Source organism: Phascolarctos cinereus, unplaced genomic scaffold, assembly GCF_003287225.1.
Source record: "Phascolarctos cinereus isolate Bilbo 61053 unplaced genomic scaffold, phaCin_HiC Scaffold_2;HRSCAF=192, whole genome shotgun sequence".
NCBI lineage: Eukaryota > Metazoa > Chordata > Mammalia > Diprotodontia > Phascolarctidae > Phascolarctos > Phascolarctos cinereus.
The window spans coordinates 354,093,840-354,368,942 of NW_027555625.1; the positions used below are offsets into that span (position 1 = coordinate 354,093,840).

Consider the following 275,103-nt stretch of genomic DNA (forward strand, 5'->3'; position numbering starts at 1 on the left):
AATTCTGTCAAACATTTAAAGAATTAATAAATCTCTGTACAATATAAATGACTTTCAAGACTAGAGAGGGTACTCCACTAACCCCCCCTTTTATGAAGCAAATATGGTCTTGATTTCTCAAATCTTTAACCGCAGCACTGGATGACCCACACCACCCACCTCCTTCATATCTGTTTATGTGCCACTAAACATAACTGAAGGAAGCCATGAAATTGTGTTGAATAGGTCCACTACAATTTTTCTACATTCTCTACTGGGCCCTCACTTCAGCAAGACAATCAGTCCTTCTACTCTTCCCCAATTGACTCTATCCCATTCACCACAACAGCTATTCCAAGGCTTTTCTTCTTTCCTCAAAGCTGCCCTTCCACACCTTTTCAACTGAGAATCTTACCTCATACTTGACAAAAACAAATTGAGGCAAGTTACCAGGAGCTCCCCCCCTTCTCCTCTTCTCCTCATCTCATGTTCCTCTGACATCATCCCCCATTATCTCACCCATCACTGAAATTTCAGATAACGAGGTGGCCCTTATGTATACCAATGCCCAACTCCTTTACAGATATTTCAACCCCATCCTCTCCCTTCTCCAGTAAAGTACCCCCACTATCATCTCTCTGCAATCCTCGATCTTTCCCTATCTACTGACTGCTCCCCTCCCATCTTCCAGAATCCTAAGTCTCCCTGGTCCTTAAAAAACACTAGCCAGATCCTGTCAGAGCTGATATCCAACATCAGATGTCACTCCTCCCCATCAAAATTACACATCCTTGAGAAAAGCATCTACTCTCAGTGCCCCACTCTAAAGTTACCTCTCCTCTTACTCTAAAGTTACCAATGATCTCTTAATTGTCAACTCAAATAGCTTTTTCTCAAGCCACATCCTTCTTGCCCTTTCTCAGTCACTCAACACTGTAGACCACCTCCTATTGCATGTTCTCTCCCATCTGGGTATCTGTGACACTGTTTTCTCATGGTTCTCTTCCTATCTATCTGACAACTTTCTCTCTGACTATTTTTGGTAGAATTTCATCTAAGTGATGGCCACTAACCTTGGTTGTCTCCCAAGAGTGTTGTCCTGGACCTATCAGTTCCCATGGATTCAATTATCATCTCTATGTCAATGATTCCCAGATCTAAATATCCAGCCCAAGTCACTGTCCTGAATCACAGTTGCACATCCTGATCAGTAGACAGTTCCAACTGAGTGTCCCATAAGCATCTCAAACTCATGTCCAGAAACAAAACCCATTATTTTCTCCCAAACCCACCCTTTTTCTAAATTCCCTATTACTGCTGAATTTTTTTATCACCAGGCTTCAAGTCACCTAGGCTCAACTTCAATGTCACCCTCACTCTTCACCCTCGATAACCCCACAAACCCAATCAGTTGTCAGATATTTCCATTTCTTTCCCACAACATCCCTTGGCTACAATCCCTTATCTCTATTCATACAACCATCACCCCAGTTCAGGCCCTCATTACCATTTGCCTGGACTATTGGAATAACACATTAATTGCCCTCACTGCCTTAAGTCTCTCTCAACTCCGATCCATTCTCCAAATTGATTTTCCTAGTGCATGGATGTGACAATGTGCCCTTCTCAGACACACACACATTCAATAAACTCCAATGGCTTCCTATTACCTATAGAATCAAATGTAAATTCCTCTGTTTGGCACTTAAAACTCTTCACAACCTAGTCCCTCCTTATCTTTCTAGCCTTCTTAAGTATTGTTCACTTGTTGTTCAGTCCTTTCAATCAGGTCCAGCTCTTCATGACCCCACTTGGGTTTTTCTTGGCAAAGATACTGGAGCAGTTTGCCATTTCCTTCTCCTGCTCATTTTACAGATGAGAAAACTAGGGCAAAGTGACTTGCCCAAGGTCACACAGCTAGTAAGTGTCTGAGGACAGATTTGAACTCAGGAGGTCTTCCTGACTCCAGGCCCAATACTCTATCCCACCCTGCCACCTAGCTGCCCTCTTAAATATTATTCCCCCCAATGTCCCCTAAAATCCAACTGCACTAGATTATTTTCTAGTCCTCATAGGACACTCCATCTCTCTTCTCTGGCTTTTGCACTAACTATCCCCCTTGCCTTGAATGCCTCTCTCTTCATATACGCCTCTTAGAATTCCTGGTTCCCTTCAAGATTCAGTTCAAATTCCACCCTGTGCAATAAGCTTTTCCTGGTCCTACCTCCTTCTGGAGTATGGTACCTTTCCATCCAAAGCTGCCTTGCATCTGCTATGGATGAATCTGAAATATGCCTAATTATGTACATATGACCTACCTGATTAGAATCTATGCTCAGACAGAGACAATTTTTTTTCCTTTTTTCTTTCTTTTTTTTTTTTACTTTTTAGTGAGGTAATCAGGGCTAAGTGACTTGCCCAGGGTCACACAGCTAGTAAGTGACAAGTGTCTGAGGCCGGATTTGAACTCAGGTCCTCCTGACTCCAAGGCCAGAGCTTGGAGCCACAGCTATCCACTGTATCACCTAGCTGCCCCTCACTTTTTTTTAATTCTCAGCACTTAGTAAAGTGCTTACCAAGTCACCAAGCAGTCATTAAGGACTTACTATGTGCCAGGCACTGTGCTAAGTGCTGGGAATACAAATTTAGTCAATTCTGTTATAATATAGCATATGGGTTCCCTAAAAACACCTACACCGCAAAATTTCATAAGAAAAACCACAAGGGCTTATGGGAGAAACGGCGTTAGGTGCACAGCAACTCAAAAACGTTGTCAATGAACTAATAAATAGATAGGAACCTAACAAAAAATGATGACACATTTTTATACATTAAATGGTTTAAAAATACATAAATACAATAGTTGTGAACTCTGAGGCTTCAGCCTGCTGCTCAACACACCCCCTCCATCAGCAAAGGCTCCCCTGAGTTGGGCAGGCCTGGGGGCAGGAGGCCATGGGTGGAGAGGGTAAGGAGGATCAGCCTTTCTCCAGCCGTAGCTCCTATGGCACCAGAACATGTACAATACATATGGCACTTTATCTTGACAAAAACCTAAAACTGGCTTGTAGAAGAGACCATCAGAAGGGTTGCTGCTTGTGTGTTATTGTGAAGTAGGATTTTCTGCCTTCTCACTGTTTTTTGAGGAAGAAATTGTGCCGAAGCAAAAAGCCATGCTCAAAATGTTTCCTAATGTATCAATCAGACTGGAACAAATTTATGTTTTAAAACAAACTGCATTGGCAAAAAGACAGTCCCTGCCCTCAAGGAACTTACGTTCCAGTGGCAAGATAACTGGAAGGGGAAAGGGGAAAGAGATGACTACAACAAAGGGGAAAGAGATAAATATAACAGAAACAGGGTCATGGTTGAGAAATTCTGAGAGTACAGCCTGGAGAGGAATGAAGTCATGATTGCCTGGGCCTCCTTAAAATGGTGGTTCTAGGAGGAATCAGTCAATCAGAGCGAGAGGCCGAAGGGTTGGAGGGTATTTCCAGTATGTGAAGTGTAGGAGTGGAATGAGCTTCTAGGGTGAAGAGTTTTCTGGAGCATTATAGAGAAAATCTGGGATAGTTAAGAGTGCAGCCTAGAGAGAAATTAAAACTGTCACACAGTAATTGCTTAATAAATGGGTATTGATTGATGGATTGATTGACAATGAATGCAAAGGCATTGAATCAAAATTTTGGCAAATAGCAGAAAAAAAGCTCAGGTTACACATTAGTATTAAATCATAATCAAATTATACATTATGATAAAATCAGATTCAGGAATGCAACATTAAGAAAATTATTAACATAATAAATTTTCTTAATAAACTTAATTAAAATCATATTTATATATGGGTTATCTCAATAGGTATATTAAAGGCTTTTTGCTAAAATATAACAATCCTTAATGCTGAAAACATGGGGTGTGAAAGAATTCTTCCTAGATCTGATTTTTTACAAGTAACTATTTAAACCAAGAGCTAGCTTTAGGTAAAAGAAACGGTACAGATTTTCCTACTAAGACGAGGAGTGAAGCAGGACTTCTCCTTCTTACAATCACTATTGGACACTGTTCTGAATAGGCTAGTTATAGCAATAGGTAAGAAAATAAATAAATATAGATAATAAGCAATACAAAAGAAGTTAAATATCTCTATTTGTAGATGACATAATGGTTTACTTAAACTCAAGAAATTTATTTTAAAAATCAACTAACTTTGATAAAATATAGAGAATGACATAAAATAAATGTAAACCCATTACTAGCGTCTTTATATCTCATTAACAACCACCACCAAAACAAAGGGCAGGTAGGTAGGTGATGAAGCAGATAGAGCACTGGGCTGGGAATTGGGAAGATTTGTCTTCATGAGTTCAAGTACTGCCTCAGACACTTACTAGCTGTGTGACCCTGGAAAAGCCACTTAATCCTGGCTGCCTCAGTTCCTCATTTATAAAATGAGGTGGAGAAGGAAATGGCAAACCACTCCAATATCCTTGCCAAGAAAGCCCCAAACAGGGTCACAAAGAATTGGACATAGCTGAAAAATGAACAACAACAAAAACCCTGGGAGAAATTGATAGAAATTCTTTAGAATTAATAGAGTAAAAATATTGAAAAAATTAACAAGTTCTTTTATTGACTTATCAAACACATACAGGATTTTTATAATGGTCATCTTAAAAGCTTTCCAATCAAAATGGTACAATGAGTGAAGCACGAATAAGCTTCTCACACACATACCTTGTAAAACAACAGATACACAGAAGGAAAGAAGAGCTAAAAACTGCATAAGAAAAGAAAAATCAACCACACCAGAAAATGAGCAAAGTAAAAGGCCTGGAGCAACTAAATAGGTGAAAATACTAGAAGCAATGGAGACGGGAAAAGGAAACATTCAAGATAACCTCAAATAGATAAATGCCATATTTAAAGAAAACAAATAAGAATTAACCTCATAAGAAAATCATAAGAATAAGTGAGAGATCTTGGACAAAGTAAAAATATTCACTCAAGGAAGAATTTAAAAAATTAAAAGTTTTAAAAATAAAGTTCAAGACAAAGTAGTGGAGGAAAATGGCAGCTGTGGAGACTGTAATAGAAGACCTCAAAAAAATAAAAATCCACAGAAGTAACCAACATGAAACAGTTTAACAGGAAAAAAAATTCCCAGCTGGAAACAATATAAAAAATTACTGAATTATTAAAAAAAAGTAGAAAATACACTAGCTCAGGAAACTTCCAAGAGCCAAGACAGTGGAGTAAACAGTAAGTCACTCTCACCCTACCTTATTGACCCTGAAAAACCCAGAAAATACTGCCCCAGGAAAAATCTTGAACAGTGGAGCCAGCAGAAAGATGGGTTGCAGCAGTCTTTTAGCTCATGAGGCTAGGGAGATTAACAAGAAAGGTTCCTCTTGCTGTGGCTGAAGCGGACCAGTACAGGATGGGAGGTGCCCCAGCAAGCCTGCGGGAGATTCTGAACCCTAGGGTAGTGGAGCAATTAAGCGCCAGCACCAGGACCCCCTGCATACCTTGGCACAGCCAGGAGAACCAGCAGACGCCAGTGTGGAGAACCACCATGGACAGGCGTCCATCAGCAGCTGAAACTACCTGTGCTCTAGCGCAGCCCCAGGTGAGGTGACCTCCAGTGGCCAGATCACCCCCACCCCACGAGGTTCAGTGTAACCCTGAGGAAACACAGAAAAACCCCTACCCCGCCTCGGCACACATTAACCATCATCACCACCTCCAGCTCAGCACCAGGTGAGCTACCAGACTCCCACAACCTCCAGCTGCCAGCACCTGAGGCCCCAGCACAAAAAGCCAGTGACCAGGCCCCTAGCCCCCAGCGCAAGAATCATGGGACAGTGTCCCCTGTGCCCCAGAAACAGAGATCAACTTTAAAAGCCAGGAAACCAGGCAAACACCATGAGCAAAAAGCAACGAAGAAAAACAAAGACTATAGGTTCTTACTATGAGGACAGAGAAGATCAAAACACAGATTCGGAAGAGGATAACATTGTCAACATACCCACATCTGAAACTTCAAAGGGGAATATGAATTGGTCTCAAGGCCAAAAAGCCTTCTTGGAAGAGCTCAAGAAGGATTTTAAAAGCCAAATAAGAGAGGTAGAAGAAAAATTGAACAATTCCTTTAAAAATACAATTGACAAAATGGGGGGGGGGAGTACACCGAAGAATACTCCTTAAAAAATAGAATTGGCAAAATAGAAAAGGAGATACAAAAGCTAACTGAAGAAAACAATTCATTAAAACTTAGAATTGGGCAAGGGAAGCTAATGACTCTATGAGACATCAAGAACGCAGTCAAACAAAATCAAAAGAATGAAAAAATAGAAGAAAACATAAAATACCTCATTGGAAAAACAACTGACCTGGGAAATAGATCCAGGAGAGATAATTTAAGAATTATTGTTCTACCTGAAAGCCATGATCAAAAAAGAGCCTGGACAGCATCTTTCAAGAAATCACCAAGGAAAACTGCCCTGAGGTCCTAGAACCAGAGGGTAAAATAAGTCATCAAAAGAATCCACCAATCACCTCCTGAAAGAGATCCCAAATTAAAAATGCCAATGAATATTGTAGCCAAATTCCAGAATTATCAGGTCAAGGAGAAAACACTGCAAGAAACCAGAAAAAAAATAATTCAAATATCATGGGGCCATAGTCAGGATTACACAGTACCTTGCAGCTTCTACATTAAAAGGTCAGAGGTCTTGGAATATGATATTCTTCAAGGCAAAGGTGCTTGGATTACAACCTAGGATCACCTACCCAGCAAAACCAATCATAATCTTTTAGGCAAGGAGATGGACATTCAATGAAATAATGAAATGAAATTTCAAATGAAATATGGGACTTCCAGACCTTCACGATGAAAATACCAGAGCTCAACAGAAAATTTGATCTTCAAATACAAGACTCAAGAGAGGTATAAAAGGATATCACTGAGACTTGGTAAGATAAGACCTAGAACTGGAGTAAGGAGCTGGAACAACCTACCTAATTCAAGATGGGTGAGGATGGTATGGCAAAATAATGTAAATACATAGATATGTAAACATGATACGCAAGTGTGAAGGAATGCAGGGACCAGAGAGGGAAGACATGGTGGAAAGCATTTGGATGAAGAGCATCAGAAAACCATGAAGTCTGAAGGATATGTATATAAAAAACAAAAGCAACACTGTCATCAGCATATACTGCAGTCAACTTGACCCAAAGAGGAGCTAGCCCAAGCTGGCACAAGTGAAAGACACCAAAAATGATGTTTTGTTCTTGGGTTTGGTGGGGGGTTTAAAAGTTGTGTTGAAGTGAGAAGGATCAAAGAAGGGATGGGGCATTGCTCAGGGTGGTTGGGGTGCCTGTAACAAAAAACACAGAGAAGGTAGATCCTTTCCCCTTGATAACCAAAGTCAGTACAGAGTTCATAAAAAAAGCACTTAGCTACCCTTGATAAATTTAAGTAACTAGGCTACATCAACTATAGATATCCCAGAGACCTGAAAGAGTTGGTGAGCCCTTAAAGACTCCAAACTCCAAAGAGTTTGGACAATAGGAGAGGTGCTGTGCAACTACAGAAGAACAAACATCTAATTTTCAAGAAAAAGAACAGAATTTGTTGCCTTTTAAAAAAAAATACGCTGGTTCAACTGATAGATCTACAAAAATTTAAGAGTTACTGACATCTCGGGAAAATGTATTTTAAAACAAGAATTTGAACACTATATTCCAAGGAGTTGTCAAAATGGTTAATTTTTAAATAGGGTTCAAAGTGCAAATAGAAACTATCAGACCCTGATGATGAAGAACCCAAAATTCAATATACCTAGGCACATTACAATCACGGTGGATTGCATGACCTGGAGTTTGACTTCCGCCTCAAATATTTACCAGCTATGTGACTTTGGCCAGTTCATTAAACCTTTCTTAGCTTTAGTTTCCTCATCTGTAAAATGGAAATAATTATAGGATCTACTTCAAGACTTATTGCAAGGATCACATGAGAAAATATATGCAAAGAGGTTTGCACATCTTAAAGCACTATGTAAATGTTAGTTGTTGTTATTGGAGCCCAATAAAAATCACTCAATGATTAGGTTTATATAATGTCAATGGGAATCTATAAAAAAGGTAGTAGAAAGGAATTCGATGTCTAGTATAGATCAAGTTTAGGGCAGCTATTTATTTCCTCTATAATAACAATAGAAATGCTTAAAAGACAAAAGGCTCACAAGCACATATTGACGAAGACTTAAACATGAAGCAGTAATTTATAGATACTATTATACTCTTCTGGAAGATTGATACTTAAGACATCAAAACATGAAATATTTTGCAAGACTGCTGAATCCACATTTCACCTTCACTTCAGCTCTTCACCATCTCCCTCAAGGTCTTCGAAAGCCAGGCTAGGTGTTGGGCTCCTCCTCCTGTCAGTGAACATCTTTCCCTCCAGGAAGTCCTGTAGTGGCCATAAGGGTCACCTCTCATAGGCAGCTAGCACTAACTGTGGGACCCAAGAGCTTCCAGACTTTTGAATTCACAAGGTTGACTCCAAGGCTGGACACTTTCATTATCAGGGTTGCTGTTCGGTCAACTATGCTCAGAAAAGAAAAAAAAAAACATAAAAGAGAGCCAACTTAAGCTTAATTAGCAATACTTTTTTCAAAGCCACCATAAGAGTGGGGGTGAGGAGGGCCCTTTCCCTATCCCTCACAGGAATTTCAAGAGAGAGAGAGAAAGTTACGTGGGGCAGTGGAGAGAAAGGGATGGGGTTTACTGGAATCAGCTCCAACCAATTCAGTAAAGCTAATTATTAAATTTTCAGGGTGAGTATATCTTGGAAATTGGCAAACACTACAAATCAGGGGTTGATTCATTGTTTTATTGATTGTCTAGACTTAAGAAAGTGATGAAGAAAATGTTAATAAATGCCAATTAAAATTAAAAGTATGTCATACATACTTTTTTTTTAAGAGAACTAACTGTTCCACATTTACTAGGATACCTCTGGTTACATGTCATACTTTCCGGAGGGTGGAAAAGAAGGCTGAGTCACCTCTTTCAAAATCTAAGTAGGTGGTTCTTCCTGCCTCAGTGGCCAGTCCTCTTTGAGGAAGGCTCCCTCCCACTGTTGCTGTCATGGTGGGGCCAAAAGATTGCTGCATCATCCCAAATGCCAAGTCTTTCAGCACTGAACCAGCACATCTGGCCCATCTGAAAGGGCCGGGGTAAATGTGTCAGCAGAAGGGTCCCAGCTCCAAGGGACACCAGAAAAGGCCCAGCTCCAGGCAAGGTCCGTGGAGGGGTAGGTGGGTACTCTACTCAAAGCCCATCTGCAGAGTGCCCCTGATTGCCCCATTAACCATTACAAGAAACAGCAAGCATGTGAACTTGGTTGCAATGCACATGAAATGAAGTAATGTGAAATCAATCTCAGTATATATGTTGACAGAAAACCAGGCAAACACAAACACACACACACACACACACACACACACACACACATTCATTCACACAGCCAAATATTGCAGAACTTCATTTGGAATGGGAAAAGGATACAGGGCAAACACATTATTTTTGTTGTCTGTTAATTTAGCTGATTCCACTTTGTTAAATATTAGAATTCTTATGTAAGATTTTATTCCTTATTATGTATTTATATTTGCTTTTGTTGACAGTTATGGTTTAGAATTTAATTTTAATAACATATTTTAATAATAAAAACAAAGATAATTACAAAACAATGTTTGCAGAAATAATTAACTGATTAGAGAGAGATACATTGTATACAGCTAGGCTGAGGCAATATTAAAAATGATGATACAACTTAAATTAATCTATATATTTAATGTAATACCAATTAAAATACCAATGGGATACTTCACAGAATTAGTACCTATAACAGAATTTATATGGAAGGATAAATGTTCAAGATATCAAGGGAACTTATGAAAAAGAAAAAGGAAAGGATAGGGATTTACACAACCAAACTTTCCATTATCTTATAAAGTAGTAATTATCAAAACTACCTGGTATTAGATAAAATGTAGAAAAATAGATTACAGGATCCAGAACAAGAACCAAAGACATACAATGGGCCAGTGTTCAATAAATTTAAGACAATGAAACAATGGAGAAGGAATTTATTCTTTAATAAAAGTTGTTGGGAAAATTGGATAAGAGTGTGGTTTAAAAAAATAGATTAGATTCCTTCCTCATGTGTATACAAAAGTAAATTTCAAATAGACCTATGATCTGGATTTTTTAAGTATAAACATATTAGAAGATAATAGGAAGTTATAACAATTGTGCTAAAGAAAGTAATTTTTACATATTCACAAATAAAAGAAATTATAGTAGACAAAGTAGATATGTTTGTTTATATAAAAATTAAGGGATTTGCATAGTAAAAAGAATGCCTCTAGACTAAAAAGGAACGAAAAGATTGGGAAAATGTTCCTAAATATTTGCAGAACAACTCAACAGTAAATAAGTATTTATTAAACACATACTATGTGCCAGGCACTGTACCAGTGATACAAAGACAAAAGATGAAACAATCCCTACTCTAAAGAAGTGTACATTTTATTGAGGGATAAAATCACTAGATAAAAGCTTAATAACCCAAATTCATACAGAATCGATACATATTTCAAGTGTAAGATCAGTTCCCAAATAGGTACATGGTCAAAGGATATGAATAAACAACCTTTGAAAGAAGAAACACAAATTATAAGTAGCTGCATGAAAGTCTTCGAACCCTTTAACAATGTGTTGCTTTTTAGTCGTTTTCAGTCACGTCTGACTCTTTCTAACCCTTTTGGGGGTTTTCTTAGCAAAGATACTGAAGTGATTTGCCATTTCTTTCTCCAGCTCATTTTACAGATGAGGAAACTGAGGCAAACCGGGTTAAGTGACTTACCCAGGGTCATACACCTAGTAAGTGTCTGCAACTGGATTTGAACTCAGGTTATCCTGACTCCAGGGCCAGCACTCTATCCACTCTGCCACATAGCTGCCTTCCTTTAACAACTATAATAGTGCAAATCAAAATAACTCTGAGATACAACTTTGTTCTTTTTATTGCTTTTTATTGGAAAAGAAAGTTTTAAATGATGAAATAAAGCACTGCAGGACTATGAGCCATGCTTTCAATTATTCTGCTGGCAGAACTGTGAAATGGCATGATTTTGGGGAGGGGGAATGGTATAATAATGTTCTGTTATAAAAATTGATGGGGGAAGTCATTGAGAAATGACAACGATCTAAAAAGAAAAGGAAACAGCATCCGTTTAAAAAAAAACAACTGACTTTAAAAGAAAAAAAAAGGTTACATAACATGAGCTACGTAGTTGTCCAAACAGCTCTGCAACTCAATACTCCCTTTCATGGAATTCCAGAAGGAAAAAAAAAAGAAAGGAAAGATCATGGGTGACATCATTACACAGCAAGGTGACCAAAATTACATGAGCTAACGACCAACCCAGATGCCTACTTTCTCATCTCTATAAAATATTTATGAGAGTAGGCTATATACGTATGTAGGGCATCCTTGATGAAAGTATGAGAAGTGGGCAGATCATCTTTTTCCAAATGATTTTCTATGGTGGAATATATCTGCACAGCTACACAGTGGCCTGAGAAGTATCAAAACTATTTGCTTGCTTTAATTGCTTACAAAAAAGCATTTGACCCAGTAAAGCAAAACAATGCTAGAAAAAGCCTCTCTCCCAGCAAGATCTCCACCATGCTTATGGCAAGAACACATGAGATTCCTTGATAGATACAACCACAAAGATAGTTTTGTTAAGTGGTCTTCTTCAGACATGATATGAAACAAGGAATAACACAGGAGGAGGAGAGAGCTCACCAAACGCATTTGTCACTCTAATGGAGGATGAAGGGATAAAGTCCAGAAGCTAATAGCAGAGAGGAACTCTGAAACCATAGGACGAGTATTTATTAAGTATTTAATATATGCCAAGTGCTATGCTCAATTCTGGGGATAAAAATAGCAAAACAAAGCTGTCCCTAATCTCAAGGAGTTTATATTCTAAGAGTTGGAGACGATACAGGAGGTTTTAGCTACAGATCAATTGAAAAAGTCCATCAGTAGGTTCTTGTGCTGCAGCCACAGCCCTGATGCTGATAATGCAGATGATGCATCTCCTTTAGCATCACTCTCGTTAATAAAGCCATACCTATTTCTGGAAAGAAGCCTCTGAAGGTTTTGGACAAAGTGATGATGTGATCATACCTGTGCTCTAGTGATATTATTTTGGTAGTTGTATAGAAGACAAACTAGCAAAGGGAAACGACTAGAAGCAGAGGCTGATCAATTAAAGAGCTCAATCTAGGGTTTTGGTAGTGAAAATAGCAAGAAGAAAACTGATGTAAGAGATGTCATTTCGGTATTATCAATACTTGGCAAATAAGTGGCTATTAGGAGTGGCTGTTTCTCCTTCGTTTTAGAAGATGACTACGGAGTCAGGGAGGTGACGCCAGGACGTGCAAGTGAATTGGATTTAAGTGAGGCAGGGCTGTGCAAAGTCACCAGCCTCACTTTTTCCTCCAGAGCCATCTAGGACCAGTGGCCAGATATTGATCAGGATGACTGGAGATGGCCCAGGATAAGGTCTTTAACAGGTCTCAGTTTGACAGAGGCAGTACCTGTTCAGTGGCTAAGTCTTACTAAAAAATGAGGCAAAAAATGGCCTCTTTAAAAAAAAATTAAATCTGGAAGGGGAAGACCCTCAGGGTTTCTGGTGAAAACAGAAACAATTGTTATTTACATTCATTCTGAGCCAATCAGTCCCAAACAGTGAACAAATAGGGCTTGGTCTGGGACCAGAGTGATTTGGGGTTAAGGCTGGTCTTTCAGAGAAAAAAATGAAAACAAGAAAAAAAGAGGCTATTGTGAATGATAAAGAGGAAAGAGTCAAGGATGTCTCCACAATTGTGAACCCTGGAGAGGTAACTAGAAATGCAAAATTCTGGAGGAAGGATGGGCTTAGAGTGAATGAAAGATAATCAGTTCTATCTTAGACACGTTGAGTTTGAGATGCTGATGAGACATCAAGGTAGAAATGTCCAACAATCAGATAAAAGACCCTTTTTCCCAGCAGTGGCCTCTGCTATGTCTTCAGCCACCCTCCCCACCAGGCCCATTCTCACTTCCATTCCTAGGGCCCTGCCTCACCCTCTGCCAAGCCTTCCCTTCCTCCAGGGCCAAGTGGCACCTGTTGCATCTTACTCCAAGGGCACCTTGCCCTGACCATCTCAGCCCTGAAGGGGGCAGTAGGATACTTAAGCAAGTCTGGACTAAGGCTTTGGGAGTTGTGGGTGGGGGTAGGGGCTGGCTATGTTGGGCAGAGCAGCCCAGACTAACCAGGAGCCCAGAGCTACTCCTGGTGTAGGGGAAAGGGAGAGGGATGTGAAGGCAGAGGGTTTGGGGTTGTGTGGCCCTACCAAGCCTTTTCCTTCCTCTGGGGTTTGGTTCTTCCATCTGTAAACTGCTGGTAATAGACACATTGTCTGCTTTACAGAAATGAAAATGCTTTGTAAAAGTCAGAAGATGACTAATTATGATTACCTGTTCGACCTTCGGCAAATCAATTAACTTCTCTGGGTTTTCTTATCCTTAAAATGGGGAGCTGGACCAGATGATCTCCGAGCTGTCTCTCATCTCTAAATCTTATGAACCTACTAGTTTTGGGGGGGAAACTAAGATGTGGGAATAATGGCATTAAGTGTTGGTAAATGTGGAACAACCAGCCCAGGGTGGGGGGGATGTCCCACATGACACACTTTTAAATTCGATCTAAATTACTAACATTTTCTTCATCACTTTCTGAAGTCTAGAAAATCAACAAAAGAATAAGCCAAGTCCTGATTTTTAGCCTTTGCCAATTTCAGAGATGTAAATGGTCAGACTGGACATTTAAGGATCAGCTTGGCAGCTTTGAGTTGGCTCCAGGTCACCCCAGACTGGGCCTAATTAGAAGACAAACTTCCCCTGTGCTTTTGGAGAACTGTACTCTGATCCCATGGTAGTCTTTACACAAACACACACACACACACACACACACACACACACACACAGCCCTACCTCCACCAAGCTGTGTGACCAAACGGAATTTGCTTAACTTCTCTGAGACCAGTTTTTCATCTGTAGAAAGGAGGTGGCCCTATTTAACCACCTCTTAGGAGGCTGTGAGCCTTTAATCCTTGCTTGCTCAGCCCTCTGAGAGCCTCCTGGGCAGAAGTTTGCTCTGGCTTAGTGCCTCATGATTAAGTGACACCACTGTTAAATGATTAATGGCCCTACTCTATATTTATGCAGCCTCTTTCATGTGAGGATCTCCAAACATTTCCTAACAATCTCAGCTGTATTCCTGCCCCATTCTTCACCTCACCCAGCACCCAGGGTTCTCTGAAGTCCAACAGGAGTTGATGATAATTAGGGTTGTTAGCCAGTGATCTTGCCTTGGGCCCATTTCTCAGATGGGGGAAACTGGATGCTAGAGACACTGACTGTCAGTGGTTCAAGAGCAAAACCTTGATCATGTCTCCTAGTCTAAATTCTCTATTCCTTCTCTCCCCACCATAACAAGAATAACAGTAATAATAATAATAATAATTCCCATTTCTGTAGTGCTTTAAGGCTTACAATGCACCTTCTTCACAACAGCCCTATGAGGTAAGTAGTACAAGTATATTATTATGCCCATTTTACAAGTGAGTGAACTGAGTCTCAGAAAGGGAAAGTGACTTGTCTACAATTCCACAGCAGACAAGCATCAGAGGTGACGCTGAACCTCAAGCCTTCTGACTGCTAGAACAGGGCTCTTTCCACTCAGGACACCACCCACCTCTCCACAGATTCTTGGCAGCCCAGGAAATGAAACCAGCAAAGTTAAGAGGCCTGCAAAAGGAGAGGGAAGAAATCCCTTGGGGTCTGAGGCTGGTACTGCTCCTAAAACAGGTCTGCTAGATGTGCCTGCAAAGTCCTCGTGCCCTTACAGTCAGGGAAGGTTGTAAGGCCTGGAACTTCTGCCTGCCTGTATGGGGCTACCATCCCCATAAGTTACTATCAACACCAAGTCACAATCTACACTCACCATTCCTACCTTCCTCTTCACTCTCATTATTGCCCTGGCAAAACCATTTCACTTGTCTGAGTCTTGGCCCCTTTACTTAGAAAGAGGAAAGGGAAAGCCTTCCACTACCAACTTCCTATAGGCCTTAGGGAAAAAGTGCTTTATAAATCTTAAAGCATTCTACAAATGCAAGTTACTACTACCACAGGCTCTGCCCTGGGCTCTCCTCTGTTCTTTCTCTAAGTCTTACTTGATGACTTTATCTCCACTGGTTTTATCATCTGTGTAGATGATTCCCACTTATCCAGCCCCTTCCTCTCTCCCAACATCCAACTGCCTATGAGACGTCTGGAACTACATGTCCCATAGACATCTCAAGCTCAGTATGTCCAAAACAGGACTCTCATCTTTCCCAAAAAACCCTCCCTACCTCCTCCTCCAAACTTCTTTATTACCGTTGAGGATATTACCATCCTCTCAGTCACCCAGGCTCTCAAACTAGGTGTCGTCCTCAACCCCTCACTCTCTCTCACCATTCTCCCACCCTACCCCTGCCACCCCTCCGTATCTAATCACTTGTCAATGCCTGTTGATTTTACCTCTATAGCATCTCTTACGTACTCTTCCTTTTCTCTTCTGCTACCCCCACTATCCTGGTACAGGCTCTCATCACCTCACACCTGGACTAAGTGAGCTTTCAGGGCCCTTCCAGCCCTACATCTGTAGGCCTATGACCATTACCACAATCATTAGCTTATCATCACCATCATCATCCCCAGCCATAAAGCCTTTATGAAAACAGTACTTTGACCATGGGACTAGATCACCAGCCTCCGTGCCCATAAAGCTAGAGTATAACTTTATTTTTGTTCAGTTGTTTCGGTCATGTCCAATTTTTGTGACCACATTTAGGGTTTTCTTAGCAAAGATATTGGGGTGGTTTGCCACCTCCTTCTCTAGCTTATTTTACAGATGATGAAACTGAGTCAAATAGGGTTAAGTGACTTGCCCAAGTAGTAAGTGTCTGAGGACAGATTTGAACTCAAGAAGATGAGTCTTCCTGACTCCAGGCCCAGTATTCTATCCACTACACCATCTAGATGCCCTTATCATGCTTTAACACTTTAATATCTCCAAAGTATATTCTCATCCATGACTTAATTTAATCCTTACAACACCCTTCAAAGGGAGGGTGAGGAGGGAATATTACTCCCATTTTACAGATGGAGAAACTGAGGCCCAGGAAAGGCTAGTGACTTAACTAAAGTTACACAGGACTTTGGGAAAGAGCTTTGTTACAGAATATAGGTCATCAGGTTCTCAGCTCAGAGCTCTTTCCAAGGAACCTCAATGAACTCCTTCAGGTTGCTCCTTAGAAAAGGGAAAGGGAAGACATAAATCTCGAAGGAAGTAAGACTGGGAAGCAAGCCTAGTGAGTGATTTCCCCAGCCTGCCCTGCCCTGCCCTTCCCCCAACCAGTCTTGTTTCTGGCTCTGCCTCTGTTTTCTGGGAGTTCCAGCACCAGGGCTGAATGCCAAGTATTTCCAGACAAGGGCCTGTGAGTCAGCAGGGGCCAGACACATCCCCACACTGGCAGATCCTATACCTCTTTCTTTGAGGGTCGGTTATCCTCTCCTCAGAGAATAAAGCCCAAGTGGGTCTAGCTATTTCCTTAGCTCCCAAGTCAAGGATGAGATCAGTCCTGCCCATCTGGAGGTGCCCTATCCCCTCCATCTCTGGAACCTCCCTAAAGATCCCTGGGAACTAACGCACTTTCTATCTCATTAACAAAGAATCACAGAATCATGGCCCTCTATAGCTAGAAATGGCCTTGAGAAGTCAGCAAGGCATAATAGAATTACATAAAACAAGTCAAAAGTCTTGAGCTCAGATCCCAACGTGACCACATACCAGCTGCATAGCTTTGGGCAAATCAGTCACCATCTCGATGCTGACAGCGCCCAGATCAATCTGAATGTCCATCATAACTCTCTCCAATCTCACATCACCAGCCACCCATTGACCATCTCCAACTAAACGGTCCATAGACAACTCAGACTTGTGCCTAAAGCTAAACTGATCACTTCTCTCCCCAGACTCTCCCTACTTCCCAACTTCTTCATTCCCATGCAGGAATCCACCATCCTTCTCATCACCCTGACTCACAACATCAGAATGATCTTCAACTCTTCCCTCTCCATCATCCCAATGTCCAATCAGTTACTGTGTCTTGTTGATTCTTCCTCTACAATCTATTCTGCCTCCTTCTCCTTCTCTGCACTCTCAGAACTACCCCAGTGAAGACCTTCATCACCTCTCACCTGTACCATTTTACAGGAGCCTCCTCATTGGCCTCCCTGCCTCCATCCTCTCCCTTCTCCAATCCATCTCCACCCAGATATCAAATTGATGCTTCTAAGGCACAGTTCTGACCATGTCAGCCAGCTTTTTTGTATTTAGGGTGAACTAAAAATTTTAGTTAGATTTTTAACAACCCTTTTCAATGAGGGTCCAATCTGCCTTTCTGGACTTATTTCTTATTACTCTCCTTTATGTATGCTACATTCCAACCAAACTGGTCTACTTACTATTCTCCATACACAAAGACACAACATCTCCTGGCTACCTGCTTTGCAAAAACTATTCCCTATGTCTGGGTACAACTTCCTTCCATCTCCACCTCTTAGAGGGCCTAGCTTCCTTCAAGGCTTAGCTCACATGCCACTTCCAACAAGAAACCTATCCTGTCTCTCCCACCTTCTCAGGTGCCAGTGCCTCTGCCCCTACAAATTATTTTATATTTCTTTTGGCTATAGTTTATAGTTACTTTTCTGCATGCATGCTTCCTCCTCCCAGTAGACTCTAAGCTCATTGAGGGCAGGCACTATCTCATTTTGTCTCTGTATACACAACACCTAATGAATGTTTTTTAATTGAACTGAATTGAATAAGATTATGAAATCTGAGAACTGGAAGGTGCCTCAGAGATAATATTGCCAGACCATTTGTACAGTACCAGAATTTCCTTTACGTCATGACTGATGAATAAATTATCATCCAGTCTTTACTTGAACTATTCCAAAGATGTGGACCTTACTGCTTCTTAAGGTTGTCTTAAGGTTATCTTCAAAGTTCGCTAGTCTATACTAGCTCACCCAGGGGTCTTAGGCAGACCCTATCACATTGACACGGCCTAGTGGTTCTATTGAGATTAAATACAGATGGATGTAGGCAAGAGCTTGGACACGAGGCACCAAAGAGGGTTCCATGAGCAGCTTCTCTCTAATCTGGGTCAGGCCATACTCAGAAAAACCTGGAACAGAGACAGATGTGGCATGTGTTCTTTTCCCAAACTGCCAGGTAAGACTCAGCAGCCCCATAAAAAGTGCTAAATTCAGAGTCTGAACTGACTTGAGGTCCAAATTGTACCACTAACTGCCTGTGAAATGAGGGGGTTGGACTTCCAAAGTCCCTTGCATCTCTGCAGTCTAGATTCTTACGTCCATTTCAGCTGTGGCATATTCCAAGTCCTAAAATACCTTCCAGCTCTGACATTCTGGGTTCTAATATCACTTACAACTATGGAATTCTATGATCTAAGCTAAGGTACTTTCTAGCTCTGAAATTCTGTGTTCTAAGACCCCTGCCAGCTCTACTAGTCTATGAAGCTATGAATCTAACTTCACCTTTCCCCCTTCCAAGGCCTGAGGGAGCCACACCTGAACACTACAGTTTTCCCATCCATTAAATGGGTATAATCATAGCTGTGGCCCAGCTGGGTGGTGAAGGGTTTAATAAAGGTGTGGAAAGTACTTTGATTTCCCCGATGAAAGGGATCCTAGAAGTTCAAAGAGTTCTAAGCAAAGAACAACAGTGTTTCCAAGAAAACCAATGCTGCTGCTAAGTGGGGAAGAAAAAAAAGGCCTGTGAGAAAGGGCAGATTGAGCAGGGAGTCAGGCAGGTATTAGCGTCCATCCTGGAAGGGGCCCCAATAACAGCCTCCAGTCCTGGCTGGAAGGTGATCTTCGACAAGCCCCAACCCCTCTCAAGCCTCAGTTTCCCTATCTATGAAACAAGGTCATTGGCCTAAGTTATCTCTCAGGTCCCTTCCAGTTCTAAATCCAGTGACCCCCATCTAATAAGAGCTCCCATTTTTATTGTCCTTGAAGGTTTCCTCAATCCCTTTCTCACAAAAAGCCCTGTGATGTGGTGGCTCCAACAGAAAGCAGCAAAAGAGCTGGGATTTGAGCCTAGCATTCTGGAGAGAACTCAGGACTCCATGAAGTTTCAGCAGGGTCAGCTCTTCTCCAGACCCTGACTAGACTAGGCCTGGCTCCTGCTTCTGTCATATACTGACTGTGTGACCCTGAGCAAGTCATTTAACTTCAGTATTCCCAGGACTATAAATTGCAGTATAAGTGACCATCTTCATTGGTAGTGGAAGTTTCCTCACAGGGATTTCCATGCCTGAATGACACAATAGATCTGGTTCCTCTCTTCCTTCCTTCCTTCCTTCCTTCCTTCCTTCCTTCCTTCCTTCCTTCCTTCCTTCCTTCCTTCCTTCCTTCCTTCTTCCTTCTTTCCTTCCTTCCTTCCTTCCTTCTCTCCCTCCCTCCTTCTCTCCCTCCCTCTGGACATTCTGTCATTCCCAAACAGCAAATCTGAAGTTTTAGGTGATTCCCACCATCCGGTTTCTCAATTCCTACTTTCAAACTGCTGAAAATCACTGAAAATAGCCATAATATTGAACTGATTTTGCCCACCACAAATTCAAGGACATAATTTCAGTCTGGCCCTCTCTGCTGCTCAATAATCTTTTATTCTGCCCTTATCAACTTAACCTCATTTCCTGAACAGTATCCCTTTTTCTTCCCTTTCAAGCACCCCAGACTATACCCACTATCCCTAATACTCACAGCAGATGACTCAGTCTCCTAATTTGTTGAGAAGGCTTGAACCATCCAATATGAACCCCCTCAGCTTGGTTCCTCCATTTCTCATATCGCTCCCTCTCTCTTCTTCCATCTTGTCACAGATGAGGTCATCATTCACCAAAGTAAATCCCACTATCTGCATGTCTGATCCCATTCCCTCTACTTACCTCCTCCTCCTTCTGAAGTCCTTATAATAAGATGAAGCCCAGAAGTGTCATCCCTCTAGCATGCATCTTTAGCCCCACCTTCTTCACTGGCCCCCTCTCATCTGCCACAAACTGGCAGAAATTCGAGTTGGAAGGGACCTCAGAAGTTATGTAATTCAACCATATTGAGCAAGAATCTCCTCTAAGGGGCAGCTAGGTGGTGCAGTGGAGAGAGCACTGGCCCTAAAGTCAGGAGGACCTGAGTTCAAATCTGTCCTCAAACCAAACACTTGACACTTACTAGCTGTGTGACCCTGAACAAGTCACTTACCCCCAATTGCCTAAAAATTTTTAAAAAAAGAACCTCCTCTAAAGCAACCCCTACAAATGTCCATTCATCTTCTCAAAGACCTCCAGACTGACATCTTATAGGGCAGGTAAAGAGTCCGCTGCCCACTGAGGAAGCTTAATCTGCTTTTGGACAACTTTGTGTAATAAGAATTTTGCCTAGTGGCAGCTAGGTGGTACAGTGGATAGAGCACCAGCCCTGGAGTCAGGGGACCTGAGTTCAGATCCAGCCTCATACACATAACACTCACTAGCTGTGTGACTTTGGGAAAGTCACTTAACCCCAATTGTCTCACAAAAAAAAAAAGAAGAAGAATTTTTTCTTTGCATCTAACCTAAGCCTGCTTCTCTGTAATTTATTGCCATCATATTCTGTCCTCCTTATAGGCGAGGGTATAGGACAAGTAAAATTCTTGCCCATGAAAGCCCTAGAACACAGCGATCAGATTTCCTCCAAGTCTTTTCTTCTCCAGGCTAAACACCTCCAGTCAACTCATCCTTGTCAGGCAGTCTCCAGTCTCCTACTCTGTCTCTTCTGGACACACTCTAATGTGCTGATATCCTTCCTAAAATGTGGCCTCCATTATGTCCCACACATAGTCTAACCAGGACAGCATACAGCAGGGCTATTTTCCGCATGAGCACGCCACTCCTCTTCCTGCAGCATAAGATGACATCAGCTTCTTGGACTTCTGGGTCAAACTGGTGACTCTTGTCAAGATTGGGATCCTCTAGGATTCTCAGATCTTTCTCACACAAAATGTCTAGTCCCATATCACGTGCATAATAGGTATCATGTTAATGGGTGTATGAATGCTTGCCTTATCAATGGGTGAGATAGGGGCTTCAGGGAGAAAGAATTTAGAAGTAAAAAGAAATTTACTGAATGCTATAAATAGAAATGGGGCCGTTGGGTAGCACAGTGGATAGAGCAGTAGCTCTGGAATTAGGAAGACCTGAATTCAGATCTGGCCTCACAGACTTACTAGCTATGTGACCCTGGGCAGGTCACTTAACCCTATTTGCCTCAGTTCATCATCTGTAAAATGAGCTGGAAAAGCACATGGCAAAACAGTCCAGTATTTTTGCTAAGAAAACCCCAAATAGGGTCACAAAGAGTCATACACAACTGAAATGACTCAACAACAAAAATAAATTAAATTTTTAAAAAAATGTCTAGTCATACATTTCCCCCATCCTGTATTTGTGGCGTTTATTTTTTAAGTCCATGTATAGGCTCTTAAATTCAACTCTATTAAATTTTATTGCATTAGAGTCAGCTCATCACTCATATGTTTCAGTTATCCCTCCCAGGCTTCTGTGTCATCTTTAAGTCTGCCATCCAAGAGTTCCTTCAAGTCACTTATAAAAATCTTGAATGGCCCAAGGCCAGGAAAAGCTCCTTAAGATCTGCCTACAAATCTGCTCTGCTCTCCCCATTTTTTCTCTTTGACCCCTTGAAATGTGACTCTGCTCCCCTGCCCCCAATCATTTTGCTCTAAAGCCTTGACCTCCTCATTGACAGATCCAGAGGCCACTCCCCTCAGTCCTGGGCCTCTGCAGCTCCTGGCACTGCTGCTGGAGGTGAAATCCTCCCTTGGCTTCAGAGACATCTCATTTTTCTGTTTTTCCTCTTGCCTCTCTAGCTCTGTGACTCACCTTTCCCACTGCCTATAAGACAGTGCTCAAATTTAGTGTGTCCAAAACCCAGATCAGCACCTTTCTCCCTAAATCCACTCCTTCTGACTTCATTATTTTTGTCTATGTCTCCATCATTTACCCGTCCTGCCATGTTAAAAACTTTAATGTTTCCCTCTTCACTTGTCATTGTTAATCAATAACCAAGCATTTATTGAATGGTTACTATATGCTGGGAGGGCAGCCAGGTGGTGCAATAGATAGAGCATAAGGCCTGGAGTCAGGAAGACTCATCTCCCTGAGTTCAAATCTAGCCTGAGATACTTTGCTGTGCGACCCTGAGCAAGTCACTTAACCCTGTTTGCCTCAGTTTCCTCATCTATAAAATGAGTGAGAGAAGGAAATGGCGAACCACTCCATTATCTTTGTCAAGAAAACCATAAATGAGGTCATGAAGAGTCAGACCTGACTGAAAAACTATCAAAATGTACTGAGATTCTACTACGTTCTCTGGGTACAAAGACAAAAATGAAACACCTATTGACCTCAATGAGTATTTGGTGTGTCAGGGAAGACAGTATTGCCACATATAAGAGGCAGAGTGGAACGAGAACAGAATCAAAAGACTTGGATTCAAATCTGACAACTGTAGGGGTTACCTCACAGAAATGTAGCTGATACTTACTGAGAGACCCAGTAACCTCAAATTCACAAAGTTGTCTATAGGCTGAAAATGTGCCTCCAAGGATCACTGTTCAGTCACCTGTACTCAAGGAAAAAACATGAAGCAGAAGAGGAAGCCCACAGCCCAGGTTCCAGCTGGCCCATCTGAGCCCCACATTTAGCCACCACATGTAAGCAGTAGCCATATCTTCTGGGGTGAGGGAGGGGCCCTTTTACTACTGCCTTATGAGAAGTCCCTCAAAAGAGAGCTACATGCCATAAATGTTCTAGCGACCAGAAGAAAAAGAGATAGAAGGTGAGTTGCTCTTTCAAGTCTACTGAGCATCACTTCCTGGTTCAGTGGCCAGTCCTCTTTGATGAAACTTTGGCATAAGGACCATTCTGCAAGGATAAGGGACGAGAGGACCACCCATCTTTGCTGCATCATCCCAAAGTGCCAAGTCCTTCCGTTCTGAGCAAACGACCCTAAAAAGGGTCTAGACTTATCCCCTGTGGTCTCTGATGTACCCAAAATATCCTGTCTTCCCCCTCTGCCAGATAAATTCCTACCTGTCCTTTAAAGTCCAACTTAAATGTTGCCCTGTCTCTGAACGTAATCCTCTTGGTCAACAATTACTTTCCCTTCACCATCCCCACTTCTCTTGAACCTCACATGGCCCTTGTTTGTATACCTAATGCAGTTAGAACAAAATATTGTGCATTGTGATTAACTGTGTTTGTCTTATCCCCTGACTAAATTGTGAGCTCCACGAAGACAGGAAACTTTTTTTTATTTAATGTATCTTTTTTTTAAATTAACATTTATTATTTATTTTTAACATTCTTTTCTTTTTAAAGTTTGAGTTTCAAATTTTCTCCTTCCCTCCCACTTCCTCCCAAACCCACTGAGAAAGCAAGAAATATGATATCAGTTAAACATGGGGAAGTCCCAAAATATAATTCCCTATTAGCCATGTTGCAAAAAAGCAAAAAAGTGAGAAAATTATCCTTCGGTTTGTATCCAGAGTTCATCAGTTGTCTCTCTGGAAGTAGATATCATTTTTCATCATGAGTCCTTTGGAATTGTCTTGGATCAGAGCAGCCAAGTCTTTCACACTTGATCATCACTACAACATTGATGTTACTATACAGAACGATTTCCTGGCTCCTCTCACTTCTTCATATAGGTCTTGCCATGCTTTTCTGAAACCATCCCCTTGTCCTTTCTTTTTTTTAATAATATTTTATTTTCCCCCAATCGCATGTAAAAACAATTTTTAACGTTCAGAGGTTATTTTTTAATGTTTTGAGTTCCAAATTCTATCCTTCCCTCCCCTAATCCATCCTTGAGACAATAAGCAATCTGATATAGTTTATACATGTAAATGTATATCATGTAAATCATGTAAAATGTATTTCCATATGAGTCATTTTGTAGAAGAAAACTCAAACCAAAAGAAATGAAAGACGGGAAGTAAAAAAAAACAGTATGCTTCGGTCTGTATTCAAATGCCATCAGTTCTTTTCTCTGGAGGCATTCTTCATAGGGAGTCCTTTGGGATTGTCTTAGATCATTGTATGGCTGAGACTAGCTAAGTCATTCACAGTTGTTCCTCATACAGTACTGCTGTTGTTGTGTCCTTTATTCTGCATCAGTTCCTATAAGTCTTTCCAGGTTTTTCTGAGAGCATCCTGCTCATCATTTCTTGTAGCATAACAGTGTTCCATCAAAATCGTATAACACAGTTTGTTCAGCCAATTCCCTAATTGATAAGAATTCACTCAACTTCCAATTCTTTACCACCACAAAGAGTTACTAAAAATATTTTTGTACACATAGGTTATTTTCCTTTTGCTTTGATCTCTTTAGGATATAGACCTAATAGTGGTATTGCTGGATCAAAGGGTATGTACAGTTTTGTAGCCTTTGGGCATAGTTCCAAATTGCTCACTAGAATGGTTGAACCAGTTCATAATTCCACCAACAGTTCATCAGTATACCTATTTTCCCTCATCCCCTTCAGCATCTGTCTTTTCTTATAGGTATGATGGGGTATCTCAGAGTTATTTTAATTTGCATTTCTCTAATGAAAAGTGATTTAGAGCATTTTTATATGAATATAAATAGCTTTGATTTCTTCTTCTGAAAACTGCTTATTCATATCTTTTGAACATTTATCAATTGGGGAATGGCTCTTATTTTTATAAATTTGACAATTCTCCATATATTTGAGAAATGAGGCCTTTATCAGAGAAACTTGCTATAAAAATTTTTGATATTATTTCACTGTCTATGGTACCTTTTAACAAAATGTAGTTTTCCCTGATTATCTCTTTTAATTAGGTCTATTTTTGTTTTTGCTTTATCTGAGATCATCTGCCTTTTTTTACTTCAACTGAAGCATATTAGATTCTGCCCCAGCCCCTTATTTTAACTGCATGTGTCTTTCTGTTTCAAGTGTGTCTCTTGTAAAAACATATTGTTAAATCTGTTTTTTAATTTATTCTGCTATCCAATTCAGTTTTATGGGTGAGCTCATCCCATTCACATTCACAGTTAAGATTACTGTGTTTTTCCTTCTATCCCACTTTTTTCTGTTTCTTCTCTCTGTCTTTTTATCCTGTCCCTCTTCAAAAGTTTATTTTGCTTCTAACCTCCTTTAATCCAACTTTTCTCATCCAGTACCCTCTGCCAACCTTTCTCTTATTCCCTTCCCCTTCTATTTCTCTATTGGATAAGATAGATTTCTATACACAACTTAATGTGTGTGTGTGTGTGTGTGTGTGTGTATTCTTCCTTCTTTGAAGTAATCTGATGAGTGTGAAGTTCAAGTATTGCTCACCAGCCCTCTCCCCAACACCCTATACTGTAAAAGCTCCTCCTTGCATTCCTCTTTTATATGAGAAGATTTTTCCCATTCTACCTCTCCCTTTCCCCTTCTCTCTTTTCTCATTCCTTCATTGGAGGTCATTCCAACATAGTCAACTCACTCCCATGCCCTCTATGTATTTTCTTTTAACTGCCCTAATAATGATAAAGCTCTTGGAATTTGCATAAATCATCTTCCCCTATAAGAATGTAAACAATTTAACCTTATTGAAGACCTTATGATTTCTCTTTCATATTTACCTTTTTATGCTTCTCAAGTCTTGTGTTTGAATGTCAAATTTTCTATTCAGCTCAGGTTTTTTCAGCAAGAACACTTGAAATTCCTCTATTTCATTAAATATCCATTTTTCCTCATAAAGAATTATACTCAGTTTTTCTGGGTGGGTTGTTCTTGGTTCTAATTCTTTTTCATATAAAAGATCCTCTGCCTTCCAGAATACCATATTCCAAGCCCTCTGTAACTTTAACATGGAAGCCATTAAATTTCATGTGATTGTGGTGCCACAATATTTGAATTGTTTCTTTTTGGCCACCCGCTTGCAATATTTTCACCTTGACCTTGGAGCTCTGGAATTTGGCTATAAGATTCCTGGGAGTTTTCATTTTGGGATCTCTTTCAGGAGGTGATCAGTAGATTCTTTAAATTCCTATTTTACTCTCTCAATCTAAGATATCAGGGCAGTTTTCCTTGACAATTTCTTGAAGTATGATGTCTAGACAGATTATTATTATTATTGTTGTTGTTGTTGTTGTTGTTGTTGTTGATTTCAGGTAGTTCATAAGTTCTTAAATTATCTCTTCTCAATCTATTTTCCAAGTCTATTTTTCTGATAAAATATTCAACATTTTCTTCTGTTTTTTAAAATTCTTTTGAATTTGTTTTGTTTCTTGATATCTCGTGGCATCCTAGCTTCTATTTGCCTAATTCTAATTTTTAAGGAATTATTTACTTCAATGAGCTTTTGTATCCCCTTTTCCATTTGACCAATTCTGCTTTTAAAGTTCTTTTCTTCAGCAAATTTTTATGTCTATTTTACCATTAGGTCAATTCTTTTGGTTTTCTTAAGAGTTATTTTCTACAATATTTTTAACGCCTCTTTGGCTAAGCTGTTAATTCTCTTTTCATAATTTTCTGCATCTCTCTCATTTCTTTTCCTCATTTTTCCTCATTTCCTCATCTCTTTAACTCTTCTAGGAATTCTTGTTGGGCTTGGGTTTAATTATCACTTTATCTTTGAGACTTTGTTTATAACTATTTTTACATTGTCTTCTTCTAAGTTTGTCTCTTTGTCTTCCCCGCCACCATGGTAGCTTTTTATGGTCAAGTTCTTTTATTGTTGTTTGCTCATTTTCCCAGCCTATTTCTTGACTTTGAACTTTATGTTAAAGTTGGGCTCTGCTTACCTTGGGGTGGGGAGACAGTGTCCCAAGCTTCAGGTTTTTTTCATGCTGCTGTTTTCAGAATTAGCTCCAGAAGTCTGCAAGTTTCTGGTACTTCCAAGGTGGTGTGATCTGAGAAGAGGTGTGGTTACTGCTCTCCTGGTCAGTGCTCTCGTCTTTACCCAGGAGGGACTCCTGCTCCCCTGCAGTCCCAAGCACAAGCTCTCCTCTTGGCCCTGGAACTGTGACTAGGGCCCCTGCTCCCTTGTGACTGACCACAAGTGATCCTCTCTACCCTGGCACTGCACATGGTCAATAGACTTGCCAATCAGCACCATTCATGCCCAGTACCAACAATGTGTCCCCTATAAACTCTTTCTGACTTTCAGCAAGTTGTTTAACCAACCTATGTTTCTGTTTTCCCAATTATGGCAGTGCATTGTTGGCCAAGAGTCTAAAACCCCTTCCAGAGCTGACATTCTATGTTTTAAGTTCTAAGTCCCCTCCTAATTCTGAGCTTCTGGGTTCTAAGAACCTTTCTCTAGCATTCAAATTCTAGGATTACAGACCCTTTCTGGGAAAGAGGAAAAAACTGCAGACTCCCCAGGGCCTCCACAAAATCTCTTTGCATTAAAAAAAGAAAAATATGTCAAGTGGCAGATACACCTTTCCCTGACTCCATTACTTGACTCTAAACAGGGAATTAATTACCTTCTGAATTTAGTCCTAATGAACTATTAGCGTAAAGACCTGGCTGATAAGAAGCAATTTTGCTCAAGGGCTTCCTTAATGAAATGACTTATGACATATTATAAAAATATGATAAATAGTGGCAGGCCCCAGGCTCATCTGTCTCCCAAAGTACTACTAATGCCTGAAGGTGACTGGCCCAAGGCCCTGGAGACTCAGGTAGTGGCTGGAAGAAACTGAAGTCAATTTCTAAAGCTGTAGGGCAAAAATATCAAAGTCAGAAAATGAAGAGGTGAGAGGTGACAGTTATCTGGATAATTCAGGCCAATTCTCCTAGAATGATTCTCCTGCTTACGAAAGTCATTTAGCTTCTGTACAGTGAGCTAGAAACAAAAGCAGAACTCAAAGCTCCTGTGCTCCAGGGAACATTGCTGGCTCACCTTCTAACTGGCTGAGCTGACTCTGGGCACAGGACTTAGAGTCAGAAAACCTGGGCTCCTATTTGCCTCTGACACATTCTCTCTCTGACATTTGTTTTCTACGAAAAGGTCATGTGGCACATCTGAGCCTCAGTTTTTTCATCTGTAAAATTGGGAAGCTTGATCTATGTTATTTCCCCAATGTCAGTGTGGGTGAAGGCATCTTAAAGAAATATAGAAATGTGTGTTCTTAGTATCTTGTAGAGCTATGAGACCGTAAGGGTAGCCATGAACCTTCACAAGGCCAAAGCTAGAAGCTGTTAGCATGTACCTGTTTATTCAATTTTATTCTATATCTGCAGAAAGGTTGTTAAAGTTACTGTTATTTCCTGTGGATAGGTAAGTCCTGTTTCCCCACTCAGATATGAGTTCCTTTGAGGCAGGGCCTAGGGCTATCATTCTGCCTCTTCTGTCTTCTCTTCCATGAATGTTCTAAGGACAGAATCCAGCCCTGCCCCCTCCTCTGTCTCCCCCAGATTATGAAATCTCTAAGATCAGACCCAGGTCTCTTCCTCCTCTCTCTCCTCCCCTCTAACTCCGACACCATCACCTTGTGAACTCATTGAGGAAAAGTCTTCTTTCCTCTGCTGAAATATTCCAAGCACTGCATCCCATTCTGCTTACCCTCCCCATAACTTGGGAAGCCCTCCTGAAAAACACAGGGTACAAATTGTACCTTCTAACACTCGCCCTCTGGGGGCAGCTAAGTGGCACAGTGAATAGAGTGCTGGGCCTGGAGTCAGGAAGACCTATCTTTCTAAGTTCAGATCTGGCCTCAGATATTTACTAGCCAGACCCTGGACAAGACCCTGAATGAGTCACTTAACCCTGTTTGCCTCAGTTTCCTCAGTTGTAAAATGAGCTGGAGAAGGAAATGACAAACCACTCCTGCATCTTTGTCAAGAAAACCCCAAATGGGGTCACAAAGAGTCAAACACAACTGAAAATGACTCAACGACAACTCCACCACTTCCCTAGTGATACAAGGACATTCTAAAGGTCTCTTTGATGAACTTTGGAATTGATTGGGAGACACGGGAGAAAGTGGCACAGGATTGTCCTGCACAGCATACCTGCATCCAAGAAGGCGCTGTGCTCTATGAGCAAAGCAGAGTTACAGTAGCTCAAAAGAAGCATGAGATGCGCAAATTTAGAGACGTCTCCACTCCAAATGTTCGTGTGGACTGCTTGTAGAGACTTCTGAGCACATTGGCCTGATCAGCCACGGTCAAACACACTGTTCATTGACCCCAACATCGTTATAGGGTTTTGGGCCTTTTCAAGCAGAAGGGTCTTGCTTGCATCCTTTCTCTCCGACCTCTCCCTTGTTCTCCCCATTTCTCTTAATCGTTTCTACTTGAGTGGTTACACTTTCCCTCCTTCTGCCTTGTATTACAAAGTTCCCCTCCAATCACTTAATCTCTCTGAGTCCCACTTTCTTCATCTGTAAAATAGGGCTAATAATAGCACCTTTCTGGGTTGTTGTGAGAATCAGATAAGATAATTGTTAAGTGCTTTGCAAACCTTACTAACATCATTATCATCATCATCATTGTCAGTCTTTGCATAGCCAACCAAGCTCTTCAAGCCTTCCATTAAGAGCCTGATCAAGACTTCTCTTCTCCTAGCAGCCCTCCATGATTACCCACACAGTTCTAACACTCCCTTACAGACCCCTTCTCTTCCGTCCCTTCTCTCCTCCTCTTCTCCTCCCAGTACTATGCTTGCTAACATGCTTCTGTCTATGTGACTTATCTTTTTCTTGTTTCAGCTCCTGAACTCTTCTGTCACCCTTCCTGGTTCCTCAAACATTGCACCATCCTGGAGAGCCACATTTCTGGATAGCTGAGATGTTCTGGCCTTTATCACTGCCTTTCACCTACTTTGCAAACCAGACAAAGGGACCTTCTTATAACTCCTGGGCCATGGCCCTCCATCTCTTTTCTCTTCACTTTTGCACAAGCTGTTTCCTCCTTCTTGAAAGATAATGTCTCCTTACCTTAACGGCTTAGAATTGCTGGCTTAGCTCTAACTCTGTCTCCTACATAATGCCTTCTCCTATTCCTCCCCAACCCCCACCCCAGACACTAGTGCACTCCCTCCTGGGTTACTTTAGATTGATTTATTTTGCATATAATAGCACTGCGCTGTCTGTGCTTTCTCAAAGAGGACCACGACATCAGGAAGGTGATGCCATGACTTGCAGGTGAATTGGATTCAAGTGAGAAAGGGCTATGCAACATCACCAGCCCACCTTTCTCCTCCAGAGCTGGTGAATATTTAACAACCAGCTCTTCCCCGGGGGGAAATGTACACTGGACATATTTTTAATTTTAATCTCCATTATTAACATTTTTTGCATCACTTCCTTAAGTCTAGACACTCAACAAAAGCTGGTAATGCAGGGTGTAGAGTGCTGGGCCTGAGGTCAGGAAGACAGGAGTTGAAGCCAGCTTCAGGCACTTAATAGCTGTGTGATCCTGGGCAAGTCACTTAAGCTGTCCTTGCTTCAGTTTCCTCAACTATAAAATGAAGATAATAATAGCATCTATCCCCCAGGTGTGTTGTGAGGATCAAATGAGATGTAAAGCTCTTAGCACATTCCCTGGTACATGGGAGGTGCCATATAAATGTTTATTCCCTTCTCCACCTCCTACCAATTTTTATCATTTACTGATTTACGAGGTGTAAATGCTCGTACTGAAAATTTAATAATTGGCTCTCACAAAGCTCATTGAAGCTGACTCCAGGCCAACCCTTCATCTCCATAAATGCCTATGTAGGTTACACATGTGTGACAGACCAAGTGGTTTCCTAACTCAGCTTTCCTGACCTTACCAAAGCTTCCTTCCACCACGTAACCTGGTTGTCCAGGGCTTTCTTAATACAGCTTCCTGATTTGGTGGCACAAAGATCCCAATGGCATGTGTTTGAGCCTCTCAGACTTGATGGGAGCCAGAGACCGCTAGAATCACTTTACCTTGATGACTGACTGACCAAGATGGAGAAGACGGCTACCTCAGTCAGAGAACCAAGAGCCATTATATCCTCGTGGCATATCTTTGCTATGTTAGAGCAAAGTAAACCTCGTCATTTGTTAAATGTTTAATGACTCTCTATTGTTTCATCCCAACATTGACCCTGAATTAAGAGGGTGCTGGCATTAGGGTCATGTTCTATGCTTTTCACCCAGTAGAATATAAGCTCCTTGGGGGCAGGAACAGTTCCATTCTTTGTATTCCAATGCTGATTGGTCGGTAATCACAAAAACTCTTTTTTTAAAAAAAAATTTTAACTATCTTGGATGGAAAGCTTCTACAGTAGAAGGTACCAAAGACAGAACTGGGTATATCAGAGGATCATAGGGCTTAGAACAAGGAAGAACACTGAAGATTATTATATCCAATATCTTCATTTTACAGAGACAGAAAGTGAAGTCCAGAGATGCGTAGGGAGTGATGACATTGAATCCTACATCCACTGAATTATAGAAACCAGGTCAGAAGGTCATAGGATCATGGGCAGGATTTAGCACTGAAAGTCTCCTAACAAACCATTTAAGAAGGATCCCTTTTCTTTTTAAAGCAGAAGAAAATGAAGTCCAAAAAGGTCAAATGATTTGCCCAAGGTCACACAGGTAGTAAGTAGATGCTACACGCTCTCTACAGTTCTAAGCATCCTGTAGATCTATGAGACCCTAAGTGTGGCCATTAACCTCGACAAGGCCATAGCTGGAAGTAGTTGATTAGCCTCAACTGCCTCTCGAAGACTTGAGTGAAAGATTTTAGTTCAGCGTTTTAGATGCGTGGAGTCGGCTGTTTGCGGCCTGAAGAAGTGGGCTATGGCAATACAAATAATCCCCCTTTTTTTCACCAGCCTCCTCCCACCCCATTCCCCATCTTTGCCATCCCATGACCTAACCCTCCTCCTCATCTCCCAACACATACAGTGATGATTGCTTTGTTGCTGTTCGTCCTTCATTCCTGAAGAAGACCAGTGATATCACTATGCCCATGCAAAAATTTAAATTTAAATTATTTGCTATATTTTGTAGTAGAAAGTGTCCTAGACTGGGAGTGGAAGACTTGGGTTCTAATTCCACCTTTGCCATTAAATTGCTATGTGACCTGGGGAAAAACTCTTTCCATCTCTGGGCCTCAGTTTCTTCATTTGTACTATGAAAGAGTTGGACTAAGTGATTTCTAAGGCATCTTCCAACTCTGACATTCTATGTTCTAGGTGCTAAGGTCCCTTACAGCTCCTACGTTGAACACTATGTTTTATGTGCTAAGGTACTTTCCAGCCCTGACAGTCTATATTCTGCTGTATTATCCAACCCCTCTTTCATCTCTAATATGTCCTGATTATAATATTTTATGGATCATATATATAATCCTGCCTCCTTAAACTTAACACTGAATGTCATTGCAACCCATATCCAATCTGTTTGTTAAGTCAGTTTGATGATACCTTAGACACTTACTAGCTATGTGACTCTGGGCAAGTCACTTAACTCTGTTTGCCTCAGTTTCCTCATCTGTAAAATAAACTGGGCAAGGAAATGGCAAGCCTCACCAGTTTGCCAAGAAAACCCCAAATAGAGTCACAAAGAATCAGACACAACTGAAAATGATTGAACAAAAACTGGTAAGCAGAAGGTGAGTGGGAAGAGAAAGATAGGAAATGAATTTGAAGGCCTGGGTTCAAATTCTGAATATGTTATTCACCACCTTCATGGACCTTGGATTTTACCTATCTGAACCTTGGTTTCCTTCTCAGTAACATGAGGGGGTTGGACTAGCTGACCTTTAAGACCTCTTCTAATTCTAAATCTTTACTATGTCTTATGAATCCCAGATGTGTGCCTCAGTTTCCCTTTCTTCCCTGCCCCCCATATAAAATGAAAAGTTTTGACTAGATCTCCTATGGTGCCTTTCAGTTCTAAATCTATGTTTCTAAAGTGTATGGATTTAGGGCGCAGGCTTTGGGATAGCTGTCGTGGCTGCTCATAGACCTCTTCTGCTTCCTTCATCCATGTCTGTAGAATTAACATCTCTACAACGCTTTAAGGCTGGAAAAAGCACTTTCCTTGCAAAAACCCTGTAAGTCAGGTAATGCAGCTATGACTCCATTTGACAGATGAAGCAGCTGATGAGGCCCGGAGGTGTTAAGTGACTATTTGGTGCAGTGAAGAGAGCACGTGGGATTTAGAGTCAGCAGGCCTGGGTTTGAATCTTGGCAATTCTACTTACTGCCTGTGTGACATTGATTACATAATTTCTATGTTCTGTGCCTCAGTTTCCTCATCTGTAAAATGAAGGAGTTCTAGTGGATGATCACTTGGGGTGCCTTTCTAAGTTCAATGATCCTCTTACAGTGAGTGTCAGTCAATAAACATTTATTAAACACCTATTATGTACTATGCTAAGCTCTGGGAACATGAAGAAAGATAAAAGATAGTCCCTGCTGTCAAGAAGCTTTCTAATGGAAGAAACAGCGTGCAAACAGCCATGGACCAGCAAGAGAAATACAGGATAAATTGGAAGTGATCCACAGAGGGAAGGCACACAAAGGGGATCTTCTTGTAGAAGGTGGGATTTTAGCTGGGACTTGAAGGAAGCCAAGGAAACTGGGAGCCAGAGGATGAGGGGGGAGAGCGCTCCAGGCAGGGGGCACAGCCAGAGAAAATGCCCAGAGGTGGGAGATGGAGTGTCTCAGGGCTGGGGTTTGATAATAACAGCACCTACCTCATAGGGCTGTTGGGAAACTCAAAGGAGATAATATATGTAAAGTGCTTTGCAAGCCTTAAAGAATTTTATAAGTGCTCGCTTTCATCATTTGAATTTAGGTCTCTAAATGTCCTATCCGTCCCACCACCCTGCCTTTTAATCCATCCCACTGAATCCATTTCACAGGACAACTGAGCTTGCCCATCTCTCCCCTCCAATTCTTCCACATACACCATAACTCCTACAGCACCAAGATAAGTGAGAGACTGATAAGTCAGCATTTAAGCATCTTCAGTGAGGTATTTAAAAAAACTAGTTATCTCACCTAATATCTCTGCACCTCAGTTTCCTAATATGTAAAATGGGATGGTTGGGCCAAGTGATGTCTAATAAGATTTTATGATTTTGTGTAACTGTTGAGTGGATGGATGTTTGTGATCTTTGAAAAATAAGAATCAGGGGGGCAGCTAGGTGGCGCAGTGGATAGAGCACCGGCCCTGGAGTCAGGAGGACCTGAGTTCAAATCCAGCCTCAGATACATAACACTTATTAGCTGTGTGACTCTAGGCAAGTCATTTAAACCCCAATTGCCTCACCAAAAAAAAAAAAAAGCAGAATCAGAGAATTAAAGAGGTGCCCCATGATCGGAGATTTCCCTCATTTCCTAAAAAAGATAAAGGATGGAGTCTTCTTCATTCTACAGGCTGATTAATTTGACTTTGGTTCCTCAGCTCTGTCCCAATCACCAGACCTTTATCTCCAACTATAGAGAAAGCATCTAGATGGAAGTGTGGTCCACAGACCCCTGGGCACTCTGAACTATTTTCATAATAATACTAAGACATGTTTTGCCTACTAAAACACTCCTCCCTTTTCCAACCACATATCTGTATGAGGCTGGATTTTCTTCCAATACCTCAACCAAAAAAGCATATCACAACAGATTCAATGAAGAAGCAGATAGGAGAATTCAGCATTAAACCAGGAATTAAAGAGATTCACAAAAATATGTAAAACAATGCCCCTCTTCTTACTAAATTTTTTGTTTTGAAAATATAGCTATTTTTCATTTACTTATATTTACATGTAATGGGTTTGTCGTTGCAACTTTTAAATGAATTAAGAGATATTTAAAAATTTTGTCAGTTTTCAATTCTATTACAATAAATACAACCCATATAAATAGAAGCTCTTTGAGGGCCTCAATAATTTTTAAGGATGTAAAAGAATCCTGAGACCAAAAAGTTTGAGGACTGCTGGTCTAGATCACAGATTTAAAACTGAAAGGAACTTTCACAGGTCATCTGATCCAACTTGCTTATTTCACAGATGAGGAAAGAGCTCATTAATTTTCTCCCCAAACCTTGTTCTTTGACATCGCTATTCGCCCAGGCTCCTTGTCACCAATGACTCTCACTTTTAATTTTTTTTTCTCTTGCTGTGAATTTAGCAATCATCAACAAACATTTCAACTCATTAATTTTTCTGACAAATGGAACTGACCATGGTACACCCCCTCCTCAAAAGCCTGCTGGGTCTACTTTTCTGAGAGTAAATTCAGACCCTTACCCCAGCTTTCAGACCTTCCCCAATCTGGCCCCACCCTACCTGTGACAATTTACCCACACTCCTCCTCTGTATAGCCTAGGCTTCAATCAAACTGGGTGGGTGTACTTTTCAATGCTTTTGTGAAATGCCTTTTCACATGGAACGTCATTCCTAATCTTTGCCTGTTGAATTCTCATCTACTTTTTAAAATCCAACCTAAATGTCATATCTTCCAGGTGGTATGCCCTGACTCCTGGATATGATCTGTCTCCACTTTCCATCCTCACAGCAGGACTCCAGTCTACTCCTGTGTCCTTAGACTGAGCTCCCCAATTTACAGCTCAAATCCACTCCTCTGGTATCTCCCTTCCTGTCCTTCCCCTTCTATCTATGAACACTTCAGGGCAGGGCCCAGGTCTCCTCCTCCTCCTCCTCCACCTCCTCTAAAAGCAACTCCATGACATGCTAGAAAGAAGCAATGTAACAAAATGGTTAGTGCTAGATTTCTCCATCCAGTGACAAAGAAGCAGCAGGGATTTAAAGCAGCCAAGCCAGACCTCCCAATGTAGACATTTGAATCCTACTTCAGCTAGTAGCTAAGCAAGTCAATTGCCAGTTTCCTTCTCGGTGATTTGAAGGCCTTCGTTCTGAAGAGGACCATGATATCAAGGAGGTGAAGCCATAACATGCAAGTGAATTGGATTTAAGCGAGGCAGGGCTGTGCAACTTCACCAGCCTCACTTTCTCCTCTGGAGCCATCTGGGTCCAGTGGCAAGTTATAGATCAGGACGACTGGAGATGGTCTGGGATGCAGTGGGAGACCTTGACCTTTTCAAGCTAAGGTCTTTAACAGGTCTCAAAATGTGGATAACCACTGGAGCTTTATCTCACAGGGCTCCAGAGAGATAAAGTTGGTCTTTGTTCTTAGAATCTGCATTTGACCAGAGCTTTCTTAAACATCCCACCCACCACACACACACACACACACACACACACACACACACACACACACACACACACACACACCCTTCTGACCAAAATGGAGAATGTACTGAAGAGAAACCTGGAAGGTCTCCATTACAGGCCCCTGCTAAGGACTCAAATTTCATATCCCAGGATCAGAGTTAAAATCGAAACAGACCTTAGAAGTCATCTGGTCCAACTTTCTTATTTCACTGATGAGGAACCTGAAGCCCTAGATGATTCTCACAGAAGACGAAATTGATGTTACTTCATTTTATTTGTCCTCTTTCAGGATTCAGGGATCCTATGGCTTTCATTCCAGGTCTACATTTTGTGATGTAAGACCTAGACAGTGGAAGGAGACCTGGATGTATTCATTGGATTAGAGATATTGAGCTGGAAGGGTCCTCAGAGGATACCTAGTCCAAACCTCTCATTTCATAGATGAGGAAACTGAAGCACAGAGATGTTAGGAGATCCAAGTTCAAATCCCAGCTCTAATATTTTAATATTTTATATTTTTAATATAGATATAATATATAAAAATAAATATAATATATATTTAATATTTAATAGTTTAATAATTTAATTTTAATATTTGTCTTCTGAGCTTAAATGAATCATTGAAAGTTTCTGAGCCTCAGTTTCCACATATATATATTATCCCACAAAATGGATAATAACATGTGTGTTTTGAGGAAAATGTGTCTTAACCAAAACAAAGGTGTTTTGAGGAAAGTGTTTTGTACAACCTTGAAGTACCATAGAGCAGAAAGCTAATATTCCCTCCTCTGAACTCTCAGAAAGAGGTTACTTTCTGCACTATACAGAAAGCACAGACCACATTGTGCTTTTTATTACGTGGATTTTTGTATCCTGGGCTGGTTTCTCCTCTCCCACCTACTGCAATGCAAATTCCTTGAGGGCAGAGACAGCTCTGAATTAGCTCTCAGAACCTAGTCTCAGTCTCTCTCTCTCTTTCTCTCTCTCTCTCTCTCTCTCTCTCTCTCTCTCTCTCTCTCTCTCTCTCTCTCTCTCTCTCTCTCTGTCTCTCCCCCACCTCTCTTTGTCTCTGTCTCTCTCTCTCTCCCACCCCCATTCCTCTTTCTCCTCTTCCCTCCCTCTCCTCATAGTAGTCATTGCTTCCCAGTCATTGATCCCTCATAGAAAGTAAACCCCTTGTGGGCAGGAACCATTTCATTTTTATCCTTGTATTTTGAGTTCCCTGCACACAGAAGACATGAAATAAATGTTTCTTGATTAATTGTTTGTAAAGGAAGCACCCCATAAATGTTAGTTTTTGTTACTGTTTTCAAAAGCAAAAAAATTCATTAAAAAGAAACATTAACAATAGATGTATCTTTTATTCACAAGTAAAAGTGGGGATGCCATGTTATCATACACATTTATACAAAGGCTCATAAAACCCCTATAAATCAAAATGGTCAGAAAATATGATTCGTATGAAATGGGACCTTACATACAGTATTCAACCCTGGGAAAAGTTTGTTTTCTTTTTCCTTTTTTCCTCATTTGGCAACAAATGATTGACCCAGGGGTCCCCCACCAGGGGACTTCTGGGCCAGCCTCTTTCCCTCCCACTTCCCCCCATCCCCCCCTCCATCCTCAGCACAAACTCATGCAGCCGTCCATCCCACTCATGTCCTGAGCATTCATTCATCATTACAAAAACTGGGAAAAGGTTGATTTTTTTGAATCCAAAGTTTTTGATGCAAATATTGGCTTTATGGTCAAAACGATAGAAAAATATGAACCTAATGAAACATTTACAAAACTCTTCCCCCCAACTTTTTTTTTTTGCTGGTTTATTTTGGTAAGAAATTGGAGGCTGTATTCCTGCCATTGAAGAAGGCTCTTGGTGCTTTTTGCTAAGCCCTTGGCCACTGCTTTCCCCAAGGGGGAATAACAGGTTTATAGAAAATGAGGTTAATTCAACCACGGAAGAGCTCATTCCATAGTTAACAGTTCCCCTTGGCCCCAAACATACTTCAATCGCCATGTTTATTTTCATCCATGTGGGTTCCCAACCCCTCTTACAATTTTAGTAGACAGTCTTTATGAGTTGCTGTGCATGCCCTCCCCCCAAAAGAAAATTCCATCCCCTGAAGGCTGATCTTGTGGTGATGAGCCCTGGCCTTCAGCCCCCAAACTACCATGGAGGCTGGTACTCATAGCTTTTCTAGCTTGGCTAGCTCTTCACACACAGGCTTCAAAAGCCTAGGGATCACCTGTATACCACAATGAGGCCATCACATAAGGATGGCAGGAAACTTTCAGTTCAAAAAAAAAAATCAACCAGAAGTAAAAGCCAATCTTAGTCCTGCTCTGAGGAGGGAATGAAAACTAGTCCTTGTCAGAGCTCATTCCGTGCCCTTTGGAAAGATAAAAACACCCATAAAAATATCTTGGATCCAAACCCCATATCAGTCTTCTGGCCATTGAAGTTTTGCTACATCAAACCACTTTTCTAGGAAACCAGAAGGCAAGGCCAGGAGGAAATAGTCATGTGCTTATTGCTGTCATTACTATGTTTTTACATGGGGTCAGAAATACACGATACAATATCAAAGGTTCAACAGGAAAACATCTGATGCCTGGGCTGCTGGCTTCCAAATTTCTAGCACCAAAGGGAGAAAAAAAAATCCAATTAACGTGAAAGGCACTTGGCATTGCTAGGGGAATGTCTGTTGGTGTTCTTAATCCTCAGTTCCTGTCTGTCTGTCCGTCCGTCCGTCCGTCCGTCAGGCATGGTTCCTTCTCACTCTCTGTACAGTTTGGTCTCGAATGAGGCACCACGTTGATTGTGAAACATTCCAGTTCCTTGCCCACATCCATCCCCTCTCTCCCTCCCACTTTCCCACCCCTCTGTTCCTTTCACTTCTACATTCCTGCTCCCCTTGTCACTTCCTTGTGGCGTTGCAACCTTGGCACAACCCGGCATCGCCCTGGATTCTGCTTTCTGTCCCTTCCTTTGTCTCGTCCCTTTCCCATCCCATTCCTGTCCCATCCTGTCCGCTCTGGTCTGCTCTCAAACTTCTACTTCCTGGACGTCTGATACGCCAATGTCAAAGCAGGTGACGATCATGACGTGGGCTTTGCACACGTTCACACAGCGCTCCAGGTCCTCTGTAGCTTGCTCAAGAGCCTCCAGGTATTCCTCAGACTCTTTGTCCAGCTCTGGGTCCACCTCAACTGCAAACCAAAATTATCATGGGGGTCAGAACATTGGGTGTCCAGGTGCCCTCTATGAAAGTGCCTCCACTACAGTCCATCCTCCACTCAGCTGTTTGATCTTGTCATCCCCGTATTCAATAAATACCCTAGGCTCCCCCATCTCCTAACTAACTCCCCTTGTTCTCACTGCCTGTCCCTGATTCCTGGGACTCTCTTTCTCCTCCTCTCTGTCTCCTGGCTTCCCTGACTTCTTTCAAGCCCATTTACTGCAGGAGGCCTTTCCCAGCTGTTCCTACCTTGCCCTCCCACTTCCCTGAGACTTTCATTAACACAGTATAGGTTTCATACGTACATAGTTATTTGCATGTTGCACAACATGTCTGAGGGCAATGATTGTTTTTCTATTTCTTCCTACAGCGTCTTCACCCCTGAGACAATCTCCACACCCACTGGAAACTTGGACCGGCTCTACCAGCTTGGATAGGTGAACCTCTTTGCCTTATCTTGTAGAAAACCAAGCTTTCATACCACTTCTTTCAGTATCATCTCCTCACCATGCCTTATTGTGGATAACCTCTCCACTCTCACCTCCAATCCCTGCCTTCCAACATCCCATTATGTGTCTTCCCCATTAGAATGTAAGCGCCTTGAGGGCAAGGAATGATTAGCAAGTTTTTATTTGTAGTCTCATACTGAGCACTGTGCCTAGCACATAGTAAGCACTTAATAAGTGTTCTATCATCCATCCATCCATCTATCCACCCATCCACCTATCTATCTATCTATTCATCTGTTGACCCACATCCATCTATCCATCCATCCATCCATCCATCTAAATATCTATCTATTCAGAAATCAATTAATCTATCCATCCATCTATCCATCTATCTATTCATCTGTAGACCCACCCATCTATCCATCCATCCACCCAGCCATCTATCTATTCAAAAATCTATCTATTAATCTATCCATCCATCCATCCATCCATCCATCCATCTATCTATCTATCTATTCATCTGTTGACCCATCCATCTATCCATCCATCCACCCAGCCACCTATCCATCTATCTATTTAGAAGTCTATTCATCTATCCATTCATCTATCCATCTATCTGTCCATCCATCCATCTATCTCTCTATCTATCTATTCATCTGTTGACCCATCCATCTATCCATCCATCCGCCGAGCCATCTATCCATCTATCTATTTAGAAATCTATTCACCTATCCATTCATCGATCCATCCATTCATTTATCTGTCTATCTGTCCATCCATCCATCTATCTCTCTATCTCCCTATCTATCTATTCATCTGTTGACCCATCCATCTATCTATCTATCTATCTATCTATCTATCTATCTATCTATCTATCTATCTATCTATCTATCTATCTATTCATCTGTTGACCCATCCATCCATTTTATCTATCTATCTATCTATCTATCTATCTATCTATCTATCTATCTATCTATCTAATCTTCATGTCCCCAGCACTTAGCACAGTAAAGAGATTAATAAATGTGTATTAACTGACTGACTGACTGTCATATAAGCAAATGTCCAAGAACAAACTTCTTCAATACTCGAAACATCCACGATTTAATCAATGAGGTCCTTCCCATCACCTCTGTAGCTCACAAACTCTGTACAATTCATTTCTCAGATGAGGAAACTGAGGCCCAGAAAAGTAAAGTGACTTGCTCAAAGTCCCACAGATATTATGTGGCAGAACCTGGATTTGAACCAGGGTCCTCTGACTCCAAATGTATGACAAAGGACAAATCACTGTCCCTCTCTAGGCCTCAGTCTCTTTCTCTGTAAATGGGAAGAAGTGCTTATGTATAAGATACCTGGCAAAAGATGCTGGGAGGAAAGTCCTTTGTAAACCTCAAAGTACTTTAAAATTTGAATTGCCGTTATTATTCAGGAGCTAACAATGAACAGCCCAGGCCCTAGTTCTTCCCTTCCTCCTCTTGGATGACAACCACCCATGAGTAGGTTCCTATTCATAAGCCCTCCTCCCAAGCTGGAAAAGGGGAGGAGAAGCCCTGGGCCTCATTTTTGTTTTATCCTAGGTCTCAGTTTCCCCTCCTGTAAAACAAATAAAGGGACTGGACAAGATTATTTCTAAATCTTCTGGTCCTCTGAAACTCCAGCCAGGCTGCAGATAGTGATGGTGATCCTTTCTCAGAAGCAGACAGATGGGAAGCTGGCAACGCCTACACACCCTAGAGGCACATTTCCATGCTGGGACCACAGACTATGCCCACCAATGCAAGAGTTTAAGGCTTCTCGGTCCATTTCTATCATCCAGACTCTTCCCAGACTCAGGGAGCACGGGCAGCAATGCAAGACAGACCCCAGGACATGGGCACTGTTTTGGTCCCCACAGATAGGGAGCATCAGATGGGTGTTGCTCCAGCGCACTTACACTCTTCTCTCCACTTGTTTGGGTCCATCATCAGCCGGCTCTTGGTCTCTTCCAGCTCCTCCTTCAGGAGTTCGTGCTTTGCCTCCATCTCCTTGATCCGCTGATGTCTCCTTTCCAGGACCTTCAGCTTGGCATTAAAATACATCAGGCCCTTTGGAAAAACAAAGAGAATTCCCAGACATCTGGGTTCAGGCTGCAGCCATCACTCCCAGACAGGTGAAAGAATAAAGCAATGGACCTAAAGATCTCGCCCCATCGTTTTACAGGTGAGAAAACTCAGGCCCATCCACAGAAAGGAAGAGATCTGTCCAGAGTAACACAGTTAATAAGCAATGAGACCCACAGTTCAAGCCTAGGTCTCTGGATTCAAAATCCAATAGACTTTCTTCTCCATCACATTAGGCAGTTGGGCGAGCAGCGGATAGCGTGCTGGGCCTGGAGTCAGGAAGACCTGAGTTCAAATCCTGCCTCAGACACTTACCAGCTGCGTGACCCTGGGCAAGTCATTTAATCCTCTGTTTGCTTCAATTTCTTCAACTGTAATAACAGGAATAATAATATTCCTACCTCATAAGGTTGTGAGGATCAAATGAAATAATACTAGTACAGTTCTTAGCACAGTTCCTGACACATAGTATATAAATGCTATCTAAATACTTGTAACAGACTTGGGTGACCTTGAGCAAAACCCTTTCCCTCCCTCTGGGCTTCAGTTTCCTCTGATAGAATAAATGAATGAATAAATAAATAACTGATGGACAATAAGTAAATGAACCAAATAAATAAATGAATAAAGAGAAAGAAAGAAAGAAAGAAAGAAAGAAAGAAAGAAAGAAAGAAAGAAAGAAAGAAAGAAAGAAAGAAAGAAAGAAAAAGAAAGAAGAAAGAAAAAGAAAAAATGATGAGACTGAGTTCTCCAGAATGGTATCCCTATAGGTCATCTCTAAGATTTCTTCTAACTCTGAGATTCTGACATTCTCCAATCCTTGAGGAACCCTACCTACTTCAGTGTGAGGGGGGGAACATGCTATTTACCTTTTCCACATCTTGGAAAGGCTAGAGGGAAAAAAAGAGAGGGGAAAAAGGAAAAACTCCATCAGAAGGAAGCAGGCATTGGGCTAAATGACTTTCCCAATAATAGCCCCCTCCCCCTCCCCACCAACGTGGAGGTGCCATAACTAAGGGTGAATAACCTTGCTCTGGAGGGAAGCTATTAAGGAGGACTTAAAAGGTTCTGAACAAACAAAGTCGCTGCAACAGGGCTCTGTGCAGACAGAGTCCTAATAATGAGTGCACACACATTCTCCACTCATGTTCTCCGTCAGGTTAAACACAATTAATTGTGGCCTATAATGATGTTTCTCTGTTCAGGGGACCTAAACATGCAAAACAGTGAAAATTAATCATGCCAGGAGCTCTAATTGCAAGGCCGTTTCCAGTTGAACCCCTTCCCCCCTCAGGGACCTGGACCAAAAGGGCTCTGAAGGGAGGAGGGCTACAAGAGAGGGGAGGGGCTGACCTCGGGCTCCTCCCGCCGGTGCCTCTGCAGGCGCTCCACGTCGTCAATCTCATACACTTTGATCTCAAAAGGCTCCTTCAAAGTGCCAGGCAGAGGGGGCAGGTCCACCCACTGACCGGCAGCGTTGGGCTTCCTGCCCAGGGCTGCAGCATCAGGCAGTGGAGTCGGGACCAGGCGCCGCCGCTGCAGACCTGCAAATACACAACCGACACCCCCCAGCCCCATCAGTGATGCTCTAGCTTCCTGCTGTCTGCTAGGCAAAGGCATACACATGCATCTCCATGCACGTTTTCCTCCTCAGGTAAGAGCAGAACGTAGACTATTTAGAAAGGGTGTAGACTATGTAGAAATGGTGATAAGTAGCTGTGCTTGATTAGAAGCCCACTTGCATTGGTTTCATGCTTCAATTCAATTTTTTTTAATTTATAGAATAAAACAAGCATTTCCATGACATAATACATTAAAAAGATACTTGTACATGAAACTGCAAATCTACTATGCACAACTTGCTATTCCTTTCAAATATACAACAAAATTATCATGCAATTTTTTTTCTTTTTTCTTCCCCCCCTCCCCCAAATGAATTGAACCACCTGAAAAGGGTTCAAGTCATTTCCCTAATAGAAAGGTTGCTGGCTCTGAGCCAGAGGACCTAGATTCAACACTACCGTAGCTTCTTACTGTGTAACCTTAGACAGTTCACTGAACTTCATGGGACTCAGTTCTCTCATTTGTAAAATAAAAGAATTGGGCTCGGTGGATCAAATTCACCCCAACCCCTGTGTCCCATTTGTTCATGTCCATCCACTTTCCCCCATGTTCCACTCCAAACCTGCCCACCTTTTCCACTGTGCTCTCTGGAATTACCATTCCATAGTGAACAAATTTCTCTACATTCTAGACCTCTTTCTTTCATACTTCTTCTATGTCCTTGCCCTGACTGAGACGTGGTGGCCTACCCCTACGCCACTCCACTCCATCCCTTACACACACACACACACACACACACACACACACACACACACACGCACTATATTCCTGGCTATCCTCTATAACACTGGTTACACTTTCACTCACACTTCCAAAACAGTGGTCCTGGAAGGGGAGTCAGAATCTTCCTTGGTCCCCACTGTCACTTCCAGAGCTCTCCTTTTGCTGACACCACTCAGTAATGTCTCCTTTTTAGAAGTTCATTCACTTAAAATTTTCCACACAAGCCAGATTACGGAGGCAATTATGTACAAACTGCCCATTATTCTCCCTCCTTTCTGGAGAAGTTCGGCACCTGTCTCACCACCTTCCTCATGTTCCCAACTCTTGTCTTTATATTAACGGACTTCAACATCCATATTCATTTCAAATGCCTTAGCCTCCCAATCCCTCCTATTCCCATGGCCTATTCCCTCATTTCACCCTAGCCATAGGCAGGGATGACGACGGCCTGGATCTCACCATTACCCACAACGGTTCCACTTCTAAATCCAAAATTCTGACCATAGCCCTATCATTGTATCTCATCCCTTACCTCATTCCTCCTAAACCTATTTTTTATTCACATCATGATCTTCAATTCCTCCACCTTATAATACTTTCCCAGGCCGTTATTCCTCCCCTAACCTCACTGTGCATCCACTCCAATCCTGACCCTCTAATTCACCAATTCACCTTCCACTATTGTCTTCCCTCAAATCCCTCAACCCCTTGTCCTATCACCATTCAAGCCTCGCCCTGGATTACTCCTACCACCCACCTTTCTCTGCTCCTACCGAACACAGCTGAGGAAAGTCATTCAACGGTGCTAACTAGGTAATATAAATTCATGTTATCCAACTTGAACTGGGTGCTCAGTACAGCTAAGCATTCCTTTTACTCCCCTCAAGTGATTCCCTATCTCACTTCCTATGAAAGTATTCCAAACCTTCTCTCCTCAAGTTCCCCCATCCCACTCCTCAACTGGGGACCTATTACTTTCCTGAGAAAATTAAGGCCATTTGATATGAGGTCTTCCTTCTTCCTTTCTCTTCATCTCATAACCCTTTGGCTTCATCACCCTCTCCTTCCTTCCCCAGTCTCTGTTAATGAAACTTCTTGCCAAGGCCAACCTCTCTACAAATGACTTTAATCCCATCCCCTCTAATGTCCATGTCTCCACTATCCTTAAAAAATCTTTAAAAAGATTTATCTTTTTTTGTACAATTAGGTGGTGCACCACCCTTAAAAAATTCTTCAGCAGATCCTACCATTCCTGTCCTCCCTTTCTTAACCAAACTTCTAGAATAAGCCTCCATACTCATTGCCTCCACTTCTCTCACATAAGACTCAGCCCTTTGCAATATGGCTTCTGCCCACATTCCTCCACTGCAGCTGCTCTCCACTGTTATCAGTGTCTTTTTTAATCACCAAATCTGTCCTCATCCTTCCCAACCTATCAGCAGCATTCGACATATTGACCACCCTCTCCTCCTGCTGGATGTTCTCCCCTCTGCATTTTCCACATTTCTTTCTCCTCTTTCTCCTTTTGCCTACTATCCCCTTCCCAGTCACCTTAGTGGGCTCATCATCCATTTCATTACTCCTAACTATGGGAGTTACTGAATGCTTGTCCTGGATCTTTTCTTCTTCTCTCTCTCTCTGTGTCATCATTTCTACACAAATGACTCTCCCCTGAACATCAATCCCACATCATTAATTACCTATTGCATATTCTAAGCTGGATCTCCTGGAGACATCTCAAAATACAACATTTCCAAAGATGAACTCACTCTCTTTCTCCTCAAGGCCATTAGCACTTCCAAACTTCCCTAATTCCATCAAAGGCACCACCATTTTCTCAGTCTCTCAGGTTTGTAACTTTGGTGTTCTCCTTGACTCCTCAAGTTCAAGCAATTGGCAATTCTTGCCAATTTAACCTCCACAACATTTCCATCATCTAACCCCTTCCTCTCTACTCAATATGGCTACCACCTTAGTCTCAGACCCTCACCACCTTCAGTCTAGATCTTTGCAACTGCCACCTAATTAGTTTCTCCCCCTCAAATCTCTCCCTACTCTTGTCTGTCTTACACACTGCAGCCATTGTGATTTTCCTTAAATGTAGATCTATGACATTACTTCTCTACCCAAGAAACTCCAGTGGCTCCCTATTGCCTTTAGGATATAATATAAAAATTCCTCTGTTAAAATTTGAATGTCCTTAATGACCTGGTTGCAAACTATCTTCCCATCTTTATCAATACGTTATTCCACCTCCAGCACTCCATGACCCAGACGAACTGGCCTTCTCTCTATTTCTCACATGCAACGTTCTTTCCTAACCTCCACCTCATAGTTTCTATTACTCTTTTCCTTCAAGACATATCTCAAGCATCGCCCTCTACATGAAGTCGTTCTCAATCCCTCCAATTGCTGGTAACTTCTCTTTCAAAAGATCTTTTATTTATTTCATGTATGTTTATTCTGTATATTCTTATACACATGCCTGTTGTCTCCCACATTGGAACTTAAGTTCCTCGAGAAGTGGGATTATATCATTCTTTGTCTCTGTATGCCCAGCACCTAGCATAGTGTCCAATACATAGTAGGTGCTTAATAAATGATTGTTGATTGAATAATTGATTGATGGAAAAATATTAGCAGGTTTGGGCATTAAAGCATACAAAATAAGAGAGCCCATTTACCGATAACAGACAGCCCTTATTGGAAAAGAAATAGTTTGTCATCTTTAAAGACCTCACAAGTATTTCCTGGGGCTAAAAACAAAATCGAATCCATCAGTGAGTAATACCCTCCTCGATTCATGTGCAACTTTACAGGGCCGTTAATATTGATTTGTGGGGGAGGCTTAAGTGGGAAGGGAGCTCACGTTAGCTTGATTTATTTCCCGCCCACAGGAGGGACTCAGAAGCCCTGCCCACCACACTCCAGCCAAACCAGGCTGGTTAGCTCACTGGAGGCTGGACTTCTGGATTGGAAAATTAACTAGCCCACTTTCAGTTTCCCTTCTGCAGTGGTGGGTACTCTGTGGTGGGTAACAGGAAGGACAATGTATAAGCCAGGGCACCTCCAAAGGAAAGCAACTAGGATGGAGGGAGGAATAGCGAACAGGCCATAAAGGGATGAAGTGAATTGGGCTGAGGGAAATTTTATACAAAGAAGAGGAAGAGACATTGGGGAGCCTGGTCCTTACATATCTGAAGAACTGTTGTGAGGAAGAGAAATTAGATTTGTTCTGTTTGGTACCAGAATGTTGGAACAATGGGGTATATTTCAGAGAAGCAGATTTGACTTGGTGTAAAGGATAATTAGGTGGCACAGTGGATAGAGCCGGGCCTGGAGTCAGGAAGACTCCTCTTTGTAAGTGCAAATCTGACCTCAGGCATTAACTAGCGATGTGACCCAGGGTGAGTCACTTAACCCAGTTTGCCTCAGTTTTCTCATCTCTAAAATGAGCTAGAGAAGGAAATGGCAAAACCATTCTAGTATCTTTGCCAAAGAAATCCCAAATAGGGTCAGTGAGAGTCAGACATGACGAAATGATTGTTCCAATCCTCAAAACTGGAACCTGGGCCAACTTTTGTTGGCTTTCTGGGATTTCACTGAGAATGGATGCTGGTTTTGCTCCATAGGTTGCTCCATAAAGTTCTACTTGGGGAGGAGCGGAGTGGGGAATGAGGTAGAAGAGGGGCAAAGTTGTCCGGGGTTGGCTGGGTGGCCTGCCCTAAACTACAGCCCCTAACTCTGGGCTCTCTTCTTATCTTCACAGCAAAGACCAAGGAGCAAAGAATGATGAAGACCATCCAAGCCCAGATAGGGAGTGGGGTACTCGAGGCTGACATAAATCTTAGAATATAGCACATAGACTGAGGATGGTTTCTGCCTCGGCCCAATATCTAGCCTGTGGCATTTGGAAAAACTGCTGGTGTCAGTCCAGTCCTGTCACCCTCATTCCTGTCTCCACTTCTTTACCCCTACCCAGAAAGCAGTGAAAGGTGAAAGCCCAGGGACCACAGTTAAAGGCTCCCTGGGTCATCTGACAGAGAACAGAGAAGATAAAGTCCCCCATTCCCCCATGCCTTTAGGAATATCTGGGAGGGGAGAAGAGGGAAAAGTCTAGTTAAAATAGTTTCTTTTTCACCTGTTGATCTTTTCTTGGGTGATTTCAGGCTCCTCATCCGGCCCCCTGGGGACGACAGGCCACTCTCACTCATGGAGTCGTGGGTGGACGAGGCACTGCCGGTGGCTTCGCTGTCCCGGATCATGCTCTCGTAGCCACTGCTGCCGCCGCTGTGGTAGAACAGGGCCGTGCGCCCCATGGCCGGCGGCAGCTCCCCGCTCAGCACGCTGCTGTTGTCACTGCCGTGCCCGCTGCTGTAGCGCTGCGGCCGCCGGGGAGCCGTGATCTTGCTGTAGGGGGAGGGCAGGGCGGGCACCGGCAGCTTCTCATCGCCTAGATTCACACCACTGTCGTTTCCACTGTCCGAGTCTGCCGAGCTGCGGGAATGGCCCCCTTTGCCCGAGCTCCCGGAGGCCAGCTCGTTCACACGGCTGTTGGCCGCCCTCATCGCCTGTTTGGTGCCCATGATGGTTCCCCGGCCAGGCTTGCTGTTGACCCCCGGCATGGTACGCGGGGCCGCCTTGCCATTAGGGGGGCCGCCAGGGCTCTTCCCGGCAGGCTGCTGACTCAGGGACTTCACCGAAGAGCTGAGGGACCGGGACCCACTGGCCAACAGGTTACGGCTCTTGCTTCCGCCAGCTGGTGACTTAGCGTTTGCCACGCCCTTTGCCGAGCCGCCCTTGCAGGGGGTCACGTATGACGTTGGAGACACAGGAGAAGGGGCCGCAGGGGGCACACCCAGCCGTGGCACCGAGCGCCCCTGTCTCCCAGGGTTGCTGCCCCCGCTGTCGGCCTTGGCTCCCCCCAAGCCTAGGCCCTCACACCGCTCGAGGGACATGTGACTTCCATAGCGATGTACGGCCTCAGGCTTGACGGCCCTCGCCTTGAGGCTGGATGTACTCTTGGGCAGAGAATGCTCACCCTTGATGCTGGCTCTGCCCTTCAGGCTGTCTGGAGCCGAGCTGGCACCAGGCCTGGGTCGTAGCTCTGCCTCTTCTTCTCCTTTGGAAGCAGGGGCTCTTGCAGGGTCCATGCCTCCCCTAGATGGAGAAATGCCACTTTTTTGCTCAAGGCTTGATTTCCGGACTGGTGGGGCAGGGGGTCCTGCCCCACTGGGTCTGGGTAAGAGACTCGACTTCTGGGGGCCATTCTTCTTCCCCATGGAGGTTTTCAGGCTGCTGGTGGTCAAGGTAGAGTCGGGATTGCCTCGCGCCAGGGCCTTGGCAGGGCTATCTCCACTTTGAGCCACTGGCATCACACCCAGTGTGGTGGCTCCTCTCCTCAGGGGTGGGATTTGGGTCATGACCTCTGGTTTCCTAGCATGGTCCCCAGCTGACTTGCAAGACATTTCACATCCATCCACCACCCGCTGGGAACAGGCCAAGATCGTCTGGGACTTGGCGGGCCTATACCCTGCAGCCTCCCTGCAGGGCACATTTAAGGGGTCAATACCTAATGGAGGGTTGCTAGGAGAGGACGGTGGGTCTGTGGAGTGGGTGCCCAGTGGGACATCCACCCGCACTAGCCAAGGGTCATCAAATAGCCCGCCTGGACTGGGCAATTCATGGCTATGGTGCATGGCACCCATATAATTGGGGGTTGAGGTAGTAGTTCTCAGAGTCCGAGGAAGACTAGAATGGATGGTTTGCATCTTATGTGTCACTTGAGGATTCCCACCTCTCCCTGCTCTCCTGGGCTGATTGGGGAGCCTGGAGACACCTGGGGTGGGGGCAGCTTTGGTGGATCCCAAGGACTGGGGGTTCTTGGCAATGGCTGGTGACATCTTTCTGGAGCTAGTGCTCTCCAAGCTATCCAGCTCCGAGACACAGAGCCCGCTGTCATTCAAGGAGTTCTTGAGGTTCCCTGGGGTGAAAGTGACAGTGACACCAGGAGAGCCCAAGGTGAAGTTCTCCCCAGGAGGATCACAGGCAAAAGGAGATGATGTAGTGAGGACCTCCCCAGGGGGCATGACATCACCATCCATGGTGCAGAGGCTGACCTCGCTTAGCCAGGAGCTGATGGAAGAGCGGCGGCTGTCAGAGGGAAAGGCTCCTTCAGTGAAAGGCAGGACGATGTCAATGTTCACGCCAGATGCCTGAGACGTGTACGCATCAAACTCATCATTGATGCTGCTGATAATGCTGACCGGGCGGGAGCCTGAGGCCAGAGCCTGCAGGGAGCAGTCACTGTTGAAACTGATGATGCTTGTGGGCCGGCCTGAGTCTACCATGCCACTGATGGACAGCTCCTCAACCACTGTGAACACCAGCTCATCCTCACCATTTAGCTCCACCGGCTGCTGTAGGGTCACTGTGGTCGTCAGGATGTCCCGGTCAAAGCATTTACCCCGGAAAGCTGAATGGAAGCTGTGTACCTCCAGGGTGCTGGTGGATGGTGTGGGGGATGCTCCCTGGGCAGGCTGCATCTCCCCAGAGCTCAGAATCTGCTTACTCATTCCCAGCGGAGGAGTCCGGACCCCACTGTCGTCCAGCTTGGAATACACGTTGCTAGGTGGAATGAGGTCTTTCTGCTGAGGGGGTGGGGGTGCCGGGCTGGGTAGAGGTCGCTTCCCATACATGGCCTTGTCCTTGACACCTGGCTCTGTGGCGGTGCTACAGTCTGGGCTCCTAGTCAAGTCTGGCTTACAGGATCTCGATGCGTGAGGAGCTGTATCTCTTGCTCCATCTGAGACCACATCTGATTTTTTCCCATCATCTCTGGTCATGGGATTGGGGCTATCCCCTTGGCCTTGGGAGGGGCTGTTTCCTGGGCAGGCACCATTGCGGGGAGATCCTGCTGAGAAATGGAGGCCAGGCCCTTTTTTGGGGGATGCCGCCTCCAGCAATGCAGGCTTCTTGCACCCCCTCAATGGGGAGGGGGGCTTCTCCTTGGATGACTTGGCCAGGCCCGCCTCTGCACTGCCTGGACCATTGCCATTCACTATAGCAGGGGTGTCACCCCCACCAAAGTGAGTGGGCTCCTCACTCCCATCAATGCACTCCAGTCTCTCCTGCAGCTCAGCAAACGTGTTGCACTTGAAGTGGTCCTTGTCCGAGCTCCACGGGCCACCCAGCCCATCCTTGCCCCGTTTCCTGTTGAGCGATGGGATGATAGGGACAAACTCAGGCGGTCCCTCATTGTCCGTGAGCTCCCGGTCAGACAGGCAGCCCCGCTGGGCCCCACGTAGATGACAGTGTCGCAGGACTGCTCGCTGCTGGAGGAATAATCAGGGTCACTGGAGAGCCCCAGGCCAGGAAGGTCAGGGTCCAACGCCACCGTGCGAGGGTGAAAAGGCCTCAGGTGGGGAGGCCTCCGTACTCGGCCCTCCTCGCAGGAGCTTTCTCCTCCTGAAGAGCTGGATGCATGCTAAAACAGAAGCAAAGTGCCGTCAGCAGTCCAAGTCTCAGCTTTGCTGACAATAGCTTAGTAAGCCATCCTGGCTCTCATACTACCTCCTTTCAAACTGATGTCCAAGACCCTCCAACCCTGGCTCTCTACAAGCCTCAGTTTCCCCATCTGTAAATAAGGAAGGTTGAACTAGATGGCATCATTGTTTGTTGTTTAATTGTTTCAGTCACATCCAACTCTCTGTGAGCCCATTTGGGGTTTTCTTGGCAAAGACACTGGAGTGGTCTGCCATTTCCTTCTCCAGCTCATTTTACAGATGAAGAAACTGAGGCAAACAGGGTTAAGTGACTTGGCCCAGAGTCACACGGCTAGTGAGTGTCTGGAGCCAGATTTGAACTCAGAGCCTTCCTGACTACTGCCCCCCTAGATGGGATACAAAGTCCCTTTCAACTCTAATGCTCCATGTTCTGATCCCCATTTCACGTTCTATGTTCTAAGAAGTCCCTTCCCTCCACCACTTGAGGGTTCTAAATGTCTTCCATTTTTAATTGTCTATGTTCCAAGGTGCCTTCAGCCATGACATTCTGTGGTCATAAACAGACCATCAGCACTCTCAATACGGAGCTTGGAATTTAAGGAGTATGGGGGGAAAAACCCAAAACAACTGGTTGTGCTTCTATGGAGCTGGACAGTTCAGCACTTAAAGCCTCAACAGATAAAAGCTATAGGTATCACACAGTCCCTTCCAAGAGGGGCGTACACATGGAGAAGGGGCCTGATGTACCAGGACAAGAATTGGGGGGGCACGGGAATCAGAAGGCCTAAGGTCAAGTCCCAGTTCCAAGACCCATCGGGTGACTTTCTATCAACCATAGGAAGAACTGAGTTCAAGTCCTAACTCTGATACATCTGACTATATGTGACCCTGGGCAAGTAATTTAACCTCTCAGTGCCCCCAGACATGTCTCTAAAGTTATAAACTTCAGAGCAGGTTGAGACACACTGTGATAGAAGGGGGTCTTCACCAAGAGGTCCCTACACTGATGGAATCCCGTGTCTGGTAAAAATAAGGATAATAGGGGCAGCTTGGTTGCCAGATTTGAACTCAGTGGTTAGAGAATCAGTCCTAGAATCAGGAGGAACTGAGTTCGAATCTAGCCTCAGACACCAGCCATGCGACCCTGGGCAGGTCACTTAACCTCACTTGCCAAAAACAAAAAACAAAATGGATAATAAAATCGGGGTGGGCTGGGGGGAATCATGCTTCCTACGACAACTTCCCAGAGTTATGGGGAGGTTCAAATGAAGTTAGGGCTATAAGGATCATCATATCATGACTATAGAGCTAAGAGTCCATCAAGCCCAACCTTTTCATTCTGCAGATGAGGAAACAGAGGCCCAGAGAGGTAAACCGCCCAGCCATTAAATATCTGAGGTAGGATTTGATCCCAGGTCTTCCTGACTCCAAGTCCACTGCCTTATGTACAACACCATGTTGCCTCTCTCTGGGCCTCAGTTTCCCCACCTGTAAAACGGGAAGGTGTTTTTGCTAAACCATGAAGGGGCTAGATGTAGATTGGTCTGCTGTTGTGATGATTCTGAGCCCCGGCTCAAGCAGCCAACACACCTTGGACTTCTTCTTTCTCATTCGGTGGATGCGCGAGGCGAGTTGCACCGTGGTGAGGGTCTCCCGCATAGTTGGCCGGGGAGTCAGAGACGTGGGCGATCATGGTGGTCCGGCAGTTGATGTTGCCTAGGGACTCTCTGAGAAGCATCGTCAGCTTGCTGTCCCTGCAGAGCACAGGGAAAGTCCGTTCCAAGGCCGCCCTGATCTCCACCCAACCAACCAGAAGGGACGCCTCCTCCAAATCCCTCATGCCTCCCCACTGGACTTCTGCGATGCATTTAATCACATTCAATACCTATTGTGAACTTACCTGCGTGCATGTAACAGGATGACAGGCTTAGAGTAGGAAGGAACCATTGAACCTAACTCCTGTCATTTTACTGAGGCCCAAAGACGTTATGGAGAAGTTAGGGTCATACAGCTACTAAGTGTCTGAATCAGGATTTGAACTCAAGCCTCCTGACTCCAAGTCCAGGGCTCTATGCACTATTCCACTTAGCTGCCTCGATGGTGAGTCATGGAAAGTATCAGACTTGGGAGTTAAGATACCTGGGCTCTAGGCCCAGTGCTGACACCTAATAGCTATGTGGCCATGAGCAGATCATTTGCCTTACTGACCTCATAGATTTCTTGGGAAGAAAGTGCTTCCTAAACTTCAGATGATTAGAGGAATGTGGGCTGTTACTGCTATTCTCATCATGGACTTTCAGAAGGGCTCTTGGAGATCTGAGTCTGAGAGAGATGATGGTTACACCTTCCCACTGCTGACCTCAGAGCCACCAAAGGGTCAGGGCTGCTGACCCCTCGTGCTCACCTGTATTCTGTCCTGGGAAGGCACAGAGACTCCAAAACCCACCCTTTAGAGACAACCAAGTCCACCCCTGTTGTTTTACAGGTAGAGAAACTGAGGCCTGGAGCAAGGAAGGAACTGGTGCAAATTCCAATGGACAAGACCCTTCCACTTCCTGATAGCTCTTTAATTTTCAATATAGCCCTATGTAGGGAGCCAAAGCGGATATTACTCTCATCATTTTACAGATGGGAGAAACTGAAGCCCAGAGTGATTTGCCAAAGATTACACAAGGGAGTCAGTGTCCAAGGCAGAAACGGAAACCTCTTCTTCACATTCTCACTATTTCCTCACAAGCTAACTAGACAAGGTCCAACAAAGGCAGACACAAAGCTAGGAAGTGATGGATGCCTGAACTGGGCCAGAGATGGAACTGGCCTACGGCATATAAGAGCAAGGGGTCCCACGTCACCATCTGCCCGGTTTAATGGCAGCTAGGTGGTGAGGTAGAGCACCAGACCCGGAGTCATTAAGACCTGGCTTTAAATTAGTTGTGTGACCCTGGGCAAGTCACTTAACTTCTGCTTACTTCAGTTTCCTCATCTGCAAAATGGGGGTCCTAATAGCCCCTACCTCTCAAGGTTGTGTGGATCAAGTGAGATAATAATTGTAAAGCACTTAGCACAGTGCCTGGCATATAGTAAGCTCTGTATAGGTGTTATGATTATTATCAATTATTAACACTAACTGAAGCATTGAGCAACAGCAAAGCCTGTTTCTCTCTCTTGCTGTGCCAGCACAGACCAGAGTCCCAGGTGTCACCTTCTTCAGAATAAACAAAACATTTTAAGTGGACCTAGCATTTTCCAAGGTCTCATTTCTTCCATGCATCCCCCTGAGCCTCCTGATAAGCCTAAACCAAAGATTTGAAAAATTACTTTGGATAGCATTCAGCAGGCATTTGCATGAGGCATGAGAAGATCAGAGACGTTGTCACTTGCCTAAAGCACACTGTGAGTCACAGGGTCTCAGGGATGGAAGGGACCCTGGAGGTCTTCTAACCAACCCACACATGAATAAGAATAATCATTTTCAACAATATCCCCAAGCAGGGGTCATCAGACTTCTCCCTGAATGCCCCTGGTGAAGGGAAGTTCACTACCTCCCTGAGACATCACATTCCCATTTTAGACAGCTATAGAGTCAGGACTTTTTTTCCTTTACACCAAGCCTAAACTTGTCCCTTTGCCCATCTCCCCACCTACTCATTGCTCCCTCTTCTGCCTTCTGGAGCCAAACAGAATAGCCCTAATCACTCTCCTTCATGACAGCCCTTCAAATATGTAAAGGCAGTCATCACGTCTCCCCTAAGTCTTCTCTTTGTCAAGCTAACCATCCCCGAGTTCCTTCGATCCATCTTCACGTGGCATGCCCTCCAGACCCTTTCCCACCCTCCTTGTCTCCTCTGGACATGCTCCAGTTTATCAATGTCCTCCCTGAAAGGTAAGGCCTGGTCCTGAAATCCAGATGTCATCTGGGACAGCAAGACAATCTCCTCCTACCTAATCCCGGGCATGATGCTTCCTTCCATGAATGCAGCTGAAGGCTGTGCAGCTCCAATATTTTAGAGGTTGTCCCATCATACTGTTGGCTCATATAGAGTTTACAGCCCTCTAAAATGTCCAGATCTTTTTTGTGAGCTGTTGCCAATGAGTAGATACAGGGGGAGAAGCACTCCGATTTTGAATATCCTGGGACTCAACAGCTGAGCTAAATCAAACCAAATGAACCATCTGAGGGGCCAAAAGGGACATATGGTGGGTCACATTTCAAACTCAAACCTTCACCTGCATTTAGTGTCTATTCATACAGCAGACAGCCAGAGAGAAGCCTAGACCTGGAAGGAATCTAGTTTAACCTCATTTTACAGATGGGGAAACTGAGGCCCAGAAAAGGCAAACATACTTCCTTGGCTGAAGGCCACAAACTGAATTAGGGGCAGAGGTGAGACCCAAACCCAGGCCTCTTGACTCCGTAAGCCTTTTGATAAGAGGGGACAGTGTGCAAAATAAAAGAGACCCATCTGGGGCCAGTATAGATGACAAAGACAGGTCACCTACCCAAGAGTCTATGACCACAAACTTTCCATCTCACCTGGGGCCTTGCCAAGTAGAGGATGCTCATGGGTTTCAAAGTTATGTTTAGTCCTTACAAATAGGAATGTATGGGCTCTGAGAAATTCTCTATGTATGCAATTATACTGCAATGGGACTTTATCCCACTGTACAATCCCACCTGGTCACAAACTATATACACATTTTATCCAAAAGAAACATGCATTTGAGAAATTTCCATTCTCAAGAAATGCATATAGTGCAGTGGTTTAAGGTTTAAGGTTCAAGGGATTCACGATTTAAAAAATTTTAATGCTACCTTAAGCTCCAAATGATTGCCCAAAATTTGTCAAATGAAATTGAATGTACAATCTTGCATATTAGTAGGCATAAAAGGTCTTGCTGGAATAATTCTTTTAATTCTTACAGAATGGCCCACCAAAAAAAATTTCATAATTATTTTATAATTACAGCTTTTTCATCATATATTTAGAGTTTTCATAATTTAGATAGAATACAATTTTAGATTTTATATAATGCAAAATTTAATTTGGAATTTTTGGAAGCAAAAATTTTCACACAGTTATCATAAGCACTTAATGAATAAATCTTGAAGAATGTTCTGAGTAGTATATTAAATTATCCTGGGGGTTCACAACACATTTGTTGTTGCTGCTGTTGAAAGGGGTATGGAAGAACAAAAAAAAATTGGGAACCATGAGGAAGGAGTGGTGGACCAGAAGACAATGGGCTTCCCAGTTTCCTCATCTTTAAAATGAGGGTAACAATTCCTATGCTACCTACATGATGGAATTGTTGTTAGGAAAGCGCTTTGTGAATCTTAGAGCCCCACAGAAATGAGAGCTATCATTCCTACAGAATGAGGACCATGCCACTATATACAAAATATCCAAAGAACCAGAGAAAGTTAGATGTTCTATGGAGGATTTATAGAAAGCCATAAACCCCAATTAAACAGGCCAAGAGGTGAAGGAGGGGTAGCAATCTACACCAGTGAAAGAAAAACCCACTTGATAAGGTCACCCAATGTCTACAGGAGGCCCTTCCCAACCGTCTTAATTCTAGTGTTATCTCTCTGTTAATTATTTGCTATTTGTCCTCTATATAGCTTGTTTGCAAGTTCCTGTTAGACTGTGGGCTCCTTGAGGGCAGGGATTGTCTTTTGTCTCTCTTTGCATCTCTGATGTTTGACACAATGGCACATAGTAGGGGCTTGATTAGGGACTTGATTAAATGTTTATTGACTGACTGACTGATAGAGCCATAAAACGCCACGGTACTGTCACTATGCTGAAAACTAAGACCTAAAAGTATGAGTGACCTGAGCCGTGGGCCCATGGTAAGACTGACTGGCATTTGTAGTCATTCACTCACTTGTATGGCACATGCTTTGCACCGTTGATTAAGGCCAAGATCACGTTGCCCAAGGCAGACAGAGACAGGCACAGGGAACCACCAGCTTCCCGGTTCTTGCTCAGCACTTTTTCACAACTCCCCAGGTCAATGAGGTGCAAACGGCTACGTCCGCCTGACACTGAAACCAAAGAAAGGGAAGATGTCATCTAGGAAACCGAAGGACTCTGAATGCAGTTCTAGAGCAGTTCAAAGAACTGAGAACTATTGACCCCAACTGGATAAGAATGACAAATAAAAAGCAGCACTAGAAGAATTCAGGAAGACCTGAGTTCAAATCCAGCCTCAGACTCTTATTAGCTGTGTGACCCTGGGCAATTCACTTAGCCCTGTCTGCCTCAATTTCTTCATGTGTAAAATAAGCTGGAGAAGGAAATCGCCAACCACTTCTGTACCTTTGGCAAGAAAACCCCAAATGGGCTCACAAAGAGTCAGACACAACTGAACAACAGCAACAAAACAGAGCTAAATGATGTTTCGCTGAAACCAAGAATGAGTCACAGGGTCAACGTTCACGTTGGCGAATGGATGGAACTGAACATCAGTCGAACCCAGCTCCTTGTCTAACCAGAGGGTTAAGCAGATGGCAGACGCTTGGGCATGTGTATATGGCACAGTCTGAGCTCCCAGACTCTCTTCAGACACCGAGAGAGGCGCACACACTCAGGCGGCCTTGATCAGTACTTATCTCTTGACTGGTTCAGTGTTGAGGTGGATACAATGATAACTGTCAAGGGTGTCAGCTCCAGAATAGAGATCAGGTCCTACCACAGGGATTCCCTTCAAATCTAAACTCTGTCCATGACCAAAAGCATTCCAAGTCCCAGTGTTTGGCCTGATTGTTCTGAGATGTTAAGTTCAATGAAATTCTAATGAAAGGAAAGACTATTGGATAGATGGATGGATAGAAAGATGGTTAGAGAAATAAAGAGGTTGATAGAGAGAGGGGTAGATGATGGAGGAGAGAAAAAGAAAAAGAGAGAAGGGGAGAGACAGAGAGAGAGAGAGAGAGAGAGAGAGAGAGAGAGAGAGGAGAGGGAGAGAGAGAGAGAGAGAAAGGGAGAGAGGGAGGGAGGGAGGGAGACAGGGAGGGGGAGAGAGAGAGGGAGAGAGAGGGAGAGAGGGAGGGAGAGAGAGAGAGAGAGAGGAGAGAGAGAGGGAGAGAGAGGGAGGGAGAGAGAGAGGGAGAGAGAGACGAGAGAGAGAGAGGGAGGGAGGGAGGGAGACAGAGAGGGGGAGAGAGAGAGGGAGAGAGGGAGGGAGGGAGGAAGAGAGAGAGAGAGAGGGAGAGAGGGAGGGAGGGAAGGAGAGGAGAAGAGAGGGGAGGGGAGGGAGTATGCATTTATTAAATGTTTCCTATTTGCCAGGCATTGAGCTTCACTGTCCTGTGGCTGGACTAGAATGAAAGACAAAGGACTTGGGTGGAGGAGTGGGGTTGACCACTTCTGTTTACAATAGAGCCAGTTTTCATATGAGGATTATACTCCTGATTCTCCATCAGTAGAATATACACATCAAGGGATTTTTTTTTTCTCTGTGGTAGAGATGGGTTGCACCGAATTATCCATACTCTTGTGCTCAAGCTGGGATTGGGGGTCATGACTCAGTCTAGGGCCTCACCCCAGGACAGTGAACTTCAATGCTTAGCACAATGCCTGAGGGAAAACACATAGAAAACACTTAATAAACACACACACACACATTCTCTCTCTGTCTCTCTCTCTCCTCCCTCTCTGTCTCTGTCTCTCTGTCTTTCTCTCTTTCTCTCTGTCTCTCTCTGTCCCTAACTGGGTCACAACCATAACCTTGGCCTCATGCTCAATGTGCACCAACAGTGCACAGCCATGAGGACTTTGTAGCATTTCTGTGCATTTGTAGCATCCTGACACTTGTGGAAATCCTATGGAAGGTCTTAAACCTCAGAACAAAACCCAAAGGAGGAAGAGGAGGGAACGAGGGAAGGGAGACCTACTTCCTCCTTTGCCACACTTCTCCATCCGGTACTGGTAGATATGGAGGGTGAACAGCATGTGTGAATTCCTTCGATCCTCTTCATCACAGTCGGCTCGGCTGGTGCTCCGGGCAGCCAGAGCTGCATCCAGGAAGAAGGCAGCTTTCTCTGCAGTCGGGGCCCGGAGCTCACTCTGGTTCTGAAGCTGAAAACCAAGGAGGAAGCAGCTCATTAGAGAGAGGGCTGACTGGCATTTTTTGTCAGACAGATTAAGTCTCGAGGGCTATCAGAGAAACAAATATGTACAGCCAGGGAGAGGGGATTAAAAAGTAAAGGCAGGGAAAAAAATTAAAGGCAGTATCTTTCTTTTTAAGCTACCTTAGAAACTGTTGTAATTATCCTCAGATTAAAAGGAAGACAAGAGAGGGAAGGGTTTGGCATGGCCAGGGCCTGTATGCTGCTCTTTATACCTGTGTTCCACAAACAGGATCCTCTCGAAGGTAAACCCCAGGAGACTGGCCGTCCTGAAGGCTGCCACTGGCGACGTCACCTAACAAATCCTTGAGGTTTTCATCTTTGCCGCTAATCTCTACGGCAGAAACACGCACAGAGAACCGGGTTCCCGTCTTCTCTTTCCGCTCATTGATCAGCTTAAATAACCAAGAAATGGCACAGGGCACAATCCCCAAGCTCTGGGTGGAATGATCCTTCCCAATCATGGTATATGACTTCCCTGCAAGGAACAACAAGAAAAAAGACTGAGCGGTTATTGTCAAGTGATGGGGAATGGAAACAGGGACTGAGGGGACCTAGTCCTCTGGACACCAGCCACACCAGCCCCAGCACTGTCAGGGAGAAAGCACTCCACTCAAATGCAGCCGGCCTCTGGCTCCTTGAACCCAGGACCAGACTGAGCCCTGACCATATCATCCAATTAAGCCCTGGTGCGTTTTGACCATAACTCCTCTCATTGACGTGAAGAAGAAAGGGGAATAGGCACTTACGTGATGCCTAGTGTTTCCTGGGCACTAGCACTTTTACAAATATTATCTCTTTTGATTCTCACAACAACCCTGAAAGGTAGGTGCTGTTATTATCCTCATTTTACAGTTAAGCAAACTGAGGCAAGCAGATGAAGTGACTTGCCCAGGATCACACAGCTAGTAAATGTCTGAGGCTGGATTTGAACTCAGGTCCTCCTGACTTCAGGTTGAGTGCTTTGTCCACCACACCACCAGTTGCCTCAGTGACTTATCCTATCCACAAGGCCATGAGGGGTCAGGGTCCATTTCAAGACAGATCTGTTAGTATTCATGAATCACATCCTTCCCTCTAACCCAGTCCCTTAACATGTTAATTTCCAAACTCATCTGGTCTTTTTGATACATAGGATTATGGAGTTTTAGAGCTGGAAGGGACCTTCAAAAGTCATCTTGTCCTGGGGTTCTTAGAGGTCAGGGGGTTTGTGAACTTAGAAGGGGGAAAAACTATCTACTTTCAATGTAACTGTTTTCCTTTGTAATTGTATTTTATGGATTTAAAAATATTATTCTGAGAAAGTGTCCATTGACCTCACCACACTGCCAAAGGGGTCTAAGACATAAAATGTTAAGAATCCCTGTCCCATTTTACAGATGAGGCAGCATGTTACAATGGAAAGAAGCCCAGGGGAAGTTAGGAGAGATCTCATTTTCAAATCCTGCCTCCAATACCTAGCTGCAAGACCACAGGCAAGTCTTTTCATTCAGTCTAACATGTATTCACCACCCACTTAGAGGTTCTGAGCTTTAGTTTCCTCATCTGTAAAATGGGAGTAATAATAACTCTCATACCTGCCTCACACAGTTTGTCTTTGCGGTTTTATGACGCATTAAGCATTTTACAAAACATAAAGCCCCATATAAAGATCAGCTAGAATGACGAGGATGATGATTATGTTGGTGGTGGTGGTGATGGAGTTGAGGCCCAGGGTGAAGGGCCCAAGGCCACACAGGGCAATGTGGCAGAACCAGGATTTGAACCCAGACCTTTTGACCCTAAATCCAATATTTTTAGAATTGTTCCACAAAACAAGGCCCAGCATATTGACCCCCGTGATGCCCCTCGATCTCCTCAGTCTCATCATTCAACCTCCTCCCCCATTAAAGTTGAAGGTTTTAATGCTGCAGGAATAAACCTGGGAAGTTTGCAAAGCTAATTAAGAAGAAATCCTCATCTCTTTCCAGACCCCAGCTTTATTGTTCTGGGAGCTGACAGCATGTAATTACCAGACTGACGGAGTCATTAACGGAAGGGAAACTGGGTGCTCACCGAGCCTGACATGGCCAAAGCAGAATATGCAGCCATCAGCACCGTTCACAACTGACTGGATCACGTCTGCCACCGTCCCGGAACACACCTCGGCCTGCAGGAGAGGAGACACGGAGGTAGGAGTGGGTGAGGGCCTCAGTTTGCAGCTCACCACCCAATCTGCCGCCGGAACCAAGAAGTGTCCATAGAAAAGGCAGATACAGGATCTCCTCTGCAACACAGAAACCAAATCTCCCCTTTGGACAATTTGCAAGCATTTATTAAGCACCTACTGTATACCAGGTACTAGGGTGACAAAAACCAAAAGTGAGGTAGTCCCTGTCGTCATAGAGTATTCACTATACTTACCTGGGGTGTTGGAGAACAACATGTATGCAGACAAGTAAATAAAAAACAGATAAAAAAAATAATTTCAGTGGGACAATGGAATGTGAGCTCCTTGAGGGCAGGCAGGAGCTGCTTTTGCCCTTCTCTGTATCCCCAGCACTTAGCACGGTGCTTTGCACATAGTAAATGCTTTACAGATGCTTGCTGACTGACTGACTGACTGACTGAGACCTGAACAGGCCAAGAAGCCTCCACACACAAATATTCCACAGTCTCTCCAGGTTTGACCACTCCTGGTGCGATAGGAAACTGCCTTGTCAGCAGGACCACATTCTGAGCCCTTGATCCTCTCTCTCCATTTCAAGAGAATGAGAACACTCTTCTCACCACCTCCTCCACCCCCAGAGAAATGCTACAGACATTAGGAGGCAGCTTCAAAAGCCAAGTTTCAGAGGTCCCAGCCTGGCCCTTCCTTCCCTCAGATGACCCTGAGGCCCTTCACTCACCTGAGCAGCATCCTGTGGGAAGACAGCATCAAAAGCAAACATCTTTGGGACTGCGCCTGACGTTCTCCGTGAGCCCCCGCTGGCGGGGGAACTAGAGGCTGGGTCATACAGCGTCACCTGTTTCTTCCGGGAATCCACCTTCAGGAAGGACATGGGCTCTGAAGAATGAGGGGCACCCGGCGATGTACAGATCCGCACCATCACCTTCACCTGGGAGGGAGAAACGTAGAACATGGTGTTCTCACCAAACCGTGAGCTGGGGCCATTGAGCTAACTCCTGGGCATTGATCCTGCTCTACTCACCAGATCAGCTCATCAGGGATCCTCACTCTGCATCCCCAATACAGCAAGAAGCGGACAAGGAGACAGAACTACAGGAAAGCTTGAAAACCCTATTTTTTCATATTCCAGACATTGGAAGCACTTTATTCATATAAAATAAAAAAGACAATTTGTATAGTGGAAAGAGCCCTGGATGTGGAGTCTGGACAGACTAACAGTGTGACCATAGGTACATCCCTTAAACCTCTAACCTTCAGTCTCTTCTTCTGTAACATAGCAAAATTAATACCTCTAGTGCCAAATGAAATTATGCATATAAACTGGTTTTCAAACCATCAAGTATTACCTAAATATCAGTAATTGTTATTATTATTATTATTATTATTATTATTATTATTATTATTATTGTTAGACTATCAAGGGCTCCTATGTCTCTAGTGCCTAAACATTTGTAAATGGCTTTCCCAACAACAGCTCTGTGGGGCAGGGAGTACAAGTGTTCTTATCCCTCTTTTGTAGGTGAAGAAACTGAGACTCAAAGAGCTTCCCCTTCAGTACCACAGAAATTATGGAACCTTGTTGGCAAACGCCCATTCCATACTAGAGTTCGTGATGGAAGAGCAGATCCAGTCTTGGTCTGATAGCACCCTAGATACAGGGAAAACATATGTCACAGTGTTCATAGGAAAGCTATCTAAGATCCAATAATCTCTTATTTTGCAGGAGGAGGCAGTCCAACATGGATAGGAAGTTCTCAAGAATGAAATTCTGGAGACACGGGGAGAAATTATTCTGATGAGGAGGAAAAGGGGGCTTCTGCTTAGTCTCTACCCCCTGTGAAGCTGCTGATGTAGCTCAGGGATAATCATGGGACCTGGGGCCAAGAAAAACCAGTCAGTCAACAAACATTTATTAAATACCCATTATATGTTACTACTGGGCCTTGAGTCAGGAAGATCTGAATTCAAATCCAGTTTCAGATACTTAATCTCTGATTGCTTCAGATTCCTCATCTGTAAAATGGGGATGATAAAAATAGCTACTTCCCATGGTTGTTGTGAGAATCAAATGACATACTTTCTGAAGCACTCGGCACCAAGCCTGGCATTTAGCAAATGCTACATACATGCCATTAGTATCATTTTTTTAATTTTGTTTGAAGAACTTCAAGGAGGCAAATGTCATTAGGTCAAAGAGTATGTGGGAGTGTAAGTATAAGGTGTAAGCAGATTGGGGGGAGGGGGAAGAAGGAAAGTTATGAATGGCTTTGAACACCAAACATCAGATTTTCTATTTGATCCTGTTGGTGATAGGGAGCCACTGGAGTTTGTGGAGTAGGGGAGTGACACAGAAGATCAGTTTGACAGCTGAGTGAAGAATGGATTGACGTGGGGTAAGGAGGCCGACCAGCAGGTTGCTGGTGACAGTGTCAGGGAAAAAAAGCAGTGGCACAAGGGTAAATGCAAAGTCCAGGTGACAGTCTGTACCCCTGTGAAGCTTAGAATCTAGCGGAGGAGGAGACACAAACCGAGGTAACTATAACAAAATAATTCATGACACGTGTAACGGAAGAGTGAGTGCTGGCTGAATTTTTCTTCCTCTCTAGACGGTGAGCTCCTTGAGGGCAGGGACTGTCTTTTGCCTTTCTTTGTATCTCCAATGCTTAGTGCAGTGCCTGGCACATAGTGGGCACTTAATAAATTCTTTGTGACTGACTTATTGACTGAAGGGGAAGGTTGTGGCCAACTCAGGGATCAGTGCAGGCTCCAAAGAGAAGCCAGCATTTGAGGGAGGCTTTAGGGAGGTGTAGGAACAAACCCAGCAGGAGGAGAAAGGTGATGAGAAAGGACATTTGACAAGCAGGCAAAAAAAGATAAGGAATTACAGGGTGGCTTCCAGACTCAGGCACGTGGATGCATTGCATCGAAGCAGCCAGGGAGAGTGCTGGGTAGGAGGAAGAGAGCCGGGATTCAGAGTCAGAAGGTTTGGGGCTTGAGCACCAACCCCGACACTTACTAAGTGTGTGACCTTGGACAAGTCATTTCCCCATTTTCCTCCTCTGTAAAATGACTGGGTTAGATTAGATCATCTCTAATATCCTTTCCTATAATCGTGCGGCCCCAGGGACTTGTGACCGCTGCCTCTCTCCTGGCTGCTCCAATGAAACTACAGTGAGTCTTGTACCTGTTGGGGGGAGAGGGGGTGTTGTTGCACCCCAGCCGTTAAAGGGTTTAGAGAGAGTAAAGACTATGCTTCCAAAAGGCAGCTTCCTCCCCCTCTTCTGCCTCCGGCAGTGCCTCAAGGAAAGAAAGAGAAACAGAAAGAGACTGAATTCTAAAGTCCAAGACCGTGTCCTTACAACAGGGAACCCGCCCCCTCCCCATCCCTCCGCTCCAAAGCAGAGGCAGAAGGGGAGGAAACTGCCTCATTCAGGCTTCTATAGATTCGGGCTGTCAGACACGTTCTCTTCGCTGGATCATTAGGATGTACAACTAAGAGCTTGTCCCTTGGTACAATTCTTTGTGCCCAGGAAGAAAGAGGATTCATTCAAATCATCAGCCACTCTGAATGCTCTCCAGAAGGCCTAACAAGACCCCCAGAGCCCTGGGGCCATCTGCTGCTTAGGCCTGAGCAACCCATTAGCCTCACTTAACAACAGAATAAATGCATTGGTGGGGAGGGACTGCTGGGTGGGGCTGCCTAGAAAGTAAATTTCTACATGTCAAATCATATTTTTCACATCAATTTCAGTTGCAAAATTGGTGATGGGCTCCTTTAGGGTGCCAATACTCCTGCCCTTGTTGAGAAGCTTGGAGAATATTTGACTCTGTGTGGCACAGTGATGGATTTGGAATAGAAGGATCTGGGTTCAAATCCTGACTGTCACTTAACCTGTGTGATACTGAACAACTCATTCTACATTTTTCTGGACCTTAGTTTCCTCAATTGTAAAATGAATTGGATTAGATGACCTCTACCTCTAAGATCTCTTCCACCTCTAAATCTACGAACCCATGATCTTTTTGTCCTTTCATATCTAAACACAACAATTCATATCTCTCCTTGGGGGCCATCTCCAGTCGTCCTGATCTATAGTTTGCCACTGGACCCAGAAGGCTCCAGAGGAGAAAGTGAGGCTGGTGACTTTGCACAGCCCTCCCTCATTTAAATCCAATTCACTTTAAGTCATGACATCACCTCCCTGATGTCATGGTCCTCTTTGAGAATGAAAGATGAGAAATAACAATAACAACAATATCTCTCCTGTAATCTTTCATCCTTGTCCTGACAGCTGCCTCATTAGTTTAAATACCATCTACCTAGACTGTTATAGCCTCCTTACAGACCTTTCTATCTCCCCTGTCTGTTCTTCCAATCTTATCCTTCACACCCCTGCCAGTAAGATTTTTCTGTCATTTCTTTGCTCAGAAATCTTCACTGGCTCCCTACTACCTCCAGAGTACAAGTCAAATTTCTCTGGGTTACATTCACAGGGCCCTCCAAAATCTGGTGTCACCATCCGTTTTCCAACCTCTTCCACTCACTCAACACTGTTCTCCGTCCCCAGAACAAGCCCCTCATTTTCATTCAGCTAGCTATCCCTTTCCTTTTAGTGCGTGCTATACTTAGAATGTATGGAGTGTTCAGGAGGGCTAGTCCCTCTGGTGTGAGGGCCTGACGAGCCCTCTTCAGGTTCTGCTTGTCCACCTTTGGTGTCCACCTTCACCCAACTCTCACCTGTAGCTCCAAGAAGCTGCAGCAGGTGCACTGGCCACAACCCAGGTAAAACTCTCACTGCAGATGGCCTAAACCAGGTTGAGAGTAACCTCCAGGTCTCAAACCTGTCAATGAGTTAGAATGGTGTCTTCACCAAGCACGTGAAGGCTTTTTGTGGCAGAACGGGCAGATAAGAACAATTTGTTCCAACAGTCATAGAAGTGGCTAAAGCAGGTAGGCTAAAGCGCTTAGAGCTTGGTCAGGCATCAAAAACACCAAGCTCATCCACTGCATCCTGGGCCATCACTAGTCATCCTGACTTTTGTCCTGCCCTTGGACTTCAATGACTAAGGAAGAGAGTGAGGCTAAAACTTCTAGAAACTAACTCACTTCAATCCAATTCACAACTAAATCCAATTGGTTTCTTATGTACTTGGAATGTCCTTCATCTCCCTCACTCATACTCTACTGAATTCCTATTCGTCCTTTAAAATCCAACTCAAATGCCACCTCCTATAAGAAGCCTTCCCTGATTCCATACCCCTAAACCCCCAAATCCCAAGGCAGGAAGTATTCTGCCATGAACCTTACTTAACATTTGTGCACCTAAGGTCACTACTGTTGGAGCTGGGCCCAGAATCCACATCTCCTAACTCCTAGTCTCATGCTCTTTCTACTGGACCCACATTGCCTCTCTGACTCTTCATGACCCCATTTGGGGTTTTCTTAGCAGAGATACCAGAGTGGTTTGCCATTTCCTTCTCCAGCTCATTTTACAGATGAGGAAACTGAGACAAGAAGAGTTAAGTGACTTGCCCAGAGTCACACAGCTAGTAACTGTCCAAGGCCAGATTTGAACTCAGAAAGATGAGTCTTCCTGATTCCAGGCCCAGAGCAGCACCTTGCTACCCACACATTGCCTCTCACATGTTGACGTAATATATGAACGAACCACAAACTTGAAGAATTAGGCGACACCTTAACAGCCAACACATACACAAGAGGAATTCCCACTATAACATATACAAAAAGTGGTCATCTAACCTCTGCTTGGAGACATCTAAGAAGAGGAAACTCACCACTTTTCATGGTAGCCCATTTCACTGAATTGATGAATAATTCAGAATGGAATAGCATAAAGTGGACAGCCCACAATAATGCATGCATACCACAAGTGTTGATGCATTTATAAGCTCAATGATCAGTTCTGGTGGGATAGAAGGAACCCAAGAATCAGGAGCCTGGGACTAATTTCTCCACTACTATCACATTTAATCCTCCTAATCAGCTTTATGAAGAAGTAGAGACAGAGATTCTTCTCTTCACCTTACAAAGGAAGAAACAGAGGTTCAAGGATGGCATCAAACCAGGGAGATCATAGGATCATAGATTCCAAGTTGGAAGGATTCTTAGAGGCCATTGAATCCAACCCCTTCATTTAACAGATGAGAAAATTGAGACCCAGAGAAATGAAATTATTTGCCCGGAGTTATACAGCTATTAAGTATCTGAGACAGGATTTGAACTCAGGTCTTCGTGACTTTAAAGTCCAGCTTTCTATCCATTAGCTCACCTACCTATGAAGCAGCCCAACTCAGTGCCTCTTTCAGGCAAAGCCTGGGTGTGGAGGACATGGTAGAAGGATCAGTTGTGTACTGGACTCAATGATGCTCTCTGATCTACCCTCCAGTTCTAAGGTTCTATCATTCTATGGCTGTAACATGTGGATTCTTGCTTCTGCTGCCAAGATTCATGGCAATATCAATCTTGGGTAAGTTACTATGCAGTAAAAAGTAAAGAAGCTCTGAGTTCAGAGGTAGAAGACCCTATGGGCTGAGGTGGTACAGGAAGGGGGCGGGACTCTGAGTCAGGCCTTCAAGGATGGATAGGATTGGGAAAGTGAGGGAGCATGAGAGATTGGGAAAGGAAACTGAGGCACAAAGCAAGTGTGTGTTGGGGAGGGGGGAAGTGAGAGTTCTGGCGGGGCTACAAGAATACAGATAAGTTGGAGGGTGTCCCAGCGAGGACAACAAGCATGGTGGGAACTGGGATTCAAACCACAAGCAGGGGAAGGGAATGAGCATTTATACAGCACCTACAGTGTACCAGGCACTGTGCTAAGAGCCTTACAAATATTATCTCATTTGATCCTCAAGACAACGGAGGGTTGTTTAGTTTAGAGAAGAGGGGACCTGACTATGATCTTTAAGTATTTAAAGGACTGAGTCAGGAAGAGGGATGTAACTTATTCTGTTTAGCCCCAGAAGGGGCAGAACTTGGAGTAATGAGTAGAACCTATAGAAAGACAACTGTAGGCTCAAAGTCAGGAAAATCAGAGCCTTCAACAAGCAAAATGAGCTTCCATGGGAGGTAGTGGGAGACCTGTCACTGAAACTACAAAGATGCCATAGAAAGGAAGAAGAAATTCTTCTTCAGGTACAGTTGAGTTAGGTGGCCCCCAAGGTCCCTCCAAACTCTGAGATTCAGCAAAAAGGAAGCAGAACTACCTACTAGAATCCCTCAAAAGAAAGCTGTTTTAGGGGGTAAAAAAATGAGAAGGAATAAGAAGGGATGTGGGGGTTGAAAAAGAAAAAATACAATGGATTAAGAAAAGTAGGGGCAGCTAGGTGGCACACTGAATAGAGCACTGGTCCTGGCATCAGGAGGACCTGAGTTCAAATCCAGCCTGAGACACTAGCTGTGTGGGGTAGTGACTTAACAGAGGGGAGGGGAGGGGAGGGGAGGAGAAGGGGTATCAGATGGGGGAAATGCTCCAATAATAACAGCAGAGCTCACAGAAAAAAAACCAGAGATAGTCAATGTTGGAGGTGCTATGGCAAGACAGGGACATGAATATAATGTTAGTGGAGCTGGAAATTGGTCCAACCATTCTGGAAAACAATGTAGAATCATACAAGGAAAGTTACTAACTTGTTCATACTCTGATCCAGCAATCCCAGTATTGAGCACATACGCTAAAGTAAAAAAAAATACCAAAAAACAGAAAGAAAGGTCCAATACAAAACAAAAATGTTTATGTATGATAACAAAGAACTAGAGATAAAGTAGATGCCAGTCAGTTGGGGAATGAGTGAAGAAAATGTTTTTTGAATGTAAGGGAATATTATTGACTAATATGAGATAGTCAGAAAAACACGGGAAAATTTGCACAACCTGATGCTGAGTGAAATATGTAGACCCAAAACAACAATATTCACAACGACTACAACAACGCAAATGAAATGATCACTGAATAACTGAAGAAAAATGATAATGGTACTAGGGAATCGATAATGGAACACATCCCTCTCCTCTTGGCAAGTGCAAGGGATGGTGACAAAGGCAGAACGCTGCATACACCACCAGATGCAATCATTGCACTGGTTGTTTTTACTTAACTGTTTTTCTTTGTTACAAGGAAGGATTCAGTTGGTGGTAGGGTGTACGTACTAGCTCTGGGACCCTAAGCAAATCACTTCACCTTTCAGGGTCCCAGGCAACTCTCAAAGACTACATGTTGCAGACAAAGTTATGAGTCTTCATTGATGGAGGGAGTTCCCTCACTGGAAGGCTCCAAACCTGCTAAATCAGAGGCTTGGATTAAAAACAAAAAAGATTAAGGTGGATTACCTCCAGAGAGGATGAGCTAGACACAGGATTTGAACTTAGGTCTTCCTAGCCCTAAGTTCCATTCTCTATCCACTATGCAAGTGTCTCTTGACTTACCTATGTCTCTCCTAAAACTTGGTAAATAAAGCTAGACTCACATGTATAACCTACATCAAAATCCTTATCATTTCAGGGAGGAGAAGGGAAGGGAGATAATTTGGAACTCAAATTTTTTTAAATGAATGTTAAAAATTGTCTTTACATGTAATTGGGAAAAAATATTATTAAAAAAAAAACAGAGCTAGACTCAGTACCCCAGATGTAGTCTGATAGGGGCGAAAGACAGCAGCCCTATCACTTCCCTCCCTCTGGAAACTAGATTTTATTAACGAAGCCTAAAATCACATTTGTTTTATTGGCAGCCACACTATATTGCTGGCTCAAAGAACTCCTGGTCAGCTAAGGACTTATAATACTTTTTCATATGAACTGCTGATGATCCAGGTCTCCCTTTCCTCTTTGCTCTAAGGAAGGGAGAAGTTCCACCAGAGCAGGCTGATCGAATGACAAAAGAGGGATTTAATGGTGTAGGGAAGGGGACAGGGACAGAAGATATGGGCAGAGTAAGGGCAATTCTTAACTGATCTGGAGGTAAGAGCTCTTTGGAGACCTCAGCATACATCAACACTGCTGAATTTAAAAAAAAAAAAAACAGATCAAAGATATAAATCCCCAGTTGTCAGGTGGCCCTACAGCTAATAATATCAATAAACAAACAAATGGGGTATGCTCTGAAGCCCCAATATAATCACCACCTCTCCTTATAGCAAAACATGATCACACAAGCAGCTCTTTGAGATTTACAGATGAAAGGTGTCCAAAGGGCAAAATATGAGGATGTTTGTTATTAGTCCACTGATAGAATTTGCAAATACCTGGGAAAGGCTATAGAAGGCATAGGGGAGAGGGAAAGCCTTGGCCTAGGTAAGAAGCTGGTGGCATTCCTTGGGTTTAGCTTACAAAAAATGTCATAGATCAGCTGGGAGGAGAGGAAAAGGCCTAAAGAATTAGAAGGAGTGGTGTTAGAAACTCACCAACTCCTCACACACATACATACTCCAGCAGTTGGTTAAAGCATGCTGGTAAATGGTTAACAACCAGATTGCCCCCCCCAAAAAAACCCCAACCCTATGCACAACACATTTTTAAATTTGTATATGCATTAATAACAACATTTTCTCTATCACTTTTTTAAACCTAGACAATCAACAGAACAATAAATCTGGCTCTGATTTATAGCAACTTGCTCATTGCTGATTTCCCAGGTGTAAATGCTCACGCTGAAAATTGTGCAATTATGTTGAGCTGGCTCCAGCAAACCCCTTCCTGTGCTAAAAGCCTACAGTTGTGGGTCTGGCCAGGCAACTTTGCTTGGTTTCTCAGCCACAGGGGAAAAGGGACAGAGAGCAGCCCCTGAATCCAGCCATTCTTCCTTCCAAGGGATGCATTGGACCCAGGTCCGGCTGGCACAGTGTAGCCTCAAATCACAAAATTCCAGAGTAGAATGGGATTTCAGAGATCATCTGAGCAAGAATCCCATCCTCGCCACTACAGTCAAAGCACACTATGTGAACAGGGTCCAGGAACTTAGTGTCTGTGTCCAAAGAACAGCATACATCTTTGGATTCTGCGCCTGTCTATCTATCTGTCTGGTTTGCCTAATGAGGCTGGAAGCACCCTGAAGGCAAGGACCAAGGTTGTAGTGTATGTCAAGAACTAAGGACCATAATTAGGTTGTAGTGTATGTCAAAACCTAAATGCCTAGAAAAAAAATAGTTCCCTACCTCCCCCTTTCTCACTACTCATGAATTCTTTCATTGCCATCTGGTTCCTGATCCTCTACTTTACCAACATTGCTCCATCCAGTCACCAACACCGAGAAGTTGCCAATCCAAAATCTAAATTCCCAAGAACAAGACTTCAACTGATCTTTCTACAACATTTTATACCATTAACCACCCTCTCTACCTGGACACTTTTGGACACTGATCTCTCCCAGTTCTCTTCCTGCTTCTCTGACTTCTCTTCGTTATTCTTCTCGTCTCAAAGCACGTGCATCCCACTTGGCTCTGTCATAAGCCCTCATCTCTTTATAAACTCTCTCAAACAATGATCTTTCTCACCAGCTCTCATAGGTTCTATTATCACCTCAAAGCAAATGAGCCTTAAGTATATAAACCCATCCCTAATTTTTCTCCTGAACTGTAGTCCTGAATCTCCAACTGAGCACCAGCAGCTCAAACTCAACACGTCCAAAACAGAAGTCACCGTCTCCCCCTCCAAAGACACACTTCCTCTGAAGTCCTTTCTGCTGTTGGTTTAACAATCCTCCCAGTCACACACAGCCTTGAAATCTGAAGTCACCTTTCAGTCTTCTCTATCTCTCTTTTACTTTCTACACACGGGCAGCAACAAAGTCTTGAACGTTCTATCTCCGCCACATTTCTCTAATCTGGCCCCTTCTCTCCACTCTCCCAGCTACCATGCTGTTTCAGGCAATTTCAATTCTCACCTGAACTACTGTAACAGTCTTCTAACAGGTCTGACTGCTTTCGGTCTTTCCACCCTCCAATCACATAGCTGTCAATACAATCATCCAAAAAAACTGTCCTCACCATGTCACTCTCTTGATCACTGGCTACTTATTACAGCTAGGACAAAATGCAAAGTCCTTAGCCTAGCATTTAAGGTCTTACGTAATCTGGCCTCAGCCTATTATCTAACCTCATTGGTTTCTTAAATGAGTTATTATGAACAAAGTTTGACAATTATCCTTAGGACCCTGATGGGAGTAATAATCAGTTGTCTGCTGGGCACCTGAGCCACTAATGGGAATTGGAGTAGGGAAAGCAGATCCAGAGAAAGTACTATACTTAGCATTCTCAACAGCCCCTAACACTAACCTTAGAGGGCCATTCTATGTTTTTCTGTTTATTCTATTACCTATTCTTGCTTTCATCTTCTGTACATTTTTTCCCCTTAAATTGCTCAATGGATTCTCTGCATCTGGTCACGTTAGACCACTCTGTCTTTTCCTCATTAGACTGTGTTTGCATCTTCAGAACTCTATAGAGCTTCCCATTCCTCCTAGGCTGATTTTCCTCTGTAGAGTTAGGCCATGGAATCCTATCTATCTTTTTGCTGACTCAATCTATCAATAAGCATTTATTAAGTGCCCACCATGTACCAGGCACTCTGACAGGCACTGGAGATACAAATGCAAAGAATGAAATAGTCCTCAGTCTGAACGACATAATCCCCAACAGAAGGCATCTGCCAGCCTACGCCCAGCTTTCCTTTCCTTTCCTTCTCTATCACAAATCCTAAGGTGGAACAGTATTATCAGGAAGACCTGGGTTCAAGCCCTGCCTTTGACACAGAGAGGCAAGTCACTTAATTCTTAATGCCCCAAGAAAAAACCTAATACTTCAAGTTGTAGCACACTTACATTATTTCTAATGAAATAATAATTTATTCCAAACAGTGTACCGAGGACTGTGCTTAGGTGCCAGGGGATACACTAACGACAACAGCACAATGGAGTGGTCACTTTGTGGCCCATCCCCCACAAGGTTCTCATCATTTCTAGTTCAATCAACAGTTCTTCCTTCATAAAGGTCCAGAAGAGGAGTTTCCTTCATTGCTTCCTCCTCCATTTGAAAGATGAAATTGTCATTAGGGCAAGTCATGAATGTATTCAATGCTCTGCTTTTGACAGGGAGAGTTCCAGAAGCTACCTGGATAAAGGAAGTTCTCCAATACTAATGTATTATCTCACTGTCATCCTTAAGATCAGTTTCCTAAATTCCTTGTCTCTTTTAAGACTTTACTGTCTAATAGGGAGCATACAACACATGCACATGCAGCAATGATATAAGGGACAGTGTGATGAGAGCAAAGTCAAGGTCCAACTGAAGTAAAATACTCCAAGAGGATTTAAGGAAGGAGAGATCAATTCAAGTCACTATGCATCTCCTCCTCCCTCTGCCCCCTCTGATACCCAGTCCCATGCTAAGGTACACTGAGGTCAAGAGAAAGGAGGGGAAAAAAGACATCTCTGGCTGTTTAGAAGCATCCTAGTGAGGCACTTAGAGTCAGAAGACCTGGGTTTGAATCCCAATTTTGCCCCTTGAGACCTGTGCAACCTCAGGCAAGCCGCTTTAACCACTGAGGGCCTCAACGTCCTCATTTATAAAATGAGGCGGCTTCCAAATCTATGATCCCCATCCCTCAGAAAGCTCCCAGTCTAGACTTAGTTTAGAAATTTTTAAAATTAAGTAAGACATACACTGCTGTGCACTCCAGGAGAACTCAATAAATTCTCATCAATTTCCATAAGCATTTACCAATTATCCAGGACTATCAATGAATTTATTCACAAGCTTTAATCTCACATGTTTTAAAAGCATGAGAAGACGTGATTATCTTCATTCTGCACCAGGCACGCAGCTGATTCCAGAAATTCTTCTCCATTTCCGTAACAGCCCAATAGTCAATCCTCATATCCTGTGACTGAATAAAGAACTCAGCCCATAGCAATAAAGATCATGAGAGCATGTTGGCAGGGGCATTGCAGATACCCCTGAAATCTGCACCAAAAGCCAAAGATACCCAGAGAAATTCATCTTGTGCGACGCATGCTCACAATTTGCTGCTTAGGCAGGTTTGTAAAGCAAGCTTATTTAGACACAAACCATTCTGAATTAAGACTTCTTACCATCAAATTACGCGATTTCATTTTCCACCGAAGAATGCCACCGTCCATCTTCCAGTGGAATCTCTTATTTCTCAACTACAGCGTAAATCAAATTACCAAAGTCTTATTTCAGAGCCAATATTTTTCATGGATTTAATTGTAAGTGACAGATATATAACCCTTGCAAAATTGGTTTACTGTGGATAGTTCTTACAAGCCTTCCATACACTCCCCCTTTCAGCATATGGCAAATTTATATGCAAAATTGCTATGCACACATTGAATAGCTGACTCTCTAGGGAGAACCTTAAAGAAACACTTTTATATCGTACTCTTTAGAAACTGGCCTCTATTAGGCACGAATTGATTCTTTATTCCCAGATGACACTAACAAAACTATTTCATTTTCAAATGGTCCTGTAAAGTAGAAGAAAATGTATCCTTCCAGGTAATTTTCGACAATTTCTTTTTTCTGTTCTTTAGCCTGTCTTTGGCAGGCAAATGTATTCTCTGGATTTGAGAGCATCTCAAGATAGGAATAAAGGGTTGGTTTTTTGTGGTGGTTTTTTTTTTCTTTCTAGAGAGCCAGGCAATTTGTGTTGCTTTAAGAAATGTTCCTCTCACCAGGAAATCAGTGACACTGGGGGGCGGGAGGGGGGGAAGGAGAAAGGAATTAAACACCAATTTGTTATTTGTCATCAAGGAAACAGTCAAAGCTCGGCCAGGAACTGAGAGGTCCCATCAACCTAGGTGATCCTGGCAGTCAATGGGCTTCTTGGTACTTAGCTGGGGCCCACAGAAAAAACAGAAGGAGGGTAAAAGACGGAGACGAGCTAATGATTAAACAGCATACCAGCTAGTGCACTCAGACAACAAAATGTAGTCTTTGCCGTTGCCCAGCTTGTGAACTCGTTTGTTGGTTCATGGTTTCCTCTAAGTGCTTCTCCCATTGTCTCCTGGAAGGGATTTTATTATTTCCATTGGGGAGGGGGGAGCCTGCCAGCATCTTTGGAAGAGATGAGCACTTTAAGTGGTTCTTCTGTATGCTAGGATATTACAAAGAGCGCTCTGAATAGTACCCCAGAAAGGGAAAAAAAATTTTTACATGAAAAAAGCTTCCAGCTACACAGCGGTGTTCTTAGAGGCAGTGGGCAGGGGGGAGGAAATTAGGATTCGACTCAGCCACCCCAGTGAAAAGGATGTCTTTTTTAATACCACAATATGACAAATTATCTTAAGTAGCACATTAATGTCAGAAATTGAGCATAATCTAACTTCTTTTCAGTGACAATATTAAACGGCTTTCAGATACCTTTCCTCCCGTTCTGACATTAAAGTTAATGACATCCAAGGAGACCAGGCACCGTTTTGTTGGGGGGGGTGGGGGGGTGTTTTTAAGGATCTAGTTTTTAAAAATTTCTCCCCAACACAGGTTTCTTGTGTTTAAAAAGCCTAAATGGTCTGAACTCTGGTATGAACAGTGAATAGGAAAAGGAGGAGGGACCCAGCTGGATGCATGATAGACAATTAATAGCTTAGGAAATTTCGTTCATTGTAAGAATGACAGAATCAAATAACTTCATGACTTAAAGGGAACTCAGAGGTCATTAATTGAACGCTGGTCTGAACAAGAATTTCCCAGAGATGGGGAAGCCACCAACCTGTCTCCCTTGAGGCAATCCACCATTCATTCCACTCATGAACAACTCACTCTTGCAAAGTTTTCTCTGTCCACAGAATCTCAGAATCTTTAGGGTCAGAAGGGGCCCAAGCAGCCACTTCGCCCCATCCATAGTTGAACAGGATCCCCGCTACAGCTTCACATGTTGAAAAGTGGTCATCTAGCCCCTGTTTTTAAGATTTCCAAGGACAGGGAAGCCACTTTCCCCTGGGACAACTGTCGCACCTCTGGGCAGCTCTACTAGTGAGAAGTCTTTCCTGATGTGAATCCAACATCTACTACCTTTCTCCAGCTTACCCTCACTGCTCCTAGTTCTGCCCTTTGGGGCTAACAGAACAAGACAAATCACATGATCACCCTTAAAATCCTTGAAGACAATTATCATATCCCCACACTCCTTATATGAGTCCTTCATCATCCTAGTCACCATCTTCCAAAATGTGTTTGCCGTCTCTCTTTTTCCTCCTTCTGTTTTTTCTCCCCATTTAAGTACCAAGAAGCCCCTTGACTCCCAGGATCACCTAGGTTGACCGGACCTCTCAGTGCCTGGCCGAGCTTTGATTGTTTCCTTGATGACAAATAACAAATTGGTGTTTATCCATGGCCACAAGTGTCAGAGGTAGGATTTGAACCCATATCCATTATGTCATTCCACCTCACAAAGATGGTGGCTATATCAGTATTGTTCAGGTCTAACTCTGCTTATGGCAGCCAGGTGATGCAGTAGATAAACCACTGTGTATAAAATCAGGAAGACTCATCTTCATGAGTTCAAATCTGGCCTCAGACATGTACTAGATATGTGACCCTGGACAAGTTCCTTAACCTGTTTGCCTCGGTTCTTCATCTGTAAAAATGATCTGGAGAAGGAAATGGCAAACCACCGCAGTATCTTTGCCAAGAAAACCTCAAATGAGGTCATGAAGAGTCAGAAATGACTGAAAAACAACTGAACCACAACAAAAACTCTGCTTAGGCTGGCAATGGAAATAGACAACCTGAGACTGAATCTCAGCTCTGATACTTATTATGAGACCTTGGGTAAGTCATCCTTCTTCCCCACCCAAGGTCAGGTCCTCATAGACTCCCATCTAGTCACTGCTCCTGAGTCTCTAATTAGGCCAGAATTCTCACTTTCTCCAACATATAATGGAATGGAGGACTCAGAATTAAGAAATTTGGAATCTACTACTGGGCTTTGCCAATAAATCACTGTGTGACCTCAAATGGTCTCACCATTCATTTACTCAATAGACATTTACTGAGCACCTGCTATGTGCAAAGGCAAAATGCCGGGTGATGTCAGTCCAAACCACAATTCTAGGATTTGGGATATAAAAAAACTCTCATGACATGATGGAGTTTTATCGTGTGTGTGTGTTGTGTGTGTGGTGTGTTACATAATATAACAAGGCACTTACAATTTGGGCCTCAGTTTCCATATCTGTAAAATGAGAGGATTGGACAAATTTGTCTCTAAGACTCCCTTCCAGATGTAAAATACAACATAGGGTGGTGGAAGGTTACTGGACTCAGAATCAGAAAATCCTCAGGTTTGAGTCCCAGCTCTAATACTTACTATTCATATAATCCCAAACAAGTCACTTCACTTCTGAGCCTTAATTCCTCATTTGTACTACTATCTCACAGGGCAACTGGAAGCTAAGGAAAGTGCTTCAAAAACCTTAAATGTGTGTGATGTTCTAAAATCCCTCCAAGCCCTGATAAGCTAACATGTTTTTAAGAAGAGTTGGAGCCATGGGGGTTTTAAACAAGCTTGGGGAAGAGGGAGTCCCCAGTACAGAGGGCAGAGACTACCCCTCCACGGCCCACACCCAAACAACTCAGGGCCCTGCTCACCATGATAGGGTCTCTTGGGCTACTCTCTCTGGGGTACATGAGGTTGGGGCCAGAGTGACCCTTGACCATCTCCTCTGAAGGATACATCAACAATCTTCCTAAGAGTACTACACTGAATACAAGGAGAACCAGGGTCTTCTCCCTGCTCTGACACTCACTCTAGTTCTTGGTTTCTTCCTCTGTGAAATGAGAAGATTGGACATCTAACTAATATTCTATCAAGATACCTTGTGTGTTGGGGGGGGGGAATGACTTTAATTTCTCTCTTCTCCCCAATCCCCAAAGCATGGCCATCTTTGTTGAGGGCTCTATCCCCACTCCCTAGGAACAGGTTCTTCAAGATATTAAGTATGAAGAAACAACTGACCTTAGCACCCAGTTATGTTATGAAGAATGAATGGTTAAAATAGGACATTACCAGACGGCTTGCTTCTCTCCCTGGAGACAGCCTCCTGACCAGTGGCCTCATCCCATCCCCATGACAGAAAAGTGTCACATCCCTTCCCCCAGGTGAAGTTATCTTACCTGCCAACTGTCTCAGGTGTGGTATATGGTGCTAAAATTCCTAGTTACAGTTTTGTTGTGCAATGCTGTTATAATGATGACGCGATATTTGTCTTGTGCACTGCCTACATATTGTGAGTGTATATCTTATGCTCCTCCAACCAAAATAAAAACTCTTCTTGGGTAGAAATCCTGCCTTCTCTTCCTCTCAGACACAAAGCTGTGCACACAGTAGGTCGCTCGAAAATCTTGCTGACTTTTGCTTGGTCCAGACCTCTGAGAAGCTCAAAGAATAATGACCAAGACTTGGCTGAGTTTCTTGGCCCAGAGTTTGTGGTACAGATAGCTTTCCCCTGCTCAAGAAACTCCTCTGGATTATCTCAAGACACATCTCTCATAGCTCAGCTGCTTAATGCATCAGACTAATGAGACCAAGGTCATGGGTTCTATCCCCGCAAGGGCCAATTAGCTTTGCTCTATTCCAGGGCCACAATATGCACCCCTGGCTTGTAAATATGTGTCAATGGTGGTGGTGAGAGAGAGTGTGTGTGTATTTGTGAGAGAGAAAGAGAGAGAGAGAGAGAGAGAGAGAGAGAGAGAGAGAGGGAGGGAGGGAGAGAGAGAAGGAAAGAGAGAGAGAAGGAGGGAGAAAGAGAGGGAGAGAGAGAGGAAGGGAGAGAGAGAAGGAAAGAGAGAGAGAGGAGGGAGAGAGAGAGATGAGAGAAAGAGGAAGGGAGAGAGAGAAGGAAAGAGAGAGAGAGGAGGGAGAGAGAGATGAGAGAGAGAGGGCAGAGAGAGATGAGAGAGAGAGGGGTTGGTTCATTGGGACTGGAGAAATCATTTAAGAGTTTATGCAGTGTAGATGGTCATCTGCATATATGAAGGCAGAAAAGAATATTAGATCCCAACTAATAAATGGTCAAAAGATATAAAGACAGTTTTCAAAGGAAGAAATCCAGGCTATCAACAGCCATATGAAAAAAATCACCAATAATTATAGAACTGCAAATTAAAGCAACTCTGAGGTTCCACATCACTCATCAGATTGGGAAAGAAAAGGAAAATGACAAATGCTGGAGGGATTATGGGGAAACAGGCATATTAATTAGCACACTAATGTAATGGTGGAGTTGTGAATTGGTTGGACTATTCTAGAAAGCAATTTGGAATTATATCCAAAAAGTCATTAAAATGTTCATGCCCTTTGGCCCAGTGATACTTCTACTAGGTCTATGTCCCCAAAGAGATCAGAGAAAAGACCCTTCATACAAAAATGTTTATTGTAGCTCTTTTGTAATGGCAAAGAAACAGAAACTAAGGAGGTATCCATCAAATGAGGAGTGTCTAAACAAATTATGGGATATAAACATAATAGAATATTAGTACACTGTAAGAAATGATGAAAGAGATGATTTCAGAGAAACTTGAGAAGATCCGTATGAAGAAATGCAAAGTGAAATGAGCAGAATCAGTAGCACTATTTATTCAATAACAACATTATAGATGAAAACAACTTTGCCCATAGTAAGTATTTAATAAATGGCTTGTTGACTTATCGACTTAACTTTGCTGATGAATGCAATAACCAGCTAAGATTCTAGAGAGCTAATGATGAGCTGCGCTGCCCACCACTTGACAGAGAGGTGATGGAGACATACGCTGTTGGACATGGCCGGTGCTTGATTACCCATACTTGCTAACAAGTTTTGTTTTTCTCTTCAAGGGAGTTGGGGGCAACAAGAGATAAAGAAGAGGGGAAGGGAGAAATGCTTATTAAATGAAATATATGCATGTGTATATATGTACATCCGTGTACATATACATGCAGCATGTTGCATTGTCCATTTCCTGTGTGTGTATACATGTGTGCACGCACACACACACACATGCCATATATATGAAAAGAGTGTTGGACCTGAAGTCAAGAGACTTTGGGTTAGCATCTTGGCTCAGGACACTTTACTTCTGTAACTTCAGCCAACACATTTCACAACTCAACCTCAATTTTCCACTTTGTAAAATAGGATTATTAATACCTGAAGAACCTACCTCTTTAGATTGCTGTGAGGAAAATGCTTTGTAGACATTAAAACGTTTCATGGAATAAAAGTCATTACATGAAGGTTAGATAGAGAATTATTTAGCTCCTACTGTATACAATCTCCAGAGAACTCTTTGCCCAGCATCTGCCCAGTGTCTGGAGATCATCATAGACTCCCAAAGGTTGGTTGGAACAGTCAGGAACAAACTCTAACAGTTCTAGCAAGCTGAGAAGGCTTCAGCTGTTGGCCTTGTGCTGGGTCCGTGACATCTGAGGCCTGAAGGCTGACCTATCTAAGCACAAAGAGACTCAGCATCAGAGGACTGGCCCTTGAAGGTGCGGGTGGGTGTGATCTGCGTTGGCAGAGGCAATGTTCACCTTGATAAGATTCCAATTTCAAGGCTTACTCTATGCAGGGTGCTGAAGAAGTCTGAAGATGAGTAAGACATAGCTCTACTAGTAAGAAGTTCCATAGAATATGGAAATTAAGATATACATAATTTTAAAAAATTTTGGTCCAGACTTTTGATTTCATTGGCTTAAAAACTCCTTGTACCAACACAGATCTGAAATGGTTCTGATTTTTGTAATCTTAGAGAGCTGCATGGGTCACTAAGAGATTAGATGATTTATCCTAGGACACACAGCCAATGAATTTATGTCAGAGGCAGGATCTGAACCCAGGTCTATAACTCTGGTCCTATTATTGACCATAATATGCTGCTCCTCATGCATACAACATCCAAGTGTTAAATGCTTAAATAAAGTGCTGTGTGGTCACAAAAGGGAAAGAATCCTGCCAGAAGGCTGGGCAGGGATATTATCCAACCTAAATCTTACAGGATGGGTAGCATTTCAACAGGTGGAAATGAGAGTGAGGGCATTACAAACTCAGGGAATGACATGAGCAAAGAACTCAAGTAGAAGTGTGTAGGACATGCCTAGGAAATGGTATAGCTGACATGCTGGGCCCACATAGAGACGTACTTAGAAATTCAGCTGGAAAGGCAAAGTAGGGCCAAACTACGGAGAGCCTTGAACGCTTGGATAACTACTTTGGACTTGACCTTGCAAACAAGAGAGTGCACAGTTCCTATTGCTATTTAAATTCAAAGTTAAATTTAAAGGCCTACTATGTGAAAGGGCAGCCTCCCTCAAATAATCACATCTAGTAAACTTATCAGATTACAGGGCATATCCTCCCAAGTAGAATGTAACCCCCCCCCCCAAAGACAGGAACTGCTTTTTGTTCAGTCTTTCTATCCTTAGTGCCTAGCACAGTGCCTTGCACACAGTAGGTGTTTAATAGATGCACATTGAAGAAAGTCTTGTGCTGAGGGCAAGGGGTTGTTGTTGTTGTTAAGTCCTTTTCAGTCATGTCTGACTCTTCATGACCCCTTTTGGGGTTTTCTTGGCAAATACACTAGAATGTTTCCCTTCTCTTTCTCCACTTCATTTTACAGATGAGGAAACAGAGGCAAATAGGGTTGACTTGCCCAGGGTCACACAGCTAGTAAGTGTCTGAGGCTAGATTTGAACTCAGGTCTTCCTGCTCCAGGCAGGGCACTCTACCCACCATGGCAAGAAGAGAAGAGAGGCAAAGTATTATCAAAAATTGGGGGAGAATTACCTGCTAGGTAGTGATAGTACTCAATGATTGTGACTTGGTGAGCCATGAGAAGGCCATTCTTCTAGACACATGGTCCCCATATGAAGTATATGCTGTGATTTTATTTTTAAACACATAAGACATTCCACTGCAGAAGTTTATGGCCAACTCATTGAGGTTTGAGGGGAGAATGTTTTCTGTAAACAAACTATAACACCATAGCACAGAATGCAGAATTTTGGGAAAGAAGGAAGGCTGTGCCCCAGTGAAGGGCACACTGTGTATTCCAGTGATCTGTTCTATGTGAATTATCAGGCATTTTTCTCACTAATTAAATACACAGGAATTAGAAGGAAGCAACCCCTTGTGGTCAGGAAAACTGCCTGGAACATCATCCCCACACACTTCAGCTGGGCTGTCACAGAGAGCGGGCGGGGGGGGGGGGGGGGAAGAGATGGGGGAAAGAAAGGGAGGCCTTGCCCCTCCTAACCACAAGCTCTGAACCCTGGAAGCTCAAGGAGAGGCTCACAGCTGGCTTAGAAGCCATCAGAGAAACCCATCACCAGCACAGATGCTGCTGAGGGGACCACAAATTCCTGCGGAGCCTGGCATCTGGAACCCAGAGCTGCCAAGCTGGTTGCTGGCCAACACACAAGTCATTATTGGCCTTCTCTGTTCCCTTCCTGCAGCCCCTCCAGGTAATGACCTTTAATGCACTGATCAAGCATGTGCTAGTTAATTATGTTTGTGTCTTGTCCCCTTATTACTCTGTGAGCCACATGAAGGCATTATCCATGCCTTACTTAAAACTTGTATCTCCCCTACCACAGCCCAGTGTTCTATACATAGCAAGTTCATTATGGATACAAGCAGGGCTAGCTCATATATGACTTATCCTTGTATTTCCTCTTGTTGTTTTTGAGTTGTTTCAATCATGTCCAACTCTCCATGACTCCATTTGGGGTTTTCTTAGCAAAGATACTGGAGTGGTTTGCCATTTCCTTCTCCAGCTCATTTTATAGATGAGGAAACTGAGGCAAAGAGGATTAAATGACTTGCCCAGGGTCACACAGATAGTAAGGATGGATCTGAACTCATGAAAATGAGTCTTCCTGGGTCCAGGCTCAGTGCTCTATTCGCTGCACCACCTAGCTGCCTGTAATACTGACTCAATGCTCTGCACATTTTTTAAAGATTCAGATGTGACCTCATTGATGTAAGAAGCTTCTGCATGAGGAAACTCTCCATATCAACTCCTCTTAGAAGTTAATTGACCTCCTCAGGGCCACACAGCCAACATGTGTCAGAGACAGAACCTGAACCCGGATCTTCCTGGCTCTGGGGCCCTCTACCCACTCCCCCTCATTGCTTCCTGCCCTGCCTATAGTAGATAAGTAATAAATGGACGAGATGGACCAGGCTAACACCCCACAAGAGGAGGAGAGGCTGAATTGAAGGGCGTGGCCAAGTTAGGCACATCTGTTAATTATTATGCCCTTTGGGAAATTGAGAAGGGAGAGGAGAAAAGGAGATCACAGCGGTTATTCTTACTGAAGATGATTATATCAGCAAACTACAGAACATCGGAAAACTGAAAACTCACACATTATGCAGCATGTGGCTGTTTCCCTGAATGCTGTTTTCTTACTTTAAGGAGTAGGAAAATGAAAAGGCAACTTTGAAACAAGAGAGGAGTGTCGACCTCAGAGCACATGTGGAGTCCTGTGTTTGAGTTCTGGCACCGCAGCCAGGGAGAATAATGACAACCAGACCTCATCCAAGATGATAAGCAGGATGATGAGGGGACACAGCCATTATCAGGACCAGTTAAGTCACTGAGCATGCACTGCCTGGGGAAGAAAAGGCTGAGGGGGAAATTGCAGATGTCTTCAAATGTTTGAAGCATTGTCTTGTCACAGAGATTTGATTTGCTCTACTTGGCCCTCAGGGGCAGTGTTAGGTGGTGCAGTGGATAGAGCACCAGGCATAGAACCTGGAGGACGTGAGTTCAAATCCAGCCTCAGACACTTCCTAGCTGTGTAACCCTGGGCAGGTCACTTAACCCTGCTCTCCTCAGTTTCCTTATCTGTAAAATGAGCTGGTGAAGGAAATGGCAAACTGCTCCCGTATCTTTGCCAAGAAAACCTCAAATGGGGTCATAAAGAGTCAGACATGACTGAACAGCTACTTGGTCCCAGGCAGTAGAAAGAGGAGCAATGCATGAAGAGAAATAGAGAGAGGCTGGTTTGAGACCTAACAATCAGAACTGTTCAACAATTTGTATTCCACAAACATTTACTAAGCACATAGTGTACGCAGACCTAGTCCTAGAAAATACAAAATTTTAATAGGACATGGTCCCTGGCCCTAAAATAATGAAACAGGCTGTCTCAAGAGACAGGATCACAGGATTTAGAGCTGGAATAGGCTAAGTAATAATCAAATTTAATATTTTCATCTTACAGATGAGTAGCACAGTCAGAATTGCTCACAGCCATTAAAAGTTAGCACCTGGAAATTGAGAGGATGCCCATCCATTGGGGAATGGCTAGACAAGTTGTAATATATGATTGGGATTGAATATTATTGCGCTATAAGAAATGATGAGCAGGATGGTTTCAGAAAATCCTGGGAAGATTTACATAAATTGATACAAAGTGAAGAGAGCAGAACCAGGAGAACATTGTACATAGTAAGGCACTAAGTAAGAGACTTAGCTATTCTCATCAAGACAATGATCTACAACAATTCCAAAGCACTCATGATGAAAAATGCTAACCACCTCCAGAGAGAGGGAACTGATGAATTCTGAATGCAGATTGAAGTATAATTTTTTTACTTTCTTTTTTCTTGCTTTTTTTTTACATGCAACATGGCTAATATGGAAATATGTTTTACATGATTTCAAATGTATAATCAATATCACATTGCTTGGGGGAGGGGCAAGAGACAGGGAGAGAATTTGGAACTCAAAACTTTTTAAAAACAAATGTTAAAAATAAATAATGATTTTTAAATTAGCATACACACAAATGCAGGCAGACGCATGCATACACACACACACACACACACACACACACACACACACAAAGATACCAAGACATCCCCACATACACACACTCACAGACATGCATGTGTGCACATACACCCTTCAAAACACCAGGACCCACAGGCACCCTCTGTTACTGGAGAGGCTCAAGCAGAGGCTGAATCAACTCTAGTCAGGGAGGCTATGGTAGAAATCCCTGCCTAATGGAAAAAATTAGTGGCATACTGGAAAGATCACTGGATTTTCAGTCATATGAACCGAGTTCAAATTCCAGCTCTGCCCCTTAGAAATTCTGTGATTGTAGAGCAAGTCATTTTCCCTTTCTGTGCCTCAGTTTCTTCATCTTTGAAATGGGTGATGGTTATAGTAGGTGACCTGTGAGTCCTCTTCAGCTCTAATATCTTTTAGTCCCATGGGGAATCTCCCGGCTCTGTGATTCTGTGAGGAACACCAAGACTCCTTCTTCACCGAGACTGAAGTTGACCCACTAAAGTCTTGACACTGGATGAGATTTTACTCTAAGAAGCCAAATGAGGAAGACCATCATCTTTTTTAGTCAGAGCATCCCCGCTGAGCACACAAATGGACCTTAGTGCCCACACTCATGATGACACACAGACATAAAGAGGTAACTGTTCATACACATACACACACATCCCCAATCACTTCTATAGAAGGGCACACAGACATTCAAACACACACACAGACACACACACACAGACACACACACAGACATACACACACACACACACACAGGACCCCAATCACCTCTACAGAAGGGTATACAGACATTCAAACACAAACACAAGCACACGCCTACACAGAAACTCGTATTTAGAGTGGTATTTGTGAACTCACACAGAGAAAGCTCCGTCACCACCACTCACAGTTGTATATCCCCAGAGAACCACAGATACATGCACAAACCTACACAACCTCCCAACAGAAATTCATCTCCATGGGATTTAAATGTACACATACACTCACACAGATGAACCCCACATATATACACAAAGACAGACTGATGTGCACACACATACTTCCACGCATACAGTTAAACTCCCAGATCTGCCTCTATCAGAGATGACCACACACACCCCCACATTCTCATACCCATACACAATCACACAAAATATTCCATATCCATAGAGATGTACACCCATAAAGATGAGCACATGTACATGAATGCCAATGAACAACACAGAGATGCACATACACTCACACAAAGAAAAAAACAATGCCAAGAAACAGACCCACATGTACACCCTCACACCCAGAAAGAGATGTGCGCACACACAACACCTCCCCCACGTAAATTGGCTTGGCTCTGCATAGTTTAGCTCTCCATTGATTTGACTACTTACCTCTTAATTCCCACTCAGGCTTAAAATGCAATGTGATTTTCTCAATTACTGTTAAACACTGAGCACCTTAGATTCAGACATAATGCATGGTAGGCATTGTAAGAAGTGCCCTGAAGTGAGAGACAAGGAGACTTGAGTCCAAGTCTTTACTGAAGTCAGTCAACAAGCATTTTGTCACGCACACTGACTCATGGGATGACGTCACTTCAGTTATCTAAACTCAGCCACAAGGAATCTTGTGAGCTGGGGCAAAAGGGGGTGTTGCTGAGAGAAGGGATAGACCCTAGACAGCAATCTCATTTTCTTCTCACTGCCCACAATAATCTAGTCACCTCACTGAGCCTCATTTTTTCTCATCTATGAAATGGGGATAATACTCATAAATACCTCATAGGGTGTTATGAGGAAAGTGCTTTGTAAGTCTTAAAGTGTTACATATAAATGCAGGTGGTTATTAATCTTCCTAATAATAACAATAACAATAATCACGCACAAGCAGTCTCCTAATCAGTCACTCTCCCGCTCAAAAACCTTCAATGACTCCTGATTTTCTACTGCTGTCTACAGTGTGGCATAGCCCATGCCTCTAAAGTCCTATCCATCTCTCATACCATCCCATACTTGGGATTAGCAAGCATATTAACAAGCAACACAACTCCCCTATAAGTAATTAAAAGCATAATACTATTGATGATATGGATGGGGTCATCTCCCAACAGTGGTAGAAACAAAGCAGTGAAGGAGAAAGAATGCTAAACAGGGATTTCGATGTGGGTTCAAATCCCGGCTCTATCCTTTAGTAGCTGTGTGACCCAGCACAGGTCACTTCACTTTCTGTGCCTCAGTTTCCCTACTCATAAAATAGGGATTATAACATTTGCCCTGCCTCCCTCTTCAAGTTGTTGGGAAGATCAAGTGTAGTGATGGCTTTGTCATTTCTTAGGTATTATTATTTATTAAGAGACCAACCAGAAAGTCTCTTGCACCGGAGCAACTCCATCATGGAGGATTTACAGAAGATGTGTCCAAGAATGGGAGGTTCTGGATGACAGGTTCAAGAGGAGCTACAAGTCTACCACAGTGGAGAGAGCATCCACACTGAAGAGTCACAGAGTCAGGTTATTGAGTCCAACTCCCTCATTTTACAGGAGGCCCAGAGAGGTTAAGAGACTTGCTTAGGTTCACCCAGCTAGTAAGCACCTGAGACAGGAATCAAACTGAGGGTCTTCTTGACTCCAAGGCTAGCACCCTACCTTAGCATCATGGGTTTAGAAAGAGAAGGGAACTTAGAAGCCCTCAACTCCATCCCCTTCATTATACAGATGAGGAAATCGAAACCTAGAGAGACTATATGATTTATCTGGGACCACATGATAATAAGGGGAAGAGCTAGAATTTGAACCCAGGTCTTCTGACCCCAAATCCAGAATTTTTTTTTCAGTCTTGTGATCCTGTCCCTTGGGATCCATCCAAGCATCAAAGAATCTATAGTTCACTCCTATAGCCCTTGCATATCAAAGCTTTGCCACACACGCCCAAGCAGGCTCAAATCTGCATGAATCTGCAGGCTTACCTTCCCAATGCCCGGGTTCTCCTTGGTTTTGGCCACCGATCTCAGTAGGCAGGGGGGTGCGGGTGGAGGGCTGAGCTGCAGCACACCACTAAAGTTTGTCCCGTAGATGGAAAAGTCATGTGCGGGGGTTAGGGGTGGGTGGGGCTTCTTCTTCTTGGAGGCCAGGTTAAGCTTCTGGGCTGCTCTGTGAGGAGAAATGGGGGAGAGGGAGAGAGAGACAGAGAGAGAGACAGAGAGAGACAGAGAGAGAGAGAGAGAGAGAGAGAGAGAGAGAGAGAGAGAGAGAGAGAGAGAGAGAGAGAGAGAGAGAGAGAGAGATTACGTTACATTCCATCCCATTTCTGCAATCGAGACGGGCAAAACAGATGTGTGCTGTCCCTGCTGCCTGCTTAGCAAATCAAGTCATTCCATTCTAATCAGATTTCATAAGGACACACCATCAGGAGACTAATAGAGGAAAATATGGACAGAAATATGGCTGGCAAGATAGTCTCTTAATTTCTCTCCCAGCAGAGTTTCAATTATACAGTAACTTTTTTTTTCCTAGCCACTTGGCAGTTGAATTGAAGGCTGTGGAAATCTCATTGACATCATCAATTACTGAAATCAGTCCCTTGTCACTTGGCTGGACCAGATGGGTTTTCCTGGTGCTAGTGTTTGAGAAAGTGATATCCTGGGATCTAACAAGTTACTCTGCAAAAGAAGGCATTTCTTTACATTGTAAAACATCTCCAGCTGTTTTTAGTGAAATTAACTTAAAATAAACTTGGCTCCTCATTGCTCAGAAGGTAAAATGCCAAGTCCCTAGATTGGCATTCAAGGCCTTTCATTGCCTGGTACCAACCTACATTTTGAGCCCTATCTTGTTTCCTACACTTTGCATCCCAATCAAACTGAATTATTATTAACTGTTCCCTGTTCTCATCTTTCCTTCTCCTGCCCATGCCCACCACAGGGACTACATCTTATATAAACTTTCTCTTTCCATGCTTTATTCATAGCATGTGCTTATTACATTTTTCTGAATGAATGAATGAATGAATGAGTATTTGGGGAGAAAGCCTTTGGATGAATTCTAAACATTTGGGGCTCAAAACCCCAAAGGCAGTTCTTGCAGATTTATGCTTGACAGAAGAGAAGTTTGGATGGAAAGCATCACTGAAAAATTAAAGAATGAGGAATGAACACACCTGCCACTCCTACATTGAAAACTACTCCCTCCAAGCTAATTTCCAGATGAAATTAGTTCAACTAGTGAGAATTCAGCGTGACGTTGTGGAACTCATATGAAAACCAAGAAGAAAAAGACCTCTGAGCAGAGAAAGCAGGTGGTCCCAAGTACCTGCCCTAAACTCATGCATGCTACTCACAGTAGAGAGGGGACCTAAGGCTTTACTTAGAGATCATTTACTTTCATTTTACCATAATTCTTACTGAACTGGACTCCTTGGGTTCCTAGGACCACAGAAAATGAGAAACAGATGTTTAGAAAATCACAGGATTAGGAGCGGAGAAGTCTTATAGATTAGCCAGTTCCTCAGCAGGATTTAGAGAAGCTATGATTTGCCCAAGGTCACAGAGGTAGTAAGTAACCAAACCAGTCTTCCTATTCCAAAGTCAGAGCTCTCACCATTACACCATACTGCCCATAAGAAGCAGGCATAGTAAGAGTAGTGGGGGTAGGGTCAGCCTGACACTGAAGAAAGAGACAAAAGAACTATAAATAGCACACACAAGAATGCAAAAGGCCCAGCCATCTGGAGACATTTAGTGTCCAGGGAAACAGTCCCCCAAGCTCCAAGAGGCCCACAGGGGTATTTCTGCATTCCAGTAACTGGTGCTTCTAATAATGACTCTGATGAGCCATCCAGCAAAACATATAATGTTCACATGTAATGATCAAAGGATCATAGAATTTAAAGCAAAAAAAAAAAGATCTTAGAATTATAGAATATCAGAGCTGGAAGAAACTTTGGAGATCACCTAGTTCAGAGGTTATCAGATTTTTCAGGGGTGGGATACAGGAAAGTCTCACAACACAGTGCCATTCTTTGATGTAAAGAGTTAAGGTATATTGAGGGCAGCTAGGTGAACACTCACTAGCTGTGTGACTCTGGGCAAGTCACTTAATCCCAATTGCCTCACCAAACCAAAAAAAAAAAGAAAGAATTAAGGTATACAGATTACATACATTGGCAAAACAATGGTAGTTCTATAAAATCTAGGCTACACCTGGAAAATCTCACTGCTATAGAACACCTTTCGAGAACCATGGATTTACTGCTTACATTCATTTTACAGATGGGAAAACTGATGCCCAGAGAATTCAAGTGGCTTGTTCAAGATCCTACAGGTAGAAGTTGGAGAGCCAGCTCTCAAACGCAGGTCTTCTGAATTCAAATCTAATGCTTTTCCTACCATACTGCACTGTTTCGCAGATGTTGCATTTTCTACTTTTCAAGGTATATTCACATATATTAGCTTGTATCCTCAAGAATAACAATAAAAATAATTGTATGAAAGAATAGTTACAGGATATCAACTTGTTCCATGATCATTTCTATCTGAGCCCCATCAAAAAAAAAAAAAAGATGAGAAGAATAAGTTTATGATGGATGGAGAATGGTGATGATGGAGGAGCCCATGGAATGACAAAGATCCAAGTGTATAACCAAAAGAGGCTCCGTGGGTAACATCCTCCACACAACCTCAGCCGAAGGTATAGCAACAAAGTAGCACAGAATGGGGCTGAGTCATCCACATGTGTGGAAATGCGGAGGTTTATGATTGGCAATTCAGGAGCAAATCACTGCTACCCAAAATTATAGAAGGCTTATCCTTAAGAGTTACAGACTTAGTGGTAAATGTAGATTATGCAAAGAAGCACCTACCAAATACCTAGCAAGACACGACCCGGTGGTTAGAATCAGAGACTCATTATTTTTATAGATTGACAGTCAGTAAATACTCATACTTATAAATACAGACCTCAAAATACCCTGGAGAACTCAGCCAATAAATTGTGTTCGTGATCTCCAAGATATATGGAACAAATAGCTTTCAAAATCTAGAGATCTAGCAGAAGACGTCAAAATCAGGAACATGAGGTACACACCATTCTTGTTTGTCTGTCTGCCGTGTGTATTGTACACCAAGGATGCTTTTGGTGAACGTAGAAAGGATGCTACTAATACTCTTACTCAACTACTCAAATACAACTACTCAAAGGTAGTTATTTTATCCCCTCGTATAATGATCAGTAGAATATTAAATATGAAACAAGAATAATAGGTTAGAGACCTATCTTAGGACCATTTCTATCTGAATGCCGTTAATGAATGAATGAAGAGATAGATTATAATTATGATGGAGGAGGAGGAAAAGAAAAAAAAGGTAAAGAGGAGGAAAAGAAACAGTGTGAAGTAATCAATAGAGAATGGCCTCAGAGTCAGGAAGACCTCAATTCCATCTCACCTCACACAGATCCTGGCTGTGAGATCCAAAGCAGATCTCAGGGCCCAGAGCAACCCTCTAGGGACCAAGAGCTGCAGATCTGGATTGGCTGTTGATGTTCGTGACCCCCATTTGGAGTTTTCTTGGAAAAGTGGTTTGCCATTTCCTTCTCCAGATGAGGAAACTGAGGCAACTAGGGTTAAGTGACTTGCCCAGAGTCACACAGCTAGTGTCTTAGGTCAGATTTGAATTCACAAAGATGAAGTCTCTCTGACTTCAGGCCCAGAGCTTTATCCACCGCGCCACCGTAGCTGCCCTGATCTACATTGGTAGAAATGGTTTACTCACCCAAAGTTGCCCTTGCAAATGAAACCATGGTCTGTGCAAAATTATCATTGCTATTGTTGTTGTTATATTATCATGCAAATCTTAAGATGCTATATAAAAGTGAAATGTATTTTCATATAGTCTCATCTGATTAAATAAGATTAAGCAAATGTATAGGGAAGGAGGAGATAACATTATTCACATTTGAGCAGCAGGAATGTGTGATTTGCTTTAGAAAGATTCCCATTGTAGATAGTTTAAAAAAACTTTTTAAGCTCTAGTGCATAAAAGGGATGATCCACAAATCTGGGTCTCCATTAAGATTCACCTCCCAATAAGCTCCATTAAGGTAAGGACTAAATCTTGCAGCTAAATGCTACATCTCCTGAGTCTCAGTTTCCTCATCTGTAAAAGGAAGATTTCTGAGGTCTCGGCCAGCTCTTGATCTACAATCCTAGGGCGCTGTCCTCGACAACACACAACCTTTCTTTAAAGTAGTATATAATTGTGGGCAATTATTCAATTTCCACATTCTAAAGCTCTTTCCAGGTGTGGCATTCTATGCTGTGATTCTACATTCTCAAGTCTCTTCTAGCTCTAACACTCTGTGTTCTATGTTCTAAAGTCCCTTCCACCTCCAACACTCTCTGTTCTATGTTCTAAGTTCCCTTCCAGCTCTGATGTTCTAGGGCTCATTATCTATTGAGGGTCAGAAAAGGACAAAGTTCTCAACCACTCTACACAGTGTCAACATTTAATAATAAGGTATCGAAGTGAAATGAATTTCAAAAGGAGAGGAAGGAAATATTATTTATTTGTTTGTTTTTTAAATTTTTTGGTGAGGCAATTGGAGTTAAGTGACTTGCCCATGGTCACACAGCTAGTGTCAAATGTTTGAGGCCAGATTTGAACTCAGGTCCTCCTGACTCCAGGGCTGGTGCTCTATCCATTGTGCCACCTACCTGCCCCACAAATATTATTTATTAAGCACCTACTATGTGTAACGTGCTTTATAAATATTATCTTATTTGACCCTCCCAATAATCCTGTGAGACAGGTGCCATTATCATACCCATTTTACAGTTGAGGAAACAAAGGCAGGCAAAGGTCAAATGAATTTCCCAGGAAAATACAGCTAGTAAATATCTGAGGTCACATTTGAACTCAGGTCTTTCTGACTCCAGGCTCAGCCCTCTATCCACTGTGCCACTCAAAGACAAACTATTATTGATTTATCTTAAAAGAGCAGTGTGTTGTGAGAGACACTGTAGCACAGCAGAAAGATTCCTCTGATTAAATAAGATCAACAATAAGAAGGAAAATTAGGTTTGACTATCAGTTCCAACACTTGCCAGCCATGTGACCTTAGCTAAATCATTTCCCTTCACTGAACCTGTTTCTTCAATGAAAAGGGGGTATCATAATAACTCCCATTACTTTCTTCACTAGGTTGTTTTTTAGGCTGATTTCCAGAGAAGCTGATTTCCAGCTCAGCAAATGAGAACTCAGGTCCTAGCATTGCGGGACTCATGGGAGAATCAGGGAGAAAGCAAGAGACTTCTGAGCAAAAGGCTCACAGGCTTGTTGGGAGGAAAATACTTGATTTTTTTCAAAAAAAGGAATGGGAAAAGCAAATCTCACTTATCTCTCTGAGAATCAGTATCCCCATTTGTAAAATGGGGAGAATCAATCATATCCATAAAAAGGAAGGCTATATGGTTCAGTGGGAAAAAACACAGGATGTAGAGTCAAGGGATCTGAGTTCAAATCCTACCTCTGCCTTTTACTACCTTTGTGGGCTTAAACACTTCATTCCACTGAGCCTGTAGAATGAAAAGCTTGGGGTTACATGATCTCTAGGGTCCCTTCCCTCTAAACTCTATTATCCTCATGGGGTTTCTTGAGAAAATACTTTTTTAACTTTACAGTATTATAGATATGAACTGTTATTATTATTTTCTGGAGTATGATTCAACCTACTCTTTTCATTCCCCAGGATCTCCAGGGGCAGAATTAAAAGATAACTAATTACTATTTGGACAAAAAAAAAATACTGTGCCCAAATTCAAGAACAAGTTCACCCGAGAAGCAGGAGGTGATAACTGACGATGCTCTCCTGGCAGAGGAATCATTTCCCATTAACAATGTTATTGTAATTATTACCACATTACCAACTACTTTCTCATTCTTGGGGGACAGGCACTGGCCAACACCTCCCAATAAGGACTGGGCATCCTGGGTTTAATTCAACCTTAAAGTCTCTATGCCCACCTCTTAACTATCTAAGAGCTTTTGTTAAGGTGAACATGTTGGGCACTAGGAATATAGAATAGTTACAGGTAATCTACAGAACAAGTAAAGAAGTGATCTGAGGCCCTGTGGGGCAGCTGGGTGGCACAATAGATAGAGCGCCTGGCTTGGAGTGAGGAAGACTCACCTTCCTGAGTTCAAATCTGGCCTCAGACATTAGTAGCTGTGTGACCCCTGGGCAAGTCACTTAACCTTGTTTGCCTCACTTTCCTCATCTGTAAAATGAGCTGGAGAAGGAAACAGCAAACCACTCCAGTATCTCTGCCAAGAAAGCCCCAAATGCGGACACGAAGAATCGGACATGATTGGAATAACTGAACGGCAATGATAACAACTGAGGACCTTGGGCATATGTGGAGGAATGCTAACAAGTAAAGTAGATGCTTTTCTGCTCAGCAGATTCTCAGAAAGAGAGTTCAGTATTCATCACGCGTATGGTCATTCGATCTCAAGCAACTCTCTCCCTACTCTGGGTCTCAAGTCTCACCATCTACAAAACAAGGAGGTTAGACTAGATATGAAAAATGTAGTGGAAGACCGTGGTACTCAGCTAAAATATATGGGTTCAAAAACTGGCTCTGCTAACTTGAGGAAGTCACTTCTCCCTCTTTGAGACTCACTTTCCCCAAATGCCAGGTGAAGGGAGTTGGATTCGATTATTCTAAGATTCCTTCCAACTCTAAAATTCTACATTCTCAAGTCCCTCTCAATTCTGGAATTCTACACTACATTGTGTTCTTTGTCCTCAAAGATCCCTTCTGGCTCTGATGTTCTGTTTTATGTTCTAAAATCTCTTTCAGCTCAAAGCATTGTAGTGAAATGGGATCAAATCAATGGATCCCTCCCAGCTGCATATTGGCTTAGAAAACCACAAATTAATATTATCTATGTTGTACTGTATTTTTATTTATTTTGTTAAACATTTCCCAATTACATTTTAATCTGGTTTGGTCCCACTGGGGAGTTTTGCTGGCCATGAGTTTAGTACCAGTAGAGCTGGGTTTGAAAATCACCTCAAACACTTAGAAGCTAAGTGACTCTGGAAAAGTCACCTAACTTACTTAAGCCTCAGTTTCTTCATCTGTACAACAGGAATCATCATAATACCTACTGCACAGGCTTGTTGTGGAACTAATGAGAAAACATCCATAAAGCATTTTGAAAACCTTCTTTTTCCCTCCCAGATTCACAGTGAGGAAACTCCTTCTACTATAGCATATCTGCAGATTTTCTGAAGCATGTATTCTTTGAGGAGAGTAGACTGGGGCACCGAGGGATTGTTAAATGACTTATCCAAGGTCACATAGCCAGTATATGCCAGAGAAAAGATTTGAAGCCAGGTATTAATGATGATGCTAGCTGTCTCGAGAGGCAGCATAGCACAGTGCCAATAGACAATGGAAGAAAGGAAGGAAGGAGGGAGGGAAGAAAAGAAGGAGGGAGGGAGAGAAGGAAGGAAGGAAGAAGAAGAAGAAGAAGAAGAAGAAGAAGAAGAAGAAGAAGAAGAAGAAGAAGAAGAAGAAGAAGAAGAAGGAAGAAAAGAAGGAAGGGAGGGAGGGAGGAAGGAAGGGAGGGAGGGAGGAAGGGAGGAAGAGGAGAGGAGAGAAGGAAGGAAGGAAGGAAGGAGGGAGGAGGGAAGGAGGAAGGAGGAGAGAAGGAAGGAGGAGAGAGGAAGAAGGAAGGAAGGAAGGAAGGAAGGAAGGAAGGAAGGAAGGAAGGAAGGAAGGAAGGAAGGATTTATTGAGTGCCTAGTATACCACTGGAGTCAGGGAAGGCAAATTAAAATCTTATCTCTGATGTTTACAATTTATGTGACCTTGGGCAAATCTCCCTGAGTCTCAGTTTCTTCATTTGTAAAAAAAAAGAGGTTGAACTAGATGACCACTGTGCCTGATTCTCTTCCAGCTCTTGATCTACAATCCTGGGAGCTCACACAATCTCTTTTTAAAGTACTGTATAAATATGGGCAATTATTCAATTTCCACATTTGAAAGCTCTTTCCAGGTCTGGCATTCTATGCTGTCATCCTAGGTTGCCAAGTCCCTTCCAGCTCTGACACTCTATGCTCTATGTTCTAAGGTCCCCTCCAGATCTCATGTTCTATGATTCATTCTCTCCTTGAGGTCAGAAAAGGACTAAGATTTTCTTTCTGGGATGGTCCTGACGTACTCTTGTGGTCTCTATTAGCATGCCAAATGGCTCCATGATTTTCTATTTCCCATTTCCCTTGATGTCTACTCATCCTCAGACCTCTCAATTCTAAAGGACTTGCTCCCTCTTCCTCTCTTCCCAAAGACTGTTATTTATTTAGTCTGCCAAATGAAACCCTTGGAGTGGAACCACACCTTGGACTCTCGGGCCATGAGCCCCATCTCCCCTTCCAATTAAACCTTCTGCAGAACAGCTCTATATTATCTGCCTTCCTTGCTGTGAGATCTACCGCCTGCATTTTGCTTAACTCCTTTTCTCTTTAATAGGAGTTGTCTTTTAAGATACTCCAGGGACAACCTTCCTCATAGCGAGGTGTCATAGCAGAAAATAAAAGTAATCTACGACACATTTAGGGGCACTCAAATATAACGGCGACAAGGGACAGGCCCTAACCCGCTCCTCTGAACAATCCACAGATTATAGAGGATTCGTGGGGCTGCCCAGCAGGCCTACCAGAAGTTCAATTACCCTGTGCATAGGACCAGGAGATCAGGCTTGCTAGGGCTGGATCTAAGCACATAAACAAATATTCACCCCTGGAGAATGGCGGGGGGGGGGGGGGGCGGGGACTGGAGGGGTGCGATGGAGAGAGAAAGGAAGATGGGAAGAGGTTGTCATAGCCGTAAACATTCTAAGTGGTGACACTGTTGAAAGAATGGAATGGAATGCCACCTTACACATAGGATCACAGGAAAACACAGAATCAGAGACCTCAGTCTATAAGGGAATGAGGGGACACATATTTCTCCAACCCCTTTGTTTTACAGGTAAAGAAACTGAATCCCAGGGAGGTTAAATTATTTGCCCTGTGTAATATAAGTAGCAGAACTCTGCTATATGTATGTATGTGCCTACATTGTCTCCCCTAATTAGAAAGCAAGCTCTTTGGAAGTAAGGACTGTCTTCCTTTTCTATGTGTATCCCCAGAGCTTGGCACATAGTAAGTGCTTTGGAAATGCTTTTTTCTTTCCAAGTAGGGAAGAAGGAAACAAACATTTATTAAGTACCTACTTAATGTGCCAGGCACTGTGCTAAGTGCTTTACAATTATTATCTGATGTGATCCTCACAACAACTCTAGGAGATAGGAGTTATTGTTATCTCTATGTTACAGTTGAGGAAACTGAGGCAGCTAGAAGTTAGGTGACTTGCCCAGGGTCACACAGCTAGCAAGCATCTGAAGCGAGATTTGAACTCAGATCTTCCTGACTTCAGGCCCAATATTCTACCCACTGTAACAAGTAGCAGAGCCAGTATTCTAACTGAGGTCCCATAACTCTTCATTCAGCACATTTCTGGTTCTATGTAGAGGCAGCTGTATATTTTTCCATGGTGTTTCCCATTTTTCGTAGAACTTCAAAACAACTCTATGAAGTAGGTGGCATTACACTGTCTTTTTCAGGAGAAGAAACTAAACAGACATATAAGCAGACAGAAAGACATACAGACAGGCTGACAGAAGGTAGCAAGAAAGAGAAAGGTTAAAAAAAAAAGATGGAGAGATGGACAGAGAGATAGAGTACAGAGAGGGCAAACAATATCTTCAGCAAGTCCTCTCTCCTCCCAGGGTCTTGGGTGCCATTAACAAAAAGCAGCTCATGTTTAAATAGCACTGTCAGGTTTGCATTGTGTTTAATAGACATTCTCCCATTGACCCATCATACTAAGGTACCTGTAAAATTGAGTGTTTTCCAGGCTGGAAATCCCAAGGGTTTGAAATCCATCTCAACTGCTTACACTACCTTCCTTGTCTTCGTCAGGCTAAATATCCCCAGTTGCTTCACTCGATCCCTTTATGATTGTCTTCAATGCCTTTCAACAGTCTGGTTGCCCTGCTCTGGAATCTCGAGGTTTTTTTCCATTTCCATGCTATAGAGTACTGCCCAGAACTAAAGACAATACTCCATGGATAGTATGACTAGGACAGAATACAGTGATATTAAAACCCACCTTGTTCTGAACATTTCTTCCTCCATTAAGGGACCTAGAAGCATTTATTTTTTCTGGTTTCCATGTCATATTGTTGACTCAATATTGAAGTTGCAGGCCATTAAAACATGCAGATCTTTTTTTCCCACAAAGGGAATGACCCTTGCCCTTAAAATGGCTAACTGGAAGTTGATAGCCAAGATAATTAAGGAGACAGTGTGCCAAGATCTGGTAGATAATGATGGCTGAGCCACTGTCACTAATGTTGGGAAGATTGTGGAGAATGGAAGATACCACAAGACTGGAGAAGGGCCAATGTTGTCTGGATTGTCAAAAAAGGGAAGAGAGAAGAGTTGGTAACCTATAGGTCAGTTAACTTGACTTTAATTCTTGGGAAGTTTTTAAGAAGGATCATTACAAGATGATTGATAAACATCTAGAAAAGAAAGCAATGATAACAAAAAGCCAGCACAGACTTATGAAGAACGGGCCAAGCCAAATTAATCCCATTTCCTTTTTTGACAGGGTTACTATTTTGTTGTTGTTCAGTCACGTCTGACTCTCTGTGATCCCATTTGGGGTTTTCTTGGCAAAGACACTGGAGTGGTTTGACACTTCCTTCTCCAGCTCATTTTCCAGATGAGGAAACTGAGGCAAACAGGGTGAAGTGACTTGCCAGGGTCGCAGAGCCAGTAAGTGTCTGAGGCCAATTTGAACTCAGGTCCTCCTGACACCAGGACCAGAGCTCTATCCATTGTGCCATCTAGCTGCCCTGAAGTTACTGTACTGATAGACTGAGAGAACGTTATGGATGAAATTACCTAGATTTTAGCAAAGTTTTAATAAAGTATCTCATACTATTAAGAATACAATTAGATAAATTCAGAACTGGTTGGATAGCTGGACTCAAAGACTCGTTGTTAATGGTTCCAAATCAATACAGCAGGAGGTCTCTAGTGGGGTGTTCCAAGACCTTCTCCCAGCCCCAGACTGTTTAGCATTTTTATCAATGATTAGAGATGAAGGCATAGATGACATACTCATCAAATTCATGGATGATGAAAAGCTAACTGAGGAAAAGCTAACAAACAAGGTGAAATTCACTAGGGATCATGTAAAATCTCACCTGAACAAAAAAAAATCAACTTCGCAAGTTGAAGATAGGGAAGACATGGTCAGACATCAATTTGACTGAGAAATTTGTTGTCGTTCAGTAAGTTTTTCAGTCATGTCCAGCTCTTTGTGATCCCATTTGAGGTTCTCTTGGCAAAGATACCGGCGTGGTTTGCCATTTCCTTCTTCAGCTCATTTTACAGATGAGGAAACTGAGGTAAATAGGATTAAGTGACTTGCCCAGGGTCACGAAGCTAGTAAGTGTCTGAGGCCAAATTTGAACTCAGTTCCTCCTGACTCCAGGCCAGGGGCTTCATCCACTGTGTCACCTAGCTGCCCTGAGGGTTTTACTGGACATCAAGTTCATATGAGTCAGCAATGTTCTGCAGCAATTAAAAAAGCTAATTCAATCTTAGACCACATTAAGAGAGAAATAAGGGGATGACAGCAACCCTCTACTCAGCCTTTATCAGTCCTCATCTGGAGAATTATATTAAATTCTGGTGGCCATAGCTTAAGGAGAAGCAGCATCTAGCCACAAAGATCCCCAAAAGGACCTCCCTTCCTCTCTCTACCAACACCCCCTCCCACCTTCAACTCTACAGTTAATGGAGTGAGTCTCAGTCAGAAGAGGAAGTAAAAAATTCCAAACACAGAGAGCCCTTTCCTAAAGACCAGGCAACACCTGGTGTTTTAAGAAGCAACAGAAACCTGAGGCCTCAGGCCCTTAGCTACCCCATTCCATGTATCTTCTTGACAGGAGCCAGCCCTACCCCAATATCAGGCCTCTACTCTGTGGCTGAGACTCTGCTTCTGCTCCCCTAGAAACACACCTTCCTGTCCTCCCTGCCATTTTTGCAACTCTGGAAAGTCCACTTGGAAGAGAGGGGAAAAGTTATCTCTTACAGCTCTCTCCCCACTCCCTCTTAGAAACTGCTTGGGTCACTTCCTTCTGTCCATCTCCTCCCCCGAATTAATCACTGGTGTCAATGTTTCTCCTCATAATCAGGGAGGAGGCCCCTGGGTTTGTTTACAGAAGGAATGAGGCCTCTCTGGACTGAAACTGCTTGTCTGTCGTCTGTCCATCAGAGGATCTGGCCAGTTGGTTTCACTCAGGCCTCCCCTGGCTGGCAAACCTCCCCCAAGGCGCCAGCCTGGGGCCTCCCCCATGAGCAGGGTTGAGGGGGAAGTCTGAAACAATAGCATTCAGGCCTCTCCCTTTCAGGCCTCAGCCCCTGGGGGAAAGTGGTCAGCCCAGAGAGAGGACCAAGCCTGAGACGCCCTCCACAGGACTCCTCCTCTAGGAACCCAAAGTCACAAAACTATAGAATCTCAAAACCACATTTGGAAGGGACCTCAGAGAGCAACTAGTCCAAGTCATAATTGAATAGGCATCCCTTCTACCATATCCTAACAGATGGAGAAACTGAGGCCCAGGAAAGTGACTTGCTGGAGGTCAAAGTGACCTGATGGTAGAAGTGACATTAGAACCTAGGAATCATTGGATCAATATCATTTATAAAAGATACCTGCTTGCAGACCACCAGTGATGGGGAGCTCACTGTGTGACCTTGGACAAGATACCCCTTCTGGGACTCAGTTTCCTCTTCTATAAAATAAGGGAATAGATTGAGCAGTGGTTATCAAAGTGTGATCTGCAGACCATTGGGGAGCCCCAGAGACACTTTCAGGGGGTTGTTGACGTCAAAACTGTCACCATAATAACACTAAGACATTATTTGCCTATTAACTACATGTTATTTCAGATTTATCCTGTATATATACAAAACTGCATGTTCTCTCCCTCATTAGACTGAGCTCCTTGAGGGTGTGCGCTGCCTTTGACCTTTTTCTGTATGCCCAATGCTTAACACAATGCCTGGCACATAGGAGGTGCTTAATAAAAACTGACTGACTGACTACCTGTACCGAGGCCAGATTTTCTTCACATACTTCAACATATCACAACAGACTGACTGCAGAAACAGATATTAGACCACAGCTGTCTTCTATGAAGCCAAACATTAAGAGATTTGCAAAAATTTGTAAAATGATGCCACTTTTCTCACTAAATTTTTTTTTGTTTTGAAAATTGTTTTTCATAAAAATGTGTTATTTATGTTAACATGTAATAGGTTTATTGTTATTTTAAATGAATAAATTAATTTCTATTTCTTTTTAAATGAATAAATGTCCATCAGTTTTGATTTTTAATATGGTAATCATCAATAGATAATCCACAAACCCAAAAACTTTTGGAGGCCCTCAGTTTTTAAGAGCGGGTCCTGACACCAAAAAGTTTGAGAACCACCAGACGAGACAGCATTTGAGGCTCCTTCCAGGCTGAATCTATTTTCCTGAGGCAACCCATTCCAATTTTGAACAAATATGATTGCTGGGAAGGTTTTTTTTCTTACTTTGAGCCAAAATCTTCATCTCTGCAACTATCTTTTTGCTCTTCATCCTGCCCTCTAAAATCAGGCAGAACAAATCTGATCCCATTTCTCTGTGAAAATTTTTTTTGTTCAGTCATGTCCGACTCTTCATGACTCCATTTGGGGTTTTCTTGGCAAAGATACTGGAATGGTTTGCCATTTTCTTCTCCAGCTCATCTTATAGACAAGGGAAACTGAGGCAAACAGGGTTAGATGACTTGCCCAGGGTCACACAGCTAGTAAGTATCTGAGCCTGGATTTGAATTCAGAAAAACGAGTCTTCCTGACTCCATGCCACCCAGCTGCTCTGAAAATTTTTAAGATACTTGAAAAAAGTGATTCCATCCCTCCAAGTCTTCTCTTTTCTAAGTTAAATATCTCCAATTTCCCTAACTGCTCTTCACATAGTACAATCTCCATCCATTCACCATCCTGGTTCTCCTCCTCTGGACAGTGTCTTCACCTGTATTCAGGTTAGATTCAGTTGCTCCTCAGTCTCCTTAACTTTAAAACAAGAGCCCTGAACTTAATAACCTTCGAGGTCCCTTCAAGGTCTAATATGTGAGCCTAAAGTCAAGGAGAAGTTAGAGAAAAGTAAAGACACAGAGCTTTCAGTGATACCCAAGGGTGGGCTAGTAAATGTTTAACAACCAGGCTCTCTGAGAGGAAAACATAAGCACATACTTTTAACTTTAATCTGCATTTTGAACCTTCTCAAGTCTAGACAATCAGCAAAACAATAAATCGGCCTGAAAAATTGAAAACTGAGGGAATATCCATCAATTGGGGAATGGCTGAACAAGTTGTAGTACATGAATGTAAAGGAATACTATTGTGCAATAAGAAATGAGGAGCAGGCAGATTTCAGAAAAACCTGGAAAGACTTACATGAACTGATGCGAAGTGAAATGAGCAGAACCAGGAAAACATTGTACACAGTAATAGCAACATTATGTGATGATCAGCTATGAATGACTTAGTTCTTCTCAGCAATACAATGATCTAAGACAATCACAAAAGACTCATGATGGAAAATGCTATCTACCTCCAGAAAAAGAACTGATGGACTCTGAATGCAGATTGAAGCATATTATTTTTACTTTCTTCATTTTTTTCATTTTTTTTCCTTTTAGTCTGTTTCCTCTTTCATAACTGTAACTAATATGGAAATATGTTTTACATGATTGCACATATAAAACCTATATCAAATTGCTTACCGTTTTAGGAAGGTAGAAGGTGGGGGGGGGCATTTGGAACTGAAAATTTTGTGAAAATGAATGCTAAAAAGTATCTTTACATATAGCTAGAAAAAATAAAATATTATTAAATATTTTTAAAAATAAATCAATTTGTAATTATTGTAGTTTTCTGAAGTGTAAATTCTTATACTGAACATTCAGCAATAGCCTCTCCACCAGAAGATCTGGTTCCCCGCACAAGCCAGGTGACCAGTAAGATGGACATTAGTTTAGCAAAAGAGAAGCCAGAACCAAGACTGAGCAATGGAAAAGAGAGTGACCAGGAGGCAGGTGACTACTGAGCCAGGCCTTAAAAGGAGAAAAGGATTTCCACAGGAGATGAGAAGGAATGTGTTGAGGACATGGGGAAAGTGTGTGTGAATCCATAGAAGCAGAGGAGAGAGGGTCAAGATTGTGGGAAAATAAATTGTCTGATTTGGTTGGGATGTAAAAGTGTGTGAAATGAGGCAATGAAGGTAAGTTGAGGCAAGATTTTGTTGGATCTTCCATATGAGGTATAAGATGGGTTCACAGAAAAGTATAATACTTGATAGAATCAAAAGCTATCAGGGACCTTAGAGATCACCTAACCCAATGGGCTCCAAACTTTTTTGATCACATACCCCAATCATCAAAAAATGTTTTGCACAAACACCCCAATATCAGTCTATTGACTTATTTATAAATTATACACATGTATGATTGTACTAATAATTAAGGACATTATAAAACTTGCACAAAATAGAAATTAAAAAGTTAAGACAAAGATGAAACAATATCTGATCACAGAGGCAATAGGGAGTCACTGCTTATGGAAGTGACATGGTTAGACTTGAATTTTAAGAAAATCACTTTGGCAGCTATGTGGAACATGATTAGAGAAGGGAGAATGAATTGAGACAAGGAAACCAAGTAGAAAGTCATTGAAATAGTGAAAGATAATGAGGTCCTGAACTAGCAGCTAGATAGTACGGTGAATAGAGCATTGGGCTTAGAGTCAGGAAGACCTGAGTTCAAATCCAGCCTCAGAAACTTTCTAGCTGTGTGACCTTGGGCAAGTTGCTTAACCTCTGTTTGCCAGTGGACAAGGAAATGGTAAATCACTCCAGTATCTTTGCCAAGAAAAACCCCAGGGACAGAGATGGGGTCACAAAGCGTCAGACACAACTGAAACTACTGAACAGCAACAGAGAGGAGTCAGATGTAAGTTCTGTTATGGGGGTAGAAAATGACAAGATGTGACAATTTTATGATGTAGGATTAGAGCTCAGTAGAGAAATTAGGGGGATATATATATATATATAGTCAGGAGCACCTGAGTTCAAAACCAGTCTCAGACACTACCTATGTGACTCTGGCAAGTCACTTAACCCCGATTGCCTCAAATAAATAAATCTACGTGTGATCTTATAGAGATGACAATTAAACCCACAGAGAATGATGAAGTCACCAAATGAAAGAACGTATAGAAAGAAGAGAATTGTGTCCAAGACAGAGCCTTGAGGTGTACCCCCAGTTAGGGAGGGTGTATTGAGCTGAGGACATGAGGCTTCTTACCAAGTGAAGGGACGGTTCAGTCAGGGTAGAAATAGCAAGTGTGCAAGCACACACTACAAAGAACTCAGTTGCATGGTCTGTGATCACAAGATCATAATAAGATTTAGGGATTGGAGCTTGGTTCATTAAAACCCCTCATTTTGCAGATGAGGAAATAGAGAAAGGAAATGACTTGCCCAAGATTAACCAAGTAATAAATAAGTGGCCGGGCTCAGATTAAGCTCAAATTCACTCAGGTCCAGATTCCAAGTCCAGTGCTCTATTATATCACACTGACTCTCACTAAATCTGTATTACAACAAAGGGAAATATTTTGCCTTTTCAGAAAAAAAAAGAAACAAGGTTTTGTTTTTTGAAAAGAAGTAATTTCACAGACAGTTGGCCTTGATGGGTTAAGTAAGGTATTTAATTATGCTAAAAAGAGATCTAAAATGAGCTGTTACAATCTGATGGGTCACTGAGCTGCAAACATAACACTTCCTAATTGGGCCTTGTAATGGGTCTAATGGACCAGAACAGCATCCCATCCTCCATGCAGAGAGGAGGAAGCAGGCACCACAGTCTAACCACAAGAGGAGACTAACTGTATTCAAGCCAGACCTCGGCGGCAGCTCCACTGGGAGAAGCTGGTATGCCTAGGACGGGAGAGATGTCCCAGGCAGGCTACAGCAGGGACACAGTAAAATGCTCAAGGCAAGAGGCCAAAGGCTAGTCAGGAACCCAGTGTTAGGACACAGGCCAGGGGTTCAGAAGGCAGGGAATGAGAAGCAAGGATCTGTCATCGTTCAAGCATTTTCAGTCGTGTCTGACTTCGTGACCCCATTTTGGCAAAGATACTGGAGTGGTTTGCCATTTCCTTCTCCAGATCATTTTTACAGATGAGGAAACTGAGGCAAATGGTGTTAAGTGACCTGCCCAGGGTCACACAGCTAGAAAGTATCTGAGGCTAGATTTGACCTCAGGAAGATGAATCTTCCTGATTCCAGGCCAGCACTCTATCCACTATGCCACATAGCTGCCCAAAGTAAGGATTAGGGCTTATCAAATAACTGTGGTCAGGAACAGACAAGGAATCAACAACCGTAAACAGCATACTGTATATAAAGGGTATTCAATAAATAACAATCCCCATTGCTATGGTGCTTCTAGCCTTACACAGCATTTTTGTCAACAGATTTTTTAAAACTTTCTCATAACAGGTTAATGCAAATATTACCATCCTATTTTACAATTAAGGAAATCAAGTTTCAGAGTTCTTCAGGGTCATACATTTGGTATTAGAAGCATGATTAGAATCCAGATCTTCAGGCTCTTTATGCCATGCTGCCTCACAATCAATGGTTTTGTTGTTGATTTTGGCAATGATGAGAAACAAGGAATCAGAAGGTCCCCAGATTCTAATCTATTCTAAACAACAAACCTTTACCAAACACCTTCTTGGTTCCAGGCCCTGCCCTAGACTTTAAAATCTGTGAGAGGGGATGGTCCATTCCTAATAACTCTTTATCTGTTTAAAAAAAAAAGAAGGTCCCTCCCTTACCTCTACCTCTGTATAAATCAAAGCCCCATCCCTCACTCCCACGCCAATTTTCATATCTCCTCTCATTGACTGACCCTCACAATTTAACACTTTATTATAGACTTTCTTGTTCACTTGCTTGTATGTGTTTCCCCCCCATTCCCCACCCCACCCACCCCCTCAATTAGATAATAAACTCCATGTGGTTGGGGATCATGTATTCTTCCTCTATCCCCCACCCCCATCCCACCCCTTGGTGCCTAGCAGGCATATATATAAGACACTGCAGGGTAGCTAGAAAAAAATAACAAAACAGTGGGTTCCAATTCAGGCTCCTCTCTTTATTAGCTGTATGACTGAATAAGTCATTTCATATCTTTAAACCTCAGTTTCCCTCTCTGTAAATTAGAGATAGTAATCCCTATCCAGCAGAGGCTCAAATGACCTAGGTGTTAGACCCTGGGCCAAGTCACTTCCTTCCCAAGCTTGCGTTTTCCCTTCTGTTAAGTGAGGGAGCTGGAAAATCTCTGGAGTCATAGAGATAAGGAATGTATAAACAGTTACCACAATAAGAAAGGCAGGGCACTGAGGGCCAATTGAGAAGGGAGGTTGCACTCCTACAGATAGCCCTGAAAGTGGGCTACCCTCCCTCCCCAATGGGGGACTGCAGGGGTGATAATGCTCAACTTTCGGCCCTCTATACAGCAAGGAAGGGAAAGAAGAGAACAAGCATTTACATATAATAGCACCAGGCACTGTGCTGAGCACTTTACAAATATTATCTATTTAATCCACATAACAAACCTGAAAGGGAGGTGTTATCATTATCTCCATTTTATAATTGAGGAAACTTAGATGGAGGTTAAGTGACTTGCTCAGGGTCACCTAGCTAGTAAATGTCTGAGGCTGGATTTGAATTCAGGTCTTCCTGAATTCAAATCCGGTCTCAGACACTTATCAGCTGTGTGACCCTAGGCAAGCCACCTATTCCTTTTTGCCTCACTTTCTTCATCTGCAAAATGAGCTGAAGAAGAACATGGCAAACCACTCCACTATCTTTGCCAAGAAAATCCAAATGAGGTCAAAAAGAGTCAGACATGTGAAAATGACTGCCTAACCTCTTAGCGACTCTTGAGTCCCACACTGTATCCACTGTGCCACCTAGCCACCTCAGGTACAGCAGGTGCAGAGCTGACTTTTTTTGAAGAAAGGTTAAAAGAGAACTAAATGAAACCTGTTCAAGGCGGAGCAGAATAGCCCTGGGGACATTTGGTTTTCCAGACTGTACTTGTGTTTCTTTGTGGGGCGTGTGTGTGTGTGTGTGTGTGTGTGTGTGTGTGTGTGTGTGTTTCCCAGGGAAGTACTGGATTTATTAGTGATTAATAGGTGCTCTGTGGCCAATGAGAGTCAAGTCCTTGACCACACCTTCTGAACCCTTCCCTATTCATTCAGACCTACCAGCCCAGAGGATTCTTAGAAGACCTATACAAACATAGAGTAATATTTTTATTATTATCAATTAGTAATTCCAACAACATTACATTCTATTGCCCTATTATGGCATGGAGGGAGCCTGGCCCAAGCTCTGGCAAGTCCCAACCAAGTTGGAATAGGCTTTGGTGTAGTACAAAGGCTGCTAAATTCAGTCAGAGGAACTGAGTTCAGATCCTGGGTTTGCCACTTACTACCAATGTGACTTTAGACAAACGACTTAACCTCCCTAATCCTCAGTCTCCTCATCTATAAAATAGAGTAAGGAGTTTGGACGAGATCATCTCTAAGGTCCCTTCCAGTTCTAAATGAGTGATCCTGTGCTTGAGTGTGCCTTCCAAGGACCAGAGGAGAAGCTTGGTTCATCACCATAGGGTTGGTTACTCTCCAAAAGATGAACTTTTGGGCTTCAGCTGGAGGAGAGATCCCAGTCCTCACCGATGAAAAGGGTACGCATACTGATGAAATCAGGGGAATTGAGGTATTTTAGTGTGTATAAAAGAACAACCCTTTCTTAGATTCAATTCAATAAAATTCAACAAGCATTTAAACTACCTACTGTGTGCCAGGCACAGTACTAGGTACTGGGAATGAAAGGACTAAAATGAAACAGACCTTGCCCTCAAAGACCTTATATTCTATTAGGAAGACGCAATATTGACACATAAAAGCAGATGCAAAATGAATACAAAATATCAAGGTAGATTGGGGGCACCTGGAAAGGTTCCTCACAGGAGGTGGTATCTGGGTTTGTCACATTCTGTAACAGATACATTTATGATCTGATAGCATTCAGATCAAAATGTCCCGGGAGTCTGGAGAGGGGGAGCCTTCTAGGCATGGGGGAAACCCTGTGCAAAGAGATAGGAGATCTATTTGGAAATAGAATGGGATGTATGGGCAATCACAAACTTTAAACTCCCTTCCCCCTCCCCCTTGTTTAAACTCCAATCAGTGTTTTCAGCTGAGAAGAGTGTCTACAAGCAAGGAAGTCAAGAGTCACAATGACATCCCAGAGAAAGCACAAGACCTCTGGGCATGATGGACTTATCAGATGATTCAAAATGAAGATGCTACACGGAGCTCTCAATTCTATTCACAGAATGCAAATATATCATGCCACTCTTAAGAAGCCCAGAGAAGCTGGTGCTTCATATAGTGAGGAGAGAGGCAGCCACAGAACCAGGCAGACCCGGATTCAAGTTCTGCCTCCAACACATAGTTTTGGGAGACCCGGGAAAGGAGGCAATTCTATAAGAATATAAAAGGCACCTGCAAAAGCAGGTGGCTGAGAGTTCCCCCGCACAGGAGGGCAAGTCATTTTTTTTAGTAGCTAAGTTGTTGTTGTTGTTGTTTTCCTGAGAGTTAAATGCCAATAACACAGCAAAAAGGAATGAGTGCATACTGTTTGACAGGTATATCACACCACTCAGGAAGCCGCCAAGATGCCCCCAAGCTTGGGGAAGGAAGGAGAGCCTGAATCAGAGCAAGGTTCCCAAAAAGAAATTAAAGGGGATAAAAAAAAACTAAGGCGGTGCTCAATTCAATTCAACAAGCATTGATTAAGTACCTACTAAGTTCCAGGCACTGTACTAGGCACAGAAATACAAAGCAAAAATAAAAATGGCATTGCCCTCAAGGACCTTATATTCTCCTGGAGGGAAACAACAAATATAATGATAATTTTTTTTTTTTAATCTATAAAGTAGGGGCAGCTGAGTGGCACGGTGGATAGAGCACTGGCCCTGAAGGCAAGAGGACTTGAATTCAAATTCAACCTTAGACACTTACATAGCTGTGTGATTCTGGGTAAGTCACTTAACCCTGATTTGCCTCCCAAAAAATCTATAAATACCAAGTAATTTTACAGTGAGAAAATGCATTGACAAGTGGGACAATCAGGAAAAGCTTCAGGTAGGAGGTGGCCCTGGTGCTGGGTCTTTAATAATAATAATAATTCACCGCTGTGTGATTTAATGATCTGAGAGAAGACTGGAGAAAATGTACCTACTCCCTTTCTTCACAGAAGTGAGAGGCTATGGGTGTGGAATAATGCAGGTACTGTCGTGTGCAGTTTGATCAGTTAATTGATTTTGTTAAACTGCTTTTTTTTCTTCTTTCTTTTCAAATCTTTGTTACAAAGAAAGGTTACAGAATTGCCAAGTGTTACAGAGTGATATATTCAGAAATGAAGGTGATGTAAAAACAAAAGATTGTCATTAAAAACAGATTAAAAATCATCATAATCCATATCTCTATAGTGCTGTAAGGTTTAGAAAGAGAATTCTGCACGGCTCTCAGTGGTAGGTAGGTAGTTTTCCTTTCTGTGCACATTTCATTAAGTACAAAACTGAGGCTCTCTTCAGAGAGGTTGTGACACCAGGAAGCCTCAGAGCTGGAACTGAGTTCTCAGGTCTTCCAAGACCCCTCCAATACTTCCTACCACGCTAGGCTACTTCAGGGTAGACAAGGGTACAGGAAAAAGCTTCTTGGAGAAATGAAGGTGAAGAATCAAAAAGGAGGAGGAGTGGAGGAAGAAAGATAATTCAAGCTGTACATGCCCAAATGACTAAAGATCTGATCCAGAAGGATGAAAGAGAATGAAGATCAATTAATTAGCAAGCACTTATTAAGCTCCTTCTGTATACCAGGCACTGTACTAAGCACTGGAGATACAAAGACAAAAAATGAAACAGGCCCTGCCCTTGAGGAGTTTACATTCCATCAGGGAAGCTGTGCCTAGCACAGTGCCATATAATAGGTGCTTAATAAATATTTGTTGATTAATTCAAAAAAATAAACACAAGATAATTGAAGGGGAGAGGAATTAATCTCTAGGGGTATTAAGAAAGGTCTGGAGGCATACTATTTTCTTTTTGTTTGTTTGTTTCTTCTTTCTCATGGTTGTTTCCCTTTTGTTCTAATCCTACTTTACAACATAAGTAACATGGAAATATATTTAATATGATTGTACGTATATAGGCTATATCAGGTTGCACAATGTCTTGGAGCAGAGGGAGGGAGAGAAAATTTAGAACTCAAAATCTTATAGAAGTGAATGTTGAAAACTAAAAACAAATAAAAATTTAAAAATAAAAAGAATAAAAAGTTGTACATAATAGATTTTCAGTTTCATGTGTAATTTTAAAAATTACATTATGTTATAGAAATGTTTATTTTATTCCATAAATTAAAAATAAAATAAATAAATAATTTTTAAAAGTTAAAAGAAAAAAAGGGGCTCAGGTAAGGAAGGTGGATTTGACCAGCCTTAAAGGATTTCAACAGGCAGAGGTGTGGAGATCGTACATTCTGGGTACCTGGAATAGCCCATGCTAACGGGAGATGGTATAAATGGGAGATGGCACATTGTGCAAGAAGGTCAGTTCAGCTTGACTATAGAATGTGTAGAGGGGAATGTATAACATGCCTAGAAAGAGTAGGTTGAGGCCAGGTGTGAAGGGCTTTACATGCCCATCAGAGGATATTGTATTTGATCCTAGAGGTAACAGGAAGCAACTGGAGCTTACTGAGCAGGGGAGTCGAATGGTCGGATCTGTGCTTTAGAAATATCACTCTGGCACCTTCGTGGAGGATGAACTGGCCAGGGGAGCGACTTGAAGCAGGAAACAGCAATGAGGAGTCTAAAGGCCGTTAGGAAGAGCAGTAGATGGAACCTTGGGCTTAAGAGTCAGAAAGATCTGGGTTCAATTCTGGCCTCTGACACTTAGACCTCTGCTTGCCTCAGTTTCATCATCTGTAAAATGAGGACAATAATAGCACCTATCCCCTGGGGTTATTATGAGGATCAAATGAGATCATATTCATAAAGTGCTTAGCACAGCCTGGCACAATAGTAGGTACTCAATAAATACTTATTAAAATTTTTAACAATAAATAAAATTACTGCAATAGTCCAGATGAGTGGTAATAAGGAACTAGATTTAGAACTGGAATCTTATCCAATCCATTCATTTTATAAATGAGGAAATGAGTCTCAGAAAAGGCAGTTGATTAAGGTAACATAGATAGTAATTAAAAAGGCAGAATTTGAACCCAGGTCCTCTGACTCCAAATAGAGTATTCTTTTCAAGGCATGACCATTCCTACATAATCGGTCCTTTAAAGGCCAAATCAAATGACACTTCCTCCAGGAGGTCTTCCCTGAAGCTCCTAAGTGATTAATGACCTCTTCTACTACAGACTTCACTTTGTTTGACACCTCTCTGACATTCTAACGGAATTTTGCATATAATCTCTACTTGGGTAGGTTTAGTTACAGAAAGGCAGGGAGCCAGGCTTCTCTGCACTTTGTATCTCCATGTCCAGCTGAGAGCACCGTTTTCTACACATAGTGGGTGCCTAATAAGTGTCTGTTGTTGGGGAAACAAGACACCATCGCACAAAATATTTGCACAGCAAGAGAAAGCAGAGTGTAATTAGTGCCCAATTACAAGGTACAGAAAATGTGTGTGGTGGGTTTAGAGGAAGAAGCAGAGCTCAAGCACGCCCTGCAGGGGTATGAGAAGGATTTCAGGAGAAGCGTCTCAAGTGAGGACTGGGAGGATGAGCACAACATGGAGAGACAGAAGGGAAAGGGAGCAGCCTTCTGGGAAAGGGGAACAGCACGATCAAAGACAGAGACAGACAAGGGCCTACCCCTCCAATTAATACATCTACCGCATGCACCTATTGACTGAGAAAAGAGATGACAACAAAAAGCTAGATATATGAATCTAGTAGGACCTTTGAGCAGTAGTGGCAAACTCAAATGGAAATGGACCTCTGTCCGCCTCATGTTGACTTAGAAAACCACAAATTAACATTCTCTATGTTGTACTGTATTCCTATTTACTTTGTTAAACGTTTCCTAATTATGTTTTAATCCAGTTCTGACCACACCGTGGAATTTTTGCAGGCCACTTGGGCCTCAAATTTGACACCTCTGATCTAGAGCACTGAGAAGCAAAATGACTTGCCCAGGGTCACACAGTCAGTATGCATCAGAGGCAGGCCCTGAACATATCTTTCCTTCCTGACTTCAAAGGCCTTCTTTGCTATCCACAATGGCAGAGATGTCCAATTCACTCTGCATGCCACCCATCACTCCCAAGCGAAGCAGGAACCAGATTAAAATGTAACTGGGAAATGTTTAACAAAATAACTAAAAATATAATAAAACTCTGATGTTAATTTGTGGCCTTTAAGTCAATATGCAGCCCACAGGGAACTATGCTTGAGTTTGACATTCCTTACACTACAACCCATTGGAGACATAGTAATGCTTTTAAAGGATTTTTAAAAATTAATCACAGCAGATTAATTAATTTTTAATTAATCACAAAATTAATAAAAATTTTATTTTAATTAATCACAACTTCATGCCACTGAAAATAGTAATGCATTTATCTGATTCAATCATGACAATCACCATCAAATGTCATAGGCCAGGACTGACCCTGATCAGTCCAGTGTTTCAGGTTCAGCATTAGAATGAAATGAACCGACCATATCACTTTAAAAATGAAGTTTACTTAGCAGGTGATCTCTGGGCTTCATTTGTCTTGATCTATAAAATGATAAATTTGGGCCAGATGAATCTTGAAGGTCCCTTAAATCCTATGTCCCCTACCATATCAACTCAATTCTACTGGGAGGACCAGGATATACTTCCTGGAGTTGGTGGCATCTTTTACCAGCTCAAAAATATCAAGGAGGGAGGGATTCTAAGCACAGGGAAGAGTATGTGAAAAGGCAGGGAGGGGGAAGAACAAGATTAAGAAAAAGATAATAGACTAGTCTGCTAAAAAGTAGAATGAATTTCTGAAGGGATAGAGTGAGATAAGGCAGAAAGGGTAGATTTGAGCCAGATTGTAGAGGTCCTTGAATGCCAGGAAAGTGTGTTGAACTTTATCTTGAAAGCCAGGGTTCTCCACCTTTTTGAGTATGAGTGACTCTTTTTTCATTTTAAGACTTATATGTGATAAGAGTTGAATGGTGAGTATCCATAAATTGAAAAAGTCTATACAGTGGAAAGAGCAATGGATTTGGGATCAGAGAACCTGGGTTCAAATCCTATCTCTGTCACTTACAAACCATGAGCAAAACCCTTAATGCCTCTGGGTCTCAGTTTCCTCACCTGTAAAATGAGGGGTTTGGACTGGGTGGCTTCTAAAATTCTTCCAGCTCTAAATCTGTGATCACAATGTTTGGTACACCCACTGGATCTGGTGACCCCTTTTCGATAGTTCAAGGTCTTCTGGGGTCCATGGCCCACAGATTGGGAACCATTGCTCTAGGCCTTGGGTATTGAGTAACCACAGACAGAGCTAAGGCATAGTGGAAAGCACTTTGGACATGGAAACAAAACATCAGAGTGTGAATCCCTGCTCTTGACTTAGAGAAAAAGCACTTCTCCGTTCTGGGCCAGAGCCCATTCGCCTGTCGAGGGAGAAGACTGGACTAGATGATATCTCATGGCCCTCCCAGCTCTAATATTCTACGATTCTGGGGATTTCGGGTGGACACAGTACACATTAGGGAACTACTGTAGGTATCTGAGCAGATGTGAGAAATAACTGCCTTGGGATTTCAGGTCTTTGCACAGATCCTGCAAGGACATTTCCATCCGACTATTAAACTGGGCTCAAGAGTGGGGGGTGGGGGACATGATGACCTAGTTTGATTGAATTCTACTCATAAACCAGTCATCTGTTGAATCACTGAAGTTTGCAGATACAAGATTCCAAGCATCCCTGAGTAAATGATAGAACTAAAATTTAAATTCACTTCTGTCTCTGGCCTGTACTCTTTCCACAACATAACAATCCCTTTCCAGCCACCCTGAGCTAGACTTGGGCAAGCATATTTCCCTTCTTGTCTATAAAATACAGATAACAATGCTTGTCCTCCCCACCTCCTGCCTAGCGAGGCCCCTCCCTCCTGTACTAGGACCTAGTAACGCCCTTCTGTTCCAGGGCTGTGGGTAAAGCCCCAGCTGGGATTTCAACTGTGACCAAAGGACCCAAGAGCTCTGCACCATTTGATCTCACAAGGCTGCTGCCAAAGCTAGGAGTGTCCAGCTTAGGATCACTCACCTATACTCGGGGGAAAGACATTAGGCAAAGGAGGCAGCCATAGATGCTATGTTCAAGCAGTCATCATTTCTGCCAATGTGGAAGGGGGGAGGGGGTGGGGGGAATGGAGGGGGAGACAGACAGACAGACAGACAGAGACAGAGTTATAGTTCACAGTTTCAGAGAAAGATCAGAAGCAGTCTCTCCCATTAAGTTGACAATCGTCCTCAGCAAATCAGCTGCAGTGTCTTTCGAACATTTGCCCTTAATTCCAATTCCATAAATGGAGTTTCCTACAAAGGGTCAACCATCCGTTGTCTGTCCAAGTACTTCCCCCAGTGCCTTGTATTAAAGAGTCCCAACAAAGTCCATGTGTCTAAGTTTGCAATGGCCTCCAGAATATCACATTATAAATTCCCAAGTAGTTCATTCATCTTAGTTCTTGGACAATCCCAAGAGGGGCCAAGCCAACAACTGGTAGGACTACAGAGCATTCATACTCAACAGACAAGAGTTTACAGCATATAACACCTTTAAGGAATATTTCTTAAAAACCCAGAGCACAATGACACTGCCTCTAACTGCTGAATGCTCACAGTTTACCTTCTGATCCCTCCACCTCCCCAAGCCAATGGAGGACACCTTACAACAAGCCAACACAACAGGAAACAATTTGAGAACCACCATCACCACCATCACAACAGTAAAGAGGCTAGAAGATAAAAGAGTGGCCTCCAATCACCTGAGCCTCATCTTTCTCCACGTTACACTTTCCCACAAGGAGATGATTCTGATCAAGCCTGACAATTATCACTGAATGCTGACGGCCAGACCTGACCAAAGCCAGTCCAGTATTCTAGGTTCAGCATTAGACTGAAGTGAGACTACTTGCAGACCATCGAACTATTTAAAAAGGAAGTTTACTCAGTCAAAGCCTGGAAAGGACATCCAAAAAGGATACAGCATCGATTCAGTTGAGCGCAACTTTCCTGTCTCTCTGTCCAGTAAATCCTCACTGAGGGTGCATTCATTCAATGCTGGCTTTTAGATATACAGCATTAGGAAGCTCCATCAATGGACAATTTTCTTAGTAGACTAGACCAGTTAAGTCTCAAGGACAGTTTCAGTACCTTTTAAAGAAAAAAAACTAGCCTATTCCTCCTACTACAAGACCAAAGGTGTTATATTAGTTTAATTTAGTATTGTGTTGATAACAATACTGGGAGAAACATTGTGCCTTTTCCCTAGCTTCCCGTCATGACTTTTCATCTCCCCTCCCAGCTTCTTTCAAGACTTAGCCCCGTAGTTGATGGACAACTGGTTTCAGAGACAGGAAGACAGAGGTTCGAGTCTCACCTCTGACACATACTGGTTGTGTGTTCTTAGGCAAATCACTTAACTTCTCAATTCTCTAGATAATAGAAGCATAAGTTTCAGAGAAGGTGCTGACCTGTACTGATAGAAAATGTTTTCTCATCTAGGAGCTCCCTCTAGCAGTGAAATCACAGGTCCCATCCCTATCCCCTATTAAAAATAACAATAGGTAACACTTTTAACACATTTTAAGTTTTTCAATGGGCTATTCATACATTCCCTCAGCTGATCCTTACAACTAGCATGGGAAGTAGATAATATAAATATAGGATTATAGTATCCTAATTCACAGATCTAGAATTCAAAGGAACCCAAGAGGCTATCGTTTGCAGGATTTGAACCCAGGTCGGTGCTCTTCCCCCTGTATTAACCCCACTTATAGACTTATGAAATACCAGCTCCTCAGCCTGGCATCGAAAGCCCTCTACCATCTGGTGCCAATTTCCCTTTCCAGGATTATTGCGTATTACTTGCCTTCACACACTCTACATTCCAGACAAAATGGACTACTAGCCATTCCCCAAACTCAAAGTTCCCTCATCCATCTCTGATTCTCACAGGCTAATAACAACCACTGCTCCCACTCCAGTTTTTAAGTTCTCTCCTTCCTCAAATTATCTTATGTTTACTTATCTGTATACAAGTTGTATCCCCTAGTAAGATGAAAGTAAGCCTCTTGAGGACAGGAAGCATTTCACTTTTGTCTCTGTATTCCTAGCACACAACAGTGCCTGGCACATGGTAGGAACCTCATAAATGTTTTGCCTCAATGTTTGTTGTTGAACTCAGTGAGAAAGCTGAGGTTCAGAACAGCTGCATGACTCACCTAAAGGCACCAAGCTCAGAAGAGGCAAAGCCAGTATTCCATGGCAGCTCTTCTGACTCCAAGGCCAGAACTCTTTGCCCAATTCAGTGATGCTTCCCAGTCTACCTTATCTGTGAAAAAGAAAGAATTACCCTTCCCTGCATTCCCTGCTGTACCTTACAGGACTGTGGGAAGAAGGAAAGAAGATAATGTATGTAAAGTGCTTTGTAAAACTGGGGGTGCCATAGAAAAAAATTGCCTGTTATTATTATTCCCATGGATGTAAATTTGCAGAGTGTTCAAGTATTAGAGAAATGTGAATCACCATTGACCATTATTGTTATTTGCCAGAAAAAAAATCTAAGATGGAAAAGTCAAGGTCTCAGAAAGGAAATCAAGCAAAATTAATTCTCCCGAAGCCAAAGGAAAACACCCCCTGCATTTGTCAATTACACCAACTTCCCTGAGCTGGGAATATCTGCAGTCCAACTTTGTGCACCAGAGCTCCCTTTCCCCAGGTTTCCATTAAATTCTAAACAGGCACAATTTAATCAAGTTTAACAAGCCGGAAGGAGGGGACGCCTCCTGAGCTCGCTGCACACTCCCGGAATCTGCATCACTGTCATCCCAAAGTCCTGGTTTTCAGTTGATGCTTTTAAACACTTGTTTCTATGGTAACTTTACAAGGTCAGAGCACAGGAGGTGGGGGGTTGGGGAAGGGGGTGAGGGTGGAGTTAATTCAGCAAGACAAAAGGTGGCCTGGCCTGCCTGACTTTGGAATCAAAGGAGGTCAGGTCTGAAAAGAGTCAGAGACGTCACCTAGTCCAGCCCCCTTCACTTCAGAAGAGGAAACTGAGGGATGGGAGAAACCAGAGAGAAGACAACAGAAGACTGGCCCACAAGGTCATGCAGCAATTCAGGGACAGAGTTAAGACTAGAAAAATCACAGGAATGAGAAACTGCCACTGCCAATATCCTTGAGGATTTTCAAAGCACTTTCCACACAACGATCCTATGAGGCAGGTAGTGCTAATGTAATCGTAGCTATCCTACAGCTGAGGAAACTGGTGAATAGCTACCTCAGACCGGTAAAGATACAAAACGAGTAGTTTTCCAAGCCAGAATAGGAAGCGATGCCTCCTCTCTCAAAGTGCTGCGCCTCTCATTCAATAATCCATTTCTCAACTCTGTGCTTTGGCATGGAACAGTCCTCCTAGCCTAGAACACACTCCTCACCTCCAACCCCTTCTGCTTAATAGAATCCCTAGCTCACTTCAAAACTCAAACAGCAACTCTTACACAAAGCCTTTGCTGATTTATCCCAGTTGCTAATAATGCTTTCCCTTGAAGACTGTGCCTGTTGCATTCTTAATCATAAGAACTAGAGGGGGCCTCATCTAGTTCAACTATTCCACAAAGGAAGAAACTGAAGTTCAGGAAAGAATTAGATAGATTTGCCCAAATTAACAGAGGTGAGGACCCATAGCTTAGAATCCCTAACTCTAGCATTCGGTGCTTCAGGCTACAATGCCATTGAATTAGACCCACTCACATCCTGAGAAAACACACACACCTGCAGCTGAGGCCTACTCCCCTCCATGCCATTCTGCTCTATCTTCTGACCCCGCACCATCTATTCTCTATATCTGGTATCCCGCCTCCCTCCTTCAGAAACAACCTTGCCCTCCTGTTAAACCTCATCTCTTTAGTCTTTCTCCATCCTGTCCAGAATATAGATGAGAGTCAGCATAGTATCAAAAAAGAAATCGCACTGGGTTGGGAGTCTGTATCATAGTTGTGGTCCTTACTCCCAGAGTACTTTGTTTTATACCATTAATGCATATCACATACATATATCATATATGCATGATAGATATCCTTCTGCTTGACTGTGGACTCCATGAGAGTAGAGATGGTGTCTTATTTAAACTGTGTATCCAATATAGTATCTAGATATGCTATGTATACAACAGATGCTTACTACTGGGTGACTCCATCAATCCATCTCTGAATGGCTCACTTCTCCTAGCAAAATACATTCTCCACACCAACAAGAATGAGGAATCTCCAGAAAATTTAAGAAATTTTAATGTTTTTTCTTTTTTTGGTATCTTTTGTTTCTACATCACCTTCATTTTCAAATAAATCCTGCCCTAATCATTAAGGAAGAGAAAGGAAGGAAGGAAGGAAGGAAGGAAGGAAGGAAGGAAGGAAGGAAGGAAGGAAGGAAGCAAGGAAGGAAGGAAGAAGGAAGGAAGGAAAGAGAAAAAGTCAGCACAGCAAAACTATCACATCCACAATTCTGAAAGGATATGCAACATTCCACGCTCATAGTCTCCCATCTGTAAAAAGCGGGGAGAAAGAGAGCGATCTTCTCAACACCTTTCTATGTCGAAACTCATTCATTATAATTATATAATATTTTAAAAGGGTTTTTTTGTTCTTCCTATTTATATTGTGGTTGTCATTATGTATATTGTTTTCCTGTCTTTGTTTATTTCTCTCTGCATCTTTTCATATAAGTCTCCCCATTCTTCTCTAATTTAGTTGTTTTTGTACAGAACACTAATATTCCATTACATTCTCATCTCAAAATTTGTTTATCCATTTCCCATTCAATGGGCCCCTACTTTATTTCCAATTCTTTGAGACTGGAAGAAGTGATACTTTGATACTTTGACAGAAAGTAATTCCTCAAGGCCTTCTCTGCCTAGAAGTGGGATTTCTAGGTCAAAGGGTATGGATATTTTAGTCACTTTGAATACCTTTTTAAAGTCAGTTGACATGAAGGGCTGAAATCCCATCCATAGGAGTACCAGCTCACTACAGATGCTGCCAAAAGTCCCTAGGCATGAAAGGAGGCTTTAAAATGGAAAATTAACTTGGTACTAGGAAATTGGCTCTGGGACTCATCGCTGCTTCCACTGGCTGATAATTCAAAAGCATCCAGGTTTTGATTTTATCATCATGATGTCCCCAACCCTCTCTACCACGAGCTTGGCACAAGGCTCTGGCAGCTAGCTACCAGGCATTTCGGGCACCTTCAGTGAACAATGGCCAGAGCTATCCCATGATAATACACACACCAAACTCCATTCTGAGCTTCCGGCTGCTAATTGGGGGATCGGATGCACAGGACGAGAATCTATTAGTCATTTAGTGGTTGTCCTAATATTGTTCTCTGGCTCAGTGGCACTTTCATTAGCCCAGCATAGAGAGGATGGTCTCATCATATGCTCAGTCACAGTACAATCAGGACTGGGAGCCCCTAAGTCGGCCCCCTCCTCCCTGCACCATCCCTAACGTTGATAAGGTGTCTCTGCTCTCAGCAGAACCTCGGCTATGGGCAATAATTCATGGCCAATCTAATGACCCAGTGCTTATCGGGGCCCACGCAGGGCTGCTAATAGGAGAGTGACCTCTAGTTTATATGTGCCATTACTGTTCATTAGTGATAATTACATTCTTTTAATCCACAATGCACATACATGCAGACAGGGAAAGCAGGATTCACTGCTCAGACCCTGCAAGGAAAGGGACATTTGAAAGCAACTCCAACAAATGCACAAAGGACGATGGAAAACTGAAAAGTCCTCTGGTCAAAAGGAAGCCTACAAGGTCATTTCATTCATGCCTCTGCCTTCATTTAGCATTACATTTATTATTACTGATAATAATATCAACAGTGTTCAAAACAGAAATGATATTTCTAGATTCTAGATTTATAGTTTACAAAAATGCCTTCCTTACATCAGGCCTGGAAGGTAGCCCTGGATTTGGTGCCCTGGGACCTGGATTCGAGTCCCAGCCCTGATAATAGCCATGTGAATATGAGACAGTTACTTCCTCTGAACCTCAACCTATAAAATGAGGACCTATTTCATGGAGTTATTGTGAAGAAAAGGCTTTGTAAACCTCCAAAGCATTCTAGAAACATAGAGCTTTTGTTAACAATTATTACTATCATGACCTCCATCTGACAGGTGAGGAAACTGAGACCTAGAGAGACAAATGACTGGCAGATGGTCACATGGCTAGTGTTACAACTCGGACACAAGCCCAGGTCTCTTGACTCCCAACGCAGTGCTATTTCTACTTTGATACCATGCTGCCTCTCAATTACCTATATACTCTGGACAGAACGAACAAAGACTAAACAGAAGAAATTTAACCGACTAATGTAAAGTTCTTATCCTTCCCACAAGGATAAGATGGAGCCCTAACTTGATGGTAGCTTATGAAAAAAAAAAAACACCACAGGTTTTGTTTGACCACAAACTAAACATGAGTCCACAATGCAATTCAGTTTTTCAAAAAGCTCATTGGAATTTAGAGAAGGGAGAGGCAATGTGGCAAAAGAGTTGGAGTCAGGAAAACCTAGGTTCAGATCCTGACACTCACTAGCTGTATGACCTCTCTCAGCCTCAGTTTCTTCATCTGTAAAATAAAAGGGTTGTACTCAGCCTCTATGGTCCCTTCCAGCTCAAATCTATGACTGTCTGAGAGTCCCCGTACTTTGAGCTGATCGGACACCGTCTAGAGAACTGTCCATCTATAGGTTCAGTTTTGATTCAGTCTCCTGGGAAAGAAAATTCAACTCCTCCCCTTAGAGATACATTCCAGTGCCTCAACAGCATTACAGCTGAGAAGTTTCCTCTCGTGTCTAAACTAAATCCACCCCACGGTGGCATAAGTAGGCTCCCTATCTGCCCATCCTCAGTGAGAAGATAGAACCGAGAACCTACAACATCCCCTCCATCAACACAGTTCCAAGAAGAAGCTGCATTAGACTCGACTTCATCATACCCTCAGGAACCCCAGCATCCTACCACATCACATCAGCCTTGGTACTCACACCTCACCACTATCCCCTACTCCTGGGTCTCCTCTGAATGGCGGATGGCAAGGAGAGGTCCTCCCAAAACTTCCATTTAAGGAGTGTGCCAGGACCAGCCATCTCTCGGTTTTAGGGGGAGAAAGCAATCAGGGTTAAGTGACTTGTCCAGAATCACACAGCTAGTAAGTGTCTGAGGCTGTAATTGAAATCGGGTCCTCCTGATAGACCATTGCCCAATGACCTATCCACTGTACCACCTCACTGCCCCCAGCCATCTCTTCATTTCCCACCCCAGCTGTACTCCTTCGGACTTTTCATCATTCCCCACCCCCACTCCATGCCAGGTACTTCTCCTCTTCCCTCTCCCTTTGCAGCTCCCTTTTGTATATTGTCTTCCCCTAATTGATTTGTAAACTCTTTGCAAGAAGGGACTATCTTCTTCACATTTGTATCCCCAGGCCACAAAGTGGGCTCTTAATAAATATGGGCTAACTGGCTGATTGAGTCAGGATAATTGGGCTGAAATTCTGGTGCTGACACATACTAGCTTTGGGAACTGAGGGCAAATTTAACCAAATCACACAAACTTCAAAAATCATCCACTCCAACCCCTGACCCCAGCAAGAATCCCCACCCCTCCTTCCCCCCCACCCACAAGTGTTCATCTAGCCTTTACTTGAAAACCTCCACAGCCCGGAAATTCATTGCCCTCAGGGTAACTCTGTCCACTTTTGGACAGCATTAATTATGAAGAAGATTTTCTTTGTATCAAGTTGAAACTTGCCTCCCCTTTGCCCTCTGTCTTGGGGACAGGCAGAACAAGCCTAACCCTTCTAAGACAGCCCTTCAAATAAATAGCTAAAGACAGCTTTCACACCCTTCCTCACCTCTCATAAGTCTTCTCTCCTGCAGGCTAAGCATCCCCAGTTCTTTTAACCCATCCTTACATGGCATTGCCTAAACTCACCTCCATCCTGGTCAGTGACCTCTGGACACCATGAAGTTTATCAATAAGACTCACAAAATGTAGTGGTCAGAAGTAAATACACACTCCACATATAATCTGACCAAGGAAGGGGACAGTAGGGACTTATCTCTTTTCTCGTTCTAGATACCGTGCATCCAATAATTCAGCCTGAGCTCCTATTTGTTTTGTTAGCAACCTCTTTGAGGCTCTGTTTTACCAGCTATAAAATGGGGAAAGTAATCCTTGCACTACCCACCTCCTAAGGTTATTATGGGAAGATGGCTTTATAAACAACAAAGACCCATGCAAATGTGAGATGTCATTATCATGGCCCATAACAAAAGGGGCTCCTAGCAAGAGACTCCCCATAGTCTGTCCCAAAAAAAGACCGACACACATAAGCAGCTATGGAAAGTGGGGGAAAAGAAAATTTACCTTATGAAGAAGGAAGCTGCAGCAGAAGTACCTGTGGAGACTCCCCCCGGTGCCACCAGACTCTGTGAAGTACCAGGGGGACAACATCCGGGCTGGTCACAGCGTTGCTGCCCGGGGGCCCCTTGGCCACGGGGCCCATCCTTCCCCTGTTCGGTAGCTGCTTCTGCCTGGGGCGCAGGGAGAAAGAAAGGGAAGAAGGGCCATTAGTCTATAGAATAAGATACAAAGTTCTTGTCTGGTGAGCCTTCCATAATCTCATTCCAACCATCCTCTTCAGTCCCTTCACATACCCTGTGTTCTAGCCAGACAGCACCACTCTTTGTACCCTGATCTCTTCCAGTCATTTCCATCATCCTCCATGTCTGGAAAGTTACTCCTTCCTCATCTCTTCCTACCAGAATCCTTCTGCTACCTACAGGAAACCTTCTTTGAATACATAAGCTGAAAGGAATTACATTTTTAATTCTAGAGCACTTTACCTGTATAGTTCTTATTCCCACCAAACTCTCTTGGAACATATTTTTCTATATGTGTGTGTAACCCCACCCCAATTAGACTGTAAACTACTTAAGGAATTATGTTTTTCACCTCTGCACACCTAGGACCCAGAATACTGCATATTGCAAGTCCTTAAATATATTTTGTTTGAATCAACTTGCACTTTGCCTAGGATAAACAGAGACACATAATTCACAAAAGACACATAATTCTACAACCTAGTGTTGGCAAAGCAAGAAGCATGGAAGGCAGAACGGTACATGCTGCAGCATGAAGACAGCCAGGGCTGGAGATCAGAGGTTCCCTCATGCTCCCTTCTCTGGGAGACCCTCTCTCTCCACGATGCACAGGGAAGATGAGGCAGCTCATGGAGCATGGAGATGAGGTACCTGCATCTGGCTCCTTTGTGTTCCAAGCTCTGCGTTCTCAATGGCTGGTCATCCAGGCCACCACTCTGCTGGGAGAGAGCTAACCAAACAGAAGTAGCCTCCTCCCCATTCTGCGGCAGCTGCCCCAAAAAACCCAACGCACAGCCTTTCAGGCTAGAGAGGAGAGTAAAGATCTTAAACTTTCAAAATGTTGCCTATTTTTGTAGAGCCCCAAGAGACAACTCCTACATGACACATGTTTGACCTGTGCCCCAAATTTTACATTCGTAATATATGGCCTTCTATTGTGACTTGCGTTTTCATATGGATATGTCTTGTCTCCCCAGCCAGACTGAAGGGATCATGACTTATACCTCCTGGTGTCCCATACGGTCCCTGGGACATAGTAACCAGATGATAAAATTTCTGAGGCTCTCTATTGCCAAAGTTGGTAGAACAAATTCGGGGCTTGGGATCAGAAGACCCAAATTCAGGCTTTACTTCTGACACTTACTAGCTGGGTGACCAAGAGGAAACCACAACCTCTTTGACCTTGTTTCCTCATTTGCAAAATGGGCATAATTATATACTGCCTACCAAAGTTGTTGTAAAGAAAATGCTTTGTCTACAGAACAAATTGAACTATTCTTTGTCCCCGAAACAAACCATATATTTTCAGTCTACATGCCTTTTTTCTCATAATGTTCCCTATGTCTAGAATGTTTTCCCTTTTTGCCTATTGGAACTCATCCTTTAGAGCCCAAATCGAAAGATGTCACTCTAGGGAAGATTTCTCTGACCTGCTACTTTGTTAACAATCTCCCCCCTCAGACTTAAAATGGTACTTTGTTTTAAACCTCTTTAATCATAATTATGATATAATGGTCTGTATGCCCCCTCCCTCTGTGTTAGGGAGACAATGGTCAAATTGAGGCTAAGATAAGCTCTGTCCTGAGAACATGTAGGGAATTAGCAGTCACTTGGGAAAAGTTGTTAAAAGTGTTTATTCCCTGATTTAATTCCCCATTTTGACTGCTTCCTTTCACTAAATGTCTTTACTTTGAGTTCAGAGTCATCTGGTTTGATCTGGTAAAATCAACACTGGTGGGGGCTCATGAGTATAGATCTGAATAGCTAATCCCTAATAGTACCATGTTGCTTATTCTGCTCTTATGACTCCCAATCCAGTGCTCCTTTGACTTCTGAATGACTATGTGTTCTGTGGATTTTCCTTCCTGATTCTAAAGTATCTATCAATGGGTAGGTTGATTGGCTTGAATAATATGACTACCTATGTTTCTTCATTCAAGTCATCACCTAAAATTCACTGCCTGGAAAGAGCCACAAGATTTCCCAGCCCCCTAACTCTTTCTGGATAAAGTCACCAGAAATTTAAGCAACCCCATATCAACTACAGGTTCCAAGTTCCTAGCCCAAGAAACCCCAACCCTCTGAGCAGTGAGGCTGTCCATCCCAGAACACAAAAGGGTGTAATTAGAGGAGACACCACAATAAATATTTGTCAGAGCTTTAATTGTGCCATGTATGATAATATATGATGTTCCCATCACCTGAAATACTACTCTGACATTTCCCACTAATTAGCTAAAATAAATTTCAGAAAGGGAGACAGTCTTGTAATGAAGGACAGAAGCAATTACACGCTCCCCGGGATGCCTGCAAACTTTAAATCCCAGTACACTGTATATCACTTTTTATACCTGCCTTTCCCAGGGACAGACCATGGAGGTCCTCCGCACTTGCCTGCTTTTCACGAAGTTCCTTTGTTACACAGAACTTAATGGACCCCAACTTGAGGGCATAGGAGTAGGAAGCCTGCTGTCTGATAGAGGTGCAACCTGTCACGCAGTCCACATTATACATTTGACCAAATTTATCTCCTTTATATCACTACCTTGTGCAAAAAAAAAAAAGTCAAGTAATACCCACCCCTTCATTGCCTACTTACTGAGTCATAGAATAACAGAATTAGAAGAAACTTTATCTCAGAACACAGAATTATTTGCAACATAAGGTACATACTACAGATATTATTATGACCATTTAATAAATCACAGGACACATTTTTCTGGTTTCTCTGTAGGAGGATTGTCTCCCTAGCCAGACTGGGAGCTCCCTGAAGGCAGAGCCTGAGTCTTTACTTCTGCCTCACCTCACTCCCGACAGAATCAAGAAGAGGGCTGTCTGCTAGGCTTGGAGGTTCAGGATAAAGTTGCAGAACTCAACAGGCCAATGAAGACCAATCTGCTGTTCTCCATCTAGCTAGATGCCCCCTTACCCGGCCCATCCTCCCCTCCCAAGCACTGAGCACCCAGGACCTCTAGTTGGAGATGGAAGACATAGGGAATCCTGGCTCCTGAGCAGTACTGAGTATGTGCATCTGCCATCATGGCTGTTCAGTGGAGAGAAGCTGGACCTTCCAATCTAAGCACATGGCAGCTGGCGCAGGTTGCCAGCTTCATCCACTTTCTTGCCCAGCCAGATGTGTCTTGTTTTCCTGGACGTGCTCCAGTCCCTGGACACTGACTTGTCTCTTCCGGTCCACAAAGCTCTTCTGCAGCCACTGCAGGAATTTCTCTGCTCCATCTAATGGACTACCGACAGCCAAACCCTGCACAAAAACTGGACTGGGGGGTGCAGAAGAAGCAAGGCGGGAGGAGAGAGACCCAGAGCAGGGGGAGTCAGGAGGAAGGAAAGGCGAGGGGAGAAGGGACAGGGGAAGTCTTGCAGGGAGCTGGGATGGGGACGAGGGGATGAGACAGGAAATGGAAAGGTTTCTAAAAACAAAAAACTGAGAGCAGCTTCACAAAGGAGCAACTTAAGGAAAAGTATGAAGAGAAGGGAAAAAATAAATAAGATTTCTTTTTTTTCCATACAACATGATTTATTTGGATAGTTTCCACTCTAATGTTGGTCATAATAATTCAGTTCCAAGCAGCTAGCATTTATCAAGAACCTGCCGTGTGCTAGTCAACTGAGAATACAAAGAAAACCCAAACCGCCCCTGCCCTCAAGGGATTTGCATTCTACTGGAGAATTTGAATCTCCTCTCCCATTGAAGTAGTTAGGCCCTCCACAAGTAACCTTAGCAGAGAGTTTTCATATTTGGTTTGGGGTTTTTGGGGCAGGACCAAAAAAAAGTCAATACGCAGCACGCAGCTCCCTGGGAATGAACTTTTCCACTTTTTACTAGGCTGGTCCTCAGACCACAGAATCCATCATCAGGCCTGGCAGAGCCTGACAGAGTTTATGCTTCATTGGCAAAGCCTTTGAGATTCCAGTATCACCCTAATGATTTCATGAAGGCACCAAAATTACCTCAGATTAATTGTGTGTGTGTGTGTGTGTGTGTGTGTGTGTGTGTGTGTGTGAGATACATTTTATCTCTCCCTATAGAATGCAAGCTCTTTGGATACAGGACTATCTCATGTTCATCTTTATACTCTCAGGGTCTAGCTCAGTGCCTGGCATATAGTAGAAGCTTAATAAATACTTACTGATGGATTAATAGAACAGGAATAACTCACACTCATATAGTGCTTTAAGGTTTACAAAGTGCTCTCTTCCCAACGATCCTATATGTAACTATTTTAAGTCTTTTTAGAGGATGTTGGGGAACATCAGGCATGGAACTTCCAGTACAGCAACTCCTTGCACCAATGCCGATTAACTTATAGTCTCAGAAAGTCTCCTAGGGTACTAAGAGCTTAGATGACTTACCCATGGTCACACAGTGAGTATGTGTCACAGCCTGGACCTTAATTCCGGTTTTCTTTTGACTCCAAGGTCAGTCCTCTTTTCACTATGCAGAGCCTTCTCTTTTTAAGTATTATCTCCATTTTACACATAAAGAAAGTGAAACTCAGAGGGGGAAAATTATTCATCCATGAGCGCACAGCTTAGAAAGTGTCCATGCTCAGATTCTAAACCAAGTCTCCCCTTTGAAATCTAAAGGTCTTCCGACCATCCAACATCCCTTCTCAAAATGTAGTGATTTCTTTTCTCTTTTTCACTCTCCAAGCCCCAGCCAATTGTAAGGGAATCAAAGCTGAGGCCATTCCCCATCAAAAAATAAGTCTGTTCAGCTTAGTGTAACTGGCACAAAATCCCAAGAAATCCTATTGCCAACGTCTGAGTCAGGCTACAGCCTTCTCACCTGCCTCTGTTAATGGCAGCAGGTGGCATGGGCATGTTCAATAAACCCTCCTTCCCTCCAAGGCTGAAACAGACCCCCTCCTGGCCTGGCCAGTGTCACATAAAGGGAGCAGGCTGTCCAGCAGAAGAGAACCACATCTGGGATCTACCCAGCAGGACTTCCGCAGGGGCTCATAAGAAGGAAACTAGGCAGTTTATAACTCAGATTCACCACAGCCCACATTTTATAGCCAGAAGCTATGGAATTGGAATTGGAATAAGAATCACCTCCAATCAGTTTCACCTTGGCTTTGGCACAGACCCCAAGAAGAAAGCTGCCCTCAGAAACAACAGGAAGCTTTGAAGTCTCAAATACTAGCTCCACAAACATCCTTTGAGATCACAGACTTTAGAGTTGGACCATGGAGGTGAATCTCTTCTCCTCTCTCAGCCTCGATTTCATCATCCGTAAAATGGGGATAATACTACTGCTTTAGTAGTTTACAAGATTAAATGAGATCATCTACATAAAATGCTTTGCAAACAGGGGATCCCAAAAGTCTTAGGGCCAGTTTAAGCCTTGATATCTTAATAAAAGCTACATAAATAACAAATACTATTTTTATAAATGTCATAACATTATCATTATTATTATTATTATTGTCAAATTCAACCTATTAGTCTCTCAGATAAGGAGACTGAAGCCCAAAGAGTCTGTGTCTTGTCCCAAGATCACTCAGATGGTAAAAAGGAGAGCTGCTAACCAAACGCAGGACTCAGGTGAGACAGTGTAGTACAACAGAAAGAGTATTGGATTCAGAGTAAGAGAACTCAGCTTCAAACCCTAGTTTTGCCATTTACTAGCTGTGTGACCTTGGGCAAGTCATTTTAACCTTGCTGGTCCTCAGTTTCCTAACATTCAAAAGTAGAGGGTAAGGTGGAATAAATGACCACTAAGGCCCCTTCCACTTCTGAATTTTTTATTCTGACTCCAAATCCAGAGTTTTCTACCTTTTTCTCTTCCACATTATATTGCTTTTAACCTCATTTCTTCAAAAGAACCATAGTTTAATTTCCATGATCATGCCCTCTTAACAGTGTGGTTTGAGATGCCTCTCCCCTATTTTTGACTGATTAATTGATTGAGGCAATTGGAGTTAAGGGACTTGTCCAGGATCACATACCTAGCGTCTGAGGTCATATGTGAACTTAGGTCCTCCTGAGTGCTCTACTGCGCCACCTAGCTTCCCCTCTCCCCTATTTTTTAGAAGATGGCTTTCATGAATGGTTGTGGCCAGAAACGTTCATCACTGGTGGCTGACCCCCTTAGTGATTAGGTTCTGCACATTTAGCTAGGCTGGTCCAAAGACAACAGACAAACTGCCTGTCCCTAGACCCACGACGGAAGCTGCTCTGGCCTGGTTGTACCTCCCAGTGCTTAAATTCCACTGACATAGCTTGGCTGCCTCCCATAATGAGAGATCCCAGGACAAGATCATTGGAGGCACTGGGGAGCACTGAGGTGCAGAGAAGGAAAAGGATCTCTCCAAGATAAAAGGCAAGGAGGATTCCTGGTCTCCAAATCCAAGCCCAGTAATTCTTCTCCTCTACCACCCTACTCCTTATAGAAATGCCTCATTGCTCCAAAATGAGGGAATGTTTCTTTTAAAAAGAAATTATATCATTATGCTTGAAACTAGGAATCAGAAACTATGCACAAGAATCTAATAAAATGGTCAAACATTCATAAAAGCATAGAATTGTTTAGATATGAAGTCAATAATGTCACATGGAGTGAAGCTAAACTCAGAAATGAATTACATTCACTGACTGATGTTAATGGAATCATCTCCCCTAAGGACCTACATTTCTATAACCTATTTGCTCATCATGGTCACTTGCCAGTCAAATGCATTTGACATCATAAAACACCATATACCTTACTCAGAATAGTTGGGACTTCCAAAGAATCATCTAGTATGAAGGTATTCCACATAAGTAAATTTCCAGAGAACTGAATCTATTATTTCTAACTTTAATCATTTGAGATGAAAATCTTTCCAGAATAAACCACACAAATAGAGGATGCTGAATATCACTTAACCATTCCTTGACAGCTCAAAGACTTGTTCGTTCAGTCGTATCCAACTCTTTGTGACCCCATTTGGGGTTTTCTTGGCAGAGATACTGAAGAGGTTTGCCATTTACTCCTCCAACTCACTCTACAGAAGAGGAAACTGAGGCAAACAGGGGTAAGTGACTTGTCTGGGGTCACACAGCTAGTAAGTGTCTGAGGCCAGATTTGAACGCAGGTTGATGAATCTTCCTGACCATAGCCCCAGCACTCTATCCACTGCCCCACCTAACTGTTCCCCCCCACCAAAAGTTGTTGAAAGGTAAATGGAACAGTGGAAAAAGATCTAGATTTAGACACACAAGTTTTCATTTTAAATCCCAGCTCTGCTACTTATCAAGTGGACAAGTCACTTCCTCTCTTTTTCCCGTTTGTAAAATTGGGGAGGGAGGAGGTCTCTAAGTGCTTTTATCATTATAAGTATCAGTTATTATACTGAGCTGTAAAACAGGAAAGCCCTTAAGGCCCTGTGGGGTTCATGGGACTATTTACTCCTACACTGAATTTCCCTAGGTGGTGATGCTTCCTGAGCTTTTAGATATATATAGATAGATAGATAGATACATACATATATATAGTACTTTTGTCTCCTCTTTCACTATCAAGCTATTAACTGTCACTTTCTGCTGCCCTCAATTTACCTACCAGTAACAGCCTCACTCACTCCCAAGTTGTCTCAAGGTTGGAAAACAAACCTCTAAGCTAGCTAGAATCTTATGATGGAAAATCAGATTCAATAGGCTTTAAGAAAGGACCTGAGAGCTCTCCAAAGCACAAAGTACAGGACCTTTAGGGCAGGTAGGTGGTTCAGTGGATAGAGTGTCAGGCTTGGAATCAGGAAGACCTGAGCTCAAAGCCAGGCTCAGCCACTTACTAGCTGTGTGCCCCCAGACAAGTCACTTCATCCTGTTTGCCTCAGTTTCCTCATCTGTAAAATAAGCTGGAGAAGGAAATGGCAAACTGCTCCTGTATTTTTGGCAAGAAAACGCCAAATGGAGTCACAAAGAGTAGAACACAACCAAATAACATAGGAACTTTATGATCTCAGATTCTTCTTTTGTTTCGTTCTGGGACTCTCAGATAGCTCTGACAGTTAAGATTACTAAGCAAATGTCTCCTGGCTAAGTAGTTTGTTACTACATTTGCTTTTGGGTCATTCCAACTATTTTCTCAGTTGGAACAGGAAGGAACTGAAAAAAAAGCACATTTCCTTCAAGGTCCTAGGCCAGCAGGGAAGAGTGTATTCTCAAAGATCCATATTATGTGCCATTAGTGTCTTGTGAGCTTTTAGCTGGATAATCACTAACATTTAGTAGGTCCCTGGCCCAGCCTATCTTCGGCTGATAGACAACAGCCCTCTGAAGATTCTTGAAATACCCTAAGCCAAAGCCATTTAGGAAGGAAAATCTTCTGCTTAAAAACAAACTCCACATATGGCATTCCCAAGGCAAAACAGACATGTCTTGGCTGAACCAAGGTTTGTGGTCATCTGTACTATGTCCTATGGCACTGCCTACTCTGGCCCCAAGTTTTGAAGAATCATAGAGTCTTTCGTGGGTCCTATGGGCTCATACATAGAAACAGAAATCAAAACATGTATTAAGCACCGACTGTGTGCCAGGCTCTGTGCTAAGTATTTAGGATATAAAGAAAGACAGTTTCCCTCTCTCAGGGATGTTCCCAGAAGAAATGGGAGGGTTTGGGGGAAGAAATTCTCAAGGGAAACTGGAGGGAGCAAGGAGCCAGAAATTACCACTTACTGAGAAGCCCTCAAGAATGAGGCTGGTTGGGGCAGCTAGGTGCTACAGTAAATAGAGCATGAGCCCTAGAGTCAGGAGGACCTGAGTTCAAATCCAGCCTTTGACACTTACTAGCTATGTGATCTTAGTCACTTAACCCCAACTGCCTCATCAAAAAAAAAAAAAGAGAGAGAATGAGGCTGGTCCATATGAACCCAGATCTGCCCTTCTTGGCCGCAGTTTCCATTTTGTCTCTTTAGAACACAGAACAGCAGAGCTAGGAGGAATCTGAACTACAGAACATACAATGGTGCAAAAAGGGGTCTTAGATATCAATATCACACCTTGTTTAATTCTCTCATTTTCCAGATGATGAAATTGTGGATCAGAAGCAAAATGACCTGCTGAAGATTATTTGCTCAGTTGTTTTTCCATCATGCTCAACTTTCCATGAGCCCATTTGGCATTTTCTTGGCAAAGATACCAGAGTGGTTTGCCATTTCCTTCTCCAGATCATTTTACAGGTGAGGAAACTAAGTCAAACAGGGTTAAGTGACTTGCCCAGGGGCACACAGCTAAGTGTCTGAAGGTGGATTTGAACTCAGGTCTTCCTGACTCCAAGCCAAGCACTCTATCTACTATGCCACCTAGCTGCACTGAAGATTACAGAGCTAATAAATTGCAAGTATAGGGATCTAAATCTAGATCTTCCGACTCTAAGACTAATGTTCTTCTCACAACAGTAATAGGGGGCTGGAATAAACAGTCTCTAAGGGTAATTTCATCTTGGACATTCTAGGATTAGCCATTAGTATGAAAAGTCGGCTGCTGAAGATATTTTAAACATTTTTTTAAACCCACTACATGGCTGTGTGTTACATCTCTTCTCATCTCACATTAGTCATTCCTTAAATCAAAAAAGAAAATGAACTGTTTATCCAGTTGAGGAAACTGAGAGGCTCTCCTTCCCCTGTTATTGCACTGAAGAAAACAGATGTTGGAAACCCACCAGGAAGAATTTCACAAACCAGTGAAAATGGAGTTTTTCACAAGCTGGAACTCTTTAGCCTCCCTCCCTCCAGCTTCCACCTGGTGTCATATAAGACAAGGGACATGAAAGAGGAGGAGAAGATGGGGGGAGGGGACCAACTTTGAGCAATCCCAGACCTTTTTTTTTTTAACAAGGCCCTGCTGGATAGATGATCTCTGTTTGAGGAACACCAGTAGTTTTCTGAGCTGCCCCCGTTGTAAACCTCCCACAGAGACCCCAGGGATGAACACCTGGCCCTCTGGCTGAAACAGCTGCTTCGGCAGCCCCCAAACCCCTCCCAGTCACAAAGTGCACTCCAAGAATATTTCTGTCTCTACAAACTCAGATTCATAGAATGTCAGAGCTGGGGGCTTTAGAATCATAAAACAAAAACAAAAAAAATCGAAGCCGAAAGGGGTCTTAAATCACAGAAGTCAAGTAAAATCAAAACAGCAAGCAGCTAGGTAGCTAGGCCTGGAGTCAGAAGACTTGACTTCAAATCCAGCCTCAGACACTTATTAGCTGTGTGACCCTGGGCAAGTCACTTAACTTCTGTTAACCTTAATTCACTAGAGAAGAAAATGACAAACCACTACAGTATCTTTACCAAGAAAACCCCACAGATAGTATGGTCCACAGGGTCACTAGGAGTCAGACGTGACTGAATGACTGAACTACAACATGTGCCAGGCTCTGAGCTAATCACTAGGGATACATAGAAAGGCAAAGACCCAGTCCCTCCTTTCGAGTACCTCACTATTGAAGGAGGGAAAGAGGAGATGGCATGCAAACACAGCATGCAAACAACTGTACAAACAAGACAGAGGCTGAAGAAGGCATTAACATTAAAAAGAACTGGGAAGGTCTTGCATAAGGTGCAATTTTAGCTGAGAGATGAAGGCAGCCAGGGAAGTCAGAAGGCAGAGGCCAGGAGGGAGAGATGGAATTGGGAAATGGAGTATCTTGTAAAAGGAGCAAAGTCATTGGAGGGGAGTAAAATGTAATTAGACTACAAAGGCAGGAATGGGCCAGGTTTTGAAGGACCTCAAAAGCAAAATAGAGAACATAGAATGTCAGAGCTGGATGGACCCTTAGAATCCTAGAACACAGAATGTCAGAACAGGAAGGGACCTTAGAACATAGAACACGGAATGTCAGAGCTGAAAAGGCCCTTAAAATAGAATGTACTAGCTGAGAGGTGCTTTGGAATCATAGAACATAAAATGTCAGAACAGGAAGAGGCCTTAGAATCCTACAATATGGAATGTCAGAGCAGGAAGGGGCCTTAGAACATAGAACACAGAATTTCAGAGCTGGAAGCAGCCTTAGGATTCATAGACCCTCAGAATTCCTAGAAACTTTCTGGTCCAACTCTTCCTCAAACTCATCCTTCTCTTCTCTCATTCCCAAACTAGCTTAAAGTAGGAGAAATTAAGTCCCTGAAAGAGAAAGGGACCTGTCACAGTGACCCAGATAGTTAGTCATAGAGGATGGAATAGAGCCCAAGTCCCCTCCACCCCAAAAGGATCTAACATTCTTTTCAGGCCACCACACCAAGCCTCTCCCAACATTTTCTCCAGGACTATGTTATGGAAATAGATCCCACAGGCCACTCACTCTTATCCCCAGGCCTTTGCTCAGTCTATTTTCTCCTCTAAACCTCTCTAACTGTTGACATTCTACCACTCTCTGAAGGCCCAGTTCAACAGCCCCTGCCACCCCACTTCAGGAAGCCTTCACAGATGATCCTTCCCAAAGCTGGAGCCCACATCTCCCTCATCTGTTTACATGGTGCATTGTACTACTCTTAAGACATTTGGATACTAATGAGATGAGGCATAACCAAAGAAGGGTTACCAGGAGAGAGAGGGGACTAGAGGTGCACCATCACAGAAGGATTGCTTAGAGACACCAAGGATGTTTAGCTTAGAGAAGAGCAGGGTCAGGAGGAATACAAGAGTATCTGAAGGGTTGTCAGTTGTCAAGTATCTTGAAGGTTTGGGGCAGTTAGTGGCACAGTGCACTGGGCCTGGAGTCAGGAATCCTTGTCTTGTTGAGTTCAGATCTGGCCTCAAACACTAACTGTGTGACCCTGGGCAAGTCACTTAACTGCCTCAGTTTCCTCATCTTTAAAACAAGCTGGAGAAGGAAACAGCAAAGCACTCTGGTATCTTTGCCAAGAAAACCCCCCCAAAAACAGAGTCATGAAGAGTTGGACATGACTGAAACAACTCAAGAATGACAACAACACAAATCTTGAAGGTTGTCTTGGAGAAGTTAGAATTAAGACTTAGAATCAGAAGAAGTGAGCTCCCCCTGCTTAGACCCAGAGTACAGAAACAGGAGTAATTAGGGAAAGGTGGAGGGAGTTGCAGAGTGACATTTCTGACCAAGGTAAGTACAAACTTTCTACAAAAGAGCTGTCCCAAACCGTAAGAAGGAGCCTCTGGACTCCCTCATCACTTCAGTGGGAGGCAGGATGGATTCCGTCCAAGTCCTCCTTCCCAACCTTGAGATCTATCTACGTCACGTCCCTTGGTCTTTCCAGGGCCTTAATTTCTCCTACTTTAAACTAGGTTCAGGGTGGGGGAAGGGAAGGATGGGCTGGAGGAAAGAGTTGGGAAGGTTTCCAAGAACCCTATGGTTCTGTGATTCCAGATTTCACCTCTGATATTTTGTGTATTGTCTATCTGGACGTAATTAGAACGTAATCTCCAGATTGAAGACTTCTCTTTTGAGGGCCAGGAGAAATCCTATTTCCTTGGGGAACAGGCACATTCTTACACACACACACACACACACACACACACACACACACACACACACAGAGTGTCCTTGATCCTTTCTTCTCCACTTAGCAGGATGACGCCCGGGCCAGTCTCTGGACAGCAGAACTATTTGGCCTTTACACAGGGCCAGATATAAAGACTCATCCCACCCCTCTGGTCCAGGGGATGATAAGCAATCAACACCATGGCTGGGCTCTGGAGCAGACAGTCCTTGCCAAGGAAGAAGGGCCTTTCCCCAGTCCACCACCAGGACCAATGCTGCCTAACCCCCAAATAAAGTGGGGGTTACCTAGACTGCTTCAGGTCTAAAGTCTGTGTGCTCCTGTGAAGCACGCACATGCATACACATGCTCTTCCTCCGACTAGCACATAGTAAGTGCTTAATAAATACTTTTTAAGTGTTGAACTAATTGTTCTCCATGAGCAGCTGTGGTCAAAAACATCAATCCCCTGGTAGCCAACTTTGTAACAGAAAGCCTCTCCATACTTAGCCAGATGGGTCCTCAGACAAATACATGCATCCCTTTCATGTCTCAGCCTATACTCCTCAGCCTAATAGCTAGTATTTATGTAGTGCTTGAAGACTTACAGATATTATCTCATTTGATCCTCACAACAACCCTAGGATACCTCCTATTGTGCTATTATTATCCCCACTGTACAGATGAGGAAAATGAGGCAAACCAGGGCTAAATGACTTGCCTAATGTCACTCAGCTAGTAAGTGTCTGAGACCAGAATTGAACTCAGGTCTTCCTGACTCCAGGCCCAGAACTCTATCCACTGCACCATATAGCTGCTATAGTTCAGCTTAGAGGACCCAAGTTCTCCTCCATGAGGTGAGGCATCAGAGGAGAACCTTAGTAGAGGCCCCACACAGTAGGAAGTTAAATATTTGTTGGATGAATGAATAAATTTGGATCTCTCTATTTCCCTGGGCTTCCCATGAAGAAAGGCCCCCAGAACACCAAAGCTATTATCAGAATTAAATGAGATCATGTCTGTACGGTGCTTTGTAACTATAAAGCATGATACATCTGTGAACTACTATTATCCCCCCTTCAACACCTACTAGACGGATGCCCTGGGGCAAATATTTTTTCTTTTTTTTTTCTTTCTTTCTTTCTTTTTTTTTTTTTGGTCCAACCAGACCTATGATTTCACCCAATGCACAGAAACTCCCTCCACCCATGCAGATGACTGACCCATACAGGTGGGCAATCTACAGAAGCTGGCCCTCTATCTACTTCCCCTTGCTGTCTCCCTGGGCAAGGCATTTAGAGGTGGAAGAAACCTTAGAGAAGAGTTAGTCCTGCTGCCTATTTCACAGGTGAGGAGGAGGCCAAGGAGAGGTTAATGACTCAGCTAATTAGTAGGGAGCTAGGGATTCAAATGTAAGTGTTCTTTTCTGTTACGTCAAGTCACACCTATAACTCTGAACCTCAGTTTTCTTCTCTACAAAAAACAGAGATAAGGAGACTTGTATCCCTCTCTCCATGGGAGAAACAGGAATGTGACTCATTCACCAGTGGTCTTAACCCAACCCTGACTTCCCCAAGGAGGGAAGTAGCATATTGGATGATCCACAGTATCATTTTAGGGAATTTTTTTAAAGCAATACTATTATAGTAAGGAAAGCACTTTGTAAATCTTAAATCTTTATTAAAAATGCATGTCACTATTGCACTCACTGTTATCACTACCATTGATTGTTCTTAATAGAAAAGATGAATTTGTCCATTAGGACAAACCACATTGGCGTCTCAATAGCTCCCCTATTTTTAGATATAGATCCTGGACCACAGGTTTTCCCCCACCCCCTACCCCCATCCCCCCAAAATTATTTTCTATTACCCTTGTTAGTAATAAAATAAACATACAACTGTTTATGGACAATGCAATGAAGAAAGGGAGATTCATGGGGCTGTCTGCACCAAAGTGTTTAATTCTAAAGTCTTCAGAGAGGTATTTTAACATTCCAGGGCTAGTTCTAATTATTGATCCCTGGACGCAGCAGGAAATTACCTCATCTAAGGCTTAAAGTTCTATTTATATGCTTAATAATACCATCATTGATTACTGTGACTGTTCTCTAATTATAAATCCATTATCTGACCCCCCTCCCCACCCCACACACATATAGCACACATACCAACATAAGCTGAAATAAAGTCAGTAGCTCCTGTAAAATAGTGTAGGAAAGAAGAATAAGACTTAAAGGACTGCATTTTATATCCTTCCATCGAATCCATAATCACGCCTCATGACCTTATTCACCAGGGGCCCTAACCCAATCTTCCCCAACTAAAGGATCATTTTAGGGAATGTTTAGCAGCATCTGAGGAACACAAGCAAAATCTCCATTCTCTCTCCCTTGTTTCGAATTTTGACCCAAAGATATAGGGCAGCTTCCCAGCTCTCTATCAATATCAACGGTGGGGGAAGAAGAGGAAGGGGAAGGATAATAATAGGCTGAATAAAATTCAGGGAAATGGAAAGGGAGTATTTCCAATGACCTGGCATTCAAGACCCTCTACAATGTAGTTCCCCCTCACCCATCCTGGCTTTTCTTTCTTTTCTAGTTTATTTCATTTTTACTCTGAATTTAACAAACACCCAATAAAACCACTACTTCTGCATACATTGTAGAACAAAAAGAGAAACAGAGAGGATGATACATGAAATAGCAAATCCCTATTAGGTAAAGCTTGGTTTTCATTTTAAGCATATGATGAATTCAGAATGCAACTTTCAAAGCTGCCCAGCTTGTCTGTGATTCCTTCTGGCCTTCCTTTTGTTCTTTTTTTCCTCAGCGAAACAGGGAAACTATTGTAATCTCCGCCCCCACATCTATCCTAATTGGGGAAAAAGAAAAACACTCATAACAAATACGCATAGTCAAGAAAAACAAGTTGTCCATAATGGTTGTCTCTTTCTGCACCTTGAGTCTCCTTGTTAGGAGGGGAGCAGCATACTTTATCAATGGTTATTTGGAATAATAGTTGTATTACATTGATCAGTACTTAAGTCTTTCAAAGTTGTTTTTCTTTACAGTGTTGTTGATATATTATATAAATTATTCACCTGGCTCTGGTTCCTTCATTCTACATTGTTGTGGAGTCATTTTTCAGTCGTGTTTGACTCTTCGTGACCTCATTTGGGGTTTCCTTGACAAAAATACTGGAGTGGATTGCCATGTCCTTCTCCAGCTCATTTTACAGATGAGGAAACTGAGGCAAGCAGAGTGAAGGGACTTGCCCAGGTTCACACAGCTAGTAAACATCTGAGGCCAGATTTGAACTCAGGAAGATGAGTCTTCCTGATTCTAGGCCAGCACTCTATCCATCAGGCCACCTAGCTGCCCCTTCTCTCTGCAGAAGCTCTGACAAACCTCAGGGTTTTCATGCAAAAAGAGCACAAAATGTTCCCTGCCTCCTGACAAAAAAAAAAAGATAGATTTACAGAGAAGACAGAGACATATATTTTGTGGTCATGGAAAATGTATAAATTTGTTTTACTTGACTGTGTATGTTGTTACAAGAGTTTTGTTTTTCTTTTTCTTTCAATGGAGGATGAAGTAGGAACGAATCAGGTGGATTTTTTTTCCTTTAAAAGATTTAATTTATTTTATTTAAAGCAGGATGAGATACAGGTCAGCTAAGCGTCACAAAGCACCCGCCCTGAAGTCAGGAGGACCTGAGTTCAAATCCGGCCTCAGACACTTGACACTTACTAGTTGTGTGACCCTAGGCAAGTCATTTAAAGCCCCTCCCCCCTATTGCCTCACCAAAGTAGTACTAGATAAATCAAGGTATTGACAAAGGAAATAGGTCAATCATGTAAACTATTTAAAGAGGATTAGATTAGAAATTTCCCACTTAGACCCCTATATCTTGCCTTGAGTTACAGCTATCTGAATCCTGATCTTATCCCCTTTCTAGACTGTGAGCTTCACAAGAGATCATATCCTCTCTGTCTCCTCCAGAGCATGCAACACAGGGCCTTATTCAAAGCAGATCTAAATAAATATTTGTAGATATCAGTGAGAAGATGGGTTAAAAGTGGGGACACATGACTAGATGCCAGTTCAACTGGAAAAAACAAAAACCAAACCAAACCTGGGACTCTTATTGAATCGCAAACCCAGGGAGAGTCAGAAATGTTCCATGATATCTGAAAAACCTTATACTTCAACATTTTGATTGACCTCCGATCATATCAGTACAGGCACTCCTTCCATCGGCCCTAACTTTCTCAGCCTGTGCGCCCAGAAATCCCCACAGAAGATCTATCTCATTATATAGAAGCCTTTCTCTTTTGAGGTCTTTGAGCATGTTCTGGGTACTAGGGCAACACTCATGCTGTCCGTCTATTATTCGTCGCTCTTACCGTATAACTGGCCCATCTTCTTTCCTGATCATACATTTCCTTAATATTATCTTTCATGCTACTTCTTGCATGAAAACTATCATGAGTAACATACCACAGCCCACATACTCACATCCACTGAGCATCTCTCCATTTCTCTCTGGGTCACCTACATTTATGATTCTTTGAAGATTGTCTCTAGCCAGGTAGCATCACAAAGAGAATGCTAGTGCTAAAAAGATGGATATTTGTGTCGAAGAGGTCATTAAAAGTAATTCACACTTCTCTAAATCCAATCAAATCCATTCTCTTATTCCTATTCAATTTGGGGGCCTGTTATTTGTCTAGGTGCAATACCTATCTAGGCATTGTTAGCACTATTGGACTAATCCAAGGAGCCATTCATCCAAATGCATGTCAAGGTCTGGATGATTTATATATGCTCCCTGTCCCTGTGTTTTTTGCTACATGGCATAATAAATATCCAATCTCTTATGAGGGGCCATGAATTTGGGAGATCCTATAGAATTTGTAATGCAAACACTACAAAAACAATGTAATTCACCAAGACAAGCATCTAAAGGATTTCCCAAAACGAATTGTATCTGTCTTCTATGTGGGATTATCTAGGTCTCATAACAAGCTTTCTGTAGGTAATTCTGCCCCTTCTGTTATTCTCCAAATTCATCCATTATTCTCCTCTATAAAGTCCAGCAAATGAACATCTATTCTAAATTGTTGCGGCTCTTGGTTGTCACGTCTCTCTACTTGGCAAGATCAAGCATGTCATTGTTGAGGTGGTAGAGGTAAAGGGTTCCTTGGGCCTCCCCCTTATGGTGATTGCTTTACATCAGTTACATTTCTCCAAGGAAATGATGATAGCAGCTGACATTTATGTAAGATTTACAATGAACTGTAGACAAATCATCTCTTCTAACTCTCACAACAGCTCTGAGTGGTATGATTAGCTCTGTTTTGCAGGTGGGAAAACTGAGACTCAGAACGGTTAGGTGATTTGCATACGGTAATATAGGTAATAGATAAGGTGGCACAGTAGATAGAGCACTGCGCCTGGAATCAGGAAAACTCATCTTCTTCAGTTCAAATTCAGCCTCGGACACTGACTAGCTGTGTGACCCTGTGTAACCCTGTTTGCCTCAGTTTCCTTATCTGTAAAATGATCTGGAAAAGGAAATGGCAAACCACTCCAGTATGTTACCAAGAAAACCCCCAATGGGGTCATGAAGAGTCGGACAACAACAACAGAAGCCATATTCAAGCTCATATCTCTCTTGTTTGCAGTTCGGTGCTCCTTCTACTATACCATACTGCCTTTCAGAATCAATGATCGTCAGAGTCAAAGTTTTTTTTTTCTTTTTCCATTTCCTATTTTTCAATATCAACAACTTGTTTAAATAGATCTTATTAGAGCTACTGCAATTTCATGCAGCATCTTTTCATTTTTTTTCCTTCCTTCAGTCTGGTGTTTACTTTGGCTGTGACTATTTTGGCTATTTCAGATGTGACTTAAACGTCTGTAACCAGTCATTTCACTGCCCGTTAAGATACAGCCAATTTCATTTTTTGTTATACTGTTCAATACTCGCCATAATTAGCCCCTTCTGACTCTCTTCTTAAAGAAAGCATTTATGATATACAAGTAGAAGTCAACCGAATGAAGAATCCACAGCAGAATATCACCGCCAGACCGAGAGAAGAAAGGTAGCATCAGCCACAGTCAAGAACAGTTCTCAGTAGTCTGCAGTAGCTGCCCACTAAAGACCACTTTTAATGTCCAAACCATGGGATACACAGCCCCATTCCCCAAAGGGCCACACCTCATTAGTAGCTGCTTGGCCACAGGTTCAACTCCCCTAAGGCTACAGACACAGCCTGGTTCTACCAGATGGGCCAAGCCCAAGCCACCTTTCATGTTGGACCAATGAACCAATAGCTCCAGGGTCACATTCAGATGCAGCTTTCAAGCTCTTCCCATGTGACCCTATAGCAAGGAGCAAGGTTTAAAAAAAAAAAAGAAAGAAACTTCCATTGACAATAATATTAACATTAGATAAAAAATGTTACAACTTTTAGAAGAATCAGAGTGGTGTTACAATGTAGAAACACAATAAGAAGTCCTACCCAGCCAGTAATAGAGACAATCCTTCAGTCAGCCAGTCAGTGAATAAGCATTTATTAAGAACCTTCAAAGACTAAGAATTTACTTTTTTTTTGAGAGAGAGAGAGGTATTATGCACCATTATTGATGACCCCATCCAATTCTAGCTTAGGAGCAAGGCAAGAGCCTTGTCCTACATGGTGTAGGTTAGCAAAATATGCCATTTTGCAGGGAACATGGTTTGAACCATCTCTCCTACAGTGGCTGCTCAAGGCACCATGCAAATGATTTTCCTTGAACTTGGTTCTACTTGAGCACAAATCACAAGTACTTACCAGGCAAGCTGGTGGGAGGAAGCTGTTCACTCTGGAGATACTCCACAGGCCTTCCAGGTACTGCTGAGCCTGGATGGTGACAGAACTCAAGGTACCACCTAGGCCTGTGGGAGCCACAGTGACTTGGACACTGGAGTTGGGAAAGCCACCAGAGCCTGGGGGCCATGCCAGGGCTTTTTTCCTCTCTGCCCCAGGGAAGAGAGAAGCCTGTTGCTTCCCCACTTGCCCTGAGACTAAAGGCAAGTCTCCACCCAACGAGCAATGGATGGCCGGGTTCTGAGATGCCAAGCGAGCTGGGGCCCCAGGACCATGCAGGTGATCAAGCTTGTCATGACAGGAAGACACTTGGACCATCTGGATGGCTTCTTGCTTAAGCTGATTCAGGTGTGTGGCACACACGTCACAGCGACTCTCTCCTTCCGACCGGTTCCTCTGGAGATACTCAGGCACTTGCAGTCTGTCAAGAATTAAAGCTGAAATTCTTGGGTCCTAGAGAGAAGAGGAAAGACAAAGAGACATCAGTCCTGATGAAAGCAGGAGAGGAAAAGACAAGGAAACAATTGGACCTGCCACTCACAGAGGCTCCTGCAGTCCTCAGCTGGTTAACAAGCTACACACATGTTTCATTTTTAAGAACCCAGTGTGAAAATAATTATCAGAGCTTAATAGCTGGGCTTGGGGTGTCCTTAATAACTATCCATTCACTTGTGTTCTTAATTAACTGTCCTTTGGAAATCACTAACAAGACTGTGTTGTCCTTGCTCCCAGACAACCTAGGGCTCTAGAAAACCACAGCGAACCAGAGGAGATGAGGATATCACCAGCTCTTCTTTTGGAACCTTGGACCCTCCAGAGTGATCACAGAGTTCTAGAACTGGAAAGGCCCTCTGTGGCCATAAGATACAACCCACACCTGAATAAGAATCCCCCCCAGGATATATCACAAAATGGTTGTCCAGTCACTGCCTCCTTTAGTGGCCCTTTCCACTTTAAGATGGCTGCTATTACTAGCAAGTTTTTCCTCCTATCCAGCCAAGGTCTTCTTCTCTCCAACTCCCATTCATTCCTCCTGACTCTGACTTTTTTCAAGCACAAATCATCTTCAGCATGACAGCCCTTCAAGTACTGGAAGACAGCAATTATTTCTGCATTTGGTCTTTTCTTTTCCATACTAAACATGCTCAGTTATTTTAACCAATCCTCATAAGATCTTTGATCCTTTCGTCATCTTGGTCACACTCCTCCAGATCTCTGCCAACTCAGCCATGTCCTTCCTAAAATGTTGATTCCAGAATGGAACCACCTCCAGCCATGATCTGACCAGGACATAGAACCTCAGAACTATCCTTTTCCCTACTCAGCTACTCAGTAGAACAAATTCCACTAAATCCTAAGCCAGAAGGGAACTTGAAAGATTACTCAATCTAAGAGTCCTTAATCTATGGCAGTCTGGTAAAGGCTTTGGACTCCTCAGAATGTTTTTAAATAATTAATTTGTTCAATTGTTCAGTCATATTTTAGTTGTGTCCAACTCTTCATAATTCCATTTGGGGTCTTCTTTGAAAAGACACTGGAGTGGTTTGCTATTTCCTTCTCCAGCTCATTTTACAGATGAGGAAACTGAGGCAAAAAGGGTTAAATGTTTTGACCTGGAGCCACATAGCTAGTAAGTATGTAAGGCCACATTTGAACTCAGGTCTTTCTAACTGTAGGTCCGGCACTCTATCCACTTCGCCACCCAGTTGTGCATATATGTGTGTGTGTGTGTGTGTGTGTGTGTGTGTGTAGACATATGTATGTATGTATGTATAGATATATAGACATGTGGATTGTGGATGTAGGGTGTATGGCTGTATATACATATGTGTATTTATACACATATGTTTACATATGTATGTATATGTATATATTCCTGCTTAGCCCTTCTTCTAGCAGAAAAACCCAATTACAGGCCTGGCTCTGCTCCTGTCACGTAATTGATTGAACAAGAAACACATGGTATTCACATGGTCGACTGCAATAATGACTTACACTCCCAAGAAACCAATTTAACAACCACACCTATCAAATGACTTCCAATCTTCTCTGACTCAAATTTGCTTGACAAGAGGGGGTAAGGGGCATAGGTTGATGGGGCCAGAGAGTGCCAGGTTTTGTTCTGAGGTTACCAGTTCAGAAATACTATCTGTCAGGAAACTCTGGCCAAGCAGTTGAGTGTAATAGAAAGAAAAGAAAAGGGGGGTTAAAACCACTAGATTTGGAGTCAGGAAATTCAGGCTCTTGTTCTGGCCTGGCCATAAATCTTTGTGGCCTTGGGTAAGTCCCTTCCCCAATCTGGGCCTCAGCAAACTTCTCTGGAAAAAAAAAGGGGGGGGGAAAGGCAAGGGGGGGGAGCTGAATGAGAAATCCTCTAAGGTTTCTTCCAGCTCTAAATCCTAGGAAATATCTTCTCCAACAATTCTTTCCCAAACTTTCCAGTTCCTCAAAGGGATTAACAGAAAAAAAACTAATCTAGCTCCCAAAGATCAGACTGGAAAATAAAATTGATCAATTTAATGTCCTCCAAACAATTAAAGTTCAGTGAAAAATCACAGTGCCTAAGAATTTGTTTGGGGGGGGGGGGTAAGGGCATTTCTCAAATGGTAATTTACTTGATGACCAATAAACACCAATTTATTAAATAACTACTATATGCCAGAAACTGTGCTAGGTACTGGGATATAAATACAAAAGTGAGACAACCCCCTCCCCCAGAGAACTGTCACTTTGAAGTCTATGACTTTCGGTACATCATCTTGCCTATTTGGGCCTCAGTTTTCTCATTTGTAAAATGCATGAATCCAACTGAGTCAGAGGTTCTTAAACTGGGGTCTGTGGATTTTTTTAAAAAAATGTTAAAAAATGTACTTCATTATAATTGGTTCCTTTGGTAATCCTCTGTATTTTATATTATATATTTAAAAACATTATTCTGAGAAAAGATCCATCAGTTTCACCAAATAGCCAAAGAGGTCCATGACATATAAAGGTTAAGAACTCTTGGACTAGACGAGATTATTTTCAGAACTAATACACTATGACATCCTACCACACTGTTGGCAGAGACACCAGGACTAGGCCAAGGGTCTCCTGACCCCTGTGCTCTTTCTAACAGTTTGCACATATGGCTGTCAAGGAAGAACTTTTCTCCCTAAAGTTAAGGAAGAAAAGGACTAGGGAAGGGCACCAGCTTATGTTCAGCAAATTTTCAATTTACCTGTGAATCTCTTCTAACTCTGCCTACAGAAAACAATCCCAGAGCCTCCACAAAATTTCTACAAGCAAGAAATTTCCAACCTTTGGCCAGTGGGAGGATGAAAGGAAAGTTACCATTCAGCTCAGCTCAGCTCAGGCCTGGCTGTAATTGCTGGGGGTGCCTGGTGGTGAGCCCCTGACTTGCTAAAAGTCTCTGAGGAACCCTGGACTATCTCCTAGAGGGCTCTACTCAATGGGAATTGAGGACTCAGTTAATGCTACCTTTGAAGTTCCCTAGGACTTCTGGTCCTGATTAAAAATCCTCTTTCCTATCCCACAGAAAGTTTACAAAGTTCGAAAAGCCAGGGCTAGATCAAACACAGCCCTCTGTCCGCCTGGGGAAATATGCTTTCATTAACAAAGGGAAATCTTCTTGCAGAGCTCCCATTAGAAAGAAGCTGGCCCCTCAGAGAATCATAGAATGGAAGAACTGGGAAAGGCTTTAAAACAAAGAACCCAGAGTGGAAGTTCTGGGAGGGACCTTAGATTCAATCAACAAGCATTTATTAACCACCTACTATGTGCTAGGCATGTGCTAACTGTTGGAGATACAGATATAAAAAAGATGAAAGAATCTCTGCACTCATAGAATAGAGAACGTCCAAACCAAAAAGAACCTTGGTCTAGCGATAATATAGAACATCAGTGTTGGATGAAAGAGGCCCAGAAGAGTCCTTAATACCGCTAGAGCTGGATGGGACCTCAGAGTTAATATAATAATAATATAATAGCTAATTACATAATTAATAGGTTACATAGCACCTACTATGGGAAAGACATTGTAGTATTTGGTCCTCACAACAACCCTGGGAGGTAGATGCTATTATTATCCTCATTTTTACACATGAAGAAACTGAGGCAAACAGAGTTTTGTCTTGTCCAGGGACACACCTCCAGTGTCTGAGGCTGGATTTGAACTCAGGAATCCAGGACTATCCTAACTCCAGGCCTTGAGTTCTATCTTTTGTGCCATTCAGTGCAATTCCCACATTTCCAGATGAAGAAGCAGAAGCTAAGGGTGTTTGGATGCATTCGAGGCAGGACCCAGGAGCCCAGAGAGGTGAAAATAATTTGCCTACTTGCCCACATTCACAGTGAGCTCCCCTCAGAGCCCTGGTCTCCTAACTCCTAGCCCCGAGGTTCCTCCCTCACCATGGAAGTCTGTATATACCGGTCCACCTCTGTTTTTCCTCTTAATTCCACTAATTGGAAGAGAGTCAGAAAAACACCAGCTAGGCGTCAGAGCCAGAAATAAACTGTATTGGAAGAAAGATTGAAATATCCCTTCCTGTTGAGGAGAAATTCTCTTTCCAAGGCTGTAATTCAGGCTGCCCAGGGCTGGCCAGCTGCTGCCCTCCTCCCTAGCTCTCCCCAGGGGCCAGCTGCAAGCTACAGGTCTTTTCCACAGTGGGGGGCCAAAGCCAGCTAGCCAATGGGTGGGTGTGAAAAGGAAAGGAAATATACCGGATGCCCTGTTAAGACCATTAGGCCCCGGCTTAAAAGGCAGCAGGTCCTGCTCCTCACACCCATCCCAACCCTCCCCCCAGCTCCCCACAGCAGGCAGTCTGCTCCATTGTTCTGGGGAGTGTCCCTCCTCCTCCTCCTCCTCCTCCTCCTCCTCCTCCTCCTCCTGCCCGCCCCTTCCCCAGCCCCAAGTCACACTCACACTTTTATGACAGAGAGAAAGGAAAGCAGGCCCCCAGCAAAGACTGGTTCTAGAATCGTAGGACTTCCAGCATCCCCTTGCCCCTCGCAGGGTGGCTAAGAGATTTGCCCAAGGTCACTCAGGCCCAAAACACTGACCGACCCAAGGGGAGGAGACTAAGTCTTCACTCCCACCATGCTCTAACTCAGGCTAGAGAGGACAATTGAGAAGGCAGGGGGAGAAACCACTCACCAACCAGCACTTATTAGACTCTTACTATGTTAGAGAGGGGGGCATTTTGGAGTACTCTACAGCCGGAAGAGATCTCAGAGACAGTCTGACAGGTCCTTTTATAGCATCCCACATCCTGCCTGCTAATGTCCAAGGCAATCCATTCCACTTGTGGGCATTATTAGGAAGATTTTCCCCACATAAATTGCCCAAATCCGCCTCTCTGCTCCCTCCCCACATTCTTCCTGGTTCTATCATCTGCCAAGTAGAACACTAAAACTCACTTTTTACATAGCTTTTCAGACTCCCCTCACTCCCACCTGGGTGAGGCAGGTGGCCTAAATATCCTTATCTCACAGACTGAGGAAACTGAGGTTTGGAAATGTCCCCTGCACCCCCACCCCCATTACTAGCAAGTACCTGAGGATGGATTTGAAGAACTCAGTTTATTTCACTCCAAGCCCCGCCCTCCCGCTACCAAGTACCTCTCAATGCCTTCTCTGAATTAAACAGGTATAACAGTGTCACAGACAGAGCACCAAATTTGGAATCAGAGACCTTGGGTTCAAATCTCATCTCCAATAAGAATAATACTAGCTATAATTCTCAGCTGCATAATGACCCATGATAATCCCAAAGGACTAATGATGAAGCATACTATCTACCTCCAGAGAAAGAAATTATATTGTCTCAATACTGAAGCATGCAATTTTTCACTTCTTTTCTTTTATTCGAGTCTTTTTGTACAAAATGACTAATATGGAAATGTTTTACATGATTGTACATGTATAACCTGTATCTGACTACTTATCATCTGGGGGGGAGGGGAGGAAGGGATAGAATTTGGAACTCAAAACTTTTTTTTAAATGTTAAAAAATTGTTTTAACATAATTGGGGGAAAATAAAATATTATATATTACACTGCAAAAACAAACCCAATAATAGCTAGAATTTATGCTGTGCCAACTATATACCAGGCACTATGCTAAGCTCTTTATCCCATTTGATCTTCACAACCCTGGGAGGTAGATGCCACTATGATTCCCATTTTACAGATGAGGCTAAGAGAGGTTATGTGACTTGTTCACGGTCACACAGTAAGTATCTGACACTGGATTTTAACTCAGATCTTTCAGACTCCAAGGCCCAGTGGTCTCTATTCACTCCACCTAACTGTCTCCCAGTGTCTGTTACTGACTAGCTGTGTGACCTTGGGAAAGTCATTTAAACACTCTGGGGTCCCCTTTCCTCATCTGTAAAACGAGGGGAGTTGAGCATAAGATTGTCTCTAAGATCCCTTTCAGCTTTAAATTCCATGATTCCTTGACCAGATGACAAAGAAATAAAAGCCAGGAACCTCAGCCATGGGAGAGAGCCAGTCTGAATCTCCCCTGGGGAGAGGGTTTTACAAGCAGCAAACTGTGTTTAATGTATTCCCATATGTATGCCACAGACCCTGGGCCTCTGAGGTCTCAGCTTCTTTGCATCCTGAATTGTAACTGCCCCCAACTCAGCGGGAGGCTGAGGCCCCCTGACCTGCCCAGCCCAAGTTTCCACTTCTAGGTTATTGGCCGGTCCAATGACCATGAGCTTGGGCACACTCAGGCCCTGGAAGTTCCTTGGTGGCGGAGACCTAACCCCCTCCCCACGCCACCAGGGTACCCAGAGCCAGAACTGTTCCAAGGGTTGGGAAATGTCACTCCCCATCTCCACCCCTACACACACACACACACACACACACACACACACACACACACACACACACACACACACACACACACACTGTACCCTTGGGAGGAAGCCAAGAGAGATGAAAAAGGGTTCCTTGAGAGGGGCATCCCAGAAAAGATAATAGCTATAAAATCAACCAGAAAGCCTTTCAAATGCCACCAAATCAAAGAGAAAGGACTGTCCCAACTCCCTCCTTCCTTCAAGCTGCCCTGGGGTGACTTCCTTTTTGACCTCAAGGCTATTCCTTACAGATACAGCTAGCCTACCTTCCCCATTTTACAGATGAGGAAACTGAGACCAGAAAAGAAAAGAGAGTTCCTCAAGTAAGTGACTTGTAGGATTTAAGGGCACATCCTTGGACCACAAATCAGCCTTTGCCCCATGCTTAGAGTGCCTTCCCTCATCATCTCCCCCTCCCAGAGCCCCTCGTTTCCTTAAGTGTCTCAGTTCAGGTGCCACCTCCTACATGAAACCTTTCCTGGTCTCCTCCCTGGTTAATGCTCTCTCCCTCCAATTACTTAGGATCATCAGCTTAGAGCTGGAAGAGATCTTAGAAGCTACCTAGACCAACCCCCTCATTTAACATATGGGGAAACTGAGGCCTGGCAAGCTGAAGTGACTTACCCCACGGTCACACAGGCAGTGAGTGGCAGAGCCAAGATCATAAAAGTACCTACTAGTGCTACTAATGGGTCAGGAAGACTTGGGTTCAAATTTAGCCTCAGGAATACTGGTTATGTGACCCTGGGAAAGTCACCTAACCTCTATTTGCTTCCATTTCTTCATCTGTAAAATGGGGATCCTAACAGCACTACCTCCTAGGGTTGTCTGAGGATCAAATGAGAAACTATTTGTAACATGCTTAGTGTAGTGCCTGGCACTCTGTGCCATATTGGTAATCACTATATACATGCCAGCTATTAAAATTGCATCCTCTGTGCCTTGCCAACTTTTGTCACCCCCGTCCTGGGAGATAGTCCAGGAATCAATCCAAAGGAAAATGAGGCTCACTGGCCCACTGTCACACTGCTGTGAACATGGAAACTCCACCTCTATTGAATCTAAATCTAGTGCTCTGCTTTTAAAACTCTTTCAATGCCACCCCCAGGGTCACCTGAGCTTCCCTGGGGAAGCCCCAGAGAAGTCTAGGGTCCCAGGGCCATGTGCCACCACCTCCAAGGGCCTCCAATTCCTTAGGACCATAGGATCTAGAACTAGAAGATCCCTTATGTCTCATGTAATCAGAAATCCTTATTTTACAGATGAGAGAACTGAGGCCCAAGATCAAACAGATAGCAGAGCCAGGATTCAAATCCAGATCTGTGGACTCCAAGTCCAGTGTTTACTCTGCTCTATAACACAGAGGATCTTGGAAAGCCCCAGTTCATTCCCTGGGGGTCCAGATTGTTTTCACAAAGCTTCTGGGCTCTGGACCAAACCCCACCCGCCCGCACTGCCAACACCACCACCACCATCACCACTCTTACCACTTCACTCCACAATCCCAGCCAGCCAGGCAGGAAGTAATGCGTTTAAGTCAGACACCTGAAAGCTGGCTCTGTCCCACTGTGAAACCCACCAAGGGAACCTCCTTCCACCCTCACTTAACAACCATTTGTTTTTGGCCCCAACCCAATCAGCCAGAGAGGAAGCAAAGAGGCATCTGGAAATTCAATGGAGGCTTTCAAATTCTCCCACTTCCCATCTGGAAATCTATCCTTTCAGAAAGTTCACGTTCTGGATCCTGACTGTAGGGTTCATAGAATTTCAGAGATGGAGAAGACCTTGGAAATCCATCTAATCAAACTCTCTTAAAGACTGGAAATTTAAGACCCAAAGCAGGGAAGAGATTTGCTCACACAGGTTGCAAGCAGCAGAGCCAGCATCTAAAACCAGTCCTATAATGACTTCACTCTGTTACTGTTTCCATTGCACCAAGCTGATTTCCTTAAATGTTGCTTGTCTTGTCCAGCCTTTTCCTCCAAGGAGAAATCTCCTTACATGCCCCCACCACTGCCATACCTCTTCAAAGAACCATCAAATGCCAGGACTAGAAAAGCCACAGAACATAGAATGTCCAGACTGGAAGGGGTCTTAAAATACAGAACACAGAACGTCAGAGCTAGAAGGAGCTTTAGAACACAGAACATAAAATGTTAGGAATGGAAGAGGTCTTAGAACACAGAACACAGAATGTTAGAGCTGGGAGGGGCTTTGGAACACAGAACACAGAATGCCAGAGCCAGAAGGGGCCTTGGAATAATAATAATAATAATAATAATAATAATAGCCAGCATTGCTCTAGTTTTTAGAAGTTTGCAAAGTGCTTTACAAATATTATCTCATTTAATCCTCACAACAACCCTGGGAGGTGGGTGCTATTATTACCCCCACTTTACAGATGAGGAAACTGAGGCAGACAGCAGTTAAGTGACTTGCCCAGGATCACACAGCTCCTAAGTGTCTGAGGCTGGACTTTGAACTCTAGGTTTCCTGACTCCAGGCCCAGCACTCTATCCACTGTGCAACCTTGCTTATAGCCCGGCCATATCAATAGCTATAACTACAGACCTATAGACCTATTAGAGGTAGAAAGGACCTTTGCAAACATCTAGTCCAACCTCTTCATTTCAGAGACAAGGACAGCAATGACAAAACAGGGAAATAATACCTCCTACTTCTATAATGCTCTACAATTTACAAAGTATCTTCCTTACAACAACTGTGTGAGGAAAGAAGTACAAGCATTGTTCTCCCCATTTTACAGATTCAGAAACTGAGCCCCACAGAGGAAAAATGAATTATCCAAGGTCACACTACTGACAGAGTCAAACCTTGAAACCAGTTCTTAATCTCCAGGCCAGCTGTCTGTCCAGTAGCCTGCTTACTGTACAGTTATTTCCTGTTACTTTTTCTGGACCAAAGCAAGGCCTCATGAAGTTAAAATAGCTGCCCATCGTGGCCAGTCGAGCACAAACCATGGCAGAAACAGGAAATCAAGGCATTCTCTTCTTAGCCCACTCTGCCTGAGCTCTCCTCAAACTCTGCACCTGACTTCTCATTGATTATAATTTCCTTTCCTGTTATGTGCACACACTGTCCCTCTCTCCCTGTCTTCCTCCCTTGACCAAAGAACAGAGAGGGAGAGAAATATGAATTGGCAAAGTCTTGAGGAGATAGACGAACTAAGGTAAGCAAATGCTAGGATCCATTCTGGGGGTATGAGAGCCCACACTCCTTGAAACTTTGAGCTATGAAAGGGTCCTTGGAAACCATCTGTTTCAATTCCCTCATTTTACAGAAGAGAAAACTAAAACCCAGACAGAGAAAGAGACTTGGCCAAGGTCATTTAGCCCAGCCAGGGCTTCCACCCAGGTCAACCAAAGCAATTCAAAGACATCCAACCCCAGACAGGATGGGGATAAATGGAAAAGATGAGAACCACATCCAGACTGTGGAAATATAAGCCAAGCAACAGACCTCTTGCCTTTAAAAAAAAAAAGCAGTAATTACCATGCTACAAAATATTACTTTTAATTCCCCTTTTATGATCTAATTAAACAGATATTTTACTTGCACTTGGAAAATGTTTTTCTTAATTTGATTCAATTTAGCATTGCTAGGGAATCTACAGATCACACCCCCTGCCCACCCGCTGCCACCATCACTACTGACTTTCAGGGGTTGGAACACTTCATTTAAAAAATAAACAAATAACCATGTTTCTTTCTTCCTTTCTTTCCTTCTTTAAGGTTTATTAGTTGCTTTAATTAAGCCTTTCATTTTCTCCTTCCTGAGAAGCCCTGTTCCCTTTGGCTGCAGCTCTGTTAACTAGCTGCATGCTCCTGATAAAACGGTGGCCCTGCCCTCAAGGACTTTACAGTAAGGGTAGACACCCTGCACACACACACACACACACACACACACACACACACACCCTCTATCTCTATTTAGAGTTTACAAAGCACTTACTTGCCTTACAGCAAACCAGAGAGTACAGATGTTATGATGCCCATTTTATAGATAAGGAAAGTAAAGTCCTATTCACTTCCTACCTTCTCCCATCTCCCTTTGCCCACATACCTGGGATGGGCTTCCCTTCAGCCCATCTCTCTGATAAAGTTCTTCCAAAGTACTCTCTTCTATAAAGCCCTTATAGAGGCCTCTTCCAGCTAAAAGCGATCCCATTTCTCCATGTACTTTACTAGGTTCTCCCCTTTAAACTTATTTAACTTTATTTTGTGTAATAGTTATTTGAGTATTCGTTCTGCCCCCACTGCACCCCACTGGTCTATATTACTGGGGACTATGTTCTTTATAACTCACCCAGAGCACAGGGACTCACCCAGTGAGCCCTTAATAGATGCTTGGGGATTGAATTTCTAGAACAGAATCTCTAGACTCTCTTCATGCCCTCAAGAGCCCTAACCACTTGAGAAACATGTGTGGGGGCTGGGAGGAGAGAAGAAGGGAGGAGGTTCTTTCTCAAGTAATGGGAGCATTTGGGCCTGAGGCTGGAGTCATAAATGCTTTGTTTCCAGAGAGCTGAATTAACATGGAAATTTCCACCCACTTTCAAAGAGAGCTGGGACATATAGATGGTTATCTGTCTGTGTTAGTAGTCCTACAGTTCAATCACTTTCCTCTCGCTGTGATGAAAGAGAATTCCTGTGTAAAACAGAGGGCCTCAGCCAGACAAATTTCAGATTCAACTCAGAATTCAGGTCAATTCAAAACAGACAGTTATTGAGGATACAAAGGTGAAAAATTGACATAGTCCCTGCCCTCAGGGAAGCTACAGCCTAATAGAGGGGGTGTCATAGAGGGGTTTTTTCTGGCCTTGCCTACCAACAGACTCTCTCCCTGCTGGTTTCCTGTGTCCTCTCTGCTCTGTCCTTTTCTTTGATCACTGCCTCCTCCATTCCCCATGCCCAATACCTGGTAACTTATATACTTGGAATATTTCATGCTAGACACTTCCAGGCTCCAAAGTGAATAGTGTTTCCCTTCCTGTAACCTCACGGACAGGAAAGCAATCAGGGCCTCCTAAGTAGACTTGCTTCCTTTCTCTATAACAGCGCCTGAGCAGCTAAGACTTCAGATCGGCCCTGATGTTCAGGATGATGCAAGAGGTGCTCTGGCCCTTCACCACCACCCGGCCCTCATCCACAAAGCCCCCCAAACTGGTGCTGTGCTTTTTTGCCCAGGCCTGAAGACTGTCATGCCCAAGGCTCCTTGGGAGTCTCCTCCAGTCGTCTCTGGCTTCTCCAGTTCTAGCTCCAGTGTGAAGCGGTTGCTGGGTTGCTCTAGTTTGGAGGTTTCTATCCTGGCCCTGGTTTAAAAAGGGCCCAGTGGGCTGCCGACATACACTTCCCATGTTGTCCTGGCCTCCAATTCTCTTGGGAGTCTCCCCCCAAGCCATATGGCTTCCATTTGGGGTCTTCCCTTAGGAACTGCAAATAAAAGATCTGATAGCTACCAGCACTGACTCATTTAATTCTTCTGCAAAATCCTTTTAGTCCCAGTAAAGATCTCTAACAAGGAGCTTGTCACACACACACACACACACACACACACACACACACACACACACACACACACACACACACACAGAGCAGGCTATGCCGTAGAATGTTGTGGAGGCAAAGGAATAATTCAGACAAAGAAGAGATCTGGAAATGAGCTTTTAAGAAAAATTTGAGAGATCACTTTCAGCTAGAAAAAAATCTCAAAGAGATTGCACCAGCACCCTGAGGATTTCAGGAGGTGGAGATGAGGAGACAGTACCTTCCCAGCAAGCCTGGGTGAATGTACAGTGCCAGAAAAGGGCAGTCAAAGACTGTGGCTTGGTGGATAAAGAAGCTGGCCTTGGAGTCTAGAAGATCTGGATTTAATACACATTGTGCAATCTTGGTTAATCATTTAACCCCTCAGAGCCCCTCACAATGAACACTAAGTTTCAGAAGAGTTATAGATCTGCATTGGTGGAGAGAATTAAGCTCAGGGCACTCTAAATTCAGTATCCTGGGACTGAGCTCAGTCATCCTTGTCCTAAATAAAGTTCCTTTCAGAAAAGACAAATTGTTTTGCAGTTTCACCAAAGAAATGTTTCTCCTAGAGGCGACCGGGTACATTGCCAAGGCTGAGATTTGGTGGCCAAAGACTTAAGTCTAAGTCCCAGATACCACCATTTACTAGCCATAAAGTGATTTTTGAGCAAGTCACTTCTATAGGCCTCAGTTTCTCCTTCAGTAAAATGAAAACAATGACCCCTGTCCTACTGGCCTTGGAGTCAGGAGGACCTGAGTTCAAATCCAACCTTAGACACTTGATACTTACTAGCTGTGTCACCCTTTTTTTTTTTTTTGGCTAGGCAATGGGGTTAAGTGACCTGGGCAAGTCACTTAACCCCATTGCTAGCCGGAAAAAAAAAAAAGTCACAAAGGTAGGAATCAAGGAAATATTAAGATCCTGGAGTTCACGGTTCATTTTGCCTTAGTATCCCAGACTTTATTAAAAAAAAACAAAACAGAATTGAGACAATAACTGTGAAAGTGCTCAGCAGTGTAAAGTTTATATAAATTTGAGGTGTTACTGTCTTTATTCAGACTTGGAGCCTAGCCCTAGGCAGAACTGCCTTTGACTCAGGACCCTAGCCCTACCCCACACCCAATTTCCCACTCCATTTTGCAGGTGACAGAATTCTACACTCCTAATCTTCCCTTCCCTCCCTCTACTCTACCCCTAACTAATTCCTTGCAGATTGAAAGGAAGTCCCTGACTTCTCTGGTCTCAATTTCCACCCATGTAAATGAGGGATTTGAAAGAAGTCTCTAAGATTCTAAACCCAAAGACCCAGAAGGATTCAGTGGGATAGCCCCAGCTCCATTCCTCAAGCCAAAGATAGCTTGCATTTTAAGAGGAATTAAGCATTCAGGTTCACAAATTGAAGGGCCTTAATTAAGCCCTTACTCAACAGAAGAGAAAAAAAAATGATAGCAATTCAACTTCCATAGCTCTTTCTTTGGATGTGGATAGGAGGTGTGTGCTATCTTGGGGAGGGTGGTGGGGAGGAAGGGGGAGAAAAATTTTAAACTCAAAAACATATGGAAGTGATTGTTGATAGATCAAAATAAAATAATAAAATTTTTTTAAAATTTTAAAAAATTAAGCCCTTACTAAGGGTCAGGCACAATGCTAAACTCTGGGAATTCAAATACAAGCAAAAACCAATGAGTGAAAAGGAAGTACAATGAATAAGCAAATGAATGAATGAAGTGAATAAGTAAATGTATAAATGAATGAATGATTAAGAGTACCTGCCCTCAAGAAGTTTGCCTTCTAATAGAGGAAGATGATACATAAAAGTGTGCTGAAAAAGCTGGGGCATAGCAGCAAAGTTGGGAGAATTTGGGAAAGCTGGTCTAGGCCTTTCCTCTAAACAAAGAAAATAAGGGTTCTAGATAACCTGAGATTCTATGGTTCTATGTTTGGGGAACATAGGGAGCTTCTTGGCACCTCTATAAATCTATCTTCTCCTTCATAATTTAAGGGCAAGTTTCCACTAGCCACTCCACGGGCTGTTGTGAGAAAAGTATTATTAAAAACACAAGTTACGTATAAAGTAATAACATTTATATATCACTTTAAAGTCTGAAAATTGCTTTACATTCATCAGTTCTTCACATGAGCCCTGTGAGGTAAATAACTATAGCATTACAGTCTCAATTTACAGAGGAGCACACAGAGAGCCAGAGAGGTTCACTGAGTTTGCCCCTTGTCAGGAAGGATTTGAACCCAGGTCTTCCCCAGACTAAGTCCAGAACCCTAGCCATTATTCTATAATACCTCCCTAAGAATAACTGTGGTGTAGTAGAGAGATGGCTGGATTCAAGTCAGGAAAACCTGGGTTCCAAATCAGGATGTGCAACCTGGTGCCCTAACGACTTTGGGCAAGTCACTTCTCTCTGAGACTCAGCTGCCTCATCTAGACGATCTCTGAGGCCCTTCTAGCTCTAGATCTTATGAAAGTTTTATTAAGTCAGAGCTACATTCTCCCTCATCTCTAATTGATACCTGGAGAGCTTTTTATGAAACCCTTTTTTTTCAACTCAGTAATCATGCATCTAGGTGGTATAGTGGATAGAGTGCCAGGCCTAGAGTCAGGAAGACTCATTTTCCTAAGTTCAAATCCGGCCTCAGACACTTACTAGCTGTGTGACCTTGGGCAAGTCACTTTACCCTGCTTGCCTCAGTTTCCTCATCTGTAAAATGAGCTGGAGAAGGTAACAGCAAACCCTTCCAGTATCTTTGCCAAGAAAACCCCAAATGGGGTCAAGAAGAGTCAGGCATGACTGGAAAAACGACTGAACGACAATAATATTTACCAAGAGACCGTTCCTTCGGGAGTTGTCCCCTGGGCAGGGTGTTGGGCAGCCACCTTCCCCTCCGATTTATAGCCTACAGACTCCATTCTCTGAGCAGTTCGTTATGCAACCCAGGCAGGGCCACTCTAAAATGTGCATTTTATTGTTCAAACTGGGAGGAGAATCCTGGAGCTCCCAGCTCACCAGGGGGCTTGGGCAAGCAGGAGGTAATTGTACCAGGGGTAGGTAGGCCTGTGGCTTTGAAGATCCAACCAGCCCATAAATTAAACACACCTCCGACAAAATTAACACATGGAGCTGGGGTTTGGTTCCTCTGACCTGCTTATTTGTTGGTCATAAAACCCTAGGATTTAGAACTGAGAAAACCCTTAGAAATCACGAGTTCAACCCCCTCATTACTCAAGAGCTGGAAACCAAGGCCCAGGGAGAGGAAGAGACTTGCCTTAAGCCACATTTCATAAGCAGCAGAGCTGGGATTTAGACCCAAGTCCATTCAGGCCTGCTTTCCCGACAGTGGTTGCCTCCGGGTTTTGAAGAGCTTCCTAAGAGAACTGGTCTTGGCATCGACTGGAAGCCAGCCAGAGCTAGCTCAGAACCCAGCATATGTGGCCAAGCTAGAAGAATCCGAGAGTCCCATGCGCACATCTTCAAGAAAGGAAAAAACCCACTCTGCTTGGAGCTAGAAGCGGGTCCATGAACATCTAAAAATATTTTAATGGTTATTCCATCATAACTTATTTCCTTCATAATCCTACCTACGTTATTTTACACATTTAAAGGCATTATTCTGAGAAGCGGCTCATAGCCTTCACCAGACTGCACAGGGGTCAGTGATGCACAAAAAAAAAGTTAAGAACCCCTTGGAAGCTAGAAGGGACTTTAAAAGGCATTGAGCATAACTCCCTCGTTTTACTGATAAGAAAATTGGGGCCCAGAGGTTAAGTTAATTACACAGGGTCACACAATTAGTGAATGTCTAAAGTGGGACTTCGGGGCAGCTAGGTGGCCTAGTGGTTAGAGTGCTGGGCCTGGAGTCAGGAAGATTCATCTTCCAGAATTCAAATCTGGTCTCAGACACTTACTAGCTGTGTGACCCTGATCACTCAGCCCTCTTTGCCTCAGTTTCCTCATCTGTAAAATTAGTTGGAGAAGGAAATGGTAAACCACTCTTTGCCAGGAAAACCTCAAAATGGGGTCACTGGATACTACTGAAAAACACCTGAACAAGGTGGGACCTGAACCCAGGTCTTCCTGACACCAACCCCAGCGAACTATCTACTATTCCACCTAGCTACTGTAGGATGGATTGCAGGAAATGGGAATATTGAACCTGAAAAAAAGATTTACAGGACATGGGAGAAATGCCTTCAAATACGTGGAGGACTAAGATATCCGAGTTCTCTGCTGCTTATCAGCTATAGAAACTTGAGCAAATTGTTTATCGGCTGTGGGCCTCAGTTTCTTCATTTGTCAAATGAGACTAGACTAAGTGATCTCCTACATCTGTGATCTTGTAAGCTCAGTGTAAGAAACATTCCTAATAATCAGAGCTAGCCAACCACACAAGATTGTAAACTCTTCGACAACGCGGTCTCTTTCTTAACCCATTTTTGAATTCCTCCCCTTCCCCCAGATACTTAGATGTCTCCAAGGAAGAGAACAATCATGTTTGGGGTTTTTTTGGTGGAGGGGGATTTGAGGAATGGGTTCCTGCTTAGGTATGGGTTGGACTGGATGCTTCCTAAGCTCCAAGATTCTGGGCTTCTGCGGAATTCTCTAAGTACAGAAAAAAGGGCAGTGGGAAGGAGACAAAGCCCAGCTCCCCCCACTCCATCCCACCCCCACCCTCCTCCCTGTCGGTGAGGGGAGCTGGCCCAGGGGCCACATGCCACATCTGGAAGAACATTTGTGCTTACAGAGTCAACTCCAAGAGGGGAACTGCTGAGAAAACCAATTAATCTGCAACCGTCAAACTTTCCTGGGCTGGGGACAGTGTGTCTGGGGGGAGAGCGAGAGAAGGGGGGAGCAAGGAAGCCAATGGAAGGAGGCTGGGAAAAACTCCTCAGAGCTGACAGGGTATATATTGTTAGAGGTCACCTAGTCTAACCTCCTCCATTTTGTGGACGGGGAAATGTCCAGGGCAGGGAGGGGAAGCAACTTGGCCAGTCACGAAGCGGGTCAGGAGCATGGCTGGGATTGGAACCGGACTCCTTAGCTACTGGTTCTCTACCACTTGGCCTACTCACTTACAGGTGGGGCTTTCCCCGAATTTTGCCTCAGTCTTTTCCCCCCAATTTAAAAACAAGTGGTGACCTGGGTGTGACTGCAAACAACCCCAGGCTTTTCCGGAGTTAACAGTGGGTCCAGGAAGGACCTCCCTGCCCCAGGCAGCAGCCAGATCATACTGTCGAGGAAATTCCGATCTCATACACCAATTAGTAACCCAGCCCAGGGTCCTCTGGGGGCTCAATTTTCCAAACCTGGAAAACCACATATGCTGCTGTCAGCAAATACCACCTTTGACCCCTAGGGCCTCCGTTCCAATGATCCTTCCAGCTCAGGCGCAGCCATGTTTAAAGGGAGATTGGACTGCTGGGCCGCCAGACTTCCTCTCCAACAGACCCCTGCCCCCACCTCTGCGTGGCCATCACTAAACACGGATGCAATGTTTTTGGAAAGTCCTGTGATGTTGAAATGATTGCAAATCAAATCCAACTTTTCCACGGCTTCTGGGGTTTGATCACATCTTCAATGTCTTAATTTCTTCAGGGGCTTTCAAGGGTCGCAGGGTCATTTTTAGTTTAGCAGATGAAGCATTGAACTGAAAAACTGGAAGACGTAGATCCAGATTGCCAGCTCAGCTGCTAATTACTCACTGCAAAGCCTTGAGGAAGCCTCTTTTGCAGCCTGGGCCTTGATTTCCTCATCTTTAGAGCAGATAATCGGTCAAGTTAAAATCTCTCTTACGGTCAATACTGTCTAAGATCCTGCTATTTTAGCTTCAATAACCTAGGGACATTTGAGCTGCTCTAACTTCTCGGCCTTATCCTACATCACTCAGCACTTAGGAGTAGACGCTAGCCAATTTTTATTTCTTATTTGGACTAGCCCTGTTCTTCAGGATAGGGAACTCTCAGGGAAGAATCTTCCTCTACCAATGCTATGGGCACCTAGATCATCTTTCAGTCCGAATGAAGAATGGATGAATGGCGAGTCTACATAACTGTTTAAGAAGAAGCCCAGTGTCTCAGGAGCTAGGTTAGAACGAGGTACAGTCAAAGATTGCCAGATGAAGGAACTCTCTGGAGCAGGGGATTTGATGCAGCCCTGGAAGTTGTTAAGGTATTGGAGGAAAATTAATTTACAAGGAAAAGCTATTTAGAAAGACCCAATTCACCTTTGGGCAAATTCATTTTATAAAGGGAAGAATCCTTTGGGAGGAGACATTTATAAGCCACTAACATAGGAGTTGGGAAGTGTGTATTTTTAGGTGCAGGATTTCTTAAAAGGAAACCCACCGGCAGCTGGTCCAGACCTGTCTCCTCGGGAAGACCTTCTTTTACGTTCCTGAAAGACCAGGGTGTCTGTCTCCCCATGTGATTCTAGAGAAGGGGTGCTAGACCTTCTCTGGCTTCCAGAGGAAGCATCTAAGAAGTCCCTTCCCCCATCCCTCTCCAAACACAAGGTGTTATTGAACAGGGCTGAGTCAGGAGAAAATACAGCAGACCACTCCTGTAATCAGGCACTCAAGAGAGTGTGGGGTTGGAAGCAAATCCCATTTCAGATGCTTGTCACCTGCATGACCCTGGGCAAATCACTTAATACTTCTAGGCCTCAGTTTCCTCCTCTGTAAAAGGAAAGGATTGAACTCAATGGCTTCTAAAATGTAACTCTCTGAGCCTATCACATGCTACTGGATTTTAGAGGGGGAAGGGACCCTAGATATCATCTGGTACTTTTTACATAGGAAGAAATGGAGGGACTTGCTCAAAAGGTTCACAAAGGTACTAAATAGGAGAGCCAGGATTTGAACCCAGATGCAAATGCAGTACTCTAGCCACACTCTGCAGCCACCGTCAGTGCAGCAGGAGAGGGAACCCTCACCTATGCCAGAAAAGAATGGAGTCTTGGGGAAAATGAGAAAGCTGGGCAATCCCCAAATTCTCGGAATCCTGCCCTCCTGATCCATGCATCTCCACTCCACTACCAGTTTCTGCTTCTAACCTCAACCCCTCGCCTTTTCATTCATTGACCAGTTCTTGATTTGGAACCCATCCCTCTTTCCAGGAAGGGAATATTTGTCCCCTACCATGCTCTGATTCTCCTCCAGGTGGAAGATGCCAACTGCTGCCTCTCCATCCCTGGCCAGCCTGTGCCAGGCGACAGCTGCAGCTGGGAAGTTCATCCACACAAACAGGTTTATTGAGACAATTCATTGATCAATACAGTCCTCTGTCCTCTATTTCACTCTGACAAAAGCAAGCAGTAGCCCATGAATCAGGGCAGCTCTTCTGTCACTCACTGGAGAACCAGGCAACAAAGCCATTCACCCTCACTCCCATTTTGGGACTGAAAGCACTTTGGCAAAGCTAACTCGGGGAGGATGAGTCAGAACCCTAGTGCCAACTGAGTGTAGGTTGGGGGGGGAAGGTAATATTGGTAAATGTTTAACAACCAGCTCTCTAGTAAGGGGGGGGGAATTTATGTACAACACACTTTTAAGTTTAATCTACATTATTAGCATTTTCTCAAACACTTTCCTAATTCTAGACCATCAACAAAGCAATAAATAAAGCCCTGGTTTGTAGGATCTGCCCATTTCTGGACTCTAGCTTCTCTTTCTGCAGGTCTCCACACTGCTGCTCCTTCACCCACAGCATGCACTGCCATGAGCCACAAGAGGGGAAGTACTCCTTTCCCCGATTCTTCCTCTTTGACCCTGGCTACAAGAAATGGGATTAAAGGTGTTTCTTTCTGTGCAGTATTGTTTGTCTTCCCAAGTTTCAAGTGCTGGGACTTGGAAACCAGGATTTGAGGAGGGCCGAGAAAGCTAGCCAGACTGGCCTGGAAGCCTTGAGAAGCTGCAGTGCCTGGGACTCCAGAAACCCAGCTAAGCTGTGAACCTAACCTCCTTCCCCTCTCCAGAGACTGAGATGGTGCAAAGGATGTGTGAGAGGTTGGGGGGTGGGGGGAGAAAGATCTAACCTGGAGGGTTAGATCATACCTCCCAGGTATTGGGAGAGTAAGTTTATATATTGGTGGTTATACTTTCTGAAGTAAATATTTCTGTGTAAAAGCTAAAAATAAACAAACAAACAAAAAACCCAATCAATAAGATCTAGTCAGTTGGACCTGGCTCCAGCACACCCAAGTCTAGGATACCTCCCAACAAGAGAAACACATCTCACAAGTGCCTGTAGCCATCCACTGTTATCAAGACCTTCACAATCCCTCGAGGCTTCTGATTTTTGTCCACATCTTTCTGTAATCCTCCAGAGAGGACACACCCAATATGTTGGAGATGGTCTTCTTCCATTTTGTGGGTACCAGTGGAATGCTGACTACACTTTCTCCCACTTTCCCTCTTCTCACTTCCTTTTCCAATCAGACTTTTTTTGGGGGGGATGCTGCCCCTTCAATTACTTCTTAAAGTCACTCCTGAAAAGAAATTGTTGCATGGCTGTGGCCACCTCTCTTACTCCATTGATTTTTGAGTCACTTGTGACTTTAATGATTAGAGACTGCAGTGTTCTAAGACACGCAACTATGCAGGATTACCAGGAGACCTTCTGTTGTTATAAAGATGGGTTACTGTATCAGAGAACAGTTTGGGATTATTTAAAGCAAAGCACAATTTTCCAAATGCAATCCCTCAGGCTCTTTTCCTCTTATTCAGTTCTGGGCCTGATTCACTGCCCCAAATACGTATACTAATTCAAAGAAGTAGATATCCAATTATGGGTCAGAAACAATAATAATCCACTTCATCCATTTAGTTTTCCCTCTGTGGATTGCCAAATTAATCTCTTTTGAACAGTCATGGATCTCATTGAAGAGGTTTTATAAAGCCCTGCTTTACTGGCACTTAATGAGATTGATATAGTATCAGTTGACTGCCCTAGATGATAACATAAATGTTATATTTATACAATATGTATATTATTTATAATTGGACTTTCAATGTAACATCAATAATTACCAAATACCTTACACTTGTGTAGCCCTTCTAACTTTTTGAAATCCCTCCAATTCATCTGATGTCCAAGCCAACCCAGAAAAGCAGGTGGGACATATGCCCTGCGATCCTCATTTTAAAGATGAAGAAACCAAAAACCCTGAGAAGTCAAGTGACTTATCTTTGTCACTTAACTAAACCTCTGTCTGACTCAGTTTCCTCAACTGTAAAATAGTACCTACCTCCCAGGGTTGTTGTGAGGATTAAATGAGATAATATTTGTAAAGGGCTCAGCACAGTGCCTGGTAAATTTTTTTCAGTCATTTTCAGTTATGACTGACTTTTTGTGACCTCATTTGTGGTTTTCTTGGCAAAGATACTGGAGTGGTTTGCCATTTCCTTCTCCAGTTCGTATTACAGGTGAGGAAACTGAGGCAAACAGGGTTAAGTGACTTGCCCAGGGTCACCCAGCTAGTAAGTGTCTGAGGCCAGATTTGAACTCAGGAAGATGAATCTTCCTGACTCCAGAGCCAGAGCTATCCACTGTGCTACCTAGCTGCCCAGTGCCTGGAACACAGTAGTCTCTTAATAAATGCTTGATCTCTTCCCCTCACCTCCATTCACATGGTGGTCAATGCTAGTGGCAGGACCACGTCTAGAATCTAAGTTTCCTAGTGTAGTGTTTTTCCCTTTACTCCACTGTGCCTACTTTCAGACCTTTCCTTGGGTCATGTATTAGATCCCATCATTCTTTGTGATCTAAAACATTTTGCTTCTCCAAAGATGTCATGTCATGCACTGTCAATATGCCCTCAAGAGACATAACTCTACTGCTTCCATGCTTTTTTTAAGAGGTAGTCTTCGTGAGTTGCTGTAGCCAAAATGAGTCACTCCCAGATGGCCAACTTCCTGGTAAAGAGCCAACTCCAACAGGCTGATTCTCAGACAATAGACACCACGTCCATTGCTGGGCTTATCCCTAAAGCCTTTCTGGCTTAGTAGGGCTTGCCAGGTTTCTGTTCCCTGGCACAGCCTTCAAGAACCAAAAGTCTCCCCCACACCATGTTGAGGCATCAGTGAAGGTCATAAAAGCTGCTATTTATATAGTACTTTAAAGTTTGGAATGGGCATTATGCATATTAACTTGTTTGATCCTCAGAACAACCCTGGGAGGTAGGTGCTCTCATTATCCCCCTTTCACAGAGAAAGATACTGAGGCTGAAAGAGATGAAGTGACTTGCCCAGTGTCACACAGATAGTTAAGTATCTGAGGGAACTCAGGTCTTCCTGACTCCAAATCCAGTGCTCCATCACATAACTGAGCAGCAATCTTCTCTTCAATACCCTTGACAAGTATATGCTTTAAGACCTTCAGTGACAGGGAGCTCACTACCTGTTGAGGCAACTCATTTCATTTTTCATTCTTCTGATGGTTAGGAGACTTCTAAAAGATTTAGTGTTACAGAGTCATTAGGGCTAGAAAGACTCATAGCTACTTTGTCTAACACCTTTATTTTGCAAATGAGACCACTGAGGCCTGGGCTTTCAAAGGCTTTACCCTGCCACCAGAACATAAGCTCTGGCCAATCCTACCTGACCTGGAAAAGCTTAGGCATCTCAATAGAATATTTATCAGTGGCCTAAGGTGCTGTTGAGCTGAGGAGAGAGTCTTCACCTGTAAGGATAGTCATCAGCATGAAATCCAAATGGAAGAAGAATTTCTTACAGATGATAAGACCCTTCAGATTCTTCCTTTTGTAGACAACATTATGTTGATTTCATCAAGCCCCAGAATATTGTAGAACCTACTAAATAAAATTAATCATCACTCAAAACAGGTCAACTTAACTATCCACACAAGGAAAAAAATGAGGAAGAATGCCTATAGTCCACACCAACATATAGTTATACATAGTTGTACAAGCCATCTAGTGAATTGTCCATCAATTTGCCTGTCTTGTACAGACTATACAGATGGTCAGTCATCTAAGCCCAGAAACCAAATAAAAGGACAAGAGCAGACTGGATTGTCATTGAGAAACTGCAGCATGCTTTTAAATGACTCCAACAATCTGAAACAAAGGGCCATGTTTTTATTATTCACCGACATTTTTTCTGGAGATGCTTTATAGCTTTGAGTCATAGAATACCAGCTTACAAATCACTGAAGCTGTAAGTCACTCAAGGATGTGATGTCTAGTCAGAAGAGCCCACACAGTCAGCATGTGACATAGTGAGGCTCTAATACATTATTGAAGAATTGCACAGAAGTGTCATAAAGGCTATAATTAGAGTTTCACCAGAAAATGAGGCAAGAAGAGTCTAGTAGAAAAAGAGAGGGAAAACTGACATATAGCCCCCACTTTCCATAAGTATCCACACAACGTCAAGAAATCTAGAGGAAAGTTACCAGCACATTCGGGCGCTCTGGGGAGGATTTATGGCATGTTATCACATAAGATGAGCAGGCTGGATGAACTGAAATCTACACTGTTGGAATTAGTAAAATTGATGAGATCATAAAGGCACTGAAGTGTGAAAGTCTGATAAAGAAAAAATTTTACATATAAAATTTATAAGAAACTATTTTTTTCAATATTTTCAGCTAATACTCAGTCCCCTATGGATAAATGGTCAGACGATGTCAACAGATAGTTTCCAAAAGACAAAACCCAAATTGTAAATAATCATAAAGAATGCGCAATCTCTTTAATAATCAAAGAAATATACATTTGAACAACTTCAGGTTAACACCTCATATCTATCAGATTGGGAGGAGGGGTGTTAAAAGCAATGAAACTCAATTCTGGCAGAGCTGTGATTTAAAAAAAATAAATAAGTACACTCATACATTGCTGTTAGAATTGCAAAGTGAAAAAAAATATTTTTAGAGAACCATCTGGCAATTCTCTGCAAAAGTTACTAAAATAATCATATCCTTTGGCTCAATAGTTCCATTGCTTGGAATATACCCTGAGTATTATAAAAAATAAAAAGCTATGCATTCAGAGATTTTTATAGCAACATTATTTATAATTGCAAAAAAGTTGAATCCAAATGTCCAATAATAAGAAGCTGGTTCAATAAATGTACTATAGTGCATTTTATCATGGAAAACTATAATGCAATTTAACGTCAGTAAGTATGAGCAAAATAAAGAAATCTGGAAATACATTTATTAATGCAACCCCTACCCCATGCCCCCAAAAAGCAAAACTAGAAGTATAGTGCCAATTATGACTACATAACTGGAAGACTGAATGAAAAATTAATAGATAAAGCCAAAAAGCTGATACAACCTCAAAGAGAATGAAGGACAAGTTGCTACAATAATTTATGCATTTAAATTCATTTATTCAACTGCAAATAGTTGTAAAGCAAGTTTAACTGGTTTCATTGATGTCTAATAGTCACTCTATAATAAATCACCAATGGCCAAAAGAATGAAAGGTGGCAGGGGAGAATCTCCATTAATTGAGGGCCTCACTTTGGGTTTTATTTAATCTGTTTAGTGTCTATTATTATTAATAAGGGTTTTACTACAGAAATTAGGCAAAAACAAAGAGCTGGATCCAGAAGAACACTGGATTTTGAACCAGGGAACCTGGGTTTGAATCCCTTTTGCTATTTATTACTTGTATGACCTTAAGTAAGTCCCTTTCCTTAGTTCTCCATTTCCTCATCTATGAAATAAAAGGATTGTTGTTGTTCACTTACCTTCATGATATCCAACTCTTTGTGACCCCATTTGGGGTTTTCCTGGCAAAGAAACTGGAGTGGTTTGCCATTTCTTCTCTAGTTCATTTTACAGATAAGGAAACTGAGGCAAACAAGATTAAGTGATTACCCAGGGTCACAAAGCTACTAAATGTCTAAGGCTGGATTTAAACTCAGGTCTTCTTCTTCTTCTTCTTTTTTTTTTTTTTGCCTAGGCAATGGGTTAAGTGACTTGCCCAGGGTCTCACACAGCTTGTAGGTGTTATGTGTCTGAGGCCGGATTTGAACTCAGGTCCTCCTGAACCCAGGGCCGGTGCTCTATCCACCACGCCACCTAGCTTCCCCTAAAAAGCCTGGAACTCAGGACTGAGTTTTTTTCTTTGTGGTTTTTAGGCAATTGGGGTTAAGTGACTTGCCCAGGGTCACACAGTTAGTAAGTGTCAAGTGTTTGGTCTGAGGCTGCATTTGAACTCAGGTCCTCCTGACTTCAGGGCCAGTGCTTTATCCACTGCACCACCTAGCTGCCCCTAAACTCAGGTCTTCTTGACTCCAGGACCTGCACTCTATCTGCTGAGCCATCTAACCCTGAAATGAGAGGGTAGGTTTAGATAATATCTAAGGTGCCTTCCAGAAAGTGATTGGGACCTTGCATTCTGAGACAGCTGTGGAGACAAGAAATGGATGCTTACAGATGGAGTTCTCACTCCATGTGGGAATGGCCCACATCTCAGATAAGTTATGGTGATGATGATGATGATGATGATGATGATGAAGGAGGAGGAGGAGGAGGAGGAAGAGGAGGAGGAAGAGCAGGAGAAGAAGAAGGAGAAGGAGGAGAAGAAGAAGGAGAAGACGAAGAAGAAGAAGAAGAAGAAGACGAAGAAGGAGAAGAAGAAGAAGAAGAAGAATGAGGAGGAGGAGGAGGAGGAGAGGAAGAAGAGGAAGAAGAAGAAGGAGGAGGAGGAGGAGGAGAGGAAGAAGAGGAAGAAGAAGAAGAAGGAGGAGAAGGAGAAGGAGGAGGAGGAGGAGAAGAGGAAGAAGAGGAAGAAGAAGGAGAAGGAGAAGGAGAAGAAGAAGGAGAAGGAGGAGGAGAAGAAGAAGAAGAAGAAGAAGAAGAAGAAGAAGAAGAAAGAAGAAGAAAAGAGGAAGAAGAAGAAGAAGAAGAAGAAGAAGAAGAAGAAGAAGAAGAAGAAGAAGAAGAAGAAGAAGAAGAAGAAGAAGAAGTAGTAGTAGTTTTGGTCCAGATTTTTAATTCTGTTACTCTCCAAGGATATGATTTACAGAATAATTGCTGATCTTCATGAGGAAAGGCAATTTCCTCATCAGGAAGAATAATGAAAATGATGATGATATTTTTATAATGCTATAAAATTGCAAAGATCATCATTTATACATATATATGTATATATAACCTCATTTGAGTCTTACAATGACCTTATGAAGTCAGTATTGCATTATCTCCATTTTATAGATGAGAAAACTGCACCTCAGAGAGAGGTTGAAGGACTTGCCCATGGTCATACAGTCAATAAGTGCTGGGGTATGATCTGTACCCAGGTCTTCATGGCTCCAATGCCAGCATTCTAAACACTAAGATAGGGGAGCCAGGTGGATAGATCACTGGCCCTGGAGTCAGCAGGACTTGAGTTCAGATCCAGCCTCAGACACCTACTAGCTGTGTGACCCTGGGCAAGTCACTTCACCCTGTTTGCCTCTGGTTCCTCACCTGTAAAATCAGTTGGAAAAGGAAATGGTGAATCACTCCAGTATCTTAGCCAAGAAAACCCCAAATGGGGTCAGGAAGAGTTGAACAGGACTGAAACAAGTTAACAACAACAAATTCAATAAGATACCATACATTCCATAGAAGGATAGATCCCCCTTACATACACACATACCCAACCCCATTTCCCTTTGTATGAATGCGTTTACTACTTCTCTGACCACTCAGGGCTACAGAGTTAACTGCTTTCAGGATTAGTTTGGTGTCGAAGAAAGCCTTACCTTGGGAATTTTTGGCCCAAGCAATAGATAACCTCCGGCCATGCAGTCCTCTGTCCTTCCATGTTAATACCATACTATCAAAGTGGAAACACACATCCTTCCTTTCTGCTAACAATCGGTAAACTACAAAAGTGGAAAGTGGTGGTATTATAAATTGTGATCATGCCATCAGGCAGTTTTGCTAAACTATTTTCAGGGGATGTGCTAATGTGCTTTAATTAGGGGCCAAGAGGAGGTGTCTGAGTTTTTGTTTAGAATTGTTGGTTTTGCCTTAAACATTGGTCTAGTTAATATATTGCGTTGAACTGCTTTTTCCCTTCCTTCTTAATCTTTGTTAGTAGGAATGACTTACTAGGGAAAGGAGAGGAGAAAAAAAAGGCACAGGAAGGTAGGTAATATAAAAATGAAAAGTATCAATGAAATAAAATAAAAATTTTAAAAGAAAATAAAAATGCATCTATTTTCTAAAAAACCAATAAGAATTCATTTGAATAAATATTGATGAAATGAAAAGTAGCATTATGCTGTATGTGCTACTATGCTCAGGGCTAGGAGAGACACAACCTCAGACTCAGTCTGCCCTCAGAGAGCTCATAGGCAAGCAGGGAGGTAAGACACAAATTTGTGTCCCCTCCTTACTGCTTGCCTACAAGGCTCATCTCAAATCTGCAGTAAGCCAAGGATCTCAAGGGAAATAATGAAAAAAAAAAAGTAGGAATGAAAGGAGCCATGCAGTATCAGATTTCAATCTTTGGTACAAAATAGTAATTATCAAAACTATTTAGTGCTGGTTAAAAATAGAAAAGACTTTTATTTGTTTGTTTGTTTTGATACTGGTTTTCCTGTCTCACCTAGGCTAGAAGTGCAATGGCCTCTCATGGGTCTGAGCCCAATATTGGTGAACATAAAAGCTTTAACTTACTCTGTTTTTTCTGACCTGTGTTGGTTCAATCCTCATTAAGTATCCTGGTGGCTCTCCACACCTGAGGGCTCACCCTGTCGTTGCTAGATTTAGTGTGGACACCAAAGCAGCTTTAGCCCTAATGCAGCTTAGAACTCCCAAGTTCAGGTTTATCTTCCCCAGAAGCAGGCACTGTAGATATGCATTCTCATGCTTAGTAGAAATCAACAGAACATATTAGGTTAAAAAAAATACTCATGAGCACTCTAGTTAATAGTGTTTGATAAACCCAAGGATGCCCAATTACTGAAGTATGGACTCTGCATTCAACAAAAAACTGCCAGGAAAATTGGAAAGCAGTCTGGCAGAAATTAGGTTTAGACCAACATCTCATACCATAGACCACATTAAACTCTAAATGGATTATATGTATGAAGTATAAAAGGCCATATCATTTAAAAAATTAGAGAAGAGGAGATACCTTTCTCAACTATAGTAAGGCAAGAGATTCACATCTCCATAAGGGATAAAGTGTATCAAAACATAATAGATAATTTTGAATACATAAATTTGAAAAGCTTTTATACAAGCAAAATCAATGCAGCTTAGGAATTACAATGGAAACAGTTAAATGGAAAAAAGACACTTTCAGTAAGTAATAAAAGTCTGATATTTAAGATATAAAGGGAACGGATACAAACATAGAAAAAAAGTCATTTCTCAACAGACTTATCCATAATTACGTAGTAAGCAGACAAGTCAGGATCTGAACCCAAATATTCCTGACCCCAAGCTCTGTACCCTAACCACTCTACTACATTGCCTCCATAGGAGGGGTAAGTCTCCTTGCCCCCATATGAGGTGTAGATCTCCTTGCCCATGCACCTGGACCTGAGCAAAATACATTAAAAAATAGGTGTGCAACTACAGAAACAAAGAAACATCATGCAAAAGTGATGCAATCACTACCATCAAACAGCTTTACTTAATTGAAACCTGGGAAAGATTGCTTAATCCATTCACTTATCCTTCTGCTCTGAGATACTGGTCTGTCTACAATGCTGATTGACACTAGCATCCCTAGACTAGGAAATTCCCTTGAGGGTTTTTCATTATCCAGACTTCACCTTTTCTGGCTGTGGGGTCCTCTCCTTCAAGGGAAGACTGGCTACTCTCTCACATATACCAATGTCAAGAAATAGTGAGGGTCTGACTGGTCTCTACTCTGGGTTCCTTCTCTAAATTAACTTGTTCAAATCTTGATCAGATTCCAGCTCTTTCTTGGTCTCTTTCCCTGGTCCTCTGACACATCTGTGCAGATGTTCCAACCAAGATGTTCTTCTACCCAAATCTATCTCCTCAAAATAGCTTCAGTGACTGGGTCCCAATTAACTAATACCCATGGGCTGTTAGTATACAGGAAATAATCTTGGATCTAGAATCAGAGAACCTGGGTTTGACTCACTCCTCCATCTACTCTGCCTTAAACAAGTCACCTGAAATCTCTGGGTTTCTCTTTCCACATTTGTAAATTAAGAAAAATGCAAAGAGGTTAAAAAAAGAAAGAAAGAAAAATCCCAGATGTACTCCCCCCCTGCAAAAAAAAAAATCATAGCCCCACTTTTGTAGTAGCAAAAAATTGAAAACAAAATCCAAGCCCATTGATTGGTGAATAACTGAACCAAATGAATGTGATAGAATGCAATCGGGCCATAAAAAACATCAAATATGAAGAATGTCAGAGAAACATGGGGATACTTGTATGAACTGATGCAGAGTGAAGTGAGCAGAATCTGAAAACAATGTGCAAATTACCATAACAATGTAAACAATGCCAAACGGCAGTGCCAAGCCCAAAGGAAGAGCTCAGGCCCAGAACCTCCCTCCTGTCTTTAGAGAGGTGCAAGATTACAGAACATCTTGTGTAGTGTCCAATGGGATCGCTGTGACAGCTGCTTCTGTTTAATCATTTCTTTTTGTTGCAAAAGAAAACTCACAGGATGAAGGGGGAGGTATATTCAGGAATGACTGAGATGCAAAAACAAAAGACATCAATAAAACATTTAATAAAATAAGGAGATTGGTCCAAAAGCTCTCTCAGATCTCTTCTAGCAATAAATCCTATGGTCTTGGTTCATGAATCGGACTTCACAGCTGCACTATAGAAACTGTGGTTTCCAGCATCAGGCTTTATCCTAATCTTGCTTTTTATTTCCCTGGCAGAGATGAAATTCTGCAGGCTGTGATGACCAGGAGCCTCAGAATGGGACAGAAACCCCTGGACCACGGTAGTTTTGGCCAAACACTCCAACTCCAGCCAGAAGAGAAGGGGAGCCAGTGACGAAGCATAAGCTGACAGCATTCTCTACCTTTCTCCCCCTCCCTGCACTTTCCTAGGAGACTCTTCCCATAGCACCAGACATTCCATGGTACATCCTGATCTCCAGGCAACATTAAAGTTAGCTGCCCACTAACAGTTCACATCACTCAGTTCATAAGGATTTTTGCATGTTCTGGCAGATTGGGGTTTTTTAAATTTTATTTTATTTGTTCAGTTGTTTGTTTATTTATTTTTGTAGAGAACCATGCCAGAGACATCACAACTCCCCCAAGGTGCCTCTGCAGGGACCAGGCTGACCAATTTTGTATAGATGTTTCCTCATTACCTCACTGAGTGAGGAGTAGAGTTATCATTGTTCCCTTGGGAGGGGGTGCTCCCAGGCTAGGAGGCAGGATATTCTCTGCGTGCCACGTTTAAGAGAACACTGATCAGCTGGTATCCATCAGGAGGGAGGCCACCAGGAAAGTTAAAGGGCTCAAATACATGACATACAAGGATCAGTTGTAGGAGATGGGGAAGTTTAGCCCAGAGAACAGAAAATATGATAGCTACCTTCAGATCTATCAAGAGAAAGACCTACTTGGCTTGGTCCAGGAGCAGAACAGAACAGTCAGGAAGGAATCACACAAAGGCAGATTTTGATTCAATAAGAGGAAACCTTCTTCACGATCAGAGCTGTCTACAAGTAAAATGAGCTACACACAAGACAAAATAATATTACTGAATTTAATTGAATGAGCCTCCTCAGAAGGGAAATAAGCTCCCTGACCCTGAAGTTTGTCCCTGAAGAGGGATGACCACTTGGGGACTTTGTAGAGAGGTTTCCTGAGGAAGGAGTAGAATGACATAGCCACTGCAGCCTTTCCAACCTTGAGGGGACCTGCCAGAGACTGTATTCCATTGGCACAACCTTCAGGAGCCCAGCATTACCTCCATACCATGACGAGGCACCAGAGTAGGCTGTCAGTGGGGTGAAGTCAACTAGTATGATTTTCATGTCAACTCATTTTGAAAAAGGCCTATGGTGATTCAGCTGCAAATATGACATTACCTACAGTTGGGAGAAACAATGACTTCTAAAAAAAAACATGTAAAGCAGCAAAACAGCCCTAGATTGGGAGTTAGTGGACTTGGGTTTTTGTTCTTGTCCTGCCACTAACTTGCTGAATGACCTTGGGCAAGTCACTTTCCATCTCTAGGTCATAGTTTCCTCCTCCATAAAATAAGGGAGGTAGAGCATATGATCTTTGAGGTCCCTTCTGGCTCTGACATTCTAAGTTCTATGTGTAAGGATATGGGTCCAGTGATTACCATTAACCCCCTCAACCCCACTAAGGCAACTGCCTTTGTTAGTTTGCTGATGGAATCAATCACAACAAGCCTTGGACAAAAGACCATACACCTCCTTGAATCAATGAAAGACATTTCAATTAGGTATGACAGTAAGTCTCAATTGGGTGAAGGAGTTGGACATTCTTCAAGAAATTTGTATAAAACAAGGAGCTATCCCAGCACCAGAAAACATTTGGAGGGTCTAGCAGTGAAGAAAAGAAAGGGGGAACTTCCTCAGGAGCTGAGATGGAAAGAATCAGCAATATAGGAGCAACAATAAAAAGAGAAAGTAAGACTAAGGAGAGAATGGAGAAATCAAATCAGAGGACATTGGCCTTGTACAAGCATCTCAGAGCAGAAGATCCAAGCTGATGCCATCATCTGTACCCATCTCCTCCAGAACTCCAGTAAGTGCCAAGAAAAGCTCTACTCTTGCTCCAATTTCCCCTCCAGGTGACTGTCTATTAACAGACACTCCAATACACATATTTTGCTTACTTCTTTGCCCAAACATTCAGGAACCTGAATTTTTCCTAAACCACAAAGAGGGCAAGGATTCACAAGAGATAAACATAGATATAAGTTAAGACAGTAAGCTAAACTTCTGTAGAAATGTTAGGAATTTTCCTAACTGGGGGATTGTGATGATATTTCAAATTTTTCATTTAATATAATAAGTTCCCAAAAGCAGAAGAGAAGGGACCCTGAGGGGCAATTATATTGCCTGGAGCCTTAAAATGAGCTAATTATTGTAACAAGTTGTTACATATGTTATAAGCCTCTTCCAGGTGTGACATTATACTCCTAAACCAAGAAAGCCCATTAGAAAAGATCTAGGAACCAGGTGTAGCTCCTGTAGTTCCAGCGAGGGCTGAGGCTGGCGGATCATTTGAGTTTGGGAGTTCTGAGCTGTAGAGGTCTAAGCCTCTATATTGAGTATCCACTCTAAGTTTGGAACTGATATGGTAAGCCCCTCAGGAGCAGTGAACCACGGGGCTGAACCAGCCCACAAGTGGCTCCTGCACTTCCGGATGAAGCAAGATGAAGAGGTTCAGTCTTGGGAAGGGGAAGGGACTCAGAGATATCCCAGCTTTGAAACTTGGTTTTAATTAAAAGCCAGAAGGACAGAGAAAAGCAGCAGAGCCAGTATCCACTTGGACAAGAAGCTGTCTTCCCTGCTTCTCTAGAGTCAAGCCTATCTAACAAGAATGTCCATCTATATATGGCAGGAGACTCAAACAGACAGTACCCCCAAGTTCACCTATTTGGTGACTTCTTTAGTCTTGCCTTTCCAGGAGGTTTCCTTTGAGGTTTTAAGGAGAGAGAAGCTAGAAGAGAGAAGTTTATTCTCCATTTTGTTCCCAAAACATGGGAGGAGACACAAGGGTAAAACTGAGCATCTTCCGGGCACCTGCTGCTCTTCTGCCCAACTTCTTCCACAGCTATGAGAGTAAGAAGCTAAAGGGTAACACATCTCCCTGATCAAGAGCTGATGGGGCAGGATGGTGAGACTGCTGAACAATTGGACGGAGCTGGGCACCCCCTCCCCATCCCTTGCCTGTTAGAGGGGTAATAGCTCAAAGCTCCTTCCTCTGTTAGGCTAGAGGAGGGACCATTTCTTCCTGGTCCTGCCTCACCATGGGAGAGGGTAGAGCTTAGGGGAAGAAACCAATTCTATTCCCCACCACAGGCAACTATTTCCTTACAAATGGCTTGTTCCATTGTTATTACATATGATTGTGTTCCCTCTCCTTGATGTAAAAGAAAAAAATCAAGCAACTACCAAATTCTTGTCTAGAATGATGAGGGCAGCAGGTAGAGATCCAGGAAGGCTTTGGTGCTTAAAGAGCATGGAAGACACATCTCTGCTTCCGCACAGAAGGTCAGAAATGGAGCAGTGTCCACAGGACACTGGTGCCAAAGGCAAGTTCCAAGAGCCAGGGAAGTGAACTGATGTCATACCACCAGGTCAACACAGGTTCCCGTAAACAGGAGAGCATAATGTAGAGAGCTATGTCCCTAGCTTTGACTGAGATAAACCCACCAGGCAAAAGCAAGCCAAGACAGGGCTTGGCCCCTGGAAGAGGAAGGGAAAGGAATGATGAGGTGTCCATCTCTTAAACTTGCTACTATGGAAACAAAACCCTACGTGCAAGGATCATCTACCAAAACCTGTTACATGCCCCACACACACACACACACACACACACACACACCTACACACACAGAGGCCAATTTCTCCCCACAGGCCACATCATGTACACAATGAGGTTATATTCATTTTGGCAGAAATCACTCCCTGCCGAACTCAGAAAGTCTTCATTTGGACAAGATTTCCATATATTGGATTCTAACCAACCCACATCTTAGCACCCTGCATATGTAGCCTCCCTAAGCAACCTTCTGATGAAAGTTCTGGTAACATTTTTGAAACCTTCAGACTTGGAAAGGAACATGGGATGTGTTTCCCCCAGGCTCTAGGCAGGAACTCATCTAGTACTGTCATATAGACTTGAGGGGGAGACATGATCCCTACTCATCAAAAATCCCTTCTGAGGAAGGAGACACAGTCTGGTCTTCTGGTATCTCCCAGTCTGAGAAAAGAGATTCCCTGCCTTCCGACAACACTTAGAGAAGAAACACACACACACACACACACACACACACACACACACACACATACACTGTAATAAAGTAACAAATCAGCTTGTGTAACAAAAGGGACTGGTTAAGCAGTGGTAGATCGGAATTGCTGATGAGGCCTCCAGCAGTGTTGGCCTCCTCCAGGAGTGTGGCTATACATTCCTAAGAGTGGCACAGACGCATTCCTGGGTCTCACTGACTTGAACATTTCCTTTTCATCTCTGGGAAAACCATTAGACTTATCAATAAGGCTAATAGCCAGCACTTAGAAAGTGTCTTAACGTTTACAAAGCACTTTACATAGGTGTCTCATTTGATTGTCACCACAACCCTGGACTGTTATTATCCCCATTTTACAGATGAGGAAACAAGCTAACAGAGGGTGACTTGCCCAGGGTCATACCATTGGTAAGTGTCTAAAGCTGGATTTGGATTCAATTTCTCCTTGTCCACTGTACCATCGGATACCCCACTTTCCCTCTCAGACCCCTGGTATGGGGAGGGGGCAGGGCAGGCTCTAACCAGGGGTGGGAAACCTGAGGCCTCGATTGGATTCAGTCAAAGGGCCACACATGAGGATCTATAGGGCCACATATGGGGCAGGTTCCTCACCACTGCCTAAACATTTTCAAATCAGGCTAAGGACTATATAAAAATACTCAGGGAAGGGAAAAGAATCAGGACAGGAGGAGAAACATCAGGCAGAAACAAGAAGGGCACCAGAACGAACATTAATGTCAGCTGGGCTCTCTGTGCCTTCCTCCACAACAGGGAGCAGAGTAGGAATTCATGGGAGCCCATTAAAATTCAACATTGTTATCCTTCCTCTCCCCCCACTCTGTCCTTTTCCCTTGAACAACAGGGAAGAGCAGAGTCCAAACCTTGGCCAGCTGGTGCAGGGTGTTTCACACTGTGTACAGTCAGTCACCCGGCCCCTTTGAAAGAGCTCAGCTCCTTGGAACAATTTTTCAAAGGCTGACAGCACTGAACTCCACAAACAGGAGGGAGGAGAACATGAACAGAGAAACAACATGAAGTCATGGGGCTTGAAAGACATTGCAGATCTCCAATATCTGAACCAGCCTGGGAGTCTGAGGATTCCCCAGCCCAAGCACTAAAACGCACCTCAAAGGAAACTTCAGGGTTACGACAAATCAACGGATTGTCGATCTGGGGACTCCCTGTGATGGTGGAGATGGCTGCCCATACGTGTCGCTTTTGTCTACGTATCTCAAAAAGCACTAGAGAAAGGCAGCACTCATTCCATCACAGCTAGGGAAATCCTCCCCTCACCTATACTGACCACCAAAATAAATGAGAGAATCATCGACTCTCAGAGCTCGAGGGGCCCGCCCAGGGCACCTAGTCCAACCTGCACCAGAACATGAATGAATCCCTGACACTAGATCTCTGATTAGTGTACTTGAAGACCTCCAGGGACAGGGAGCTCACTCTCCTAAATCAGTTTGTCTTTATTTTAAGCTAAAATTTACCTCTAGCCTGTAATTGAAGATCTCTAGGGACAAGGAACTCGCTGCCTTTTAAGGTCGTTTGTCTTTATTTCAAGCTAAAATTTACCTCCCTGTAATCTCTGCCATGTGATCCTAGTTGGTCTTCTAGAACAAAAGAATAAGTCTAATCCCTCTTCCATATGACAATCCTTCAAATAACTGAAGACAGTGATTATGTCCCCTCTAAATCTTCTCTTGTCCAGCTTAAACATGCCAGCTCCGTTTGATTCCCATCCCGTATGTTTTTTCAGTCCTTTCACCATACAGGGTATCCTCTTCAGAATGGGGCACCAGTTAAAGGTGCTGCCCGAAATGAGGCTCCCAGAACACAACAGAACAGAACACTGAAAAGTGCAAGGGGACAGCAGCAGTACAACTAGCACCTTCTAGTTCTAAACATCATGCTTCTATTAATAAAACCTAAGATCTCACTAGTTTCTTTGGCTGCCATGACATTTTCTTGCAGTCCAATAAAAACTGTATACACGAACTGTTGTCTAACCATATCTCTCTCATCCTGTACTTATGTAATTGATTTTTTGAACCCGGGGGACTTTTACATTTATCCCTATTAAATGTTATCTTGTTGGGTTAACAGATAAACAGCCCTAAATGTTGAATAGGTAACCATGAAGCAGTAAAATATCCATAAGAAAGACTCAAGCACATGAGTAAATTATTTATGAAAAATTACTGGTAGGACATAGACAAGGATTAGATAGAGAAGGTATGGATGGCATAGATGACCTCTCAGGTCCCTTCTAGCTCCAAGTCCATAATCCTACGATTCTTCTCCAATCTCATATCATCCACAAATTTGGTAAATCTCACATATATGCCATCATCCTGTCACTGAAAAAATGTTCAGAGGCAACTAGGTGGCACAGTGGATAGAGCACCAGTCCTGGAGTCAGGAGGACCTGAGTTCATATCTGGCCTCAGACACTTGATTCTTACTAGCTGTGTGACCCCTGGGCAAGTTACTTTACTCCATTGCCTAGCCAAAAAAAAAAAATATTCAGTAACACAGGGTCATGATTCTCTAAGGTCCTTTCCACTTCATAATCCAATTACTCAAAGAAGTGAATGGGAATCATTTCCAACAGGTAAGTGAGGGCCTATTGTTAAATTGTTAGTGTTAATATTTGTACCTTGGAAATCTGCAAATACTACAAATTAGGGCCTGACTTACTGCTTTGTTGATTTCTAGACTTAAGAAAGTGATAGAGAAAATGTTAATAATGCAGATTGAACTTTAAAATGTCTCCTACATATATATAAATACACACATACATATATATGCATACACACATACATATATACATACACACATGTATGCATACACACATATATATACATAGACATACACACGCGCACACACACATATATTTGGAGAGCCAGTTGTTAAACATTCCCCAGCACATTCCTGCCTACTATTTTGGAAAGCAGAGAGCCCTGGGGTGCTCCATTAGAGAACTCCTTCCCGATTGACAATGATCCTCTTATCCTATGAATACATTTATCTGAGTGAGATTAATGAAGCCACAGGGCAGCTGGGTGGCACCACAGTGCATAGAGTGATGGGCCTGGAAGACTCGTCTTTCTGAATTCAAATCTGGCCTCAGCCACTTACTAACTTGATGACCCTAGGCAATTCACTTAACCCTGTTTGCCTCAGTTTCCTCATCTGTAAAATGAGCCGGAGAAGGAAATGGCAAACTGATCTGGTATCTTTGCTAAGAAAACCCCAAATGGAGTCACAAGGAGTTGGACACGACTGAAAACAACTGAACAACAGTGAAACCAAGGCAATGAATATGCATGAAACTAAACCTCATAAGATAATGACCATATCTAAAGACTCAGCCAATTCCACTTAGTGTCAAGTTCCCAGTATCACAACCAGCCTTTGGGGAGTTCTTCCTTCAACCAACCCAAATGTCTCCTATTGCAAATAAATCTGTTTCTTCCTGCTCTGGTTTCAATAAGGATGTTTCAATGGTCAGACTATCTGTTCTCAACCTTCTTTTGTTCAGTCTTACTCTTTGTGGGGTTTTCTTAGCAAAGATACTAGAGTGGTTTGCTCATTTTACAGATGAGGACACTGAGGTGAACAGGGTTATGTGACTTGCCCAGGGTCGCACAGCTAATAAGTGTCTGAGGCAGGATTTGAACCCAGGTCTTCCTGACTCCAACTCTAACACTGTCTCTGCTCCTCTACCTAGCTGCTACTGGGAGTGGATGAAGTGTGAGCTCCATAGCTTCTGTGCCCACCACTACGATGTAGTTAAGAACACTGGCTTTGCAAACACAGATCCGGGATTTGAATCCTAGGTCTTCTACTTATTAAAATACCTATGGCTTTAAATCCTATGACCCTATGGGCCATTGGCCACCCACCTGGCCTTTGGCAAGGGCTCGGAAACCCAAGCATTGTAAACAAAGGCAACAATCCATCAGGAGGATGGCCTGGGGTCAGAGGTTAAGGTAGTCTAGCAGTATAACAACAGGGGCTAGCCAGGAGGCCGCATGTCCTATAGGGTTTGTGGTGACAACCAAAGGGGGAGGGGAAGTCTGAGTTGTCACTAAAATTCACAAGCCTATTATATCCAGAAGAGAGGAAGAATGATTTAAGGGATAGACAGCCACCTCTGGGTCCAGAAGACCTCCAGTCAAGCTCTTCCTCTGACATGTGTTAGCTGTGTGACCTAAGAGAGGTCACTTAAGCTCTCCATGCCCCCAGGCTACTTTCTGTGACTGTAAGTTACAAAGAAGGTCAGACCCCCATATAGAGAGATTTTCTTCCAAGGGCTTTCCTTACACCAACGAAAGTATAGGTCCAGCCCAAAAAATAAAACCACACTCAAAAACCAAAACTCCAAAGTAATCATGTTCTTCCTCAGCTCGCGCTCTCTCTCTCTCTCTCTCTCTCTCTCTCTCTCTCTCTCTCTCTCTCTCTCTCTCCCTTTCTCAAGTGCAACAGCCACTGAAATGCAATAGTCACTCATGGGCCTGATTCCAATGCTGAGCTGTACAGAAAGAGTTAACTTCCTCCCTTTTAACCTGGCCCAAATTGCCCCTCCTTAGGCATCCTGATGACCCCTCCATTCCCCAAAGCTCTCCATGCTGGTGCCAGACTTAGTGTGGACACTCAATACTCCTTAGCTCCTTTTGCAGCTGACAATTCCTAAATTCCACCAGCTTCGTCCTCCTGGTAACAGGTACTATAGACATTTGCCCCCCCATGCCCAGTCTCAGTGTACTTTCTACCCAAGAAAAACAGTTCATACACCAAAGATTAAGTTCAGTTAAAGGGCTCAGGTCTTAAAAAATACTTCTCAGTTTTCTCTACTTCTCCAGAGATAAAAACCACCCTGCAGCCACTCAAAACTCTACGAGGGAGGAGATTTTGAGCTGAAAGGGACCTACCTGAGGGATCATTAGCTCTTGAGTTCATCAGTCTATTGTCCTCAGCCCTGTAACCACTACATCAAATTTTATATACTGACTATACCTTGAAAATAATGTGACTCCACTTCTTTCTTCTCTAGAGGAAGAAGTCTCCACTACCATCAGCCTAGCTGTACTAGAAAACCGTTCACTGATAAAAGACCTAATACTTTACAAAATCTTCATCTTATCTGAACCTCACAAAAAGTCCTCTGGGAAAAGCAGGACAGAAATAGTAAGATCATAGAATTAGATCTAGAAGCTTTCTCAATGCCCATCTAGTACAAGTCCCTCGTTTCACAGAGACTCAGATAGATTAATAACTTGCTCAAAGCCATATGAATAATAAGTGGCAAAGCAAGGATTTGAACCCAGGTATTTTTTTTGAAAGGCTTTAAATATTTTTTTTCCAATTACACGTAAAAACAATTTTTAACATTTTTTCAAAATTTTTTGAGTTCCAAATTCCTTCCCTCCCCCTTCCTTGAGATGGCAAGCAATTTGATATAGATTATACTTGTGCAGTCATGCAAAATATATTTCCATATTAGTCATGTTGTGAAAGAAAACACAGATCAAAAAAAACATGAAAAAATAAAGAAAGTAAAAAATAGTATGTTTCAGTCTGCATTCAGACTCCATCAGCTCTTTTTCTGGGGGCGAATAGCATTTTTTTCATCATAAGTCTTTCAGAATAGTCCTGGATTTTTGTATTGCTGAGAATAGCTAAGTCATTCATCGTCAATCATAATACAATATTGCGCTTACTAGGTACAATGTTCTCCTGGTTCTGCCCTCTTCACTTTGCATCATTTCATGTAAGTCTTTGCAGGTTTATCTGAACATATCCCCCTCATCATTTCTTACAGCACAATAGTGTTCCATCACAATCACATACTACAACTTGTTTAACCATTTCCTCTAAATTTCTAATTCTTTGCCACCACAAAAAGAGCTGCTATAGATATTTTGGCACATATTACGTCCTTTTCTTTAAAAAAAAAGTCTCTTTGGAATAGAGACCTTTTCTGTCATATTAGCCATGCTGATAGGTGTGAGGTGGTACCTCAGAATTGTTTTAATTTGTTTTCTCTAAGCAACAGTGATTCAGGCCATTTTTATATGATTACAGATGGCTTTGATTTCTTCTTCTAAAAATTGGCTGTTCATATCCTTTGACCATTTGTTAACTGGGAAATGATTCATATTCTTATAAATTTGATCAGTTCTCTATATATTTGAGAAATGAGGTCTTTATCAGAGAAACTTGCTGTAAATTTTTTCCCCATTTTCTGCTTTCCTTCTAATCTCAGCTGCATTGGTTTTGTTTGTGCAAAACCTTTTTTAATTTAATGTAATCAAAATTACCCACTTTATATCCCATAGTGCTATCTCTTGTTTGGTCAAAAATTCTTCCCTTATCCATTTAACCATTTTTGTTATTCATTTGTTTCAGTCATGTCTGACTTTTCCTGACCACATTTGTGGATTTTCTTGGCAAAGATATTTAAGTGGTTTGCCATTTCCTTCTCCAGCTCATTTTATAGATGAGGAAACTCAGGCAAACTGGGTCTAATAACTTGCCCAGGATCATACAACTAGTAAGTGTCTAAGGCCAAATTTGAACTCAAGAAGTAGACTAAGTTTTGCTTTGTTGCTTATTACCTTTTTGACCTTAGGCAAGTCACCCCCTCTTCTCTGAACCTCATCTTCCTCCTGATTACAATGAAGGTCTTAGACTAGGCAGACTCAAAGGTCCCTTCATGCTCAAAAATCTATGATAACTATGGTCTTCCTGGTTTTCCCTGTCTTGCATTTCCTTGCCTTGCTCTTGAGAAGAGGAAAGGTTATTAGCTCAATGATCAACTTAGAATAATGGACAGGCCCTTATCAGTTGGCCAGGCCAATTGGAGACTGCCTGATTGCCTGAGGCTGAGCCTGGGTTTGTAAAATGAGCAGACCAGTTCAAAATGGATGTTCCATAGGAATCTCAAACGCAACATGTCCAAAATAGAACTCACAGTATCTTTCTCCAAACACCCAACCCTCTTCCAAACTTTCCTCTCACTGTCACTCAGTCCTTCCCAGGTTCTGTGTCATCCTTGACTCCTCACTCATAGTCATCCCACATATCCAATCTGTCGTCAAGTCTTGCCATTTTCACCTTCACAATATCACTTGGATTAACTCCTTTCTATCTACTCACTGCCACTACTCTTGTATAGACCTTTATCACCCCTTCCCTAGAATAGTGCAATAGCCTTCTAATCGGCCTCCCTGCTCTGTCCATCTGCCGCTTAGCTGCCAAAGTGATTTTCTTAAAGTGTAGGTCTGACCATATTACCCGCTTCTGAACATGCTGAGTTTGAGATGCTGATGGGACAACCAGGTAGAGAGGTCCACCAGGTAGTTAGAGATGAAGAACTGGAGCACAGAAAAAAGATGAAGGCTAGGAACACAGATTTGGGAGCCCTCTGCACCTTGAACCCATGGGAGCTAAAAAGATGATGAAGAGAGAATGTGAAGAGGGAAGAAGAAGAGCCCAGAACAGAGCTCTAGGGTACACCCTTGGGAGAGGACATGAATGACGATCCACCAAGACTACTTAGAAAGAACTGTCACATAGGTAGGAGCAGAATGAGATAAGAACAGTGTCATGAAAACCCAGTAAGGAGAGAGTATCTAGAAGGAAGGCATGGCTAAAAGTGTCAAGCGCTGCAGAAAGGCCAAAAAAAGATGAGTGCTAAGAGAAGGCCACTGGATTTAGTAACAAGGAGATCATTAGTGATCTTGTAGGAAGTTGTTTCAATCAAGTATTTGGGATGGAAGCCAGACAGCAAGAGATGGGGAAGTGAGTAGGAGGTGAGAAAGTGGAGGTAAGTAGTATAGACAGCTTTTTTCCTAGGGAGTTGGCTCAGAAAGAGAAAGAAGATATAAGATGATAGCTTAATGAAATGGTACGGCCAACTGCAGATTTTTTTCAGGATTAAAAAATTTTATATGCATAACTTGGTAAATATTAAATGAATATTTCCACATACAAGGGAAAAAAGAAAGCAAGGGTTGTGTATGAAATAATGAACAACCCTATTATGTACAGCTTAGGTTTTTGTAAATGTATAATAAATTCAACACATTCGTTCCAAAGCTATTCTATTTGTTTGTGCCTCCCTCCAAATTTTCCTCTGTTCTCGGGAGCATTTTCAGACATTTCCTAAAAGCTCTTTCTTTTTTTTCTTGGCATCACCACCACTAGCTTCCCCTTCTTCCATCTCCCAGTTATCCTCCTCCTCTCCACCCCCAAAAAATCCTCCTTTGTAACAAATGAACATAGGCCAAAAGAATAAATCCACACATTGGTTATGTCTCATTCTGCACCTTCTGACTTCTCTATCAAGAAGTGGGAAACATGCTTCATCATCAGCTTTCTAGAATTATGGTTGGTCATTATTATATTGATCAAAGTTCTTCATTCTCTCAAAGTTATCTATCTTTATAATGTCAGAGTCCTGTAGATATCGTTTTCCTGGTTCGGCTTCAAGTGAAGGTTTTTTAAGGACAGGGAAAATCTGGGCATGTTTGTAGGCAGCAGGAAAGGAGCCAGTGGATAAAGAGGTTGAAAAGTAAGAACAGACAGGAAACAATTGAAGGGAAAAGCTTCCAGAGGAGAAGGGAATGAAACCAAAAGCACAAGTAGAAGGGCAGGTCACCTTCTCCTCTTGAGGCTGTGTCAGAGGAGGAAATAATGGGGAAATATGTGGAGGTGACTTGGAATGTGGGATTATGGAGGAGACAGAGAGCTAGATGGATGACTGCCATTTTTTCAGTGATGTATGATGCCAAATCATCTGCTAAGCGGGACATAGGTGGCTTGAGGAGAAAAGAGAAGGCTTGAGACAGGTCAGATAGGGCTTCCATGAGTGGGTATGAGGAATTATGGAATGGTGGGAGCTAGGGAAGGAAACTTCTGTGTAGGCGGCCTACAAGAGGAGATACAGGCCAGTAGCTTGTCCTAAAAGTCCACAAATCAAAACACCAGCACCAGGCCCCAGTAGGTACACAAGCACATAGGGTTAGGTGTTCACTGTGTGTTTGGTGACTGGTTCATTATAGCAACTCCCTGACTGTTGAGTCAGTAAGTAACAGAACCTGAAAGTCCCCTGAGCCCAGCCCCAGCAGTCTCACGACTACTGCTCTGGGGGAAATACCACTAAAATGACATTTATTCATACCTCTCCCGAGCTACCTCCTGAATCCAGATGCCCCAAGCCTTGTCTCAAACAGCTCCCCTGTGCCTGCTACTCACGCCCCCACCTCACCAGAGGCCCAGAGCTACATCTATCAGCTTGACAGGGGAGGCTGGCTTTGAGGACAGTGGAGCTCACACTCCCCTACAAACAAGCACCAGGAGTGGCCTAGAGGCCAGCAGAGAAACTGTGGCCTGTGAGGCAGCAGGACCAGCAAAGTCTGTCTGGAGAACACAACCTCCTTTTTTTTTCCCCAGGTGTTGACAGGCCTCCCCTGTTAATTAATCTACCTCAGTTTGGGAAGTGCCTAAGAAGGTGTGAGAAGATTAAATACAAGCCAAAGGGGGAAAAGCAAACTGAAGCGGGAAACGGTCCAAAAGTCATTGAACACTGGCTTGGAATGCACCTTTCTGTTCACATTTGAATACAGGTGTGTCTGCTGCTCCAGGAATCCACTTGAGAGAAAGTAATAAAGGAAGACCTGACTAAGCATCCAGAAGCAATGCTGTGAGGACTCCCAGGTCTGTCCTGATGCACAGCTAGCTCCTCTCTGCTCCCTAGCACTGTGTCTGAGGACCAGGCAGAGCACCAGCCTAAGCAGAGCCACCTTCTCTCATACCTTTCTCCGGTGCAGAGGACATGGGGAATCACCACATAGTTTTTCTGGGGGTCTACAGGCTGCCAGGTAAAAATCATAATAATATCTCACTTTGAGGGAGGTATGCCAGGGATTATTATTCCTGTTTTACATTGCAGAAAACTGAGGCCCATTAAAAGGAAGGCACTTGGTCAAGATTACACAGCTAATAAGTAACCAGGTCTAGATTTGAACCCAGGTCCTCTAATTCTCAGTCCCGTGCTCTTGCCACTACACCACAACAGAATTATAGGCACATACTTCAACCTCAGGGGTCAGTGATTGGGTTAGTATGGGTTCTTCCTCTATCAAAGTAGATCATTAGCACTTAATGACTTAGTAGATGATCCTTGAAATGTGCTACTTTAGCTAAAAAGTTAATCACCCTAAGCAGCCTGCTGAAGAGCTTCTCCCACTTAGCTGGGCTGGCCTTTGGAAGAAAGCTACACCTCCCTTAGACCCATATTCTACACCTTTCCAGCTCTACTCACTGGCTTAGCCTAAAGGAAGCCAGGACCACCTCCATACCAGTCAACATTCAGTAAGCCTTTTTTTTTTAAGCTATTGGAGTTAAGTGACTTGCCCAGGGTCACACAGCTAGTAAGTGTCAAGTGTTTGGTCTGAGGCTGGATTTGAATTCAGGTCCTCCTGCCTTCAGGCCGGTGCCACTGCACCACCTAGCTGTCCCTCAGTAAGCCTTTATTAAGCATCTACTAGATACCAGGCTTTTTCTAGGCACTAGGAATGCAATGACAAAAAAAAAGTTCCTGCCCTCAAGCAGCTTACATTCTTCTGATGAAATACTGGGATGATGATAATAACAATAGCTAACTTTTGCATAGCACTTTAATGTTTTCAAAACATTATACAACTTAAGCACACTCTTATCCATGTTTCATATTTGAGGAAACTGAGGCAGACAAAGAGAGGTTAAATGACTTGCCCAGAGTCACATAGCTAGTAAGTACCTGAGGCAGGATTTGAATTCAAGTCCTCCTCACTCTAAATTGAGTATCCTATATACTATACCACCTAGCCCCATCTAGGCAGGCTGTCTGCAGAGGCTTAGAGATATTTTTGAATGAATAACAATAATAAAAGCCAGTGGGTTATGGTAGAGAGACCCTAGGACTCAGTTGAGTCAGGAGACCTGGTTTCTAAACCTGGCTCTGCTACAAAATGCCATGTAACCTTAGGCAATTCACTTCTCCCTAGACTGGTCTCCACATTCATTAAATGGGCGTAGTAATCCCTGCTCTGCTTCTCTAATGCGGCTGTAAAGTGGGTCTGTACAGTTCAGAAGCTACATAGGGATAGGGAAAGGGCATGGAGGACTTGGGAGTCAGGAGAGCTGGGTTCATTATCCTCATTCTGCCACTTAATAGAAGTGTAACCTTGGGCAAATGATTTCGCCTCTCTGTGCCTCAGTTTCCCCACCTGCAAAACTGGGACAATAATAATGATGCTCCCTGATCCCAGAAATCTTTGTGAGGAAAGTACTATGGCAACCAAAGCTGGTGTTCTTGGTATAAAATGAAGGAATATACATAACAGCAGTTACAGAGCTGTTAAGCAGCAGCTCAACAGAGGTTAAAATTGCTATTTGAATATATGTGGCCTAATTATTTTCATTGACATTATAAAATTTTAGGATCATGAGATTTAGAGGCAAGAGGAACTTTAGTGACTGTGTAGTCTAACCCCTTTATTTCACAAAAGAGAAGATGGGGCCCTAAGGAGAAATGACCGATTATTATCCAGAGGCTGATTCTTCAGGGGTTGTATTAGCTTCTCTTCCCTCCAACTTTGTGGAAATGAACCCCAGCCTGGACACCCCAGGAGAGGGACAGAGCTCACACCCCAAGTGGACTATGCCTGCTTCTCAGAAACGATAGGGATGGAATCAGCTTGGTGGGGTCAGCTAGAAGTCAGAACTAAAGGTGGAATGCAACTGAGGTTGGAGGTTTATCTAGGAATATCAAAGCCCACAATCATCCCCATCCTCACTGACCACAGATAACTGGGAATTATGGGCTGTACATAATTCAATGTTCTCCTCCAGAGTGAGAAGGGAGGCTGAGAAAAGGATAAAGAAAATCTGGCAACTAAAAAATGCACACGGGCTACTGACTTCTTGGAACTGAATGAAAAGTCTAGGTCAGTGTCAAAGAACTCTGGGATATGGAAGAAGATGGTGGCCACTGGCACTGAGAATGCAGACATAGCCTGATGCTTCTGAGCGCCCAGTAATGGCGTGGTTGTGGGTAGCCGAATTAATAAGGAAAAGGACAAGATACCTCTGAGGTTCTTGGTTCATAGGATCACAGATTTGAAGGTGGAAGAGACCTTACAGGTCAGTGAACCCAACCCAACCAATCAGGAAACTGAGGCACTGAGATGTAAAATAACTTGCCCAAAGTCACACCGAGAGCTAAAATTCAAATGCAGGTCTTCTGACTCCAAATCCAGCACTCTTTCCACTGCATCAGGAAATGATCTTGCTGTATAAACCCTGGGCAAATAACTTAACCTCTATGGGCCTCGGTTTCCTCATCTATAAAAAGAAGGAATTAAACTCAGTGATCCCCGAGGTCACTTTCAGCTCTAATTCTACAATCTTATGGTATTAAAATGTGCCTTCCAGCTGCATCTGACACTCTGTTATTCCAAGGTTCTTGTTAGATGAACGTCTGGTAATTCTGCGCACCTCTATAAGCTAGTATTGAGAAATGGGCCACCAAATTCCAGAAGGTTTAATAGAGGGAAAAAAGATGAAGAACTGAGGTACACATAGCATTGACTTAACCAGCAATGAGGACCAGAGAAAGCTGGGACTAGGGGGCAGATTGAGTATCCTTCCAGAACCTTCATCAAAATAAAGAAAATCTAAGTGAAAACTCTCAAGCAGGAGAATCCATTTCCTGCAGATACCTGGCCAGGTGCTTGAGAGCCCGATTGGATTGCAGGACACCCTTTCAAAGGCAGCGGCAGCTAATCTTCTCAAAGCAGCAAAAAGTAGAACAAATTCTCTTCTTTCACGCCAATGCTAAAAGGGCAGCCAGCGCTGGCCCGGAACAGAGGTATCACTTTTCCACTGGGCTCCCAACACTCTTGTCTGGTCTTCCTTGAGGAGCGTGAAATCTCCCAACAATAGAAGCAGGAGATTTGCTGCGAGCTAAATGAAAATTGATCATTTACCACTCCTGGCTGGTGTTCTAATCAATTCTGCACAGGTATTGACATATGGAGATGCCGCCCTCATCTCTGTGAGAAACATAGATCAGATTACGGCATTGAAAGAAGCCACTGAAGGGGCTGGTCCCTGAGCCAGGACTCCCTCTCCCCACCTCCCTTCCCCACCCCCAACACTCATCCCACCCAGCTCCTAATGCCTACAGATCAAGACCTCCACAGGGAAGAAGCATTTGGCATTAGGACAAGGAGCCCATAAAACTGCCTCTTGGGGAAGATAAATGAGCAGGTGATGACTTTTGATTTTGATTAACTTTCTGGATGAGTAGGACAGCCGTGTCTACCCCACAGCACATCATACAGAAAGCACTCAAATAACCACTCAGCTCTTTACAGTTGCCATGCATTTTCCCAGATTTCTTATGTCATGTGATCCTCCCAGCAACCTACAGAGGAAAACAGGATTGGGATTATTATACTCGAAGCTGGTTTGAAGCACAGCTCAGCTGCCGCCTCCTACTGTATGTTTTTCCTGACACTCCCAAATACCTGTACTCTCTCCCTCTTGAACTAATTTATAGATACTCTGGATTTATGTATTTGCATGCTATACAGGTTGTAACATTATCAGTAAGCTCCCTGAGTGCAGGCACTGTTTCTTTTTCTTCGTAACACAGAAACTAGCCCAGTCTAGGGTGGGCACTGAATGCTTCTTGAATTGAATTGTCCTCATTTGCCAAGAGGAGGAAGGAGATAAAGAGGCGCAAGAGGAGAAGATGAAGGGGGTTGGAGAGGAGGATGCTGGCCTTTCACTTCCAAGAAGGAAAATGACTTGTCAACAGTAAAACAGCCAGAAATCAAATTTGGGAACTTCCATGCAAGGGTTCCATACATATGACCATAAGTGCTTCAGAAAAATGGTCAGAAGAAGGGACAATCCAGATGAATTGTGATTACTGAAGAAGGCTTCCCTGCAGAGTAAAACTTTCCTTGGACTTTCAAAGAAGAGCTTCATGATACAGAAGAAATGCAAGATAAACCAGTTTGCAGAGGGGGGCCTCAAGTGCCACTCATGGCAGTACCTCGGTGTTCTCAGAACAGTGATACCTTATGAAAGCCAAAGATCCAGGAGTTTACACATAACTGATGACTACAGCATTCAGATGATAACAAACAGCCCCAGGCAAGGGAGTCTGGTCTTGGCACAGTACCGTGGCAAAGCAGAAAGACCTCTGGACCTGGCTCTGCCACTCACCAACTAAATGACCTTAGGCAACCTCTTTGGCCTTACTTCCCTCTTCTGTAAAATGAGAAATCAGGATTAAGTGGTCTTTCAGGTTGCCTCCATTCTAAATTCTATAAGCCAACAACATCTCTTAAAATCTCAGATACAGGAACAGTTATGGTCCTCAAAACAAATATTTACAATACTAACTAATGTTTCCTAGAAGTAAGTCCATTTCAGATTATTGAGATATTTGCTGAGCTAGAAAAACACTTGCGTACAAGGGAAAGATTTCTGTATTTGAAGTCGAAGGACCTGGCTACCTGTATGACCTTGGATGAGGCACTTAACTTATCTGAGCCTCAGTTCCTTCATCTGTAAAATGAATGATTGGACTTAGATATTCTCTAAGGTCTCTTCCTGCTCTATATCTCTCATCTTATTCAACTTTCCAACTGTATATCTATGGCCCTAACATGGTGTTAGGAGTTCCAGTCAGGAAGAGGTCAATACTGGGTGGAGGGATTAGTTTGGGCTGGAATTATTTGAAGGAAAAATATATCAACAAATGGATGGGGTGGAGGCAGAGTTCATTCTAGAATATGGGAAAGTATATAAAGTCACATGGGCAGAAGAGGACAGGATGAAATCAAAGGAAAGAGAATAGTCCTGTCTGGTTGGAATAGAATATATGGAAGGGATAAAGGGATTGGATCTGTGAATATATTATATGGGAAGCATAGGGAACTCCCTGAGGAGGAAACTCTCTCTACCGATGCAGGTTGACACCTTCTCCACAACTTATAGTTTTAGAGAAAGTTGCCAAGAATACTAAGAGATTGTGACCTGCACAAGGTCACACAGCCAGTGTACATCTAAGACTAGAGACTTGAACTCAGGTCTCCCTGGCTCCAAGATCATCTCTCTACCCACCTTGCCATTTTGGCTCTCCAGAAACTAGAAAGCTAAGTGGGAAAAAGGTCCTGAATGGCCTTGAATACCAAGCTGATGTGTCTTGACTTTACCTAGCATGCAATCAAGATCCACTACTGAGTATCAGTAAGAACCAGATGGCCCAAAATCTCAGAAGCTGACTAGGAAAACATCCAGCCAATCCTGTGTAAAATCCATGGGATCCACACAGTGGGAGCATCCTTAGTCAGAGTCTGGCAGCAGCCTCCTTGGTCTGGCCTGTCCACTCGAAGATTTTCCTTCCTAACAGAACAAAAAGCAGCCAATGCCAGCATTTCTCTGCCAACTTCCTCCACCTCCCTCCAGGCTCTTTCCTGAAATGTTAAAGGAAACTGCCCCCAGCCAAGCCAATGAACTCAGGCAGCCAGGACAGGGGTCTAGAGGAAATGATTCAAAGGTTGGTGTGGAAAGCAAATATTTTCATAAACAACAAGACATTGAAACTCCCTCAGGGTTAGTACAACTTTCTTCTAGGCTGTATATAGTAATACCCTCGCACTGGCTGGACAGTGAGAAGAGCCTGCTGCGGAGACCCAAGGGTGCTGCCACTGACTGACCCCATGACCAGAGGAGTCCCATGAAAAAAATATCTGGCACCCTAGAAATCATTTAATACAACCCTCTCCTTTTAGAGATGAAGAAACTGACATCCAGAAAAGAAAATGGACTTAACCGGTCACAGTGCCTATCTCTGAAATTTCTCGGTCTTTATAGAGGACTGGGCTGGATGTCTTCTAAGGTCCTTTCTTCACTTTATGAGGCAGGGTGGTGCAATGGAAAGAATGCTGCACCTGCAGACGGGAGACCTGAGTTTAAATCCTAACTTTGATTCTTCTCAGCTGTGTACCTGGGCAACTCATTCAACCTCTCCACAGCCTCTGTTTCCTCATCTGTAAAATGGTGATAATAATATTTGTGCTACCCTGCATAAAAGAATTGTGAGCACTTTGGAAAACCTTAAGCACTATAAAAATGAGAGTTGGAATGATGATCTAAGATCCAGGGCACATTAGCCAGTGTGTGAAGAGCATTTAACATCACCCCCTGGAGAGGTTAAGATGTTGCTGGCCCCAGAAATTGTGAATTATTGGCTAATCCACAGAGGAAGGGACAACTGGAATTTAGCTGCTTTTCCCTACCCCCCATCAGCATGGACACAATGAAACAACTGGGCATTCTAAGAGAAAAAAGGACTATCAGTCAGCAGTGAGCAGGTGAAGGGTTTTTCCTCTCTAACAGGGCGAGGTCAGCACCAGTCCAGGATATCAGAATGCCACAGGGATAACCCCCACTTGCTAGCAAAGATCACTCCTCAGCTGAAACATCCCTAGCAGCTGAAAGCCCCTCTCTCTCAGTGGCTCAAATGTCTACTTAGCTTCTGCATTGGTGGGATACTTGGGAGCTGGGATGTAAGATACTCGGAGGGCGAGAAAGAATGAATGAAAGAAATCAATCCAGTCACAGGTGCTTCCTGAGCACCAGCTACATGCCCAGTCCTGTAACTGGGGGGAAAGGGAGGAGAAGGGAGAGAGAGGGGCAAGCAGGTCTTTAACAATCTGATGGATGACAAGTCTGAAATACATTCATTCAACAAACATTTCCTGATGCTTCAGCACAGGTCCCTGCACTTGTAGCTGATAGAGGAAAGTAAGGATGGAAAGGGGCATTTATGAAGTTATTCTGGAACGAGAAGACCTGCTCAGTCCAGTTCTGCTTCTTATGGCCTGTGTGACCTTTGGGAAAATTTCTTGTCCACAATCATCTCATCTATAGAAGAAGAATGTTAGACCTAATGATCAATAAGGAAGCTCCTAGTCTTGGGGGTCAGGGTAGGGGGAGAGAAGCCATAGCCTTAGATAACCAGATGAGAGTGCCTATGCTGCCTGCCAAATGAAAGGTTTGAACAGTCAATGACTTAGGAGCTGAGAGATCACAGAAAAGAGGTGTGCCTGTGGGAAAGAGAAGACTTTCTGGAGGAGGTGGCGTCTGAGTGGTCTGCAAGACTTCAATAGGTGTAGGTGGGAGAAGCACGTCCCAGGCAGGGGAAACAGAATGAGCAGAGGTGAGATGTAGGGGCAAGACTGCTGGATCTTAGAGTCTGAGGAACTGCATTTAAACCTAATCCTGTTGTTATCTAATCCTACTGTGTGACTAGGAGCAAAACAATTCTAAGGCTCAGTTTCCTCATCTGAAAAATGGGGGTGTCAGACTAGTTAACCTCCAAGGTCCCCTCCAGTTTGAAATCCTATGATGCAGAGTTCAATGGATTGCACTTGGCCACTGCAAAAGGTTCTTAGAGGAAAGCGTTGACTTTACTCACACCTTCACCCAGAACCGATTCTGCCCCACCCTCATTTCCTTTTAATGAATCCCTCTCTTCATTCAAGACCCAATTCAGCCAATATGTCCTACTTCCTTCCTGATCTGTGCTTCCTCTGCCCACTCAACCGAAAGTAATTTTTCCCATTTCTAATTTGTCACGTGACTTTTCCTGGATTTGTTCTTCACTTTTTCTCACCTTCCCCTTTAGTATTAAAGTATTTGGTTTTCCCCTCCTCCATCAGATTTTAAACTCCTTCAGAACAGGGTTGCCTCTATGTTAACATGCCCAGGGCCAGCATGGGACCTTAAGTGTAAGTGCTTAATGTTTATTTAAATTGAATTTAAAAGTTCCAAGTTCTAAGGGTATACTTTTCCCCAGCTCTAAGCATAAACTTTCCTAGAGAAGATTCATGTTTCACTCAGTTATCATCACAATCACTGCATCCTGCCTGTCCAATCAGTCATTCAACAAGCCTGTATGAAGTGCTTACTATAAGCCACACACATCGCTAAGCACCTGAGGATAAATACAAAAGGGGGGGGGGCAAAAACAGTACCTGCCCTCGAGGAGCTCACATTTCTAAGGGAGGGAAGCAAACATGAAATTAACTAGATACAAACAAGATATATACAGAGTAGATAAATGGTAATCTGAGAGCAGAAGCAACTGGAGGGCCCAGGAAAAGCCTCTTAAAGATAGTAGAAGCTGAGATAATTTTTGAAGGAAGCAAAGGAAGCCATTAGCACCTCTCACTGCTCTACTCCTTCTCCAAGACAAAAGACCAAGAGAGTGAAACTCTCCAAGCCTCTTGGAGGAGGACCTAAGGAGAGGAGGACCAAGAATCAATACTTCTCACTTCAGAGAGGCAGTATGAGAGGAGGGATGGATTTTAAATCCCCCTACAAGGTTACTTCGAGCACAGATGTTCCTGTACCATCTTCCCTTTTACCACTGGGGTGGGCTTGAAATATTGCCATCCAAAGGAGACAGTGGGGAACTTGGCACTTATGACAGGATGGTCAGTTGATGGGGGTGAGGAAGCTGGAAAAGTGTGCTGATGTAAGGAAAAGATTGTCTTTGTGACCCTTTGGGGTATCCATTAGAGGCTGTTATTCTCATTTAAAGGTGAGAGAAACGCCATCTGTACCCATTATGTATCCTTGTTTTCACTTAAGGGGAGCGATAAAGTGTTCCTCCTGGGTGGAATGCCATATTCCTCTTCCAATCAGGAGACTTCCTGATTCTTCAGAGTGAAATCTGGATTATAGAATGAACCACCGAATCAATCTACAGTTCCCAAATGGGTAAATGGGAAATGGATGAGGACTCATCATTAAGATGAGGATAACATTCCTTGGACCACACGGTCATTAGGAAGATTAAATGAGATAAGAGTGCAGAATTTTAGAGTTGGAAGAGAACATGGATACTATACAAACAGACACCCTCCTTTTATAGGTGTGGAAACTGAGTTCATACAAGTTAAATGACTTACTTGCTTGAAGTAACACTGTTAGAAAGCAGCGCCTGCTGTCTAATCATCTTCTGGATTTCAAACCTAGGGTTCTTTTCCAACACAACTTGTTCTACTTTCCATGTGCCAAATAAATGTGAATTGTTAATATTGACATTTATTTCTTTGAGTTAAGATCTCCATTTTTTTAAAAAATCACCTTTTATCCAGAAGAGTAACTGTTAGGAATCAGAACAGGCTGGTGAATTGGGAAAAGCACTGGCTCTGTGGTCAAAAGACCTGGGTTCGAATCCCGGTTCTTCTATTTACTGCCCATGCGACCTTGAGCAAGTTTCTACCCACTCTGGGCCTCAGTTGTAATGAGTAAGTTAAGATGGCTCCTCTAAGTCCATGTTCTGTGTACAAAGGCTCCTTCCTGATATTCTATTATTTATCACTGCCCATTCTTGTCTTTCCTTCATGCTTCATCTAAGGCACTGAAAGTTATCCCATTCATTCATTTGCTTTGGTTTGATTTCTTAGGCGGAATAGAAAGCGTGAATAGAGACTTTTTTTGTTTTGTTTTGTTTTGCTCTTGTTCTAGGCAGAAGCCCACAGATTAAAAAAAAATAATAAAGAACCACCCAATGAGATGGTTTGCATCTTATTTCCCCACAAGACCAAGGGGAATTCCTTCTCAATATGCTGAGATAAGATAGAAAATACAGGCTCTCCCTACAGAGGGATTGACCATCACATTCCTCTGGTAAAATACAAGGCCTACGAAGTGACTCTGGCAGCTAGGGGGCGAAATAGAGTACTAGCCTGCAGTCACTTAAGGCAGGAATCAAAGCCAGCCTCAGACACTTGCTAGCTGTGTGACCCTGCAGTTGAGTTTCCTTAACTGTAAAATGGGGATAATAACACCTTCCTCCCAATGTTGTAAATCAAATGAGATTTGACTGGGAATATTCCCCTCCACAGCAGATCATTTGTTGTCTCCCCTCAATTTCCTCGCCTTCCACCAAAGACTATCGGATTTAAAGCAGGCAAAGACCTTTGAAATCACCCATTCCAACCTCTTCATTTCATAGAGAAAGAAACTGAGGCATAGAGCTATTTGTAAAAGTGCTTAGCATGGCACTTGGCAAAAAGTAAGTACTTAATAAATGCTTGTTTCTTTCCTTTCTTCCTTCCTCTGGCTTTCTTCCAAACACATCTGACCATACACTGAACCCAAATAGAACTTGCAGGAACTTTAGACAATGAGAGATGGGATAAGATCATAGGGATGGAAACACCTTTAAGGAATGTTCATTGCAACAGCTCATTGGAATTACCATTATTGTTTCTCATTAGCTTCCCTCAAAAAAGCAGAGAACTTTCAGAAAACAACTTCACACCCAGTTAGCCAACATAAAACCATGCCCATGCACGTCCAGAGATAGAAGCCAGGGTTCAAGTTCTGGCTGTAACATCAACTCCCTCTCGGGAAGATCTCAGGCAAGTCTCTCATCTGTAAAGTGGGAGGGGGTGACTGAGCTAGAGTCCTCTCTAAGGTTCTGACATAGAAATTCGATGAGTCTGTAGTTCCAGACACAAAACTTTCCACAGGAGCAACATTTCACCATGATCACACCCAACAAACAAGATGAGAAAACCCAGCTTCAGAAAGTGGCCAGGGTCTGGGTCCCTGTACCTATCTCTGAGGGGTTACTCTCATCCCTGGGTCAGCTACAAAACAGTCTCCTTTGTGGCTCTGAGAAAAAGAAATCTTCTGATATCTCTACTCAGTCCCTCTCAGGAGTAACCAGAGACTCCAGAGGAGTGCTCTCTCTTTCATCAGCTGCAGAGTTTGCCCCCTCCCTTCACTCCCCCCATGGGACCTGGGCAGGCCCAGTAGGTAGAGGAGCTGCTGAAAGGCCTCTTGGTTATCACAGCCAATGACACCCATCGTCAGAATATGGTAAGTTCAAAAGAGTTGTCTCTGCCTCCTGGGAGTTAGAACAAGTGAAGGAGGTTATCTTGATGTTCAGATTAAGGTCTTCTCACTGCTGTGGAAAGAAACTGCCTTTATTTCATTAAAGAAAGAAAAAAGGGGATGACATGTAACAGACTAAGAGGACGAGAGGAAGATGACAACGATGGCAGAGGATGCTTCACTCAGCGGCAGATCATCTGTAATCTCCCTTTAATTTCTTCCCCATCCACCAAAGCTGAAAGGGACCTTTGAAGTCACCTATTCCAACCTCCTCATTTCATAGAGAAAGAAACTTGAGGTACAGAGCTATTAAGTGACTTGCCCAAGGTAACAAAGCTGGGATTTCAACCCAGGTCCCCTAACTCTAGTACACCTGGGAAAAAATTAAAGGGATCAGAGCACATGCCCATACAGGCTTTGGTACTTATTATAACCTTGTCCTGTGGCATCAGCATTTGTCAATCAGGTTTCAGGGATGAATACCTACTTTATTACCTCTAGGTTTTTGACCCCGCCCTTCCCTCCCCACCACTACCATCCCATGCTAGGAAGTGGCCCAGTCTCAGTTTGCATCTCTAACCCATAAGAAGGAGTTGGGGGGGGGGGTAGAGACCTGGGGCTGGATTGCACCTGGTGACAGATTTTCAATTAACTCTTTTCTTTGCCTACTTTGAAAGGCTGAGGGGGAACCAGGATAGATTTACCCATCCTGGAGGTCTTCTCAAAGAAGGATGCCTGAGAGAGAAAGGCAGGATGGGGACCACACAGGAGGCCTTTACTGAAGGTCTCCTCACCTGACCACTACAGCACCAAGGAACATTCCTCTCCAGAGGCTCCAGTTACTGCCCCTCTGGAGAAAATCCTCATGACATTCCCACTGACCTTGCAAAGAGACTGAAAAACTGAAGCTTTATACGCTCTGGGCAAAGTCAACCTCTCTCTGACCCAACAATAGAAATATTAGACTTTGCTGGACCACAATGTACAACAGTCACCATATCAAGAGCTTGTCCAGCCCAATTTTACAGTTGAGGAAACTGAGGCTCATAGAGGGAAAGTCCAAAGTTACCCAGGTCGTAAGTAGGCAAAGCAAGGCTTCAGACCCAAAGCTTGTATTCTTTTTACTATACAAATTGTTGTATCAGAAAAAATTCATTATCCTTCATGCAATAAACCATTCTTCTGAAGACGAGATAGAATTTGGCTAGCTGATCCTCTAATAACAGATACAACCCACTGCTAGGCCCAAACTCGAAGCTTTCCCAGCTTGGCAAAGCCTGCCAGCACTTACGTAGCTAAAGTAGTCTTCAGTTATCTATGGTCACATCTGGGCCACCATAAGGCATCAGAGAAGGGCTGCACAGAAGGCTATACAATAACTCACATGTATATGAGACTATTGGATTTAGAGCCATAAGGAATCTCTCAGGTAAATCGTTACAACCTCCACATTTTTTACAGGGGAAGAAACTGAGGCCCAGAAAGCTTAAGTGACTTGCCTGAAGACAAGCAAGTAGTTAAGGTCAGAGCTAAAATTCCAACCCAAGTCTGCAGATTCCAAGTACATCATTCTTTTCAAGCTTTTCTCTTCCCACTGCCCCCCCCTTCACACACACGCGCGAGCACACACACACACACACACACACACACACACACACACACACACACACACATTCACCAGCTATATTTAGATTCAATAGGAATTATGCTGACTTCCCAGGAACTTTTTCAATAAGTCTGAAGGTCAAGAGGGATTGGTTTCCTCTGGAGACCCCCAATCTCACAAGGCTTTGCAAACTTCCAGGGCAGTATTGTTTAGGAAAACAATGTCCCACACGAAGTCCAAACCCAAGGGTCCCAAGGCCTCTAGTTTAGGTTTTATCAGGCTTCTGGCCAGTCTTTTCCACTGATTTTAGGGAGGGCAGGGCTAAAACACAGCTGTGGGCTACCTGCCTCCTGTCTGAAGGTTTCCTCTTCCCCCCACCCCCCTCAGGTCCTGCCAAAAGCAGCAACAATTACAAACACAGAGGGAAAACTGAAAGTGAATACTTAGTTATACCCACATAGCCATGCTTATGCTGGGGCAGAGGAGATGGAACAAAAACTCATCAGAGATGCAGTCTGGAAGAATCAGAAGGGCCTAAGTCCAAATTCCAGCTCCCCCTACAGGACACATGGAGTATGCATGCTGTGTGACTTTGGGTAAATCACTTAACTTCTCTGGTCTTCAGTTTCGACAAATGTCGAATAAAGTGATTACACTAGTCTCTTCTAGTTACAAATCTTATTAAAAAAAAACTAAAAACCTCCCTAAACTGTGTAAATCAGCATAGTAAAAGACAGAGTCAATCACCGACCAGATACTTTGGCCCATATTCCAAACTCCTGAACACCAGACTTCTTCCATCCCTTACCACCGGCAGTCCAGGTTTAACCCTCATTCCTCAAAAGTTGTCTGGGTGGAAGGTGCAGGGCAGCCCAAGAAGCAGAGCCTACCGGTTTCAGTGAAATGAGAAGGTATTCGACCAGGCAACCACCTTCCCAGGCCTTAGGAAGGGGCTCAGGGTTAGTTCAGAGTCGTTAAGTACACAGGAAAACTCAAATCTCCTTAAGGCGACGGTGAATGACTTACCCCGAGGGGCGTACCCTGCCCACCGACCAATTTCCAGGCCTGTCTCTTGAGTTCTGCGAGTTTGGTCTGACAGTGGCGGCACCAGCCCCCTCTCCCGGATCGCTCAAAGTGGCCTGGTTCCGACCCGGCTCCAGCCCCAGCGCCGGCCCCCTCGGGCGGGGGGCGGTTGCCACATCGATCCTCGTCTGGGGGCGCAGCCGGCAGCCTCTTCCGCGGGGACAGCTCCAGAGGCAGCGGCTCCCGACACGGGCTTCCCTCCGCCACCTGCGGGGAGGAGGGGCAAAGTGAGCTGCGAGACAGCGGGAGGGCAAACGGTGTCCTGACTATCCGGGTACCCACACTCCAAATACCAACATCCCCCAAAACTGGCACCCCCACACACCCCAACATCCTCCAAACTCTCTAAGTAACCACACAGCTTTTCAGGCTGACGTACACACCTAGGAAACTGTGCCTTGACACACTCGACGTCGCCCCAAATAACACACACATTTAAATTCGCCCCGTTACTCGCTCTCTCAGATACTCCAGAGCTGACTTGACAAGCTCAGTACAATCTCAAGCTATCAGAGCAAGAAACGCCCCTCAATCCTCACAGTACACCCCAAAGTCGAAACCGAGGAGATAGTGCCAGACAAAGGAAGACTGAGTGTATCTCTCATCCTGAGATCGCCCCCCCAAAAGTCGTGCATCTCCTCCTTGTGACCCCTCTCCCAAGAAAACAGCGATCGTTTTTCCCTTCCCCATACAAAGTCCAAGGAGCAGGTAACTGACGGGTTCCTGGTCCTGGGGGCTGCACTCTGTCCCCGAAGAAGTCGCGCAAAAATTAAGGGGAATGGAGCAGGCGCCGGGTACCGAGAACTACTGTTGCCAGGGCAGTGACCTCTCCTAGCCTCCCGGACCAGCTACACTCACCTCACCCCATTCCCTAGGATATTTCCCCCTCATCTTCCAAACTTCCAAGACTCAACAGTCTGAGTAGCACATACATTCAAAAAGAAAGCGCTATGGCTGGGGAAACGCGCACAGCGCAGAGCTCCTTGTTTCCCCAGAAGTAGAAGCGCTATACTGGATGAAGGAGGGAGCGCTACGTAGACGGCCAGGGCCCCTATTTTCCCCCAGGAGAAGTGCGAAGCCCAGGAGTAGGGAGCCCTACGCCGAGGGTGAACGACACAGGCAGAGCCCCGAGCTCCCTCTGCCCTTAAAGGCTCGCTACCACGAGAAGTAATGCGCGCATTACTACAAGCACCCAGAAGCCCCCTTTCCTCGAAGTCAGGAGCGCTACACCCAGGGGAGGCTAGCCCTCCACGAGAGGTAACCAACACAAGCAAACACGCGGACACGGTCAAAGCCCCCCTGATCCCCCGGAGAAGCGATATACCAGGGGCCCCGCTATGCCGGGGGGAGTGCCGCGGCTGCCCATGGCCCGGCTGCGGCCGCTGCAACTGGGGAGCGACTGGAAGCAGGAGCTGGCGGCCTGGCCCGGTCTATGCTGGCTCTGCGGGCTCGGCGGTGACTACGTGATTCGGCTCCTTCCCGCCCCCATGGCCCGAGTCCGGAGTAGTCCAAAGTTTTGGGGGTGGCAAGTTTGGTGAGAGCTAACCCGGAGGGCGGGAACCTGGCTGGGCTGGGGCGGGGTGGGGCGGGGCTTCCAGGGGGAGAGAGGCGGGGCCCGTGGAAGGTGGCTGGGGAGACTGGGCGGGGGACAGCCGCCAGGCTGAGAGAGTGGGCAGGGCCTGGCAGAGAAGGTGAGGGGAAGGGAAAGCAAGTCTGTCACTCACTCTCTCGCTCCCCTAGCGCGGACGCTAAACCAGAAGAAAGGGGAGGGGAGGGGAGGAGAGGGAATGAGGAGAGAGCTGAGCTGGGGGAGGGGTAGATTTCTTTTTTTCCTTTGGCATAGCATCTGGAGGTGTGGGGGGAGGAGAGGAAACAGTGGAGTGGAGGAGGGGGCACCTAGGCCAGGGCCTCATCCTCTACACTCTATGCGTGTGTAATTGGGGAGAATTGTCAAACTGGAAGCCAGTTGGTTGAGGGCTGGGGAGCCCAACATTCTAGGGGGAGAGATTTCAGGATGAAAGACTCCTCCAGCCCCCTTCCCAGTACATTCATACCCAACACCTGCAGTTTCCCCCGTTCCTATACTGAAGAATCGCTCCTTTACCCAACACGGCCCAGACTTATGTCTACTTGGAGTCACAGAACAGAGAACGTCGAGGCTGACAGGGACTTTAGACAGATGGGGAGACTGAGAGTCTTAAAATGGGATGGTACTTGCCCCTATGTCAAGGAGTTAGTGGCCCAGTAAAGGATAAATACAGCTCATGTCTTGATTTTCAGTGGGTCTCCGTCCCTCTCCACTGCCCCTCAGCTGTATCTTTGTATGTGTCTTTCTATACATGCCTGTGCCTCTGTATATATACACTGTATCTGTTTCTATATATACTATGTGTCTCTATATATACAGTATCTGTGTGTGTCTGTCGCTAAGTGATTAGCATGTGTCTGGTTGAATTCCACAGGCGTTTATTAAGCTATCTGAGCAGGGAAGAGAAGCAAATTTTCGTTGTTCTAGGAGATGGGGACATTGTGTGTCTAATTGTGCATCTTTGTAAGGGTGTGTCTGATTATCTGTGTATCTTTATGTTTCTGTACCTATAACTGTGTGCCTATACCTATAAATGTAGCTAGCTGTGGCTGTTGGCTGGGTACATGTAAGAAAGTAGCTGACCTTACCTCCCAAATTAATTGCCCGTTTGCAAAGGGTTGCTTCCCAAATGAAAGATCACTCAGCTCATCCTACTCCTCACAATGACCCAACTCTCTTCTCCCAACCTGTGTGACTGGCCCGTATACTCCAACCCCTAGCCCTACGCCCCCGGGCTCAGACACAAGCTTCTCACAGTTCGAGGTCGCCCAGCAGGCTGAGAGAGGCGGTGGGAGCGGGGAGTTGGAGGAGGGGAGGACTCAGCCTCCTGCCCTGGGGAACTGTACCTGGCTTCGGATAAATTCGATGCAGTGGAAGAGCCAAGCCTGCCTGGTCCGTTACGCCAGTGCCATCTGCTGGCCACAGCTGGCTCTGCAACACCGAGAGGGAACTCGCTCAGACACGCGGACAGAGAGACACCAAGCAAGAGACGTAGAGGCAGCGGGAGAGAAGGACAGGATGAGAGAAAGGGAGTGGGAGAAAAATCAAACTCAGAAAAGATAGAATTCTTAATCTCAGCCAAGAAAGATCAATAAAATAGTAATAACAACGAAGAAACCCTAAAGAGACGAAGAGACATCGCAGACAGAAGGGCCAATTTGTAAGCACAGAAGCCAAAGACAAGAGAGAGCTTGGAGAGACAAAGAGATGTAGCATACTACACAGGAACAGGCACATAATTTCAAGCACATACACAAATGAAATCCATACACACATACACACGCACACACTTTCCTTCCAGAGGCATCCCTCTCCCCTCCCCATGGAGGGTGGGGGGTGGGAGGAAAAAACTAGCCAGGGTTTTGTCTTTGGATTCATCTCCATCAGCCCAGGCACCGCTGAGGTCCAGCTCAAAGAGGCCAACCTCACCCTAGCCCTGTCCCGTCATACTCCCTCAGAAAGACCAGGGAAGGTCGGAGAGCTTGCCTGGAAAGACCCCACCCTCAACCCTGGGCTGTGTCTGGGAAAACAAGGGATTGACTATCATCTAGCACTTGTTTCTACCCCAGATCCTGCCCAGTCGCTGGCATTTTCCTCTAGCAAGTGGGAAGTCGGTGGCAAGGAAGGGGAGAGCTACTCCCTGATAATTTTGCAAACTCAGCCGGGTCTACAACACGAGTTAAGCGCATTGATTGAAGGCCGCGTGGTACGTGCCGCCAGCCGGGACCAGGAAGTGGGAGGGGCTGCTCCTTGGGGGAAGGGTTCGAGGTTCTACATCTTGTTCTTACTTTAGCCCCAGGATCTGCAGGGGACCTTCACACACACACACGCACGCACGCACACTACAACCTCTCCACTACAAAGTCTCCACCTCAAGCAGCTGGCACCAAGGAAGCAACGTCCCCCCCCATCCCCATAGAGACCCCAAACAACGATTCAAAACAGGAATTTCACTCGTGCTAACTCGACTCTTTATTCCGTTCCACTCCACCTGATGCGCCCAGCAAACACCCAGCTCTCCATTGGCCCCGCCCCAGTTCTATAGCTACCCTAACAGCTGTTTCCCCTCCCAACCCCAAAGACTACCTCCTTCCCTCCCCATCTCCCCCTCAATCTCTTTCCTCCCATTCCCAGCAAGCACTGACGGCAGCTGCCGCGGTCCCTCCCCATGGCATGGTCCCGGACATTCCTCCTCTAGAACCCTGTAACGGGAGTCGCGCTCGCGCGCGCGCCCACAAACACACACGCACGTGTGCGTCCCTGGCCCCGCGGGGCAATGACTAGGCCCCACCCCCAACTTCTCCCCACAAATGCAACACCTTACATGCATGCACACATACATACACACGCGCGCACACACATACGCACACGCACGCGCTCACACGACTCCATAAACCATATCTCTTTGGGTCTTGGGGGTGGGGATTTAGGTGGGGGAGGGGGACAAAGAGGAAATTTAAGTTTCCGGATTAGGAAAGAAAGGAGGCAACTCAACCTGCCCCCTCCTCTAATACTGGAATGTTTCCTCAACTGAGAGGTTGAGACTAGGGTTGGACCCTAGGAAACATCTGAACCACCTCTTCCCCCTACTCCCAACCACCCCCCACCCCATCCCAGGCTCTGAATCCAATACCCTCCCTGCGAGGATTTTCCAGGCCTAAGGGGAGCCTGGAGTGGAAGGAGGGAGCAGTGAAAAGCAAATGCCTCAAGGATCGAACCCCGGCCCCGATATCCTCACCCAACCAGGGTTTGGAGATCAGGGACAATCCTCACTTCAGCTTAGGAGCCCCACCCTGGCCGCGCCCTAGAAATGCTGGGGTTCCCCGTTAAGATCCTGGTACTGGGATCCCCGCCTCCTTTACCCCTTTCCTCTCCCAACTCGTCTCAGGACAATAGGGCTAAGTTTGATTGGGAGTTGGCTTGCCTCGGACACCCCCCACCCTAGCGGTACCACAAGCCGAGAGTTAACACAACAGTGTCTTCAAAGTCCCGTTGGACGGCGCCTGGTGCTGAAATAGAGGGAAGGTGTTGGCTTTGGGCGTGGGGGGAGGGGAGGAAGCCTCGACCAGAAGCTAGAGCAACACCACCCCCACCTCCCCGCCCCTCTCTACCCTCCTTCTGCTAACAGCCTCCAGCTTCGCATCCCCGTCAGTTGTCCTCCCCTTGAGCTGGGAAGCTACCTTCTGAGGGTGGGCACATCCCGACAACAGACAACCCCGCTCCAAGTTTCCACTCGAGAGACAAGTATGGTGAAGTCAACCCTGGTTCCTCAACTTCGACCTTCTGCCCCGCTTAGCGCCCCCAACCCCCACCCTGGGTCCTCAAAACATCCAGAAGTAGGGGGTCGGGGAGGCTAGGGGAGAGGCTGGGGTTCACGTACTGCCCAGGCCCCCCTCACCTTTCCTCTCCTGCGCAGGAGATGACTTGTGAAGCCGAAAATAATCTCCGAGTCCAGGCAGAGAGCGCCCATCTCCAGCAGACTGGGCGCTTTCCTCTGGGCTCCCGGCGCAGGCTCGGCAGGTTTCGGCAAAGCCATCCTGTTTGAGCTCGGGAGCTTGAGAGGATAAGTGGCTCCTGGAGGCTGGCGGGCTGGAAATCGCCCGTCCGCGCCTCCGAGCTGTCTGTCACTGCCCCCTCATGCCTGCGGAGCTGCCTCCAAGCGCCCTCTGTGCCGTCTGCTACTCTCAGCGCCTGGCTCCAGCGAGTGGAAGGCGCTCTGCAGGTTCCGCCCGCAGCTGCCGCCGCGTAGCTAGCTGTTCCACTCGCCCGCCCGCTCGCTCGCTGGCTTGCTGTTGCTCTCTCCGCACCGCTTGCCGCTGCTCGGGGCTCCCCGCGGCGTCCAGCCCGCTCTCCAGCGGCAGCGCCCCAGTCGCCGCTGGCCACTTGGTCACCGCCCCTCCTCCTCCTTCTTTCCTCCACCTCCCCTCCTCTTCCTCCTGTCCCTTCTTCCTCCTCTTGCTCTTCCTTCTCCCTTCTTCCTCCTCTTGCTCTTCCTTCTCCCTTCTTCCTCCTTTTCCTTCTCCTTCCCCCTACTTCCTCTTCCTTCCCTCTCTCCTTCTTTCTTTCCCCTCTTTCTCCTCCTTCCCCCTTCTCCTCCTTCTTCCTTCTTCTCCTTCTTCCCCTTTCCCCTCCTCTCGCCTTCTCCTTCTTCCTTCCCCCTTCTCCTTTATCTTTCTTCCTCCTTCTTCCTTCCCCCTTCTCCTTCTCCTCCTTCCCCCTTCTCCTCCCCATACACTAATTGTGCTTCCTCCGAGGTAGGCAGGGGGGCGTTTCCGATGGACTTTTTTGCGCCGAAGTCCGCGATGCCACGCGGGGGCTGGCGCGAGCTGAGAGCTAGGGAGGTGTTGCTGCCACTGTGCCGCCGCCTCCGTTTTCTGCTTGGGGGCGGGGGGTCCGAAAAAATAGATAAAGGAGGCGAAATCAGAGTGAGGCACCCGAGGGGCGCCCGCTGCAGCTTCTACCGTGGGCGCAAATAGCCAAAGCTTAGTGTTTTAGAGTTGGTGGGAGGGGAAGATGAGGGTGCAGAATGATGGGTAGGAGGGGCCGGGAGCTGTCCCCGGCCTCAGTTAACCTCTAACCTCGAGGGCCCCACAGTGGTCCATCATCTCTTAGAGACGCGGCAAGACGTTGGGGACCCAGGATTTGCAGTACATCTAGACACGTATCCTGCCCTAGAGGGAATAACCCGCAAAAGGCAGAGGAAGAGGTAGCCTTCGACGGGCTTGAAACAGCATCCCTCCTCTCCCCGCCCCCTCCACCCCCGCCCCAACACTACCATCATCACCACCTTGGTTTTGAAGCTAACCGCCCAGCCCCTGCCTTAAGGAGGAAGCAGCTCCGGACCCCTAGTGGAGCTTGGGAATAAGCAGAGACATCAGAGCGCGCAGTTCTGCGCAACCTGCGCAAGCCTCTACGTCCACCATACTTCGCCGATGAAGGGCACTGGCAGAGGTAGGAAGAGAGTGCGACCCCGACAGCGTGAGGCTAAACTATGCTGGAAGGGCGAGGCGCGTTGGACAACGCACAATCTGAGAGGGGAGAAGAGGAGTGCCACCTTGTTTTAGTCTTGGACTCTAGGAGTCATTGAGGCCAACTCCCATGTGGCAGTGTTCCCTCGACCTTTCCCCGATGTTTTCCTGTTGCGGGAGCACACACCCGCGCACACACGCACCACGCCATGAGTAGAATGATACCTGGTCAGATTGGTACTGTGTTCAGAAAGCCTTGAATGGAAACCCCTCGGATTTCCCCTCCCACCAAGACCCCTAGGGCAACTGTTGATACCAAGCTCTTAGACACATAGACTTTCTAGCCTTGATGTCCCTGTCCCAGCCCCTACCCTTGGACTTCCTGCTGTCTCCTTGGCAGAGATCCATTCTTTTCAATTGACCCTGGTGTCACACAATTTTTGAGGTTGCTTGGGATGCATCCCTCAATCAATCAACAGGTATTAATTAGCACGTACTATGCGGCAGGCTCTGGGGATACAAAATACAATGAATGAAATAGTGCCTACCAGCAGAGATTAGATTCAAAGTGGGGGGGAGGTGGGGCGGGGGAGAGAGACAGACACAGAGACAGAGAGGAGGAGGAGGAGTGAAAGAGAGAGAAAGGAGCTGAAAAACAGAAAGAGGAGGGAAAAAAAGAGGGAGGAGAAAAAGAGACAGAGAATAAATATAATGAGAATAAATACAAAGTAATTAAATACAAGGTAGGTAGCTCGAGAGGTAGGGTAGTAGTAGCTGGTGGATGTCAGGAAAGTCTTCGCGTACAAGGTAGTATTTGGATTATGTGAGGCATAAGTGGGGACAGAGTACATTCCAGGCATGAGGAGATGATGAGGACAAAGTCAGGAGGATAGAAGATGGGGTGTCGTGTGTGACACAGAAACACAACATTGAGATAGGTTGCCTTGTGGAATAGTCAATTCTTCATTGCTGGAATTACTCAAGTGAAATTTGGATGACAGTCAGCCAGGAGCCTATGTCTACGGGAGTCTCATATATAGGATTAGATGCCTTCTAGTGGTTAGGGATATTGTAGAATATTCTCAAATATGGGGTAGACCAGATGCTTTCTGATGCTATGATTTGATGACTTCCTTGAGCTGCAAAGGAAAAACACGTCTGATCCAAGCTCCCTCCGTGCCATCCCACACACCTCACCTTATTGTAGTCCAAAGACAGCTAAGCATAAATTCTCAGAATTCTCTCTTCCTCTAGCCCCATCCTCATTCCATCCATCAATTGAATTTTTCCTTTGTTTTGTTTCAGAGCTCTGATTTCATTTGTATAAGAAATCTGCCAATGCAGATTGGCAACTCTTCTAAAACTCACAGTCTAACAGAGGTGTTTGGCAGCACCAAGAGGCTGTGCTTTATTCTAGGTCATACAGCCAAGCTATTTCAGAAGGCAGGGCTTGAATGAACCAAGGTCTTCCTGAATACCAGGCTAGCTCCCCATCCCCTATGCCAAGCTTCCTCTCCATCAACATTCAATGGATAAAAATTTCCTAAGTATCTACTTTCTATGTGTAAAGCTAGTTAGACATTGAAGGAGGTACAAAGATTATGAATATAGATGCTTACCATCACCTAGTGGGGATTGCAAATGTATGATCTGCTGCATAGTGGACCTGTGACATTGGACAAAACAGTTTTTCCTTTTGGGACTTCAATTTATCAATGTCCAATGAACTAAGTGATTTCTGAGGTCCCTTCCAACTCTGAGGTTCTATCGTTCCATGTCTAAGACCCCTTCCAGTTTTTTCATTCCCTATTCTACGATAAAAGTATACAGTATGAAGTAGAACAAGTTAAGTGCCAAATCGAGGAGGTACGGTGAGGAGTCTGTACTCCAAGTGGGCCTGGGAAGAGCTTCCATCCTGAATCCCAAGCACTCCCTCCCCACAGGCTTTCTTTATGTCTTACTCAACTGCCAGAAGTTCTCATCTGACTGTTGGGACACTGGGCTCCTGAAGATACTCCTGAGCTAGACTTCAGAACATTTCTTCCCTTAGTCTCAAAGTGAGAAAAATGTCTGAACAATCAGAACAGGAAAGAGTGCTGAGCTAGGAACTGAGAGAAACCTAGGTTCAAATTCTAGTCTGACACTTTTGAGCTGCATAATTATGGTCAAGTTACTTAACCTCAGTTTCCTTCTCAGTAAAATGGGCATAATATCTGCATCAAAGATTCCACAGGGTTATTTTGAGGATCATACAAGACAATGCGTGTAATTTTGTTGCTGCTGCTCAGTCGTGTCTGACTCTTCATGACCCTCTTTCGGGTTTCTTGGCAGAGGCTGGAGTGGTTTGCTTTTTCCTTCTCCAGTTCATTTTACAGATGAGGAAACTGGGGCAAGCAGGGTTAAGTGACTTGCCCAGGGTCACACAGCTAGGAAGTGTCTGAGGCCAGATTTGAACTCAAGAAGATAAGTCTTCAGGCTTCAGGTCCAGCACTCTAGCCATCGTGTCACCTAGTTGCCCCATGTTGGCGTTTTGTTTGCTTGTTTGTTTTAGTTTTAGTTTTTTAGTTAGTCAAATCCAACTCTTTGTGACCCCACTTGGGGTTTTCTTGGCAAAGATACTGGAGTGGTTTGCCATTTCCTTCACCTGCTCATTTTGTCAGATGAGGAAACTGAGGCAAGTGAAATTAAGCAACTTGTCCAGGGAAACGCAGCTAATGTCTGAGGCTAGATTTGAACTCAGTCCTTCTGACTCCAGAGCCCACACTCTATCCACTTTGCCACCTAGCTGCCCTAATATATGTGAAATGTTTTGTTAAGCTTAAAATACTGTATATGGGCCAGCTCTTGCTTTATAGGAGTCACTCCGAGAGAGAAAAAAGACCTCCTTCTAGTATGTATCTTTACAGAAAGAACTGGTCCATATGATTGTCCATGATCTTCAAGAGATCGTGGAGAATAAAAAAAAGTGCCACAGAACTGGAAGAGGGCAAATGTCTAATTTTCAAAAGGAAGAGTGGTGTATACAAACCTACTTTGTAGAGTTGGTGTATGTAACTACTTTGTTTCCTTGAAAAATTCTAGCCCAGAGTCAGGAGATGGTAAGTCATGGCAAGTAGGCCAATGTATCTGGATTACCAAAAAGGTGGAGGAGAATAAAGTATAAGAAAATTAGAAAGGTAGGAAGGGACTAGGTTAGGAATGGCTTTCAAAGCCAGAGATTTTTATACCTGATCCTGGAGGTAATAAGGAGCCGCTGGAGTTTATTGAATAGGGGTTGATATTGTCAGACCCCGAACTTTAGGAAGATTGCTTTGGCAACTGAGTGGAGGATAGACTAGAGGGGGGAAAGATTCAAGGCAGGGAGATGAAGCCTATTGTAATAATCCATATGAAGGTGATGAGGGTCTGTGCCAAGATGGAGGCTGTATGAGTGATATGAAGGGGACACTTGAGAGATGTGGGGAAGATAGAAAGAAGATTTGACAGCCGATTGGATATGCAGAGCGAATACAAGTGAGAAGGAAAGAACGACACAGAGGTTATAAGCCTGGGTGACCGGGAGGATGAATCAATACATTGGTCATGTGTGACAATGTGCATTTCATATCTCTATCCCTCTGAGAGGTGGGAGGCATGTTTCACTGTCTATGTGATCTTTATGAGAATGATATGCAAATGAATTGAAGGTATCCTTTAAAAAAAATACAGGAAGGGAGGAAGTGGGCTTTTGCAAACAATTCTTTAGTCTGGTTACACAATTGACTAAAAGGTGTATAGACAGGGGCAGCTAGGTGGTGAAGTGGATAGAGCACCGGCCCTGGATTCAGGAGGACCTGAGTTCAAATCTGGCCTCAGATACATAACACTTACTAGCTGTGTGACTCTGAGCAAGTCACTTAACCCCAATTGCCTCACCAAAAAAAAAAAAATTTAATTAAATGATTAAATAGATAAATAAATAAATAAATGAAAGGTCTATAGAATGCAAGATCCTGCTATGTTTATTTTTCACTGATCTCCTTTCCTCCCCCCCCCAAAAAAAGTTACCACCCATAGGGAATGTTCTTTCCACTTGGATTTTCAACTGGGCATTCTCCATAACAGTTACAACACCTTTGGCAAGCATATAGACACCTTACTTAATAATCAAAGGATTGTAGACAAGTTATCTCTATTGTTACATCTAAACATTCATGGAAGACATCTTGTTGGAGGAGAGCCTTTAAGGCAACATTTTGCCCTTTTAAATTAAATGCTTTTTATAGTCCACAAGCATTAAGCACAGTGGGATCTTGTATTCTCTACACCTTTCAGACAACTCTATGACTGTAAATGTTGTCTGATGTAGAATATCCTTTGTGAAATATCGACTGGTCCCTTCCCAGACCATCATCAATGATGCCCTTGATGTATGTGTGTAGATTATTTTGTAAAGATAGGAAAGTGACATGTAAGTTGGTAGTTACTTATGTTCTTTATCACTTTTTAAATAATGAAGTCTGAGGTTTTTTGTTGTTTTTTTTTAACCTAAGCTTTTGATTTCCTTACCTTTTTTAGATATCTTGAGAGCTGATTCCTCAATGCCCTCAAAATCATGTCACTTGCATTGGACCACTGTCATTCATGCTCTGTCCTATCCAGCTGCTCTTCCCATCTTTATTTTCTCCAGCATCACTTCCACTTTCTCATGCACTGCATCTGGCACTATGTCAGAATCCAAATGTAGGTACTCCACTCTCATTGATGGTGAAAAGAGTTTAGTTTAAAAATCTTTAAAGATCTTTTCTGTTTCACACCTATTCATTGTTCTCCATCCAATTTCACAACCACTTTTCTGTTAACTTGTGTTTTGCTCTAGGGCTTCTTATGGCTTACAAGATGATACTACCCGTAACCTGCCAATATCTTCTTCCATAAGTTTTTACAAATAAGCTTAATATTAATAGAATTACCTTTGGCTGCCAGGAATGAATTGCTCTCTCAGCTCATCTTTTTTTTCCTCATTTTTTTTGTCTTCATAATGACATCAATAAAGACATTGGAAACTTTATATCATCAAAGGCATGAGTTTTCCCTCACCTGTGTTCATTAGTCACACACATTCCTTTCATGTGTATCCCTCTGTGTGGGTTAGCCCTAGCCATATTATCATGTGTCTATTTTTCTTACTGGTGGTATATATATTTGGGGTATATTGGGGTAGAGAGTATATCTCTATTTAATTTTCATCCTATTTCATGGTTTTATACTGGTTTATTAAAAATCTGTGCTTTCAACTAATTGTGTCTTCCAGATGACTAGTGAAAATAGTCATATTGGTAGGGGCTCATGAGCTCTGGTTTTCAAAGGCTATTGACCTACAAAGTATCTTTGAATCTAAGGGAGCTTTTCTAGGGACCTGCATGTGAGAAGAAGTGACCCAGGTGCACTAGGCTAGTCCTCAAACAACAGACATGCTCTACATGTCTATCCAGACTAAGTAGTGATTTAAGTCTTTCCAGTTTGGTACCACCCAGAAGACCTTGCACTACTCTGAACTCACGGTCACAATGAGGCACCATAGAAAGACTTCAGTGGCAATGTTTTATATTAAGGTTATAAAGCACAATAAAAATGTACATTTTAATTTTCAGAGAAAGTTCAGTATAACAAAAAAAAACATTGGTTTGGTACTCAAGTTTGAATTTCAGCTCTTCCATTTACTATCTAATGTGCTATATTTGACATTGGGCAAATCACTTTCCTTCTCAGCTTCAGTTTTCTCACCTAAGGTATCTTCCAACTCTAAATTCCATTGTCTTTTGTGGTCACCCCCACTTCATCATGTCTATCCGTCCTTATTCTGGCCCCTAAACCATTTCTTAGGCAGGTCATAGCACTTCATACTTCCTTAACTGACATTCATCTCCTTTACCTCACCAGCCTCTTTAGCAAGATGTCAGCCAAGTCCATCACTCTTTGAAGCCTTGGAAACTACTTTTCCAGTGTTCTTAGACTAGTGTCTAAGACTGACTCCTTTTCTTTTTCATATTCAAAGTCCTTGCTTGGAGATCCACCTCTCACTAAGGTGGAGCTTCTACTCTAGGGGGTCTATCTAGTCTGCAATAGCTCTGGGCCCATCAGAAGAACTTGAAGGACTGATAAGACACCCACCACCAACCACCATTACAAATGGTCATTGCTCGCTTTTCTAGATTCCTAGCTGCTGACTCCATCTCATTTGTCCCTAGTGAAGTGGCCATATAAACCCTTGTCTTCCAGTTTTGCAAACAATTTCCACCTGAAAGGCAGCATAGCAGAGGGGATAGAGAGCCAGCTTTGCAGGTAGCAATACGTGGGTTCATATTCCACCTTTGATACATGCTGACTGTATAAACCTTAGCAAGTCTCTGAACTTTTCAGTGCCCTAGGCAATTTTCTAAGACTGAAAGTTACAGAGAAGGTGCCAACCTGCATTGGCATACCAATGAAATCATAGATCTGGTCCCTATCCCTATTCTTAATTTCAACTCACAGTAAGAGGGAGAAGTGGGGTCAACTCAAGTTCAGAAGATGAAGAGAGATCACTTCCAGGTGAATGATGGAGAAGATTAAGGAAAGTTTCATAGAAGAGTTAACAGTGGATGTATATTCTGAAGAACAGGAAGAATCCTCTCTTCAAGAAAGTTTGGGGTGGGGGTTGCCTTTGAGGCAGAGGGGAATGGCATTACCTAAAACAGTAGTCTGCAACCTTTTTTGACCATGAGCCCCTAGCCGCAACCCCCCCAAATCAGTACCCATCTCCCATACATTCATGCTTACTAATTTATAAATTATATATGTAATAATGCTATGTATATTGTAAAACAGACATAAAATAGATGTTAAAAAGGTGAGACAATTATTAAATAAGCAGTATTTAATTTTTTATTTATTAATGGTATAATACTTTATGCTTTCACAAAAATTTCATTTTTAGTCATAGAAAAATGATTGAATATACTTCATTTTTTAAAAATGTTGGTTAAACAACTGAAGGTCTGGTTCTGCATTCGACTTATTTCAATATTTGATTTTAAGGTTTGTCAGAGCTAAAAAAGATCTTACAAAGACACATACATGCAAATAGAAGTGTAATGTTGATTATTCTTACTAAGTCATGATATTGCTTTTTTCTATTTCTTCTACAATTATGCAATAATTTTTGTTGAAATTTGGTCACTAGGTTTCCATTTTCCCTGATGGAAGATGAGCATGGTCTCTGGAAATCAGATCTTAGATCTCAAGGGTGGCCATTCCAGGTGGGGAGGAAGGGGGCAGCCACAAGGCAGATGGCAAGATGCCTAGCTAGGTTCTGTTTTCCTGGTGATAAATGGCCTAACTCATTTACTTCCAAATTGTTCAATAGGTTTGGTGTGATCTTGAGAAGAAGGATGCAGATTTCAGAGATTCTATGCTTGGCTACTTGAATTCCAAGGAGCAGCAGTTACAGTTGCCTCTCTTTTCTTGCTGATTGTTACTGCTGCTTGTTTCTGTACCCTTTCCTATTTCCACAGCCCTCTTTCAAACTATGCTGGCTGCAGCTCCTTTCTGACTGAGCTTCCCTTGTTCTAGAAGCAGAGGAATCATCCTCCAGAAGGATTTCCCTAGCTCCTAGGTCCACCTGGACACCTAAATGCCTGTGTTGTCACAGGCACGCTCTGGGTTAGGAAACACACATCCCATCCTTCTTCCCCTGTGGGTAAAGCTCTGGAACAATCTCCACCTCCAGGGAAGCCAAATCTGTTCATACATTTGCAGCCTAAAGCCCTGGTGATGTGGGAACTATGTTTCTTCTCTCTCCTCCAGGGGTAGAGCAATGTGCTAAGGAAGCATAAATCCAATCCTGCCCACAGTGCCTAGGGCAGGGGTGGGGAACCGACAGCCTCAAAGCCACCTGTGGCCTTCTAGGTCTGTGGGTATGGCCTTTTGACTGAGTCCAAGTTTTACAGAACAAATTCTTTTATTAAGGAGATTTATTCTGTGAAGTTTGGATTCAGTCAAAGGGCCACACTTGAGGACCTAGAGGGCTACATGTGGCCTCAAGGCCACAGATTCCCCTCCCGGGGCCTAGGGTGAGGTCTTAGAAGAGTCTTGCCATCCAAAAAAGCACTGTATGTCTCTCCCTGTCCCCCAGGGGAATGGCAGCCCAGGCCAGGGGACATAAAAGGTGTGTACTCTGCTGCTTTTGGGGCAAGGACATGAGAAGGAGAAGGGGTAGGGGGTTTGCACAAAGATTTAACTGGGAATGCCTGCCTGCCTGCCTGCCTGGAGATAACAGAGTGTGGCTGACCCTCCAGTGCAGCCCTCACTGGACAAAGGCAGAGGGAAGCAGAGTGGTGGCATCTGCTCTCCTCAGTTCCTTCATATGCCCCCAAAAGATCATTTTGCATCCTGCCTGAGGTGGCCACATACCCTTCTAGAGACTACTCTAGCCCCACTTTGAGTCCCCTGACCCTCCTTGTTGCCTTCCACACCACAATCCTTCATAAAAGAAGGATGGCCCCCAAGAGAGAAGTGACTTTGACCACACGAAAGTCAAGTCAACTCCAGATCTGGCGCCCCATCCAGGACCCTTTCAATTACACAATTATTTCTGCCTTCTGAAGGGCCCCTTGGAAGCTGTCTAGTCTGCCTCTCCTCCCCTTATTCTACAACTGCAAAAAAACCAAGACTCAGAGAGGTTACTTGATTTGCCCAATACCTAGCAAGTAACAAAGCTGGGATTTGAGCCCGGAGCTTCTAACGGTCCTGCCCACCTCTTTTCCCTCCATTTTGTCTACATCCTTGGTGGGAGAGGGATACTTATGCCCTAGATAGGAATGTGTACTGCAGAGGAGGAGGGGAAAGGTGAAATTGTCATCCTGAGATCCCTGAGGAAGGGCTTGGGATCAAACTAATAGAATTCCAGAGCCCCCCAGGAACATCTAGACTGAGGGAGCAATTTGGGGCAGACTTATCTACTCAGGCTTCCATCAGTGACATTCATCAGGAGAGGGGGAATCTGTGCTCTGGGTTTGGTTGGTACGAACCACTGGGTCAGAACCTTGGGAACTTTTTAGATATAAAGAGCACACATTTATCCCTTTCTCCTCCTCCTCCTTGTGACTATAATCTATACAGAAAAGAAAATCTGAAACAACCACAGTCGGAGAGACTCAGAAATCATTCCAGATATAACCTAGTTGGATCATCCAGTGATCTTCTCCTCCTTTCTTCCTTACCTCAACCCTCTTTTCCCTCCAGCTTCCCCGGGTATAGAGTCTTAAGTTAGATAGACAATTGCCTCCATCCCTCTCCCAGGACCACAGAATGTTAGAACTGAAAGGGACCTTAGAGATCAGCTAGTGCAACCCTCTCCTATTATAAATGGAGAAACTGAGAACCCAGAAAGAGAAAGGACTTGCCCAAGGTCACACAAGAAATGAGATTCAAATGAAAGCCTTCTGACTCTCCCTCCCTCCCCACTGCTCCCCGCTCCTCACCCCAGGTCTGGTATTCTTTGGATTGCGCCCTATCGTTTCTTGGCATACTGCAAGCAGCCTTGGACTAGGAATCAGAAGACCTGGATTTGAGTCCTAGGTCTGCCATTCACTAGCTATATGACCTTGTAAGTCACTTCATTTCTTTGGTCCTCAGTCTTCTCTTATGTAAAATGGGGCTATTTAACACTTGCCCTATTTGCCTCACAGGGTTGTTATGGTGATTACATCAGATGATACCAGGGAAAGAACTTTGTAACCTGTAAAGCACTATATAAAGATGAACTAGGAATATTAGCAGAAGAAATATAACCAGATTATAGAAAGTGTTGGCTCAGATAGAAGGGATAATTAACCCCCCACCTCTGCCCTCCTTAACCTAAAGACAGGAGCCTCTATCTGGTCAGGGAAAGAGGAAGGTTGCAGGGAGTAGTGGAAAGAATTCTAGTTTTAGAATCCAAAGAACTAAATTTTAGTCCTGGTTCCATCCCTTACTGTCTGTGTGACCTTGCAGAAGTCCTTTCCCTTATTTCCTCAATCTCTTACCCATGGGAGACTATGGGTCCGCTGCATGGCATGTAATGTCAGCCTTGATTGATATGTTGGGTAAGTTTATTGGAAATATTTTCTCTTTTTTTATTCTTTGTTATAACTTATGGCTGTCTGTGAGAGCAAGGGGGATATGCTTGGAAATTAAGATGATATGAAAAACAAAAGATATCAATACAAATCTCAAAAAACATACAAACACAAAAAAATAGTTAAAACAGAGGGTTTCTAAGATCCCTTTTAACTCTAGGTCCTGTGGCATTCTTTTAGTCTTAGATTCCACCTTCCCTTTATGTCATATGGGCCAGAGTAGTGCCAAGGACCCCAGGCCTCCCCTTGAAAGATAACCACGTTGAGCTTGCTATGGCAACAGAAGATCTAGGCAGAAATGTCACATGGACTCACGATCAGCAGTGAAATTCAGCCTCAAGATTGGGCCAGAGAGTGTAGCTTTGGAAGTCATCTGTGTCTAGATGATAATTAAATTCAGGAGAGTGATTGTGATAAGGAAGAAGAGAGGGAAAAAGTCCAGAACAGAGCCTTGGGGGACACTTAACAATTAATGAGCAAGAGATGGCTTATCATCCAGCAAAGGAGACTGAAAAGGAGTGAGTTAAAGGAGGCCACCATTCTTTTTGTTTTGTTTTGTTTTTAGGCAATTGGGGTTAAGTGACTTGCCTAGGATCACATAGCTAGTAAGTGTCTAGTGTTTGGTCTGAGGTCATATTTGAACTCAGGTCCTCCTGACTTCAGGGCCAGTGTTCTATCCATTGTGCCATCTAGCTGCCCCATGAGGAAGCCACCATTCTTGGGGTTCCTAACCTAGAAGTCATCCTTAACTCTTCATTCTCATTCCAAAAATAATCTTCAAATACAATCAGTTAAGTTTAACCAAATCTACCTCCAATGTGCATGCATTCCCTTCTCTCCACTCTCTACCAGAACTGTCAATCAAATCTTCATCAGCTATTGCCGGGGTTACTGCCAGAGCTTCCTAAGTGACTTCCCTGCATGCATGCTTTCCCTCACACTAATCCATCTAGTTGCCAAACTGCTATTCCTAAAGCACAAGTCTGACCATGCTGCTCAGCTTCCATGAAGCTTCCCTCTCTTCCTATGGCCTCCAGGAAAAAGAATACAAGTTGCGCTATTTGACATTTATAATCCTTCCCAATCTGTCTTTGACCTATCTTTCTAGTTTGATGACACATTACATCCCCCTCACGTACTTTATGTTCCAACCAAAATGGATGGCTTGACATTTCCCACATACAACATTCTATTTTCAGAATGTTCTTTCTCCTTACCTCCACTTTTTGGAACCCCTAGCTCACTGCAAGGCTCAGCTCACATTCCACTTCCTCTAAGATATCTTTCCTGATTCCCTCAGGTATTAGTGTCTTCCCAAATTACTGTGTATTTACCTCAATAGGTGTATATTGTTAAAAGAAGAATCCCCAGGCCCAAAAAAGGGGACCCTAAATGAAACAGAATCTGATTTCAGATTACAAAAGCATTTGCTATCTGAAAAGAACTTGCAGAAGAAAACTTACAAGTCAGCAGTGAGGGAGTGAGAGTTCTCAGCTGCTCAAAGGGGAAAAGGATGACATAATACAGTTTCTAGAGGATTTCTAGGCGGGGAGTGGTGGGGGAGGTTAAGGGAGAAGACATCTGTAGACACAATAAGCCAGGCAGCAGGATGTTTAGAAAGTCCTGAGCAAGGTCTTGAGTCTGCAGCTGCTGTTCAAGACTGCCCTTGAGCTGGTCAAGGCTGGTTTGTGGTTTCTGGCTGCTACAGGCATCTCCAAATTCAGCTAGAGTTCACTCACAAGGATCACTGGTTTGTCAAGCAGTTTTAGACTTCAGAAGCCTTTCTGACTGGTTAGCTGTTGTATAACTCTGACAGGTTACTATAGTCATTACAGAGCCCATGTTAACAATATACATATATGTGTGTAGATGTGTGTATATATACATATATATGCACACATCTATTTACATATCTACAGATACATTGCTCCCTGCCCCTCCCCTCAAAAGGATTGTAAACTCCTAGAAGGCAAGTATTCCTAGAGGACGATTTCATTTTTGCCATTGTATCCCCAGTATAGGATTCCTGGTACATAAGAGTCATTTAATAAATGTTGGTTGAATTTAACTAACTTGGGTGGTCAGAGAAGAGAAGAACCCAGAGAGACTAGTCTTAAGGAAGCCAAGAAAAGAGAAGATGGTAAACAGTGTCAAAATCCCTAGAGAGGTCAAGAGAATGAGGACTGAGAAAAAGCCATCCTTCTGCTAAAAGTGATCTCTGCCTCCTGAAATTTCTCATTTGTACTCTCCACTTACCTTTAGTTGTGAACGTGTCAGAACCTCTTTATTGGATTATTACATCGTTGAAACCAGAGATGGTGTCTGATTCATTTTGTGCAATGCTCAGTGTGAGGCCTTGAACATTAGAAGCACTTGGTTTGTTGAATTGAACTGAACTGATTCACAGACAAACAGACTCTCAGAATGTGGAAGTTTGCCAAAAAGTCAGTTGGCAAACTGGAGCATGTTTAGAGCCACAAAGATGGAGAAGGGACTTGAAGAAACTGAAGATGTTTAGCCTGCAAAAGGGAAAACTTCTGGAAGAATGTGATCATTAGATATTTGAAGGGAAGATCTAATGATAATGGGTAAATTTCACCTCAGTGTGAAGAAAAACTTCCTGCCAATCTTAACTTCAAATGAGATAATGTGGCATTGAAGAATTTTGTCAAATATTTCCTACATCAGCCCCATGAAGAGAGAGAATATGCTGAGAAGCTGATAAAACTCCAAAAGCAGCAAGGTGGCAGGATTTGTCTTCAATACATCAAGAAACCAGATTGTCCAAAGTTAAAAAGATATCTGAGGAAGTAGTGGGTTCTCCATCACTGGAAATATTCCAGTGTGGATAGGCTAGTAACCAGACAAGTAATTCTGTACCAGTTGATTTAGATGACCTGTCAACTTCCTTCTAGTTCTGGTATCCAATGAAGTGACTTACCCAAGGTCACATAGTTAATGAGTTAAAATCAGGGTTTTCCCAGTCCAGGTCTCCATCTGCTACTTCAGGCTAAATCAACCCCACTCCCCTCCTCCTAGCCACTTTTTCAAACCCCTCCCCCCCAACACACACATATTTATGATTTATCAGTCCCTTCCCTCAGTTCTAAACCTGTGTCAGGAGTGGGCTATCTGCCCAGGGACTTTTTTCTTTTCAGTGAATCAATCAGCATTTATTAAATACCCCTGGGACTCCAGCTTTGTGCTTAGTTTGGCCCCGAGGGAGACATGGAAGAGGAGACCGTCTCTGGTGTCAGATTTATTTTGAGTGTAGCTTGATGTCCGAGGTTCCTGAGAAAGCATTATTAGCACAAAGAGTCCCTGCCATCAGGCAGCCTCCAGAGGCAACATATTGGCATGGTTGAGAATGAGGTTGATGTGATTGGAGCTTTGGGTCAGGGGAGGAGGAGTTACAGAGAATCAGATTAGATATTATTTAGAGTTCTGGATTTCTTTCTCTGCCATGACAATCTAATGAGAATACCTTCACACACACATTCCTCACCTCCCAGCCCTGCCTCAACATCCCCATCTCCACCCCCAGCCCTGCCCCAGGCTCAGGAGGTCTATCATACATCTCACCTCCCCAGCCATCAACAGCCAGTTGTGAAGTTATTTCAATGACTTATCTGTCATCAGGCCCAGGGAGGTTTCGTCACTACCTCCCAGACACCAGCAGAGGGCACACTTCTCCAGCATCTTCTTCCGTAATCCACCCTTTCTTCTTAAACCTGGAATTTAAGAGGTGACGAAGCTCTTCAGAGATCAGCTTGTCCATTCCCTCATCTTATAATAGGAGGGGTGGGGTGGGGGCCCTGAAGCCCACAGTGGTTTAATGACTCGCCCACTCTCTTTTCTCTCTTCTCCTCTCCTCTTTTTTCCCTCTCTCTTTTCCTCTTCTTTTCCCTCTCTTCTCTCTTCTCTCCTTTCCTCTTCTGTTTTCCCCTTTCCTCTTTTCTCTACCTCTTTCTCTCCTCCTTTCCGCTCCTCTCTTTTTTCCCTTCCTTCTCTCTTTTTCCTTTCCTTCGTCTGGACCTCTGTTTTGGTGGAAATAAGGAACTCCTGGTGTAGAAATTCCTGACATCAGCCCAGGTCAGTAACTCAGCCATAAGTGACAGTCTTCAAGCACAACCTAGATCTTTGAATGGTTTGTACCACTTTTTTCTCTGCTTCTCTCATCTGCTCCTTCCCCTTCTTCTCCCACTCCCTGTCATCCTCTCCTAGTTCTCCTGCCAAGAGCTTCCGTAGTCCTGAGGCCCAAGATCTCACTGTGTCCTGGGCTAGATCTGGAGATTTTTCTGTGAAGATAGGTCCCACATTTTGTAATGAAACACACCTGAAAGAGTAAGCTCCTTTATACAAGTAGTTGGTCCATACCAGGCAGCCTTCAGTATGGGCAATGTAGGCAGCCTCTGAGTATGAGAAAATAGTTCTCATCTTCCCCTGGTGGCAGTTATTCAATTCCACAAATATATATTGAGCATCTACTCTATTCAAGGCAGTAGAATGGGGTGAAAAGAGCTCTGGATTAGGAAGCAGGAGAGCTGGGTTTTAGTCTCAGTTGTGTGAACTGAGGTGGGTCCCCTTCCTCCTTGGTCTCAGTTTTCTCAGTCAAATGAAGAAGCATAAAAGGGTTGACTCCTAGATCTTAAATTTTACTTAACCATCAGCTTCCAGGGACTCTCACTCCTTCTTGGACTTGGTCAAGGGGACCTTGTCTTTAACCCCAGGCCTTTTCCTTTGTTACTTTGTTGATCTTCCCTGATTCCTGAATTCTAGTCACAGAAAGAATCTCAGAATTGTAAGATGATGCTAGAGTCCAGCTAGTCCAAACTGTAGCTAAGTAAGAATGTCCTTGATAACATTTCCAACAAGTAGTTATTCGACCTTCAGTTGAAAACCTCCAGCAAAAGAAAACTCACTATCTCCAAGCCAGACAAATCCATTTTGGGATAGGTTGAATTGCTAGGAATTTTCCCCTTACATTTAGCCAACATCTGTCTTTACTTCTACCTAGTCTCAGAATCTGAGTATGTTGAATTGGTCTAAGCCCTCTTTTATACCACAGCTGCTCAAATTCTTGAAAATGGCTTTGCATCTCAAGTCTTCTCTTCTACTGATCAAATATGTCCAGTTCCTTTAAGCAAACTTCTATGGTATGATCTTGGTGCCAGTCCTATAGGATGCCCTCCTGCAGATACTCTTCGGTATGTCAATGTCATTCCCAGAACTGACCAGGCTTACTCTGGGCGTCATGGCTCTTTTAATGCCACTTAAGATTATATTGGACTTATATTGGACTTCCTGATTCCTATGTCATCCTGTTGACTTGAATTGAGCCTGCAATACATTAAAACCTTTAACTTCTTTTCATATGAAATGTCTAGCCACACCTTTGCCATATTGTGCTTTTGCATTTGCTCCTTTGAACTCATGTTTTGAAGGAAGTCAGGAGAGTCTGGAGGTGGAGATGAGGAAGGAGAGCATTCCAGGCATGGAGCTTCCTGTGGGGAAAACACCAAGAAGGTCAATGTAACTAGATCATATAGTTCATGAAGGGAGTAAAGCATAAGACCAGAAAGGGAGGAAGGGGCCAGATATAAGAATTTTGTATTTGATTCTAGAGGTATTAGGGAGCCACTGGAGTTTATTTGAGTAGGGGAGGTGGCATGGTCAAACCTAAGCCTTAGAAAAATCACTTTGGCCCCCGGTGAAGGAAGGACAGGAGTATAGAGAGACTTGAGGCAGGGAGACACCAATCTAAAGGCTGTTGCAATCATCCAAGAATGAGGTGGTGAGGTTCTGCACCAGAAGATTTCTTCTGTCTACTTGCACACCCTGGTGCATACTCTCATCACCTCATTCTCATATGATTGCAATATCCTTCAGGTTACGTGTGTGTGTGTGTGTGTGTGTATGCATACACACACACACACACATATATATGTCAGAGATGCTGTGGAGATGGAAATGATAAAACTTGGCCATAGATTGGATGTGTACAGTGAGTGCAAGTGAAGAATCAAAAATGGTTCTAGGTTTTTAAGCTTGAGAACTGGGAGGATAGTAATGTCTTAGTAGGAAAATTCAGAAGAGGAGAAGATTTGGGGGAAAAGTTAATGTTCTGTTTTGAACATGTTGAGTTTGAGATATATGCAGTGCATCTACTTTGAAATATCTAAAGGCAGTTGTTGAGATGAGACTAGAGCTCAGGAGAGAAGTTAGGGCTGAATATATAGATTTGGGAATCATCTGCAGAAAGATGATAATTGAACCCATACAAGTAAGTAGATCACCAAGCAAAGTAGTAAAGACAGGGAAAAGAGAAGAGAGCTCAGGACAGAGCCTTGAGGGACACCCACACTCAGAGGGCATGACCTGGATGAAGATCCAGCAAAGGAGGATGAGAAGGAGCAAGGGAGGAGGAGAATCAGGAGAGAGCAGTGTCCTGGAAACCTAGAGAGAAGAGGATGATCAATGGTGTCAAAGATTTCAGAGAGGTCACGAAGAATGAAGACAGAAAATGCCACTCGGTTTGGCAGTTAAGAGATCTTTGCTAACTTTGGAAAGAGTAATTTTGGTTGAATGTTGAGTTAAGAATTCAGACTGCACAGAGTTTAGGAGAGAGTAAGAGAAGGCAGTGAGTATAGACAGCTTTCTCAAGTAGTTTAGCCGTGAAGAAGAAGAGATACAGAACAATGGGGATGCTCAGATCTAGCGAAGTTTTTGTTGTTTTTGGTTTTTTTCCAGGATGAGGGAGACATGGGTGTGTATATGGGCAGCAAGGAAGCAGTCCATAGGTAGGTAGAAATTGATGGTGATCAGGAGAGTGGGGGTAACAGAGGGAACAATCTGCTGGAGATACACAAGGAAAATTTGGGCGATCTAACGTGCTTTAAACTACACTGCTTTACAAACAAGAGGTCTCCCTTTAGTCTCTTCCTTTCCTCCCCCAACACACTCAGCTATATGGTCACAACACCAGCCCTGTGATTTTACCTGCTGCCTACCAGCAATGTGGTGCAGTGGATAGAGCACCAGCCTTGGAGTCACAGGACCTGAGTTCAAATCTGACCTCAGACACTTACTAGCTGTGTGACCCTGGGCAAGTCCCTTAACCCTATTTGTCTCAGTTCCTTAGCTGTAAAATGAGCTGGAGGAGAGGGCAAACCACTCCAGTATCTTTGCCAAGAAAACCCCAAATGGGATCTCAGAGAGTCAGACACAACTGAAATGACTTAGCAACAACAAAAACTAACAGCCTCAGAGAGGGAAAGAGACTAAAGCTCCACTTAGGCCTATTGTTAGATACTGCTGCCTCCCTACCCCAAAGTTCAATTGTCCTGCCGCCCTGATTGTGATCTCTATTTGGTTCCCAGGGATAACTAACTGCCCCTCTTCTCCTGCAGTTGTCACCATAACCAAATGTCCAAACATTCCCTTGTTCTCTTCTTTCTGATGCCTGCACAACACCACACAGGCCACCAAAGGGCATTGTCTAAGGCTTTAGTCACAAAGACAAAGAGGATATGCAGATTCAGAAACAACACACCTGGGAAAGATCATTGGATTAGGTAGTATCTAAATAGGTTGACAAGAGTAGCTTGGCCGATGGTTCCCTCACCTCTTCCCAGGTGACTCCAGAAAATAATCTCTTCCTCTATCCTAGAAAAGCCCCCACACCAACTTTGGATTCACCCTTCTGATTGCCATATGACCCAGTTATATGATCCTAGGCTTCCTCTCAGCCAATCAAGCAGTGCCTCCCCAACTGCATGACAGGTATGGGGGTATTCACTCCACACTCTCACTTGCTAACTGCCTTTTTGCTCATTTCATGGGTGACTGTAGCCAAACAAAAGAAAACAAAATCTGTCTGAGGCCATCCGTCTGGTAATGAGCCTCCCTCATTTAGCGAAGACCTTGTCTGCTGTCTCTGAAACCCAGAGTCCGGCGTTGCTGAACCTGTGCTTCAAACCTATCTTGTACCTTCCACAGCCTTTGAAAACTCAGTGTCCCCTCCATGCCAAATTAGATAGGGGAAGATGTTCTTCCCAGCCCCAGACACCAAAGGGAAAAATCAGGAAACAGAATCATGTAGATACAAGATCTCATCTCTCCCCAAATACCCCTCCAACAGTGCCCACAGACAAGCTCATCTCTCACAGGGGGTGGAATTAGATGACCTCTCAGGTCCCTGCTAGCTCTAAAAATCAATCATTCTAATTTAATTCTGTGTCTTGGGTTGTTCTTCCTTTAATACTTCAATGGTTCTGTGGTTTCATCAATTCCTTCCATCAAGGTAGCTCCCGATCCCATCATGCTTTTCTATCCTGTGAAGTTCTGGCTTGTGTCCTGCCACAAAGCCTCAGCAGAAGGTCCATTCAATAAGCTGGTGGTCTGTTTACATTTCCAGGGGACACTTTGAAGGTGTGCACCTGGGCTTACTTGGTGCTCTTCTTTTTCTAATCCAATCTAAGGGGGCTTCCAGCTGACCTTACCTCTAAGCCTATGGGCAAAACTCTAGAAACCACAAAAATATTTGGGCCTAATAATAGATTTTCAACAACATGCATGTATGTTATTAATGAGCAAACAGGCTAGAAAATAAAATATTGAACACACAGCTACATTTAATGGTTGGTTATGTGAGGTAAAGTATAACAAAAATAAATAATTTTTCCTGTATGACCTGAATGTGGCTATTTAGCACCTTTATTTGTGAAGTGTTTGGCAGTCATTGTTATTACTGTTCATGACATCCTCATGTGACAGATCAGCACTGAGATTCCCATTTTATTTAAAAATTTTTATTGTTTTTTACATAACTGTCACTCCCCAATTACTCAACCTCCTTCATGTAACAAATAAGCATAGATAAGCAAAACAAATCAAAACACTGGATGTGTCTGGAAATGTATACCTCATTCTGCACCTATAGTTCACTACTTGTCAGCTAAGTGAACATTTCCCAATTTACAAGTGAAAAAAATGGAGACATTTTAAAGTAAATTGCCTGGTCCTGTAGCATAGGGACAGGCAGTATGTAACTCAGAATCCTGAATCTCTGATTCAGTGTTTTGCCCACTACTATGAATATTGTCTCTTTGAAATCTGTTCTGACATGCTCCTCACCAAAGATCAATTAAAGGGTAAATAGGGCAGGTGAAGTCAGGGGATAGGAGGGAATGACTAAAAGATAGTAGAGGTGATATGGCACAGCTATGGAATTCTGAGTATTATTAACAAAACTCCCCCATATACATACACACACACGCACACACACACACACACACACACACACACACACAACACACACATATACACCTTCTATCGCTTTGCCACCAGCTCCCCATTTCTGCTTTCTTGTGGGTAGAAATAAGATCCATGACCTGTCTATCAAACTAAATTTCGTACTCTGTGCAATCTATCTATAAGTACTTTTAATATCATCTCCCTAAATATTAAAACATCACCTTCTTACCACGTTGCCTCCAAACTAGATATTTTATTTGCTCTACCTTAAATCATCATTATCTTTCCCCTTCATTGTTCTGCTTTCTTATGTCTTCTTGAAAAGTCATTTTTAGGTATATGGAACAAAACTGTAACTTTTTTGCTAATTTATAATAGCACACGAAGATGATGATAATATATAGATGATATTATCAAATGACTTTTAAAAGTGACGAACACTTTTGCAACATCCAATTTAATGTATTAGAGATGAAGAAGTTTTCCTAGACTCTCATAATTGGAAGAGACCTAAAAGGCCATCCAGTGCCTCATTTGATAGATGAGAAAACCTAAGCCCAGAAAAGAGAAATCATTTGCCCAAGGTCATACAGCTAGTCAATGGCACATTTAGGTGTAGGACCTGTATGTCTCCAAATGCTCCTTATTTTATGTCATGTCCCATCCTGTCTTATTCCATCCAACTTCCCAATGGACTTAGAGTCATTTTTAGACAGCCTGAGGGGGTAGGGAAAAGGTAGAACTCAAGTCAGTGTTACCTTCCTGCCATTTTACAAGTTTACGATATTCTAGTACTTTTCACATGTATCAATAAGAAAGTCTCCAACCAAGTTAAGAGAAAAAGTCATTGGGTTTGGGAAGGTCAGTCTCAGCTCTGGCTAGTGCTGATTTATTTAAGCTCTTTGCCTTCTCTTGGCCCAGTCTTACCCAGAGCCAATCAAAAGACGGGAGAAAAGGAACACCATTGAGTTTAGGCACAAGCTTACAAACTGTCAGCACTATGGCCAGAGACAGTAACAAAAATAGAGTGAGATGGGGTAGTTGTCGCCATTATGAAGAAGAGCATTGAACCATCATTAAAATCCAGTGCTCTACCAGCACGGATTTGAGGATGGGGAAAATATTGAGTGAGGAGGAAGACAAAGGACAGAAAGAGGAGGAGAAGGAGGTAAAGGAAGAAGTGGAGCCGGAGGAAAGTTAAACATTCTCACAGCACTTTTAAGTTTATGAAGCAATTTCCACAAAGGAATCCAGAACAAGAATTCATGCTGCTATTTTTTTTTAAAAATGAGGAAATTGAATATTAGAGAAGTTAACTGATGTGCCCAGGGTCACATAACAAGGGACTTTCAGAGCTGGGTTGTAAATCCAGATATCTCCTTACTCTAAGTCCAGGGATCTTTCCACTATACAATTCTGCCTTTCTGACTACCTATCAAGGGCAGTTGTCATTTATTTCTTCACATACCTTATATATGTCCTCTTACTTCCACTCACACAGCTAACACCCTAATTCAATCAGTCAATAACAAGCATTTATTAAGCAATTACTATGGGGCATCTAGGTAGTGAAGTGGATAGAGCGCTATGACTAGAGTCAGGAATATCTGAGTTCAAATGTGGCCTCACACATTTATTAGCTGTGTGACCTGGGGCAAGTCACTTAACCCTGTTTGCCTCAGTTTCCTCACCTATAAAGTGATTTGAAGAAGAAAACCATTCCAGCATCTTTGCCAAGAAAATTCCATGAACAAAGTCTATGCGGGTACATAGAGTCAGACATGATGTAACAGCAATCTGCCAGACACTGCGTAGGCACTGGAAATGCAAAGAAAGGCAAAAACAAGGTTCCTGTCCTCAAAGAGCTCACATCTTAACGAGAAGACAACATGTAAATAACCAGGTACATACAATATAAATAGAAGGTCGTCTCAGAGGGAAGTTGTGTTCTGCTTTTTTGGGGGGAGGAGGGGTGGTGACCAGGAAAGACCTCCTGCAAAACAGGTGGGATTTGGGATGAGGCTTGAAGGAAGTCAAGAAAGCCAGTAGGCAGAGGTGAGGAGACAGAACATTCCAAGCATGGATTGTAAAGATAGAGTTTCCTTTGAGAAGAGCAAGAAGGTCATTGTAGTTAGATCATAGAGTGTATGGAGAGGAATAAAATGTAAGAAGACTAGAAAGGTAGGGAGGGGCCAAACAGAGGACTTTATATTTGATCCTGGAGGTAATAGGGAGCCGCTGGAGTTTACTGAGCAGGAGATGACATAATCACAGTGTGTTTTAGGAAATTCCGGCTGAGTGGAAGATGGATTGGATCAGAATGAGGCTTGAGTCAGAGAGACGAACCAGAAAGCTATTTCAATAGTTGAGGCATGAGGTGTTAGGGATATATGAGAGATCTTGTGAAGGTAGAAATGACATGACAACAGATTAGATGTGTGAGTGAGTGCAAGTGAGGAATCAAAGCCCTCATTGCCTCTCCACTCGGACAATTATGGTAGACTTCCAACCAGTCTTCTTGCTTCAAATCTTTCCCCACAACAACTTAGTAAATCAAGTATAAACTCTATTGCCTCTAGGATCAAATGTAAAGTCCTTTTCACCATTTAAAGCCCTTCCCAACCTGGCTCATTTCTACCTTTCTAGTCTTCTCATACATTATTCCTCTCCATGAACTCAATGGTCCAGCCACACTGGAACCTGTAATTCTTCACCCATAAATCTCTACCTCTCATCTCCATGCTTTTGTCCTCATTGTCCCCCATGCCTGAATGCTCTCCCTCTCCTTACCTCATAGAATCTCTGGCTTCCCTCAAGACTCAGCTCAAATACAATCTTCAGGAAGAGGTTTTACCTAATCATACCCCTCTCTCCACCCTAGTTTCTAGTGCCTTCCTCTTCATGCTCTTCTTCCATATAGACTGCATGAATCAGTTTATATATACATGGTTCCCACCATTAGAATGTAAGTTCTTTAAGGTTGGGGATTGTTTTTGCATTTTTGTATCTCCAGTGCTTAGCATGTGGCTTGTTGGTTGGTCAAGAGTCTCTCTAAAGAGCCTTCCATGACCACTTCAGCCCATAAGTATCTCTCCCTCTTCCATACTACCTTTAGACTTCAAGTTTGAACCACATCTTGGAGCTCATTCTCTCACTATCTTACACTGATTTCTGATGGTTCCCAAGAAATCCCTAGGCCACGGGCAGCCAGGTGGTGCAGTGGACAGAGCACTGGCCCTGGAGTCAGGAGGACCTGAGTTCAAATCCAGCCTCAGACACATAACACCCACTAGCTGTGTGACTCTTAACCCCAATTGCCTCACCAAAAAAGAAAGAAAAAAAGAAACCCCTAGCCCAGACTGTAAACTCCATGAGGGCAGAGTCCAGGTCTTCTTCTTCTCTGTGTCCCCAGAATTTGAATTACTTTTTTTTAATATAAATTTATTTATTTTTAGCTTTCAACATTCAGTCCCACAAGTTTTTGAATTTCAAATCTATACCCCATCTCCCCCCTCCTCCCACCCCAAGATGGTGTGCATTCTGAATACCCCTTCCCCTGGTCTGCCTTCTCTTCTATCTCTCCCCCCTCCCTTCTCTTATCCCCTTCCCCTTCTATATTTCCTGTATTTCTTATTTCCCAGTAGCATGTGAAAACTTTTTTTTAAACATATGTTTTTAAAACTTTAGGTTTCAAATTTTCTCTCTTCCTCCCTTCCCACCCACCCTCATTGAAAAGGCAAGCAACTCAATATAGGTTGTACATGTGCAGTTATGCAAAACACGTCCATAGTAGACATGTTGTGAAAAACTAACTCTATTTCCCTTAATCCTATCCTGCCCTCCCATTTATTCTATTCTTTCTTTTGACCCTGTCCCTCCTCAGAAGTATTTACTTCTGATTACCCCTTTCCCAATCTGCCCTCCTCTCTATCATCCCCCTGCTCTCTTGTCCCCTTCTCCCCCTATTTTCCTGTAGGGTAAGACAGATTTCCATACCCAATTGAATGTGTATGTTATTCCCTCCTTAAGCCAAATCCTATGAGAATAAGATTCACTCATTCCCTCTCACCTTCCCCGTTTCCCCTCCACTGTAAGAGACTTTTCTTTTCTGTTTTTTTTTTTGTGAGATAATTTACCCCATTCTACCTCTCCCTTTCTTCTTCTCCGAGTATAATCCTCTCTCATCCCTTAATTTTATTCTCCAGATATGACCCCTTAATCTTCAACTCACCCTGTGCCCTCTATCTATCTATCTACATATACATACATATAATTTTTTTCCTCCAACTACCCTAATACTGACAAAGGTCTCATGAGTTATAAATATCATCTTTCCATGCAGGAATGTAAACAGTTCAATCTTAATAAGTCTCTTATGATTTCTCTTTCCTGTTTACCTCTTCATGTTCCACTTGAGTCCTGTATTTGAAAGTCAAATTTTCTATTCAGCTCTGGTCTTTTCATCAAGAATGCTTGAAAGTCCTCTATTTCACTGAACGACTATTTTTTCCCCTGAAGGATTATACTCAGTTTTGCTGGGTAGGTGATTCTTGGTTGTAATCCTATCTCCTTTGCCCTCCGGAATATTATATTCCATGCCCTGGTCCTTTAATGTAGAAGCTGCTAAATCTTGTGTTATCCTGATTGTGTTTCCACAGTACTTGAATTGTTTCCTTCTGGCAGCTTGTAATATTTTCTCCTTGACCTGGGAACTCTGGAATTTGGCAATATTCCTCGGAGTTTTCCTTTGGGGATCTCTTTCAGGAGGAGATCTGTGGATTCTTTCAATTTCTATTTTGCCCTCTGGTTCTAATATATCAGGGCAGTTTTCCTTGATAATTTCTTGAAAGATGATGTCTAGGCTCTTTTTTTGATCATGGCTTTCAGATAGTCCAATAATTTTTAAATTCTCTCTCCTGGATCTATTTTCCAGGTCAGTTGTTTTTCCAATGAGATATTTCACATTGTTTTCTAATTTTTCATTCTTTTGGATTTGTTCTACTGTGTCGTGATTTCTCATAAAGTCACTATCTTCCAATTGCTCTATTCTAATTTTTAAGGAAGTATTTTCTTCAGTAAGCTTTTGGACTTCCTTTTCCATTTGGCCAATTTTGCTTTTTAGGGCATTTTTCTCCTCATTGGCTTTTTGGACCTCTTTTGCCATTTGGGTTAGGCTATTTTTTAAGGTGTTATTTTCTTCAGTATTTTTTGGGTCTCCTTTAGCAAGCTGTTGACTTGTTTTTCATGATTTTCTTGCATCACACTTCAGTTTTTCCTCTACTTCCCTTACTTGCTTCTCAAAATCCCTTTTGAGCTCTTCCAAGGCCTGGGACTGATTCATATTTTTCTTGGAGGCTTTGGATGTAGGAGCTTTGACTTTGTTGTCTTCTTCTGGTTGTATATTTTGATCTTCTTTTTCACCAAAGTAAGATTCTATGGTCTGACTCTTTTTGCGCTGCTTGCTCATGATCCCAGCCAATTACTTGAGTTTTAAACTCTTTGTTAAGGTAAGAGTCTGCTTCCAATGTGGAGAATGTATTGTCCCAAGCTTCAGGGGTTTGTGTAGCTGTTTTCAGAGATACTTGTAGGGACCTGTAAATTTTCAGTTCTTCCAAGGTGGTATGATAAGGGGCGAGGTGTTTACTCCTTTCCTGGCCTGTGACCACAAGTATTCCTTTCTGTCCTGTAACTGTGAGGAGAGCTCCTCTCACAGCCACCAAGCTCCACCATGCCAGCATTCCTCCTCACCCCAGCACCACCACCCAGAACTGTGACCCAGATCCAAACAGGGGCAAAGCAAGAGATTCCTGCCTCAGCATTGGCAAAGAGATCCCTGCAGTCCCTCTCTGATCAGCCTCTGGATTCCCCCTCAGTCTGTGGGCCAGAAGCTCAGGAAGCAGCTGCCCCCCCCCACGGCCACGCTCTTGGGGAATGGAGCTGAAACCCCACCTTCCTCTCTCAGCACCAACAGAAATAGACTTTTCCCACTGACCTTCTAAGTTGTCTTTGGTATTCATGGATTGAGGAGTCTGGAAACCTCCACAGCTGCCCGAGATTCAGTCCTCTGAGGCCTGTGCCAGGTTTGCTGCGGCCTGCGCGCCCACGCTGTGCTGCGCTGCGCTCCCAGCCTGGCGCGATACACCTTTCTGATCAATCATCCAGGTTGTCTTTGGCTGGAAATTTGTTTCGACCTGTCTTTTTGTGGGCTCTGCTGCTTCAGAATTCGTTTAGAGCCATTTTTTATGAGTATTTGGAGGGGTTTGGAGGAGAGCTCAAACAAGTCACTGCTTTCACTCCGCCATCTTGCCTCCACCCCCCCAGAATCTGAAATTCTTGAAAACAGAGCCTCCTATCTCCCCCAAAATTACAATCTCTTTTAAAAAATATTCTGAACTTAACGAACACCAAATAAAATAGGCATTTCCATATACAGAGCAGAACAAAAAAAGATGGTACATGAAACTGAGAACCTTTTACTTATAGCTTGCTTTTCCTTTTAAAAAATAACCAATTAAACATGTAACCTTCAAACTTGTCCTGCTTCATTCATTCTGGACTTCTGTTCTCTTCGGTTCAATTAAAAATATTTCAGTGACTCTTTTTCTTTCTTTTCTTTCTTTCTTCTTTTGGCTATCCTATTCCTAGCCCCCTCTCCCTCTTTCCCACCCCCCCAAATTGAAACAAAACCCTTGCAACAAATAAGCATAGTGAAACAAAACAAATTCCTTCATTGGCCAGATCCAAAAATGCATGCAACATTCTATACCTTAAACCCATAAGCTCTCTGCCAAGACTATCAGCTTCCTGAAAAAGAGCCAAAGTCCTCTCTTCCTCAGTCTCCTCAAATGGCAAGATCCCTTATTTCAGAGTTCAGGCTTTTCTTCTGCTTCTTATTTTCAAATTATGAGCTTCCTGAAGGAAAGACCTCTATCTCTGAGAAAGCATCTGGTCCTTCTTGGGTCTCCCCATAGTGGATCAAGAATTCAGCTTAAGGGGTCAGCTATGTGGCACAGTGGACAGAGCACCAGCCCTGTAGTCCGGAGAAACTGAGTTCAAATCCTGCCTCAGACACTTACTAGCTGTGTGACCCTGGGCAAGACACTTAACCTCAATTGTCTCTGCCTACTCCACCTCCAAAAAAGATTTCAGCACAGTGATTGAACTAACAAGTTTAAGCCCTAGTTCTCCCACTAAATTCCTGTGTAACTTTAGGCAAGTCTCTAGATCCTGGTTTGTTATAAAAACTAGGGAATTGAATTAGACAATCTTTAAACCCTGACATGATTCTGTAAGGACCTACTAATTTAATTCAATCCAACAAACAATTATTAAGCACATACTATATGTAGAACAGGGCAGGTAGGTGTCTTGCCTAGCATACAGTGGATACTGCCTGCCCTGCAGTCAGGAAGACTCAACCTTCCTGAGTTCAAATCCAGCCTTAGACACTTACTAGCTGTGTGACTCTGGGGAAATCACTTAACCCTGTTTGCCTCAGTTTCCTCATCTGTAAAATGAGCTGGAGAAGGAAACAGCAAATCTTATGCCAAGAAAACCCTCAAATGGGGTCACAAAGAGTCAGACACAACTGACAACGACTGAACAACAACAAAACAACATATGCAGAACAATGTGTTGGGAGAGGCAATGTTTAGATAAGACATAATTCCTGACCCTCAGAACTTACAATCTAGCAGGGGAAGACGATGCATAATACAAAATACTATTTGATAAGTGCAAAGTTTTATTCATAGTCCTGGGAATAAATTGTTAGCAGCAAAGAGGAGAAGAAATCAGGGAAGGCATCCTGAAAGAGGTGATATTTGAGTTGACCTTTCAATGGACAGAGAAAAAGTGAAAGGAGATCAGCCCAGATATAGGGAAAGAGCAACAATTGTGGGCAACTCTTTAGAGAAGTTTGGCTGTGAAAGGAAGGATAGATAGGAAATGATAGCTCAAGGGGATGACAGGGTCATGTTAGTAAGTCAGTAAGTGACAGACATGGCATTTGAGCTGAATTTTCAAAGAAAGATAAGAATTCAACTGGGGAGTTAGAGAGGAAAGGCATTCTAAGCAAGAGTTTAAGAAAATGTATGGAGCCTGCAAAGCAAGGGCATCTTCAAGGGATGGAGAGATGTAAATCTGACTGGAGTATAGGGAGCACAGGGGGTGTGATAAGGGATGAGGCTTGAAAGGTAGCATGGCCCCAGATTGTGGAAGACCTTGAAGGTCAGGCAGAGAAGTCTGAAGAGTTAGATGACTAAATATCAGGGTCGTAATGACTTTGTGATCTCATGTCAATCATTCTTATGAAGTATTTGAGGGTATCATTAACCATTTTTTTAAAAACCACATGTCTATTTAAACTTAACCCTCTTTCCCAGACATTTAAAAGCTATGCTCAAGCCATTGCTCCATGTGTCTCCAGGACTATTCTCTGGGCAGGGTTTTATTATATAATCAATTTTCTCCCTGCAGAACATGGAAGAAGCCTTGAGTATATTAGCTTCTTCCTCAGGGTTCTGGGCAAAATAATTCACCCTAGATATACGTTTTGATTCAAACTCCATCTCCCATGCATTTATGGATCAATAAACATTGCAGGGTAATTCTCTAGTGCTCCTTGGGGAGACATTCTCAGGATAAATTTGGGATATGGGAAAATGGAATTTATCAAGTGCCATAAAACTTAGCACCCAATGTGACACGGCTATGTCAGCGTTAAGCTCAAATGCTACTAACATCATCAGAGGCATACTCTTTCTGAGGCAAGGAAAGAGTGATTGGAGCCAATATTTTTCAGTGCTACTACCTAATATGTCCTTGCAAATACTTCCTGGCCCACAGGCCTGCAGGAAGGTCTCCAGGATGCTACATGGACTTCAATGAAAGATTTATAGAAAGACAATGACAAGAAGGACACAAATGAGGAGGCGCGATGGGACTATGATCTAAAGTGGTGTAGGGAGTTCCCACATTTTCAGTGTTCACGGTAGATCAGATATCCATTAAAGAGTCAATGGATTGCTTCTCTATTGAGGTATCAAAGATGAGGGTGGTATGGCGAAAAGAACTCTGAAGTTGGAGTGAGAAAAGGTTGCCTCATGTTCAGATTCTGCCACCTACCTGTTGAGCAAAAAGGGCAAAGATAAGGGGAGCTCTTCAGTGGGCTGTGTAGCCAATAACATTCCTCCTCCACACCTTGACTTTTTCCTTTTAGTAGGTAGCTTAATATCAGAGGCAGCCCAGTACAGTGGAGAAAGAGCTGGTCTCAAAGTCAGGAAGACCTAGGTTTGAGTTCTGCTGCTAACACCTTACTGCCTGTGTGACCCTAGGCAAGTCACTTAACCATTCAGTGTTTCAGGAATTCTTTAAGACTATAAGTTGCAGAGAAGGCATCAACTCACAGTGGTAGAAAGAATTTATTCATTGAGGAATGAAATCCAGCCCCTAGCCTTTAATACCCCCAAGATCAGCCCCTTCTTCATCCCCTGAAGCTACTAATGCCTCATTCCTTCTCTCAAAAATAAATCAACCTGTATTTATTTTGCATATATTTTGTGTGCACTCTTATGTGTACATGCTGTGTACCCCCCATTGAATGCAAGCTTCTTGAGGGCAGGGATTATTTTGTTGTTGTCTCTGAATCTCTAGCACATAGCACAGGGCCTCTGGCACATAGTGTATGTTTAATAAATATTTGTTGATTAATTGATGTATTAGTTGAATGTGTGAAGTTAGGCAAAAGTGGGGAGCTTGTCCCCAATCATACAGCTAGTGAATATCAGAGCCAGAACTTGAACCCAGGTTGACCAATGTTCCTTCCCATGTTATTTGTCCAGTCATGTCCAACTCTTTGTAACTTCATGACTCTTCATGACTCTGTGGACCATACTGTCCATGGGGTTTTTTGGGCAAAGATATTGGAGTGGTTTGCCATTTCTTTCTCCAGTGGATTAATGCAAACAGGGTTAAGTGACTTGCCCAGGGCTACATAGCTAGTAAGTATCTGAGGCCAGATTTGAATTCAGATCTTCCCAACTCCAGGTCCAGCACTCTTATCTACTGATCCACTTCGTTGCTTCTAGTACTTTCAGTAAAGAATATCACCCTTCCATGAGGAGACATACACACACACACACACACACACACACACACACACACATATAGCAGGCATATGTGTGTATATATATATTTTATATATAGTATATATATATGTATGTATGTATATATATATCATAATATATAGGGCAGACATGAACACACCCACTCATCTATCCTTCTTACAGTGAAAGAAACAATATCCAATAAGGAAAATAGGGCTCAGACAGGTTAAGTGACTTGCCCAATGTCATCCAGCTGGGATTGGAGGGACCATCTCCAGTCCTCCTGACCTATGTCTTCCCACTGGACTCCAAGTGACTCTAGAGGAAAGAGTGAGGCTAATGACTTTGCCCAGCCCTGCCTCACTTAAATCCAATACATTTGCAAGTCAAGACATCACCCTCCTGACATCATTGGTCCTCTTCTAGTGTCTGAAGGACAAACAACAACAAAACTGGGCCTCACAAAAGTAAGGTCAGAGCACAGAGACCATCTGGTCTAACTCTCTCATTTTACATGTAGAGATCAGTCCATTCAAATAGGTCAGAGGTAAGATTTGAACAAATATCTGCAAACTCTAAAGGCAGTGAGTAATCTTGCCTCTCAGTGCATTGAGCTGGAAAGACTATGTGGATAATCTCATTGCCTCCTGCCCTGGGGCATTCTGTGCAGGTAAAGCCCTAAGTCCCAGAACTTTACATCAATTACCATGTCTAAGTAAACAAGGCCCAACACTTCAGAAAGTGTGGCAGAGACATGATATGGTAGATCTGAGCCTGAAAGAATTCACAGCCTGATAATACTTGAGCAATTAATTAGGGCCAGTGGGAAGGAGAAATAAGGGATAAATCCTAAGAGCACTGTGCAGCCTCTTCAATGCATCCTTTTCGAGTAATTAATAGCACCAATTTAGCTAATGAGCCATAGCACAATAGTTTAATGAAATGTGCTTCTTATATTGAATAGTGGTGGGAAGGCAATTGAAGAAGGAAAGAAAACCTGCACTCCTCTGGGTCAGCAGCGGGAAACACTGGCCAACTTCAGCATGCAGTGTGACCTTGGACAAGTCACTTCCCTATTCTATGACTCAATCTCCTTTATCTATAAAACACAGACATTGAACTAGATGATCTCTAAGCTTCTCTCGCTTCTCACATTCTACAATCAATGATACTATCCCTCTAAAATTCTATGCTGACACAGGAAAGGGGAAACTGCTTTTAAAAGATTCGGAGAGATACAGAATTCTCTGCCCTTTGCCATCTTGGTAGACCTGGCCCAAGTGTTGTGCCTCTTATGAAAACTATTCATCACAATGGAAAGGGCCAGGAGACATGGGTTCTTTCATTTGCTAGCCTGCAACAACCTACAGTAAGTCACCTGACTTACTCTTCAGTTTACTCCTTTGTAGAATGGGTTTGAATCCCTGATCTACTACTTCCTGGCTGTGTGACCTTGGACTTTCACTTTTCTGCGTCTCATTCTTCTTATTTATAAAATAAAGCAGTTAGACCAAGACAGCCTCTAAGGTCCCTGCTAGCTCGAAATCTGTGCCTCTATAATCCTAAAATATAATCTGTGTCTCCACCAGAGGGCGATTGTGAGAGTCATGACAGACAGGATGGGAAAGTGCTTTGAAAGGGGAAGACCATTGAATGAAGAGCCAGAAAAGACCTTAGAGGCAATTTCTTCTGAGGCCCAGAGAGGAAAAGATACTTGCCCAAAGTCACACAGGTAGGAATTAGCAGAGCCAGAATCTGAAATCAGGTTCTCTGATTGTAAATACAGTGTTCTTTCCATACCACCATACCACATGTAGTAGTAGTAGTAGTAGTAGTAGTAGTAGTAGTAGTAGTAGTAGTAGTAGTAATTAGCATAGTGCTTTAATATTTACAAAGTATAGCCTTGTGGGCAAGAGTCATTCTGACTCCTGGAAAATGGTTAATTTCCTGGAATACAGCTAATCTATCTGAATTACTCAGGGATTAGCAAACTCAGCCTGTGAGCCGCATATCTAGATGGTGCAGTAGAGGAAGGTCTACTCCAGAAACGGAGTAAACAATAGGGTTTCTGTTATGATCTTTGTGGTGACCTATAGGTGGGGCTGAATTTTACTAATCTTATTGATATGAACAAAGATCTTGTCTGTTCTTGAAACCCCTGTTCCTAACACCACTTCATGCTATCAAGAGGTTTCCTGATTGGCTGAGAGTAAACCTGAGATTGAAAGGATTCATTGAGTGGAATCCTCAGAGGCCATGGGGATAAATCCAGAGGTGTGCTGGTAAATGTTTAATAACCAGCTGTCAAAAAAAAAAAGAAATGTGCACGTGACATATTTTTTAAATTAATTTCCATCTGCATTATTAACATTTTTAATACTTTATTCATCACTTTTTAAAGTGTAGACAATCAACTAAACAATGAATCAAGCCCTGACTTGCTGGTTTCAAAGGTGTATAGGCTCATACTGAAAATTTAACAATCCACTCTCATGAGCCCCTTCAAGCTAGCTTCAGCACATTTAATCCACATTTAATTAGTGAGAATTCAGAAAGTAGTGAGTGGTAAAAGTCCTGAAGCCAAAAGCTCCTGAACTGGTCCTCAAAAGAGGAGCTAGTGCCCAGAAAACTGCCCTTATGCCCAAGGCCAAGGTCCCCATCAGCTTTTACTTGATTGCTACAGGATTCTATTATTCTCAGGCCCATGAATGCCCTAGGCAAGATGAGTGTCCCCCAGAGGCTAGAGTACCTTCACTCTGACACATGCAACTTCACTCATCACCAGATTAATCTCCCCACTAACTGAGAATGGAATTTTCTGGCATAATAATAATAAATCATATTTATGTGGCCCTTTAAGGTTTATAATAAAAAAAATGTGTGAAGTTATATCAAGTCATATTATGTGTGTTGTGCCCTAGGCAGCGCCTACTCTGGCTACCCCTAGTTCTGGTTCTGTTTATTATACTTGTGAAGAATTTAGATAGGAAACTGGTCTAATCAATTAACTGGTCTTTCTTGACCCCTTTCTCCTCTCTCTCTCCTCTCTCCCTCCTTTCCTTCACTGAGGAAGAGAAAGGAGAAGGTGGGAGCACACTACCTACTCACAGTCTGTCTGAGAGGAGGTTCCCACATAGGAAACAACGAGGGAATAATACAGACCAGAATAAACAACAAATTTAGTGGCAATTAATCAAGAATTTACTAACCATCTTCTATGTGCCAGGCCTTGTGTTGGGCACTAAGGGATACAAAGACACACAGTCCCTGTGCACCAGTCTCACTGGACCAGAGAGTTCATGAAGGAACATGATATGTAACTAATTTGGAAAGGTAGGCTATAGCCAGGTAGGTAGGGTTTAAATGACCAGCAGAGAAGTTTTATTTGACCCTAGAGACCGTGGCGAACCACTGGAGCTTAATGAGCAGGAGAGTCAGAGCTGTGCTTTAAGAAGATCACTTTGGCAGCTTTATGGAAGATAGATTAGAGTGGGGCAGGAAGGTAGCTACTACTGTATTAGTCCAGGTGATGAGGCAAGAGGCGATGAGAGCCTGAAATAGGATGATGGCTATGTAAGTAGAGGGAAGAGGACACATAGGAGTGATATTGAGGCAGAATTGACAAATACCATGAGCAAAGAAATAAAAATTGAAGTGATGAGTTCACCGAGAGAGAGTACGTACGTAAAGACAAAAGGGAAGGGGGCCCGCAATAGAACCGGGGGGGGGGGGGCAGGAAGGGTGTCTAGGGAAGCACAACTAAGGCATAGTGCATGGATGATGACCCAGAAAATAGACTGAATAACAAAGTCAGGATTCCAAAGGATCTTTACACATCAAAACAATGAGCTGGAGCTAACCAAATGAAACTGAATCAGGACGAATGTAAAATCTGACACTCGGGTTAATAAAACCAGCCGCACAGGTACACAATCTGGTAGGCTTGGCTAGACAGCACTTCATGTGAAAAAGGTCTGGGATGGATTAGCAGACAGCAAATTTAATATGAGTCAGTAATAGCTAACACTTAAAAAACGCTTCAGGGTTTGCAAAATGCTTTCTGTTAATCATCTCAATGAATTCTCGGAAACAAGGGCTATTGTTAACCCCCATTTTACAAATCAGGAGACTGGGGCTGAGACAGGTTAGTGGGTTTACCAAGGATCATGAATTTAGCAAGTATCAGAAGCAGAATTCAAACCCAAGTCTTCCTGACTCCAAAGCCTTCATGCTTACCACTATTCAACACTCTAGCCAAAATGGTGGCATGCAACTAAAGATCCTACTATGCTTTTAGGCTGCATTTAAAGAGGCATAGGGTCCCAGAATGAGGGAGGTCATGTTTCTGCTCTCCCTTGCCCCAGTCAGGTCAGGTCCCATCTGCAGCATTATGAAATCTATTTCTGGCCAATCGTCACCTAAGCAGCTCTCTAGTCAATCAATAATCCACAAACATTCATTAAGTGCCTACTATGATGTAGGCTCTGTACTAAGCCTTTAAGACTGTAAGTTATAGGAAAGTCGGAATAGGCATCAGTGAAGGGAATTACCTTGCCAGGAGTACGCCTCCCCAGTGAAAGCACAGGGCCGGTTACCCCAAAATATATGAAGTGATTCACCAGGAAGGACAAGGCATGGAAAGGTTCCTTTCATGGCAGGGAAATGCCCTCTTTGAGTTGAAAGGTGGAACTTAACTCATCTCCAGATATTGACGCCAGGTTTCAAATGTCTTTTCAATATTGCAGTATGTTGCAGTTTCATAGGAAGATAACAAGCTTCCCAAAATTCACTGCAATTCAATGAATAGGTGCATGAAGAATTAATAAATGAATAGATTAAAATGCATTAAAGTACCTAATATGTGCCAACCATCAGGAATAGAAATAGATAAAAGCAAGACGGTAACTGCCCTCAAAAAGCTTGAATTCTAATAGAGGAAGACAACACATCTGGGGGGAAGGGTGGCCCAAAAGGGGTGTTTTGGTTTGGGAAGTCACAGGGATGGTGAGCAGAGTCATTGAGTAACTGATTGACAAATCACTACTGAGAATGATAGTATTGATTTGTTTATTTATTGGGGGGTGGGAAGGCAGTCGAGGTTAAATGACTTACATAGGGTCACACAGCTAGTAAGAATCTGAGGAAAGGTGAGGTGAGTGTCAAATCTGAGCCAGATTTGAACTCAGGTCCTCCTGACTCCAGGGCCAGTGTTCTATCCACTGTGCCACCTAGCTCCCCCCATAGTGTTCATGTAATCACCGTTCCCAGAGCAAGAAGGGGGTGACAGGAATGTTGTGCCCAGCAACAGAAGATCATAGCTCATCTGAGATTCACTGGCTATGGCAAATTCACAAATCAGGAATTCAGTGCTCCAAGAGCACCTATATCATATTTCCACTCCTACCACTCACAGCCCCCATATCCAGAGTTCTTGTGCCTGCTAACAGAACTTGGAAAATTCCCCCTGCCAAGGCTGGAATGAACGAAAGTTGTCTGTATCCCTGGTGTCCTAGCTTGGAATTCAAAATGGTTTACCCATTGAAATAGTATTTTTAATTAAATTTATTGATTAATTTTTAGTTTTCAACATTCACTTTTATAAGATTTTGAATTCTAAATTTTTCTCTTTCCCTCCCATCCCCCTCCCCAAAACAGCAAGCAATCTGATATAGGCTATACACATACAATCATATTAAACATATTTCCACATTAGTCATGTTGTAAAAGAAGAATCAGAACAAAAGGGGGAAATCATGAGAAAGAAAAAAAAGAGAGAGAGAAAATAGTATGCTTTGACGTGCATTCAGACTCCACAGTTCTTTCTCTGGATGTGGATAGCATTTTCCATCATGAGTCTTTTGGAACTGTCTTAGATCATCACATTGCTGAGAAGAGCTAAGTCTATCCAAGTTGGTCATCGCACCATGTTGCTGTTACTGGGTGTACAATGTTCCCCTCGTTCTGCTCACCTCACTCAGCATCAAGTTCAGATCCAACTCATCATTATTTCTTATGGAACAATAGCATTTTAAATGGTAGTTTAATGTATGCGTAATACAGTCATTGAGACCCTGGGCAAGTCACTTAACCCCAATTGCCTTAAAAAAAAAAATAGAATCATTGAACTGTAGAGCTAGAAGGGATCTTAAACACCCACCATCCCAATCCCCTTATAGCTACTTGTCCAATGTCACACAGCCAGTTAATAGAAGGCTATGGTGTCAAACCCAAGGGTCTAGTACCAGAATTTGTGTACATGCTAGATTAAATATTTTGTGAACTGAGTTAGAAAGGAAATGTCATTTGTACCATTATTACTATAGGGAAATTCATTGAGTTCCAAACAAAACAATTTACAGAACAAAGAAAAATAAAACTTTTTGAACCCAAAGGTAGAGAGCCTTGACCAAACAGGAAAATCTCCCAAACTGGTTTCATGACATTGGGTACCTAGACTTCAGAGTAAGGCTTCTGAATTTGAGGTCCTTGGATATATTTCAAGCGGTTCATGAAGTTGGATGGGGAAAAAAATTACATCTTCATTTTCACTAACTTCTAAGTGAAATTTAACATTTCTTTCAATTATTTTTAAATGTTATTTTAAGAAAGGATCTATAGGCTTCACCAGACTGCCAGAGTGGTCACACACACACACACAAACACTAACATGTTAAGAACTCCTGATCTACAGCCTCAGATGCTTGACACTTATTAGCTGTGCCACCCTGGGCAAGTCACTTAACCCTGAATGCTTCACCAAAAAACACACGCAAAAAAAAAATTAAAAATAAATAAATAAAAGAACTCCTGGTCTAGAGTAATATTCTGCTGTCATAAACCAGAATATCAAAAAAAGGAGGGGACAAATATTTTTAAAACATTTTTATTAAGCCACCCTACAGTTCTGCCATCACTTTCAGTGACTTTGGGTAAGGGGGGAATCTTCGTGTCACATCCTGTAGAGGTATTCTTCTCTCCTTATAACTAAGAGTTCTTTCTCTCTCACTTTTGCTTCCAGTTGAGTGCAAAGTGCTCAGGCTTCTTCAGAGACTAAATTGATTGTCCATGGTTATTAGTATTCAATTTCTCCTCCAACTGGGCAGAAAGAAGTTGGTCATCCACATGATTAGATGGGATGACCTGACTTTGGGCTCCAGTGTATCTCTCAAGCTCTTTTTTCTAAAAGAGACCCCATCATTGGTGTGGTTTTTTTAAACCTTCCACCAATAATAGGACACTCAGGTTGATGAGTCCTTATTTAATTAACAGTATGTCCATAGAGGAAGAAAAAATTTAAATTTCTAACTTTTTCTCTGCTCTATCCCTCAAGCCAGAAATAATAGGGGTCCCCAAATGCCAATTTTACAGACATTCTGTCTTTATTTCCATAAATAAATATAATAAAAAATTCATATTAGAATTAACAGTCAGAAAGGCAGTAAAGTCATCTGCATTACTCCAGCTACACAATCACCTATCACCTCAGTTAATAGAGCCATAACTAGGGCTTTGCAGAAATATAGAAGACACTACCAGAACTTGTACTACTTTTACAGTCTAGAAACTGAACCCTGCCCCTAGTTAGCACAAATGATTAGTTAAAATAGGAAACTACCAGCTGTCTTACTTCCTCCTTGTCTGTACCCCAAGTGAGCTCCTGCTGGACCTGCCACATCTTTGTTCTGCCTAGCAACTGAACTGTCCAATGTCATTTTAAACTAGTTATGGCTAGTTTATGGCTCTGTTGGGTAGATGATAATAATGATGATAACACAAATTTCTGTGGAGCTTTAAGGATTACAAAATATTTTTCTTGCAACAACCCAATGAGGGAGGTATGGAGCAACTGTAGTTTATAGCCTTTAGCTTCCTGGAAACCTGTTATGCAATACGTGTACTTTGCTAGAACACTTCCATTTCTGGCATCTATAGACCACTGATCATCCAGGCAGTTCCTGGTTGAATTTGGTATTAACTTTCTTTTTTTAAAATCTATTTTAATCAGTTAATTAATTTTAACATTATATATATATATATTATATAATACATATATGTATATATTATATATACATATATGTGTGTGTGTGTGTGTGTGTGTGTGTGTGTGTGTGTGTGTGTATTTATTGACATTTAATGGGAAGGGTAGGATATAAGCCTAGGATATAAGGCTTGGAGTCCTGCTTCACCCTCCATTAATGAAACAGTGATTAGAAATTAACTTAGACTAACGATATTTAAGGGAGCAAATAGATGATAATTCTAGCCTGATACTACCTCTCCTCCTAGCAGAAATTAAAGTCTTTCCTGGAGAAGGATGAGGGGGGAAGGGTCTCCCTTCAAACCATACAATGACACCATCCATGTTACATATGGAGGACAGCCCTCACTATAGAAGAAAGGAGAAAGATGGAACAATAGCTGTATGACTCATACACTCAGATTCAGAGCTAAAACGGATCTCAAAGTTTGATTCTTCAACCTGAGGGTTTATATTATCAATCAAAGTCCACAGAAATTTTGCATTAAAGCTCCAGATCATCTTGAATTCACCTATACTAGAAGCTATAATTTCAAAGGAAAAAAGAACTGGATACATTACTTAAACCACATCAAGGTAAAGCTAATTTCTAACTCCAAAATGTGAAGAGTTTGCAAATTAACATCAACTAGAGAAAAGACTAGCTCTAGAAGTGGAAACATGGCAGCTTGAGGAACACCTTTATTTATCATTGTTAACTCTGTGAATTCTCCACTCACATCTTTGTCTAGTACCTCATTGGAGTATGAAGATCCTGGGCTCCAGAAAAATAGATCAGCAAAGCAAAAGGTCTAAAAGGTTCGACCAAGCTAGAAAGAGCTCAAGATTGACCCATCGAGGGGGTGAAGCCAAGATAGTGGGGTAGGGGCAGCCACCCAGCTGAACTCTCCCACCATTCCCCTCCAAACAACTTTAAAATAATGTCTCAAATAAAATTTTGGAGCAGCAGATCCAGGTCAGGGTGAAACATTTTTTCAGCCTAAGAAAACTTAAGAGGTCAGAAGATATCTATGACACTGAAGCAGAAGCCTGTCTGGAGAACACATACATGGCCCCAGCAGCAGCTGTAACAGCAACAGCAGCAGTTTCACAAGCTCTCAGCCGAGAGACATTCAGGTCAGACAACTGATCAGAAAGAGGGACAGGGACCCCTGGCACTGAGTACAGATGTCATTGATTGGCAACTGTATTGTGCATACACAGTTCTGGGTTGTAGTTTCAGGGCAGAGAGGAGTACTAGTATGTGCAGCTTCTTTCCTGAGTAAAGAACAGAGAGAAGACCAGGAAAGTAGTGACCACACCTCTCCCAGGATTGCATCACCTTGGAAGCATGGAAAACTTGCACACCTCCAGAACTAGCCCTGAAAACAATACCACACACACACACACAAAGCCTGAAACTTGGGACAGTGCCTCCCATCCCTAGGTGAGCAGAGCCCAACTTTAACATAAAGTATAAAGTGAAGAAAAATAGACTGGATAAATGAGAGAAAAAAAAGTTGACCATAAAAATCTACCACTGTGGCAGGGAAGACCAAGACAAACTCAGAAGACAACAATGTGAAAATAGCTACCAAAAAAGCTTCAAAGAAAAATGCAAATTGAACCTAAGCCCAGTAAGAATATCTGGGAGAGTTAAAGAAAGGGATGAGAGTTAGAGGGAAAAATGGGGAAATAGATGAGAGTGATGCAAGAAAACCATGAAAAGATAGGTAAAATTGGTTTAAAAAAGTTTGGTAAAAGAGGCACAAAAAAATACTGAAGAAAATAGAACTTCAAAAAACAGAATTGGCCTAATGAATAAAAAGGCCCAAAGAAGGCACTGAAGAAAAGAACTCCTTAAAAAGCAGAGTAGACCAAATGTAAAAAGAGATACAAAATCTCACTGAAGAAAATAATTCCTTAAAAATTAGAACTGGGGAAATGAAAGCTAATGACTCCATGAGACATCAAGAAATAATAAAACAGGGGCAACTAGGTGGCACAGAGGATAGAGCGCTGCCCCTGAAGACAGGAAGACCTGAGTTCAAATCCAGCCTCAGACCAAGCACTTGACACTTAACTAGCTGTGTGACCCTGGAAAAGTCACTTAACCCCAGTTGCCTGGGAAAAAAAAAGAAATAATAAAATGAAATCAAAAGAATGAAAAAAAGAAGAAAATATGAAATATCAGAAAAATGACTGACCTGGAAAATGGAACAAGGAGAGATAATTTTAAAAATTATTGGAAGACCTGAAAGACATAATCAAAGAAAAAGCCTAGACACCGTATTTCCAGTTGTTATCAAAAAAAACTTCCCCAATATCTTAGATCCAGAGGGTGAAATAGAAATTGAGAGAATCCTCCTGAAAGAAATCCCAAAATGAAAATTCCCAGGAATATTATAGCCAAATTACAGAACCCCCAGGCAAAGAGAAAATACTTCTAACAGCCAGAAATAATTCAAATATCACGTAATCACAGTCAGGATCACACAAGACTTAGCAGCTGCTACATTAAAGGAGTGGAGGGTTTGGAATATGATATTCTGGAAGGCAAAGGAAAGAAGATTAACCAAGAATCACGTACCCAGCAAGCTGAGTGTAATCCTTCAGGGGGAAAATGGATATTTAATGAAAGAGAGAACTTTTAAACATTACTGATGAAAAGACCAGAGCTGAATAGAAAATTTGACATTCAAACAAAAGACTCAAGAGAAGCACGAAAATATGAAAGAGTAATCATAAGGGACTTTTCATTTTTGTTTGGTCTCTTTAGGATACAGACCTAGTGGTGGTATTGCTGGGTCAAAGGTTGTGCACCCTTTTATAGCCCTTTTGGCATAGTTTCAAATTGTTATCCAGAATGGTTAAACGAATTCAATACCTACCAGTAGTTCAATAGTGCACCTATTTTTCCCTCATCCCCTTTAGCATTTGTCATTTCTCATAGGTGTGAGGTGGTACTCCAGAGTTATTTTAATTTGCCTTTCTTCTTGGCCACCACAGAAAGAGCTGCTATAAATATTTTTGTGGCAAAGAATTGGAAATTGAGGAGATGCTCATTAATAGGGGAGTGGCTAAACAAGTTGTGGCATAAGATTGTGATGGAGTACTATTGTGCTATAAGAAATGATGAGGGGCAGCTAGGTGGTGCAGTGGATAGAGCTCTGGCCTTGGAGTCAGGAGTACCTGAGTTGAAATCCAGCCTCAGACACTTCACACTTACCAGCTGTGTGACCCTGTGCAAGTCACTTAACCCCATTGCCTAACCTCATTAAAAACAACAACAACAACAACAATAAATCTATTATATGTTAACATAACATTTTTCATGGAAAATAATTCCATTTCTCAAAGCAAAAAAAAATAATGAATAAGATTGACTATATTTTACATAGTTTTGCAAATCACTTTAATGTTTGGCTTAATAAAAGACAAGGCAGCTAGGTGGCAAGATGGATCTGAAGTCAGGAAGACTCATCTTCCTAAGTTCAAATCTGGCATCAGACACTTACTAGCCATATGACCCTGAGAAAGTCACTTAACCCTGTTTGCCTCAGTTTCCTCATCTATAAAATGATCTGGAGAAGGAAATGGCAAAGCACTCCAGTATCTCTGCCAAGAAAACCCCAAATAGAGTCATGAAGAGTCAGACGCAACTGAAAAAAAAACTCAACCACAAGAAATAATAAAAGAGAGCAAGTTTTCCACATTCTTCTGCATCCAATCTGTTGCAATGTGTTGTTTTGGTGGAAGTATATGAAGAAAATTCAGCCTCACACTGGTATGTAGTTGGAAAAGGGAAGGGTATTTTAACAGGCAAATAGAACCTTAGTATTATTATGAACATAGTTTTGACCTCCCAGACCCTTTGAAAGGATCTCAGGGACCTCAGACTACACTTTGAGGGCTACTGTTATAGAGAGACAAATACAGGTAGGGGTTGGAGTAGATTACGTCTGAAGTCCCTTCCAATTCTGAAATTCTGTGACCAGTGTCCATTAAGCCTAGTGGTAATGATGATAATGATAACTAATATTATCTTATTTTAGCCTTACAATAACCCTGGGAGGTCAGGTGCTATTATTATCCCCAATTTAAAGATGGGGAAACTGAGGCATACAGCTGGTAAGTGACTTACTCAGGGTCACACAGCTAAATCTGAGGCCACATTTGAACTCAGATCTTCCTCACTCCAGGCCTACAATTCTATCCATTGTGATACCTAGGTGCCCTTGGAGGAATAGAAATTGTTTAATACAGCTAGTGGTGATTATTACTTCTGGATACCAGGCTATCAGGCATATACCTTGCACAAAGGTCCATCAGTAAATCACACTCTCATGCTGGCACATGGGATATTTGACAAACAGTGCAGGGTGTCCTTATTGCTACTATTATCTTGCGTTTCTATAGCACCTCATGCTTCACAAAACACTCTCACACATAGTAAGTTCCCTCACTGAATTCGCATTATGAAATCATGTAAAGGTAGAAAGGACCTTAAATATAAAACACTCCAGAGCTCTCAAGCCACAGACTGTGAGGGGGTCAAACAACTGGTCATAAGGAAATTACAGGGCTCTTTTTGCTAGCACCAAGGCAGGACTCTTGCTTTGCCCATACTCGGATCCAGGTCCTGGATGGCAGTCCCAGGGTGAGGAGGAGCAGTAGCATAGCAGAGCTTGCAGCCACAGTAGAGGGGGAACCCTCCTCACAGTTCCAGGGCAGACAAGAGTGCTTGTGGTCACTCACAGAGCAGAGCACAGGCCAGGAGAGGAGTAAACACCTCTCCATAGATCATACAACCTCAGAAGAACTGAAAACTTATAAGTCCCTAGAAGTATCTCTGAAAACAGCTGTACAAAATCCCTGAAGCTTGGGGCAGTGCACCCTCCACCCTGGAAGTACAGACCTACTTTAACAAACAGTTAAAAGTCACATATAGGCTGGGAAAATGAGCAAACAATGGGAAAAAACTCTGACTACAGAAAGTTATTATGGTGATGAGGAAGATCAAAATACACACTCACAAGAAGATGAAAAGCTCCTATATCCAAAACCTCCAAGAAAAATATGAATTGGTCTCAAGGCATGGAAGAACTCAAAAAGGATTTTGAAAATCAAGTAAGATAGGTAAAGGAAAAATTGGGAAAAGAAGTGAGTGATGCAAGAAAATTTTTTTTTAAAAAAGAGTCAACAGCTTCGTAAAGGAGTCACACACACACAAAATACTAAATTAAATAAACGCCTTAAAAAAACAGACTAGGCCAAGGGGGCAGCTAGGTGGCATAATGGATAGAGCGCTGGCCCTGGAGTCAGGAGGACCTGAGCTCAAATCCAGCCTCAGACATATAATACCTACTAGCTGTATGACCCTGGGCAAGTGACTTAAGCCCATTGCCTAGCAAAAAAACCAACAAACAAACAAAAACAAAACAAAATACTAGACTAGGCCAAAATGGCAAATGAGGTCCAAAAAGCCAATGAGGAAAAAAATGCCTTAAAAAACAGAATTGGCCAAATGGAAAAGGAAGTCCAAAAGCTCACTGAAGAAAATAATTCCTTAAAAATTAGAGTGGAGCAAATGGAAGCTAATGACTTTATGAGAAATGAAGAAACAACAAAACAAAACCAAAGGAATGAAAAAATAGAAGACAACATGAAATATCTCCCTAGAAAAACAACTGACCTGGAAAATAGATCCAGGAGAGATAATTTTAAAATTATTGGATTACCTGAAAGCCATGATCAAAAAAAAAGAGCCTAGACATCATCTTTCAAGAAATTATCAAGGAAAATTATCTTGATATTCTAGAACCAGAGGGTAAAATAGAAACTGAAGGAACCCACTGATTACCTCCTGAAAGAGATCCCCAAATGAAACTGCCAGGACTATTACAGCCAAATTCCAGAGTTCCCAGGTCAAGGAGGAAATATTGCAAGCAACCAGAAAGAAGCGAATCATGTATCATGGAGCAACAGTCAGGATAAATACAAGATTTAGCAGCTTCTACATTAAAGAATCAGAGGACTTGGAATATGATGTTCTGCAGGGCAAAGGAGCTAGGATTACAACCAAGAATCACCTACCCAGCAAAACTGAGTATAATCCTTCAGGGGAAAAAATGTCATTCAGTGAAATAGAGGACTTTCAAGCATTCTTGATGAAAAGACAAGAACTAAATAAAAATTGGACTTTCAAATACAAGACTCAAGAGAAATATAAAAAGGTAAACAGGAAAGTGAAATCATAAGAGACTTGATGAGGTTAAACTGTTTACATTCCTACATGGGAAAATGATATTTGTAACTCATCAGACCTTTCACATTATTAGGGTAGTTAGAAGGAGTACATATAGACAGAGGGCACAGGTATGAGTTCAATATGAAGGGATGATATTTAAAAAATAAAATTAAGGGATGAGAGAGGAATGTACTGGAGAAAGAAAGGGAGAGGTAGAATACGGTAAATTATTTCAAATAAAAGAGGCAAGAAAAAGCTTTTGCAGTGAAGGGGAAGAGGAGGGAGGTAAGGGGAAGTGATGAACATTACTCTCATCAGAATTGGCTCAAAGAGGGAATAACATACATGAGCAATTGAGTATAGAAATCTATCTTACCTTATGGAAAGTAAGAGGGGAAGAGGATAAGAGAAGGGGAAGGGTGATAGAAGGGAGGTCGAATTGGGGGAGGGAGTAGTCAGAAGCAAAACACTTTTGAGGAGGGACAGGGTGAAAGGAGAGAGAGAATAGAATAAACGGGGCAGGGGGGAAGGAATAGGTTGGAGGGAAATACAGTTAGCAATAGTAACTTGAAAAAAAATTTGAAGCAAGTTTCTCTGATAAAGGCCTCATTTCTCACACATATAGAGAACTGAGTCAAATTTATTAAAATAAGAGTCATTTGATTAGATAAGAGCCATATTGATAAATGATCAAAAGATATTATATCTTTTTCAGATGAAGGAATAAAAGCTATCTATAGCCATATGAAAAAATATTCTAACTCACTATTTATCAGAGAAATGCAAATTAAAACAATTCTGAGGTACTACCTAATACCTATTGGATTGTCTACTAGGACAGAAAAGGTAAATGACAAATGTTGGAGGGGAAGTAGGAAAAATGAGACATTAATGCACTGTTGGTGGAGTTGTGAACTGATTCAAATATTCTGTAGAACAATTTGGAACTATGCCCAAAGGGCTATAAAACCAGGCATACCCTTTGATCTAGCAATACCACTACTAGATCTGTATCCCAAAAGAGATAAAAAAAAAAAACCAAAAAGGAAAAGGACCTATGTGTATAAAAATATTTGTAGCAGCTCTTTTCTGGGGGGTAAAGAATTAGAAATTGAGGGAATGCCCATCAATTGGGGAATGGCTAAACAGTTTGTGGTTCATGATTGTGATGGAATACTATTGTACTATAAGAAATGATGAGCAGGATGCGCTCAGAAAAACGTGGAAAGACTTGCATGGGGTGATGCAAAGTGAAATGTACTGTGTAGGGGGCAGCTAGGTGGCGCAGTGGATAGAGCACCGGCCCTGAAGTCAGGAGGACCTGAGTTCAAATCCGGCCTCAGACCAAACACTTGACACTTAACTAGCTGTGTGACCCTAGGCAAGTCACTTAACCCCAATTGCCTAAAAAGCAAAAAAAAAAAAAAAGAAAAGAAAAAAAGAAATGTACTGTGTACAAAGTAACACCAACATTGTAAGATGATCAGCTGTGCATGACTCAGCTTTTCTCAGCAATACAGCCATCCAAGACAACTTTGAAGGACTTACGATGAAAAATGCTATCCATCCCCAGAGAAAGAACTGATGGTATCTGAATACATATTAAAGCATACTTTTTAAAAAAAAAAAAACTTTATTTTTCTTTAAGGTTTCTGTCTGTTTTCTTTCACAGCATGATTATTATGGATATGTTTTACATGACTACACATGTGTAACCTATATCAAATTGCTTGCCTTCTCAATGAGGGAAGATGAGGAAGGAGGAAGGGAGAGAATTTGGAACTCAAAGTTTCAAAAACAAATGTTAAAAATTGTTTTTACATGTAACTGGGAAAAAACAAAATACTAAATAAATACAAAAAAAAGGTTAAATGACAAGCCCAGGGTCACACAATTAGTATCTGAGGCAAGATTTGAACTCAAGTCTTCTTGACTATAAGGACAGTGCCCTTACTGTACCACCAGATCTAGAACATCAAAGAGACTTATCCTAAGTCAGGTCTCCTGACTCCAGACCCAGTGTCATTTCCACTGCTGTTATCTTAATATCCAGCCCCCATCCGTCTCATGTCTGCATTCCTACAAACGTGGTCTGGTTGTCTCCCCACCCCCTGTTTATCCTACCCATCACTGCTGGTTTCAGCTTGCTAAAAGCCTATTTCTTTACTTCACTGCCCTGCTGAAGTCCAGATGTCCCAGTAATGGAGGGTTCTTGAACATGTGCAGAGTAAGCAAAAATATATTTGATGGAAGGTCACTAAGGCAGTTCATGGTGGACAAAGCCAGACCTTAAACCCAGGTCTCTGAATTCAAGCCCTGTACTGCTTCCCCCACACGCCATTGGACCACTCCAGAAATTTGGGCAAAATTTCAAAACTAATCTATGGCAGCTCCTTTTCTCTGGCCCCTGTCTCACCACCTCCAGATGACCTTTCTCCTCTCTTCCTCCAGTATCCTCATTATACTGCCCAGAAGGAACTCTTCCACCAACACTGCTCAGACCCAAAGAACACAGAGTGAAAATGAATACAGTGTTCTCCATATCTTCTCTACCATGCCAATCCTCATTCTTTCAATGGGCCATCGATCAGTGGGGGTATGAGACAGGAGGAAATTTGATGAAAGGAACTCCCAATAGTGGGTGTTGTGGTCTGGTGGGAAGGGCTTTAGATTTGGAGTCAAGGACATGGATTCAAATTCTGGCCATGCAATCTTTCCACCTTGGACAAGTAACTTAAATTCTCTGGGCCTCAGTTTCTTCATCTGCAAAATGAGGCCAATGAACCAAATGACCTCACAGGCCCCTTCTAGCTCTAAATCTATAATCATAAATGACTAGTAGCTCCCTATTAACCCTGTGGATGGTATTGCATTTTAAAAGGCATTTGCTAACCCAAATTCATTGGTAGAATTTCAAGCAGGGTAAGTAGAAGGCAAAGTGGAGAACTGTCATGTAGTGAAGAGAATTGAGTTTAATAATAAGGACCACTTTTGCTGTTGCTCAGTCACTTTCAGTCATGCCCAACTCTTTGTGACTCCATTTAGGGTTTTCTTGGCAAAGATGCTGGCGTGGTTTGCCATTTCCTTCTCTAGCTCATTTTACAAATAAGGAAACTGAGACAAACAGGGTTAAGTGACAGAGTCACACTAATTGTGTGTCTGAGACCAGATTTGAACTCAGGAAGACAAGTCTTCCAGACTCCAGGCCCATTACTGTGTGCACTGTGGCACCATTACCACTCACATTTCTACAATTAAGATTTACAAAGAAAGGTAGGAAAGAAGCCTTTATTAAGTATGTGATATGTGCCAAAAACTTTGTTAAGCATTTTACAAGATACTTTCCTTGAAACACTATGAAGTAGATATGAGGTACAAACATTATCTGCCTTTCACAGGAGAGGAAACTAGGACTCAGAGGAGTTGTGAGCTGCTCTAAATCAACCAGCTGGTCAAGTGGCGGCTGCAGAAATAAAATCAGACTCCATGACACCAAATCTAGTGCTTTTTTTCAATGTGCTGAAGACTCATCTTCCTGGGTTCAAATCTGACCTCAGACACTTACTAGCTGTGTAACTCTGGGCAAGTCACTTAACCCTGTTTGCCTCTGTTTCCTCATATATAAAATGGGCCAGAGAAGGAAATGGCAAACCACTTCTTTGCCAAGAAAATTCCAAATGTGGTCACAAAGAGTCAGACACAACTGAAATGACTGAACAATACTGATATTGGTATATTCAATGGAAAAGGCATTCCCCAAAGGCCATGCCCAATAGAATCAAGCTGCAGAAATGGCAGAGTGAGCCACACTCCATGGAGGAATGGCCTTCACCCCACCTCTACCAATGAGGCAGGGACTACAGGGGGAAGAAAGGCTTGCTGAAGACTGTGCTTGGAAAACAGGTATGAGATGAATCCTGTGGAACCCCAATCCTGGCTTTTATTATGGCAGCACCTTAAGATTTGTCAAGCCTTTTCCTACTATTTAGCCCTGAAAAATAGGGAGGAAAAGTATCATTAGACCTATTTGAAAGAGGAGAAAGCTGCCTCAAAGGGTTCAAAAGATTTTCCTAAAGTCACATCATTGCTTCATGTCAGGGCCAGGATTTGAACTGAGTTTACCTAACTCCAAATCCAGTCTTCTTACCACATGCTTCTTGACATGTGTGAAGGCCTGTGTGTGGATGAACCCCACAAGGGGAAAGGACTTTCACATCATACTGCAATGAGCTGTTATACTGGGGTGAAGTCCTTGTTCAGTCATGAATGACTGATCAAAGATACTGGAGTGGTTTGCCTTTTCCTTAAAGATGAGGCAACTGAGACAAGCAGGGTTAAGTTACGTTCCCAGGGTCACACAGCTAGTAAGTGTCTGAGGCCGGATTTGAACTCAGGAAAAGGAATCTTCCTAATTCTAGTCCCAGCACTCTATTCACTATGCCACCAAGCTGCCCACACCACCTAAATGCAATCTGCTTTTAGAGTGAGGTGAAGTCTTTAAGAGGTACCAGTTAAACTGGGAAACCTACACGTTCAGCTCCAACTTCTCTGTTCCTCGAGTACAATCCTTACAATCACTTCTGAAGGGAACACTTAAAGGGAACAGCGCAGAGGAGATCCATACTTTTCTTTCCTTTGACAACAATCAAACGTGTATAGAAGATGCCAGGAAAATTCTAGCCTTAAGCACCCTGTATGGTTAAAATAATGCAAACGGATAGATTTGGAGTCAGGGGAAACTGAGTTCAAACCTTCCTTCCTCACTTACCTCAATAACCTTATGCAAATCACTTTAACCTCCCCAGACTCAGTTCCCTCAACTGTAAAAGGAAGGAATTAAACTCTATGAGTTCAAAGGTCCCTTTTGTCTCTAAAGTCTATGATTTCTGCTAATGCAGCAATTGAGGTCTCTTGAGATCTTGAGATTCTAGAAAAGGAAACCATTAATGGCCTTCAGCTTTAAATTAGATAGATATTCAACGACTGTGAGGTGGGCACAAAACCTGCTGTTACTCACAGGCTACACGACTTTGAATATGTCCTTTTTCCTATTTGGTCTCATTTTCCCCATCAGAACAATGAGGAGTTTACACTAGATAAATTGTAAAATCCCCTCCAGTTTCAGAATCCTTGTTCTATTATCCAGAAGATATCACATAAGGGTAGCAGTGTTGTATTTTTTAACAAGCTGTTTTGGGTGATACAAACAGGCTTGGATTGTGAGTCAAAGAGACTTGAGTTCCCGTTTTAGTTTTGACAATGATCCCATGTTTGACATGGGGGCAAAACCCAAATCATAGTACCTCACAGTTTGGAGATCACCTAGTACAACCTAGGATAACAAGAACAGAGATCCAGGGAACCTTAATCCAGTATAACCCTCTCATCTTACCACGTGAGGAAAATCAGGCCCAGAGAGGGAGGGTGACTTGCCTCTAGGGGTGGAACCCCTAGAGATGATGTTTGAATCTAGGTTTCCTAACTCCAAATCCAGTATTTTCCCCACTGCATGGCTACATTTCCAGTAAGATGCCAGTGAGCCCCTACCTGAGGGTCTCCAGTAAACCAGAAATTCCTTTCTTCCTGAGCTAGCTGATTCTATTTTTGTATAGCTTTTATTGGAAAGTTTCTTCCAAAATCCAATCAAAATCTGCTTTCCCTCAACTTCTGCCCCTTTTTTAGCGTTATGGGGCCAGGTAAAGCAAATCTAATTTTTTGCCTCAAGATAGGCCACTTTCCAGTTTCTGTCTCCAGAAAAAATATCAGGAGCGTCAGCTCACATTTTTATAGAGCCTTACACTTACACAACTCTTTCCTCACAAGAGCCCTGCAGAAGGAATTCGAGTAGCATTATCCGCATTTTTTGGTCCACACCTATGATTTCCCTGGAATTAGGGAGCTCCCGGTGAAGAAGCTCCCTCTCCGTGGCAGACCTGCACCTTCTCCGCAATTTAATTGGCTGGTTAAGAGCCACTATTCGGCGAAGGCAGGACCTGTAGATGGAGGCTAACTCTTCAGTAACACCACCACCACCACAGCCTCACGTCTTCATTTTTACGAAAACAAAACTCAGACTCCGAGTAACTTGCCAGAGCTAGAATTTGAATCCAGGACTCCTCAGGGTTGGGACTAGCTAGGAGGTCCCTTCCAATTCTGAGATTCCACAGGTTTGTGAGATTTGGGGTGCATGCGGGAGACAGTGAAGGAGCACCCTATGTGTGAATGTGTGAGTGTGTGTGTAAGGGTGTGTGTGAGAGACAGACAGAGACAGAGCCAGAGGGTGTGTGTGAATGAGAAACGACGAATATGATCTCATCCCAGGTCAGCCCCCCACCTTGGGAAACAGGTTCCTTCCCTCGCTGTCGCCTCCCTCTCCCCGAGGCGCCGCGTCCCCACCCCCGCTCCCTGGCCGCCCCCACGTCCGACCCCAGATGCCAGGACGAGGCTGTGAGAACGCAGCTCTCGCCTGAGTTGGCGCCCGCTTGCCCCGGGTGGAACGGGGCTGGGCTCAGGTGGGACCGAAGCTGGGCGCGGCGGCCCTCGGCGCGGGCGGGGAGGGCGGGTCCGCTGCGGCTGCTGAGGCCTGCCCTGATCGAGTGGTCCTAAACATTTCACAATTTTTTAATAGAACTGTTGAACTGTTAAGAACCACTGCACCAGGGAAGCTGAGCGTCCGGGTCGAAAAGCTGGAGTGGAGGATTACATCCAATCCATGCCGCCCCTACCAAAACGTCTATCCTCTCCGACGGCTGCTGCAGTTCTCCCGTCGACCTGAAGAGAAAGAGAACCGAGGTCAAGGTCAGCCTCTGTGCCACGACTGAGCCCATCTTACAGCCCCCACACGCCATGCCACCTGGACCTCTCCCGAAGAGCCCCTACTCTGGGCAGAGACAAGCCCCTCGGCGCCCTGCTCACCCGATCAACTCCGAGTGTGAGGGGTCAGACGCTGTCTAAGCTCCCTTCCAGCCCAGAACCCTATGACCCCTCTGCAGGTAGCCCCTACACAATCCCTGGACTCTTCTCCGTCCCCCTCCCCAGTGGGAGGGAGCGCCTGGCGCAAAGCCGGGATCTGCCACTCAACTCCCGGCGGCGGAGCAACCTAACCAGCAGCAGCGGCCGCGCACCCCTTGAACAGCCCCAAAGTCTTCCTTCCTCTCTGCCTCCCCCGCGCCATCTCCGGCATCTGCGCTTCCAACTCCTGTATTCTGGTTCTGCGCTTCCTCCACAACCTGCCCTCTCCTAAACCCTGTGTGAATCTAAATCTAGATGAGACACTGATGTACCTACGCACAGCCGTCCTCTGCCCTCAAACACTGGCCACCTGCGCACCTAGCCCTTCCTCTAGCCATAGAACTAACTCCATGCAAAGTCAATCTTCCACGAGGAGCCTGCATAATCCCTGGAATCTTTCCCCTCGCTACTTCTCCCCGAAGTAATCTCCGAAGACAGTGACTTGGCAGTGCGCCCCCTGAGCAACAGTCTCGTTCCTGGTACCCCTAGGTGCTGGCTCCCCCCTCTCACCAGTAACTATGCTGCCTCCCGGCCCCCTGCCCCTGCAGCTTGGAGGTGAAGTCCCATTCCCGGCCGTCCCGAAAGAAGAAGACAGGGCAGGGGTGCTGGGAGCCCGGAACCTCAGTCTTCAGAGTGTCTCTAGGGAGCTGCCTGGCCTGGTCCAACCCGCAGGGATAGTGGCTACCCCAGGGCGCCGTGGGCGCTCAGAGCCTCAGCCAGCTCAGGGCCTCTTATATACTCGCCGGTACCCGCCCGCCCAGCCTCCCGAGCCAGTCAGGAATGCAGCCCAGCAGCCCGACAGGACCAGTTTTTCAGGGCGCCTCCGCCATCCACGGGGCGGGTCGAGGTGGCTGCTTTGTGTTTGGTTTGGTTTAACCCTCCTTGGGGGCCCAGAGACGTCAGTGCAAAGAGCGTCTGCCCCCTTTGGCTCTGGCCCCATTCCCCTTACCCCCACCCCCTCGCCCGCCCAGGCAGTCCTTCTGTCTGCCTCAGGTTCCTCCAAGAGTCCCTCCCTCCTACCACACCTCCCGACAGCTCCCGTCAGGTCTCGGTGAAATGGAAGGTGGACGCAGGAGCTATTGGGCGAGGTTCATCCTTTTGCCCCAGATCATTGCTGCCACCTGGCTCCCTTGCTCCGTCTCAGGATCTGCCCTGGGAAATCAGCCCCACTACCTTCTCCTCTTGGGTAAGACAGGAGAGCAGGCCCAGGGAAGGGAGACTTGAACCGGGCCTCTGAGCATCAAGCTCACAATAACCTGTGCAAGCCCCCTTTGCATCACTCAGAAGGCCTTCAGTTGAAAGCAAATCACCAAACATTGTGTCTGCTGTGTGCATAGCAGTGTCTCGGAGCTGAGGAAGACAAAACATTTGCAGAAGGCACAGTCCTCCTAGATCTCAGAGTACAGTCATTCCTACACCCAGAAAGTTAATTGGAGCTAACAAACATCTTGGGAGGGCCTTCTCCTCGCAGAGTTTCATGGAACCTGGGAATCATGAGATCATCATTTTAGAACTGAAAGGGCTCCCAGAGGCCATCCAGTCCAACTTCTCCATTTTACAAGTGAGAAAACAAGTCCAGAGAGGCTTCTAAGTGATAACTTCTAAGTAAACAAATAGTAAGTAGCAGAATCTAGATTTGAAATCAAGTTCTTGTGTAAAACTCTTTATACTACACCTGAATTGTAGTAGTGGGCAACTGAATTATTTCATCCTGGTTTTCTGCTGGTGCAGGTTCCAGAAATACAAATCTTCTCATCTGTGCTTATCAAAAACCATTATTAAGTACCAGTTGTTGACTCTTCATGACCCCATTTGGGGTTTTCTTGGCAAAGATGCTGGAGTGGTTTGCCATTTCCTTCTCTACCTCGATTTACAAATGGAGAAGTGAGGCAAACAAGGTTAAGTGACTTGCTAGGAACATGTAGCTAGTAAAGGTCTGAGGGCAGATTTGAACTCAGGTCATTCTGACTCCAGGCCTGGTGCTCTATCCACCATACCACCTAGCTACCATGTGTTAAATACCTACCACATGCAAAGTATTGTACTAGGCCTGGGAATTCAAAGAAAAAAATCACCTATTCCCTGCCTTCCAGGAGCTGAGAGAATGCTGGGGGAAGATATGACATGTACACATGTATGTATAATGTAAGTTGGAGGGAAACAGGATAAAGGAGAGAATCAGCCAGAGTGATCTATGAAAATCTGGGGAAGAAAAACATTTTCTGGGGAGGGTTCGGGGAAGAAGGACATGAAGGAAGGCTTCATGGAGGAGATGACGCCTCAGCTGAGCCTTGATGGAAGGAGATTCTGAAAGGCAGAGATGAGGAGGGACTGCATTTTAGGCAGAAGGGATGACCTACACAAATGCATGGAGATGGAAGAGCACACAGCTGTGCCACTCATTACCTGAGCAACATTGGGCAAGGCACTTGCCCCCTCTGTGTTTTGATTTCTTCCTCTTGTAAAAGGAGGCACTTTGGGCAGATGAGCTTCCAGCTCTGGAGCTATGACCCCAACATCTTTGCCAGGTTCAGGGAGCAACTAGTGGTCCAATAAGCCTGGAAAATGGGTGTTGAAGGGGAGAAATGTGAAACAAAACCAGAAAGGTAGGCTGGAGCCAGATGGCAGAGGGCTTTAAAAGTCAGGTGAAGGAGCTGATATTTTATCCTAGAGGCAGATCTGAGTTTCTGAACAGGGGGGTGACATGGTCAGACCTGTTCCATAGGAAGATTATTCTGGCAGCTGTGTGAAGCCTGGATTGAACAGGGGAGGGATTGAAGTCGAGGGAGGCCAATTAGGAAGCTATTATAATTGTTCAAGTGAGTGGTAATGAGGGGCTGAACTAGAGTGGTGGCCATGTGAGTGAAGACAAGGGAGGGATGGAAGAGATTTGAGGGAGGTGGAGTGGGCAGGACTTGGCAACACACTGAATTTGAAGGGTGAGGAAGAGAGAAGAGTCAGGTTTCAACCTGGGGAGGATAGCAATACAATCAACAGAGGTAGGGAAGTTGGGAGGGGAGGACAAGCTTTGGGAAGAAGAGGATGAGTTCAGGTTGCTACATGTTAAGTGTGAGGTATCAGCAGGATAGCCAAGCCGGTGATACCCAGCTGGTAGCTGAAGACATAGGACTAGAATACAGGGAAGAGAATGGAGCTGGCTATCACGTTTGGAGAGTCATTTTCATAAAGGTAATACCTGAACCTCTGGCTGAGATGAGATCACAGAGGAGAGAGGAGAGAAGAGGGCCGAGGAGGGACCTTGGGGGACACTCCAGGATGGGAGATGGGAGGATGGTGATGAATCCTTCAAGAAGCCAAGAAAGAAGGGAACTAGGAGAGGGTAACATCACACACAGTAGCCAAAGGAGGAGAGATTATCTAAGGGGAGCCAGTAGTGGTACATAATGCCAAAGGTTGTGGCAAGGATGAGGACTATCTACCCAGAAACCTCCGAATAAGAGTTCCCTTGGCTCCCCCTACCCCAATCTGCTGTTCTTTTAATATTGCAAAATCACTAGTCCAGATAATTGTTAATCCACAATAATGCAGCTACATGAATTGGAGAAGCAAAAAAACCCTAAGGTCTAAAGTAGAGGTCGTGGGGCAGCTAGGTTGCACAGTGGATAGAGCACTGACCCTGAAGTCAAGAGTACTGAGTTCAAATCCAGCCTCAGACCAAACACTTGACCTGTACTAGCTGTGTGACCTTGGGCAAGTCACTTAACCCCAATAGCCTAAAAAAATAAAATAATAAAATAAAATAAAGTAGCCTGAGATAGAAACCTCCTATCCCTGTTCTATACGGTCCATCTATTCTAACACCCTGAGCTGTCTTCTCTGACCCTGGAGGGGCATAGGGATAGGATCAGGAAGTTTCATGAAGGAGTTGTTGCCTGAACTTCCCAGGGTTTCAATAGGGAGAGAAAAAGAGGTACAGGAGGCAGCTTACACAAGTGAATGGAGGGGTAAAAAAGGTAGGATGAGATGGGGGAAATAATGTAGTTCAATTTGGTCCAACAGTGCCATAGAGTAAAATAAGTCTGAAAAGATAGTCTGGAGAAAAATCATGAAGAGCCTTGAATATCAGGCTGGGACTTAGGACCTTATCCTGCAGGCAATGGGGAGCCACTGAAAGTTTTGTTTTGTTTTGGAAAAGGGGAGTGACCCGGAGTGACCTGTGCATTAGAAAGATTGTTCTGGCAGAAGCAGAGAGAATGGACTGAAGAGGAGACATTAGCAGAGATGAATTAGAACAGACTGTTAGTCCAGGTGAGAGATAAACAAAGTACTTCACTAGCATTAAGCTGGAGGAATAAAACTATTGGGGTGAAGCAGAGATGGTAACATGCAACTAGAAGTGATCAGGGTGTCCTGGACCTAAAATCAAAGAGTCCAGGCCAGAAAGGCACAGGTTAGCTTACTTCCCAGCCAATTAACTCCTTCAAGCCTTCTTTTTTCCTTTCTTTCTTTCCTTCTTTCTTTTCTTTTCCTTATTAACAAGATTCGAGAGCCATTCTGAGCTCTGCCACTGACAGAGAATTTGACAAGCTCCTCAGTCCCCTAGACCTTAGTTTCCCAATAAGGCATTGGTCACTAGGTCCTCTCTATGGTCCTTTCAATTCTAACATTCTACAGACTGACATAGTCTATGTTCTATGATTCTTTCAGCTCTGACATCCTGTGTTCCAAAGTTCTTTTCAGCTTTAGGCTGGATTCTAGGAGGTCTGGTGTTTTTCCTGAAGTATAGGGGAAAGGAGAGAAGGAAAAGAGGGGATGAGAAGGTACCCACCCTGAGCATGGGTGAAGAACCGAAAGAAGGGAATCTGGGAAGTGTTTAGATCTGTGCTAGGGTCACTGGTATACTGGTATCTCTGCCAAGGAGTAGTTTGCTGGTTCCTTGGCTTCTGACTTCTTCATTTGCCCCGGGACGCAGGATACCAGGGGCCGAACCCTCTGAAATAAGGGTTTGGGGCTGGCCCTGGGTGAAATTCTGAAATGAACCAACACCATCATCAGCCTCTCCTTTCTGTGTCCTTTGGCCCTCTTGACAGAACTCCAGTACCACCCTCATAGTCAGGGCCTGGGGCTGTCCCAGAGGGAAATGTCCTAACAAACTCATTCTCGAGGAGGTGCTGGGGAAGACCGTGGGGCACTTACCTCCTAGGGGAAGGAATGGTCACATTTTAATGGAGGAAACTACAGAGGGCGGTGCTTAGCTCCAGGATGAGGCTTTAATGGTGGAATTTCAGGTAGCGAGACAGGCTAGTATGAGGGGGAGTCTTTGGGCAGGGAGAACTTGAGCCCTGCCATGTAGACGAAATCCTGTAGGCCTTTAGTGGAGTATGTGAATGTGTGTATGTGCATGTATGTGACCACTCAGACACTTATGCACAAACAAGTGGGTCTGCATGAGTAACTATATGCATGTTTTTGTATGCATTTGTGTATATGTGGAAGTGTATAGGTATATACATGTTTATGTGCCTATATGGGTATGAGCATGTATACATACATGTGAGTGTATGTATATGTACATTACTGTATGTATGTTTATGAGAATATGTATGTGCTGACGAGGAGGAAAGAATACCGTACTTGGAGTCAGTAGATCTGGGTTGGTACTGTGTGACCATGGGCAGATACATTCACCTCTCTGAGGTTCACTTTCTTCCTATGTAAAATGAGGATGATAATACAGCTAAGTCGTTGTAAGTATCTGTTATTGTTTAGCTGTGTCTGACTCTTTGTGACCCTTTTGGGGGGGAGAGGGGTTTCTTGGCAGAAATGCTGGCAGAGTTTGCCATTTCCTTCTCCAGCTCATTTTACAGATCAGGAAACTGCAGTAAATGGGGTTCAGTGACTTGCCCAGGGTCATACTGCTAGTAAGTATCTGAGGTAAGTATAGTATAAGTAAGCTGTACCTATACAGCTATATGAAAGTAAGTTGTTACTATTATTTTGTATCTATACAAGTATGGGTGCCTAGGACTGTGTCTGGATGTGTGTGCATAAGTGGTAATGACCAGAGATTTAGAGTTGGAAGGGATCTAGTTCAAACAGATTACCCAAGGTCACCTAGGCAATAAGAGGTCACATTTGAACCCAGGTCCCCTGACTCAAAATCTGGTGCTCTTTCCCCTCTACCGGACGATAAGTGTATGTTTCCCTAGGAGTGTGTCTATCCCTTCCCAACCCTCCCCTAGCCTTGCAGCAAGGACAGAGCCATCATTCCCATGGAGTGGGGGTGTTTACAAGGAAGGGGAGGGGGCATAGACGGAGCAGGTCACAGCTTCTCTAGCTGCTCCAGGTTCAGTTGCTCACTAGGGATCCAGAATCCCCCATTCCCTCTTGCCCCTCCATCTCATCACTGGGCACTGAGGTTTCTTGGCCCTTTCCAGTGCTACTTGGAGTCAGTAACATGGGTTCAGATGCCAGCCCTGGTACTGTGTGACAATGGACGATACATTTACCTCTGTGAGGCTCCGTTTTTTCCCCTGTACCATGAGGAAGGAGAGGAAGGTCAGGAGGCTTACAGGCCTTATTTCCACCTCTCTGCCTCTCTCACTGCCCAGTGTAAACCAAAGAAGTCTCTCTCTCTGGTCCTTCACACCCCAACCCAGCAAACACACAGACTGAAGCAGGACATCAAATACCAATTAGGCCCAGGTGTAGGGGCAGAAAGGATGTTCCACTCACCAAAGGCCTTTCCAGCAAATGCAATTCACAACTTGAGGAATCTTAAAGGATCACAGGGCTTAAAAGGACCTTAGAAATTATTTGGTCTAAGCCCTCATTTCACAGGGCAGGACACAGACTCACAGAAGGAGCTGAAGTGACTTCCGAATGTAGTAGCAGACTCAAGTTCTGAATCCAAGCACCTTGCTCAGCACTTTCCCTACCATATCCTGGTCCTGGCACGGGTCCTATGATGCCAGCAACCCCAAGGGAAGTGAAAGTACCCTTTGGCCTCACTGAAGAAATTGGCCCCCATGGCAGCAGGTAGTTGGTATTTCTTCTCTTTTTGCACAGAGGACTTCATGAATTTGAGCCAACATAATGGGCCAACGGAATGAAGGAAACAAGTATTTATTAAGCACCTGCTATGTGCCAGGCACTATGCTAACTGTTTTCCTAGTATTATTTCATTTGCTCCTCACAACAGCCCTGGGTGGTCAGTGCCCTTACGATGCCCATTTTACAATTGAGGGGACTGAAGCATTTGCCCAGAGTCACGCTGCTAGTAAAGGCCAGATCTGACCTCAGGTCTTCCCGACTCTGGGCCCAGCATTCTACCCATTGCACCACCTGTCTGCCTCTGGGAAGGCATGGGAATCTTCAGCAGGGATCTATGGTCCTAAGAACTAATTCAATGGAGTCAGAAATTCTTAGTCATAGGGCAGAGGAAGGACCCATAAATCAAAGTATATACACTTGACTAAAAAACATCAAAGCTGGAAGGAACCTTAAATCATAGAATATAAAATTTTCAGAGCTGGAAGAGACCTTTAAGAGCACGTAATACAACACTCTCATTTTGCAGATAGGGAAAGTGAGGCAGAAGTAAGGTGACTTGTCACAAAATGAGCCAGCAGGAGAGATGGGACCAAAACCCAGGTCTTAATTCCCACTTGACTCCTTCCACTGTCCTGTTCTGCCATGAGGCTTATGAAACGCTCAGCCCCAAGCACCTTTCCTCCTCTTGGGTTCCAGTCCCGTGTCGCTGTTCTTTCCTGCGGCTCTAAAGGAAAAGGTCAGAAGCCAGGAGTCACAGGGCTGCTTTCAACAGGAAAACACAGAAGTTGCCAGGGCTGCCTTGCTCTCTGGGTTCTTTGTTGTGCAAGGCCCAGAATGGTATCTGGGGAAGAATCTAGAATGCCATGTGGCTGCTTTGCACACAACGATTTGTTCCTTCTGCCAACCAATACCTCCAAAACGGGGCATAGAAGAAATCTAGGTGACAGGGCAGGGGAAGCTGGGCAGACCCGGGGAGCACACACACTCACCTAGGCTGAAACACGTGACTCGTGCCATTCTGGCCCGTGTCTGGGCTCTCCAGCTCTTTTGTTGTTGTTCAGTTGTTTTCAATTGTGGTCTGATTCTTTGTGACCCCATTTAGGGTTTGCTTGGCAAAGATACTGGAGTGGTTTGCCATTGCCTTCTCCAGCTCATTTTACCGATGAGGAACTGAGACAAACAGGGTTAAGTGACTTGCCCAGGGTCACACGGCTAATAAGTGTTTGAGGCCAGATTTGAACTCATGAAAATGCATCTTCTTGACTTCAAGACTAGCATTCTATGCATGCCACCTAGCCACCCCATCTGCACCTCTACACTACCCCAATCTTGAGCTCTTATGAGGACTCAAATGGGGCTCAGCACATAGTAGATGCTTAACATAAGTATTTGTTGATTGTTGAATAAAGCTCCAAAAATGTTCTTCGGCCACTCTCATGGCACTTGACCTTGTGTTATTACCAAGCCCTCTGCAGAAGAATGTAAGCTACTTGAAGGGAGGAATTTTCTTTTTCTTTTTGTTTTTGTTTGTTTCTCTGGGGCCTTGCATGTAATTGGACAGCAACAGGAACTAGACCCATGACTTCATTGACCAAGAGAACTCCCAGATGAGGAAACTCCCTCTATCAATAAAGGCTGGCACTTTCTGTACAGTCTGGAATGATAAGAGGTTAAGTGACTTGCCCAAGATCACACAGCCAGTATGTGCCAAAGATAGGACTTGAACCAAGGTTCCCAAGAAAATGTAATTGAGAAATACAAAATTACAATAAGACCTGGGAAATGTTAATATGTAGTTTCCTTATTCGATATGAAGCCTGTAGAGGTTCTTATGTAGGGTTTAGTGACCTCCATTTCTATTTGAGTTTGATGCCATAGCTCTAAAAGCATTTAGTAGACACCAAAAAAAATGCTTGCTGAATTGTGCTGGGTTGAATATGATCTTTCCAATATCTCTCACATCTACCCCTCTCACATCAGAGGTGGTACAGTGAATAGAGCACTACTCCTGCAGTCGGGAAGACCTGAGTTCAAATCCAGCTTCTGATCCAGTAGGGTTGTAAGGATCAAATGAGACAATATTTGTAAAAAGTGCTTAGCACAGTGCCTGGCACATAGCAGGTGCAATGCTTATTCCCTGCTCCTCTGCCCCTTTAGGAAGGGAGTCCAAGACTGCTATCTCTTCATGTACTGTTCTGGACTTCATCATACCTCTGTGCCACGTACCTTCTCCCCCTACTCCCTCCAATGCCCTTCCCATTTTTCAGCTTCCTTTTTGCATTATCTTCCACCATTAGACTGTAAGGTCCGTGGGGACAGGAACAGTCCTTCTTTTTCATATTTGTATCCCCAGTGCTTACCACAGAGCCTGCCACTTAGTAGGTGCTCTATAAACCCTTATTCCCTTACCTTCCTACCTGTCCTCACGCTCACCAGCCTCATCTCTCACCCAAGACCATTGTAAAAGCCACCTAACTGGTCTCCCTGCCTCCAGTCTTTCCCTCTCCAATCCACAGAACACAGAATGTCAGAATTGTCTTCCTGGAGACCACTTGTCAGGGTGTTTTAGAGGTTTATCCTACTGTAATATTGGCAGGACTACATGGCCTCTCTCTGAGATCCTATGATATTACAGCGAGACTGGACTTGAAGCCAGGAGAACTAGGTCTGAGCCTCAGTTCTGACTCTGTACCTCTGTGAACCCTCCCAACGCTGACACTCCATGTTCTATGATTCTAAGGCCCCCCCCTCTGATATTCTAAGGTACCTGAAAGTTCTAACACTATATGCTCTGTGGTTTTAAGACTCCTTCAGCTCTGACATTTATCGTCTATGATTCTAAAGATCCTTCCAAACCTGGAATTCTACGTGTTAGGAATCTAAGAATTTCCTCATTGATAAAATGGAGATAACAATATTTGTGAACACTTTTTTGAAAACCCAAAGTATTGTATATTGTTGGTTTTTAATTTTGCTGCAGGAATCAGGGCCATTCCATTGAAGCATATGTGGAGACAGGCCTATGCCCCAGGTTCAGGCAGGCAAAGAAGATCCATGACATCTTCTGTCTCATTGGAAGTCTGAGCTCTGAGAGCTAGCAAACTCCTCAGGCCCATCAGGGATGTGTCCCTATGGAAAAATGTTAATTTCTGCATTATCTATGAAGTATTCAAAGTATAAACTTTGCTTAAAAAGAAAACAAAAACTTAATCATGAGAATTTTTAAGTATTTTATTTTTTCCAGTTACATGTAAAAACAATTTTTATCATTTATTTAAAATTTTGAATTCCAAATTCTTTCCTTTTCTCTCTCCCTTCCCCCTCTGTGGGACAATAAGCAATTTTATATAAATTATATATGTGCAGTCATACAAAATATATTTCCATATTAGTCATGTTGTGAAAGAAAACACAGACCAAAAGAAAAGAAATTTTTAAAAGTGTGCTTTGATCTGCATTCAGACTCCATCACTTCTTTCCCTGGAGGTGGATAGCATTTTTCATCACAAGTCCTTTGGAATTCTCTCACTGAAAATAGCTGTCATTCACAGTTGATCATCATGCAACATTGCTGTTACTATGTACAGTGTTCTCCTGGTTCTACTCACTTTACTCTGCATCAGCTTATATAAGTCCTTCTAGGTTTTTCTGAGAGCATCCTGCTCATTATTTCCTATAGCACAATAGTATTCTATCACAATCATATACCATAATTTGTTCAGCCATTCTTCAATTAATGGGTGTACCCTCAATTTCCAATTCTTTGCCACCACAAGAAGCAGCTATAAATATTTTTGTACAAATAGGTCCTTTTCCCTCTATTTAGGGGGAAATATTCATATATAAAAATGGAATAAAGCCAAACAAAAAATAAAAAGAAACAAATTTTTTTTCAAAATGCACCAATTTCCTCATCCTTCATAGTCTTCTTTTTAAACATGACTCAAAGTATAGCAGAGAGCTAGATCATTCTTGTCAAGGCAATGGCTTATCTGTTAGGAAATCCTTATGTCCCATTCCCTCAGTGCCCAAAAGAAGGGTGCCTGCCTTCTTATCCCAGAAAGATCCTCTTCTTGCACTAATTAACATAACTCAGTTATAGAAGGAAAGTCTAATAGTGGCAAAGTCAAGGACCTACTTGAAATTCCTCCTTCCCTTAGGGAGAGAAATAAGCCACAGGTATGCCAGAGAACTGGACTGATGGTGGTCCACACCAATGCAGATCGCAACATCTCCATTAGAATGTAAGCTCCTTTGAGGGCAGGGATGGTTTTGTTTTGTCTTTTCTCCACAGCACTGAACACTTTTTTTTTTTGGGGGGGATCCTATAGGGAACTTCTGATGAGGGAACTCTATCAATGTAGGTTGATAACTACCATGCAATTTATGATCTTAGAGCATTGTTGGGGGTATTGAGAGATGAATGGCTGGCTCACACAGCCCGTACGTATCAGATGAAAGACTACAACCTAGGTTTTGCTGACTGCAATCAACTCTTTATCTGCAACCACTTTCATTTCCACCTGCTTACTCTCCTTTTGACTTCTCCATTATTCTCCAGGAATCTCATTATTGGGAAATCTCTTCATTCTGTAAGATATAATCAGCCTTATTGTTCATACCTAATCAATAACCTCTGCCCCTCTGATAAGAGGACCACTCATGAGCTCCAAAACTTCCATATAGAGACAATTAGATGACACAGTAGATAGAGAGCTGGGTCTGGAGTTGGGAAGACCTGAGTTCAAATCCAGCTTCAGGTGTTTCCTAGCAGTGTGAGCCTGAGCAAGTCTCTTAACCTCAGTTTGCCTCAGTTCCCTCATTTGTAAAATGGGGATGATAATAATAGCACCAACCTTGCAGGATTGTTGTGAAGATCAAATGAGATAATATTTGTACATAGAGCTTAGCACATGGTAGGTGCTATAAAACGCTTATTCCCTGCTCTTCTCCATTTAGGGAGGAAGGCCCAGGGCAGACATCTCTTTATGTACTACTTTGGACTTTCTGGACTTCATCATGCCCCTGTGCCAGGTACTTCTCCCTCTACCCCACTCAATGCCCTTCCCATTTTCAGCTTCCTTTTTTGTGTTATCTTCTTCTGTTAGATTATAAGCTCTTGGGGGCAGGAACTGTCCTTTTTCATATTGGTATCCCCAGAACTTAACACAGTGCCTAGCACTTAGCATGTGCTTAATAAATGTTTATCAACTACTCCACACTGCCTGGCACATAAGTGCTTAATAAATATTTGTTGAATTGACTCAAAGTATTAAGTTACTTCATGTATTTGTATTTCAGACCTCTCCAGCTGTTTAGCATGGTATGCAGTTTTGCATACCTTTTAAGGGCAGGAATTGAATCTTCTGCTTCATTCACTTCTCTCATCCCTCCTAATGGCTCACATGATTCTGAGCACAGTGGGTTCTCAAGAACTGTTTAACCATCCAGGTGAAGAGATAGTGCTAAGAATACATATGGTCATCACCCTAGGGTAGAAGGTAAGTAGAATTTTCTGTCAGGGCTGGAAAACACTGAAAGTTGCTCCTAAAAAAGTCTGTGGAACATTAAGGAGAGGCTGGAGAAACAGCTCTCTTGAAAATAGGGTAAAGCGTACCCTGTTTCAAGATGACAAATAGTTCAAATGATACTCCCATGTTTATGTCATTGTTATTTGTCCTTGATTCGAAAAGAGGACCATGACATCAGGGAGGTGATGCCATGATGTGCAAGTGAACTGGATTTGAGTGAGGGAGGGTTGTGCAAAATTACCAGCCTCACTTTCTCCTCCAGAGCCATCTGGGTCCAGCCACCAGCTATAGATCAGGATGACTGGAGGTGCCCCTCTTCCCCCTCCCCCCCATTTTTTGTACATGATACTCAACAAAATACTCTTCTTCCAAATGAGTCTGTGAAGTTGGTAGCATTATCATCCCCATTTTATAAATGACAGAACTGAGGTTCAGAGACTTGGTGAGTTGCCCACTGTAATACCGTAAGCATTACAATCAAGGCTCAAACCTAGGTATTCCGACTCCAAGCCTAAACCACTCTGCCTCTCATAGTGGGATTCCTTCTAGCCTATTTCTCAAATACCCATGCCATTGAAGACTGCCACAGTACTGTAGGAGAGTATAATCTAAATGAAAAAAGGCTAGGAAGAGGGAAGAGAGTGAGGAGAGCAGGGAAACACCTGCTCAGCAGGTCAAGGCACTTCTGACACCTGCCTGAGAGGCAGAAGAGGAAGTAAGGCCTGCCTTGCCACAGAGAAACTGCAATGCAATTCATCTAGAGCAGCCAGTCTTTCTAGTTGAGTGCCATTCAAAAACTATTTACTAAATGCCTACTGTGTTCAAGGCCTCATAACTGGGCCTAAGGAAATGACACAGACCCTGCTCTTAGGGTGTTTACTATCTCTTGAGAGGAAGGAGAATTGCACAAATAACTGATATGAGGGAGAGGGAGACAAGTGAGGAGAGAGCCAGAATATGGGAAACCAGAGAAGGCAGAGATCACTTTCACCTGAAAAAGAGAAGGTTATAAAGGATTTCATGGAGGTCAAATCCAACCTGGGTCATGAAGAATGGGAAGGACTTTGACACATGGAGGTGGCATGGAAAGGGAGTCCATTCCAGGGCTGATTACAGTGTGAGCAAAGGTAGGCCAAATGAAGATGGCAGTGAACAGTAATAATAAAAATAGTTCATATTTATATGGCACTTTAAGATTTAGAAAGTACTTTACATATATTATCTCATTTGATCTGGTTCACTCATTGAGAGCAGTTTGGAACTATTCTCAAAAAGCTATTAAAATGTGCATACCCTATGACCCATTGATATCACTACTAGGTCTACATCCCAAAGAGGAGAGCAAGAGGAAAAGGATTTATCTATACAAAAATATTCATGGCATCTCTTTTTGTGGTGGCAAAGAATTGCAAACTGAGAGGGTGTCCATCAATGGGGGAATGGCTGAACAAGTTGCGGTATATGAATATGGTGGAATACTACTGGGGCTATAAGAAAAGTTGAATTGGCCAATTCAGAGAAATCTGAAAAGACTTATACAAACTGACAAAGAATGAGGTGAGAAGAACCAGGAAAACAATTTATACAATGACAATGTTGTCATGACAAACAACTTTGAAAGACAGGAACTCTGATCAACACAGTGACCAACCACAATTCTAATGGACTCAAGATGAAACAAAATAACCACCTCCTGATAGAAAAGTGATGGTATCAGATGGTAGGACACATTTTTTTTTTGGATATGACCTATGACGGAATGTTTTGTTTGACTATATATATATATATATATGTTTATAACAGTTTTGCTTTTTCTGCTTTCTCAATGGGGGAGGGGAAGAATAAGAGGGGGTAATGTTGCCCCAAAAAAAGAGGAGGAAGGAAAGAAAAAGGGAGTCATTGGAACATATTTCTGAAAAATGTAAGAGAAAAAGGAAAGAAGGAATCACAAACAACTTCAAAAGTAATGTTAAATTTATTACATATTTTTAAAAAACAATCAAGCTGTACATTATAGAGATTCACAGTTTCGTGTACAACCCCTCTGTTCTAATGGGCATCTGGCAACAACCATTTTAGTTGATGTTTATTAAGTTCAGAATTTTTTAAATGGGTTATTACTCAAGCAATAGTGTAAAAGATGAATTGAAGGGAGATGATGGAGATAGGGGAGACAAAGCAAGAGGCTTGGTGAGAAGAGATGAGGGATTTATACAAGGATTATCTCTGAGTAGAGCAGAAGGGCTAGATGCAAGAAACACTGTGGAAATTCAATGGACAAAACTTGGCAACTACTTAGATATAAAGGGTGAGAGAGACAGAAGAATCAAAGATGTTTCTGATGTTTCAAGCTGGGTGACTAGGAGGGAAGAATACAAAAGAAACGGGAAAGGACAGATTTCGGGGAGAAGATGATGGGTTCAGTTTTCAGAGGACCATAGATTTAGAGCCGGAAGGGACTTTAGAGACTACTGAGTCCAGTCTCTTCATTTATAGAATGAGGAAAGTCTCAGAGAAGAAAGGGAATTATGAAGGGTTTTTTTTGTTTGTTTTTGTTTTGGCTAGGCAATGAGGTTAAGTGACTTGCCCAGGGTCACACAGCTAGTAAGTGTTTTGTGTCTGAGGCCGGATTTGAACTCAGGTCCTCCTGAATCCAGGGCCGGTGCTCTATCCACTGCGCCACCTAGCCGCCCCCTAAAGTTTTTAAAACAATGTTAAAACCAAAGGGGTCTTGGATACCACTTCACCCAATCATCTTATTTTTTAAATAGGTAAACTGAGACCAGAGACAGGAAAGAAAGGGAACTTGCCCAAG

General features: G+C 43.3%; 1 protein-coding gene across 1 annotated transcript; it reads right to left on the reverse strand.

Annotated features, from left to right (window-relative positions):
• Positions 1-37,850: 37,850 nt before the first annotated feature.
• KIF26A (kinesin family member 26A) lies at positions 37,851-203,438 on the reverse strand. Its single transcript, XM_078150387.1, is given in 18 exon segments — positions 37,851-39,719; positions 42,134-42,284; positions 43,169-43,189; positions 43,653-43,843; positions 48,787-51,930; positions 51,933-52,131; positions 53,741-53,803; positions 53,805-53,904; positions 58,040-58,199; positions 60,051-60,234; positions 60,500-60,762; positions 62,340-62,433; positions 63,173-63,382; positions 89,218-89,401; positions 124,294-124,460; positions 143,828-144,316; positions 201,853-202,116; positions 203,234-203,438. Coding segments are annotated over 18 exon segments (6,090 nt in total). The 5' UTR covers positions 203,276-203,438; the 3' UTR covers positions 37,851-39,555.
• Between the last annotated feature and the right edge of the window lie 71,665 nt (positions 203,439-275,103).